The sequence below is a fragment of the Talpa occidentalis genome, unplaced genomic scaffold (genome assembly GCF_014898055.3).
Source record: "Talpa occidentalis isolate TD23 unplaced genomic scaffold, MPIMG_talOcc4v2.1 talOcc4.13, whole genome shotgun sequence".
NCBI lineage: Eukaryota > Metazoa > Chordata > Mammalia > Eulipotyphla > Talpidae > Talpa > Talpa occidentalis.
In genome coordinates this window covers 76,143,108-76,431,465 of record NW_023601322.1, presented here as the reverse complement: position 1 = coordinate 76,431,465, position 288,358 = coordinate 76,143,108, and the positions used below count along the sequence as shown (strand labels likewise).

At 36.5% G+C, this 288,358-nt stretch overlaps 1 protein-coding gene, 3 long non-coding RNA genes and 1 pseudogene across 4 annotated transcripts; 1 reads left to right on the top strand and 4 right to left on the bottom strand.

Moving 5' to 3' along the window:
• Positions 1-8,767: 8,767 nt before the first annotated feature.
• On the bottom strand, positions 8,768-17,720 carry LOC129145639 (uncharacterized). Its single transcript, XR_008551485.1, has 3 exons — positions 17,666-17,720; positions 14,961-15,062; positions 8,768-8,804 (listed from the first exon to the last, which is right to left on the bottom strand). It is a non-coding gene; the product is annotated as an uncharacterized LOC129145639 (long non-coding RNA).
• A 98-nt stretch (positions 17,721-17,818) lies between these two features.
• Positions 17,819-36,256, bottom strand: LOC129145638 (uncharacterized). The gene is made up of 6 exons (XR_008551484.1): positions 36,193-36,256; positions 35,652-35,782; positions 34,187-34,249; positions 20,324-20,431; positions 18,725-18,800; positions 17,819-18,043 (listed from the first exon to the last, which is right to left on the bottom strand). It is a non-coding gene; the product is annotated as an uncharacterized LOC129145638 (long non-coding RNA).
• Positions 36,257-38,153: 1,897 nt separating this feature from the next.
• LOC119242922 (inosine triphosphate pyrophosphatase-like) lies at positions 38,154-43,469 on the bottom strand (annotated as a pseudogene).
• Positions 43,470-53,172: 9,703 nt separating this feature from the next.
• Positions 53,173-280,029, top strand: CHSY3 (chondroitin sulfate synthase 3). The gene is made up of 3 exons (XM_037509410.2): positions 53,173-54,342; positions 56,437-56,720; positions 277,617-280,029. Exons 1-3 carry the CDS (start codon positions 53,535-53,537, stop codon positions 279,177-279,179), a joined length of 2,655 nt encoding a protein of 884 aa, XP_037365307.2. The 5' UTR covers positions 53,173-53,534; the 3' UTR covers positions 279,180-280,029.
• On the bottom strand, positions 56,429-121,345 carry LOC129145637 (uncharacterized). The gene is made up of 4 exons (XR_008551483.1): positions 121,216-121,345; positions 83,581-83,707; positions 65,326-65,406; positions 56,429-56,730 (listed from the first exon to the last, which is right to left on the bottom strand). It is a non-coding gene; the product is annotated as an uncharacterized LOC129145637 (long non-coding RNA).
• Positions 280,030-288,358: the final 8,329 nt, after the last annotated feature.

Below are 288,358 nucleotides of genomic sequence, written 5' to 3'. Positions count from 1 at the left end.
TTGTTTCCCCCCTCCTCCTGCCCTACACTCCACTACACAAGAATTTTTAAAAATATTAAGGGGAAAAACAGAACTCAACTTACCCACCCAGGTTTCCTTTTACTTTCTGATCTTGTTTTCCACATTTTGGTTGCCTCAGGGGCTCCCCAATGCTTTCAAAGACACACTGCATTTTTGGAGCAATTGTATAATTGGCAAAGTATTCCCAACAGGAGAAATGGCTGGCTGAATTTCTTCACAGAGGGAAGCAGAAGATCCTCAGTGGATTCCTGAGGCCAGAGATCTCACATTCATTCCTATCTGTCTCGAATTCCCTCCCCATCAATCATTATCACTGTTCCATACTATAATTTAACACCCCCACAATATTCAACTTGGTTTGATTTTTCAGCTATAGCAGCTCTTGTAGCCAGTGATAAGAGGTTCAGGAAAATCATAGAAGCTCTCTCAACCTCTGACTGTACCTTACACTGTGAACATATACCTATGAGGTTACTATTTTCTTTTTCTCTGGTACAGTTAGAGGCAGTGAACTTCCCATTACAGCCCACATGTGCAGTTGTCACTGTCACGCAAATGGTTTATTCTAATAGCTATTAAGTTCTAACAAAGATTCAGCCTCATTTTACATCAAGTGACCACAGAAAATTATTTTGCTAGGGTCTACCAGGGACCACCAGGTTCCAAGCATTTCATGTTCACTTCATCCTTTCAGGTAAGATAACCTACCCCAGATTCCCATTTCCTAGAAGAGTTCTGTGACCTATGCAAACCCCAATTAGTGAGAAGTACATTATTTCAGAAATGGTATCAGATTTAATTTAAATGGAAAGCCTTTATCATTCTTCCAAAATGGTTAGGAGAACTGAAGAAAGACTGCAAGCTAAACAGTTCAAGGGGAAAATATCCAAGTAATATATTAGACTTGGGCCACTGAAAGGCCTGGTAGCTCTACTGTAATCAATGAGTTATAGAATCAGACGTCCCCCCTGCTTTCTGCATCTGCAAGACCATTCCATTGCTGCCTTGTCTGGAGTCATCTAAACAAGCCTTAAGCCCAGCCTTTACCTGTCTTACCCAGTTTTCAGTAGTGTAAGTTTCATATGAGTACATGTGATTGGCAAAATCTATCTTATTTCTGATTCCCTCTCTGTAAGAAATGAGGAAACTGCAGCATTAGGTTGCCAGCCCTCTTAGTGCAAGAAAACATTTGTGAAAAGAGCTGAAACAAATGACAGTCAGTCTGCAGCATCTACCAGTCCCTTGATGACCTATTTGCCAATCTATTCATTATTATTTTTGACATGACTTGATGAAAATGGCTTGCTTATAGACTCCCTGCACTTTATGTCATTAATAAAAAGGATTTTTATCCTCCAAACCTGCTTCTCTCCCTGTTCTCTATCTCCATGTTTGGGAGGCTTAGATTCTTTCCATTTTCTTTTTCTTTTTTTTTTTTTTTTAAAGATTTATTTATTTATACAAGCACTGGGTACAATTAGAAGCGCGGGAGGGTGACAGGATTCACCAGAGCCAGAGCGGGGAACAGAACAGGCAGAGTGACAAAATACACTGCTGAGGGGAGCAGTGGGAGCAACAGGAGAGGTCTGCGCGCCATGTGGGACCCTCGCTGGTGGCCAGGGGTCAAACCGGCGCTGCAGAGGCTGCGGGCAGCTTTGCAGCCCAGCACTCAACCGCTGCGCCACCAGGGGAGGCCCAGATTCTTTCAATTTTCAATCCATAATGCTATCCCAGTTGTATCTAAATCAGCACCTGATACTGGGGATTCCCTCATGCATTTTACCTTCTCCATTCTCCGTTAGTTAATTCAGTTTTCCTTTCTTCCTTACATTATTAAGTCTTCTATTATCTTTTCTTCCCTTAGTTTGCTTGCCACATACTTATCTCCAAACAGAATATTTCCTTCCCAATACTAACTGATCTTTCTCACTTTGCACTGCCCCTTGCAAATACGCACTCATCCCCAACCATGCACAACTACAAGCAATTGATCAAATTCATTTTTTCACTTCTTTTGCTTCCCATTCTCCTTTAAAACTCTAAGTGTTATTTATTCCAGAAAGCCTTTTCAAACTTCCTGCCGCTTCAGATGTGCATAATGCTACTATAAAACCAAACACACAGTTTCTTCATTAGGTATCATTTCTTTGTGTCTTTCCTCAGATCTCTGAAGGGAGAGGTCACAACTTTCTAAACTCTGGTTGCTTAAGTATAATATGACAGTTGGGAGTTTAGTACTCAGACACATTTGTGGGGGTGAAAAAAGGGTGATTACAATAGAAATCTTAGCAACCTTTTGCAAAGCTTGTAAATTACATTGTATTTTTGAATTGTAAAGTGGAACTTGATAGTAAATGTGGAAAACAGACTATGTTCTCAATAAATGTTTACAGTGATGAACAAACTTTACTAACTTTGAAAGGAAACTGTCCTATAAAATTCTCTGTTCAAGTTATGATTCAAGGGCCTTCCTGGTGGCGCGAGTGGTTAAGCACCGCACTATGAAGCAATCTGAAGCCTCTGCAGCACAAGTTCGCTCCCCAGCTGGCCAAGGAGCAACCCACATGGTGAGGCAGACCTCTCCTGTCTTGCCCGCTGCTCCCCTCAATCTGCCTGTTCTGTTCCCCTGCTCTGTCTCTGGTGAATCCTCTTACCCACCCACCCCCCACCCCGCATCTCTGGCCTGTACGCCAGCTCTTGTATGCATAAATAATCTTTAAAAAAAAAAGTTATGATTCAAGTACTTTCTAGGAAATTGTCAAAGATATAACCCTCAATTAAAGAAGCTTCCAATATGTACACACATTATGTGCAAAGGAAAAAAGAAATCTCTAACAAGCTATAGAGAATTAAATAACTGAAATATACTTAATAAGTATTAGCTTTTTTTTTTAGCATTGTAAGGTGAAATAAAAACGTTTACCTTTTCTGAATTATATTTTTAAAATGGAATTATATTCCTTTAATTTTTCCCCCAAGAATATCAAACCTAACTGATGACACACACATTCTGAAAATAATATTCCGATACAAAGGCCATAGCACAGACCAGGGATCAAAAGTCTGTGTTTTTCATAAAGAGTTAACAAACATCCAATTCTGTGAACCTGACTTGCAGCAAACCAGCTCTTAAGTTTCAAAAGACATGCATTTTCAAAATGTTCAACCAATACTAAAGATTTATCTCCAACTTGAAAACAAGAGTGAAGCTAAGCTCTAATCAAGTTGTTTATCGAAGTGATTGAGCTGGAAACATCGATAAGACTGTAACTGTATTTCTTGAGAAAATGTTGATACAGCAACTAAAAGTTGGGAAATGCTGGATTAAACAAATCTGAACAGGCTTTTGTCTTGTCCATTAGGTCTTCTCAAGGTCTTAATATAATAATTAAAATTTTGCTATTTCCCAAATTTACCTGATCACAAAATTGCAAACATTCTCCAAACAGGTACCTTTTTTTGCTTCTTTTTCACAAATGAGAAGTCTTATTTAAAGGAAAGCAATTCTGAGAGTTCAGTGAGGGAAATGCTAGCCTAACAAAAAGAACTGAGTTGCCAGGAAATCTTAACAGCTTTAGAAAGAAAATAAAAACCCACTAAATTGGAACTTGGCAAAAAAAAATTAAGATTTTATTATTTTTGCATAGAAGAACTGGAGTGTAGGCCAGAGGTGGGGTGGAGGTAGGGAATTCACCAAAGACAGAGTGGGGAGCAGAACAGGCAGATCTACTGAAATATGCTGCTGAGGGGAGCAATGGGCAAGACAGGAGAGGTCTGCTGCGTAACCAAATTCTTACAAAAGTTTACATATTTAAGGCAGTATTAAAAATAATCTCCCCTAATGAGTCCCTTCTATGCAAGGTTTGCAGAGGATAGCTGGTTTGCTGGAGGTTTTCTTACTTTTTTTTTTTTTTTGGCCTGACACAATCATAAGTAAATTTTCAATTAATAATATCATAATTAGAATTGTCTGGATCCTGTAGGGTTTATTTCTAGATTCAGTAGCTGACTCACAGGAATATCTTGAATGTAAACTAGTCACAGAACTATGCTCCTAATTCAGCAACCTCTGATAGATGTGCTAAATTCACTTTCAAGCTTCAAATTATATTACCAAATCTAGAAATGGGCCAACATATATTTAGGAACCAACCTCTGCTTATTGTAAGCATAGTCTATTTTTATAACATAAAACCCACTATTTTAAAAAAAGCACAATTCAGTAGTTGTTAATACATTTACCGTATTAAACAATCTTCACTATCATCTGATTACAAAAAATTTCCATCACCATCTCCCAAAATATCTTGTATATGGTAACAGTCACTCCAAATTTCCCTATTTGCTAACAACCACTAATTTACTTTCTTTATGTATTTCCCTATACTGTACATTTCATATGAATGAAATTACATGTGACCTTTTGTCTGACTTCATTCACTCAGCATGTTTTCTAGGCCCGTTCATGAACCAGTTTTTTCCTTATTGTTGAATAATATTCCATTTTATGAACACACCACATTTTATTTATCCATTAAGGGCACTGGGGTTAATTTTTCCCTTCGATTATGTGAATTACCCTGCCATGAACATTAGTGTACAGATTTTTGTGTAAACATATGTTGTCAGTCTTCTTGTATATGCACCTAAGAGTGGGATTGTTGGGTCACATAACTTATGTTTACTTCTTTGAGGAACTCTCAAAATACCTTCCAAAGAAAATAGCAACACTTGTATTCCAAACAGCAATGTAAAGTTCCAATTTCTCCATTTTCTCACCATTTGGTATTTCCCCCAAAATACAAAGAATAACTCAATAGTAAAAGGTTAAATAATCCAATGAAATCTGTACAATGTATAGAAATAATTCTCAAAATCAAATACACAGATGGTTACATAGCACAAGAAAGGGTGCTCAACATCCTTAGTCATCAGAGAAATGCAAATCAAAACCAGACGCTACCATGTCTACTTCTTTTGAACTTAAACAGAACACCACCCAGTAATTTTTTCCTTAATTTTTCTTAAGATTCATAGTTAGCTCCAGGAACCTAACTTCACCAAGTATTAAAGAAACATGGTAGTCTTTATCCTCTTGTTAGTCTCAGAATAGCTATTATTTTTAATCACAGATATTGATAGTCCTTTACCCATTTCACTATTAACTGTTTCTTCCTCTAAGCTTCTACTTCACATACATTTTATCAGTCTATATTGTTCCCGTGTGTTCCCAAAATATGTGATAACCTTTCCCCACCCAGAGGAAAGTAACTGTTCATTTTCAACAGAAACGGCATTTAATGACCTATTCTTTATGAACTATTTCCAGCCCCTCTTTACTATCACTTTCTGGTCTCCTACCATTTTATAATTTAAACTTTGATCCAAGAAAGCTTCATTCTCAAATGGGTCATTCTTCTTTTTAAAAGCCTGAATTTAAAAACTGTTAAGCTTAGTACAGTATTAAATAGAAAAAGAGGTAATACGGAGGAGTCTACGGTGTATCAGACAAGATCTTTAACATTTTTGTTGCTAAAGCGCATGTTAATCATAGGATAATCTCTGCAATTAGGTTTTTAAGAAGTGCTTCTAACATGTGCACAGTAAAACACATACTCATGTCTTTAATGAAACACTGGGAGAAGGACCTTTAGAATAGGAAGTAGTGACCTGCTTAGTTTTTTTCTGTCTATCCTCTCTCTGTAATGACAAAACCTCACAGGTCAAGTTTAGCTTCAAAAGAAAATGAGGGAGGTGGTGCAAGATGGCGCCTTGGAAGCTCCTGGGCTCACCTCATCCCACAAACACACCAAATCCACAGCTACCTGTGGAATATTCGTCTCCGCTGACTACCTGAGGAGGAGCTGAACAACTCCGTGAAAACAAGGAACAAAAGGACCCCAACAAAATGAGTACAAGTGGCAGACACGGTGCGCCAGGAAGCCCAGGCCGACCCGGAGAACCAGCCGGGAGGCGTCACACACAGGCTTCTCCCCGAGAGCTGAGGTGTCCAGGCCCCACATCAGCTCGCCAGCCCTGAGACCTGCACCAGAGGCCCCACATGAAAAAACAGACCAGCCTGGAAACCAACATGGGGAGCACCACCTGCAAGCTCAGGGAACCACTCCCCGGGGCACCCAGCGCAAAGCGCCTCAGACCTGCGGGAGACGCTGTGGACCCTGAAGCATCTGCCAAAGGCACAAGGGCCTGCAGGGACACTCCCTGGGGACAGAGGCACCGGCGGGTGCCCTTCCTGCGCTTTCCTTACCTTTCTGTAGCCTGGCTGGTGTGCGCCCAGCAGCAGCATCGCCTCGCCTCGCCGCATCTGCTTGCACCCCCGCCGGGCCCCCCCTTGAAGAGACAGGCCGTGTTGCACTGCGCAGGCGCCAGCACGTGCCGCCCAGGGCACCTCCAGGTGTTTGTGGTTCTTCTCAACCAGCCAGAAAGCAGGCTGGGGAGGGCGGGCTGGATAAGCAGCCAGGTGGAAGCGGACATAGGCACTTGACACGGAAAGGGAGGCAAGACCTCTAATTGCCCGGGGCTACCTCGCTTCACCACGTGTGTGAAGCTGTCTTCCCAACATGCCGCCCCTCCGGGACGGCTCTTTCAAGCTCCCGGCCTCCTCCTCACCCCCCCTATCCTTTTGCATTGTGCTCTGAGGGTCAGCAAGGGGTGTTTTCACCAGCAATGGAGGTGCCGCATTTGGTGGCTCTCTGGTTGCTGCATTGGAGGCAGGTGCCCCAGCAATAATACATCACACGCCAGGGGAAACACAGGTTAAGGTAACAATTCCAAAATCAGGAAGAACTTTCCCATTTTGATTTCCAGGACCCAAGCCACTGTTTCATTAAGTCCTACAGGCTGGGGGTAGGATCAGTCAGGGTATTTACTGGGACAGTCCTCTAGTCTAGACCCCCAGATGGTTTTCTGCTTTGATACTCCATTCTTCCTTCTATCAACCCTGCTGCCTGCAGATTATAGGGGAGATGGAACCTCCGTGCAATATCATGTTCTCTTGCCATATTTCATGACCTTTGAAATGTAACCTCCACCCTCCTATCACTGTCAAGCTGATGTCATGTACTCAGTTTCTTTAATCCTCTTATGGTGACAGCCTGGTTTGTGTGGCAACAAGGGGAAGTATAGGTTAGGTCAGGTGCAGTGTCCACATAAAACAGGGTATATTTAAAACCCTTGCTCAGAATGCAGGGACCAATATATTTGTTTTGCCAATCTCTCACCAGTGGGGAACTTTGGTGGATGGTCCAAGGTTTTTGGCAGTTGCTTGGATGTTTAGAAAACAGAACATGTTATTACTGTAGTAATTAAGCTAGTATATTTTTAGGGCAATCAACAATCCTTGACAATACATCCCACTAGACATAAACATGCCCAAATTATGTGCACCTGATCTGCTATATGTACTGGGGTTTAAAAGACAAAAGGGGGCCTCCCCTGGTGGCGCAGTGGTTGAGCGCTGGGCTGCGAGGCTACCCGCAGCCTCTGCAGCGCCAGTTCATTCCCCGGCCGCCAGCAAAGGTCCCACAAAAAAAAGACAAAAGGAATGTTAAATAATACAGTAATTAGTTATTACTCATGTGACATCATACATATTAAATGTGACATCATACATAGTAAAAGGGGGTAGTGGAGCAGTAAAAATGTACAGTTTTAAGATGAATTCAAATTAAAGTTGCTAACAATTTACAATATAGCATTATACACATATGATACTGTAGGGTAAGGTAAAAAGTATCAGGCTTTTCTGCCCTCCTGCCATTAGGATAGATGACGGAATCCTGTGGTCCTGAATGCATGCCTGATGGAGGACACCTGGAGTAGGGTGTGGGCATATGTAGATGGGATTCACTGGGCTGAGACTGTGCTTTTAGGGGCAGTGTCGCGGGGACGCCAGCAGACGCTGAGAGAAGCAGAGAAGCTGAGAGCAGAGAAGCAGGGAGAACGCTGGAGAACCCAGAAAGAGTGAAGACTTGCTGGGGACTGGGAGGCCTGCCAGCCTCCCAGCCCCCCAGCACCTCTATCTGCCCTATACCCAGTAAATCCCAAAAAAAGCCTGCAAAAGCCACTGAGGGCTCCAGGACTCTGACTCCTCCCTTACCCGGTGTAAAGTCAGGAAGACCACAGGGCAGGTTTTGTGATCCCATGCAGACCAGGTAAAGGAGGAGTCAGAGTCCTCAGTGATTTTTGCAGGTCTTTTATTGGGATTTAGCGGGTACACAACAGGCAAGGGTGCTGGGATGCTGGGGTGCTGGGAGGCCTGCCAGCCTCCCAGCCCCCAGCAAATCTTCACTCCATCTGGGCTCTCTGGCGTTCTCTCTTGTTCTCTTCTTCTTTCGGCTTCCGTTCGTTCTTGGCTTCTGCTGATGTCCCCATGACGCCGCCCTTAAAAGCACAATCTTAGCCCAGGTGAATCCCATCTACCTATGCCCACACCCTACTTCAGATGCCCGCCATCAGGCATGCATACAGGACCGCAGGGTTGCATCATCTATCCTGATGGCAGGAGGGCAGAAAAGCCTGACATTTTCCCTTACCCTACACCCCGTCTGCTGGGATCATAGAAAACCTGCCCTGGGGCCTATCCTTCCCTTAAAGATATTATATGTGAACCTTATGGTAATCACAAAGCAAAAACTTTTAGTAGACATCAAATGATAAAGACATATAAACATCTTGTATGTCAATGACATTTCTATTCAAAAATGAAAATATAGAAAGTACTTACACGAATCATTCCACGTGCATGTTAAATCATTTTCTTCCTAACAAAGTAAAATAAGATCATTTTCAAATGTACACTTTGATCATTTTTGCATCCTAATAAATACAGTATCATATATTTGCTTTAAAAGGGGTTATTAAAAGTGAGAAATACATCTTTGCATGACATTTTCAGATTTATAAAAATGCTTTACTTCCCAGTTTAGAAGAATATGCTGAAGCATACACAGAGATGTTTGAGAATAAATTATGAGAAATCATATCGGCAATACTTATTTTAGAAGCATATTTCTCTTGCTGGAATTTTGATGAATGTCTTCAATGTATATTTATGCATATTAAAAACATTTGAATTCATCCTTGACTACAGTACTGCTTCTCAAATATTGAGCTTTGGAGCAGACCTAAGAGGTTTCATTAAAGGTGATTGTGTCTTGTTTTGGTTTATTTCTGGGATTACAATTGCCCCTATTCCACATCCTAGGTGGAAGAAAATCAAGAAAACTATAGCTCCTTACTTGCAAATACTAATAACACAAGGGAGGTTGAAATGTATTTTTCTCTCCTTCCACCTTATTTTCTTCAACTGTCATCTACATTACATAACTTGTTCTGCTTCAGGGTTAAGAACATTTTCATTTCCCCCTGAGCATCATTTCAGAAGGTAGAACCTAAACCTCAGAAACCAAGGTGTCCCAGGAGAGGTAGCTTTTTGTTTATAATCCATTCTCAACACACCAAACTATCAATTTCAGTGAGAAATATTCAAGACTAGTATCCATGGCTTGAATATTGAAAGGACTTTTAAAGAGAAGTTGATTTATTTCATTAATAAGATGCTACAATTTCCTCTTATATATTCTATCTCAACATGTGGTCCTCTATTAAGTATGCTGCCTTTTGATGATTTACATTTGAAAGGGTATGCAAAGTATTTTTGCAGATATTTTTCATCTCCCCTCACCGCTAACAGATTAGGAAAATGAAATGTGTTTTCTCTATTACTGATTTTTATCATTTTCCTGTGGCAAATGCAGGTTCTTATCTCTTGACTCTTAACACACATATCAGCATGTTCCTGTTTCATTTGCTATCTCATTAAACAGAGAGCTAAAAATGGGTGATAAAATGTGCAGTGGGCTCAAAGGACTGTCCCGAAAACCCTGTTACTCCTCCTGAGCACATTGCACAAGTGTGACACCAATTCTCTGTGTCAACATCGAACCTGATGGTTGCCTGGATCTTAGGACCACAGGCATAACTCTTATCCTTCCATCTTTCTAAGGGTCATCTGCAATAACCAGACCCAATGTTCGATCCCTGGCTTTGCCTTTCGCCTTTCTCCATAGCACTCATCACCCTTTGACATAGTATAAATTTTAATGTTTGTCTTTTTTTCTATCTATTTCACCTTAAACTCTAAGGCACAGAAAGCAAGAGCTAAGAACATAGCCTGGTAAATAGAGGTGATTAAATTTTTGTTTTCTATGTAAATTGTATCTAAGTGCCCAGGACATAGGTGACAAATTTTCCCAGAAATAACTGACTGAGATACTGATTGACTGAAGAATAAATAAACTTAGACCATACAGCCAGAGAATTAAAGAGTTGAGTAGAAACTTAGACTTGAACCTTCTAGCTTCAACCTTCTAGCTTCAAGGATAAGGGGGATGACACCCAGGTTGTAATGACTTAAGAGTGAGAACTAGTGACTCTCATATAAGTGAGAAACAAGGTTTAGATGATGCTCCAGCTTTCTGATCTCTGATCTGGCGTCCTGCCACATCTTTAGATTAATTTTAGAAAAAAAAAAAAACTAAAGAAGTACATTTCATATTACTCTGACTTTTCCTTTATATACAAATATTTATGAGAATATTCGAATAAACCACCCTGCATCTCAGTTTCATGCCACAGTCATTGTTAGAGCTTAAGCATCGGTAGCTTCTGGCTTTAGGCTGCTTTATTGTGAAAGCCCCTGCAACTTGTCTCTCGGCTGTTCAATATTACTTCTCACTATATGAGCCACAAGTGATCTTTTTAATTCCACTAAGCTGCTGAAGCTAATAAAAGTAAGGTCTTTTTGCCTCTCCAGCTCTCCTCTTGATGCAGAAATATTTTTTCTATGTTCTTTTGCACTAAATCCTCTTGTTTCCTAATTATCCAGAGGATGGAAAATCAAAAGAAAAAAAAAAAGCATCTGTGTCCAGCTCCTACTGGAACAGGAGAAAATACTTTCCAAACGATTTCTATTTTTAAAATAGATTTAATAAGTAGAAAATCTCCTTAACTTCAACCTTTGTATATTATTTGCCCTTTAAAAGTCAGTGAAAACAATCTTCATGCTTGGAATAGGCAAAAGAGAAATTCTGGGCTTTTGCTGTAATATTGTTGGTAGGGATGGTTCATTTGTTCATTTTTAATCATTATATACTTCATAGCAGAATAGAGTATCTTTTTAAAGCCATAAATAACTAATAGTTTTAACTTGAGAGGGTATAAAGATATTTGGTTTTATTTTCCCAGTTAGAGATAAACAGAAGTAAAAGTGCTTTTTCTAGGGTCACATAGCAAGAAAGTGGCAGAATTGAGCTTTTATTTCAGGTCAGCCTGATTCAATATCTAAGCATGTTTGACTATGCTATGGCCATTAAGGAGAGTTGTCATTCCCCTGATGAGTAATACATGTTATTCCTAAGCTAGTATTCTTAATGAAACTACACATTTTAAAATGATTTTTATTTATTTTGTTTGTTTCCATTTTTTTAATCATTGATTATTTTTTATTTCATCTACCAAACCACCTGGTCTTTATGTATTTTTAAATATTTAAATTGGATCCTAGAAACAAAGGTACTCAAGATTGAAAGTCTCCAGAGTCATCAAATTCAAGATCAGTCTGGCAGCTTAAATGTCTTTCATAATACTGGATAACTAGCATCTGATTGCTTAATGGACAACTTAAGTTACAGGGAATTTAGTCTTTCCATTCAAAGTAGGAATTAGTATAATGCTAATTATTAGAGCAGCCATTTATTTTGATAAATGTTCTTTATCTTTAAGGCTTTGAGTTGTGGTCTTTAAAAGCAGAACAAAACATAGTACTCTAAAACCTTACTCTATTTGGAAAGGGGAAGGATGTCCAAAATTCAAGCGCAGGCCTGTATATTGCCAGGTTAATAAAATAACCTTGATGAGCTTGATCTACTTGTGGTCCAAATTCACTCTGGTCCCTGCCGAGCTTTGATGCCACCTGGTGGTCAATGCTATATGACAGATACTATGATGTGTGTGTAGGGAATTCAGTTGATTACGTTCTGGTAAAAAGATACATTCAAACAAACAGTGACGTTATATTGCAAATTGTGATCATTTCAAAAGGGAATAAGGAACAGTGATAAAGAGAGGATAGCACAGGGCCTCCCCGGTGGCGCAGCAGTTGAGCACTGGGTTGCGAAGCTGCCCGCAGCCTCTGCAGCGCCGGTTCAATCCCCGGCTGCTCCCCGGTCACCGGAGGGTCCCACATGGCGCGCAGACCTCTCCTGCCGCCCGCTGCTCCCCTCAGCAGTGTGCTTCGGTCCTTCTGCCTGCTCTGCTCCCCGCTCTGGCTCTGGTGAATTCTCTCACCCTCCCGCGCTTCTGACTGTACCCAGTGCTTGTTTAAATTAATTAAATAAATAAATAAATCTTAAAAAAAAAAAAAAGAGAGAGAGAGGATAGCACAAAAAAAACCTAATGGAGAGAAGTGAGGGAAAGCCTCTTTGAGGAAGTAACATTTAAAACTTGATTTGGGAGTCAGTCTTATCGCAGCTAAAGGAAAGGGAAATAGCAGATGCTGACATCATCAGGAAATAAAAACAATGTCTTAAAAACTGCAAGAAGCGCAATGACTCTGACAAATTGTTAGTAGGAAGACAATGAGATTGGAGAAGCAGCTAGATGCCTGGAATTTGAAGGGTTTTGAAGAATTTTTGAAGTTTTCAGACTGCAATAGGAAGCATTAAGTTCAGGATGATACTGGAATGACAAGAGTGAAAGCAAGGAGACATTATCAAAATATGGCAGTGGTTTGGGCAAGTGGTATACTGGTGTCTTGGTCCAGAGTGGTAACGATGGATAGAAATAGACACCCAGCTGATTTGCTGGGAATTTGCTCTCTTTTCTTTTTGTTTTCTGCTTTTTTTTTTTTTGAGATTTATTTATTAATACAAGGGCTGTGGTACAGGCCAAATGTGTGGGAGGGTAAGAGGTGTCACCAGAGCAGGGAGCAGAACAGGCAGACGGACTGAAATACACTCCTGAGGGGAGCAGCGGGCGAGACAGGAGAGGTCTGCTGCGCCATGTGTGTCTCTCCCTGGCCGGCCAGGAATTGAACCCATGCTGTGGAGGCTGCGGACAGCTTCACAGGACTGTGCTCAACCTGCTGAGCCACCGGGGAGGCCCTCGTTTTCTGCTTTTACACTTATAATGTGTTTCATGTACATCCCATGAATTTTTGAATGAGGTAATTAGAACTACCACTGGTTGAACTAAAATCAAAGATTTTTGTTTTATCTTCTCAGCTACAGATTGTATCAGGGCTAGCCCTCTAAGCAGCAACTGTACCCATTAAAAATCCTACCATTATTTGTGTTACCTTAGAAAATGAGAGGCAAGGGCCTCCCCAGAAACGCAGTGGATTGAGCGCAGTGGGTTGAGTGCAGCTGTCCGCAGCCTCCACAGCACAGGTTCAATTCCTGGCCGGCCAGGGAGAGTCCCACATGTGCGGCAGACCTCTCATCACGCCCGCTGCTCTCCTCAGCAGTGCTTTCGGTCTACCTGTTCTGCTCCCCACTCTGTCTCTGGTGAATCCTCTCACCCTCTGTGCCTCTGGCTTGCACCCCAGCTATTATATAAATAAAAAATAACTCTTAAAAAAAAAAGAAAATGAGAGGAAACATTGCAAATCTAACATCAAATTGGCCAGCTGACCTTCAAACAGATGCCAAAAAAGAGAATGGAAATGAGAGACAGGAAAGAAAGGTTTCTTCCTTTCTTATTCTATCAGGGTGTTTATCCAGGTTCCTCTCAGATGTGAATGAGAGACCCATATACAGTGGCAGGATAATTTAATAGGTAAGAACACAAGCTCTGATTCAAGACTGGCTGGTCTTTAGTTTGAGCTGTACCACTATTTGGACAAGTTACATAACCTTTTGGTGCCACAGTTATACCTCTGTAAAATGAAGATAAAAATAGAACCCATTTCATAGAGTTGTGGGGACAATGAAATGAATAATATAAGGAAAGTGTTTAGAAGAGTGTCTGGCACATGGACAGGTTAAAAAAATACTAGCATTTAAGTTTGAAAGGTCAATATATAGTTGCTTACTAAATACTTTGAAAATGAAATTGTCAGCAATAATCAGGTTATATATTTAGAGTGAGACTAAAAGTACAGTGTTTCAACTTTTTCTATTTGCTACCTGGAGATGAGTCATATATTGGAAATACTTTCTCACCAACTTACACCCAAAAATTCCAAGATCAGCAAAAGGATGAAATGAAGAAGAGGGAAAATGAAAGCAGCATCTGCGGTTTCCACGTATCTTCCTTTTCCTATTAAGAACTTTAAGAGAGAGGCTCTTGGATTTTCACTATTTCTCCAAAGATGGAAGTCTATTAGAAGAACTTCTTCACTTAAGAGCCTCTTAACACCTTTAATTAGTGCATTACACATGTGGAAAGAAATAAATTTTTAAAAAAGCTCTCAAGACATGCCATGGATTCTGCAGTGACTAACCTTGAACATAAATAAGGACATAAATCCTTCACTGCATTTTCTCTTAAAGGATTTTAGGAGATGCTAAAAAATAGTTTTGTCTGGATAACTGAGTTGGCTTGTAAACAACAGTCTGCAAGAGTAATATTTCCCAAGATGGCACTCTAATTTTTTTTATACCATCAGACCACTTTGGCAACAGCCAAAACATTCAAGAATAACAGTTAATGACTTAGCAAGATGTGTCTTAGCAACTGTCTGGCCAAACCACCAAACCCTACAGAAAGGGAGAATGAGCTCAGGAGGTAGAAAAAAATTCCATCATGCATGATGTATGCTAGGAATATTATAATGACTCAATAGCATGGTCTTTATTTCCTATTGGGTTTAAAATGCTTTCTTCTTGAAGCCAGTTCCTCTCAGATAACAACTGTACCTTCCTAAGTCATCTCCTGATGTCCCCAAAGTATTAAAGTGTGTTTGTTCCAGCAGGGTCTGATCCATTCCCAGGGCACGCTCACAGGGTGATTCTAGCTTCCTATTACAGAGAAACAGCATGCATTAATCAAATGTTGTTTTATCTAATGAGTAATTGTACTAAGGTTTGCTTATTAAGTACTGAATTTTAGGGCCTCCCTGGTGGCGCAAGGGGTTAAGATGCAACCGATAAAGCTGCCTGCAGCCATTGCAGCACAAGTTAGATGCCTGGCCGGGGGGCTACCCACATGGCACAGCAGACCTCTCCTGTCTCACCAGCTGCTCCCCTCGGCAGTGTATTTCAGTCAATCTGCCTGTTCTGTTCCCAACTCTGTCTCTAGTGAATCCTCTCACCCCTTCCACACCTCTGGCCTGTCCCCCAGTTCTTGCATGCATAAATAAATAAATTTTTTTTAAAAAAATCTGAATTTTAAAACAAATTACCATTTGAAGACATTTCTTTAAAAAAAAAAAAACCTACTTTACCCTTATATCAGTATATTTTATTAGTATACCTTCATATTAACAAGGAACATGTCTCCCTCATTTTTTCCCACCCAGAAGAGTATACATTTCAGGGTTCTTTACCAAAGGAGATCTCTCTCTCTCACTCAGAAGCAGATGAGATTTCTCTGACTGGAAAATTTGAGAGCTTGTCGTGGTCAATTTCTATTTTTCTCTGTAATCTCAGTCTTCGGGTTCTCTTGCTCTTCTCTCCTCCTCCTCCTCTCTCGTTTCTCTTTCCCCTCACCCCACAAGTTGTATGCTGGCAGCAAGATGCATTCTCAGCTATACCTTCCTCTATAAGAGCTTGTCTTGCCTGTAGGTATTTTGCAATCTTATCTGCTTTCTGTCATGCAGTAACCTTATCAGATTTGGTTGTCTCAGGAGATTGGAGAGGATGAGTAAGAGCTATCTGGCAGTTTATTTTCCAGAAGAAAGTAAATTCAGTTCAGAGGTATATAAAGAAGGCTGTGAGAGCTGTTAATGCCAAAAAGTAGCTAATTGCTAGGGGGCTGCAAATGGGCTGCTGATATCCTCAGGGGTGCTAGAGTGAGACTGGAGGCAGTGCTCTGCCACATAAAGTACCTCCAGCATCTAAGCAAAATGGGGACATGGAAATTAAAAAGGCTGTGAAGCTGGTGGGGAACTGTTCCTTCCGATTTATGTACCAAGGGAGAAAATTATAGTGTCAGGTGAGTTAACTGTCAATTCAGTTGACATAAGACAGACAGGCAGAAGGCATCAGTGGTAGCACTTAAAGAGCTATTCAAATCCTGAAATCAGAGGTTAACTATTTCAAAGTCCAATCCGAGGACCTGGTTTTAAGACTAGCAGACTTACACAGATGGTTGAAATCACAGCCCTTGCAAGTTTTCTTTATGAATGTCAGGGCCCTGATGGAGAAGGAACGAGATCCTGAAATATGGATGAGCCTAGGTGCTTAAGACCTAGACTCTCAACTTTACCCTGAACCATCTAAGTCAGCAAAAGTGTCTTTTTCCTATAAATCACCCTGTCCTTGCTTGGAGACCATTTAAAGGCCTCGTGTGAGGAGTATGCTTCTAAACCACTACTAGATTCAGTTTCAATATGGCCTTCACCAGGGAAGAATTAACCCTGCTTTGAGAGGAAATGGATTATTCATCAACAACTCCGCAGGAATTGGCTAATGAATACTGGCAGAGACTGAAAGAGCATGCTGGGCACTGGATGAGGAAATCCCATGATTTAGTATTCGATGTCCTAGCAATGACACCTACAGTTATTCCTTGGCTGCTAATCTAGGTCCTTGCGGTTGGAAAAAATGCTAGAAAAACTGGAACTCTATGGATGAATATTGAGGAAAGACTCAGAAAGCAAGTCATGTCAGAAGGATTTATTACATAAGGCCAGAGAGTAGTTGCCTGTGTTCCCCTAAAGGTCCCAGAGGAAGATCCTCTTCTCTCTGGCCATTGGAATTTACTAGTGAAGAAAAACAAGTATTGCTAAGAAGCTCAGTGGTGGGTGAACTCTTTAGCAAGGGCCAAGAGTATGAAGTCCTCTTATGGATCTGGGTTCTGTGGAGAAGACAGGATTCCAGATAAACAAAGGTCAGGTAGAGCACTTAATTTGGATGTGATTATTCTAATGGGCATGGAGCCCTGACCTGTGAGGATCAACCAGGGGTCATACTTAAAGAATATGGTGATAACAGGGTCAAGCTAGATGGCCAATCAACAAGAGAATTGCTTAATGTTGATAATAAAAATGATCAAGAACACAGTCTTATGTCAATCATAGTCATGATCTCTTGCCAGCTTACAGATAAGAGCCTGTTCTCTGACCTGAAAGCCATAGATTAAAGAAAAATAATAGGTCCCCTTAAGAGTAGATACTGGGGCCTCCCCACTGGTGTAGCGGATTGAGTGTCGTGCTGTGAAGTGGTCCACAGCCTCTGCAGTGTGGGTTCGATCCCAACCGGCCAGGGAGAATCCCACATGGCGAGGCAGACCTCTCCTGTCTCGCCCGCTGCTCCCCTCAGTAGTGCTTTCAGTCCGTCTGCCTGTTCTGCTTCCCACTCTGTCTCTGGTGAATCCTCTCACCCTCCTGCGACTCTGACCTGTACCCCAGCTCTTATATAAATAAAAAAAAATCTTAAAAAAAAAGAGTAGATTCTGAAACCTTTGTGCAATATTTATGATGATTCTTCCCCAGCCTTCTCCTTAGGGATCCATAACTACATCCCCACGTAACATGAATTCACTGGGGAAAGTAGAATAGTCAGACCTTCGGGGGTAGTTTGACATGGGATCTGAGTTGACTCCAATATAGGGAACAAAAACTCCATCAACCATCATGGCTCCTCTATAAGAGTGATGAATAGTGTCTTGGCTCAACATTTGTTTCTCAGTGGGAACAGTATGTCATTTTCCTAGTCTCCAAGTACGTAAATTATATGGAAATACTTGGTTGCTGGCAAATATCTTCATGCTGGTTCCCTGGTCTGTGGAGTAAGGCCCGAGGTGAGGAAAGACCAAGTTCTTGATGTTGCTGACTTCACTAAGACAATAAATGAGAAGCAGTATGACATTCTATGTAGAAATGCAGGAATTAATACTACCCTCAAAAAAGTAAAAGGATACAATTTCCTTTTATCTCCCCATTTAACCTATAAAAGTGGGATGAATTATGGAAGGTGATGTGAACCCATTTATCAGGTAACGTGGAAGGCTGTCCTTTTTGAATGGGGTTCTTTGGGGGAGTTGAGATTGCATTATAAGCACTACTGCTACTGGAGCCATATGTCATGGCGGGTCCTATGGTGCTAGCATTTTTAGATTAGGACACTATATATGTCTTCTGCCAGCACCAAGAAAAGACTCAGCACAGACACTCTACAGTTCTGGAGCGAGATGATTTCATGTGCAACAGAAAAGTATTCATTATTTGCAAAGTAGCTGCTAGCATGCTTCTGACTCTAATAAAAGTTTGGTGTCTTTAGAACATCATTAATGACTTCAGAAATGCAAATTAAAACCACATTCAGATGCTGTCACATAGCTAAAATTAAAAACTGACTATACCTATTGTTAACAAGGAGAGAAACTATTGGAAACCCTCACAGGCTGCTGGTAGGAATGTAAAATGGTACAAGTTTTTTTTGGAAAATGGGTTGACAGTACCTTAAAATTTAAATATGTATCTACCATATAACCCAGCCATCCCTCCTGAACCACTTACCTAAGAGAAATAAAAGCAAACTCCCTTACGAAGACTTACACACAAATGTCTCAAACAGCTTTGTAGTAGCCAACACCTGGAAACAACATAAACAACATAAATGTCTATCAACAGGTAATTAGAAAAAAGCAAGAGTGGTAAATGGAATGCCATTAAGTCATAAAAAGAAATATGCAATTGGCACTTGCAACACATAGATGAGATTCAAAACAATCACAATGAGTGAAAGAAGCCAAAAAAAAAATTTACATACTTGTGTAGGAAATTTTATAAAATGCAAAGCATTCCATTGTAACAGAAAGCAGATCAGTAGTCAATTAAGAACAGAAAATAGGAGGGAAGGATGTTTTACAAGGGAGCACAGTGAAATTCTTGGGTAATATTTTCATGGATATTAACTTATGTCAAAATATATCATATTGTACACTGAATATATCAGTTTAAATAGTTATAAAGAATTTAAAAATGTATTGTTAGTTATACCTTAATGAAGGTGAAAAAATTCAAATTATACCTTGACAGAGATTTTAGGATATCCTAAATGACAGGAAGTGTACCCTATATTAATAGTATTATGATGATAAAATAGGAATGCGGATGAAATACTTACTAACTCAAAGACAGGACAAGACTTGATATACCTGACTATCTACTTTGCATTTACCGATGTTACAGGCAGGAATTTGGGGTTGTGATGCAGACTAACAATTAGGACAAGAAAGAAACTGCTGGACAGTCTCACTTATATGTGAAATATAGAGAAATATAATAAAGAGTCAGTCAAACCAAACCAATAATAAACTTTTAACATCTGACTACAAAATAAAGGCAGACAGATGGATGTGAGTGGGGGAGTAAAGGAGCTCAATGGAACATGGTGGTGGTTTACTGGAGCACTGGTGGTGGGCAGGGTGTGAAATATACATTTGTAGAGGTTTAAACCTACAACCTCCAAAGCAGATACAATATTGTAAACCTACTTTATCTCAATAAACATAATGTGGAAAATACCTCATATTTAAGAAAAAAAAGAATCAGGACAAAAAAAAAAAGAATGAATTATTTAAGGGTCAACTTGTGCCTGCCTACACACACAAACACACATACACACAGACTATATACACACATACAAACACACACACTATATGCAATGTATAGATAATGTATCATATATTATATGTAATATATAATATATAATGCAATGTATATAATACATATTACATGATATATATATATTGTATACATGTCTGTACACCTAGAAAGCTTCTGACCACTTCTGTCCTATTGCTTCTCCATGGAGTAAGTACAAACCTCATGGTTAGTAAGTGTATGGGCATGGTTTGCCTATTCTGCTCACTGAAGAAAAGAGCAAGATAAAAAACATGGCCCAGCAGAAGACAGTCTTATTCTGCCCAATGCCCTGTGTCAGTTAAGTTTAGATTCAGAGCCCAAAGGCTGCTTAGAGTATTTCTGCAGACTCAGAGGTTTAGTTCCATCATGAATGGGGAATAAATGCCTGATCAATTCTGTCTGGTACACATCTCTGCTAAAACTCATAACTATTTCCCTAGTAAGATGCAAGGCAAAAGTGAGACTTACTGTCTCTTTGGAGCTTCAAGTTGTCCAAGAAGATGGTAATGAAGTCATTTCTTGTATTAAAAGCACAGCAAACTTTAAAACTGAAGCTAACCGGCCTGAGAAGTGTTACTAAAAAGGAAGGACAAGGAAGAGGAGTAGATAAATCACCTTTGGGTACCATAGGGAGGAAATATGGCACATAAGAGTTTCAGTGATATTCTAATTAAGGCTGCCCACTGTGATACACAGTAAATTTAATTTTTATTATCCATATTCAGTCTTCTGTTCTTATTCTGCACTACCCTAGGAACTAGCTTGTGTGACTGAAGTGGAATGACATTTGGACTTGGTGCACCAAGGCAAAGATTTTGGAGGCATTCATATGTCAGTATAAGAGTTCTCATTTTAAAGTTGTATCAGGGCCTCCCTGGTGGCTAGGCAGTTGAGCGCTGGGTTGCGAAGCTGCCTGCAGCCTCTGCAGTGCCGGTTCGACCACCAGCTGCCAGGTGAGGGTCCCACAAGGCGCGCAGACCTCTCCTGCCGCCCTCTGCTCCCCTGAGCAGTGTACCTCGTCAGTCTGCCTGCTCTGCTCTCCCCTCTGACTCTGGTGAATTCTCTCAACCTCCCATGCCTCTGACTGTACCCAGTGCTTGTATAAACAAATAAATAAATATTTAAAAATAATAAAGTATCATACACCATTTTATGGATCGATCTTAATTTATTTTCTCTACTAGTATTGGACATTTATGCTAATTTCCGCCCTTTAAATTATAAATGTGGAAGTGAAAAAAATATGTTATAACGTTTCCTCTTTTTTCTTGTCACTTTTGCTAGATTGATATTTTTTCCTCTTTTATTGTCTTCCGATATCGTAAAAGAGTTAATACAGAATTCCATTTTTCTTTTTTTTTTTTTAAATATTTATTTATTTATTATTTGTACAAGCACTGGGTACAGTCAGAAGCGCGGGAGGGTGAGAGAATTCACCAGAGCCAGAGCGGGGAGCAGAGCAGGCAGAAGGACCGAAGCACACTGCTGAGGGGAGCAGCGGGCGGCAGGAGAGGTCTGCGCGCCATGCGGGACCCTCCTCCTGTGGCCGGGGAGCAGCCGGGGATCGAACTGGCGCTGCAAGAGGCTGCGGGCAGTTTCGCAACCCAGTGCTCAACTGCTGCACCACCAGGGAGACCCCCAGAATTCCATTTTTCTAACCATTAACTTCCTATTTTTAAATACTAAAATTTCATTCCTTGGTAACTGGGCTATTGGGTCCAGCAAACCTCCTCTCCCCGCCCCCCTGTGGTTTCTTGGCTGTGCAAGTCCCTTATATAAAATGGCATCATATTTGCATACATCTACACACAGTCATCAATATACTTTACATCATCTCTAAATTATTTATATACCTAATGCAATGTAAATGCTGTGTAAATAGTTGCTATACAGTATTGTTTAGGGAATAACAGGGAAGAACAAGTTTGTACAGTGAGTACCGACGCAACCATTGTAGGCCAGCTACACAGGATGTGTTTTCCATCCTCAGCTGGTTAAACCCAAAGATGTGGAACCCATGGATGTAAAGCTAATTGTATATTTCTCAATTAATGTAACAAGTTTAAATAATATCATCCCAAATAATTTATTCACCAAGCAGTAAAGAAAGTCCCGATTTGGAATCCAATCTCCATTGATTGTACAGTATGGGAGAGCAGTTGGGGACATGTGTCAGGTAACTGTTTCTAAGTGAAAAGCACCCATTCGTAGGTGGCAGTGGGAGCAGGCTGGGGAATGGCACACGGGTAAATGCAAGAATCAATGTCTCTCTCTCTCTGGGCTTCCCCTGGTGTCGCAGCGGTTGAGCGCTGGGCTGCGGGGCTGCCCGCAGCCTCTGCAGCACTACTGGTTTGTTCCCGGCGAGGGTCCCACCTGGCTCAATAGACCTCTCCTGCCATGCCCGCTGCTCCCCTCAGCAGTGTGTTTCATCAGTCTGCCCGTTCTGTTCCCTGCTCTGGCTCTGGTGAATTTTCTCGCCCTCCCGTGCTTCTGACTGTACCCAGTGCTTCTATAAATAAATAAATAAATCATTTAAAAAAAAAAAAAGAATCAATGTCTTAGACTGCCTCAGTTCTCCTGCTACTTCTTGTTGCCTACATTTTCATTTTGCATCCTGCTGCACTCAAATCTTGCTCTTATTTTTAGGTTCTGCTTAAAAACAAAACAAACTGATAGCTTGGATGCGGGGGGTTATCTTTGCAATTTTAGAGTTTTAAAATCTTCTGGATTGTGAGATCAATTTGTTCCTGTCTGCTTTAGGTCTATCAGCGATTACCCATTTTTCTAGTCTTTCTGTTTCAACAATTTGTTTTGGAGGGCAGCTAACAAATGAGACTTGATATTTAATCTGTAATTTCAGCTGCACTTATAAGGAAGGCAAAGTTGTCACATAAGTAGCTATTGGAATCTCTATGATAAATCCAAAGGAAATAATTTATTGAGTAAATGAGAAAGCGATAAATAATGGGGGGGGTCATTTATATTTCCCTTGAAAAATGAGGTTGATATTTAAATTTCCCAAAAGTTTCTGGAGGTAGTATATCATAACTTAAATTTAACATCATATAACTCATAGCAGTGACTCTGCTTAATGCAAAAACAGCTTACAAATATATGTTCACAGCAACACTATTTACAGTTGACAAATTACGGAAACAACCTAAGTGCCCAAGGAGAGATGAGTGGACTATGATATGGTATAGATACAGGATGGAATACTATTTAGCTATATAGGAAAAAAAAAAAAAGATGAAGACTTGCCATTTGTGACAACATGGGTGGGGATAAGGCTAAGTGAAATAAGTCAGAGATAAAAAGGCAAACACTGGATGGTTTCACTAATATATAGACTAAAGAGAATCAAAACAAATGGTCATTAAAAGCCAAACCAATAGCAAACCACAGAAATGTGCCTATAGAATTATGGCTACCACAAGGGGAGTGGGAAGGGGTGCAATGGTCTATGGTGAAGGACTATGGGTGCCTTGCTAGTACATGTGGTGTGGCAAAATACACTTGAAAGGGGGTGACTGTACACCTATGAATAATACAATGTTTCTAAAAAAAATATTAGTGGGATGGGGCCTCCCTGGTGGTGCAGGGGGTGAGTGCAGCACTGCTAGGGAGACACCCACATGACATGGCAGACCTCTCCTGTCGCGCCTGCTGCTTCCTCACCAGTGTATTTTGATCGTCTGCCTGCTCTGTTCCCCGCTCTGTCTCTGGTGAATTCTCTCACCCTCCCGCACATCTGGCCTATCCCCTGGTTCTTGTATGCATGAATAAATAAATCTTTAAAAAAAATTAGGGGATTTTATTTTAAAATGATTTCTGCTCCAAGAGTAATTCAAGGGAAAGTTTTTTTTTTTTTAAATATTATTTATTTTTATGCAAGAGCTGGGGTACAGACCAGCGGCACAGGAGGGTGAGACAATTCACCAGAGACAGAACAGGGAGCAGAACAGGGAGATGACCAAAATACACTGCTGAAGGGAGCAGCGGGCACGAGAGGAGAGGTCTGCCATGCCATGTGGGAATCTCCCTGACTGGCTGGTAATCGAAGCTGGTGCAGCAGAGGCTGCGGACAGTTCCACAGCAACGCGCTCAACCAACTGTGCCACCGGGAGGCCCAGAAGATGTTAATTCTTGTGACTTCTTGATCAATTTTACTCTCCAAGTCAGTTGCTTTTCCTTTTATTTAGAATATAAACATTCCAATTCTCTCAAACATGAATCTGCTTTCACTTAGTATCTTTTTGTTTCTACTTTGGTATGATTCACTTACTCCTCACTCTCTTTGCATTGTTGCACTAGAGACTGGTGGTGAACACGGTGTATACTTGGTATGTTTTTACCCAGCATTTCACCACCCATTGCTCCTCATCATTAATTGAAAGAGAAAATAAAAGCTAACAGGAATCAGAGTTGATGTTGCACATCAAGTTAATGATGTGGAGGAAATATGAAGATTTGGGAGATGAAGGAAGATGCACCCCATAGGTTACAGAAATAACTTCTCTGAATTGAACAACTTCCTGCTACTCTTAGATGCAAAATCTTAAAATATCTAGGGCTGTGTATTAAATCACAAAGTAAATAGAAATTTAGAAAAATTAGTAGAAACAAGTTCCTTTTGTGACAGAAGGAAGAGAATCAGGGGTTTAAAGGAAAACTATTGTTGTGAATATTAAAGAGAATTTAGAAAGATCAAAGGAAGAGAAAAAAAAATGTCTTGAAAGGGTTACTAAAGGGCCTCCTCAGTGGTGCAGCAGGTTGAGCACAGTCCTCTGAAGCTGTCCGCAGCCTCTGCAATGCATGTTCGATTCCCTGCTGGCCAAGGAGATACCCACATGGCACAGCTGACCTCTTCTGTGTTGCCCGCTGCTCCCCTCAGCAGTGTTTTTGGTCCATCTGCCTGTTCTGCTCCCCTGTCTCTGGTGAATTCTCTCATCCTCCTGCGCCTCTGGTCTGTACCCCAGTTCTTGTATCAATAAAATAAATCTTAAAAAAAAAAGAAAGGTAACTAAGGTGTGATATAAAAGTAATTTCTTGAGCGCTATAAAATTATATCATCAAGAGATCTAAGCCTAGCTATAACCACCTATGCATTTAAACCTAGAGAAAGCCAACTCTGTTGATGTAACAATTTAAATTTGCTTTTTAAAGCAACTTACATTTTAGCACAACATTTCAACTGTAGGAAAAACAGCCTCACTGAATACTATTTTTATGAGCTTATAAGGAGATTTTGGGTTAGTTCCCAGGTTCCTATGTGAAAGAAGAAGCAACTTGGGGAGAGGGAAGTGGAGGGCCATTCGGTTTTGCATTGAGGATAAAGAAAATGGTTAGGGCCTCCCTCGTGGTGCAGGCAGTTGAGCACAGCACTGTGAGGCTGTCCGTAACCTCTGCAGTGCTGGTTAGATCCCCGCCGGCTTCGGAGCAACCCACATAGCACAGCAAACCTCTCCTGTCTTGCCTGCTGCTCCCCTCAGCAGTGTATTTCACCAGTCTGCCTATTCGGTTCCCCACTCTGTCTCTGATGAATCCTCTCACCCTTTCACACATCTGGCCTATACTCCGGTTCTTGCATAAATAATTTTTTTTTTAAAAAAAGAAAATGGTTAGTGTGACTAAAGGAAAACGTTCAAAAGTCAGATAGCAATAATGAGAATTTACCAAATTATTTTTTAACATTTTGATTTAAATACTTTGCTCCATGTCGCCTATATAATTTTCAGCAAATTCTTAATTTTTCACTAATGCTTTGTGTAAGTGGACTGTTTTTATGGGGTATTTAAAGATTTATTTGAAATGCAAACTATAACGAAAATCAAAATGCCTAGAAAGTCAAAATCACGCACCTTCAGCCAATTTGACTTCTGAAATTTAGAAAAATCCTAAAAATTTTTTTCATTTAGGAAATGACAGAAACTACTTACCTCTATCTATTATGTTACTTTTATTCATTCAATGTCAAGTTAATGACTTTCTGCCCTTCATGCATTACTGGTAGGCACAATCCAATAATTAAGTTTACTTAAAATGGGATAGTGAATAGCAATAATTTTCTTATATAATCAAATACTAAAATAACTTAATGGACATTAAGTATAATGAGTACTCAGAAGTATAGATTGCTCTAAAGAGAATAATGAGGAATGAACTCAAAAAGGAAATTAAATATGAACTGGATGTTAAAGATAGGTGAAATTTTGTTAAGTTCAGAATAGACTATAGATGATGGACAAGCGGAAGCTGGATACATCTGACTAATTATGTGGTGATGTGGGGAAAGTACACAGTACTTGAGGGAGTAGAGACACAGGTTCAGTGACAAGTGAAAATGAGCTTGAATAGTAGCAAAATAAGCGAAAAATCAGACAGCTTGATGCTGCAGTCACAGAACTACCCAGGCTCTCTAGGACTCTAATGTGAAAGTAAGGGGTTGATTAAGAAGCAGTTTCCTGAGAACTGTAATATGAGGTTAGGCTGGAGTGGAATGAGCCAAGAACTCTGAACCCACAAGTATTACAGTCTCATTTGCCAGCAGAAGCCACCTCTCTTCTCCATATTGATGAGTTGGTCTGCCTTGCTGAAATCTGGTAATGACTTTCTTTGAGGCAGCTGTGTGGGAATGGATTTTAAACAGGTTATATGGAAAAACAAGGATCATGGCATTCGTTGGGTCACTCCATACAACTTTCCTGGATTTCTCTGTATTTGTCAGCAAAGCCTCACAATTCTTTTTGAATGCATGTTGTCCTCTCCTGGGTCAGATTTTGTACTTTTTTCCTGGTGTATTAGTTTCTTATGAGTGTCATAACAAACTACCATAGATTTAGTGCTTAAAGGCCTACAGATATATTCTCTTAGAGTTCTGGAAATCAGAAGTACTAAAATGGTGAGAAAGGCTGCATTCCTTCTGAAAGTTCTAGGGAAGAGTCCACTTCCTTTCCTCTTCTAACTTCTAGAGGTCTCCTGCATGCCTTGGTTCATGTCCCCATCCTTTTTTTCTAAAGCCAGCAGCTTACCATCTTTCAAGTCTCTCTTTCTGAATCTGAGCCTCTTGACTCCCTATTATCGTTATAATAGGGAGTTCTCAGAGATATGAGTGATTACATCACTCTTGGGAGCTTATCTAGATTATCCAGGATCATCTCCCCATCCCAAGATCTTTAATTTAATCACATCTGTAAAGTCCCTTTAACCTGTAAAGATCAAAGGTCCTGAGTTTAGTGTTGTTATAGTAATTATTAAACAAAGAGATCATCAGACTGAGGTGGTTCTAATGCCTTGGCAGACTATGTAAGCAATCTGAAACCTAAGTCAGAGTCAGTTTCTGTAAATGTTCTCATATTTCACACAAAGAAATTTAAGAATATCCAATTTAAAAGAGTCAGCTGTATTTTGCCAAATAAGGCAATCACTTAAACTATATCCAATAAAATAATTTCCTTGCTTTGCCTTCCCAGCTGCTCTGTGAAAAGACCTTTCCCCCCTTAACTACTTTTGGTTTATCACTGCCTAATTCAAACCAATGTTTGCTCAAATAAACTTTTTTTTTAAATAATAAATTTTATTTTTATATTCCCCCATACAATTGCAAACATCCCATTCTGACCTCAATCCTTCCCCTCCCGCCCCCCACCCCCAAAAAGTGTCTCTGGTTCATAGTTTTTTGTTGATTTTGATTTTCACTTTCTTATAGTTATTCATTTTCCTGGTCCCTTATTTAAGTTTTCTAGATTCCTGCTATGAGTGAGACCATCCGGTATTTTTCTTTTTCTTTCTGGCTTATTTCGCTGAGCATGATCCCTTCCAGTGCCATCCATGTTGCTGCAAATTGCATGTGTTTATCTTTTTTGAATGCTGAGTAATATTCCATGGTATATATGTACCACATCTTCTTGATCCAGTCATCTATTTTTGGGCATTTGGGCTGTTTCCAAAGCTTAGCTATTGTAAATAGTGCTGCTATAAACATAGGGGTGCAGGTGTGCTCAAATAAACTCTTGAAAATGTTAATGTGCTTCAGTTTATCTTTTAACAGGATGTGGGCATCTTTGGGACCATTATTCAGCTTACTATATCTGAAACATACAGGAATTTTATGTTAGTTGTGATGCAAAGGCAACAAAAATTTGTAAGAGTAGGGTATGAAGAGAAAGGTATCCCAATGTAAAGTACTTGTTTCAGAGCAGCTGTGTCAATAATAGTGATGTAGCAACAGCAACAATTTCCAGAATTATGCGTGATATCAATAGCTTCCTGAATTTTGGATTATAGTGTCAGGTTATGACTTTTTTTAAACTCAAATTAAAAGTTAAAAAAGTTAAAACAGTGAGACTTTACCTCACTGTTCATCCAATAAGTTTGTAAGACCTAACCCTCCATACAATACTTTTGCTGGATGGGTTTCTATTCCTACAGTGAAATCTAACTGATATGACCATGAATCCCATAAACATACATCACCTAAGTCAGCTAAGAGAAATATTCTGACAGGTCTAAAGTTTAAAATATTATTTTAAAAATAAGTTACTTATTTTTTCTATGCCTCAGTTTCCTTGTCTGTGAGTGAGGAGTATAATATTCCCTACCACGGTTTTCTTTCTTACTTTTTAAAAAAAGTTAAATGAATAATATAGATAATATCTTTAGAAAATGTCTAAAACATAGTCTTATTATTATAAAGGACATTATATTCACAATAACAAGAAATATCTATCACCCCTAGATTTGGGAGAACAAAGGGAAAGGATTATAATTATTAAAAATAAGAGCTTTGAAGGAGGGAAGTTCAGGGAGCTAAAACTCATATCTCTGAGGAAGGCACCATATGACTGGCATGAAGGTCTCTGAAGATAGTATAAAGCTGATTCTAAAGAGCTGGAAATAATATAAAGTGGTTTCAAACATTGCTGCAGAAAGGGACCACAGTTTCCTTTGCTGAAACTATTTTTCAAAAGCATGATAAGTTGATGTTTATGGGAACAAAGAAAAAATACAAGGCAAACAGAATGGAACAAGTTTCATTTTCTTCCCACAGTTTTGAGTCTCTCTCTCCAGTGCCTGATATCAGCTGACTCAATAGGAAACTAGTACAAAGCAGCAATGTGATTTGTAGAATTTCAATCCTACTATGTGAAATGAATATAATGAATATGGAAGGATGGGTTTGGAGCTGAAAGAGAATAACTTAATAACTAGCAATTCTACTTTTGCCTACTCAGCATCCACATAAAACTTTAGACAAAAATTTGAAATTCCATTTTTCACCCAACACAAGGCCATTACTCATCAAAGAACTTATTCATCATAGGGACGTTTTTGTCCTTCTCTGAAATAGGAAGCAAAGTTCCAATAACCATTTAATCCATCTCTGTATTAATCCATGACAAATATTCTTCAAATTCATACATGGTTCCAACTGATTATTGTGTTATTTGAAGACAGCTCATATATAAATTTGTTAGTAAAGACTAAGAAGGAATGCATAGTTAGTGGATAGGGAGTATTCCCTCTAAGAGGGATGGTGAGTTGCTCCATATTATACTACTTATAAAGAAGAATGATAATGCTTGTTGGATTATTTTAAATATTGCAGGTGACATATACCATAACTTAGTATCTTCCCTGATTTTGGTTAATAAGTAAAATTACATTTTTGGATCTAATTGGTACATATGCTAATTTTATATTTATGAATGGGATATGCAGTATATGTTGTAGAATATATTTGTATTTGTTGTAGAATATATTTGTACAAATATATTTGTAGAATATATAATGTATTTTCTAGAATAAAAGATAAATTTTTAACATCTTTTGGCTGCTCTGTCTCTCACATATAAATATATTCACTCTCTTCGCTTTCGATTTTCATATGGTAAAATTTGTATTACAATTGACAGTATTTTCCATATCCCTCAACCTTTGCAATGTTTAAACACATTTAACCTGATGTTGTCATTGATTATAACAGTGCATATGTGACATTTCATTTCTTCTGAGTAAACAACTGTTGCCTTGTTCTAACCATAATGTAAATATATATGTATTTGAAATACATTAGTATCTTTTTATCCTTTCAAAAATTGATTTTATGTGACTCTTCTCCTTTTGCTCTTCCACAGGTATTATTTTTCTTCAGAACAGATTTTGATGTTACAGGAAGGATGCCAAGAGGAAGACGAGTCAATGTTTAGCATTTGAAGTTCAGAATGGGATTTTTGAGTTAGTAATATAAAAATGGGCTTGAAAGCCAGGCTTTCCTGAGAAAAGAATTGTGTTAACATATCTGGGGCCAAGCTTTGTTGATTGAATCATGGAATTTGATCACAAATCAAGAATAGAACAAAATTAAAATAAGATAGGGGCAGTCCTAATTGTAAGAGAGAAGGGAGAGCCTATTCTGATTGACCTTGGACTGGAGGAAGGAGAAAGCCACAGGCATCATGGAAATATTGGTCTATGCCCTGTGCCTTGTGTTCTCACTTTCCCCTTGCCAGGCTATGGTCCCGGGCATCCTGGAGGATGTACAGTAGACATGTTCTGATGGTCTCTATTTGAGCTCCAATAGACCACACACACAGGTTGACTTCCCTCCACTTGAATTACAGGGATGTTGGAGAGGTGAGTAAAAAGATCAAAGGCATCTTCCTGTGCTCTCCATTGTAAAGTCTGATACAAAGATCACATGAGACTAGGAAAATCATTGCCGTAAGCTTTGAGGATGGTAACATTTCCCTTAACTCTGATTTCAGTTTAAAGAGAAAAGTGAAAGGTAGAAAAAGGCTTGTAGGAAGCTTAACTTTGAAGTAAGAGAATATTAATGTAGTAGACATTTTTTAAATTGAAAGATACTGTTTAAAACAGAAGATAATAAGCTATTGTTAAAATTCTCCTCCAGTCCCAGTACTTGATGGATGGTTTAGAAAAGCCACAGAAAATAAAGGATTCTTGCATTCATTGGACATCTGTGTGGTGTATGTGTGAACTTAATACCACCATAATTATCTATTGATTTAAAAGAGCTCAGTGATAGTAGCTATGAATGTAATTATATGTAATCTAAGTCACAGGCATTTTAGAGACATAGAACAGCAAATAAAAAATGTAGGGATTAAACTGTTTAAATATTTCCTTAAATTATTTGGTAATGTTGGTATTATATAGTAAGAAATGACTAGTTACAATATATTCAAATAGGTTCACTCACTTATTTTGTACAGTTTGCATGCAATCTTCTATACTATTTTGCACACTTCCATTCCAAAGGATTCTTACTGAATTCACTTTAGAGAAAAAGTAATAAAGTTATCTTAAGGTTTGTAAAGGCCAATATTTACAGACTGTGTATGCATTTATAAGTTATCAATAATAAAAAAACTGTGCTGTATATCATTTATTCTATTTTTGCGTATCATATTTTCACCTAGTTTACACTTAAATTTTGATTGAGGACTAGAATTAACTAGCTGTATTTAAAAGGAAACAATGTTTTAATACAAATTACAATATTAATATAATTGCTATAAGATAATTTATTTTCCTTTTTAAGTATTATATAATTTGATTTTAAATGTGTTATCATTTTACTGTTACATACACTAAAAGACTTAGACCAGAACTCCATTCCATTGAATATCTGTTATAATGTGTCTGTAGAAATATCTGCTCTATGTGTATAAAATTCTCAGGAAACTGAAAACTTAATATTCAAGTTTTATATAATTCTGTTAACACTACTTTAAAAAAATATTCCAGAAAATTTATGACTAATGTAATGAAATAGCTAAGAAAAATTCTGCCAATTTAGAATATCTACTGGTTGGTGCTATCCATGGAGTTTTTGTTTTAGTGCCAGAATCAAAGATTCCATAAAAAAAAAAAAAATAGAATGTCTGGGCCACTAGTTGGCAACTTTTGATTCATGGATTTTGTGCTGCTGTTGTCATCAATTACAAGAATTTATGTGTTCACTTTTTTTTAATGTTTCTATTTTTCACCAAGAATTTCTTCACTTTTCTCTGAGTTCCATTTAATTCCAGTGCTGTATTTCCCCACCTTTGCTTTGCTTCATTTTTGTTTTAAATTTCTGAACTACCATTTGGTTGTTTTAAATGCACTTAATCTTTTTTTTTTATTTTTTATTTTTTTATTTTTTTTTTCACAGTAGAAACGTATTTTAATTGTGGCAAACTTCACATAACATACAGTTTACCATTTCAACCCTTTTTAAGTCTACAGAAAACATATTTCTTATAAAACAGTGTAAGGGGGATGTCCTGTTCTTTTTTTTTTTTTTTCAAATATTAAATTTTATTTTTATATTCCCCCATACAATTGCAAACGCCCCATTCTGACCCCAATCCTTCCCCTCCCGCCCCCCCCCCCAAAAAGTGTCTCTGGTTCATAGTTTTTGTTGATTTTGATTTTCACTTTCTTATATTCATTTTCCTGGTCCCTTATTTAAGTTTTCTAGATTCCTGCTATGAGTGAGACCATCCGGTATTTTTCTTTTTCTTTTTGGCTTATTTTGCTGAGCATGATCCCTTCCAGTGCCATCCATGTTGCTGCAAATTGCATGTGTTTATCTTTTTTGAATGCTGAGTAATATTCCATGGTATATATGTACCACATCTTCTTGATCCAGTCATCTATTTTTGGGCATTTGGGTTGTTTCCAAAGCTTAGCTATTGTAAACAGTGCTGCTATAAACATAGGAGTGCAGGTGCTCTTTGGAATTGATGTTTCTGTGTCCTTTGGGTAAATACCTAGGAGTGGAATTGCTGGATCATATGGAAGCTCTATGTTTAGTAGGTCCAGAAATCTCCACACAGCTCTCCATAGTGGTTGGACCAGTTTGCACTCCCACCAACAGTGCACAAGAGTTCCTTTTTCTCCACATCCTCGCCAACATTTGTTGTTGCTAGTTTTTTTAATATGTGCCATTCTCACTGGTGTGAGATGGTATCTCATGGTAGTTTTGATTTGCATTTCCCTGATTACAAGTGATGTTGAACATTTTTTCATATGTCTGTTGGCCATTTGCATTTCCTCTTCAGAGAAGTTTCTTTTTAGCTCTTCTGCCCATTTTTTGACTGGATTATTTTCTTTGTTGTTGCTGAGTCTCATCAGCTCTTTGCACATTTTTGTGATCAGTCCTTTATCATTAGTGTTGGGTGCAAAAATGTTCTCCCAGTTGGTGGGGTTTCTCTTTGTTTTTGTTATTGTCTCTTTTGCTGTGCAGAAGCTCTTTAATTTGATGTAGTCCCAGCTGTTTATCTTTCCAGAAATAAACCCACAGATTTATGGTCAACTAATCTTTGACAAAGGAGCAAAGACTATGCATTGGAGCAAAGAAAGTTTGTTCAATAGATGGTGCTGGGAAAACTGGGTAGCTACATGCAAAAGAATGAAGCTTGACCACTACCTCACACCATACACAAAAATCAACTCAAAATGGATTAAAGAACTAGACATAAGACCTGAAACCATAAAATACATAGAAGGAAATATAGGCGAAACACTACGGGATTTGCACATCAAAGACATCTTTACAGACACATCACCCAAAGCAGTGATAGTGAAGAGATAAATGCACTTAATCTTAACCAGTTAATTTTTTTCAGGTTGTATAATATTTAATGTGATAATAGTTTGCATTTATTGAGCACTTATAATGGGCCAGACATTGTGCTATTACACACACACACACACGCACACACAATCTCAATTATTCCTCCCCTCTTAAGAAGCCTGGTATTATTATTGTACCTTTATTACAGAGGAGGAAGCTGAGGCACAAAGGATTAAAATAACTTGTCCAAAGTCAGTCACAGTGTTGGAAAGTAAAAAAGGTGGGGACTATTTACATGTGGTCTAACTTCAAAGCCAGTTAATTTTTTAGTGAAAATTCTATAGGTTGCACCAGAAATTCATCATAAACTAGACTGTGAAACATGGCATAAAATGCCTCGTAACTGAAAAATCTAAGGGTGGCTTTCCAAAAATTACTGGATTCAGATACTTAAGTAACAACAATGTTTCTCTCTTGCCATCACTACAACTTCATTCTCCTCATTCCCAGACTTTCTGTGTGTGACTGGAAGGATGGTGGCCAGCACTTTTGAGAGGGCTGCTCATAAGGTCCTTGCAGTTGGAGATGTGCAGCAGTGAGAGCATCTTTCCTGCTTCCTCTGGCAACACTCCCCAGGAGGGTTATGATTAACCTTCTTAACATCACATGAGTGATGCTTAATTGTGGTCTGTACATTAAGAAAACTATGGACAACAAATAGCCTTACTTAAATAATAAAGACTTACTAGGATTACTGTAGTAGAGAGGTTAGATGATTATCCCAAAGAAGGATACTGGGTTGGCAAAAACTGAAATAAAAACAAGCCCATTAAATGAATATGTGTTAATATATATTGGCATTATACCTTGTGAATTATTAAATTTATACAAAACAAAAAGACATACGAACTTTTATAAATACACTGTGAGTTAGGTTTTATTTTAATTTTATCAGATAACAGAAACAAAGACCAATACAATTTTACCAAGTTCACATTACGTGTAAGTCATCAGACATCAGACATTTTAAAGATAAATTATGTATCCAATTGCACTGCTATTAGAAGAATAATGTATAATGATTAAACCTAAATGTGATGGCATCAAATCTAAGTATCATTTTTTTTAAAGATTAAATATATTTAAATGGATGAAATTAGACATTAGTCTGATTTAGTCCTTCAGTGTTTGGTGATAATTAATGTTTTAAAAATATTCAAACACCCTATGAACCCTAATTCTTACTTGCAATTTCCTTAGGGTATAAAATCAATGGGTGGAAATTTTCTATTGGATGAATGTCAGCTTTATCCACATGCTTCAGTTGAATAAATGTGACTGCTAAGAACCATGTTTAATGAAATAAGTTCGTGAGTTACAAGGACCAGAAGCAACAGCAAGTACCTTCTTATTAAAAATTCTATATAAAACAGAAGTGTCATTGCAGAAAAGAATTTATTTTAAAATATTTTCAAAGATCATTATTGCCTAAAGGAGGGGGATTGTATATGAATTTTAATTCACATGACTGTCATGCCACATTTCTTTTTTTTTTTTTCAAGGTCATCTTGAGTCCCTCTTCCATTTGGAGTGGATAGTGACAAAGTAATTCTAAGAGCTTGCTGAGATATGGTCCCTCTCATATTTTCTAGAATCACACGCAGTGTCAAGGATCTGGGATGCCCTTGAAGTCCACAATGGTCCACAATGTTTCACAATGGTTTCTGCTGATACATCCACCATTCCTATAAGCATGCCCCTTCAGGTATGGTTGCTCTCTGCTTCTATCAGATGCCCTAGCTTATTATAGCAGCTGAGACTAACGTCTAAGGGTCTGGTTCCTTGGAGACTGTTACCTAGGGCAACTCTAATTATTATAGGACTCACACATCTTAGTGCCCTTCACAATTTCTACAAACAGCACCTCTCATTGTTTGGCTCAAAGGCTTTACTCCTTTCTACCCTATGCTCATCTGAGGGGAAAGCCAAAAGAATCTCACCCATGAAAGAATGGCTATTAAGTAGAATCCTTAAGATGATTCTACTCCCAACTCTGCACAAAATCCAGGAGCAAAGAAATACAAATGATGTGACTACCAGCCTGAAATAGGAGGGAGAAACACATATGATAAACTTAAACTATGATTTTAATGCTAAAATTACATAACCAAGATTTGCAGTTTGAATCATACACAATTTCATCATAGTTACCTCTGAAAGAATATATCATGTGACAAGAAGGAAGACTTTAGCCATCTTCAAGTGTGGTGAATCAAATCTCAGGTCCACTGAATTGGAGATAATGCCTCCAAATGAATACCATCAGGATCCCTAAGAAGCAGCTAGATGAAGGAATGAGATGCCATTAGCAGCATAACAGGACATATATTTAAAATCTGATGGAGGACAGGGCCTCCCCTGGTGGCGCAGCGGTTGAGTGCTGGGCTGCGAAGCTGCCAGCAGCCTCTGCAGCACCGGTTCGATCCCCGGCCACCAGCGAGGGTCCCACATGGTGCGACAGACCTCTCCTGCCACGCCCACTGCTCCCCTCAGCACTGTATTTCGTCAGTCTGCCTGTTCTGTTCCCCGCTCTGGCTTTGGTGAATTCTCTCACCCTCCCATGCTTCTGACGGTACCCAGTACTTGTATAAATAAATAAATAAATAAATCTTAAAAAAAAATATGATGGAGGACAGACTAAAGAAATCAGACATAAACACCTCTAGCTAATAAACATGAAAATCAGGCCCACCTGAGGAGTGGTCTGAGGGGCAGACAAGATGCAGGCACTGTACTGTCTTTAAGCTCATAGAGCTCACAAGTCCTCAGCCAATGTTTTGTGGGTCCATGGAGGAACCTGAAAGTCTCTGGAAATGTTTGGTTGATATTCCATTTAAAATAGTGTTTTTAGCTATTTTAAATATGGTAATGGAAACCAGAAGGCAAATCTAAAAGGGTTATACTATGAGGGGGTACCAAATGGGTGTCTTACGTAAAACTTAACTTGAGATCCTAACTTGCACATAAGATATGACTCCATGAGGTCCATCCTGGAGGAATATGTGTTAAAATCTAGGGAAGATCACACCTTCTCTGCTTAAAAGTCAACAATGGTGTCCCATGACTTTCTAAGTGAAGGCCTTAGCTTGACCAACAGGAGCTAAAGAAGCACATTACTAGCCTTGTTAACCTCAACTATTACCACATTCCCCTTGCTACCCTAGCCTCCTCTCTCCTTCTATAGCATATTATAAAGCTCCTATCTAGACCTGGAATGTAATTTCCAAGGCTGCCATTGTATTTTGCTTCCTTACCTCCTTCATGTATTTGTACAAATCTACCTTTTGAGTGAGCCCCTCCCTGACCACCATATTTAAAAATTGCCTCCCTGTCCCTATGTTCCTCCTCCTTTAAATAAAATATGTTTTCATAGATTTTCTCACCATCTTACATACTACACAATTTAATATTGTGCTTCATTTTGTTGTCTCTCACCCCCATCTAGAGCTTAAGGGCCCTCGGATAAGGACAAGAGAATTTGGGCTATTTTATTTGATGATAAAACACAGCCCCTAGAACAGCATAATATTTCTTGGATAAATGAACAGGAAGATAGATGATAGGAGGACTCAAAAAGCAAATGCCACCTGAAAAAGACCAGAGCAAGTGATCAAACATTTCGTATAGATGCATGTTTATATATTTTAACACCATAAACAGCTTTATCTCTTATTCCAAATTGTTGCTCCTCTTCCTTCTTCCTTTTCTTCCTCTTCCTGCCTCTCTGTATAAATTTATGTATGTATGTATGTAGACATAAAACATATGTATGTATGTAGACATAAAACATATATATGTAACATATATGTAAACATATATGTAACATACATATGTATAAATATATATGTAAACATATATATGTAAGTGTATATATATATATACACTTACACAAATCTACAGATAATGATTTGATCATTTGTTTTAACACTAAACACACATATGTGTGTGAGTCACAAATTCAAATATAGGCAATATTTATTAAGCACTTGATGTTTTAGACCTTATGCCAAGAGTGTGCATTTTATTTTACTCAATTGATGCATATAACAACCTGCAAGGCTGTCAAGGTATTTCAATAAAATTTAAACACTGGAAGCAAATAGAATTTCAGAATTTTCCACCCACCTCTTGTCACTGAAAGAGTTTCTTGATAGGTTATCTTAAAAGCAGAATGTCCAGATTTGATATTCTTTTTGAGTACATTCTAGTTGAGCAAACCCCAAACTTAAATGGCACAAAATATATCACATAGCCAAGACCATATGTAATCTACATTATGGGAAAGTCAGGGATCTTCAAGACTATTTTTATGCAACCCAATTTTCTTTTTCTTTTTTTCTCTCTTTTTTTTTTTCAGTGCAGATATATCCTGTTTATTTTGGAAGCAAGTACCTTTCAGAAGTTTTATTTGCTGCACTGTCAAGACATCTAAGCCAATCTGTGTGGTTCTCCCCTCAAACCTTTATCTTGCCCAGGGCCAGATTAAAAAACAAGATCATTTCAGGGTCCCTGGCCTGGAGGCTTTAGGAAAGATCACGGAGTCCCTACGAGAAAGAGAATAGTGTCCCTTACCCTAAATTTCTCTAAGCAGAGCCAGCTGCTCCTCCAGACAGGGATGGTGAGGCTATCCGACCCCAGGAAGTGGTAACTAGAAGGAAGTTCTTAGAGGCATGTCTGTCTGAAGTTCTTAGAGGCATGTCTGTCTGATGGGGGCCAGAATTGTTCAGGATCCTGAGTCAGAGAGGTCATCCCCAGCCCCAGGAGGAGTTACGCTGCTGAAGTATTTTTGCAGCTCCTACAAGGCCTGGAAGTGATGGTAGATGGTGTTCGTCTCTGTTCCTATTCATCAGGCTGGAAGCAGGGGGCCCAGCCAAAGCTCTGGCAGCCTAAGGACACCACAATCTGGCCCGAAGTCTGGCCCCTGAACAGGTGCACTGGCTGGCTTAGGTCCCCAGTGGTGAGCACAAATGTACACAGGGTTTAGACTGACTCGTCCTCGAATCAGCCAGGAGCTGGTAGAGACCTTTAGGCTTTAACTTCTCCAGAAATTACTTTATAGAGGGGTCAGGGAGGCCTCTAGGAGCATTGAAACACAGACAGGACTCCTCCACCGCACAGGACCCTGTACTTGGTGAGCTGTCTTATACTTCTGCATGGAAACCTCATCAGACTCTCCCTGATACACTGGCAGGTCAATTTTCTGTGCCACCAAAGTGCATGGAAACTTATCTCCTAAAATCTGAATGACGACCTCCAGCTTCTTGGGATTTCCCCATGACAAATATGATGCTCTTCCAGGCCAAGGAGTCTGCAATGGTGAACCCTGGTTATCCAATTTTCATCTTAACTTTCTAATACAAACCTTCGTAAAATGTAACATCAGTTTACGCTAACTAACATCACTGTGATATCAAGTTACCTTGTCTCTACTTAAACTTCAGAATAAAGATTTAACTCTCATATCTATCATATCTAACTATTATAACTCACATGTATATATTTAAACATTTTGTTAAGGAACCCTGGAACAAGGAGCTTGTTGTTCTTCATGACTACCTTTAAAGATCAAGCTGCCTCTGTCCACTCATAAAGTTGCAGCAGTAAACTCTTCTGTTTGTGCCTGCTCCTCAGAAAGATGTCAGTGGTGCAATAAGAAAACATTGAAAGTGTTAAAATATGTAGACCGCTTTATCTCTTAGTCTAAATTGTTGGTGCTTCTTGTTTGATTACTATTTTTTTGATTATGAGAGCTTTTTTAATGTTGCAAGTAAAATCAAAATTTTCTACTTCTCTTTCAAGAATTTGGATCAGTTCAATTTCAGACTGTCCTGGATTGCAAGGTGAGCTGTTGAAAAAAATTGCTACTATTTATAACCACTTATCTGCTTTAAACAGGATTTTAGTTTTCAAATCACCCTACAAAAAAATTCACAGGAATAAATTGTAGGTTGAATCTTCTCTAAGACTAATGATTCTCTACAATCCCCAATGTCACAATTGTTGTTCCTCCTTATAGTTTATCATGCTCATCAAAACAGCCGCAATGTTCCTGTTTGAATTTTTGAGTGAGCATTATTAAAAATCTCAATAATTTAAATAAATATGCATTTCTTGTTTAAGCAAAGAGTTTTAGAATAAGATTTTTCCCTTTTTTTTTTTTTTTAAGTTCTGTGACTAAAAACAGTTTGAAAACCATTACTGTGGCCTAGAGGTTGGTGAACTTTTCCTGAAAAGGTCAAATAGAAAATCTGTTAGACTTTGCAGGACAAGAGGGAAGATTGAAGGTACTGCATAAGTACTTACATAACATTTAAAAATCTGACAACTTAAAAATGTAAAATCTATGGACCACTGTTGACTAATCTCTGCTCAAGCCCAATATCTTTCTTACTAGTGAAGAAATGTTTAGCAGAGTTACAATTTCTTGTGGAGGATCTCCAGGTGGTGCAAGGGGTTAAGTCTCGGCACTATGAAATGGTCACCAGCCACTACAGCATGAGTTCGATCCCTGGCCAGGGAGCTAACCCACGTGATGGAGCAGACATCTCCTGTTTTACCCGCTGCTCCCTTCAGCAGTGTATTTCAATAGATCTGTCTGTTCTGCTTCCCAATCTGTCTCTGGTGAATCCTCTCACCCCTCACCCCACACCTTTGGTCTGCACCCCAGTTCTTGTATGCATAAACACATAAAATAAATCTTAAAAAAAACAAATTTCTTGTGGAATGTTCACAGACATGGAATGTTCACAGACATGCAGCAACGAGAGAAGAGCATGAATTACTATGCATGTTTCTGGATCTCACATTGCTGGGTCATTAACAAATAACCTAAGAAAAAGCCCAGCTACAAATATCCAATGATCCCAAACCATAAGTGAAGCCAAAAACACACAGAAAATATCTACATAAACAATTACCGTGTAAGAGAACCGTATTTAGCACAATTCCTTCATCCCCATATTCAACTCTACCAAACCTTTTGTGGATGCAAAGAAAAATTTCTTGTAATCCACCTATACTTTCATATATATTAAACCAAAAATCTCAGATGGCTAGGAATTATATAGATATGATATATATATATATATATATATATACACACACACATATACATTCAACTTCATAGGAATTTTAGAAATTCAATAAATTTTATAAAAAAGTAAAAAATAGAAAAAATATGTAAAGTCACACTTTATGTCCTGATTTGTAGATCATAATATCAATGATGTGATTAGGAATTAAATTGCAGAGGTGAAGATTGCTTCTGGTCGGAATAAGTTTCTGTATTTGAATTATTTCAGTTACTTTTTCTTAGCGAGACTTTCTAAAGAACCGAGTATAGACATCTTTACTCTTCAACCATCCTTTAAAAAGTCTGGACAATCAAAAATTAAAAGTAACAAAAACTCATTTCTCCTACCTTTAACATGCACATTGCAGCACCAGATAACTTAATGGTAATTTTTTTCTTCATATAAGTATTCCAGCTAGCAAAGGAAGAAACCATGATAAAATTAGAATTACTACGTTTTGAACTTCTAAAGATTTAATTAATTTAAAAATTCATTATCAACAACAGCTAACATCAGAAACAAAGAAAAGCATTATATTTTTTCTTCTGGAAGAACATGATTTCATCTACTAAGTACTTTTGTTCCAAAAGAAAAACCTAACTTGGATAAACAGTAGATTTTTGGTGGGGATCACAATGTAGCATCCACAGATGCCAGATTATAATGGTGCACACTTGAAACCTACATCATGTCATAAACTGTTACTTCAATAAAAAACATTTTAAAAATTGAACTTGTATTGGGCAATTCTCTAGATCCAAAGAAAGACCAATTTACCATTTCACAGGACATACAGAAGACAGAAAAGCATGTTGAAGAATCATTAAAGCAATGAAATCTGCAAAATACAAATTGTAGATAATCCCACAGGGCAAATAATCCAGTCCTTTTAAATTTGAGATATAATTCACATTTAGCATATTAGTTTCAGATAACAACATAATGATATGATCGATGTATATATTGTGAAGTAAACACAATAAGTTTAGTTAACATTCATCATCACATAGTTATAAGTTCTTTCTCTTGTGAAGAGAACTTGAAGATTTATTTTCCTACAACTTTCAAATATAGAGTCAATATTACATCCCTAGAACTTTTTATTTATTATTTTTTAAAAATTTATGCATACAAGAGCTGGGGTACAGGCCAGAGATGTGGGGGGGGGGTGGTGAGAGGATTCACCAGAGACAGAGTAGGGAACAGAACAGGCAGACTGACTGAAATACACTGCTGAGGGGAGCAGCAGCCAAGACAGGAGAGGTCTGTTGCATCATGTGGGCAGCTCCCTGGCTGGGAATCAAACTTGTGCTGCAGTTGCTGAGGATAGCTTCGTAGGTTGCGTCTTAACCCCGTGCTTCATTAGGGAGGCCCTATCTATATTTTTGAGAATAGTAAATGTCAGTAGAAGAGTGTACTAGTTTCACTGTTCGTTTTAATTTAATTAATAAATGAAATTAAGTCAGTCCTAATTCTTAGAATTATCTCAGTTATCAAGGAAGACTAGGATAGTGCTGCCTCTCCAAGCGGCAGTATTGGAAGCTGTGTGGGATGAGAGAAAGATTACTCAAAGTCTATGTGGAGCAATAAGAAGCCTACAGGGACTACATCAAGAAGGTGTATCCCTGATCCAAGGGCAGTCTTGTATTTATTTAGAACCAGGTTCAAAGAAAATGGGCAAGAGAGTGGGGAATGTACATGCATGGGGATACATTATCAGGGATGCGATATTGGGGGATATTATTGTCTGGTGCAAGCTAGGGTAGAGTGACCAAGGGCTATTGCTGGGGGGCTCCATAGACCCACTAATCAAAGCATACTATCTTTAGTCCTTATTCTTACCTAACTTTCTGCTAATCTTTACAAGTAAGGTATTCTAGCTGATCTTGCTAATCTGGCCATAATATCTGCCTGCTGTTTTCAGCAGATACTGGTTTCTCAGTATGTTCCTCATACCAGGACTTTTGCCTTGGTTAGAGGCTTCCTGCCTGATAGTACTTTAAGCTTGACCAGCAGGAACTCTGGGCACCAAGACAATAGTCCTGAGAACTATAAGGAGGCCTGGGGATCCCACATCATAGCAGGCTACAAACTTTAGTATGTTTAAGAATCTCGTGTCTTGTTCAAAATGTGGATTCTTAGCCCCCACCCTCAGGGATTTTGATTCCATATAAATCGAGATTTTCCATTAATAGTTGTGCACAGTAAAAATTCTTATGTAGGGGTCCTGAGGATCCCACTTTGAGAAACACTTACCTAGGTGCCAAAGGAGTAATTACTTATATGGTGTGGCCAGTTGGCTCTACATGCCTATAACAAGTTTTGACCTGCCTCTGATAGCTACATCATCATGAAGTCCCAATTCTGTGCTACTACTGAAAACTTAATTTAAACTTAATCTGATTCAGATGGCACTGTTGCTATCCCTGTTGGCGTTCTGTAAAGGTAGACGTGGGAAGTGCAGTCTGGAAAAATAAAAGTGTGGTGTAGAATGGAGGGTGTGGTAAGCAGAACTCTAGCAAAGGTCTTAAGAATGTAGTGCTCCACCCTTCACTCATTTCTTGGGTGTGCCTCAGCCAAGCCTCCTTTGAATCTCTTTGTGCCCAGTTGGGAGATGAAAGCAGAAAGCACTGCTGAGAAATCACTTAGCTACGAGGCTGACATTTATTCTTATTCCTCTCTTGAGGTTATTCTTTTGGACTTTTTCTATCCAATGAGATTCAGAGCTAAGGCCACAGGAGACCAGTAAGAGAAAGTGTCATCATTCCCCCCAAACACTCATATTTTGCACCTTGAACAACACTGTTATGACAATTTCCAAGAAATGACCACTTATAAATTCTTATGGAATTTCATTTATGAGAACCAATTTACCTTTCTCAATTAGCTCACACATTTTTATTTGGACTTAGCATACTATCTATTCCTAGAGTGCCAACTGACTTCAAAAGGAAAATAAATGCACCTTCAACCTCATTAGTATAGTAATGTTATTTTCTTTTCTTGCTACATTTTATGACTTAAAAAAACTAGAATTAAGTTATTGCAAAATTCTTTTGTGGTGCGATAATACGAAATTGTTGGAGCTTTAGAATGATGCAGCTAGTTTTTGTAGAAATGAAAAATACAATCCCAAATTTGTTAAAGATACTAATTTGTTACTCGGTACAAATTAGAATCATAAATGTTTTTATGATATAAATTCTATTTGTCTCAGAAAATTCATGCCTGCCTTTCCCTTTCAATAGCAGCAAAGGCAAGAAAAATCAAGCTACTGGATTCCTAGAATGCAATAGGTATGAATCTAAAAACATGGAGGCAATAAATATGTCAACTTTTTTTTTTTTTTTAGAGGCATTTTATTTATTTATTTATTTGGGTTTTTTTTTTTTTTTGTTTATACATGCACTGGGTACAGTCAGAAGCGCGGGAGGGTGAGAGAATTCACCAGAGCCAGAGAGGGGAGCAGAGCAGGCAGAAGGACCGAAGTACACTGCTGAGGGGAGCAGCGGGCGGCAGGAGAGGTCTGCGCGCCATGTGGGACCCTCCTCCGGTGGCCGGGGAGCAGCCGGGGATCGAACTGGCGCTGCGGAGGCCGCGGGCAGCTTCCGCAACCCAGCGCTCAACTGTTGTGCCACCGGGGAGGCCCCAATATGTCAACATTTTTAAAAATGCAAATTCAAGGCCAGGCACTCTGGGATCATTCCTGACCATTAGGGTCAGTGTTCCTTCAGAAGCAAGGCATTCTTTCTCTTGATTTTTCCTCCTAAGAAACTGTTCTTATTTCTATGAGAAGAAAATGATAAGTGAAACAACTTCCTTAGGCTAGTGATCTCAAATGTCTTGTTCTTGGGATCTCTTTATAGTCTTAAAAATTAATGAGGATTCCAAGAATTTATTGTATGAGAAATTAAAAATCGGAAAAGATTGGTTTATTAAACTCATAAAGAAATAATAAACCTATATGGTGCCATGGTTGTGTATAACTACAGGAACTAAACCTGAGGGGAGAAATCAGATACTATGCAAAATTTATCAACGTCATAAAAAAAAAAGTAGCTTATCTAACTATAAACTTGAAAATGGGGCTTCCCCGGTGATGCAGGGGGTTGAGTACAGCACTGTGAAGCTGTCCGCAGCCTCTGCAGTACGGGTTCGATTCCCGGTTGGCCAGGAAGATACCCACGTGGCTCGGCAGACCTCTCCTGTCTCTCCTGCTGCTCCCCTCAGCAGTGTATTTCAGTAAATCTGCCTGTTTTGCTTCCCAGTCTGTCTCTGGTGAATCCTCTCACCCTCCTGCACCTCTGGCCTGTACCCTAGTCCTTGCATAAATAAATCAATCTTAAAAAAAAGAATATTTAAAAAAAATAAACTTAATTTTTTTATGAAAATAAGTGTATTTTCAAAAATGGGAAAATATTGCAAAGAGTGGCAGAAAAATAAAGCTCTGCTCTCCTAGTGCTAGTATATTTTGAAAGTCATAAAATTGGAATTTAAAGATTAAAAGACTTATGTCATTAGCTCACTGAGCTTCAATAAAAGTCCACTGCTGGATATAGCAGCCTTAAAATGATTTACTCTGCCTTACTCACTCAAAATGCAAAATCTGGGCTAGAATATTCACTTTGCAGAGTCTAACCCATCTCCCTTGATAATGGGTTGAGGGATGTGAAATGGCTAAACTTTCCTGCATCTCAGTAAAATAGCCTGAAATTTAATTAAAGTAGGCATAACAGAAAAGGAAATACTCCTAACCTTTCATCTTACAATATTTTATGACAGTGTGGCTATAAATAGTATGTGTACATGTATATATGTACAGGCATGCAGAGACATTTTGATATAATAGTATGCAAAATATTTGTATATATTGACACGTAAGAAAACTGCACAATAAATCCTGTAGATGTCTCTAAATCCAAATGTACTTTTATTATTTAAAAAATGAACTTTATGATGAGTCTAGATTAATGATCTAGATATATTGGGTAAAATAAAATAAATCATTAAAATGTGGTTACTAGAAAAATTTTAATTACCTATATGGCTCGTATTCTATTTCTTCTTAACAGCAATGATCTGTGGCACAGCAAAAGTAATTAACAGGGTTGAAAATAAAAGAATCAGGAAGGAAGGTGCCATGTGCATTATATTGATAAGTTTTCTAAGATAGAAAATATTGAATTGGAGCTTATTAACATTTTAGGGGAACACTAAAATGAGAAAATTTTTGAAATCTTTCAAAAATAGACTGGTGGTTAGGAACTTTGTGAAGATTTTGCAGCTCTGCCTAATCATAGACTATTACTACTTAAAAAAAGAAAAAAATAAATTTCTGGCATCATAAATTGTGCCTTTTTGTAAAAGCTTGATTGAGTGTTTTGCTAATGTCTATGAGACTGTCACTGGACTTTGGAGGGATGGAAAAAGTGGCAGCTGTCCTCTTGACCTTTCATAAGTGACAGCAGGAGACTCATTCTTCTCTCCCCAGTATGACTGAGGGTTTGGACAAGGGGGCCACCTCTTAGTCAGATAGATCTATAGAAAATAAAACATTGATTATGTGCTGACTTTAAACAAATATATTATTTTCTTTAAACTTTTTTCTAATTCTGAATATACCTAGTGATAAAAAACCAGCCTTCATTGTCACTAATATCTAGATAATCACCCCCCCCCATATTGTAATCACTTAGCACCATTCAGAATTCCATGTTATTTCACATGCAGGCTTCCTACCACTTCATCTGTAAACATTTTGTAAATATATTTCTGAAAAACAAAGAATCCTTATTTTCAAAAAGTCACAATACCATTATTGTGTGAACTGATAATTCCTTGGTAGCATCAAATATCCAATTAGTCTAATAAAAAGTTAGTTACAATATTTTCATGGTAATTAGCTAAATGTACATTAGGTTAGGCACTAAAATTTCTGTTGTTGTATAATTTGCTCTCAATTGTTATCTTTTCTTATTTCAGTATATGAACTTCCATCATCCCCTCTTGTGCTGATTTCTGAGAATATGTAATATATAAAAAATGTTTATTCTTTCGTAATCATATTCTTATGATTATTATCTTCCTTGGCAATATAAAAATATTTTATAACACAATCTATCCCTTAGAAAAACTGAATTACATTATGATTATTAACCACTAGATGCCACAGTTGCTTCATGCAAATGAAAGCATCTCAGCCTTGATCTGTCAAGAAAAAATGTTAACATTAAAAATATCACAGCAAAATACTGAATCAAAATATCAGTACTAGTCTAAATTTGATTACATCGTGTAACAAAAGCATATGCTGAACCATTTATTTAACTATATAACTTTAACTTCCATAACTGATTAAATGGTGTCTCCCTTTCAACTCATTTGTATCTTTTCCTGAGGTTTTAAAGGTCTTACTTAGTCTTTCTATTCAATTCAAAAATTCAGTATAGTACCTTTAGCAGTCTGCTAAAGGGTTCCAAGAGTGTCAGACTTGGCTATGGGGTGGCTGACATTAATATCATCCCTAACCCATTTTTTACCTATTTCCAGTCTAATTTGGTTTATTTCAAGTTTGCACCAAAATATATTTCAGGCAACAACTCAGATCATTGTTTTCACAATCTCTAAGCTTTATGCCATGGCTGTTCTTCCCAAATCTGCCAGAACTCTGTTAAGTGCTCCAGGCCCCCAGTTCAGGAATACAGTTAGAATCTGCATGACAGGTGAGAGGACAAAATTCATAGGCTGCCCTGGCCCTTCCTGTTACCTTGGCAAGTAGGTATAATCTTAGAGCTATATAATTTGGTTTTTAGTAGTAATCAGTGAAAAGGATTAGGGAGTATACAATCTATACAAACCCTACAAGAGTTCTGCCTTAAGTGTGAATCCAGATGATTCCTTATGGTCTAAAAGCTTCAGCTCAGAAAAGGTAGTAAATATCCATGTATTACAATAGTAAAATGAGTAAAAGCTTGGACTTGTTTAAGGATTTAAAGAGGCCAGGGCATCAATTTTTCACTTTTCTGGAAATACTATAATTTCAGGAAGCTTTTTTTGTGTTACTGTTTCTTGCAAAATATACTACTGAGGTATTTCACAGAGATTTTAACAGGTGGTTCATAAGTATACCTACTGACACATTCTCCTTTAGATGAGAACAGCAATTCAACAAGACATTTTTAGCCAGCAATATTAGTACTACCTAAGTTTCTGTATTCTCATTTCTAATATAGTGTATACATCTGGCTATGCTGATAGTATGTATTTGTTATGTTTACTCTTCTTCAGTGGTAGTTTTCATACAAATTTGTTCCATAAGACCACTCTTACCCAACTGAATTTATTTTCTTTAATTCCTACTAGAACATATTACTCTATTAAATAAAAACACCTAGGGGGCCTCCCTGGTGGCCTAGGGATTAAGTCTCAGCACTATCACCACTATCACAGGTAAAGCCTGAGTTCAATCCTTGGCCAGGGAGTTCACCCACCTATGGCACAGGAGACATCTCCTGTCTCACCCACTGTTCCCCTTAGCAGTATATTTCAGTAAATCTGCCTGTTCTGCTCCCCGCTCTGTCTCTGGTGAATCCTCTCACCCTCCCTCCCACCTACTCCCCACCCCATACTCCTGGCCTACATCCCAGTTCTACAAAATAAACAATATTGAAAAAAAAAAAACAAAAAACCTTGGTCCTTGGTAGAGGTAATAACTTCAATAATTTTTTTAAAGATTTATTTATTCATTCATACAAGAACTGGAGTATAGGCCAGATGTGCAGGAGGGTGAGAGGATTCACCAGAGACAGAGCAGGGAACAGAACAAGTGGACTGACTGAAATACACTGCTGAGGGGAGCAGCGGGCGAGACAGGAGAGGTCTGCTGCACCCTCTTGTGTAGCTCCCTGGCTGGGGATAGAACTAGTGCTTCAGTGGCTGCTGAGAGCTTCATAGGCTAAGTCTTAACCCCTGCACTACCAGGGAGGCCCAACCAATAATGTTTTAAATAGTTTCCCTAATTTTACTTTCTCCATGGGAAACAGTACAGTTTTACCAAAACAATAATAAATATCTCATCACCACTCAACTCAATACCTTCATTGTCACTCACAACAAAAGCCAGTCTTTACAAATGTCTTTAAGGCTCAAAATATGCAATCTCCAGTTTAATAGATACTGGTTACACGTGTCTATTAAACAACTGAAAGGTGGCTAATCTGAATTGAGATGTGCTATGTGTATGTACAAATCGAGATTGTGCTGTATGTATAAATCCATACAATTGATTTGTAAAATCTAGTATTAATAAAAAGAAAGTAACATTTCTCAGACCTCCTTGGTGGCGCAGCAGTTAAAGACACAGCGCTATCAACTTATCACCAGCCACTGTGACATGAGTTCTATCCCTGGCCAGGGAGCTGACCCACATGGCATAGCAAAACTTTCCAGTCTCACCCGCTGCTCCCCTCAGCAGTGTATTTCAGTACATCTGCCTGTTCGGCTTCTTCCTCTGTCTCTGGCGAATCCTCTCAGCCCTATACCCCAGTTCTTGTATGCATAAATAAATAAATTTTTTTTAACAAAAAAGGAAAGTAACATTTCTCAGTTATAATTTTATAACTTGCCTATTGGGATTGATATTAATTTGGTATGTTCAGTTGAATGAAAAATATTTTAAAATTAATTTTATTTTTAAAAAATGGCTTCAAGAACAATTTAAATTGCATTTCTTGCATTGATAACTTACATTATGTTAATGGACAGTACAGGCTTAAATGATCAATAAAACACCAGCTCCTCCCAATTTCCAACCCACAATGGCTTCTTTGCCATTCCTTAATATACCATGTACATACCTCTAGTTAAGTTTCCTCATTTCCTGCTGTTTGCTGCTCAAATGATCAGAAAGAGATTCTCTGACAAATTCATTTAAAACGGCCTTACCCAGTACATGTACACACCTGGTATCTAGTGGGTGAGTGTGTGTGTGTGTGTGTGTGTAGAAGAACTGGGGTGTAGGCCAGAGATGCGGGTGGTGAGAGTATAACAGGGTGATCCCTAGGAAAAGGGTAAGTTCCAGGTTTCCTGGCCCATGCAAAGGACAGTGGAGCTGAGCAGGGAGAAGAAGAAGCTGGAAAAGAGACTGGAGGAAGGAAGGACGCAGGATGGAGAGGCAGAAGGAGACCTGGGAGAGGCACATGGAGCAGAGAGACACATAAACTACGCTTGCCTTTTGGTTGTGGACTGGTTGAAACAGATGTGGGTGAGAGACCTGTGGGGAGAGACAAGTCCTTCCAGACTTGTCTGCTTGTTTCTGATCCTTTTCTGTGGGTCCCACTGAAAGGTGCTTTGCTTTCGGGCATTGCTCTAGGCCAATCCTGCTTGGGTGGATTTTTACCCACGAGGGGATGGGTAATTTTGGGTGCCTGATTTAGAAACTATATTCTTTGCCTTTCCTGTAGTGTTTACTAAATCTGTTAAAGTTCCTTTTCATTAAAGTCTAATATGTTGTTGCAGACAGGATGGCAGAACCTATTAGGAGCAGGCAGGTCTGCGGGATCTGGGGTGCCCCTCTCCCTGCCCTGTAACAAGAGGATCTTACTGAAATATACTTCTAAAGGGAGCAGTAGGCAGAATGGAGAGGTCTGCTGCTAATCCACATATGGGTTAGCTCCCTGGTGGGGGTAGGGGGAGGATGGAAGGAACTCTGGCTGTAGAGGTGATAGTGCTGAGACTTAACCCCTAGGCCACCCTGATATCTCTTTTTTCAAAGCACTTATCATCTAGCATAGTACATGAATTTACATGAGTAGAAGAAGAAGAAGAGAGAGATTGCTCTATCCTTGTGTAGACTATCAGCTGCATGAAGTAGGGCTTTGTCTGTTTTGCTTAGTTATTTCTCTAGAATAGTGCCTCTCTGATGGTACATAATGAATACTTGTTAAACAAAGACTGAAATCATAAAAATAAAGAAGGTGTTAAGAGATTTTATCAAGAAGAAAGGAGTTGGAAAATGAGAACTAACATTTCCTGAGTCCCTACAATTAGAGACTGTTACATGCTTATATGTACTATCTCGATATACTATGTCAGAAATGTACTTACAAATGATAAACCTAAAGCTCAGATAATATACATAATTTTTCATGGGTCACTTAGCTAGTATGGAACATTATTTCAATGTTTTCAAATACCTTCCCTGACTAACATACTAAATTAGAGGCTTTTATAAATGTTGTCTCAGAAAGTACTCTACTTTTTCTCTTTATGTCACTTGTCATCACTGTAATTCACTGTATAATATGGTTCTTAAACTCTTCCTTTCCACTGTTCTATAAACGTCATGATAGGTGGAAGTGAATACCTTGTTGACATTTTCATACCCAGAGTCTTCCACCTTGTCTACTATTTAATCTTTAATACATATTTGCTGAATAAGTGAATGCAACTTTCTCCCAAAATATTAAAACAGTGAATGGGTGAGTTATTTGTGCCCAATGAGAATTATAGATCAATTACATGAATGACACCTACTGGAAATAGCCATTCTGCATATTGTAGGGGAGACCATGCTGGTTGCAGGTGGGAATTAGTTCTTTGCAATTACCCATATATAACGGGACCACAGATTATGAATTTCCTCTGAAAATGTGCTGTCCAACATGGCAGTCCCTAGCCACAAGGTACTTTTTAAATAAAAATCAAATAAAATTGAAAGTTCATTTCCTCAATCACACTTGTCTCATTTCAAGTGCCTGGTCATCACATGTGGCTAGTGGCTACCTTACATATAGCAGAGCATAGATAAAGAAAATTTCATTAATGGGAAAGTTCTGTTGAACAGCATATTTTAGAATAATCTTGGGAAATATATTTTTAAACCAGAAGGGTCCTGTTTGTTTAGTTTTGTATTTTAACTGAAATTAAACTCTGAGAAAGAGCCAATAATCTGTATCCCCATGTCTTTCTGGGCAAGACCTCCGCATGGAAAAGAAGCTTCATTGTCCAGCAGATGAAAGATTTAGTCAGACATGCTCATGCATAGCCAGTGACTGGTGTGGAAAGAACCACTCCTCCAAGGGTTCCAAGCAGTCCTACTGTTCCAGGGACACTGCCAGCACCTTGCTGGATCAGCCCTATGTCTAATGCCATTCAATACCATCACTTTGCATTTGATGTACAAAACAGAACACTGAAATTTGAAGAGGAGGAAAGGTTTTAGGATGCCAGTTGCACCTCAGAGTATAGTTAAATTCACAACTTCTAAGAGAGAAAGTTTTAAAATGTCCCCTTCTTAAAAATGTCACAGATCTTCAGACAATTTCTTCATAATGCAACTGTAATGATTTTGGCCAATACGATTTAACTTTTTTTTTTTTTGAGATTCTGTCACTGAAGATTTTTCTTCCCTAATTGGAGAGGTAAAATATTCCTGACATTGGCTTATAGACATTGGCTTATAGACAAGAAAAATCTATTTTCCATTTTATTTTCTGATTGATCTTATTCTGAAGGGTAAGAATTTTCTTACTTTGTATATTTCAGGCACTGATGATAAAATGTGTTCACATTTCTCCATCATTAACCAGTCCTACTGAGCCAACTAAGGCAGAAAATATAATAGTTCCTAGTTGTTCTTGACAAGTGACCAGTAGTAGAGGCAAGGAAGGGACCCACATTTTCAAACTCAACAGGTGGGGTACATGGAATTTTTATGTTCTTTGGGGATTGAGCGCATACTCCCCATATCTCCCCCAGTCTTTCATGGTAGGTACTGTATGTCCTACCTCTGAGATTTTTTTAGGAAAGACGCCGCCAGGTGACAACGGTGTTTCAGTGGTGTTTCTGAGGTGGGGGTGGGGGTGGGGGTGGGAGGGGAGGGGTTAGAGGCGAGGGGAGGGGAGGATGCAGGTAGCAACAGGAGAGTAAGGTTGGGAGGAGAGATGCTAGGACGGGACACATGACTTCCCGAGCAGCGAACGGGACGAGTTGTGGAGAGTGAAGACAGGGAGTAGGCAGCAAAGGTGAGAGACAAAGCAGAAAGGACGAAAGACCCCGAGAGTGGACCTGGGGCGTGGCAGAATGGGGAGGGCCACGCCGGGACGTAAAGGACTGTGGGGTCCAGGCTGGCGAGCCCCGCCGCAGACGCCGCAGCTGGCCGGGGACTCAGGGGCCCGAGCTCCGCCGATGAGGTCAGCGGAGCCGGGCGCGGGAGGAGGGCGCGCGGGAGGAGGGCGCGCGGGAGGAGGGCGCGCGGAGCCCCCGGACGCCGGAGCTGCGAGGCCGGCGGAGGGGCGGGGCGGGACGGGAAATGGGACGGAGAGCGCGGGCTGGGGGAGGAGGCACGAGGGGCGTCAGCGCTGGAAGCTGGAGGCGGCCCGACCCGGATCGTTTCCTTCCGGAGAGGAGGCGGCTCTGGACCCGGCGCAGACGGGGGCGTCCGAGGGCGGGTGCCCGGGAAATACCGCGACCCGCGCTTCCCCTCCGCCGGCCGCCGCGGAGCGCGTGGCTCCTCCTCCGGGCAAGTCCGGTGCCCGGCAGCTGGGGGAGCGGGAGGCGGGGAGAGAGGGCGGGGGCTCAGGAAGGAGGGAGGAGGAGGGACCAGCCGCGCCAGTGACAGGGTGGCAGCCCAGGAGCGGACGCGTTGCCGCCGCCGCTGCTCCACCTCCTCCTCCTCCTCCTGCAGCTCCTCTTGCTGCCGCCGCCGCCTCCGGGAGAAGTTTCACTCCCGATCCTGCTCGGAGCCCCGACCCAGAGCGCAGTGGGGAGCGCGGCCGGCAGCTGCAACCCGCAGCGGGCGAGGCGCCCGGAGCGCTCGGAACCCCAGCCGGCGTCGGCGCCTCCGCGGCGGGCAGCGGCCGGGGCCGGGGGCGCGGAGGCGGAGGAGGGGCGGGTGCCAGGCGGAGAACCCGAGCGCAGCGCCGCAGCCGCTCAGCTAGCGTCCGCGCGGGGGCCGGCAGCGATGGCCGTGCGCTCCCGCCGCCCGTGGATGAGCGTGGCATTGGGGTTGGTTCTGGGCTTCACGGCCGCGTCCTGGCTCATCGCCCCCAGGGTGGCGGAGCTGAGCGAGAGGAAGAGACGCGGCTCCAGCCTCTGCTCCTACTACGGCCGCTCGGCTGCTGGCCCCGGCGCCGGCGCGCAGCAGCCGCTCCCCCAGCCTCAGCACCGGCCACGGCTGGAGCAGTCGCCGCCCCCCGCACGCCCGGAGCTCCAGGGGCCCCAGCTGCCTGGGGCTGCACTTGGGGCAACCAGTTTTCGGAGCAGCCCCTGGCAGCAGCCACCTCCGCTGCAGCAGCGGCGGCGAGGACGCGAACCCGAAGGCGCGACGGGGCTCCCCGGGGCCCCAATGGCCGAAGGGGAACCAGAGGAAGAGGACGGGGGCGCGGCCCGGCAGCGGACAAACGGCCGGCCGGGGAGTAGCCACAACGGCAGCGGGGACGGGGGCGCCACCACCCCGAGCTCCAGACCCCGGGATTTCCTGTACGTGGGGGTCATGACCGCACAGAAGTACCTGGGCAGCCGCGCATTAGCGGCGCAACGGACCTGGGCACGCTTCATCCCCGGCCGCGTGGAGTTCTTTTCTAGCCAGCAGCCCCCCAACGCCGGGCTCGGCCAGCCCCCGCCACCCCTGCCTGTCATCGCGCTGCCAGGGGTGGACGACTCCTATCCACCCCAGAAAAAGTCCTTCATGATGATCAAGTACATGCACGACCACTACCTGGACAAGTATGAGTGGTTCATGCGCGCCGACGACGATGTCTACATCAAAGGTGACCTCCCAGCGCTGGCTGTCCTGCCAGACCGATTCCTTTCTCTGCAACTAGCCCCAATCCCTGCCCAGCCCCTCTGTGCTTTTCTGCCAGCACGTGCTCGCAGCTCCTGCAGCCCCCAGCCCGTGGTCCCCACCCCTCGCATCCGCCCACCATTCCTACTCCGCTCCTCCTCTCCTGCAGTCTGGACGCTCCTCACACCTGCCTGGCTTTATTTGCCTTCCTCACCCTGTTTCCGTTTTCGCCCAGCGTTTGCCTCTACTCTAAACCGCGTAGGATAGGTCAGGAAAGGAACCGTAGGGTTTAAGCAAAGGCTGTTCCCACTCTGCCCTGCCCTGAAAGCCCCGGGTTGTGGTAGCTGACCAGTTGGTCCAGAGGGGCGTGTCCTCGGTGCAGCGAGGGAGAACCGGCGAGAGACACTCTGGAGATCTTGGCTCTCGCTCTAGTTGCATTGCCCTTTTGTTTCAACTGCATCTAGCGCAGTTTCGGAACTGGTGAAATTGAGGAATGCTCTTCGCTGTCCCAGACCCTTTCGTGTGCGTTTCCTCCCGCTTAGCTTCACGCGCCAAGCGCTGGAGTCCTTGAGCACCCTACCCCTCCCGCGTGAGACTCCTTCCAGCCTCCATAGTGCCACACCAAGCCTATCCTCTCCTTAACAAAACCCGGAGGGGGTGGGCGTACTGTTAAGAATTGGTGTTGGGGAGACGGGGGCAGCTCCTGCTTGTGATTCAGAACCCGGGAGCTTCATGCTGTACCCAACGCACAAGTGTGGTTCCTTTCCAGTCCATCTCTGTGGCTAGGGCGATAAGAGGCTGGAAGTCATTCCCAAAACCACACACAGTCAAAGCACGAGAAAACTTTCATGGCAGTTTCTAAAGAGGCGCGGTCCGCACCCTAACCAGAGGTTTCTGAACTCAGGGGAGAGAAATTCCGTAGAAAAGGAGTAAATCTTTCCAGCCCGTTGAGAAGCTGGAGAGGGAAATGCAGGGTTGAATTGAATGAGATCTCCCAAGCTTTCCACATTTCTAGTCTCTTGGTCAAATGGGGGCAGCCCTTCCTTAGTTTATGCCTCTATACTTCTAGCCTCATTGCTTTCTCCAGATCCAGGTCGAATCTTTCACATGACTTAAGAAAAAACAAAGAACAAACTGAAAACAAAAATCTACCCCTTTTGGTTAATAAGTAGACATCTGAGTTGGGTGGAGAAAAATCACATCAGGGCTGGTTTGCATGGGAAATATTGATAATTAGACACAAAAATAAATATTTAGAGAAGTCAATACAAAAAAAATAATTTCTGATGAGTACACTATCTTCTATATGTAGGTTATAGATCTACTATCTTATAGTCCCCTTGTCTTCTGGGTTTCATTAGAGTCACAAAAGTGTACTGGCAAGAGTTTTGCCACACTTTGCAGACAATTTCTAAAATGCATTAACTTCTATTTCTGTCATTTCTTTTAATGCCTTGAGACACTGACTTGCAGAACACTGAAATGCCATATTCTTTGCATTTCCATTGAAACTGAGATCCGAGGGGTGTGGCATAGAATCAAGATATTTATGCTTATTCCAATGTATAGCTTTGTGGATACAACAGGCCTTTGAACCATTTTAGCTACTGAATTTTATTTTAAAATAAAGTTGCAAACTAAGTAAACTATAATATTTTATTTCTAACAAATGGTTATTTTCTCCCAAAAATAGCCTACAGAGATAAGATAGTACGCTCATCAGAAGTGCAATTATTTGTTTTTGTATTGACTTACCTAAATCTTCATTTTTGTGTCTAATTATTATTTCCCATGCAAACCAACCCTAAAGTGATTTCTCTCCACCCAGTACAAGCCCAAGAAATCTCTACTTATTTCCAAGTTACATTTCAAGACAAGTTTGATTATAGATATTAATCTATAATAATATGTAACTATATAAAATTAGTATTTTTAAATAACAGACTGTCTTTAAAATTTTTCAGTTGCATAAGACTTATGGGTAGTTTGCACACAATACTGGAAATATCGTTCCTTACTAGTATATTATAAATGATTTTGAAGTTAGGAAAAGGAGTGACTGTTACCTTTCTCTTTGTAGGTGATAAGTTGGAAGAGTTTCTTAGGTCACTGAATAGCAGCAAGCCCCTCTATCTGGGCCAGACTGGCCTGGGCAATATTGAAGAACTTGGAAAGCTGGGGCTGGAGCCAGGTGAGAACTTCTGTATGGGAGGACCTGGCATGATCTTCAGTCGAGAAGTTCTCAGGAGGATGGTGCCCCATATTGGTGAATGCCTCCGAGAAATGTACACGACTCACGAGGATGTGGAAGTAGGAAGATGTGTTCGACGTTTTGGTGGGACTCAGTGTGTCTGGTCTTATGAGGTAAGACAAGCTGTAATGAAAATGTTCATATATTACAGGTGCATGTCATTTTATAGTCATTTTACAGGTGCAGTGATTCTATTTATTCTCTCCGTGTCTTTGAATTTGCTAGAAAATGATAGCAGCAACCAATATCCACACAAGGGAGACTGTGACACTTTTCTTATTAAAACTGAGGCCTGTTTGAGGCATTCTTATTATCTTGATCCTTAACTTTAAGTAGCTGTCTATATATTTGATCACATGTGTCTGGAAGATGATATTTTACCCTTTCTTTGCTTTATTGGTGTTTATATACACGTGTGTCTACATTTTGTCTAACAAGAGGACTAACTTCATTCTCTTGGGTTGCAGCTTTTGGTGCTTTGTTGTTTGTTGTGGTTTTGCTTAGGTATGTAATAGATTTTAACATAGTTAAAGCTGAATTTTCTAGTAAGATTTTCATGTGAAAATTTTTAACATGTATTTTTTAAAGAAAGGAAAAGTTAACTCATAATGTATCACTTGTCATATTGTTATTTACAAAATTTTAAAAGGAATGAATTAACTTGAAAAACAGAAGTTCTCAAGATGTTAAGTAACTGCTTCACATTTTGGTGGCCTGAAGTAGCTTGTCTGATTTTACTCTAGTTTCTGAACATTACACTTTCTGAACAACCATTATTTAAATAATATGAGATATGAACTATTGTTTTATTGCAATAATTAGTTGTATAAAATATTCTGGAATTTTTTCCCTTCAGAAAATGGCTTTGAAATTAAATACATTTTTATTTAAATAATTTTTCCTGAAAAATAAACTTAGTTAAAAAAAACTGACTTAACAAAAGGTTAGTGTATTACAGTTTTCATTTTAGTATGTTTTCCATTGACTGGGGTTTAATATATTTTAATATTCTTTGTCAATTATAACAACTAATCTACTAATATTTTCAACTTTTTCATCTTCTTTAGTATAGAAGAAACATTTTACATAAATATGTCCCCTATGCAATCATTATAGCTCAAGAGTACATAGTCCTACTCATTTCTCTGTAATCCCACTTTAATTTTTCTTTCTTTTTTATATTTTGTGGTATTTACACCTTGGGTAAATATATCTTTTTTCAGGAGTTAAAAATTGATAACTAGTCACTTGCAAATTAAAAATTATTAGATATCTCATTGCTTTTGAGGTTAAAAATGTAATTTTTCTTTTTATAAAACTATCTCATGACTACCCTTTTGAATAATAATTTATGTAAAAACATTTTAGCTTAAAAAATAGGAAATTTAGAATAACCTCAAAGAAAAAAGAATAGCCTTTCCCCATTTAATTTAAAATTAACTGGAAGGTAAAATAAACTTGTAAGATAGAAAACATATTCAGTTGGTTTCATTTACATAAAGATATTACTTTGTAGATATTTATTCTATAGGGATGAGTTTTAAAGAAATAAAGATGGAAAAGTATTATGTTTTATTTGGTACTTTATTGCATTGACATCACACACAGTATTAAAATGTTCCTCCCTTCAAGTTTTTTGTCGAGTCTGCTATGAAGGTACCATCTTCTCATAGCAGCCTATTCATTCATGTTCCAAGAGAGCAAAATATGCACAGGTGACTTACATGCTCAAGATTTGATTTAATATTTTATTCATAGTATAGGTATTTGTTCTGGTTAAAATGAAAGGGAGTTATCATAGATGTGTAACCTGTCTGTTAGAGTAAATAGAATCTTAGATTTTTTTCATTAACTGGCTTAAAAGACTGCACAAAGGGACTCCAAGTTTTATAGGATATAACTTTACATCACAATATATTCATTAATGTTTTCATAGTACATTTAAATTTAGATTGATTCTTTTCCAGAATCTATGTGAAAAAAAAATTCTGTATTTTTCCCAGCAACAGCAAATATTCTTTTTGAAAGTATTTTTGTTTTAGAATACTGACTTTATGTTCTGCTAAATAATTATGTATTTAAATAAAATTTACTTTGTTTTAAAATTCAGTCTTTGAAGGAGCTATTTACACAATATTTATTTTAGAGGAGGCATTCATATCATCTTAATACAAAGTCTCAAAGACTTTTTAAAGAAATGATGAAAAATTTCATTACCAAGTGATATATTAAATAGTATCTGTTAATAAATCCAATAAAGACAAATATACAGTTAAATGATACCTAAGCACTTTAATATTATGATGTATCCTATGTTTTACAAGACACCTGAGTAGGTCATTTGGGGCTCAGCCAAACAAGGACTTTTTGGTTTGGATTTTAGGTTGTTTGAAATGATAATCATCTGTGTTACTATTCACATCATATGGAAAAGTTAATTTATTCCATGCTGGGTTGGTGTCCTCAATAAAGATGAGATTTCACATCTGGTTCTAGAATAAGCCATGAAATTGATCATTAATTTTGTTTCCATATTTCTTTTAAAAGAACCATCTGTCACAGAATTGTCTTAAAATTCTGAATTTCCTTTATCTATACCTTTCATAAATTTCAGGATTTTGTTTGACTTTTCCTCATAATAAAAGGTCTTGCAGAGTTAAGATCACTGTTACAAAAATCATGTTTTCGATCTTTGAGTTTGAATGGGTGAAACATTCATAATGGAATGCTTTTTTTGTAAAATAATGAATAGACCTGTAGGAAGAGAATTAGACCAAAATATTTTAATATATCCATTGTGTAAATTTTCTTGAATCTAAATAATATTTTTTATAAAACTTGGTATTATTCTTTACTGCTAACTTGAAGTCTACTTTCTTTGTGGTATTTATACAATTAAGCATAACACTGAGGGAAAAAGACAGAGGGAATATGAGTATAAATTTAAGCTTGGTTTTGAGTCACCATGCTATCACTTACTAGTTTCATTGTCTTTTGTAACTTCTCTGTGCCTTGTTTCATTCATCTGAAAGGGGAGAGTATAACAATGTCTACATCAAATTTTTTTTAAAGATTTATTTTTTATTTATAGAATAGCTGGGGTACAGGCCAGAGACACGGGAGGATGAGAGGTTTCACCAGAGACAGAGTGGGGAGCGGAACAGGCAGATTGACCGAGATACACTGCTGAGGGGAGCAGCGGGCGAGACAGGAGAGGTCTGCTTCGCCATGTGGGTTGCTCCCTGGCGGGCTGGGAATCAAACCCGTGCTGCAGAGGCTGCGGACAGCTTCACAGAGCTGTGCTCAACCTTCTGCACCACCGGGGAGACCCTTACATCAAATATTTTGGAGGAAATTTATTTCAAATAAATATCTAATACTTAATATAGTGTCTACACATAGAAATTTGCCAATAGATGTTACCTGTTGTTATATATAACAAGTTCATTGATTTTATTAATTTAATCATTATTAGTAATGAATGATTAATGTAAGAAATTCTAACTAAAAGTAAACCAAATTATTTTCATTAAAAAATCCAAATTTAAGGGAATTTATTTTTTTGTCAAAGAGTGAGAAACCAGTATGTTTCAGTATTTTAGAAATATGAGGAATCCAGTACTAGTGAAACTTATTATAAAACAGAGGTCTGGTAAAAAATGCACTACAGGGCCTCCCCTTGTGGTGCAGGTGGTTGAGCGCAGTGCTGTGAGGCTGTCCGCAGCCTCTGAAGCATAGGGTCCATCCCAGCGGTCAGGCAGGTGAGATACCCACATGGTGCAGCAGACCTTTCCTGTCTCATCTGCTGCTTCCCTCAGCAGTATATTTCAGTCAATCCACCTGTTCTGCTCCCCACTCTGAGTCTGGTTAATCCTCTCACCCTCCTGTGCCTCTAACCTGTACTCTGGTTCTTGTATGTATGAATAAATAAATCTTTAAAAAAAAAAAAATCACTACAAATACTTGCTCTTTGACCATCACATTAAATAATTAATCTTAAGGAGATAGTGTGGAAAATATTGATATTTAACAAGTGATTATTAAATACACACATTTAAGGAATCCCAAACAGATCAGACTATCTACATAAAAAAAATTACTATAAAGATTTCTAAATTTATTACCAGAACAATAACTCCTTTTCCCCAAGTTTCTCTGGAATTTTCAGTAGGAAAGGGAGTCAGTAGCCTCCTTTCTGCAATAACCTTATGAGAATACCCCTCTAAAGGCATCTGGAAACTTGGTAATGTTCCCAAAGTTTTTCAGACTTTTTCTCACCATAATGTCCTGGTGGTCTGGAGAAAAATGTCAAGCCTATTGACCTCTTCTCTGTCATCTCCACTACTAGCAACAGACTCCTTCTGGATTTAATGATAATTTATAAGTGCATTTTGATATATACCACTTTTCATTAGGTTCTCAGTAAATTAACATGCTCATGAGAGGCCAACCCTGAAAGCTGAGATCACAGGATGCTGCACCCACATCACACTTAGTGCTCAGGAGTGACTTGCCCTCTTCTGAATGAAGAGAACCTGGGTTACTAGTGAGCCTCAGACATACTGTTTTTTCCGACACACAGATTCAGAATTTTTACAGATTCAGAACTGAGATTCTCCCTTCCTCACCTGAACCTAGAAACATCTAGTTTTCAAAGATAAATGGCAGATGTTAATAATCAAGAGGTTTCATTACTGTTGTACTCTTATGTACCTCAAATTGTATATGTAAGGATTACTAACTAAAGCATGTTCATGAAAAATTATTCCATTCTGTTCATCCTGTGAGAGTTAGAATTTCCTGGCATCTACTGTTGGCTAAGTTCACATTTTTGGTTGATCTCTATTTTGGCTACTGTTTTTCTAGTTATCTGAGCTGCAATCTGGCAGCTTGGGAGGCTGCATATGGCTCTTAAATTGTTTGGCACATGGAGTGTTTTAAGGTTTCTGTTTTTCGATGCCTTGAGCAGAGGCAGGCATTCTTCAGTTCCCTTCATGTCCTACTGTTGTACACCAGGCTCTCCTTGTCTGCTTATTTTTTTTTTTTAAGATTTATTTATTTATGCATATAAGAACTGGGGTATAGGCCAGAGATGCGGTGGGTGAGAGGATTCACCAGGGACAGAGCGGGGAACAGAACAGGCAGACTGGCTGAAATACATTGCTGAGGGGAGCAGTGGGCGAGACAGGAGAGGTCTGCTGCACCATGTGGGTTGCTCCCGGGCTGGCCAGGGATCGAACTTGTGCTGCAGAGGCTGCGGATTGCTTCATAGTGCGATGCTCAACCCCTTGTGCCACCAGGGAGGCCCCTTGACTGCTTATTTTAACTGCCTGGTCCAGGTAGGCTTGTGTTTGATGTTTTCAACTAAAAATTCATATATTAAAAATTTCATTAGACTAGTCCCTAAAAAAAATGAACCAATTTTCCAGTGAGGATGAGATGTATATTATAGATACTATACAGAACAATTGTTTTTTTTTTTAAAGTTTGGCTATTAGAATTGTATATCATATAATTAGATTTTCTTTGTTATATGTATATTCTTAGCAAATACCTAGAAAGTTCTTACTGTTAAAAAATTTGTTTATACAATTCATTTGCAGCCTGTTTCTTAGAATTGGAAGGTCTCTCCTTTTATTTTAGTAAGTTCACTTATATTCAAGCATTGAATAATTTTAATTCCAATGATTCTTCTGCTCTCCTTGAGGGAGTTTTATATTTCATCAGAATCATTTTTAAAACAGTTTATATTTATCTGTTTAATATCTGCAGTTAAATGGATCCAAAGACTATCCTTTTCATTTAATTGCTGTTGTTTCAAAGAAAACATAACCCTATGATGGTAAAAACATGTCTCTGTGGGCTTAAAAGCCATTCCTTAGAACTAAAAGGATTTTTATTTATTAGACTCTTTAAAGAGTCTTCAACATAGAATGTCTTATATCCAATCTTGGTTCCCAAAAGGCTATAACACCTAAGAAATTTCATTGGGAAAGTATATGTTTGGGTAATATTTCCCTGTGTTTACAATACCAGGGAGCTACACCATTAGAAATTAAATTACATGTAAATTCTACATACCATCATCATTAGGTTAAGTTAAGTTAATCTTACAGGATTGTTGTACATCTTTCTCTGCCTCTTCTTATGAGTCACCCTCTATTGTAATGGTAATTTTACTGTGTCATGAACATGGCTTATGCCCCTAAAATATGTTAATATCTATGGAAAAGTGTAAGTCTGGAATTTCAATCTAACATGTAGTCTTTCAAAAATCTTTTTTTGGTTCTGATTCTGTCACAATTTAGTTTTTAACTTAACTAAAAGAGTAAGCTCCTCACACCTACACTTCCCACCCCCATTCCACTTGTCAGATGAAATCATCTTGCATTGATTTTATGAAATTTTTTTCTGCTTTCTGTTTTCTTCATTCTAAAAAATAAAATTGTATTCGAATTGAAGGGGAAAGAAGGCATCCCCTCCACCCCATTTTGTAGTCATAGCTAATTCGTTTTCATTGTTACCTAGTGCCTTATCACCTGAATTGTGATAATGGGTGCTTTTTAGTAAAGTGATTATCAAGATTTGTAAGAATGGTAAGTTTGGAAGATGCCTCCATACAATTTGAAATAAAAGCCATAATAACTAAATTTGCACATCAGTTTAAAAGCTTTGGAATCTTTTTCTCTTTAATTAATCAAAAGCGTTCTAATTTGCTGAGAAAATTCCAAGTGGTCAATTTTCTACTTCTAATTTCTTTGTCTTGTCTTTTATACCTAGTGAATTAGTGCTCAAAATAGAGTGAAATGTATTCTGTCATTTAACTAGTGCATCTTACTGTCATTATTTCTTTTGCACAAAGATGTAACTTTAACAGTGCATGTGAGTTAAACATAAACTTCACTAAATTAAAAAAGTGAAGTGTAGAATCGTGTCATTATTTGATATTACTAAACCAGAGAAAAACCTATGTAATCTTAGAAGTGAGGGTTGTAGTCCCTCAGAATTCTACATTATCTTCATTTATTCTTCTAACCATTAAACAACTCTTTATTTAAAGTTCAACCACATAGAAATCAGTTTGAGTCATGACATACATTTAATGTCACCCTGTCTTGCAAAGCTGTTGGATATTTAATTATAATAACTATGGTACAAATTTCTAAAATAACTGAATCAAAATAATATTTTTAGAAGTTCAGCAGTCTCTGTTTTCAAACTAATGACTGAATGAAATAGGTTCCTTAATTTTTTTAGATTTTAAAATCTGTATTGAGCATTTGTAATTTTGAAACTTGTGTCCGTCATTCTTCATAGTCAGTAGTATCTGATTTTCTTTGACTATCTCAGTTTCATTCACTTTTATTGTAGAACTGTGTTTATTCACAGACTGCCAGTACCTCAGAAAGGGATGGTTTAAAGAAATATACATATTAATAAAAGTAAGTAAATTGCATTGAAATGTGAGTAAATGTAAAAAAGGAAAATGTGTAGAGAAATAAAAATGAAATTGTGATAATACATGTTGGGCTCCTGTTTCCTGTTACAAAAGAGAACCCTACTTAGAGTGATCACTGAGACCCAAGAGATATTTCCCTCATAGACAGAGGTTCTGAGAACCCACATCCTCAGCACCATTTCTATAAGTAGAATATTGTGGTTCACTTGGATGTTTCTTGTAATTCTCTTCAATATAAACCAGACTGCAACACATAAGAGCAATCCTATCGGAGGACTTCTACTAGGGGACCATGCATTATGATCAAGTGAACCACTATTTTGATTCTTGCTTCATTTTGTTTTGAAATTTAGCACACTCTTCAGAGAGCCCTCCATGGATGTTACTGCTCACTGAGATGTTTCACATCAGTTGACCAACAGGAAATTTGAGTTTTGCATATTATCTGGTAAAAAAAACAACAGCAGTGCAGCTATTGTGTCATTGGTTAAGTGTAGATTGGTGGCTATGTTTTGCTAATTAATAGGAGGGTAAAGACACCAGCTGCAATTGGAGGAATCACACCATATTAAGAACAGAATGAGTACCCCACTCAGAACCAAAAGAACTACTAATTACCTGCCCTAGAGATAGCAATATTGTTTTCTAGCTCTTGAACTGATTATTAGAAATGTCCATTTTTATATTTTTACTAATTATAGTTATCATATAATTGTCATATATATTAAAATTATAATTATATATTTATCATCTAAATGATTCATTTAAGGTAAAATTTATATGCATAAATTAAAATACTGAAGAGCTGACATTCTAATTAAAAACACTATATTTTCATAATCCAATGCTCTATAATATATTAATAAATTACATATGAAATAAAGATATTTAATGGACATGATGAAAATCCCTCCTAAAATACGGAAAAAATATGGTATTAAAATAAATTGAAACTATTCTGTCCTTTGAATTCAGTCTTCTCACAAATTATTTTGCTGATTTCATTTGTTCAGATGCTCCCTGGTGGTCTAGTGGTCTTGTTCAAATATATTTACTGAGCACTTTACATCAACAGTGAATGTACAAGGACCTTCCTTCTCCTTATGGAGCTCACTGGTGGGAGGAGTCAGGGAGTCAAACTTCTAACCAATCTCCTGCTTTCACGTTTAATACAGAATTGGGTTTCCAAACTCTGACTTACTTCTCAGTATTTTTCTTTCTAAGTTGTGAAAGCTCTAGGTGATTCCAAACAGTATTACCTTTCTAAGGCCTAGGAGCTGATGATTTTTATTTTAGCTTCTTAAGTGAACATTTTCCTGTCTTGCTTGTAGTATTGTCTTCTGAAGAGGATAATAAAGACATGTTTAGTAATATTGCATATAAATTTTATTCTATTCCTGCTACATAGCACACATCACCCATATTTTGTATTTTTAAATTAAATCTGGAGCTAGACTATGCAATTTCAAATCCCAGCCTGACATTCACTAGCTATATGACCTTAGACAAATTACTTAAGTTCTCTGTGCCTTAGTTTCTACATTTGTTGAATGGATATGTAAATTTTGATTACATGAGTGAGTCTATGCTTAGAAATACAATGGCATAAATGTGACAACTTTACAGAGCCATTGTGAGGAATAAAAAGGTCACTGTATTACTTAGAATAGTGCTTAATATATAGTAATTCTTTTTTTTCTTTTTTTTTTTAAACTTTTTTTTTTAAGATTTATTTATTTATTTGTTTGTTTATTTATTTATTTATTTATACAAGCACTGGGTACAGTCAGAAGTGCGTGCGGGAGGGTGAGAGAATTCACCGAGCCAGAGCGGGGAGCAGAGCAGGCAGAAGAACAGAAGTACACTGCTGAGGGGAGCAGTGGGCGGCAGGAGAGGTCTGTGTGCCATGTGGGACCCTCGCCTGGTGGCCGGGGAGCAGCCGGGGATCAAACCGGTGCTGCAGAGGCTGTAGGCAGCTTTGCAACCCAGTGCTCAATTGCTGCGTCACCGGGGAGGCCCAATATATAGTAATTCTTGAGCAACAACTATTAACTATATTTTCCAGTTTGCTATGCTCATATTTTTTTCTCTTATTGGAAAGAAATAATGTTGATTAGAAAGGGTAGATTGTGGGCCTCCCTGGTGGCGCAGGGGTGAAAGACACAGCACTATCAAGCTATCGCCAGCCACCACAACATGCGTCCCATCCCCAGCCAGGGAGCTAACCAACATGGTACAGCAGACCTGTCCTGTCTAGCCCACTGCTCCCCTCAACAGTGTATTTTAGTACATCTGCCTGTTCTGTACTCCATTCTGTCTCTGGTGAATCCAATTACCCCCCACACCTCTGGCCTACATACCGGTTCTTGTATGCACAAATTAAATAAGAGAGAGAGAGAGAGAGAAGATTGCAATTGCTTTTTAAAAGACAAATTTTATTTTAGTAGGAAAGGTACTGATTCATTGTCTCTTTACCAGACTACACAATGGAATACCCTCAGGGACGATGAAAAAAGTTCTGATGTTGGAACCCATCCCTGACCCATTATAGTAGACGCTCTTACAGGAGAAGCCTGTAGTAAGGACAATGTTTAAAACAATCCAGTAATTTTTATGTGGCAACAGGATTTAGATCACTATTTAAATTCTTCCATTACTATTCTGTTTTCAAACATCCAGCCAATTCTTTAGTTATTCCTTAAAATATGACTTTTCATTTTGTCTTCCTTTGTGGAAATCAAAGGACAATAACCAGCATTTTTGAATTTCTGCCTTTTTCATCTGTTTTAAAGAGCTAGTCACTGGATTCAAAGACAACATAAAGCCATCACTTACAACCATTAATTTTCTCATGATTTTCATATTCATATATTACTCTTATTTTTTTGAAAATTTCAAGATAAATTTTACAGTGTTCTTAGAAAAATGTATTTTTCTTACCCGTAAAGCTTTAGGTTTTATTGCCATTTTTATTTATTACATTTTAATAGTATGCAGTAATAGAATTCCTAAAATATAGGTAGAATATTTAGAATATTTTTTTTAAAGATTTATTTATTTATTTTACACAAGAACTGGGGTACAGACCAGATGCCCGGGAGGGTGAGAGGATTCACCAGAGACAGAGAGGGGAACAGAACAGGCAGACTGATGAAATACACTGCTGAGGGGAGCAGCGGGCAAGACAGGAGAGGTCTGCCCCGCCATGTGGGACCCTCGCTGGCAGGCCTGGAAGGAACCAGCACTGCAGAGACTGTGCGCAGCCTCACAACGCTGCGCTCAACCGCCTCCGCCACCAAGGGGAGGCCCTAGGTAGAATATTTTTATTGACCTGATCACTTTAACATTGACTTGTTGATTGGAATTCAAAAGGAAGGGTTATTGGAGTGATCCGTTACATTACAGAAAAATGACTTAAAATTTAAATGGGCAAATTTGATTTCAACTGGTCATTTTCAATATTTCCATGTTTGCCACTATAATAGTAGGGAGTGTAGTATGCAAAGCAGAGGCAGAGAAGTATCCAAAGAGAAAAGGATAATGCATGGCTTTCTGAATGATACACAGGGCCATTGCCAGGTGAAGTAGGGGAGGTGAAGGCAAAGGTGTTCAAAGATATCTGGAGGCAAGAGAAATGAAGTACAAAAGCTGTGTAGTTTTCCTATCTTGGCTATTGTAACTAGCGCGACAATAAACATAGGAGTGAAGGTTTCCTTTAATGTTAGTGTTTTTGTGTCCTAGATTCCTAGGAGTGGAATCACTGGGTTGTATCATAGGTCCATTTTTAGTGTTCTGAGGAACCTCCACAGGGCTCTCCATAGAGCCTGGATCAATTTACATTCCCACCAGCAGTGTAAGAGGGTTCCTTTATCCCAACATTCTCTACAGCATTTGTCGAATGGATCAGAAAGATGTGGTATATTTACACCATGGAATGTTACTCAACAATCAAAAAAAAAAAAAAAGACAAACTCATGCCTTTTGCTGCAACATGGATGGAGCTGGAAGGGTTATTCTAGCTGAAATAAGCCAGAAGGATGAAGATATCGGATGATCTCACTTATATGTGTAATATAGAGAAAACAATGAAAAGGTCAAGAAAAAGTTAAAACTAGTAAGCTGACCATAGATCTGAGGCAAACAGCAAGGGAAGGGGGGAAGGTAGAAGAGTCAAAACGGGAAGGAAGAACACAAGAGAATATGGTGATGATTCACAGGTGATATGGTGGCAGTAGACTGTGGGGACTAAAACAATGCAAGAAAAAATAATTAATAAAAAGAAAAAACAAACAAAACCCCCAAAAGCTGTGGGTAGATCTCAATTATGAAAAATCTTGTATGTCAATGCTTAAAGGTTTTCTAGATCAATGATTCTTAAGTGTCATCTAGGGTGATGTTAGTGGTTCAGATACAATTATTAAAGACCCCACACATTGTTAAAAATCTGTCTGGGTGATTTTAATGAGCTGTAAGAGTAGATAATTAGTTACACAGATAATTTAAGACTTCTTCATAGATGAGCATTATAAGATTACCACTTAGTGGTGGTTGATGGAAGGATAGATTAAAGGTTCATATAATTCTGAATAGTGGCACAAGATAGGAGGCTCTTGCCCAAATGAGAGGTGGGTTTTGATGAAAGAGTTCAAGTGGAAATATTCCACTGAGGAGATGGAATTGAGAGCTAATGAGAAAAAACAGACAGAAGTAGATGATTGAACATAGATAGGAGTGGAATAGGAAAAAGTTTAAGGCAGCTCCTAGATTTTGGATTGGGAAGATAGTAATATTCCTAGAGAGATGGAATTTAGGTAGAAGACTAGGTTTTTAGATGGGTATAGTGTTGATCTGAAATATATATTTATGCATACTATAATATTAAAAACAGATTTTATATTGAATATTATTTATACTAGTTACATATTTATCATGTATATTTTACATATTTAATATTTCCATATTTACTATCTATATATTTTATTATGTTGCAGATTAAATATGATTATTGTATCTAATATAAATACATATGTATATAAGTAAAAACATTAATGTCTGAGCTTGTGAAGACAGATTTAATAGGGGGTTACAGATATGCTTTACTACAAACTAACCAGTAAGAGAATAAAGGCAATAAAACATAATAAATGTTAAGTGACAAACCTGGGCTCCATTTATTATATGTGATTTACTATATTTTATATGCATTATATAAAATATTTTACATGCATTTTGATTACATAACAAATTTTGGATCATTAATGCAAATAGCATGAGATTTTATCACACAATATTATTTGACAACTAACCAAAATTTAATTGATAATTTCAGATAGATAAATTTATTGCATATTTATATCACATTATTTGTTACACTTGGATATTCTTCTTTTAGAATCAATTTATAAAATTTTCATCTTAAATGGCTTTAGTTTAGTGTTCCAGATCTCTTAAGATACGTGTCTTTCTTTGTGAAACTGGAGTTTTGAATTTATGGTCATGTAGTTCAGTTTTGTGTCTTAATTGAATGGTAGGTGCTTCTGCCACAAATACATTTAGAGCAGGATAAACTTAGATTAATTACATAGCATATTAATTCATCATCATTGATCTCCTAGCCATACAACTGCTTATTGTTAAGATTTATGTGTTTCCCCTATGTTTAAAATTCTGCATTTCTCATGTTTAATCTGTGTCTTGTCTTCCCTTTTTTATTAAATAACCTTAAATATTTATGAAGCTGTGGTCAAATTACAGCAAGAATGTCTTCTGACTTTGGAAAGTCTAGTGAAAGACCCACTATAATAAAATAACCTTTGTTAATCATTATGTGTTCTTCTAACAATGTATTTTATACTAGTGTTTGTGAATGTTTAATTTTATTCATTATATGCCTATAAGTGATGAATAATCACTATTATACACATTCATTACCAAAATATTTATATATTGAATCCAATTATTCCTGTACAGGTATTGTCTAACAACCAATTATAAAAATAATTGTAAAGCCATTAAAATTGATTTTTTTATTTGAAGAGCATTTAACAGTATCATAATTTAGTTTGTTGAGATATAAGCAAACTAATGATATGGTATATTAAAACATATAGTTACGAATATAAAAGTTTCCATCTATAATAAAATTATAGGCAGTAAACCATAAGTGTAGATATTTTCATGAGGTCCTATAAGGTCCTAACTTTAATACATTTAATTTTCTGTCCTTTTTAAATTTTAACTAAGTTCTAATTTTCTCAATCTTAATGAAATTTTAAATATTGTGCTTTTTCTTCTAATATTTCCTAGTGATCACAGATTTAATAAAAAAAAAGCTGCTGGTAGATCTCGATTGTTTTCTAGTGATCATAGATTTATATTAACTTTTTTCTTATATTATTAATATTTTGACAGTATTTGATATGTTCATAGTTTTTTTAATGCAATAATTAGGTTTTATTCTGCCTCAATTCATTTTTAAAAGGATTCATTAGCCGAAAAAATATAGCCATTTTGTCCTAATATTCTTAATACATTTGGAATGTTAATAATGCTTTTCTTGCAATATTAAATTTCCAAGTTAAGAGAGAAGATAAAAACATCTGATTTCGGGCCTTCCTGGTGGCGCAGCGGTTGAACGCTGGGTTGCAAAGCTGCCCGCGGCCTCTGCAGCGCTGGTTCGATCCCCGGCTGCTCCCCGGCCACTGGAGGAGGGTCCCACATGGCGCGCAGACCTCTCCTGCCACCCGCTGCTCCCCTCAGCAGTGTACTCTGGTCCTTCTGCCTGCTCTGTTCCCTGCTCTGGCTCTGGTGAATTCTCTCACCCTCCCGTGCTTCTGACTGTACCCAGTGCATGTATAAACAAACCATCAAACAAACAAATAAATAAATAAATAAAACATGTCTCTATAAAAAAAAAAATTAAAAAATTAAAAAAAAAAACATCTGATTTCAATTTTGACACTTTTAACAAAGGGTTACATGTTCAAATGCACAGACCAGCTTAGCAAACACCTTCAACTATCTAAGGCTTATAAAACTTAAATTTCATCTGAATTAACTGAAGTTCCATTTCATTAAGTACATTATTTGAAGTATTGCTTTAAACAGCTAATAATGAGAGGAATTGATTTTTATCGAATTTTAAGAAATGTCTGGAAATAATGGGAGAAAGATCTGTTTCCTTGCTTTTGTATAGCTATAATTACTTTTAAAACATTTGTGCTTTCATGTTTTTTAAAGAACCCTTGCTTTCATTTGAGTTTTCTCCAAAGAAAGATTTGTTACTAAAAACACTATGTAAAAAAATATTTTTGGATTTGAGTGGTGAATCCTTTCTTTGGTTTTCCATTTCTCCATACTAGCATTAAATGCATGAGTTTATGGACATCTAGTTTTTTTAGCCAACCTCCACAAATCCTTTTAAGTTGAATCAAAAACAGTGGTATATGATCCTTGTGGTCGATTTATATACATTTATTAGTTTCAAATTTCAGAATATCAGAAAATTGTGCAAGTACTTTTTTGTTAGCATATTTGCCATAATTTTTTTTCTGTAGAATAGAATTAATATGGTTTATCCAAATTAATCTAGATCTGGATCAAAGAGATTTTCCTTTATTTTACAAACTGATGAGTAATGCTGGCATCATTCTGTTAGATCTTTTTGGGTCAGATTTCTTTTTTTTTTAATGCTGTACCTCTGATTGAAACAAATTTAGAAGTCTGTGGATCACTTTGATAGTTACGGTATATAACCCATTAACAAAATGGAAGCGATTTATCGTAATTGTAAAAAAGCAGTGGAGACAAACTGATCATATCTGTAGCTTGCTGTAGTTCTATTAATTCCTACTCTACCTCAATATTTAATTGTTTTTATGTTGAACAATATAAGCTGTTTAACCTGATTATATAAAATAATAAAAAATCAAATTGATCTGTATTGTTACATAGCTATAAAAGTAGAAAATCGATTATTAGTTTTATACCAACCACTAACTGAATGCTTTAACAGATTTTTCTGGGCTGTAAGGGGTTTAAGTGAAATGGACTTCCTCTGCCTTATGCTACAAGTGGGCAACTGATTCAGAGAAATGTAGTAATTTGCCCAAGGTCTACACCACTAGAGAGCAGTTATAATCTTGCTTTGAATTGTGGTTAATTTGATTCCAAAGACTATGTTCTTGAAATGTTATACTGACATTCTGCCTAAGGATTTAAAAAAATGACATTTCATTTTTATTTAAAATTACAATGTTAGATTGAAATAGACAAGTTCAAGTACATTCAGTATGAGGAAATTGGAAAGAAAAGAGGGAGACTACCGTAACTGACAGTAAATACCTAGAATAGGGAACTGCTGCCTTCAATTTTAGCATTCAGTCCAACAGATGGTTACCTGCTGGAAATAGTCTCTTCATCATCCTCTGAAGAGTGAATGAATGGGACCAAAATTGCTACAATCCTTCCAGTCCTTAGCGTATAAGTTTACAGGAAAAACATATAAGAATAAAGTTTTCATTTTCAATAGAAACAGAAAATTGTATATTTTATTTTACCTCAGGGCAAGAATAAAATGTAGGCTGTCAGTTTTATCGAAATTGTTTTTCCTTCAGCTGTACTATTTAGGAACAAAGTGCTCATGGGCATATGTATCACTAGAATTTCACTTATTGGGATGTGTTCTGAAAACTCATCATAATATCTGGAAAATAGTTCTTGTAATTAGTTTATGTTAGAAGAAAGATTTCTCACTGCTCAGAAATACATAAACATAAAGAAAAATTTCTCAGGAATAGTTATTATTTTTTAAGTGACAAAGCTTTGAAGAAATCCTTGTCTCAGAGTTTCATATATTTCACATTTATTAGTTTCTAGGATTGCTTTTTACATCAACTTATATTATTAATAAATTCCTGTGAAGAGCTCTATGGGTTGATGAGCTTATTATCATCTTTATTAGAATTATGATAGTAAGCAGACTCGTATTGAGAGCTAGCCCTATACTTAGCTGTACACAGAATATGCAATAAATATGTTTCAGGTAACAGCTTTAGAAAGGTACAGCTATCTCTGGAGTTTAAACAAAATGTAGTAGAAATATCAAGACATAAGACCATAGCTGAATGAGTATATTTGAAGTACTTACCAGGATTTCATACATTGTTCTAAACACATGATCTCTTTGTTTGCAGAGTTTAGGAAAAAGGATACCTAAGTAAAAATATTAATAACATAGAAAAGAGTGTAGAATTGATGAGACATACGTAGACATGCAGTATAGATGTGTAAAAGGAGGCATCACTGGGATCTATGAAGTGGAAAAGTTGACCTTAACATTGAAGAGTAGGTAGGTGAATTTCCCAACCAGAGAGAAAGGCTGAGCGTGATACCCTGAGGACACCATGGTCAGGTAGGCCTTTCTTAGCTCAAACCTGTGGAGGGGTTTGGGGTGGGGGGTCACAGCATCAAAAGAAGAAACCAGATATTCAACCAGCATAGGGCTGATAGTGTCCATGAGTATCTAAGAGTTGAATTGGTGGCAAGAAACAAGGCAAAATTTAAGGGCAAGAAATGACAGCTTTAGAAGAACCCTGAAAAAATGAATGAGACTCCTCGCTTACCACTGGGGATAGTGGGTCTCTTTTAGCCTCCCAGTACAAGTAAGTTCTTGGAATTCTTAGGCCCCTCAGGCTACTTGATTAATTTAATCTCCTCTTTGAAAACAGCTTTATTCAAATTCTTGTTCAGTGTGCCTCATTCTTTCCAATCTAGTTAATTTTAAATTGCTTCAATCTCAGCCTTCTTGATCTTATTACAACCCACCTGTAGCACTATTTGTAGTTTCATATATCAGGCTCAGTTTCATGTAACTGATTTTTTTTTTCCATTTTCAATAATGCACTGAAAACAGCTTCTTTTTTGTGCAGCTTTGTAAAAAAAATTTATGATGTGTATTTGTGAAGATGATTTCTAACCTAAAAAATGTGATTATTCTTATTGGCCTGTTCTACAACCACTTACACAAAAACTGACTTCCTCATCTTGCTTTGTGGGTCTCAACTGACTCACAAGTGTGGGTCTTATTCCCTACAGCATAGCATTAAATGTAGACCTTTTAAAAGAAGATACTCATTAATTGTTATTCCACATTTCAATTCAGAAAATTATTAATAGCTAATACATTATACCTGGACTTTTAATACTTGTACTTTATTTATTTTTATTTATTTATCTATTTGTTTGTTTGCTTATTTATTTATTTGTACAAGCACTGGGTACAGTCAGAAGTGCGGGAGGGTGAGAGAATTCACCAGAGCCAGAGCGGGGAGCAGAGCAGGCAGAAGGACCGAAGCACACTGCTGAGGGGAGCAGCAGGCGGCAGGAGAGGTCTGCTTGCCATGTGGGACCCTCCTCCGGTGGCTGGGGAGCAGCCGGGGATCGAACCGGTGCTGCAGAGGCTGCGGGCAGCCTCGCAACCCAGCGCTCAACCGCTGCACCACAAGGGAGGCCCTAATACTTGTACTTTAAAAAAACAATTCTTACTAAACTTTCTATAAGGAAATAAATATTTAAGAATCTAATCCTATAGATGTTTGAGTAAATGTAAATAAAACCATTATTTACAAAGTTTGCCTACAGTGGCTTTTATTTGTCAGTTTTGCAGATAGGTAGGTTAGTAAGCCTTGAAGAGATGTTAAAAGATACCATAGCTCCATGCTTTTACTGTCTTTTTGCTCTGCCTTTGCTTATGGTTGCCTTCTGTCCTCATGCTTATAGATTTCAGGTACTTTCATTGAGCTTGTATCCACATAGGAAGGGAAAAGACTTCCTATTAGCCTGAGTTTAGTCTTTTTTTCCCAGAGATGGAAATCCTCCCCATGAACTTCTGCCAACAGATCTGTGGTAAGAATTATCTCATGTAGCAGCCACCTGTAGCTATAAGAGAGGTAGGCAAATTGAATACATCTACTGAGCTTCTCTAGCAGAAGAAAGCAAAGGAGAAAGAACTTTAGGAATAGATATTAGTAAATCAAACTGAGTGTTAGGGCAATAGGATGTCTGTCTGTCGGGGTATCTACTTAATATATAAAGAGAGATACTTAAGGAATTGGTTCAACTGATTTGAGGGCTGGCATATTGAAAATTCTGGAGGGATTTAACATTTCAATGCAAGTCTGAAGGCAAATTTGGAGGCAGAATTCCTTTTTCTCTTCAGCATTTTGGAAGACTTCAGTCTTTTCTCTTAAGGTTTTCAACTGCTTAGATGAGGCCCATTCACACTTTCGAGGGAAATCTGCTTCACTTAAATGTTTACTGATTTAAAAGTTAATCACATCTAAAAATACCTTCACAGAAACATCTAGACTATCCTTTGACCAAACGAGTGCATATCCTTTCCAAGTCCACACATAAAATTAAGCATCACACTCACATTGTTTTTACTAATATTCAGTAATGAACAGTGACTTAGAGAACTTTCAGATTCTAGTCAACCATTAGCTTCAGTGGGCTGACATCCTTCTGATTCAAATTATAGTTTGTATATATTAAATGCAATACTTTTTCTATGTATCCCAGAAAATTCTCGTATTGATTCTGAATTAGAGTTAAAATACTAATATCCACTTAAGCAGGGGAAAAGCTTTAAAAATATATATAAATATTGAGATTTATTAGACTTACTTTGCATCTAAGGTGGCAAATAGTGATAACATTTTAACCAGTAAGATGCCTTCTACCTAAATGAACCAGTGAATGTTAGGAGGGACAATGGAATGTTGATTGGCTTAGAAATGAGGACACCTAGGCTTTTATATATCTCTAAATTAGTTAATTTGCCACCTTTGAATCGCCTGTAAAAGAGGACTAAAATAGACCCCTTTCCTTTCTTACTAATTGTGAGTTATATGAGATAATGGATATTAAAAAAATGACTTATGAACCGTAGAGTGATAAAAAAAATATACAGAGATACTAAATATAAGAACAAATGTCTCATAATAACCTCTGTGATTAGAGGACGGCATGATAGACAAGCTGTCAAGTGAAGGTTAGCAGCTAAGCTTTGGAAACAGCCCAAATGCCCAAAAATAGATGACTGGATCAAGAAGATGTGGTACATATACACCATGGAATATTACCCAGCATTCAAAAAAGATAAACACATGCCATTTGTAGCAACATGGATGGCGCTGGAAGGATCATGCTCAGCGAAATAAGCCAGAAAGAAAAAGAAAAATACCGGATGGTCTCACTCATAGCAGGGATCTAGAAAACTTAAATAAATAAGGGACCAGGAAAATGAATAACTATAAGAAAGTGAAAATCAAAATCAACAAATAACTATGAGCCAGAGACACTTTTTGGGGGGTGGGGGGCGGGAGGGGAGGGATTGGGGTCAGAATGGGGGGGTTGCAATTGTATGGGGAATATAAAAATAAAATTTATTATTTAAAAAAAAAGTTAATAAAAAATTAAAAAAAAAAAAAAAAAGAAATGATTTGACCCAAACTCTGATAGGGTACGTTTTAGTATGGAAGGCCTAAAGAAACATCCATCTCATGAGAGTGTTACCTGTGGAAAGCAATAGGAGATCCATTTCCTGGTAGAATAGTTGGAAATTAATATCATCAAGCTGTTAGGTTTAGTCAGCATAATAGCTGTTTTAATTCAGGCCTGTTTGACCTGCTACTTGGAGATGCGCAATTATTCAACTAGTATTAGGGGAAATCTAATTTAATAAATATTTTGCCTTAAGAATAAACTTCTAGAACTGAATATTAGTTTTTGTAAAACTAAATAAAGAAGGGTATAACAGAAGAGCATACCTAATATTATAGTTATTATTAAGATCATCCTTTAAGTTGTCTCAAGTGCTGTGTTGCTTAAGTTAATTTCACTTTTATGAAAAATAATTAGGTACTACTAGAAGTCATTAATGGTTTTTGAATTCATTGAATTATCATTTAAGCATATTATAATCAGCTAACTTTCAAAAAATAGTTGATAATAAATATACCTGTGAAGTGGGACGGGATTTTATAACACTAACTACAATTAATATTAATCTTTGACTTCTTCATATAATCATGAATGTCTTTGGGAGGATAATTTTGAATGTGTTTATTTATGATATCAACTTCTTATGGACAAAATTCAGGTAACCTAGCAATTTAATTCCTTTTTAAAAAATATTGATTTTAAAACACTTAAACACCAGGGGTCTCCTGGTGGCTCAAGGGGTTAAGATGCAACCTATGAAGCTCACTGCAGCCACTACAGCACAAGTTCGATCCCCAGCCAGGGAGGTGACCCACATGGTGCAGCAGACCTCTCCTGACTTGCCCGCTGCTCCCTTCAGCAGTGTATTTCAGTTGATAGGCCTATTCTGTTCCCCACTCTGTCTCTGGTGAATCCTCTTACTCCACAAAACTCTGGCCTGTACCCCTGTTCTTGTATGTATAAATAAATAAATCTTAAAAAACAAAACACTTAAACACCAGCCGTTAACACTTTTTCTTGATGTTCATGTGACCTGGAAACTTAAAACTTTAGTGTTGGTTTCAAGTTTTCAGTGTTGGTTATTTGTGATCATTCCTTTGCCCTAGCAATTTCACTTTTAATCATTTATCTTAAAATAGAGTGATTTTGGATGTGTGTGTAGTATTCAAAATGTGGACAGTCTAAACAACAGATTTTTTAATGGTTACAATGCTATTCTTCATATGCCAGAATTATAGACATCCACGAAATATGATTTTCTACATTTATTACATGAAATGGAAAAATGTTCATGACAAAATGCTAAATGAAGAAAATGTGCTAAAAATGGAGTATAACTCATTAATTCACTTAATGCATAAATTACAAATTGTGTATAATTAGGACTTTGGGGGCAGTACAATGCATTCTGTAATCCTTAACATGAATATGTTAATATGTAAAATACTGTAGGCGTTTTGTTTGATGAAATTTAGAGTACTTTTATTAATCTGGGGAATTAAAAAAAAACATGTTAGGTTTATTGCAAATGATGGACTTACAGTCAATAAAGAAAAATTTATTTAAATTTGATGCAACAGGCACTGTGGTATGTTCTTTACTAGTGTACCTCCATGATTTTGATAGCCCTTTAGGAAAATAACTGAAGTAGCAGAAAGTAGAAAATTCTAGAGTAATTCTGGATTTGAAAATGTAGGTAGGAAGCTTTTGTCATCTAGAATAAGTTGTTCATTGGTACTCCAGTGTGGGAAAGACTCGATCTTGGTTCTTGGAGACCATAAAATTAAAACTTAGGTGGCTTATTTTATTTAAAAAAAAATACTGACATCTTTTAATTTCCAACAAATATTTGATATGAACAAGACATGAGAAAAGAGAAGAATAGCAATGAGAAAACAAGTTGCTCTAAGGAGGGTTAGCTTTGAAAATGACTTCACTGTTAATGGTTAGCCTACTCGGGAACATAATTGCACTAACTTAGGAGCACTTACTTTAAATGTAGCACTTCAAAAATGCAGAAAGAAATTCTTATTTATAGTAAGAATAGACCCTCACATTAAATGAATCATACTAAGAGCTGGACTGTGAAAGGAACACAACTATTAAAAAGAACTATTTTAATTACTATGCTAAGAAATACATTTCTAATAAAGATAAACAATTCTTTTTCATTGCAATACATTTTCTCTTGTGCAGTTCTCTTTGTATTGAAGAATATTAATTTACGTATATAAGTACACATTTCTGAGGTACAACTTCTGATGTGCTTTCTTTTGAGCAGTTCCTTAAATGTCTAAATAATCAATCTCTTTGATCACAGTCATGGAAGATGTTCCCTTATTGTATATCATTTCCCCCCTGTAGTCACATATTGCTATAAATGAAATATGAAGTAAGAAAATGAAAGAAAAATTTTGTTTGTTTTTGGCAGTCTTTATCTTTATTCTAGGTCCCTAAATTAGATGCACTGCGTAGCCCTACCTCAGAATACTGATTTTCTTCTGCCAAATAAAGAAGGACAGACATTATTCTTGTGGCTGCTCTGTCATTCATCCAATTAAAAGATTGGTTCTTGACAATCTATCATTTGGACAAAATATTCATTGGCACAGTTTGCATTTTCAGAGTTCATTCATCCACAACAAGGATAACAAAGGGGAAGTCTCCATGAACAGGATTGCTTGAATACAAGGGAAGAATGGATGAAAAACAAAAATCTAAAATTGTACTTAGATGTGAGATGGGGATTTTTTTTATCGTTTACTAAATTTTTTGTCAATCACATGGAAATACTGCATTTTAAAATGTGTTAGAACACATTTATAGCTCTCAAACTTGAAACTGAAATTGCCACATTTAGGTGTTGACTTATATAGCTCATAAATCACGAACCACTGTTTGGACAGTATTCATCTGCAGAGCTGGTATAGGAAAGTGGCCTGTTCGATGCTTTTCTAAACCTGACTGCTGCAGACTGAACAACTTCTGACCAGATAGATCCAGAAATGGGGCTGGAGGCAACATTTTAGTTGTTGATTCAGAAAACAATTTTTGGCAAAAAATAGTAGAAAGTTTAAAAAATTAAACCAGGAGTTCAAACCTTCAGCAAAGTACGAATTAAACAATAACTTATATTCATATTGTCTGAAACCATTAATTAAATAATACGTGTCTATGCAATGTGTTGAAATCTATAAAATGTGCTCAACACTATAAAATTAATTAGAGGATATAAAAAATAACACTTCTAAATTAAGTCCTCATTTGGAGAAAATTAATTTGCCTCTACTTGATTTGTGGATCTACATATCCTACAAAATGAAGGTCAAGCACTTCTGCATAGCTTATCAGTCAGGATTCTTGGTTGAAAGCAAAAGTACCACTTTGGCTTAAGGAAGTACCCCTTCATACAGAAGGTGATTTATTAAAGGATCTTGGGTAATTTATGGAATTCTGGCAAGTCATGAGTACCAGATTGAGGCCAGGTTGTCAAGAACAGGGCCCAGAATTATGCCATGGTTGCTACCTGGTGTAATGTCAGGTACCACCATTGCTAAGCATACACAAGACTGCAGTCATCATGCACTGACCCTGAAATACTGCCCCTGCTGCCACAAGAAAGCAGATGCAGGGCCTCCCTGGTGGCGCAGAGGGTTAAGCGCAGTGCTGTGAAGCTGTTCACAGCCTCTGCAGCACGAGTTGAATCCCTGGCCAGCCAGGGAGCAAGCCACATGGCGCAGAAAACCTCTCCTGGCTCGCCCGCTGCTCCCTTCAGCAGTGTACTTCAGTCAGTCTGCCTGTTCTGTTCCCCACTCTGTCTCTGGTGAGTCCTCTCACCTCCCGCACCTCTGGCCTGTACCCTAATTCTTGTATGAATAAATAAATCTTAAAAAAAAAAAAGAGAGAGTAGATGTAGCTGCCTTAGCAGTCACCACGCTTGCAGGAAAAGCCACGGACTGTTTATGCTTCTTTATTGTCACTAGCTTCCTGAATCAGGTGGGGCTGATAGGGAGGTTCCAGCTCAGAAATCTTCACCTTAGCTATAGGGAAGATTGTAAACATTACTATGTTTTATTTATTTTTGTTTCTTTGACTGACATAAGGTGGGAGATTCCTCAAACATAAGAATAAAATATAGATGATAAGAATCCAGAAAACAGTTAATGTGTATATGGTATTCAGGGTCTTCAACTGCAAGCTTCATAGCGTCCTTTGTTGCCCCTATATACCCTGCATTCTGATCATAGACTCTCCCTCACCTTCTAGCACCCCAGAAAAGTTAGAAACTTTTCTAACATCAAAGTATTTCTCATATTGCTCCCCAAGAAGGGAACTCCCTGGGGAGTCACATTGTTCCCTGGATCTGAATTTTTTTCCTCTTCCCTTAATGTGGACTGACCTCAATAGCTACATCTTCTACAAAGTCTTCTTCTTCTTTTTTTTTTTTTTAAAGATTTATTTATTTATTTATACAAGCACTGGGTACAGTCAGAAGTGCGGGAGGGTGAGAGAATTCACCAGAGCCAGAGCGGAGAGCAGAACAGGCAGACTGATGAAGTACACTGCTGAGGGGAGCAGCGGGCAGCAGGAGAGGTCTGCGCGCCAAGTGGGACCCTTGCCAGCAGCCAGGGATCGAACCAGTGCTGCAGAGGCTGCCGGCAGCTTTGCAACCCAGCACTCAACCACTGCGCCACTGGGGAGGCCCAGTCTTCTTTTTTTTTAAACCCTAGGAAGAAACATGATTTTCATTTGGAGTTCTCTTATTCTGATTTTTATTCTTTTTTTATTTCTCTCTTGCCCCTTAAACGTAAGCTCTTTAAGATGAGATACCATGCTTTAGTAATTTTGTGGAGCTTCAAGTCACAGTGATCACTAGACTGTACTCATTGGTCCAATCTCTTGTAAAAAGAATTTTTAATAGGACTTTTTAAGACTCCAATTTTATAATACTTGAATGGGAATTTATATTTTTTAATTATTTCCTCTAAGCACTGTTTTGCACATAGCTTCAGATATTATCTCCACTCATAATTTGAAAAAGAAAAGTCAAACCCATGTTACATACCTTGAATTTTTCTCTCCAAACAGTAATGTACAATGCTAAGTCACATTTCATTGGATTAAAAACCAAGCCTCCTTACTGCTAGTTGAAATGTGGCAGGTTATCATATAGAAAAATTTTCAAATAAAAAATAAAGACAGGGCCTTCCATGGTGGCACAGTGGTTGAGCACTGGGCTGTGAAGCTGCCCGCAGCCTCTGCAGCACCGGTTCGATCCCTGGCCGCCAGCGAGGGTCTCACATGGCACTCAGACCTCTCCTGCTGCCCGCTGCTCCCCTCTGCAGTGTATTTCGTCAGTCTGCCTGTTCTGTTCCCTGCTCTGGCTCTGGTGAATTTTCTCACCTCTCTCACCCTCCCGTGGTTCTGACTGCTAAATGGAGACTTGAAATACATTCTTATCTATATGTATGGTACTTTACAGCCTGTAGATATTAAGACCAAGCATATCTTAAATTCTGACTTTTATTTCATATGAGTGTGGCAGATATTATTCCCATTTCACAAGGTGTCATTTTCTGTTATCTGAGTTATAGAACTATTAAAGAAACTATGATCATGATATCTTAGATTCTAAGTAGTTACATTAATCAAATTATAAATTCAACAAAATACTTCTTTAAAGATCACACTAAATAGAAATGCTTTATCTTCTTATTTTAGGTTTCCTTAGACCTTGAGGGGAATATATTCTCATGGTCTTACATGCATTAGGTCCAAATCTATTTTCTAGGTCTAAAGGAATGTGGGGGTGGTATCTTGCTAGGCTTTTTTTTTTTTTAAAGCAAACTGAATCCTTTATTTACTATAAATGTGAGATGAATTTCTGATCACTGAATTACTTAAGATGTATTGAGTCTTTGACTCTTTATAACTGAACTCATTCCTAGCACTTGAAATGATAACTTTTATATAGATCAGAAATGACCCCATTTTTTGGATAATGTTAAGCAAGTTGTGCCTTGTTGCACAGAGCTGGGGAATGCACATGCATGAAAGTAAAAGTAAAGTTGTTTTCTATAAATATATTTCCATTATTCAGTGTTACCTCTCTTTTCTAGTGATAACTCTTCAGGGATTCTTATCAAACTTAGAGATTCCACTTGGAAAGTCACAGACATAGCGTGATCATTTCCCCTGCACTTCAGCTCTAAGTCTACAACATCTCTTCCTGTATGCTTCGAAAGAAGCCAGCTTAATTAATCTGAGGGAGGAGACTAAAGTTCTAACCCAGAAGTCTCCTTTCTTGGGCTAAGATAAGTGAATCTGAATACCCATGCATGGCAGTTTGCTGGAAGGTGGAGGAAAGAGACTAGTCATTCTAGATTGGTAATGTAATATAGCAAGAAACAGCTCCATTTTAATTGGCTTAAACAACATTAGAAGCTATATGTGAAGATGATGTTATACATTGTATATGGTAAAGAACCTCAGTGAATTGGATTTAGTATTTTGAACTGCTGGCTAGAGCATATACTGTATATGTTTGATCTATTTTTTTAGATCAATATACTTTTAAATGTTACATGAAAAAAAATATTGTACTTAGGGATGAAAATTCTAAGTTATATAGCTTTTATCCTGTATTTTAAATTACAAAAGTAATGCATGTTTCTTCTAAAGAACATAATGTTCCTTCTAAAGAAATATGCAAGCTGATAAGGGTAACAAAGTAAAATAAAAGTCTTCTTTTTCTGTACCCTTCAGAAGTACAATAGCTTTTTGGTTAAAAACCAAATGATACAGCAAGGTTTATTTTGTCATTTTCTTAGCAAATGCTGATGTTAAATGATAATTTTAGTACACTAATATTCCAAGGTGGGAGATCTGTTATTTTCTTTTTACTTCTTTGAATTTGATTACTGTAATTAACTGAATTGGAAATTAAAATAAAATGAGCCCACAGGTTGGACCAGTTGCGCTTCAGTAAAAACAGATGTCTATTTAAATACCTGATTACTCCAATATCCACAGTCCATGAAGCCTTCTGTGAGCCACTGCCTTGGGTTTTGTCGGCGAAGATGGGCACTGGGAGACTCTGGGGAACAGGCAGAATGTGAAACATGGCACATGTGACTGCTGGGAGAAAACAAAAAACAAAAATCGCTTGTCTGTTCTTTTCAAATTGGTCTGGGCAATGCAAGAAAAACCACAAGATAAATATGGCACAGCTTCCTGAAGTATCAGCTTTGCTTCAAGTTTTCAGGGCAAAATGTTATAATGAAATAAATAAGACCATGTTAAGGAATAAATTTAAATGCCCGATTGATGGGAATTTCCATGTTTCAACACAAAACACAAAGGAAATTATTTTTAAGGATTAAGTTTATATCATTAATCTGTGAGGCTATGTATTTCATCTCTTTTGCCATTAAAAAGTACTTCTGCTTGGGAAAATTTGAGAAACTCTGCTATTTGTTAAGGATATAAGAAAGAAGTGAGGTAAGAGATTCAAATTTTTCATTTTGGATAGTGGGAGAGACAAGATGGTTATTTTTTTTTTTTTAATCTTCCTTGGTATTTAATGTAATACCTTGCAGATGGCAGGGCATATAAAAATGCTTGCGGGTTTTTTGATTTAGTTTCTTTTCTTTTTAAGGAAAATTATGCTGGTATTAAACACCAGCTCCCAAGCTTTGCCAGTAAGTTTTCTTTAAAATTCTTTCAATTGGCTAGTACTGTGTGTGTGTGTGTGTGTGTGTGTGTGTGTGTGTGTGTGTGTGTGTATCTGTGTAGATGTGAGAGGGCCTGACTCTCTCAGAGAAAAAAAGATGACTTTGAGAGAAGTGAAACTATAAAAATATTATTCTAGCCACAAAAGTTATTTTTAACAGTCTTCCCACACTTAGCAGTAACTGGAATAGCATCAGAGAAGGACAGCCTGACTCAGTGAAATACAATGGGTATACTGGGCTGAGTGTTTCACCTTTATGAATATCCCTTTTTTGTTCACCAGGTATTTCTTTTGTCTTTAAGTGTGTGGGATGATATTAAATAGCATGGTTGAAGTGATTTTTTGTTTTATTTCAGAAAATATAGACAGTTCTAGAAATTTTCATTACTTAAATTAAAGCTGCTTCTAAAGGATAATTTTGAGGATAGGGCATTTCTGAAAGTAAGCATATTTCCAGAAAGGATTTCTCCAGATACATTAGAGTACCATGGAAAATCTTGAGAATAATTTTTAAAAAATATCTCCATTCAAAAATTGTTAAACTGGGCCTCCCCTCGTGGTGCAGGCAGTTGAGCACAGTGCTGTGAAGCTGTCTGCAGCCTCTGCAGTGCCGGTTCAATCCCGGCCGGCCAGCGAGGGTCCCACATGGCGTGGCAGACCCTCCTGGCTCACCCGCTGCTCCCCTCACCAGTGTATTTCAGTCAGTCTGCCTGTTCTGTTCCCTGCTCTGTCTCTGGTGAATCCTCTCACCCTCCTGCGAATCTGGCCTGTACCCTGGTTCTTGTGTAAATAAATAAATAAAAATCTTTAAAAAAAAATTGTTAGGGCCTCCCCGGTGGCGCAGCGGTTGAGCGCTGGGTTGCGAAGCTGCCCGCGGCCTCTGCGGCGCCGGTTCAATCCCCGGCTGCTCCCCGGCCACCGGAGGAGGATCCCACATGGTGCGCAGACCTCTTCTGCCACCCGCTGCTCCCCTCAGCAGTGTACTTCAGCCCTTCTGCCTGCTCTGCTCCCCGCTCTGGCTCTGGTGAATTCTCTCACCCTCCCGCGCTTCTGACTGTACCCAGTGCATGTATAAACAAAAAACAAAACAAATATAATAAATAAATAAATAAAAACATGCCTCTATTAAAAAAAAAAATTGTTAAACGAGTGCACACACAGACATAGTATTCTAAGAATATTCTTAAAATCTCATCATGGGCCTCCCTGGTGGCATAAGGGGTTAAGCACCGCACTATGAAGCAATCTGCAGCCTCTGCAACACGTTTGATCTCTGGCCCACCAGTGAGCAACCCACATAGCATGGCAGACCTCTCCTTTCTCACCTGCTGCTCCCCTCAGCAGTGTATTTCAGTAGATCTGCCTGTTCTGTTCCCCACTCTGTCTCTGGTGAATCCTCTCACCCCTCATATCTCTGGCCTGTACCCCAGCTCTTGTATGCATAAATAAATAAATCTTTAAAAAAATAAATAAAACCTCATCAATTTTATCAAATTTATTAATTTTGTATAATTTTGTTATCATCAGCAGATGATAACAGCTAAACCATCACCCTTCCTTCTGGTGATTTGTCTGTAAAACATACAGCTCTGGTAGGGCTAGGAGGAGACCCAGCCCTACCAGATGAGCACTCACCCAATGTCTTTTCATGTAAACCCTAAAGAAATTCTGGGGAGCCATATACTTAGAACACCATCAGTCTAAACCACTAGCCATCTATACAATACTTGAGTTTGTAATTTGCATTTTCTTAAAATATGTGCTATCCAAAGATAAATTAAAAGGCAGCTGTTGGCAGGCATATAAAGTTTTTGATTATCTGTTTTGATTAACAAAGTGATTATTGTCTATAAATTACCATTTGTTCTTAAATGTTTTTAATCTTTACATTACTAAGAGACATTTTTAATGACTGGGGACTCTCCAAAAGAAATTATATACTCTGCCTAAGATGAGGGACATCATCTATGAAGACAAACAATAGCATAATAAACTTCAAGGTAAATTTCACAATTGGTCTAGGCTATAGAACCTATAAACATTCAGGGAGGACACAAAAGACAAAGAAATAAAGCAGCAGAGAAGGATTTAAGGAAGAGTTTTTTTCTTGACTGATGTTGGATGAAGGGTGGAGTCTAAAATACCTGTATTGAGTGAAAGTGGAAAGAATGTATGCAGCTCTTGGAGCAATCAACAAGCTCCTATCCTGCTGACCTGTAGTTTGCTGATAGGAGAGGTGAGCAGTATCTAGTAGAAAAAGCAATTATAAACAGATAAAACAAAACATGATCATTGTACCATGAATACTTCTGGAAGATGTTTAAGATCTGTTAAGATCTTCTAAGACTAGTGTGGTTTTTTTTAAAAAATATTTATTTATTCAAATCAACAAGCAACTATAAACCAGAGACACACTACTGTTGGGGGGATAGGGAGTAGGATCAAAACAAGGAGGGTGGAAATTGTATGGGGGTTATAACCAAGATGAAAATGCATACATTGTGCAAAAATGAAAAATGATGTAAAAATATATAAAATAAAATAAAAATGCTCAAAAATAAAAATAAAAAATTTATTTATTAATGCATACAAGAACTGGGGTAAAGGCCAGATGCGTGGGAGGGTGAGAGGATTCACCAGAGACAGGCGGGGAACAGAACAGGCAGATTGACTGAAATACACTGCTGAGAGGAGTAGGGGGCAAGACAGGAGAGGTCTGCCTCACCATGAGGGTATCTCCGAGGTGGGCCGGGATCAAACCAGCACTACAGAGGCTGCGGACAGCTCCACAGCACTGCACTCAACCACCTGCGCCACAAGGGAGGCCCCTAGTGTGTTTTTATTGATATATAATTGAAGTACATATTCAAATATCTATATAAGTAGTACTATTTTTAAAAAGAATTGTATCAATTTTGCTTTACAATACTTGAAAAAAGCTTGGAACTTAAACTGCTACTTATGTCATAGTCTACTAATAGCTACTTTTCTGTTTTGTAAGTTCCAGTCCTTCTATCATTTATATATTTTTGATTGTTTTTCCCTTTCCTAAAATCTATTCTAATTGCCCTCCTTTTGTAATTTGCCTCTCTGATATTCCACATGTCCCCCCTTATATTTAAAAAAATCTCTCTTCAAATATATTTGATGAGACACATTCTCTAACAAATGCCTGTAATGAAAATGCTCTTTGTTCTTTAAATTCTGCAATTTCTTCTTTATGGGATTTACATAGTTTGTTTCTTACAAGAGTGTTTTATTTCTGCATTAGTTCTGATTGTGAGATATCATTTGCATTCTTTGGGAAAGCACTTGGCATGCTGAGTAGTTGCCTTGGAAACACCAATACAGGTAGGATAAGCACTGAGAAAGAAAGGGAGGAAAAGTAACTTGTAATGTTGACAAAATGCCAGGCACTGGACTGGGTTTTGAAATATATGATTTCATTTAACCATCAAGCCCTGCAAGGTGAATATTATTATCACTGCCAAGCTTTTTTGCTTTAAATAACTTCAACATAGAAAAGCAGAATTGAACCTGATTCCTCAAACATCCAATTCTCTGTGATTTTCAGTTAAAAGGAAATGATAGCACAGTTGTGTATTTTGGAGAATTGTACTGAGAAGCATTTTTGTACAGGTTATATTGATGCCAAGTACTTCTTTATGACACTATCTTGATATTTTTGGCCAAATACACTCAGATATACCAACCATTACATTACTGTTACTATGTATATCATATTAAAATTATGATGTCTATTATATAACTAGTTCCTAGGAAAAACTGTATTACAGAACACTGGATACTAAAGTGATTTTCATAAGTATTATAAAAGTTATACTTTAGAAAATTTGGACTTTTTGGATATTTAAAATGTCTATAAGGGTTTCATTTTCCAATAAATAGCCTTTTATAATTTTTATAACTGAAAATTAATTATCATTGTCACCTTAAATGTCAGCCAGTTAACCCCTAATCAATATGTTCTAGATTTTGTTGAACTTTCCATATTTTAATAGTATTTTTTCTTATATTCTGACAGTTTTCTGATTTAGATTTTTAAAATGCCTCAAAGTATTCCTTTGAGTTTTTAATAAATGAACAAATAAGAGTGACTAAAAATTGTATACTGTCCTTATTTATTTGAATAAATTTTATTTATTTATTTTTTCATGATGATATTTAGGTTTTATTAGGCAATAACTTTATCATTTTCCCAATGTATAGGAAAGTTTTCTTCAGGGTATAATAGTAGTAATACTATTATAATACCTTATACCACTATATAATAGTGCTAATACTTATAAAATGATAGAAAACATACACTGATAAATAATAATAGCAAAATAATAAGAAACAACATTCTGTATGGGGGTGGGAATGTTTTTCAAATTGAGCTAACATAGGTTTACAACATTGTGATTTAGAGGTATTGGACCTCTCCCTTCAGGAATTGTAACTATACCGTATCCACCACCAAAACACCCATACTCCACCATAATCCCCACTCCCCTTCAGTTTACATTCTGGGGTTTGTTCCTGCTTTGGCATTACTGCCTCTTGGTTTTGTTTCTCTACATCACACATATCTGTGAAACCATCTAGTATTTGTGTTTCTCCTTCTGACTAGTTTTGCTTGGCCTAATTCCTTCCAGCTCCATCCATGTTGTCACAAATGCAAATAATTGATCTTTTCAAAATTATTTTATTTTACATATTTTTGCATCATTTTTCATGTTTGTACAATGTATGCATTTTCATCTCAGTTATACTCCCTGTGAAATTCTCACCACCCATTTGCCTGTGAATCATCACCATGGTCCCTTGTGCTCTTCCCACCTCTGTTTTGATCCTACTTCCTTCTCCACTCCTGCAGAATGTCTCCGGTTTATAGTTGCCCATTGAAATTATAATAAAGTAATTTATCACTTTTTTATAACTGAGTATTATTCAATTGTGTGTACACACCACATCTTCTTAATCTGCTCATTTGTTTTTGGACAACTAGGTTGTATCCAAAGCTTAGATATTGTAAATAGTGCTGCAATCACAACAGAAATGCATATATTCTGGGCCTCCCTGGTGGCGCAGGCAGTTGAGCCCACACTGTGAAGCTGTTCGCAGCCTCTGCAGCGTGGGTTCGATCACGGCTGGCTAGGGAGAAACCCACATGGTGCGGCAGACCTCTCCTGTCTTGCCCGCTGCTCCCCTCAGCAGTGTATTTCAGTCAGTCTGCCTGTTCTGTTCCCTGCCTGTTTCTGGTGAATCCTCTCACCCTCCCACATATCTGGCCTGTACCCCGGTTCTTGTATAAAAAAAAATCAAAAAAAGTGCGGATTAATGTTTTTAAATGATGATGTTTTGGAATCATAATTTTCAAATATTGCTTTTTACTTACATGGATTTTAATCAGATTATATCAAAACTAAGAATCCCCTTATCTCTGGAGACCTCTTCTAGAACACTCCATCCTCTTGCTCAAATCTGGATCTGTTTTTCTCCAAACTGGCTGCACAGCTCTTACCATGAAACCTCCTTTCATCCTTCCCTGGATATCATCTCCTTTTACTTGCTTAAAAAGTTTTTTCCTCCCTCTCCCCTTACTCCTTTCCTTTGTTCACTAAAAAACATTTTGAAATGTTTGACAGACAGATAAAAGTATGAGGCAGATGAAGTGAATCAATTATTGGAAGTCTGAAAAAAATCTTTATTCTTCTTTCACAATTAATATTTTGATTTGGTAGAGAATATTAGATTAAAAATTTTCCTTCAGAATTTGAAGGTAATTGCAATTTGCTCAACTGTGGTCTGACATCATGGCTGCCTGATGATTTGAATAGCATTAGTTCCTTACACCCCATGTCCAAAGGAGGTAGAAAGGGTTCTCTTCCCAATGTTTAAAATTTCATGATTTGTGTCCAGGTGTTATAGATTCATATTCATTTCATTATAAATGCTTGAACCCTTTATATTTGGGATCTCCCCCCCCCCCTTAATTTTTCAATACATTTTTTTTCTCTCCATTTTGATTTTCCTTATTTCTATGCCTGTTCTGAAATTCATGCTTATTAGTCATCTATTTTTGGGCATTTGGGTTGTTTCCATAGCTTATCTATTGTAAATAGTGCTACTATAAATGTAGGGGTGCAGGTGCCCTTTGGAATTAATGTTTCTGTGTCCTTTGAGTAAATATCTAGGAATGGAATTGCTGGATCATATGGAAGTTCTATCTTTAGTAGGTTGAGGAATCTCCACACAGCTTTCCATAGTGGTTGGTCCTGTTTGCACTCCCACTAGAAATGTAGGAGAGTTCCTTTTTCTCCACATCCTCGCCAACATATGTTGTTGCTAGTTTTTTTTTTTTAATATGTGCCATTCTCACTAGTGTAAGATGGTATCTAATTGTTGTTTTGATCTGCATTTCCCTGATTACAGTAATGTTGAACATTTTTCCATATGCCTGTTGGCCATTTGCATTTCCTCTTTGGAGAAGTTTCTTTTTAGCTCTTCTGCCCATTTTTTGACTGGATTATTTTATTTGTTTTTGTTGAATTTGATCAGCTCTTTGTAGATTTTTGTGATCAGTCCTTTATCATTAGTGTTGTGTGCAAAAATTTTCTCCCAGTCATTGGAGTTTCTTTTTGCTTTGGTTATTGTCTCTTTTGCTGTGCAGCTCTTTAATTTGATGTAGTCCCAGCTGTTTGTCTTTGCTTTCACTATCACTGCTTTGGGTGATGAGTCTATAAAGATGTTTTTGAGGTGCATGTCATGTAGTGTTTCACCTATATTTCCTTCTATATATTTTATGGTTTCAGGTCTTATACCTAGTTCTTTAATCCATTCTGAGTTAGTTTTTGTGCATGCTATGAGGTAGTAGTCAAGCTTCATTCTTTTTTTTTAATATTTTATTTTATATAATTCTTACATCATTTTTCATTTTTGCACAATGTATGCATTTTCATTTTGGTTATATTCCCCATACAATTGCCCCTCCCCTTATTTTGACCCTAATCCTTCCTCTCCCTCCCCCGCCCCCCTGCAGTGTGTCTCTGGTTTATAGTTGCTTGTTGATTTTGATTTTTACTTTGTATTAATTAGTCTTTTCCTGGTCCCTTATTTAGGTTTTCTAAATTCCTGTCAAGTTTCATTCTTTTGCATGTAGCGACCCAGTTTTTGAACAAACTTTCTTTGCTCCATTGCATATTCTTTGTTCCTTTGTCAAAGACTAGTTGACTGTAAATCTGTGGGTTTATTTCTGGATTTTCTACTCGGTTCCATTGGTCCGTGTGTCTGTTCTTGTTCCAATACCATTCAGTTTTGATTATTATGGTTATATAGCATAGTTTCAAATCTGGGAGTGTGATGTATCCGTTCCCTTCTATTTTTTTCAGGAGAGCTTTGGCTATTCGGGGTTTTTGGTGGCTCCATATGAATTTCATCAATATTTGTTCTATTTCTTTGAAGAATGTCACTGAAATTTTTATTGGAATAGCATTGAATCTGTAAATTGCTTTTGGTAGGATGGCCATTTTGATAATGTTAATTCTTCCAATCCATGAACAGGGGATATCTTTCCATTTCTTTTTTTTTTTTTAATATTTATTTATTTATACAAGCACTAGGTACTGTCAGAAGTGCGGGAGGGTGAGAGAATTCACCAGAGCCAGAGCGGGGAGCAGAACAGACAGACTGATAAAGTACACTGCTGAGGGGAGCAGCAGGCACGGCAGGAGGGGTCAGCGCGCCATGTAGGACCCTTGCTGGCAGCCGGGGATCAAACTGGCACTGCAGAGGCTGCGGGCAGCTTTGCAGCCCATTGCTCAACCACTGCGCCACCAGGGAGGCCCTTTTTGTGTCTTCTTCTATTTCTTTTAACAGTGTTTTATAGTTTTCTTTGTATAGGTCCTTTACCTCTTTTGTTAGGTTTATTCCCAAGAATTTGATTTTTTTTTTGCTACTGATGTTTAAATTGATTATCTTTTAACTTTCTAAATGTTTTTAATTGCTTTTAATTGCTTTTTTTTATTTCTTAGAGCATGTAGTTACTTTTATGGGTATGATAGCCTTCTTGCATACTTTATTGTTCTAAGTTTGTGTGTTTTCCTTCCACAGTTTTATTTAATGCTTTTTTTCTGGCTTTTTTTTTTCTTGCTCATGTTGTTGATTTTCCTTGGAAATCTGGTGATTCTTGGTTGTATGCCCACATTTGAATGAAAGCTTTGGTTGATTATTCTAATTAGGCAATGTGGATTTCTTCTAATGTTGTATAACTAGGCCAGTTTCCTGCTGGGCTTTTCTCTGTAGTGGTGTATCTGATTGGGAATTATATGTATGAGGGAGATGATGTGACAGAAAAGTATTGCTTAGACTGAGTGGGTAGGCAAGCTGCAGTCAAGTGGATGACCCCCAAGCCTGCACTAGAAAACTGTCCTAGGTTACCTTAAAATTTTTGGAACATATACTTCTGGTGAATATTATTATTATCCATTAAATTCCATTTTATTGCTGGTTATAAATTCAGGGAAATCCTATTTATTAACAAGTTAAGAGTCAGTTATCTTGGACCCACAAAGCAGGATTGAAAGTAAGCAAAAGGAGATATTTTGTGATTCCAAAGTACCTTAGAGAAAAATCATGAACTTCTTTCTTATCATTTATATAGGACTTCATTCATTTCTGTTTTTGCCCATTTTTCTAACAGAGTTCTTTTTTGTTTCTATACCCACAGAATGGTATAGAAAGGAAAAAGGTAAAACTTTTAGGCAAACTATAGATCTGAGGCATTCATCAGGGGAGCAGGTCAAAATATGGGAGGGAAGAGCACAAGGGACTATGGTGATATGGTGATGGGATAATTATAGGGATTACACCTGAGCAGAGAAATCAAATGTTGTACAAAAATGAACAACAATATAAGAAATTTAAAAAAAAGAAAAAAGAAAAGCAATATAGATGGAAGTATATGGTCTGCTGAAGATCAATAATAAAAAGAAAATGGTGCCATACATGACTATTAGGTCATACAATCTCCAAGTTCAACTGTGCTTATTACCTTCCTTTTAAGTAACTACAGAAGTAATTTCTTTTAGATTATTATTGAAATAGGCAAAATTTATAAAGATTAATTCCTGGAGGAATAAAATACCAGACAATATTTGCCCACTAACCTAAATAAATGAGTTATTACTCTAGTTTGTTAGCCAAACATAGCAAAGCCCTATTCAATGTCCAGCGTTCAGCTTGCAAATTGTGCTCTCTGAATGAAGTCTTGGATAAACCCCAACTGAATGTGTTCTCTCTAGTCCATTTGCATACCCACATCTTTATTCTCTTTCTCATGATATTTACCATATTTTGCTTCTTATGCTAATTTGGGAGCTAATACTAATGGATATTTTAATCTTGTGAACATGATTTTAATTTTTAATTAACTTCTTGTATTTCTTCGATAGTATTGCCTTTAGGCACGTAAATGATATGGTCAAATGACTGGAACAATGTTGATCTCATCACATTTTCCAATAATAACGTGTTACTTGCTTCAAAGCAAAAAAAAAATTACATTTATATATTCAGTATATTGCTATATTTTCATGCTTTTCTTTCATATTTTCCAGATTTGTCCCTGGGATTATAGTTTGTATTTTGGCTGATAGTTTGCATCTTAAACTTTGGATGTTATGAGGGGCCTCCTGGTGGCGCAAAGGGGTAAGCACCGCACTATGAGGCAATCCAAGGCCTCTGCAGCGCGAGTTCAATCCCCCGCCCGAGGGAGCAACCCCCATGGCGAAGCAGATCTCTCCTGTCTTGCCTGCTGCTCCCCTCAGCAGTGTGTTTCAGTTAGTCTGCCTGTTCTGCTCCCCACTCTGTCTCTGGTGAATCCTCTCACCCCTGCATCTCTGGCCTGTGCCCCAGCTCTTGTATGCATAAATAAATAAATCTTTAAAAAAAAAACTTTGGATGTTATGAATAATAACTTTGAACTGGAATTCTCTCTTCTCTACTTTTTCCACATTCATACTTATTATAACTTAGTAGAGCAAAGAAACTCCTAATTTGCATGTAAAATAATGTGAGATGTGTCAGTTTCAATGTTGTTAAATAGGGGAAAATAACAATAAACATATTTATGAGGTGGAATAGTTGTGAACATTGTTCTTCAGTTGAATATGCAGCTAAAGAAGCAAGATTATACATATAGTTCCCACAAATAATAATTTTAGACTTATATGCCTTAATAAATTTAAAAATTTCCTGTAATCAATTTTCTTTTGTGCGCATATTTTGTTGTACTTTAAGGTACAATTCTTTCTGTTATTGTTTTTCTATATATCTCTTTTTTATCTTTTTTTTAAAAATATTTATTTATATATGCATCCAAGAACTGGGGTACAGGCCAAAGGAGCAGAAGGTGAGAGGATCCACCACAGACAGAGTGGGGAGCAGAACAGGCAGACTGAAATACACTGCTGAGGGGAGTAGCGGGTGAGACAGGAGAGGTCTGCTGCACCATGTGGGTTGTTCCCTGGCTGGCCAGGGATTGAACTCATGCTGCAGAGGCTGTGGACAGCTTCATAGCACTGTGCCTTAACCCCTTGTGCCACCAGCGAGGCCCTTTCATCTTCTTAACAACACTTTCAAACTTCTCTGACATCTTATTAATTCATTGCCACAGAGTTGAGTTGTGGTAAGAATTTCTGATGCTGATTATATTGTTCAAACAGAAAATCCACAATCCTGAGAATTCTGAACAGGCTAAATTGATTTTAAGACTGAAGACGACCATTTGATTAAGTTAAAATGGCTTTTCTGGAAACACGGATCTCATATGCTCAGTTTTCCTCCATTCCTAAATTGCCCAGTACATCTTTCGAGCACAGCCCTTATACTGTCTTTGCTGGCTTTACAGGTCTGTTTCTCCACTGGACTTAGTCCATAGAAGGACCGGTAGTTTGGTGTACAGCAGACAGTCACTACATATAGCTGAATACATGAGTGAATATGGTTTCATTTCCTGAACTTGCTGAATTGTTGAAGATTTTTTAACCAAAATAACACGGTAGAAAATAGTATTCAAAAGTTTTATTTTCCGATCATCTAAAATGATCATTAATGTTGGGATTTTACTTTATATATTTTTAAATAAAAAATCAAGGACTGGTATAATTTTTTTTTTATGGAATGGTTTTGAGAAAGGATTTGGACATTTTACCTGAGTATATATTACAAATGGAAATTATAAACAAAGGAATTTAGCTCCAACTATGGTTTTAGTTAGGTTTCCTTGTTATAATATTTAAAACTCTCAATATAATAATCTCTGATAATTTGGTAAAATTTAATAAATCAGTTGTACCAAACATTTATCTTTTAATAACAAATAATAAATGTACAGTCTTTCACTGTTTAAGAAATAAATTAGTTTTTACTTTTCATGAAATTTAATAGATTTTTATGTTGTTTTTTTAACTGATGATGTACCTTTATTTTACATCCTTGTTTGTTTTTTCACAATATAGGATTTGTCCCCCAGGTGTGGTCACCATAGATTTCCTACCACCAAAGCACCCATAGTCCTCTACTATATTCCATTGTGCTCTTCCCCATCCTGTTTTCTTTCTTCCTCTTCCCTCCCCCGCTTGGATTCCTTATATCTATGGTCAGCATTCAGGGTTAAGTTTTAAAGTTTGTTTTTTGTCTGATCCTTTGTTTGACTTCTCTATATTCCACATATAAGTGAAGCCATACAGTATTTATCTTTCTCCTTCTGGTAGACTTCCCTTAGGGTAATCCCTTCCAGTTCCATCCATGTTGCTACAAATGGCATAATTTTGTCTTTGTTGATTGCTGAGTACTATTTTTTATGGAATATTTTATATTTACCCTACTCCCAACATTAGCATCCAAATAGAGAAGAGTTTTATAAACCACCCATGCAATAATCTTACTTTTTGTATAGCATTCTGAGTTATTGAATTATAATTTTTTTACCTTAAAACTTTTTTATTTTCATTATTTTGTCAGTAGTTTACATATTTATAACTCTGGAGGTACATTTTCATACCACATATGTGCACATGCTTCACTCATCAAATTATGACTTATTTTCTAAGCTACTCTGACTACTGTATCTACCAGTGGAAATGCTCAAACCAGTAGAAAATTTCCACAGCATGTTCTGAGTTGAAATTGTTCCCAGCTAGACTAGAATTGGAATGTTTGGTTGATTGCGGCAAGTCTGACTTGCTTTTCACCATAAATGGTGCAGACATGAGTTTCAGAAAATGGGCAATGGAAATTACAGCTAATGCATGGAATACACCAAAAGGGGTAATTGCTTCCTTCCTTCCCACTTTAAATTTAGGTCTTCTGACATTGCCAAAGTTGCTCAAAATGCTTTCTTCCCTAATCGTAATACATAAAGTCAGTGAAAGGAGAGGAGGTGTGTAATAGTGATAAAAGGGTTTGAATTGAGAAAGAATAACAAATGTGTACACACCAGCCTTTTATCTCTTTCAGTTCTTTCACTTGAAAGCAAAGCAATACAGAGGAAATTATCCCTTAGAATTGTCTGAACTTTCCAAGTTGTACTCTTTCATTTGAGAATAAATTTTAAATCATTTACTTACTCTTTTTAAGGAACAATGGCCGGTTATGATCACCTTTTCATCTAATATCTGAACACACTGTACACAATATACACTTAGCTCTGGAAATTTTTCTTGGAGGCACAAAGATTTAACTCATTCCCTGTGTCCCTAATTTTAAACACTATCTCCAAAAGCCTCTTCTCTGATCACAGTTTTGATTCTTTCTTCATAATCATTGAACTAATCCCTACTTTCCCCTCCATTATCTCTTTTTTGCATTCCTTCCTTTCTTATCATATATACTTGACATATATCACATGTATAAGGTAAGATACAGATAAATAGCTATCTGTATCTTCAGCTATATAGCTATAGCTTCACATCAATGGTTTATAGGTTAGTAACACTTTCCTCTATACCATAACTTCCCTTAAGCTTAAACTTTTTTTTATAAAAGCACAACCTAATATCAACTTGTATAACCGTACATTATTTCTCTGGTCAATATACTTAGCTTTTTAAATTTTTCAAGACTTGTTTAAAATTTATTTTAATTAATTGTTACTGAAGTAGCATTATTTTATGGCACTGCTAGTGTTTTGACAGTGTAGAATTTCCTCCTTCAGGTGTAGTCACAGTAGCACTCCCACCACTGAAGCACCCCAGTCCTCCACCATAGTCCACTGTGCTTCCCCCACCACCTGTTTCTCAACCCTTCTCCTCTGAAAGCTGCAGATCTATGACAAGCTTTCAAGGGTTGATTCTAAAGTTTGTCTTCTTATTTCCCTTGTCCCTCTCTACAGATGATCCTGTTTCTTCCATCTGAAAGAAAGTAAAATCACTGTGCAGAAATTAATTTTCTCTCAGCCAAAACCAGGAAGCTATCTTTATTTGCAACCAGACTTTCAACTTCTTGCTCAGTTATTTAAGAGGGGGGCCTATTCATCTCATACCCATCCCTACATTGCATCTGATCTTATTGCTACTATCCCCAAATCTCTCAGAAAAATTCCCATTATCAACTACTCTCTTCTTTCTCCCATAACAGCTGTTCCAACTCAAAGGAATCTTCCAATCAAGATTCAGATTCAACACCTCCATGACTGAATCCATGACATTTACTACCATCGCCTGCTTTGGTCCCCTGAGCTCAAAATATGACACTACTCTCAGCCAATTACACTTGAGAAACATGAGTCATTCATGAAGTCTCTTTTCTCACTCCCTAAATTCAAAACGCCCCCAAGTTTTAGTGGTATTGCTTGCTAAAGGTCTCTAGTATAGCTACTTCTTTCCATATCCATCTAGGCTAGTATTATCTGTTACCAAAGAGATTACATGAGCTTCCAAATTCTTCAACACTGTTCTCCAATTTGAAACTGCATTTATCTTCTCTGAATATAAATATGACCTGTCATTCTGTGTAAACCTCTGTAGTCACTTCCCATAACAAAGACCAAACCTCTTTCTGTAGCCTGTGAGATCATGCTTGGACTGACCTTGCCTGCATTTGCAGATTGCCCTTACTCTCCCTGCTTTCTTTCTCCAACCATGCCTGCTTCTCTGGTCAAGCAAAGGAATCCTGACTTCTCCTCTTTGATGATGATGTTAAGTGTCCAAACTCTAGCTCTTTTTTGCCTATATTAACACAAAGACAGAATTCTGTCTTCAAGGGTTGTACTCAAAAAATAACTCGAGCAGTAAAAGACGACTTACCTGGGAGGGTTGATTGAATCAATGAGAGATTACAACACGCGGATTGTGACTTAAGTTTTGGCTAGTTTCAGGTGGGCATCTGTTGCATGTTTTGCTTCTGGAGTTCTGCTAACCTCAAGGTGGTTTCTAGGAAACTCAAGGTGGCTGCCAGGGCTCCAGCTTCAATGATGAAGTCAGGATGACCAGAATTTACTGTTACTTATAATCAGTCTGGCAAAACTATGGTGAAATGGAGAAAGATGACTTCTGTGCTGAGCCAAGCACTAGAATTCTTTTATTAGAGAAAAATATGATCTTATTTTATTTTTCAGGCTAGGAAGGTGGATTATAGTTTTTACAAAAAAAACTTGCATCTCTATAGCACTTTAATGTTTATGAATCTATTTTCACCTACTGTCTGGGTTGGTAGCTCACTTAGTTCTTAAGGTAGGCACAACACTGGTTTTCGATTTTGTATATACCAGGAAGCTAAAAGAAAAGTTATAACTTCCCGGTGATACTGGTGGAGCAGCCAGCCACATCTGACTCTTGTGCTGCCCCTCCTGGGGTTAGCATAAAATTCAACACTATTCTGATCACAGTGTGTACTATTAACATATTAGTGAAGTGTGATGTAGTGGGAAAATAACGAGCAGATGACATTGAGGAGTCAATTTTCAGCTGGTTTTCACAATGCGGCCCTCTATTTAGCAGTTAAATTGGCCTATTTTTAGTTGTGTTTGGGATGAAGCCCAGAGCAGTACTGAACAGTGTCTGCAACCTTCTGCTGGGTGTTACTTGCCCTTAGTCATCATCTGAATGTTTCTGATGCTATCTGACTCAGAAAATATGCATTTTTCATTCCAGTTTTTTCCTACAGTATTGGTTCAGTTGATCCTGGGTTCTATATAACCTGAGGTCATTTTTGAAAAGTCTTCATGTGCACGTATATATTCCATAATTCACTTATGATGAAAAAGTTTTGATTTGTGATGCTCACTTTTCCACCCTTACTTCTAAGGAGGTTTGTGCCAATCAGGAATAGGTGGGTGGATGGGGGGTGATCTCCCATTTAAGCCCACTTTTTGGGCAAAAGGGAACTCTGCTGTATGGGAATGAGTTAATGGTCCTACTGCATCCTCAGGAGCTAGGCTTTTTATGTGGACTGAAAGTTGCTCACAGAAAAGAGACTCTGATATATCGCTGGCCATGAGGTCCCAGAGAGATTGACTGCAAGTGCATTTAGTTGACTGAAAAAGTGCATTTATGTAGGAGAGCGGGTGTGCCCTTGAACAAGGTGGAATTCTTACTACTTCTGATCTAGACTCTCCTGTCCCCCCCATCATGCTCTTGCCTAACTTGATAATAGGTAACAATGTGTTGGTGGGCTACCAAAGAGAAACAGATAGTTACAACTTTCCCTGAATCTGGGGCTAGTATAATCCAACCAGGCATCCTTATGTAGCTTGGAGGACTGTGATAGCTCTTTGCCCCTCTCTGCCAATATCTTGTGCCTTTTTCTGTTTGGGATTCCCACCTGGAAATAGTCTTCAACATCCTTTATTTTAACAGCCACTATTTAACAGTGTAGGATTGAATTATTCAGGATGATTTCCCCCGCTGTGTATAGCAAATAATATGTATAGAATTTTAATTATTTTAGAAATAATCTTAATTGCTGACATAAGACAGGCTGTTAGTAACTCTGGTGTGTTTAAAATTCAAATTAATGCGGAGTCTTTAGTTCTCCCTGTACAAACTCTTGAGCTATGAAGCTTCTCACAGTGTAAACATTTCTTTTTCCCCCCTTTTTTCACTTTTGGAGCTGTGACTGGAAACATAAAAGAGTCTTGATCTTTCTTTTCTCTCCCCATGTGTTTTCTATCATTCAAACATGGATATCTTATTGAAATATGTTTAGTCTACATCCATGAATATAGGTTGCAACATTGATAGCCTTTCATTTCTACCAATTTAAACTTTCATTTTTTTAAAATGAAAAACATATTTAAGAGTCCATGAGAAGGTTATGTTAGTGTCTATTACCAGTTTAAAACAATGAACTGTGATAATCCCTGTCAACAGCATCAGGGACTAAAAGATAAACCTTTTACTTTGCCATCAGGGCGCTAGCCTTTGAGGATTTTCTTGGCCGCAGGTTAAAACATAAGACACCGGGCCTCCCCTGGTGGTGCAGTGGTTGCGTGCTGGGCTGCAAGGCTGCCCGCAGTCTCCGCAGCGCCGGTTCTTTCCCTGGCCGCCGGTGAGGGTCCCCCCCGCCACACACACAAAACATAGACACCAATGCTGGAGGCAGCAAAGTGGCAAGAGGTGTGTGTGTGGGATGGACTGTAGGAGATAGAAACTGTCAGGGTGCCAGGTCCCAAACCTGTGAGGACCTATTTATAAAAGATCTATTTCTACTGCAACTGTATCTTTTTAGTTAAAAGTAATAGTTCTCATCTCATCAAAGATTTAAGTGACTGAGATTGTGACTATTCTTTTAGCAAATTTATAGACAGGAGAATTTTTTTTAGAAATCTGCTTGTTCAGTGCTGTATCTCTAGTACTTGTATCCACATCTATCTGGGGCCTCACAGGTATATATTAACTTTTGTATACATGAATGTATGAGTTAATGAAGTGGTCTTGGAGGAGCAGTCAAATGCTAATACTTTGGAACCAATCCCTTTGCAGCCAGAACATAAGATAGGCTATTGTCATTGTCTTCTAAAATTTAATTTTAATGTGACATTTTCATAAATCTATTAAGAACATTGTATATAAAGTGATTTGTTCAAAACTGAGTGCCCATTATATGACTTTTAGGCACTAGGGATTTCAAGTTGAAAAATAACAAATCCTAGCCCTCTTGGAATTTACCTTTTAGTTTAGGAAGATAGGCAACAAACCAACAAATTAATTGTTCTATAACAAATTCTATAAAGAAAAATCAAGAGAGCACTCTCTCAGGTAACATGTAAGAAGGGACTTGGAGGATGTGCCTATCAAAAGAAAGAATGTTCTAGGAAGAAAGTATAAAAAGGCTCTGAAGTGACAACATCCTCTGTGTTTTCAAATACCTAGCAATTCCACTGAGGTAAAAGAGGCATGAGAATAGATTAAGAATACTGGTATAAAGTCAATGAAATACTGGAGTAGGAGCTGATCATTGTAGGCTTGGAATCCATTGTAAGGATCTTGTTTTTCCTTTGAGTAGACTGGGAAGCTAGTGCAAGCTTTCTGAACGACTTGGTTATAGAATGATCAAGAAGAGTGAATAGAACCTTCTGTGTCACCTCTGTAGGTGATTGGCTAATGCAGTCCACCATTCCTGTGTCCATGGTGTTTGTAGTATTGTTATCATTAGCTCAAGACTATATACTTACAGAGGTTGTACAAAAGAAATGTATAGCTGGGGCCTCCCCAGTGGCGCAGAGGTTGAATGCTGGGTTGCGAGGCTGCCCACGGCCTCTGCAGCGCCAGTTCGATCGCCGGCCATCGGGTGAGGGTCCCACATGGTGCGCAAACCTCTCCTGTAGCCCGCTGCTCCCCTCAGCAGTGTATTTCGTCAGTCTGTCTGTTCTGCTCCCTACTCTGGCTCTGGTGAATTCTCTCACCCTCCTGCGCTTATGACTGTACATAGTGCTTCTATAAATAAAAACATAAATCTTAAAAAAAAAAATGTATAGCTAAGACAGATGACACTGCTTCATGCCTCCAACCCCCCCATATACTTTATTTATTTTCCTTTTAATTTTTTGATATTACAAATTCCAACATTGGTTTGAATTTCCTTGATATGAGTATTAGCAGAGATTTGGATCTCAGAGAAGTTTGCATTTCAGGAGTAAGAGGCAAGAGAATAGGCAACGGTGTTGTGTTGGGTTAATGTTATTTCATAGAAAAAGCTCTGAAATAGGTGCCAGAAATATGGTTTTCAGATCAACTTCTGATAAATAGTGCATTTGACCTTGGGCAAATTATATTACCACTTAATGCTTAGATTCATCATCTGTAAAATAAGCAGCATTTGGTTAGATATTTTGCAAGGATTTTGCCAATTATTTTCTTAGTCAGCTTGGGCTTCCAAAACAAAATACTTCAGATTGAGGACTTTAAAAAGAGAAATTTATTTCTCACAGTTCTGGAGGCTAGAAGTCCCAAGATAAAGGGGCAGTTTCTCACCTTGGTTTCTGGTGAGAACCCTTCCTGGCTTGCAGATGATCTCCTATAGCAAATCCTACGAGGGCACTAATTTCATCTCAAGAGCTATTCCCGTGTGACCTCATTACCTCCCAAAGGCCCTGCCTTCAAATACCTTTGTATTGGCTTCAACATATAGGTTTGAGGGGACTCTAACATTTAGTACGTTAACAGCCAGCTTTTAAATCTATGACACCATTATGTGTTCTTTCATCTTATTGAAGATTTTCTAAGTTACACTGATCTACAATATAATTTGTTTGAGATGCAGCTCATCATAAATCTACTAAGTTTGTCAGTTAAGGCAAACAAACAAATATTATAAGTATTTTTCATTGTGAAGCCCTCTAGTTCAGTTATTATGTGCTATTTTGGTCCTGCAGTATGCCTTGAGGTTGTTCCACTTAAACACCTTTTGCATTCATACAATACTTCTGAGAATAGCTGAAAAAATTTTTCATGTACCTTGTTTCATTGAAACAAGACAATTGATAGGTTTCAAAAACAGAAAACTGACATAATGGGAGGTTATTAATTTCTTACATATGATTGATAAATGGTAGTTGTCTTTCCACATTTTCCAAATGTTTTCTTCTTCAGTAATTATTCTTTGCAGATATAAGAAGGAAATGTAGAGATATTATCTCATATTAATACTAATCAATTTTATACTAGTTCATCAACTGTCTCTTATGAAATATATAGGCAAAAAAACATTTAAGCTAGTGAGGTCAGGGTCTTAAATTCTTATTTGATGAGGAATAGTTGACCAGTTCTTCTCATGTTCCATGAATTCTGGATTCTATCCATCAGAAGCATATTTTGTTGAGTGGGGTGGGGGGCAGGAGAAGATATCTATATACTTGCAAAGATGTAAAGGGTCATCCCAACCTTTTTGACAACATGCCTTATTCTGGATGTTATTCTGAATTTGTATTATAGGCTGTGAAAGAAAAAATGTTCTTTAAAGTATTAGAAATACCAAATGGTTGGAAAATAACAGCTGTTGTTCAAGGAGTGTTTATGTGCTTAAAGCTAAAGTTTGGACTATTTTTCTTATATTTAATCTGTTCATACAAATAAGTTTATGTTTGGGAATTATCCAGTCAGTGCCTTGGGCATAACAGGATGTTATATTTGGTGAATGGCAACAATCAATGTGTCATTTCTTAGTGCTTAGTGTGATTCACAGGTAGACTGGTTTTTTTTATAAAACTGCTGAACAAGTTGAAATCCTGACATTTTAACCTACTTGGCCAATAGCTCTTATCTCTCTTGAACCTCTGTGTGCTCATCTGAAAATGGGGCAACCGTAATATGGGTAATGTCATATGCTGTCAGGAGCATTAAATTGGATAATCAAATGTTAATAAAATAATGTTTCTGATATACAAAAAATACCTATTGAAGTAAAATTGATTTATTACACTATAGGTTTTAGGTGTACAGCATTATAAGTCAATATCTGTGTACACTATATTATGTTCACCACCAGAAGTCTAATTTCCATCGATCATGATAACACTGACTCCTTTTATTCAACTTACCTGATTCCCTTCCCCCTTCTCATCTGGGAACCACTATTTTGTTCTTATAGTCTGTTTTCTGTTTTGTTCATATTTATGTTTATCTTCCACATATAAATGAACTCATACTGTGTAGGTCTTTCACCATCTGACTTATTTCACTTAGCTTAATACCCTCTTGGACTACTCATCTGTTTAATAAAGAGGAACTGTTGTTTGGATCTAGAAAAATAATACAAATTTAATAATAAATAAATTTTATTTTTAGCTTAGTATATTTCACAGAAACCAAAACTGAAAGATACCAAGCTATACTCATCAAATGTTTGGGACTCATGGAGCCTGCAAATTCAGCAGAGATTCTTTACTAAATGGGAACTTTTTCAGTGCTATAAAAAATTCTGATTTATCCAGTGGCTACTTGAGATAAAGACTCTAATCTGGCGCTGAGGAAGAGTTTTCTTGAAATGTGTTTAGTCCTGGCATTGAAAAGGGAAAGAAAAAAAAAAAGCAATAAGAATAGAGCCAATGCCTGGCTTCATTTTTTCTCTCTTGGTGACAAGTTGCCTGTCTTACACTGGGCATACTCTCAGTAATTTTATACTTAAAGTCAAAGGACTCCTTGTGTAGGGTCTCAACATGTCTAGTGTTACTTGTGTCTAAAGCAATTTAAGAAGGTAGTAAATGAATGATTCTGACCATCTTCTATTTATATGACCAATTTAGAGTGACAGGGTTGTAATGGAAAAAACACTCATCTCATAATCAAAGGACCTTATGTTTAAAATCAACCTTTCTCCTTTACTGCTTTCAGTGTCCTCACCTATAAAATAAAAATAATAACTTCTCTCACAGATGCTCTGGTTTAATGCACTTCATATATAAGAAGTACCCTTACATGTTAATTAAATATGAAAATCCAATTATTAGTGGCTGACATGCTTTAAACATTGGATTGGAGAAACATCAAATCTAACTTATTTGAAGGTGGTCTGAAGGTAGTCCCTTGGGTTTTGGTCTGATCCATGGTTTATCTCCACATGTAAAACAAAATCATTTTTCTGTATATATGGGACTAAGAGGGAGCTTACTTTAGCTTCTAGATTCACTTATTAAATTTTCTTTATTTCTCAAAATTGAAAATCAATTATTCTTTGTTAATTTTTTTAAGATTTATTTATTTATGCATATAAGAACTGGGGTTACAGGCCAGAGGTGTGGAGGGTGAGAGGATTCACCAGAGACAGAGAGGGGAACAGAACAGGCAGACTGAGTGAAATACACTTCTGAGGGGAGCAGCGGGCACAAGAGAGGTCTGCCGCGCCATGTGGGTAGCTCCCTGGCTGGGGCTCTAACTCATGCTCAGTGGCTGTGGATAGCTTCATACTGCTGTGTCTTAATCCCTTGCGCCACTAGGGAGACGCTTTGTTAAAATTTTTCAAAATTTGGGCCTCCCCTGGTGGTGCAGCAGTTGAGCAGGGGCTGCGAAGCTGCCCGCAGCCTCTGCAGCACTGGTTCGATCCCTGGCTGCTGGCAAGGGTCCCACATGGTGCACAGATCTCTCCTGCAGCCCGCTGCTCCCCTCAGCAGTGTATTTTGTTGGTCTGCCTGTTCTGTTCCCCGCTCTGGTTCTGGTGAATTCTCTCACCCTCCCGTGCTTCTGACTATACCCAGTGCTTGTATAAATAAATAAATAAAATAAAGCTTAAATTTTTTTTTCAAAATTTAAATATTTAACAGCATAGAGTCAAATCTGTCCACACAATAATTTTTTAAAATCTAATGACTAATTCTTAAAATTGTGTATTGGATTTAGGTATTGAAAAGTTAAGTTAGTAAATGATAAATAAGTAATATATAAAATCAGGGCTTTATTTTAGATAGATGTTTTTTTTTTTTTTTTTTTTTTTTTTAGAGGCATGTTTTTCATTTATTTATTTGTTTGTTTGTTTGTTTGTTTTTTTGTTTATACATGCACTGGGTACAGTCAGAAGCGCGGGAGGGTGAGAGAATTCACCAGAGCCAGAGCGGGGAGCAGAGCAGGCAGAAGGACCGAAGTACACTGCTGAGGGGAGCAGCGGGCGGCAGGAGAGGTCTGCGCGCCATGTGGGACCCTCCGCTGGTGGCCGGGGAGCAACCGGGGATCGAACCGGCGCTGCAGAGGCTGCAGGCAGCTTCGCAACCCAGCACTCAACCGCTGCGCCACCGGGGAGGCCCTTTAGATAGATGTTTTAATCTGAATTCCACCCCACCCTTTAACCTCTCCTCATTTTTCTTTCTCCATTGGAGTCATGATAGTCTTATTAAAAAAGAGAGGGGGAAATGGAAATACTATTGATCTCTTCAGATAAATGTATTTGCTATATGCGATTAACTTAATAAAATGAAAGTTACCACAAAAATTACATGACTCAGGTGCCAGGGAAGGACAAAATAGCAGCTCTAGCTTCTGAAGGTCTTTTACTGTAATCAGTGGGATAATGTTTGGATATAGGGAAGAACAAGAAAATGGTTCCTGGGCAACACTGTAATCAGGTGGCCAGACATCTGGCTCAGGCAGGATTAATGAGCACAGAACAAAATCCAGTTAGAATTCTAAGCAAAAAATTATCTTTTAATGCATATTGATGGGAAGGAAGAAAAGAACATTATAGCGCATGAGGTACAGTTTAAGAAGGATGAGTTTAAGAAAGCTGAGAATGAGGCCGATTATAGAGGATAACATGTTAACCTTCCCAGGTCACATTTCAATAGGGTAAGTAAAAGAGTTTAAAGGAAGATGTAATCAGTTAATAGAGGGCCTCTTAAACCAGGCAAAGAGCTAATATTTGATCAAAGAAGAACTGAATAATGTGAATAAATAGTATTTTCAAATAATCATGCTTCATAAAATATATTTATATGATATACAAGTTATAGATGTGAGTATATATATATATCTTGTTTACCTTTAAATACTCTTTGGAGAGAATAAAACAAATACTTTCATTTGTTTAGAAATTGGAACAGAACTTCTAATTGTTCCCTTTCTGCCTCAATATGGCATTTATTTAAAAGGTCTAATATTTACTAGTCACATCTACCATTTGGTTCCATAAAATGTTCTTAATTATCTGAGAAAACCAAATGTGATCTGGATTTTCTTGGCAAGAGGATATTGACTTTCATTAAGACTGAATTGCAGTTACAGACCTTTAAGCCTTTATCTGCATCTCATTAACTGGCATGTGATTTGGGAGAGTGGCTATTAATTATGCAGAAGATGGTGAGTGAATAGAAAGGATCATTCAAAGGAAAGCCATGCTTAAACCTGACTGTGTCCTGAAGCATTGTACACTTCATCTGACAGGCATTAATTTGCCTAAGTGTTTGGAATCAGCCATAGTAAGGAGTTTTAAAGGACATATCTAGAAGCAATGTTAATGACTAGGATTTATTTTTTGTTCATTTAGTTTAATTTACAGCTAAGCCATTTTTCTTACATGGCTGCTTGGTTGAAGTGACATGAAAGGTATATATGATGTAATAGGAATAAATCCTGAGACTCTGCAGGTAAGTTTTTATGAAGTAAATTCCCTGTCCTCTCATCATAAACTATGATGGTATACTCTTCTAAAATCCACTACAAGTCAAAATATCTCCTTAGTATAAAGATATAAATAGAGGAAGTCCTCACACATAATGTTAAGATGTGAGCAAGTGGCTTGTGTTTAGTTAAGTAAAGACTCTACTGGAAATCTACATTATGCTTTCATTTTTATTAGAGTAACATCTTATAATTTTATAAATCCACACTTAAATATAGATTAAAATGCATTTGCAATAAACTTTGTGCACTCTATTTTCCATTTTATCTGTATAGCTAATGCAATTTGAAATTTGCTCATGTGTTTTCAAGATAGACCTCTTTAAATCAAACACATCTAATTTTTATATGCAAAATTCTTATCATTTCCAGTATTAAAATCATCTTCCTTGTTATAATTCAGCAAACTGACTGTGACTATGGAGTGAAAAATGTATTGTGCTGCATTAAATCATTTAAATGGGTGGTTGAAACTTGGAACTTGTGACTTTTACCACGGTCATGGTATGGACAGTGTTTAGTCATCTGATCTGACCAGTTGGTTCCTAACTAGTGTATGAGTTGAGGAGTCACTGAGTCTGTAAATGACAGATATTTCTCACCCTTTGATGAAATAAAAACAAATGAGAAACAATTTTGATTTTTGTTAATGTTAAATAGTCTGTGGCAATAAACTCTAGACGCAAATAGGCAAATATGTATTTAAAAACTTTTCTTCAGATTTGCCAGACCATAGAAGGCAGTGTTTCCCAAAGTTCAGGCTGCTGATAGTCCACCTGCATCTGAAATAAATGGGGTATTTGATAATGTTGATCTCCTGGTCCCATTCTTGACTTAACTGAATGAAGAACTCTAGAAGTGGAGACTGGGAATCCACTTTTATCTCACTTCTTGGGTAATTCTTAACCACTCATTTAAGTTATATTTCTAGAATGGTGAGTGATTTATTTCTATGAAATGTGTTTATACTAAATAGGTTCATGTTGTAGTTAAATCAGTATTACATATTGGTATATATTTTACAGCACCAGTATCTTTTTTTTTTTTTTTTTCAAGATTTATTTATTTATTTATACAAGCACTGAGTATAGTCAGAAGCACAGGAAGGGGAGAGAATTCACCAGAGCCAGAGCAGGGAGCAGAGCAGGCAGAAGGACCGAAGTACACTGCTGAGGGGAGCAGTGGGCGGCAGGAGAGGTCTGTGCGCCATGTGGGACCCTCCTCCGGTGGCCGGGATGCAGCCGGGGATCGAACCTGCGCTGCAGAGGCTGCAGAGAGCTTCACAACCCAGCGCTCAACCACTGCGCCACCGGGGAGGCCCAGCACCAGTATCTTTTAAGAGAAGTATTTGTGGATCAGTGGAAGTATACTGATGCCATTGTGATAGGTCATTTTATAAGAAATAATACTTCAAAAAACTTATACTATGTGTGAATATACATATATACACAAGTAAACACATGAAATTAAGAGGTTGCATAGCTAGGGTTACATAAGTTGGTATAAATTTGGGAGCAGATTTCTAGAGTCAGTATGAATACCAGCATATTTAAAATATTTGATACTACTTCCATTATTAAGGTAATGATTTACTTTTACTCATTAATGTTTAATGCTTAAATGTTACTTAATATAATTAAATGGATCATGTTGTATGATGCATGGTTTCTTCAACTAAGCATAAGATAATTCTATTCAATAGTTGCCATTAAGTGTATACTGATTGATTACATGCTAAACACATTTTCGTGCTTTTTCTATAAAGAGCATTTAATTTGAAATGCTGTGTTGAACAACTATCATTATTTTCCTTTGCCTCGCACTGAACTCAGACCTGAATAGAAACTTTTTCATAAAGTATTTAATTCATTTATTTTTACACAAAGGACATGCACTTTCAAAGGATGATGTAAATGGATTTGCAAGATTATTTGGAGAAATGAACAGAATATTTATTCTCCTCTTCAACCTCAAATTCTTTGATCTTTTATTCAGTGGTGGAATAATTTTGGTAAGGTATTTTTAAATGCTAGTTCTACAATAGTTGAAGGTCAGCCAGAAATATAAGCTTGAGCAAATGTTCTTTTGCAATTAATTCATTAAGGTAGTTTCTTTTTGTTGAATAAAGTTGGGGGAAAACTTACAATCAAAGACTAATGAAGCATTATACATACATCTATTCGTTAAATAAGTAAAGTGAATGCTGTACTTCTTTTAGTTTTTCCAACATACTCATCTCTTTCTGGGCCCAGGATTCTTGCTGCATGTTGTGCCTCTGCCTGTAAAGAGGTACCCTAAGTTTGCAAAGCTTCCTGCTTATCACCCTTTAGATTCCCATGGGAAGGGACGACAGTATTGTCAGATAGGCACTGTTTGCCTACTCAATTTGATATAGATCTCCACTTCAGCTTTTTTTTTTCTTTTTTCTTAACACTGATTACAATTTGTAATTGTTTTTGTCGGTTGACTCATTTCTTTCTGTCTTTCCCACTGGGCTGTAAGCAACTTGAGATTTGATGAAATATTTGTTTTGTAAATATTTGAATCATCTGGCCTAGCAGAATGACTGTGTCTTTAATATATTTTGACTTAGGGAGGGAGGAAGGGTGGGATGAATGAATGGATGGATGGATGGATGGATGGATAGATGGATGCATGAGTGGGTGGGTGGGTGAGTGGATGGGTATAGATACATGTTCTTGCTTGAAAATATTTACAGAGAATGTGATTTTAAATGGCATGCTAACATGAAATAATGCTTACATTTGATCAGTGGTGAGGAATGAATAACCCCTCAGAGTAAGTCTATATTTATTTAAACCATTCGAGTGAAATTGGACTAATTGAGTTGGAGTATTTTGTGGCTATGTCATTTTGCTGAGATGCTATACCTTAGTTACACTGTTCACTGCTAATTGGTTGATTCTATAGATGTAATTTTCTTTATATAAACTCTGGACATACTTTTTCTTTTTTATATAAAAAAGATATGATTTGTGGGTGTAATTTGATTAATAGTACCACCAGTTCTCTAGGCTATAAAGCTGTGTTGCTAGAAGTCATGCTGTGATTTGAATTTGGTAAATGTCTAAACCTAATGATATGTGTGACAGCACTGGGGCAGAAAGTGAGTTGCTGTATGCAACTCTAATTATTATTGTTAAATATCAATGTAAATGCCTCTATTATGCCAGATAAATATAAGGTCACGACAGCTGTTTTCAATGATACTAGAAAATTAGGGTTTACTGCAGTATGTACCTATAAAATGTATGCTTAGCATATTACTTAGTGTTCTGTTTAAAATACTTGAAAACATTTAAAAGAAAATGCAATGTACTGAACAGGTCCAAGAGATTGAAAGTGAGTTTCAGGATTGTTCTGTTCTCTATATAAGATAGAAATAACTGCATATATTTTAAATTTAATGAGTTATAAGTATGTGCATTTTAGATTTATAATGTTATAGAGAGAGATAATAAGTATTATTAACTAATTATAGTAAGGTGTTTTAAGACAGGTGCTTTTAAAGGTATACAAAAATGATAATAAAAATATGGAGTTGGGGCCTCCCTGGTGGCGCAGCGGTTGAGCGCTGGGTTGCGAAGCTGCCCGCAGCCTCTGCAGCGCCGGTTCGATCTCCGGCTGCTCCCTGGCCACCGGAGGAGGGTCCCGCATGGCGTGCAGACCTCTCCTGCCGCCCGCTGCTCCCCTCAGCAGTGTACTTCGGTCCTTCTGCCTGCTCTGCTCCCCGCTCTGGCTCTGGTGAATTCTCTCACCCTCCCGCGCTTCTGACTGTATCCAGTGCTTGTATAAATAAATAAATAAAAAATAAATCTTTAAAAAAATATATATGGAGTTGGTTTCTAATTTTATTTTCACATGATATGCATTTAGCTTATCTTATATCATTGATTAATAAAAGACTAGCATTAGAATACTATGTACTATAAGTTCTGTTATTATATTACCAGACACTAACATAGCAAAGTTGTTAACATATGTATCTTCACAGCAACTCTGCAAGTTACTATTATTAATTATAAAAATGAGAAAATTGTGGTTTTTACAAGTTATTGGTATAAAGTCATATTGCTAAAATATTGTTGAATCTAGTTTATCTTCTTTCAAACCCCAACCTGCGTCATACTGAATCTAGAAAATAGCTTCAACAACTTAAAATAACATTCAGAGACACTGTTAATGTTCCACTTAGTCAATCAACAAACATTTATAAGAAGCGACCAAGCCCTGAATTAAGAATTGGGGATACACTAAAATTATACTTTGTCTCCAAGGACCTTGTTTTTATAGAGTGAGATTGTTGCTGGTGGCTGTAAATTTCTACACTACTTGGGTCCTACTGGGAGTTCAGCTACACTATTTTCACATCTCTTCATCTCTAGCTAATTCAAAAACATGAAAAGTCTCCTTCCCCTAGAGCAACTCTCAATGTGCCTTGTTTAACCAACAATGACTAAATCATTCCAGCAAGAGACAGATTTTCCCTTATGAATCAGTTTGGAATTCTGACTGAAATAAAGTAGGTAATTTGAACAAAAAGAACTTCAATATTGCCTGCTACCTATGGAGTGAATGTAAATTATTTCGAGTGAATTAAAAAATACATCATGAGTGTTTATGTTAAAAATCACTCCAGATTATCTCTAGATAGCCACTCTCAGAACTCAAATACAAAAAGCCACTTATCTACCTCCTTATTCTTTAAATTTACCCTGATGGTTATTGACACTATTCTGCTGCTATAGGGTTCTCTGTGCTTGGAGTGTTTTAGCAGCTTTGACAAATCTTACTTGTATTTCATGTCTGGCTCAGGTGAACTTCCCTGGCAAAGGCATTCTCAACTATCCCTATCCCTATTAATCATCCCTCCCCAGAACTCTTTTAGTCTGTATTGCTGCACAGTCTTTGTTTTCTAACCTTTTGTATGCTCATTCATTTCTATTCTCTGTCTGACAATATTTTCAAACAGATTGTAAACATCTGATGATCAGGAATCATATAGTCATTTTATTTGTTTGTTTTTATAAGACCTCACCAGGAATAAAGGCACAACAGGCATTTAATATATAGAGGTTCACTTAGTAAGTGCAGTTACTAGGTGAGGGCCTGTAATTTCTAGCGACCATCAACTATAGTTATTTTATGTTTTTCAAGTTGAAACCTCATCAGCACTGAGTATTTCAGAAGGGAAAGATTTTCATTTTGAGACTAAGGGAGAATTTCTAAACAGAAGAAACTACTTGCTACCAGTGGCAATCACCTATGAGACAGAGGGCCAATGAGAAATCATTTTTAGCCACAAGGAATCTGCACTGACAGAATTTGCACTTAAATGTAATTGATTCTACTTAAAAATGAGAAATCTCATGCTGAAATCCATTAAGAGAATAATTGACACAGGTGCAACAGACTTCTCCTGTCTTGCCCGCTGCTCCTCTCAGCAGTGTATTTCAGTGAGTCTGCCTGTTCTGTTCCCCACTCTGTCTCTGGTGAATCCTCTCACCCTCTCGCACATCTGGCCTGTACCCCAGTTCTTGTATAAATAAATAAATCTTTTTTAAAAAAGGATTAATTGGCATAAAGTGTGCATATGACATCATTACTGCAAACATGTGGGCTTTCATATTATTCAGTTCAGCCTGATTGCCTTTATGATGGAATCTTCATGGGCAGTGTGCTTGTTTCTGCTTTTAAGTAGAAAATAAAGTTTAAATATGCCCAATTCCCATAATAACCCATTCTCAGGTTCCATCTGTTAACTTGTGTATTTTCATCTTTCTCCAGGCTTTAACATTCTAAGTAACAACATCCACATAATATAATATTTATATCATAGAGTACTCGTTCTTTTCATTTAACTTGCTAATAAGCTTTAGGAATTATCACTAAAGTTGTAAGTGATTACACAGTTAGTGGGAAGAAGAGTTCCTCAGAGTCTGAAGAAGTGTTCTATTCATATGTGCCTATGATCTCTCTTTTCATTTGCAGTGGCCTTTAACCTCAATTACTCAATAGAGTGGTTTGGGCTGAAATTCCTTTACTAGACCTTTTCCTAAAAGGGAGGGATGGTCCTATGCTTATGTTTATTTGCATTCAGTATTTGAGTGTGTGTTTACTTTGAAAAAACAGTAAAAAATGTATTTTTGCATTTAAATTAAGAATGTGCTAATAGTTCTAGCCATACCAATACTTAAACATCTTAGGAAAACCACTCTACACAGACTTCAGGATTCCAGAAATATAAAAGGATGTAAAATCATATAAAAGAGAGGGGATGATGAGGACACTTAACTTCTGTCACTGAAATGTTTCCCTTCCTGCTTCTATTTCTAATTTTCCAGGATGTGGTGAAATAAGTTCAGCTAGGCCCTCTCAGTCTCTGTGTGTATATATACTGTATATGTGTATATGTATATATGTGTATATTTTCAAATATACATATAAATATTTTCATATATATATATATATATATATATATCTAGAGAGAGAGAGGCATCCTGATACTTTTTCATAACCTAAAATTCTTGATGGTAGTAGACCTTCTTAGCTAAATAAATTCTTTTGTGGCTGTTCTAGGAGCTCTCATCTGTGAAATCTGCACCGTGAAAACAATGTGCACGTGTATAGGGGTGTGTGTGTGTGTGTGTGTGTGTGTGTGTGTGTGTGTGCGTGTGCGCGTGCGCTCGCGCACTCATATCTCAATGAATACGGGAAATACCCTACCATTTAACCCTTAAGGATACTTTCCCACATGTACTGTGCACTAGAAACCAGACATGTAAAAGGCAAGAAATAATTAAGGAAACTATCCTCTTTGTTCCTCTCCCAATGTGCAGTTCTTAGATATTTATATCTTGCATGTTTTGTTGCCTTTGTCTCATTGCCAGTGTCTTGGTTTTGTACCATGTCATGGCCGTCAACTCTGTTTCATAGACCCGCCTTACTTCCTCTGCCCTTTTTTCCCAGGCACTGAACTGTCCTTTCTTACATGACCTTTAGCCCACTGACTTGATCTTGTCATTGGTCACTCATACTTTCTCATCCCATGATGAGTCTCATGCCTTCTATTGCTCTTGCTCTGTAATGCTTTCATGATACTCTTTGCTCTTCTGTTCCCTCTGATTACTTTGTCATTAAATGCCTCTTGCATGAGTTATCTTTTAGCTATGGGGTTTATGAAACCTTTGTGCCATAGATCCTGCCTACACTGATCATATCTTTATCAGGAACTTGGCTCCATTCACCATGATTTTTCATTTACCTTATATTATTTGGTGCAAGAGAATATGCTTTCCAAAAAGAAAAAAAAAGCTCATTTCTGTTATATTTTGTTTGATTTAATTATACTTTCTACAGAGAATTTCTTTTTTTTTAATTTAATTTCTTTTTTTATTTATTTATACAAGAACCGGGGTACAGGCCAGATGCGTGGGAGGGTGAGAGGATTCACCAGAGACAGAGTGGGGAACAGAACAGGCAGATTGACTGAGGGGAGCAGCAGGCGAGACAGGAGAGGTCTGCCGGGCCATATGGGACCCTCACCAGCCAGCTGGGATTGAACCGGTGCTGCAGAGGCTGCGGACAGCTCCACAGAGCTATGCTCAACCACCTGCGCCACCAGAAGAGGCCCTCTACAGAGAATTTCTAAGAGAATCTACAGACTCCTAAATATACTTCTAACTTAGCTAACTCTAACTGCATATTCAAATGAACTGAGGGAATTTTGCCTGTTTTTATCTATCCCTGAATTATATTCCTATATGACTAGCTTTTTTTTTTCTGAATATAAAATTCTTGTTCCTGTTCTAATGAGTATCAAAATGTTCCATTTTTGAATATGAAATTTTAAGGCAATTTAGTTCTTCAGGATACAACTTAGACCTTTAAAACTTCAAAATGATTGTTCTCTCTCTCTCTCTCTCCCTCCTGCCCCCCTCTCTCCCCACCCCATTGTTGTTTGGTATGATTTCCTTTAGAGTTTCAGAAGTCTGTATTGCCATTTTATAAAATCTGCTTCCCTCAGTTTTTACAGGCAGTGCTTTGATGAAAGGACTTGTTACCTCGCTGAAGAATGATGGCTGCATCCTTATAGTCAGTCCATCCCCTGTCCAAGTGATTGCTTCTACAGTCACCTTTCTATAGCACGTTATTCTGGATAAAGCATATTTATCCATAATGTTCTTCAATGTCTCCCTATTGACAAAAACCAGACTCTACAGCAATATCTGTCCCTGCTTACATTCTCAATAAAAATTACTCTACCCCTATAAAATCCAAGCTACTTTTATTTTCCCTTAGAATGGTTTGCTATTTCACAACACCAGGACTTTTTATATACTACAATAGATTCTCAATCTGGAATGCTTTTATTTTCTCTCTTTGGAAAATTCCTATCTGCCCTTCATTCTTAATAGCTTGACCACCTCGAGCTCTTATAGTTTTAAAAATAACTTTCAGCCCCAAATAAATGGATATGAAAAGTTAAGGTTTCCTCAAATGTATTTTGGGGCAAATGTGATTTCCTGGCACATAAATCCTTAATCAGAAGGAATGCCTTTGTGCTGTGCTGGCCATTTACACTGATCTGGTGAAACTCCTGCCTGGTCCTCCTTGTGAATCACGTAAAAGAGATGGACTGTGCCATCAGGTGTACAGATGATCACAGTAGGAAAGAGACATAATTGGCCCTTAAGTGGACTGACTTTGGCTCAGTGATGCTGTTACCTTTAATAAGAATTGGACTGTCCGAGGAACAATAATTCCAATTGAAGTGTTTAAAATCTTTTTTATGTTCTACCTCACCTTCACTGATTGTAATAGAGTTCTTGTTGCTTGTTGTTGAACTGGGATTGTAAAAATACCAGAATCCTTTAAATTATCTCTTGGGAGATAAAAGTGCTATGGTTGAGAATAAAAAGCAAAGACCCTGGGCACTTGTGATTCTTTAGGACTGGCAAGTATGGTAGGTAGTTGGTGTCTTTCACAGTTCTGGAGGAAGTTCATGGCACAGCTGTGAAGGGTGGTGATGAGCACAGGTTTGCTTCACTGGGCATCATGGTGGCAGTACAGCAAACAGTGAAAGAATACAGCTGTTCTTAGAGATTACAGCCCACCATCGAGCATCCTTTCTTTCTGTAGAAAGGATCTAAAATTATCATTATACAGGAAAATATATTATTGTATAAATGTAGAGGAAAAAGTAATTTTAGGTAAGCTGATATTTAAAATCAAGTAAGACTACTACTTTCCAAAAATAAGCAGTGGGGCTACATAAAAACAAAAAGCTTCTGCAGAGTAAAGGAAACTATTATTAAAACAAAAAGGCATCCTACCGAATGAATGGGGATATTTACTCATCATATATTCAGCAAGCAATTAATATCCAAGATAATAACAAAAAATATCAAAACAAATAAATAAATAAGCCCATCAAAAAATGAGAAGATCTAAATAGATACTTCTCCAAGAAGACTTATAGATGGCCAACAGGTACATGAAAAAAATGCTCATCATTATTCATTATGAGGAAAATGCAAATCAAAACCACAATGAACTACTACCTTAAACCTGTGAAAATAGCTATTGTCCAAAAGGTAAGAAACAAGTGTTTAGAAGAGCATGGGGAAAAAGAAATATTCATGTATGTTGGTGTGAAAGTCAATTGGGGCAGCTTCTATGTAAAACAGTATGACGGGTTCTCAAAAAATTTTTAAAGATATGGGACTCCCTGGTGGCGCAAGGGGTCAGGACACAACTTATGAGGCTGGCCACAGCCACTGCAGCACGAGTTCAATCCCCAGCCAGGGAGCTACCCACATGGTGCAGCTGACCTCTCCTGACTCACCCGCTGCTCCCCTCAGCAGTGTGTTTCAGTCAATCTGCCTGTTCTGCTCCCCACTCTGTCTCTGGTGAATCCGCTTACTGCCCGCACCTCTGGCCCATACCCCCGTTCTTGTGTGCATAAATAATCTTTAAAAAAATAGATCTAGCATATGATCCATAGCAATTATTTTCTAGATATCTAGCTGAATAATATAAAAACACTAGTTTAAAAAAAGATAAGCACCCCTGTGTTCATAGCAGCTTTATTTACAAGTCAAAATATTTAAACAACCTAGATGCCCATCAATGTATAATTGGATGAAGAAGATGTGATGTATCTGTGTGTGTGTGCGTGTGTGTGTATATATGTATGTTTGTGTGTGATCTATCAATCTATCTATATAAATACCCACACAATATAATACTTCTCATATAAAAATGATGAAATCTTTCTATTTGAAACATGGAAAGAAGAAAAATACTGGATGATTTCACTCATATATGGGCCACAAGGAGGCAGAGCAAATGGAAAGACAAAACCAAAACAAACTTGTATTCTGATACCATAAATGAGGTTACCAGAGAGGGAAAGAATTAGAAGCAAAGGGCAGAGGAAGTCCAGTGAATTGTGGTGGAGGATTATTTGGTGATGGATTTTGTGTAGCAACATACATTTGAAGAAGCAGTGTGAACTATCCTCCTAAAACATACACTATATTACAAACCAATAATAACCGAAAATTAAAAAAGCATTTACAGGTATAAAAAAAAGACTATTGCTTTCATTGTTTCCAATAAAATTACAGTAGCCTCTGTTCAAATGTTTGTTTTTAACATATATATACTACTTAAAATTAGTTACTTCATAATTTATGATATAATAAAATGACTTCTCCTTGGTCCTTAATTTCTAAAGGAAATAGCACATATAAGAATTTAAAGAAAACATTGATTATAAGTTGTCATTATCTTTACTGTTAAGACTATATTTTAATACAATAATGAGTTAATAATTACAAAATTATTTCTTTGCTCAAGTATAAATCTTAAGTAGAAAGTAATTTCTCTAATCTGATTATTTGATATTTTCTTTTTATCAATTTTATAAATAATTTTTGGCATACATTACAGTATGTCATTATGAAGATACTTGAATATTCCTTTGATGCTTTCCATGTGTTTAACATAATATTGTGGTCTCAATCTATGAAGAAGTTACTTTTTAACCTTGTCTACTATGGAATTTCTGTTTGGTGATGATGATAACAGCATGATGTACGAAATCTGAGCTCATATTATATGTAAGTCAGTATTTCAAGTAGTTTATATAGAGTTGTTATATGGATTAAATAAGATAGCTTATGAGGTAAGCATCATAATCTTCATTTCTATACAGGCAAGGGCACTGAAGCTTGATGATCTGAAGTAACTTGCCCAGGTTAATAAGTGACTGCAATCAGAGTTGCATTCTGACTGGTCTGACCAATTCTATATTCTTCTGTGGGGGAAAAAAAGATAAAATGAGAGCATCTTTGATTGAAATTAGATATGTTAGTGTGGTATCCCTCAAACCTTTGGGACATCAGTTCAATAATCTGAACTAAGATATCTGTTCAGGCCTTTCATTCTGTAAATAAAGGTAATGCTGAATAGACCAAGTGACTGCCAAGTGCGTTTCTCAAATATCAGTAAACAGTTAAGACCAGAATCTCATTAGTGCAGATCAAGTGTTATTTCTGCTATATAATTCTCCCTAAGATGTAATCTCACCCTAATGCAACTTGCATGTGTTAGGTACAACACATTTATAAATTCAAATTCTATCAAATGTTTGTCCACTTAAACTAATAAACACCAAGATCATTACTTTCTATACCTTGAGGTAACTTGGACACTTATTAAAGCCAGAAATGAACAACTGGCTGGGACGTCATCTAGCTCCAGAATATCAACTCTTTTACTTGTTCTTTTTAGCTCAGTAGTTGGTTTGAAGAAGTCCTTGTCTTAGACCCTCAGAGCTCTGGGAGAGGAAGAGTGGAGAGCATATAAAGAAGCAAGATGTTACCAGTTAGTTTGGGGTCTAGAATCAGTTGTTTATGAACTGTAAATTGGACTGACAGGCAGAAATTTCCTGAGGAATGAGCCTGGAACTTGACAACACAGAGAACCTTCAGTACTTGAAGAGCTGAATGAATCCTTTTCTTTCAACATCAAACTGATGTGATGTCTACTTACCTCTCCATTTTGGATTCAGATTGTGTTCTCAGAGTCAACTTCACTCAGTAACCATATCTTATTCAATAAACATTTCAGATTCTTACACAACACACTGGGTGATCAGATATGTGTTGCTACTAGTTCAGGAATTTCTGCTGTTAAAGTCATTCTCCATACCTGGCAGAATGGGGCCGACTCAAGAACCCATTGCTTTTACACATTTTAAGAATATGGTCATCACTTAACTTGCTCTCAGAACTTTCTGTAAATGATTATGCATACATTGATATGTATGTATATATTTATGTATGTGATATGTATTATATCAAGGTTTGGTTAACAGTTTGGTTGGGATATTGGCTAATGATGTTTGAGTGTATTTAAGGAGGTTTGGTTAACAGTTTGGTGGGGATATTGGTTAATGACGCCTGAGTGTATTTAAAAATATTTATGATAGATTGTTGTACTCATTTCTGAAACAATTCTTTTTCTGTAAGTAGGAGTATAATGCGAAAGTAAACACATTCTATTTAGGGTGACTGTTTTTGTTATGTGGGGCTTGGTGTTCCCTCTTAACTATTTGAGGAATACTGAGGATATAAAAGATTAAAGGTTATAAATCAGCTGTTGTAAAGGGGGAATGATTGAATGAAGGGTAATTGGTGACCTGATTTTTTAAAATTTGTATTTAATATTGACCTTTCTGATTAGAAGACACACACATACAAACCTTTACACACAGACTTTTTAATGGTGGGATTTCAAACTACAGTGAAGATAGTAGCAGGTTTTTAGGAACTGGCTACTCTGGCATTTTTACTACATGATGAAGAAAACTCTATAGTAACCTAAAAAAGGTCTATTTAAAAGAAGAGATAATTAAATCACCTTGGTTTTCTTATGACAGTGACTAGGAGTAGTCCACTTTAGTGGTTCATTTTTAAAAAAGCGTGAAAATTTGTTCTTTACTAAGAGAGAACATAGTGCTCGCTTCGGCAGCACATATACTAAGAGAGAACATATTAGATATAGAAAAGAGAGACACAAGATATTACTGTATGTATTAGTAAGATTTTCATGTTGAATCATTTGTTTTGTTTTTTGCTTCAAAAGATAAAATATTTTCATTTACTTGATGTTATTTGAGTACCTAGTATGCAAAACATTGCTTATGGCTGCATTATATATAACACTTCAAATCTACAAAATAACTACTTAAGGTAGAAATTATTGGCACTTCTTACCAGAAAGCTGAAATTCAGATAATTCTACATAAAGTGATGTTCCAAAGGTCATCTTAGAAATGGCATGGTGGCGATCCAAACCCCAGTGCCTTTGCCTCAAAGGTCACACACATTTCACTGGACCACAATGGCCTCTAAGGACAAAAGGAATCCAAAGAATACAATTTCAAGAATAGGTTATATTTCTAACTACTGATTAGCAGCAAAATGATAAAGTATAAGAAAGCTTTAAAGGACCATTCTTTATTTTGACACACATTGCTTGGAACCTATTGTGTCCTTGTGAATCTTTGCAACTTACCATGTGGCAGCTTAAAACAAAGCAGTCCTTTGTGCACATAATATATCATTATTAAATAAGTTAAAAGTAAATTTTTATAATGTCACCCAAAGCAGGCTCAATTTGTCTGCATGAAAGTTTTAACAATACAATAAGTAAAATATGCTGAGGATCCATCAAAATATTAAAAAAATGTATTGGACATAGAGTTTAACTAGGTGTCTTATATTTCTTTTGTTTAATTTTTTATTTATGTATTGCACAGAAGATCTGGGGTATAGGCCAGAGGTATGGGGGTGATGGGAGGAGTGTAAGAGGATTCACCAGAGAAAGACTGGCGAGCAGAACAGGCAGATCCACTGAAATATACTGCTAAGGGGAGCAGCAGGTGAGGCAGGAAAGTTCTGCTGCACCATGTGCATTAGCTCCCTGGCCAGGGATGGAACACAGTGATAGTGCTGAGACTTAACCCGTATGCCACCAGGGAGGTCCCTAGGTGTCTTATATTTCAATGGTAAGTTTTTCCCCTTATGTAAATTAAATTTTCTTTAACTTTGGAAGAAAATAAAAGTTTAAAAAACATTTTTATCATTATAAATAACTGTCAAAAGATCAATGATGTTCTATAATTTAAAAGGAATATTTTTAACAGATATAAATGGAAATATCAAGTCATTTCCTTGACTTTGGCTTGCTCATTGTTACCACTAGATGTATAAAGTTCCTCAAAATATTAAAAATACACCTCCATATGACTGAGCAATTCCATTCCTAGGTGACTACCAAAAAAATGTAAAAACACTAATTCACAGGGATACATGCATTCCTACGTTCATTGAAGCGCTATTTAAAATAGCCAAGTTATGGAAACAACCAAAGTGCCCAATGACAGAAGAGTAGATTAAGAACATGTATGAAAAAAAAAGAACATGTGTTATACATACACACTGGAATACTACTCACCTATATAAAAAAAAAAGATGAAGTCTTGCCATTTGTGACAACATAGAATTAGTGGGGTTATGCTAAATGAAATAAGTGAGGAGAAAGATAAATACCATATGGTTTCACTAATATGTGGAACATATAGCAATAAAACAAAGGAACTGACAAAACTAAACCAAAAACAAAAACCCACCCTAGAAATCTGACTACAGAATTGAGACTATGAGGGTAGAAACAAAAACCTTTACCAATGGTCTGTGGTAAAGGACTTTGAGTGTTTTGGTGATATGGTAAAATACATATGAGGAGGTGTGAACCTATTCTAAATTGCATACAGTGTTGTAAACCAATGTTAGCTCATTAAAAATAAAATATCCTACAAAAATATTTTGATGACCTCATATATTATTACCCTACAGAGCAAGCTTTTTACAAATAACTCCAACTTTAGATATAATTCTCTCTGTCTCTGGTGAATCCTTTCATCCTCCTGCACCTCTGGCCTGTACCCCAGCTATTGCATAAATAAAAAAAAAATACAGTGTGCATATGATAGAAGACAAAAATAAATAGAAATACATTCCTTGATCATGGACTGGAAAAATTAACACTGTCAAAATGGTCATTTCCCCCCAAGCAATACACAGATCCAATAAAGTTCCTATCAAAGTTTCAATGATATTCTTCATATAAATTAAACAAACATTACTGATATTTGTATAGAATGACAAAAAGACCAAACACACACAAATAGCCAAAGTAATCCTGACAAAAAGGAGGAATAACAGAAGTGTCATACTCTGACTTACCACAAAAGTGTGTATGTGTGTATTTGCAAGTATATATGACAGTAATTCTCTGTGTGAATTCAATTTGAGATTTGGTATCACCTTTTAATATATTATCATATATCTACATTTAGTATTTAGCCCCTCTTTTTCATAACTTTAAAAACGTGGAGAATTAAGCTTCTTATATACCACATTTGAGGGCATTCTCCATTGAGGCCAAATTAGGGGGAAAATGGCAATAGTTTTGAGGATGTCACATGGTTGGTTTAAAATTTTGTAGGTTTTTTTTTCCTTCAGTTTTAGTGTGGCTTATCTGAATATAATATGGAATATTTGAATGAAGAAAATCCATACATGGAAAAATCATCTAGAATTGATGATTTTTAATGGGTTAATGAAACCCTTCCTTCTGTTTATGTTTAATTATATTGAGGGGGAAAAGAATGTTCATTAACAGAGGAAATGAGATATGAAAAGATTCCGGGGATGGGTTTTTTTTTTTTTTTACAAATTATAATAGACATTCTCTGAGTGTTAGAAAATAGTTAAAAGTCATAACAATTTCTTGAGTGAAATGACAGCTTATTTTAAAAAATACTTTGTATGTATACACTGTTTAGCCTAGTCATCCTATTCCTTGACATTTTCAGGAGAAAACTAAATACATTTTGGGAGAAATGCAAATGAAGATGTTCCTTGAAGATATTATTTATGATAGTGGAAAAACTGGAAGCAATCAAAATAACTATTACTGTGGTATAACTAAATAAATCATAGTATATCAGTAAAAGAAAACATGGTACATGCACTAAAAAGTATAATGTCTATCTTCTATATTCATTATCTTAGAAAGATTTTCCTGATGTTGTTAATTTTAAAAAAGCTTATGTGATAGCATGTTTAGAATTATTTAATTTTAAAGAAATATGTATTTGTATGTACAAACAAATGAAGATAAACCCATTATATTGATGGGGTTTGCCTTTGAGTATTACATATTTTATCTTTTTTTAGAATTTTTTTGAATTTTCTTCAGTTATTATATATTATCTTAGTTTATTTAACTTGATAAAAATAGTTTTAATCAAGCTGGGAAGAGAATAAAACCACTAAATTTGTCTTGTTAATTTACTTTTGAAACTTAAGATAATGGTTAATTTCCCAGCTACAATAGTAAGAGAGCAAAGAAATGTGTATTAGTAGTATTTTTTCATTAGAAAAATCGCTACTAATTTAGTAGTAAGCAATGTAAACCAAACATTAATTAGGAAAATATACTAAAAAGTCAAAATCTTAAGTGAGCTTGAAAAATTTGACTTACAATTCAGTACTGTGTTTCTATATATTGTGTACTCATTCTGTGTAAGACACCATGTGGTATTTTAACTTCTCAATTCATAACAAATGTTTCAATTAGAGTGAGATTCTGGCTTACTTTTTAATAGGATTTGAGTGCCTGATATAGTTTAACTTCACCTCTGTAAATATTGTCTTTCAATAATCCAGTCCTACAAATTTATTTCTTTTATTAAACCTCTTTCAAGTTCTTTTTTTTTTTTAAGATTTATTTACTTATTTATACAAGCACTGGGTAGAATCAGAAGTGCAGGAGGGTGACAGAATTCACCAGAGCGGGGAACAGAACAGGCAGACTGATGAAATACACTGCTGAGGGGAGCAGTGGGCATAGCAGGAGAGGTCTGTGTGCCACGTGGGACCCTCTCCAGCGGCCGGGGATTGAACCGGCGCTGCAGAGGCTGCAGGCAGCTTTGCAGCCCAGAGCTCAACTGCTGCGCCACCGGGGAGGCCCCTTTCTAGTTCTTTATAATGCACTATTCATTTTGTGACAGGAGTTCAGTATTCAAGGATTGTTCTCTCATATATTTCTGTATTTAACCATATTCTTCTGATATGAAAACAATCCTGAATGAAATTCTGCTCTGAAACAGTTCACTTGGTTTTCTTTATGATCACAACTATTTTAAACATGGGACAAGTAAATAATCCCTTTCTGTCATCCATCTATTACATGTAAAGGTGAAACATTCCTTTTATCACTTTACCTGTTGGTGAGAGTAGAATACTGTCTTAAGGGTACTTAAATAATTTCATCGGAATTTGTCTCTTGGATTAATTAACTCAAAGTTTTCTTTTGGACAATTCAGAACTATATTGAATAAAAAGGGAAAGAACAGGATCTATGTTTAATACAGTACTTTCGCTCATCCTACCCAGTATATTTTAGTAGTCTCATCAAATTCAAATAAAATTAAACATTCCATTACTAGTTTTTAGACAATTTATATTAATTTAATTAAAGCAAAGTGTCAAAAGCAGCAATCAGCAAGTTATATAAACACTAATAAAGTTCAACTTGATTAGAAGTATGTGTACTTATAGCTTTTGATTTAAACATGGAGTTTATTTCACTTCTTAACAGTGTTTACTTATCTGGTGCAAGGGGAAAATGATACCTACTTCACAAAACAAATTTAAGGATTAAATGGGCGAATAGAGATAAGTGGCTTAATCCAGTTCCTGGCATATACTGCATGCTCAATATATAGCAGCATTTATCAGTGTTTTGTTTAGGTTTCTTCAGAGATGTGGTAAATTTTAATTTTTCAAAATTTAGACTCAAAGACAGAGTGATTAAATCTACTTAATTTTTTCTTAGTATGTTTTCTCCTAGACCCATATTTGTCAATATTATAAATTTAAGCATTGTTGTACATTACTTGTGAAATACACAAAGTTTATAATTTGCTCCATTTTTAGAACCTAATCAACATTTCTCTGCTGTGTGCACTTAGATTAAGCTTATATATTCTGTGACCACCAAGGAAGGTAATCTCTTTTCATTTTTCTATGATCTGGGCCTAGAATGATTTAGTTCAACACATTTGAGTATCAACCGTATATGAAGTGGTAACATGGATATTACTAGTAAAACCATGGGAATTGCCTTTTGGATGTTCAGGTATATACAAACTCATTTCAGTAATTTATTAAGAGTTAAGACTATCTGATATTGTATACACACACACACACACACACAGTGGGAAATGGAATATTACTCAGCAATAGAAAAGATAAACTCATGTCATTTGCAGCAACATAGGTGGAGTTGTAAGAGACATGCTACACGAAATAACTCAGAAGGAGAAAGATAAATACTAGATGGTGTCACTAGTAAGTAGAAAATAGAGGAAACAAACTAAGAACCAGAGAAAGACAACCTTAAAAGCCAGTCCATGAAAACTGACTAAAGAACTGAAGCACTGAAAGTGGTGTGAGGGGAAGAGCAGGAGCTAAGAGGGAAGCAAACACAATGGACTAAGATTGTGACTATGGACAATTTGGTGGTGGGTACCCAACAGTGGTGATATCTGGTGGTGAGAATTCTAATGTTATCACAATTAAAAAATAAACTAATTAATAAAACAACAACAAAATTTTGCAACACGAAAAAAAAAAAGACTACCTGAATTATTTCACTAAGCATAATACCTTTTAGATAAGTGAGAGAAAACCAAACTCTACATGACTTCACTCATATGTGGTGTATGAACTAAATGATGCACTAAGTAAAACTCAAAATTTTAGACTATAAAACTGATCAGTGGTCAACGAGAAGGGTTTACCCAGGTAAATCAGGGTAGAACTGGACTTTTATTGGTAAATTTAATAATTATATACACATGTTGATTTTTAATGTTGCACATCTGAAACTTCCATATTGTTATAATACAGTTGTTACTTCAATTAAAAAACAAGTATTAAGACCAACGCATACATAAAATACTAGGGAGGTAGTATGCCAGAGAAGTACCTAATCCAGGAAATGAATTCAGTCCTAATAACTCCTCAGAAGGAAGAATAATTGGGCCTCCTTGGTGGTGCAACGGGTTAAGACGCAACCTATGAAGCTAACAGCAGCCACCGCAGCGGGAGTTCGATCCCAGGCCAGGGAGCAACCCACATGGAGCAGCAGACCTCTCCTGACTTGCCCGCTGCTCCCCTCAGCAGTGTATTTCAGTCAATCTGCCTGCTCTGTTCCCTACTCTGTCTCTGGTGTATCCTCTCACCGCCCGCACCTCTGACCTGTACCCCCGTTCTTGTATGCATAAATAAATAAATATTTTAAAAAAGAAGGTGGAATAATTATATTCAGAATTATCCCTTTGACTTATCACCAAACCCTCAGTCATCAGTAAAGATTCGCTTATGATCATAATTTCCTGAAGGTTATGCAAAACAGCCTAATGTATTTTTAGCTTCTTTCGGTTGCTAACTCATATAGATACATTGTGACTCGCAAGTCATTTCTTTTGATAATATCAACTGAAGATGTCATGCCTACCAATTGCAGATCAGTCTCAGAATTTTTCTTTTGTACATACATTGTGCCATGAAATTTATAATTAATAGTAGTAAATTTTTTTAGGTAGCTGAAATAATCTATGCTAATCTTTCTCTTTCTTTCTTTTTTTCTCTCTTCTTTTTTTATATTTTTATATTCCCCATACAATTGCAACTCCGATTTTGACCCCAATCCCTCTAATCTTTCTTTATTTTTAAGTGAATATACAAACTAAAAACAACAATAAAGGGTTTTGTATAGCATTTTTGCTTAATACCTTTCTATTAAATTAACATGATAGGTAGTGTTTAAGAACAAAGGCTTGTGCAAGAGTGAGAAACAACCTAACAACCAATACGTACCATGATCAAATGGGATTAATTCCAGGGATGCCAAGATGGTTTTATGTATGTAAATTAATGAATATAACATACCATATCAACAAAAGTAAAGATAAAAATCATATGATAATATCAATAGCCACAGAGAAAGCATTTGATAAGAGTTAGTACCCACTAATGATGAAAACTCTAGCTAAGATGGGCATAGAAGGAACCTACCTCAATGTAATAAAGACCATATATCACAAACCAACAGACAATGTAATACTCAATGGTGAAAAATTGGAAGCTTTGTCCATTAAGATCTGGCACAAGGGCCTCCCTGGTGGCGCAAGGGGTTAAGCATCACACTATGAAGCAATCCGCAGCCTCTGCAGCACGAGTTCGATCCCAGGCCGGCCAGGGAGATACCCACATGCCAAGGCAGTCCTCTCCTGTCTTGCCCACTGCTCCCCTCAGTAGTGTATTTCAGTCAGTCTGCCTGTTCTGTTCCCCACTCTGTCTCTGGTGGATCCTCTCACCCCCACATCTCTGAAGTGTACCCCAGCTCTTGTATGCATAAATAAATAAATCTTTAAAAAAAAAGATCTGGCACAAGACAAGGATGCCCATTATCACCATTTCTGTTTAATTTAGTACTAGAAGTTTTGGTTAGAGATATTAAACAGGAAATAAAAGGAATCAAAATGGAACTGAATCAAAAGTCCAAAAATAAATCCATGCATAAACCAATTACTAATTTATGATAAAACATTCATGACCATAAAAAGGGGAAAAGCCAGTCTCTTTAATAAGTGGTGCTGAGGAAACTGGAAAGCCACACACAGAAAAGAATGTTAGATTATTTGCTAACACCATTCGTAAAAAATAAATTACAAATGAATTAAAGATTTAGATATAAGACCTGCAATGATTAACCACATAGAAGGAAACATTAATGATACTTTCCATGATGTAAACAATAAAGATATTTTTGAAGACTCAACTCCTATGACAAGGGAATTAAAAGCAAAAGTAAACAATTAGAATTATCACAAGTTATAAAACTTTTATATAGAGAAATAAAATGAGATGATTAAATAAACACCCTATTAAATCAAGAAAATATTTACACAATATAACTGATAAGGGATTTGTATCTAAGATATATAAAATGCTCATAAATTCAATAAGAAAAAAACCAACTAACAAATGAGTAGCAGATATGAACAGACTATTCATTATAGAAGATATCCAGAAAGACCGAAAAGACATATGTGAAAATGTTCATTGTTACTTCTAATAAAAGAGATACAGTTTAAAACTACAATGAGATACCACTTCACCCCTGTAAGAATGGCACATATTAAAAATACTCCCAACAAGTGCTAGAGACTTTGTGGAGAAAAAGGAACCCTGTTCCTTTTTACACTGTTTAGTGGGGATGTGAAGTGACACTGTTAGTGCGGATGTGATATGACAAGACACTGTTGTGGAAAGCAACCTGGATTTATCTTAAAAAATTAAAAATGGAAATGCTGTATGACCCAGCAATCACACTTTTGGGCATATAGCCACAGAATATGAAACTATCAACAAAACCCCCATATTTTCCACAGTATTCACAACAGCATTATTTATAATAGCTAAGACATGAAAGCAGACTAAAATCTTCTTCATTAAACAAATGGATCAAGAAGCTGTGGTACATACAAAACATGGAATATTATTCTGCCATCAGAAAGGATGAAATATAGCTATTTTCAATAAAAATTGAGGGAATTTGAGAGAATTATGTGCAGCAAAATAAGTCAGAACAATAAAAACAAATAATGGACATTCACATACCACAACAGAAAACACTTTTAAAAACTAGTATACTTTACTGAATGTCCTAAGTGCTCTGAAGTTAAGAGGGAGGGAAAGCGAAAGGAGAATAACACAAGTGATGGGGATAGGGAGGAAATTTTACAGAATAGGGACAATAGAGGATCAGTAAGGTGATTGCATCATAGTTGACAAAGGTACCACAAGGAAGAGACCCCAGGGGTTGCGTATGAATAGAGGAATATAATCTCTTCTTCCCAAGTATATGACACCTAAGCTAAGACCTAGTGAAGAGGTGATTGTTAGTAGGTTTAAAGATTCAAAGGACATTCAAGATATAGAGCAGCAAGGCCAGAGATCACAGAGGGACAAGTAAATCACTAGGACTAAGTAAAAGAGAAAGGACTGGTGCAGATAATGTCTTTGTATAATTACAAGGATTGTGGCTAAAGTATTTAAGTTGAGGATCAGCATGACTATAATTGTCCTTCAGAAAGAACATCTATCTAGTGGCAGTTGGGAAGTTAATTGGAGGAAAATGAGACTAGAGGATGAAATAAATTAAGAGTTTTGTAGCAACAGTCCTGGCTGTAGCTTGGACTTCTGGAGGAAAATTTAAGGGGCAGAATTAGAATATTTGAAGATACATTCAATCTGATGTAGAGGATCCTAATATTACCTCAATTAAAAGAAAAACTAATTAAAAAAAGATTCAAAGTGGGAAGTGAGCATGTAGAGAGAATCAGGATGACTTTTAGATTTCTCATTCCCTTTTATACTAAATTATATTTGGCATCTCAATTGTGAAATTTAATTAATACATTAATTACCCTTTTTGTTCTTTTTACAAAGTAATGATAATGCTGATATGTTTAAGATATTGTTCCTTGGATAGTGTAACAGTCATAAAAGTAAACAATAGGTAGGGCATTGCGATCTGGTCAATAAATTTCTGTTTTCAAAACGTCATTTTATCCAGTTTGTGTCATAATCAAACTATTCTATTGTCATTGTTACAATTTTGATTCTGTTCTATAAATAATGTAACTGGGGAAACAGCCATAGGTAATATATTAGAAATAGCATGATGAGTTTATCACAGAATAAAGAAGGAAGAGGAAGGGGAAGAAGAAAAAGAACATTCTTATTCTGGATTGGGAATCAGGAAAGCAGATACTGTTGGCTCTTAGATTTTTTAAAAATGCAAGGAATAAATGTTGTTCCAGGAGTTTTAGGGAAAATGAAGTTGCTTCTTGCTGCTTCTAGGTAGTTGTATTGTGATGAGTGCCTTCTCTCTGTTTAGTGTTTTGATAGATTCATCATAGAGTATAAATTACTTTTTGTTCCTACATTTAATTCTGCCCAAGAAGCACTAGAAATAATCAAGGATGAAGAAAGGACCTTTTAACTAATTTAAGTTTTTTTTTTAAAGATATATTTATTTATACAAGCACTGGGTACAGTCAGAAGCACGGGAAGGGTGAGAGAATTCACCAGAGCCAGAGCGGGGAACAGAACAGGCAGACTGATGAAATACACCGCTGAGGAGAGCAGTGGGCACAGCAGGAGAGGTCTGTTGCACCATATGGGACCCTCGCAGGTGGCTGGGGATCGAACCAGCGCTGTAGAGGCTGCGGGCAGCTTCACAGCCCAGCGCTCAACCACTGCACCACCAAGGGAGGCCCAGAACCAAGTCATTTTTAATCGCAACATGCAAATCTATTTGAGGCAACTTCCTAGTAATCCCCAGCCATGCTATATTATATTAAATTGCACTATAAAATAGTTGGTTGAAGTTTAAGCTCTCACACATATTAATTCTAATAATCATTACTGTAAAAGATAAAATATTAAAGTTTTGTTGAGTTTTCTGAATGCAGTGCTTTCAAGGTTGCAAATAAACTTCTGTTTTGTGTTTTGGCACTCAAAATACTGTTCTAGATGCTTCATGAATATTGTCACCTAATTTTCATCCCAACTCATAAGGAGCACTGTTATATGCTGTTTCAGATAAGAAAATTAAATTCAGAAAATTTAAGTAACTGGCTCAAGTTTATATGGCAAATGGGTACATGTGAGAGCCAAGTTTCTAAATCTAATCACTCATACTGACTGCAGGAATTATATGCACTATACTCCACCTTTTAATAATGAGCTGGGGGGCCTCTCTGGTGGCGCAAGGGGTTAAGCACAGCACTGCAAAGCTATCCACAGCCCCCGCAGCAGGAGTTAGATCCCTGGCAAGCCAGGGAGCTACCCACATGGCAGCAACCTCTACTATCTTGCCCACTGCTCCCCTCAGTAGTGTATTTCAGTCAGTCTGCCTGTTCTGTTCCCCACTCTGTCTCTGGTGAATCCTCTCAGTCCCTGCACCTCTGGCCTATACCCCAGTTCTTGTATGCATAAATAAATCTTTAAAAATAAAAGAATGAGCTGGTTTGAAAGCATCTGTGTACAATAAAGAAAAGGGAATGTATGGTTATAGAGATTGTCTTTATTCCTTTTAGACGACTGTGCACTCAAACATTTTTCCAGCTGCATTCCATAATACTTTTTTCACAGGTTGGAAAATCCTGGATTTGTGTGTTTGGACTTTTTTTTTTTTTTCTGATTTGCTCTTCCATCCTCCATCTTTTCCTTCCTTCCTTCGCCTTTATTTTCTCCTCCTCCGCTCCTCTTTTCCTGAGCCCCTCCTCTCCCTCCTCTTCTCCACTAGTTGTCTTTTTCCTCCTCGTACTCTCCTCCCTGCTCAACTTCTAGATTTAAGAACCAAATAGACTTCATTTCAAATCCTAGTGCTGTCATTTGCTAACTACATTATTTTGAGAAAACTACTCAACTTTCCTGAGACTGTTTTCCTCTTTTAACAAAGGAATAATAATATCATTGTCAGAATAGTTTCCACTGAAATGATTTTATGTCTTTGAAGTACCTAACCACAGTGGTTTTGTTATTATGATTAAATTTGTTTTCATTGTTCATATTGATACTTTAGGTCATGCTGGAGACTCACTTTCTTTCAATGCTGCTGTCATTGATACATTCACAGTGTATCCTATTGCTTTGTCATCTGTTAGACCTGGTGAAATAATTTGCTTATAAAACCTTTTGAGAAACTGTTATTTTATGCACCATCTGTGAATGTCCAAACTGCACAAGAATCCACTGGGACATGGTGACATTTTGCCCCTTGGAACCCTGGAGTTATTTGTATGGCTATTGTTTGGTGTTTATTTTTACATCTTTCTATAACATTTTCAAATATTGTGGAATTGAATGTCAACAATAGTTTCTGTCTTTCAGTCAGTATTCCAGATGTCTTGATTTGTTTTCTTAGTTTATTGTTAGAAAGAACTTGTTTTTAAAATGCACAAGTTCTGTCTTGAGGAATATCATAGTTATTTTTCAGGTGGTCAAGTTTATCAGGAGAGGACTTCTAAGCCAGACTTATGTTTCAAAGAATTTATTATCTTTATGACAAACATAATAATTCTAAAATCTGTCAATACACACACATATTCTCTCTTTCTCTGTCACATCACTGATTTGTTACATGTCAATTATCATATTTGTAATAATTTTATTAAATTGTGTTTATTATGTCTTTTCCACCATACTCAAAACCCAGTAAATTGATCTTTTTTCAGTATCCTTAGGCACAATTCCTTGATTTACAAAAAATTTTGAACTAATGAATGAAACCATCAAAAATGCCAATGTCAATGTTTCATTCTTGAGGATGACATTTTTTAACAAGGTAAAAAAAGCTAGCCCAGATTATTGACTTACTTTATGAAAAGCAATATATGACAATGTGTGCCATATGTGTGATGAGTATATGCACCCACCTCATTTCTCAGAGTTCCAGCAGCAGTTACCAACTGTTTAATCTGAATTTTTAAAAACTAGGTTTATTTTTTAATTAAAAAACTATTTAGGGGCCTCCCTGGTGGCGCAGGCAGTTGAGTGCGGTGCTGTGAAGCTGTCTGCATCCTCTTCAGTGCCGGTTCTATCCCCACCAGCCTCGGAGCAACCCACATGGCGAGTAGATCTCTTCTGTCTCGCCCGCTGCTCCCCTCAGCAGTGTATTTCGTCAGTCTGCCTGTTCTGTTCCCTGCTCTGTCTCTGGTGAATCCTCTCACCCTCCTGTGCATCTGGCCTATACCCTGGTTCTTGTATAAATAAAAATAAATCTTTAAAAAAAAAAACTATTCATGCATGGCTTTTCTTAAAAAAAATCAAAGGGGACTGAGGTGATGGTGCACGGTTGCATTGGTGAAGGAAACTCTATGGGGATTACACCTGAGGAGATTGGTGGAAGCAAATATTGCTTAAAAATGAACAATGATTTAAAAAAAAACTAATAAAAAAAAATCAAACAAAAGTAGTTGCATGAGGACATGAACGTCTGACTGCCCCCATAGATCCTTTGGCTTTATGCCCAGAAGTAATCAATTATTTAATTTGCAGTGACTTACTGGTAAAATTTTCAGACAGTTCACACATTAGCATCTATACATATATAAATAGATTTATGCTTAAATAAATACCACCATTATATTGTATATAAATACATATAATATATATACACATGTGTGCATTTATATTTGTCATTGGTCCCCACTTAAAAATATATATTTTTATGGAACAGCACATGAGGATCTGATTGTTTTAAAACAACTACACAGTATTCCATTGTGTAAGTATAAAACATGTACTTAATCATTATCCTGTTATTGGGCATTATGATTGCTTTCTACCTTTTGATATTTAAAAACAATGCTATAGTAAGTACACATTTAAATATATTGATTGAATGAATTCTTGAAGTAAAACACTGGACCAAAGGGTTTGTGCTTCCTAATAGATAGATCTTATCAAATTTTCTCTAATTCGCTTGCCACAGTTTTTACTCCTAACAGTAGGTGAAAATGCTTTTCCTGTTACTCACCAGTATTGTTTATGATTAATATTTTCAAAGTATTGTTAATCTGATTAATGAAAAAAGACAGATCATTTTTAACCAGTTTTAACTTGCTTTATAAATTATATAAAAAGGCTCAAGATCTTTTCATGTATTTTAAGTTCCTCTTTGTAGCCCATTTTTCTTTTATCTTTTTGGCTTTTCTTATTGATTTGTAAGAATACTTCATTCTGTACAGAAATTGGCTCTTTGTCTGACATATGTTGCAACAATTTTATTTCAATGCTGTTTTGACCTTTAAAAAAAGTTACCATACTTCTTTTCATGCAGAATTTTTAAAAATGCATAGCTATTAATCTTTTCCAATGCTTTAGCCCAGATACCCCACTCTAAATGGTGGTTCTGACCTATTTTTACACTTAGCACAATATAATACTGTCTTTATGTGCAATTATTCACCTAATTTCTGTCTTACTCTCTAGATTGTAAACATCTGAAGACCAGTTCTGTAACTGCCCACGAAATGCCCAACACATGACATGGCACCTTCCTGGTACAAAAAACCTTCTAATAAATGTTCATTGAGTGAAGAAAGGAGGGAATAATAAGTGACAGGATGTAATTCATTCACCTTAGTTAAATATGTGTGTGTACTTTTTTCAGAGTATGTATTTTGGCCCTTGTGGTATATAAATTCATTTTCAAAAAGGAATAAAAGATCCTCAATCCAGCTGATGTCGTACAAATCACTGAAGACTGTATTTGAAATCATTTCAAATTTTCTCTAAGAACTACTGATATTTGTAAGGTTGTCATTTATTTGGTTGTCATTTCTGTTTTACACAGCATCATTTTGTTCATTCAGAAAGCTAAATGCTTACTTGTCAAAAACTTGTGATGAATTTCAGCATTATGTCCTGAAACACTTAACTTAGAACAATGGTGAAAAAATATTTTTCATAAAGATAATCATTATATAATTTTTTTATAAAGAATAGAGTTTTCAAAGCTAAGGACCATGAATAATGTTTACCCTTCTATTGCTTTTTACAAGATATAAGGACACCACTAAATTCTTTCTTTCATCTCTTAGTTAATAGGTATCAGAATTTTGGTGCAAAATTTGAAAGGATGCACTATAGGAATAACAGTTTTGGTTACAGGTACATATAACAAGGTAGATAGAACGAAGGTGCGTAATTTTTATTTGACTGTCAGTAATGGAAGAGTTAATGACTAGAATTAGCTATGATTTTAAATTTCAAGTCAACCCAAATTTGTACTTTATTAAAAAAAAAAACTTCCAGCCTTTCTCTAAACTTGAAAGTTCTTTTTAGTGTGGATTTATATTCAGATGTATGGTGTCTACTACCTTTTAATTATATATTCATTCTCTATCTCTCTCCATCTAGGTTACTAAAAGTTACCATTTATTTTTAGTTTATAGTAAAAGCCTGATATACTTCCAGGTTTGTTTTTGATGTGTGTGCTCAGGTAATTAGGCAAAAGGCTCCTCCTCTCAATCCTGAGGTTCTTTGGAAGTTGAATTCATTCCCATAGAAAAGATTATCTGAGAAATAGTCATAATTCAAAAAGTTTTAAGATTAGTCTCTGTGCCTCCCTGGTGGCGCAGGCTGTTGAGTGCAGTGCTGTGAAGCTGTTCGCAGCCTCTGCAGCACGTGTTCGATCCTGGCCGGCTAGGGAGATACCCACATGGTGCAGCAGACCTCTCCTGATTCACCCGCTGCTCCCCTCAGCAGTGTATTTCTGTCAGTCTGCCTGTTCTGTTCTCCCTTCTGTCTCTGGTGAATCCTGTCTACCCTCCTAAACTCTATGATATAAGAGTTTTATCAGGAGTTAGTGTAAGTTTAATGCTCATTGTTGAAAATCTTTTCAGAGTGATGCTGGCAACTATCAAAATTATTTAGTCCTAAAATTTGAGATTTATGAAAATTGTTTCTATAAATGAGCTTGATGTATGGAAAATTCTGTAAGTCTTTAAAGTAACTGGAAAACTTTATAAATATGTGGTCCACATTGCATGGAGAATTTCCCCCCCATTTTTATTGATGTATAATTGACAAATAAAATTGTAAGATATTTCAAGTATACATTCTGATGACTTGATGTACTTACACATTGTGAAAAGATTAACCTCATCTAGTTAATTAGCACATTTATCACCTCACATAATTACATTTTGTGTGAGAACATTTAAGTTCTGTGCTCTTAACAAATTTCAACTATTTTAATACAGTGTTAGCAACTGTAATTACCACATTATACATTAGCTCCTCAGTCCTTATTTACCTTGTAATTGAAAGTTTGTACCCTTTTACCAATCTTTCTGTATTTTCCCCAAGCCTGGCACCTACTTTTCCACTTTGTTTCTTTCTTGGAATTTAAATTTGTGTGTGAATGTGTAGATGTGTGCATGTTTCTACATGTAAGTAATACCATTCATTATTTGTCTCTGACATATCACTTAGCATAATAATGTCCTCAAGATTTATTCATGGGCCTCCCTGGTAGTGGTGGTGGAGCAGTTGAGCACTGGATTGTGAAGCTGCCCGCAGCCTCTGCAGCGCCGGTTCAATCCCCGGCTGCTCCCCTGCCACCAGAGGAGGGTCCCGCATGGCACGCAGACCTCTCCTGCTTCCCGCTGCTCCCCTCAGCAGTGTACTTCAGTCCTTCTGCCTGCTCTGCTCCCTGCTCTGGCTCTGGTGAATTCTCTCACCCTCCCGCGCTTCTGACTGTACCCAGTGCTTGTATAAATAAATAAATAAATCTTAAAAAAATGTTAAAATGTCATTCTAATTATTGTGAGTCCTGTCAAAAATGCAGATTCTGACTCAGTGGGTCAGGAGTGGAGCCAGAGAGTCTGCATTTCTAGTAAGTTCCCAGGTGATACCCAGGATGTATGTCCTTGGGCCACACTGTGAGTAATACAATGAAATTTTCAATAACTTGATGTCTTAATAGATAATACATGGACAACATTTTATACTATATGTTGGTTTGCATTTAAGATACTGTGCTAAGATTCTATGCAACAGTCTAAATACTATGAAAAAGTCAATATTCTTTTTTTTTCATGTTCTTTTTATTGTGTTTTAGCTACTAATCTGCTGTGAAGGATAAAAACTTGTAAAAAATGTTATCATCGCTTTCAAGAAATTTCCAATAGGATATAAAGCCACTGTGCATAGATAGTATGATAGATCATGGCTGTGGTGACCCAGTAATGCAGTGTTGCACAGCTGATGTTTTTGTTAGTACAGCATTTTGAACAATAATAATAATAATAATGTTAAGGAAAGGAAGAGTCTAAGAATGCCTGAAATATAAAGATCATATGGAGGTTTAATTAGATGTCAAGATAAAATGGCATATTAGACCTAGAATTTCTGCTTGGATTTTATTTAGTAGTTAATGAATACCACCGATTTAAGGTTTTCAAGATAGTAGAGACTGGAAAGAAGGTGCTGGTCGAGGAGGATGATTAAGAGGTATCTCAGAATCTCAGTACAGGGCATAATTTGAGGTGATGTTGATGTTTGTGAAGATAGTTAGGTCTTCTAAGAGGCTACTGTAATGATCCAATCATGAAATGCATCAGAATAAAGACAACACCTATGGAAATAGAAAGATGTTATGAAAGCCAGACTTACATAGGTTTTCTTTGCTGGTTTCTTTATGATGCTTAAAGTCCTCTGAAGAAAAGGATGGTGTTGCCAGTTTCTCACCTGTGTGTTTTCTATTCGTTTCTTGCAGTGTGGAGGTTTGAGTGCGTGAACTGTGTATGCAACATGCAGAAGCTTCTGAAGCTTAGTAATTGCCCTAAGTTTAGAATCCTGCTGCTTTTCCCCCTACTCTGAATTTGAGATCCCTCAACAGGCTAGATTCTCCATTGCCCCAGGCTTTCTTGAGTTTTAAACAGCCCTATTGCCTCTCCAGTAGGACTTTGTCTGCAGGCATCTTGGAGAAAACTTTCTAAACCTCCTGGCCATGGAAAGCAATGAAAGAAAAAAATTACCAGGGGCCTCCCTGATGGCGCAGGAGGTTGAGCACAGCGCTGTGAAGCTATCCGCAGCCTCTGCCATGCCGGTTCAATCCTGGCCAGCCAGGGAGATACCCTCATGGCACGGCAGATCTCTCCTGGCTCGCCCACTGCTCCCCTCAGCAGTGTAATTCAATCAGTCTGCCTATTCTGTTCCCCACTTTGTCTCTGGTGAGACCTTTCACCCTCCCACAAATCTGGCATGTACCCTGGTTCTTGTATAAATAAATAAATCTTAAAAAAAAAAGAAAGAAAGAAAAAAATTACCTGGCTGCACTGATGTCCTGAAAAGTTCTTGGGAAGACTGACAGACTCTTAAAAGGCCTTTTTTTTTTTTTTGATAGTGAACTATGGGTGAATGGTGGTGGGTAGGGTACACTATGGTGGTAATAGTGAGGGGTAACTGAATACTACCTCAATTAAAAATAAATCAAAAACTTTTAAGAGCCTCTTTTCAAGGAAATCTCACTCCATATTCCATTCTTTTGAACAATGTTTACATTTACTTATTTACTAATTCCTTCAGACAGGTTGACACTACCAAGGAAATTTTTTAAAAACGTTCTATAAACAATCTTTTGTTGTAGAATATAAAGCTAACTAAAACATTGCTTTTGAATACACTGAAATAAAAGCATGATGAATTATTAAGCAGTGACATTACATCAATTTAACATAGGAACTCTAGAAAGTAACAAAAATAGCTTTGTTTCCTCTTGCCTTTATGATATTGCAAACTGATGCGATAATCCAAGAGGCCCTCCTCAGACCTCTAGTTTTGGCAGAATGGGGTCAAAGCCAGAAGGTTCCTTTGTAATAACTGCTTTGTTTCTTGTTTAGCAGCCTTGGGGGGTTCACAGCTGTGTACCTACTGCCTGGTAATCTTAGGTGGGAATTGCCACTAAAGAAAATCAAAGTACCTAGGTTCTTCTATTTTTTAACAGATAAACTTCCCTTAACTGCTTTATTTTTTTCTTTAGAATATGATTTTATATTTGTTTAAAAAGTCATATCATAAAAAATTAAAAAATTAATAAAAAAGAAAAAAATCATATCAGCAGCAAAAATATAGTAAATCTTTATAAATTGCTATGCCTCTTGCCATAGACATTTGGTATCCAGAAATGTTATTGTTTGCATAAAAATACCTGTACATCTCCAGCTACCTAGACTATTGCAATTTACACTTATTTACTCTCTGTCCATACTAACTGGCTCTTATACTGTCTTACCCCATGGTAAGAATTCCTTTTGGTTCTTATAATTAAAGCTTCATAAATTATTTTTCATTTGATATTTCTGTTGGAAACATTTAAAAAAAATTTTAAATTAGAAAAGATGCTTCATTTTGAGTGCCAACTAAAGATACGTGCTTCTCTGATATCAATGATCGTTACTGCAAGAATTCTGTGGTTTAGCAATCATAATACTAGGTCCAAAAATGCTAGTTTGTAGATATTTTAGATATACTTTAGAAAAACTTCAGAAAACATTAGGAATTTGGGTTGATTTATTATGTATAATAATTATTTCCACTTAAAATAATGGGAAAAAAATTCCAATTAGCATCCAGTACTCCACAGTGTTAATTGTAAGCTTTTTCTTCTCAACTCATTGTAGACTCTCAAGAGAAGGAGCCAGGTTTCATTCAGTGTTGTGTCCCAGAATTTTGTATGCAGCAAATGTCCATGTATATACGTGACTGACAAACAGATAAATGAAAGGTTTTATTTATATGCCAAGGTGATAAGATGTGGAGGCAGGACCTGTTTATTTTTTGTTATATCACCGACCTTCATGTTACATTTACTCTCATGTTTTCTTTATTACTTGTGTAAAGTAATGGGTTTAGACACAAGAATCTGATTCACAACTTCAATAAGCACATATTACCATTATCTGTATGACCTTATCTAAGGGGTCATGGTTATGCTAAGAAAGTGTTATGCTAAGAAAGTGTTCATTTCTATCACTACCCCTGTGGTTATAATGCTGCCCTTACTACCACCACCAATAATGTTCCCCAAATAGCAAAAATTCTTAACTAGCAATACTGGAGATTTTCTATTACTATTATTGTTACTCATAATTGAATTCTTATTCTAACTACATCAATGCAAACTGATTTTTTTTCATATCTTGCTAAATTTGGAAAGAGGATAAATGAAAAAAATTGCTTTTCTTCTCAGTTTCCATGGTAATGGAGCCCTCTATCTGTTTCAAAAGGAAAGAATGCTAGCATAACCTCTTTCTCTCCACCCCCCTCCCGCTTCTCTCCCTACTCTCTCTCCTGCACTCTTATGCACACACACACATAAGAATACACACACACTCACATTATAACAAACAGAAACCAAAAAGATTTATTCTGTCAAATCTTGCGAAAACTAGAACAAATCTCAATATTTCACTCTGCTGCAATTAATCTGTATTATCAGTACACTTACCCTTACCAGAAAAAAGGTAAACACTATCTAAATTCATGTGTATGATATTTAGAAAATAAGGAAGGTGCAAATGTATCAGTTTATTAAATACACTAATACTCTCAGGATTATAAGGGCTTTTACTTTTCTAATTACTGGAGGTTTCCATAAAATCAGCAAGTAGATAAGTTAATGTATTATATTAATGTAGCAAATAATTTAATTCTATACCTGTATGATTAATTAATATCATTTCCACCTATACCATTTTATCACTGTCAGTAATCCGGATTTGCCATGGCCTTTATTCACTGATTTTCATGTGTTTGTGAGTCATACCACTCTACAGTATATTCACATTCTTGGTAAATATTTGCATTATCTGCATAATCTTAATCAGTGGTCAGTACTATGAATGGTGCTAAAAAACTTTCGGTTTCTATGTGTACACTTGTTTTTGAAGTGCTGCTATTAATTCCACCACTAATTGTAATATGTTAAATTATATATGTATATATATATATATATATATACACACACACACACACACACACACACACACATACGCTTACATTTAGTCCTAGAAGAAATAAAAATACAGGAAATTCTTTGAAATTAGTCCCAATTCTACTATTTTTCTGTCACATATGTCACCCTGTACATTCAACTTTAACTTATTTTTAAAATACATTTTGAATAAGGAGTGAGGCGATAAATTGTATTCACTAATCAACTTACATAGAACATAGACCTGTGTTCAAATGGGCTTTCCATAAAATCACATTATTTGAATGTTACCTCCTTAACTTGTATATTACTTTAGAATATATAACAAGGCAAAAGATAAATATATAAAATGTAAGGACAACATGATGATTTCTTACCTCAGTTTTGCATATCAATTAGGTAAAATTCACAATTGTAAGACTGAATTCACTTGAAGTTTAAAGTTTAATATTTTTTGTATTTGCAGAAAGGATAGTTTGCAAGTCAAATAATGATAGACTTATAAACTTGAGATATGGGGAACCATAAACACTGACTAATGTCCATGGCTATTCCTAGAGAAGACTTCTCAAAGTTCTTGAAAGACTTCAAAATACCTTGTAGAAGGTTTCAGGTTTGACTGACTTACATGGTACATTCTTAGATAATGATACACTCAACTCCCCCTTTACAAATGTGAAAATCTCTACATTTGAGTTATACTGTCTTTGAGTTTTTGTTTTAAAAATTTTGTTTCCCCACCCTTTACCCAAAAAAAGAGGTTATAGGTAATACTGATACAACTGGAGGGACACCAACTGGAGGGAATTTAGTAAATATTGAGGTTTTTTCACATACATTTTTTTTACAGAAAATTATACAGGATAGAAGGGACCATAACCTGGCTTTTTTTTTTTTTCTGATTTTCCTGCAATTTAACTTCTCCAGAGAATTGTTTCCTAATTTGTTCCACAATAACTGCTGCGAAGCTAAATACAATGCAAAAACAATGATAATATATAGAAACCAAAATTTAAATATGAAAAAAGAGAAGGTAGGAGAATTTCTTGAACTATTTAAAACCATTGTGTCCAAACTATGAAGAGGAGCCCCACCCAGGTCAGTGAGAGCTAATATTGTGTCATATGCCTTCAAATTTACACATTTTTCAGTGAAATGTGGGTAAGCAGTGAATCAAAAACACTGAAGTCTAAAACCATTGTCATAAGGCATTAAAGACAATCCTGAGAACAGTATCCCTGAAATTAACACATAGGTCAACCTATGTAACAACGTCTACATTTTTCTGATCTTGGACAGTTTGTTCCACGTGAAATATATAACCAATATAGATGCTTATTTTGGATACTCCTTGTGCCTCCTGTATACTATTCCACCACTGACCTTATCTTCCCCTATAATCAGTAGCCAAAAGACACTATAATTACTCGCTCCATGTGGGACTCTCCGCAGTCTTATAATTATGTAATTGCATAACCTCCTACCCTGGGGAATTTAAATTTTTTCCACATTAGGAATAAATGTCTTCAAGTTTTTTTCCTGCAGTTTTCCAGTAGAGATAAAATTCAGTTTAAGTGAATTTGATAAGATTTCCAAATGGCAATAGTTCATCTAAATCTTTTAAATATGAAAGCCCATTGTCATGTTATCTATTTTATTCAGCCTTTACTTGGCTAATACAAGGGAAATATTTTGAGTACTTTGAATCTTCAAACAATAGATCAGAGAGGATTTATTTGCAGAGTCTGAAGCAGGCTTCTTGAACTGTGATGTGGTCTCACAGGAACAACTAGTTTCTATTTTAATCTCAATTAAGGTCTCATAAGATAGTCTTATGCTATGTTTTACAAAATGTACTTTTGCTGCTTTATTATTGACAATATGGAGATAATTTTCTTCTGCATGCACAGAGGAGTGGTGAGCTATTACAAATTCTTTGCAACCATGAATAGCATAAAAAAACTGGACAAAACATGGAGGAAATGTCTATATAAAATCTGCAGTCTAAAATAGGCAAATAGGCAAATTCTGATGGTGGTAACTGCTTTGCAAATTACTCTGTATTAAGTGAGTAAAAGAAAAGGTAGTTTATTATTAATCACAGAAGTAAACCTCCTAACCTATCTCTGTCTCTACAAAGGAAAATGTATAAGATCTTTGTAGGAATTAACTTGATAGGCTTATGATGCTGACACATATTAAAAGGTGTTTTAGAGAGTTAAGACACCTTTTCACATTTAGCACCTCATTTAACCCTTTAAAGAATACTATAAAATAGACTGGAAAGCTGTTGTTTTAATTCCGATTTAACTCATGTTATCTAAGTATAAGTTGGACAAGATAAAACTGAGAGTGACAGAGTTGGAACTAAATTTAGTTCCTCACTCTATAGTCATTGATTCAGCAAATGTTTGATGGATGCTTAGTTTATGGACTGGAGCAGGTTATGCAGTGGGGAATAAAATAGAGAGTTCTTCCCTTGAGAAGCATTTTGATAAATACACATTTTCTTCACTATGTAATGCACAGTTCCAATATCACAATAGAGACCTTCCTTATGGATTGGTGCTCTGAGCTTCTCCCTGGTTGGTTGGCCTCTTGATTTAACTTTGCCTGAGAGAAAACAATAACAGAAGGGTTCTTAATACAGATTTGGTGGAGTGATCAGTGAAATCCTCTCTAAAGAAATAACCTAGGTTGAGACTAGGTGAAGTTAGCCATCTGACAACTCCAGCAAAGAGTGTTCTAGGCAAAAAAAAAAAAAAAAAAAAAAAAAACACACAAGAGCCCAGTACTGAGAACCCAAACTAAAGGATGGTGACCAGTATTGCCTGGAGAGAAGGAAGCAAGGAGGAAGGGACTCATGCAAGCTAGAAGGAAGAAGCCAGGTCATGCAGGGCATTGTTGGGTCATGAGAAAGATTTGTCATTTAACAACTACTACTGAGGAAATATTAAAAGGAAAACAGTGATATGATATGATTTATGCTTGAAGTAGATCATTTTAGCTTCCATGTGGAACTAAGGGAATAAGAAGGAAAGCAGAAAGACATCAGTTTAACTAACCTGACAGCACCTTGGAGCATCAAGGTGAAAGATGATAGAGGCTCCCTGGATCAAGGTAGTGAAGAGAAGGGTTTGGTAAGAAATCTCCTGGGGCCATGTTGCCTCAAACCAAGGAGGGCTACTGTTCATCTTTCTTTGCTGACATCTCTGATCTCTTACTCCAGCCTTTCTTTCCTTGAATTTCTGCTTTACCATGGATTCCTTAGCAGCTTCCTACAGTATCCACAGATAGAAGTACTGCTATCTGTTCATAGTATCTCCTCTTAATTACCAATCCAACATTTGAAAACATCACATTTTATTTGGAAATGTATTAAAATGTAGATAATGAAGTGATTAAAATATCAACTGCTTTCAACATAATTAAATACTATAGTAAAGGAAGATAATTATTTTTTAATATAAATTTACTGCCTGCTGAGAACACTGGTAAGCAGAATTTCCTTCAATAGATTTCATTGCTTCAAACAGCAAAAAATGTTATTATGGTCTGTTCAGGTGGGATCTATAAATAGTACTGATATCTTTTAGTGGTATTGATGTAAGTGGATCTATGCCTTGTAATTTCTGAGGTGAATTTACCAATTTGCAATCTTACAGGGAAATCATGCTTAATAACTAGAGACCTGAACCAATTCTCTGAAAATGGAATTTTGCTGCCCTTAAAATGATGCATAACTTTTTTTGCATTTTATATTAGATTGTATTTTAAATTTTTATTATAGACAAATTCTAATAAAAATTTGCCTTTCTGCTGAAAGTATGGCAGATTGGTCTATTTAAATTTGAATTAAATAAATAACACATAATGAACATTTTATTTTTTTATCACATTTTAGTAAAATACTGAATAGATTACTTTTTTGTAATACAGGAGAGGAAAATATTTTCCCCAAAGACTATGTATATGTATGCAATTCAAAATAAAATAAATTTAATCCAGTTTAAAATAAGGGACAGCATATCAGATACTTGTGCTCGCCTTTCCTGTGTTTGTGACTCTCATCACTTAAGGATCACTAGCATGTGATTTACCTTTGCAGCCCCTTTTTGAATGCTGACTGAAACATGTGCCCCAAGACACCATGGTAACACCATCTGTGTTTTTCTGTCTTTTGTCCCTATCTATCACTGTCTCCCTTTGTCTTTCCTTGTTTCTTTCTTGCTGCCTCTTTCTCTCTCTCTGCTTCTCTTCTCTTTACCTCTTTGCATCTCTTTCTTTTCTCTGTCTCTCTTCTTGTCCTCCTTCTCCAGCCCCACACTGCCAGGTGTCACATTTTACTCTCTTCTCTCAGTCTTTGTGGGTCTGTACCTTTGTGTTTGTCAATTCATCTGTCTTGTCTCCCTCTCTTCTACTTTACTTTGCTTTGGTTATAATTCCTGGTAGACTCTAATTTCAGGAAGGTCCCTGACAATTTATATGATAATCCTTGCCTATTTTCCCACAGAAAAGAGAATACAACTTCATCCACACCTCCAGCAAAAACCCAATTACCCTGCTCCCCAGGACAGAGTGAAGTACTATGTGTTTGCCCAGATCTGGAGCCAGGAGCTTTGTTCTTCTCTTCTTGGAGCCAAAGTGGTTTGTGTGTGGCAATACTACTATATTTATTAGGTATTTACCCTGTGGTAGGCACTGTGCTCTCATTTTTATAATCTCATTATATCATTACATCTGTGAGCATTAAAAACTATACTGACCCCTTTCAACAAATAAGGAAATTAAGGCTTAGAAAAAGAAGTATCCTGTCAGGATATATCAAATAAACTGAGCTGGTGTTAACAAATAGACTGTCTGACCTAGGCCATGTCCTTTTAATTTCATACACACCACTAACTGGCTCACAAGGAATTAAATTTCTAGATCTCCTTTGTTTGGTTTAAGTATATGGTCTTTGTACTACTACTTTTGCAGTTAATTTGCTGTATATTACAAACATAATTTAGAGTCCTTTATTTCTCCCCGATTGCTCTGGGTTCTCTTTTTATGTTGCATCACAACGTAAGGGATTTTATTTAAGTCACTGTTTTAGGTCTACCAGAGCTCCCAGGATCAATCCTCTTTTTTGCCACCAGAGAGAAAATCACTGGTTTCCACAGAGCACACAAAGAAAGTGCTGGCTCCACTAAGCCAGCGTCCAGCCCCACCCTCATCTTTTCCTTCAGAAATAGGGCATTAAAGTTTTAAGACTTCTTCTCCACCACATGTCAAATTATATCTTTGTTGTACAAATATAATGAAAAACATGAGTAGTAGATTAGCTTTTTTTCATTTGGATATTAAAATGAAAGTTTCTACAGGCAAAAATAATTATATCTGTCCTGTAATTTTTCTCCTTAAATTAATTTTTTTCTTATTTTCTCCTCCCTTTTGGGAGATGCTATAATTTATTGTGTAGGCTTATATATAATATACTATTATTTTATATGTCTTAACCATAATTTGAATTCCCCTCCCCAAATATCTTTATCATTGCTATTTTATTCTAATGAATTGAAAAGGAAACTTTAAATGCCAGCTTTCCAGTTATGTTATATTTAGCCAATGTTGTGCAGTGCAGGTTTAGAAGGTACAGACACTTTCCATGTACCCCTGTCCCCACATGTGCATATCCTCCTCATTATCAACATTCTCCACCAAGTTGTACATTTATTATAATTGATACATACATTGGCACATCATAATCACTCAAGCCCATAGTTTACATAGGAGTTTTTTGTGATGTTTTACATTATATGGATTTGGACAAATGCATAACATTAATCCACTGTTAGAGTATTAAGAAGAGTAGATTCGCTGTCCTAAAAATCCTCTGTGTTCTACATATTAATCCCTCCCCACATTCCCTGATTCCTGGCAACTACTGTTCTGTTTACTGTCTTCATGGTTTTGGAAGTTTTTTACTGAATTGACATACACACTCACACACATACACACACACACACACACTTCTTCTGGTATGGATGCAGCATGGATTAAATTTCCTTTATCAGTTGTTTAAAGTTAGTTTTTTTGATAAAATTCCATTTCAGAATTAATTCTTCTCAAAATGTATGTGTCACAACTCTGATATAATGCTTAGGTCATTGTTAAAAAATAGAAAAATCTTAATATTCTTTAGTTATTATTTTTATATTATATTTTTAAAGATTTATTTATTTATTTGTTAAAGATTTATTTATTCATACAAGAACTGGGGTACAGGCCAGAGGTTTGGGAGGTGAGAGGATTCACCAGAGACAGAGTGGGGAACAGAACAGGCATATAGACTGAAGTGCACTGCTGAGGGGTGCAGCAGACACGCCAGGAGAGGTCTGCTCTGCCATGTGGGTTGCTCTCTGGCTGACCAGGGATCAAACTCCCAATGCAGAGGCTGTGGTCAGCTTAATAGCGCTGCTCTCAACCGCCTGCGCCTCCAGGGAGGCCCTTCTTTAATTATTATTATTTTGTTTTCTGAAAATATTCTTTAATTCAATAGTGTTGTATAAATACTATTTTTGGATCGTACTATCCAGTGATAGCAACTAGACATTTTTAATTTTCAAAATCTACTTTTGAAATACTTTGAAGCTCTTTCTGAGACATGATCTCACATGGGCCCACATGATGTTCTGGGTGGGGCTCTTTTCTGGACAGCCTTGCATAGCTACTGGACTCAGTATTACCCAACCAGCTTCTTTTCTCAGAGTGCTGAAGAAACCAATCTCTTTGACTTTTTAACTTTCATTTTAAGGTTGAAGAGGGTCTGAAGAATGGTAGTTCAGACTTGTTTCCATATTAGTTTCTTAAAAAACATTTTGCTACTAGAAAAATTAAGATCGATTTTTGTGTGTGCTAGTTACACAACACAGAGAAGAAAAATAGGAAGTAGTTTTTACTTTCTTCATTTTAATTGTTAGAGTACAGCAAAAGTAAAGGCATGTTCTGGAAGAGTGAAATCCACCACACTTATTTTACTTTGGAAAAATGAATATTACTTATCAAAGATAAAAGGCAGATGGTATAATATAAAGAAATTCTGCTGCTACTTCTGACTATCCCAATGGACCCAAAACTTCTGTGTACCTTTACCAACACATAAGAGGGCTGAAGGTCTGGCCATAGTCATATTAGAATCTAAATTTTTTTAATGTTTTTTTTAATATTTATTTATTATTAACTGAGGTAATATTGGGGTACCCTTATCAGGTATCACCACCATACTGTACCCACCACCAACTTACCCATATTCTACCACCACAGAAGACTTTAAATGTTTTTTTTATTTATCCAAGATATACTTATTTGTTTGCTGCTATCTCATCCTTTAATGAATTTTATGAATTTATGTATATTTGAAATATAGTATTGTCTCACTGTGTGTACAATATTTTTCATAGAGTGACACCCTAAATTAATTCTTTGATTTTAAGAATTTAATTATTTGCAAAATTTCAAAGTTGAACAGTTAAGCTACTCATTACTTTATGATATTCCATGTGGCAACATTGTTCTGGCCAATAAAACAATAAACTTATCATTGGTCATTACACAAGTTTTCATTTGATTGGCTCTACAGGAGTTATAATTTTTCATAAAACATGAAGATCCTCTACACCATTTTATAAAATATTTTCAATATATGCATGATTTGAAAAAAGATGGCTTAATCACTTAACACTGTATCTTAATTGCGTAAGATGCTGGATATATCTATCTGTCTATCTATCTATCTATCTATCTATCTATCTATCTATCTATCTATATCTACTCTTTTCAATTTTAAAAATAAAGAATATCTGTTGAAATAAGCTTGTTTTAACAGATAAATATTCATGCCACACTTTCTGATATTTCATAGAAGCAAGGTAGAAACTCTTAGAAGGAAGAAATGATCTTCAACTCTGATGCAACTTGATAAATTTGCAACTTGAAAAATCAGAGAGTATAGCATTCAATGAAACATTAATTTGAAGTAAAAACAAACTTGTATTTCACATATGGTTGATTCCTGTTTCTCTCTTATTGTCAGTAAATCCAACTACATAATTACACATTTATGGACTTAGTATATTTGCATCTCTCAACAATATTTTCTATTACCTTATTTATCACCTCTGATGAGAGCCATCTGTAAATCATTTTTCCCCACATATGAGAAATGTAAGCTAAGAAAGTTTAAACAGTAAGAAAGTAATTTCCCTCCTAAAATAGTTATTGTTTGGAGGCCCCTAGATTGAATGTGTTACTATTTCTATTAGTCTGTGCTTATCTGCACAATAAATTATTAAAATAAAAGTATCTGCTGAGAAAATTATCAAGGCAGATTTTGCCTAGGCTTCTCTCAGAGAGACACCTGCTGTGACGTGAAGAGGCGGGAATAATAAAATAAGACGACTCAACATCCCTTGCTTCCAAAATGAGAAGAGTGAGGATTGCCATCTACTACTCCAAGCCTACTTAGTCTTGAAAGGGAGTTACTGCTCTGCATTCTGATCCCTTTCACCATAGGTTAAGAGGTAATGAATTTAAGGAGACTACTATGTGGTCATAAAAATGAGCCCTCTTAAGTTTAGGAGTACAGCAGACTACTGTCTAAAACATGGTGGGAAACGAAAGTTGAAGGCAGATGAGGGAGAAGTGGATGCTTTGAGATTAATCTTCACTCCCCAAGTTTATTGGCACATCCCAAGATGACTGACAAAGAAGTCTTACTGCAAATTGGATTCTCCAGGAAGCAGACACTTGATGGAACTAGTGAAAAAGATTTACTGCACAGTTAACACCTGTGAAAGGAAAGGGGAGAGGCAGTATTGATTGGACTGGGGAAGCCTGTCAGACTACCATGCAGACCTCCCAAAGTCTTCTAGCCCAACAGGGAGTTGTGGGTAGAGTACACTGGAGGAGAGTCTCATGAAGGGTGGAAATGGGTAGGTTATGCATTTGTGCATATACTCATAAAATAAAAGTCCTATCTATACTTTTAGATTTGAATCAGTCTTATAGTGTATAGTCAAAATTCTGAATGTTCTTCAAAGTTTTTCCCCTCCCTCCAAACCCAGCATATATTCAACTACTCTCTTTCCTCCCTTCACTCTTTAACTTTTATTTGTCCCTCTTGTCACAGGTAGTTTCTAATATTTCCAGTCTAGACACAGAGAAGAAGAACATTAGTGGAAAGAGAAAATATTGTAGGATCCCCCTGTCCTCATAGATGTTCAATTACTGATTCTCTTTCATGAAATTACTAAATCTTGAGGCTAGTGGGACTTTAATGAACAATGAAAATATCACATGCTTTTGATGTGTGTTCAGTAATCATAGTAACTATCACTAATTTGACACACTATCAAGCATTTTATTTATAAACTATCAAATTTTGATTCTTAAACTAATCCTTTGATAGGAGAAATAAACTGGTGAATAAAGGAGCTAGGACTGGGTGTCCAAGTGTAGGGTGGATGTTCTTCATGTTTTCTGCACTCTATATTTTGTTTTTTCTTTTTATCCTTTAATAAACTCTTGAATATTTATCATTATTGGCCTTACTATAGTGTAAATCAAGGAGTAATGCAATTAACTATCTCAGAACAAAGTCAAGAAGTTGAACTTGCTATTGATTCTGTGCACATTTGAAGGTGGTTTTAAGGATGAAAATGTATTTTATAGCTAGGAAAATATATTTTAGCAATTTGTAAAACAGAGTGAATGTGTTGGGGAAGAAAAGGGGAAGAAGGAAGAGTCCAAAGAGAATAAAAGATCTAATTCAAGTAAATCTTGCTTTTGCTAAAGTGCATATATCTAATAAGATTTCCTTTATGTTTGTTTGCAAATTCCTTTGGTGTTTGTTATTTGAGATAGAGCCAGTTACAATGGTACAGAAGCAAAGATTTGTTTTTTCTTCCATTATTATTTACAAAGTACAAAAATGAAATAGAAGCAAATTTTACTTCCTTTTACAATAAATATTCTGATAGCTTTTAACCTTGGCTGATTCTCCTATGTGAGGCTCTATCATTAACTTTCTAAGTTATTCAAAATTCATCTCTTCCATATTTATAAGAGGTGCAACTTTACAGTTTTTAGAAGAATGGTTCATTTCCCCAAATAGAAATCTGAGCACTGACAATTTTAGCAACATTTTATTATGAACATTTGTCACCATTCTCATCATTGACATTTAATTGGTTTCCTTTCAAAACCAGGAAAGGATCCATTCAACAGATATTTATGGCATAGGCACAGTTCTAAAGGGTGTGGATAAACTCTGAACAAAACAAAGCCTTTCACTGCACATAGTTCATATCTTAGTAGTGAGACAAACAATTAAAAATAAACAGGAAAGAAAAATATTTAGCATATTTGATGGTCTGAAGTTTCATAGTGAAAAAAAATGAAGTGAGATATCAGGACAAACAGAGCTGATGGGGTGTGAGTTCACAGTATATTGAGATTTTAATCAGGAAGTTGTCACTGAGAAAACAGTTGAGTAAAGACTTGATGGAAGAAAACAAATCAAATATTTAGAGGGTGAACATCCCAGATAGGGAGAACATCAAGTGGCAAAGGTCGTTGAAAGAGGAACTTGGTTGGTGTATTAAAGAAGGAACAGGGAAGTAAAGAAAAACCAAACTCGTATGGAGTAAACAGAGCACTGAGCAGAGAAGATGAAAATAGAGACATGATAGGAACAGAATGCATAAGGTCATGTAAGTCATTTTAGGAAATGTGACTTATTTTGAGTGAGGTGGAAATGCATAGACATATTTTGATCATAGGAATGACAATGGTCTTCTATTTCAGCATACATTGAAAATATACTATATCAAAGCAAAGAAACAGATTAGATTAAAGGTTGTGGTAATAATCTAAGCAAGAGATGAAGAAGACCTGGACCAACCATCATAGTAGTTGTAGAGGGAAAGAACAGATATCTTTCTGAATGTGTTTTGAACATAGAGCCAATGGGATTTCCTGATGGACTGGCAGGAAAAATAAACAGAAAAAGGAATCCAGCCTCCCTTCAAGATTTTGGAATGAATAACCAAAGAGATGGAGTTAACACAGTATATGAACATTCACAATCCGATCACAATCATGTATGCATTGGGTGTTTACTAGTGCATAGTTCAAGGCATTGCTAGATAAGAGAGAGCAAAACCAACTAAATTGGCCATAAAGTAAAGCAACATGAGATCTATAAGTGACCTAAGGCGGTAAATAACACTGAGAAAATGAGTAGAAATGAGAAATACAGCACATATGTCTCAAGATTCAGAGAGCAGAAAATGAGGCAAGGTCAGCAGCAATGGATAAAAATTACTGTGTGAAGGGAGTAATCAGTTCTGTTCATGAGAATTCTGATAGTTATATCAGATCATCAGTCACTTTGAAAACAACTGCTTCTAGCTAAATTCCTTTCTTTTCAAATTCAAATTGACATCTTAAAATATGTGTAGTTAATTGCAATGACATTGAAATTAAGAACAAGGTATGTGGCTCAGAACACTGGTCCTCCCAGCACCTTCCCATGTCAGATCATTCATTTTAGCTGTTCATTTAGTATGATCTGCAAATAGTTCACAAAAATCACTGTAACACATGTGATCATTCTGCATTAAAATGCTGTTCACACTGGAAGGATTACAAGTCATTTTGCTAGATCCTGGTCAGTGAAGAAAGCAGTTTTGGTTCCAGATTTACTCCTTCTAAACAAAATGGAGAAAGATGGGTCTAGTATCTCAGTGTTGTTCCACACTCTAATATGACATGACACTTTTTTACCCTGTACCTTGAGGGTATTATATAGAATTAATTAAATAATGCCCATGAAACATATAATCTTCATGGAATAATCTGAGCAAAAGCAGTGGCAATAGCCTTCTATAACTTCACCTGTATCTTATCACTTGTATCGTCTCAAATTTTTTTTTAGTTGAGATTCCCAAATTTAAAATTTATGTGCATTTTAAAGTTATCTACATGTTATTTTGCTAAATATATCTCCTCCACCTCTCTGCTTATATATCACGACTTATCCAGAGCAGTACATTTAAAAAGTATCTAAAATGCACAAAAATTGTGTTTGAAATGGTGCTAATTTCAGGTTTTTTGGGCTGGTATACTGTAGCTTCTTTCCTTTTTTCTTTTTGCAAGTTCGCTGTTTCAGTATATCCCCCCCCCAAGTTTTATTAAAATATAATTGACACAACAATGTGTAAGTTCAAGGTGTAAAACACAATTATTTGATAAATTGTGTATATATATTGTGAAATGATTACCACATTCATCACCTCACAGCAATACATTTTTTTTTTTCCTGTGATGGGCCCTCTTAAGATTCATGTTCTTAGCATTGTGTGCAATATAATACAGTTAACTGTGGTCACCATGCTATATATTACATACCCATTACTTATGTGTGCTTTTGACCATCTTCACTGAATTTCCTGAACTCATACACACATCTGGCAACCACCAATTTACTCTGTTTCTAGTTCAATAAACATGCAGAAGTTTCAGATCGCTAGTGGCCCCCTGACTCCATTTTGAATGCCCCCTTCATCAACTAAGATTCCATGATTTCTTAGTCATGTTTACATTATTTGGGAATATATCTAACCATGGAGGTGAACAATCTTCACACTGAAAACCATATGACATTGATGAAAGAAGTTGAAAAATAATAAATTGATATCCATCAATTAGAAGAATTAACATTATTAAAATGTCCACACTACCCAATGCATCTATAAATTCACTGAAATGTCTGTCAAAATCCAATGGCATTTTTTACAGAAATAGAAAACATATATCCTAAAAGTTTTATGTAACCACAAAGGACCCAAATAGCCAAAACTGTCCTAAAAAAGAATAAAGCTGTAGACATTAGACTTTCTGATTTCAAACTATATATTACAATGCTATAGTGTCTACTGGAATAAAAATATACACAAAGACAATGAAAAAGAATGGAGAACTAAGAAGTAAGCCCAGGGCTTTATAGTCAAATAATATTGACAAAAGGTGCTAAGAATACTCAATTGAGAAAAGAATGGTGCTGGGAAAATTGGATATTCACATGCAAAAGAATGACACTAGATCTGTCTTATACTACTCACAAATTAACTTGAAATGAACTACAGACTTAAGTGTAGACTTGAAACCATGAAACTCCTAAAAGAAAACATCTTAAGCACATAAAAGCCAAAATAAATAGATGCTTCCCCCCCTTTTTTTTTTTTTTAAGATTTATTTACTTATACAAGCACTAGGTTACAGTCAGAAGCGGGGAGGGTGAAAGAATTCACCAGAGCCAGAAACAGAACATGCAGAGTGACGAAATACACTGCTGAGGGGAGCAGTGGGCAGCAGGAGAGGTCTGCACGCCATGCGGGACCCTCGCTGGGGCCGGGGATCGAACTGGCACTGCAGAGGCTGCAGGCAGCTTCGCAGCCCAGCGTTCAACCGCTGTGCCACCGGGGGAGGCCCAATGCTTTCTTTTTTAAACATTTGTTCATTGCATAGAGATCAAGTTCCTTGCTAAAGTGCCCAAAATTGCTGAAAAATTTGAAAACAGTGCTAATGGGTTGTGAGAACTCAGACTTAGAACTCAGTCCTACATACCTCCTACCTCATCCCCTCATGGAAAAGGAAAGTACAAAATGAATTGTGCTGTGCCCATCAGGCAGAGGCTGCTAGATTTGGTGAAATCAAAAGAAAAGCAAAGGTTAGAAACATTATTTATAAATCATAAGATAGAAAAAGACTTAACTTCTTAAAAATAAAAAGTTTTTAAATTAGAAAGAATGAGCTGATGGTGAGCAGTAGATAGGGTAGACAAAGGCAGTTTGCAAATTCTTTGGCCCTAGCAGTTCCATTCTGTGATATTACACATAGTAAACCCTAATAATGGCTACCTTTCAAGAATGAGATGGAGATGGGAATTTTCCCTTTTCATATTATAATCTCCTATTTTATTTGAATTTTGTATTCAGTCACTCTTATAATAAAAGTTTGGTTCATAGTAGGCAGCAGACCCCTAAGAGAGATAATCTAGATGTTACTAGTTAAGTTGTTCAAATTCCACTTTCACTTAACAGCAGTCATTCGATCACATACAGAAAAGATTTTTTTTTAAATCCAAGAGTCATTAGCATTAGTACTAAGATATTTATTTTTAGAATCACTTATCCTCTTGACTGTTAATTTGTGGTGCTGTTTGACTGCTAGAAAAATGACTATGAAAGAATGGTGAGTTAAATATTATTAACCTGAACTTGATCTTTCATTAGCCCCTGTAATATGCAATGGTACTGAACTCAAAAGATACCTGTTTTAGTAGGTTAATTTCTGCCACAGAGGGAGCTGCTGAAATTTACATTTGCTTTGTATATAACTATCTGTAGGAAGTGAATTTAGATACTCCTGTTAAGGAAAAGGGCAGAGTATTAATATTGTGTAATTATCCTTTCCTTTATGTCCTTAGAACATGCATCTCTGAAATGGATTCAGTGGTAGTGAAAAAGGCAGATTTTTCTGTTTAATCTCCTTGGAAATTTATAAGGCAATAATGCTCTATTACCTTCTAGTAACACTACAGATGACTGTTATTAAACTTGAAAGTATACTTCTTAATTTACAGATGACTACGCTATTCTGGATCATAATTATGATTTTTTTTAAAGATTTATTTTATTTATACAAGAACTGGGGTACAGGCCAGATGCGCGGGAAGGTGAGAGGATTCACCAGAGACAGAAAGGGGAACAGAACAGGAAAACTGACCAAATACACTGCTGAGGGGAGCAGTGGGCAAGACATGAGAGGTCTGCTCACCATGTGGGTTACTCCAAGGCCCGTGGATATCGAACCAGCACTGCAGAGGCTGTGGACAGCCTCACAGCAGGGTGCTCAACTGCCTGCACCACTAGGGAGGCCCCATAATTATGATTTTAAGAAAAGATTCAATCAACTTTCTCATTAATTTGTATTTAGCGAAACAAGTAATGTCGAGATTTTGTCTGTACAGAATCATACCCCACATGCAGAGACTAGAAAAGACTGAAGTACAACAAAGTCTAGTGATGTTGTGAAGCTGCTCATTGTTTTATATGGATTCTCCACCTTCCTCTCCACAGTGCATTATTGGAACCATTTTAGCCTTTGATTGATTACTTTGCCAGGTTGATTGGTTCCCTCTCTATCTGCAGACATAAGAGAGAGAAGGTGCTCAGGCTGGATAGGAAATGCTTATGTGCACTGCACTGTATACTGTGTGCACCATTATTGTGGTTAAAAGTGAATACATGATTTTTACTAGTATTACAGCAGAAGTCATTAGGACAGAATATCCAAGCATAGTCACTAGATTACCTTTACTTAGAGTGATCAGGAAAAAAAAGAAACATAAATGTAACTGAATGTAAAGTCAAAATTCAGAGTTTCAACAACTTAATTGTTGCCAAAAATTTTTTAGAGATTGAAGAAAATCTTTGAAAATTTAAGCTACTAGACTTACAGAATTTTCAAAACACTTCTCTGATTTGGATTTACCTCTAATTAAAGATTCACCAAGCAGAAGAGGGCAATTAGGAGGCAGACTGTCTTTCTTGGACATTAGAGTTGTTTAGAGTGTCCACCATGGTAGAATTCCAACAACAGGACAATGTATAGAATAAAAATCTATGCTAGATTAATGTGCATGGGGAGGGGAGGGTGGAGGGTGAGAAGCAGAGACAGTTTTAAAATTGTTTCATAATATTCCTGAAATAATTTTCAAGATTGCTTCATACACTGGAATTTTGTACCAGTCATTGTCTGAAATTTGGAATCCTTCCCCCTGATATAAACATCCCCCACTTCCCCACCAAATAACACTTAATGGCAAAGGGACTTTGTCCTGTAAGAACTTCTCTGGTACTTCAATCTCTTTATGACATTTGATTTCTTTTAGGCTCCCTTTTGAAAGATTCTGGATATTAGTATAATTTATTCAAGACACTGATGCTATAGTTTTAAAAGTTTGTCTCAAGTGAAATTAATCCACTTCTTCCATATAAAAAGTGAAGAAATACAACTGTAAACATTTTGAACTTTAGAGTTTTTTTTTCCCTCTGTTGACCACACTGCTGATTTTTTGTTAAGCCTCTAGATATTTAGAATCCCTGGCACGTGAGCTCTAATCGAAGCCTTTGGGTGTCTTTCCATTAAATCTGAAATAAACCTGCTTTCTAAAGAAATTGAATTTTAAGTACTAATCAGTGACTGTTAACGTGGAAGCACTGAGTAATTGTCTTGCATTTAGAGTGTACCTTGTGAAATCAAGTCCCAGGGAAATCTTTCTGTGCAACTGTTGGCATTATAAGGTCATCAGATTTCCAGAGTACCAATTTCTGTATCAGGTAACTACATATTCATTCTGAAATTTGCTCCCTCAAATTGTACAGACGTAATAAGAGGTATTCAAGACTGTGAAAAGGTTTGAACTGTCAACATTGCCTTTCTTAGCCTACATTTAATTTTGAAGAGGTGCAGATTCCTCAGGCCAGCAGGGAATTTACTCAGTGGTGTATGATAAATCCTCTGTGACTCTGAAACTTTCAATATTCTATCACAGAAAACTGTAAATCATAACATGCATCTATGATGATGGAAATTAGAAAAGCAAGCAATTTGAAACTTCTTGGGCATTCAAAATGAGCAAATGGTTAGGTTTCAGAGAAACTGATATTTATGTCAAACATCTAAATGAACAGTTTTCAACCTGTCTATGTTGACATTATTTCTTGAGGAAAGAGGAAAAGGGATCTGCTGGGGCTCTTCATAAACTCCTTCAGAGACTATTCCATACAGACTGCTTTGAGAGGTTACCTTTGGGATTAAATACAAAAGCTGTCTATTTTCAGAAGAGAAATTATTGTATGTAGTAAGCCAAAGCAGCAAAGTTGTCTATTTCCTTAACAGAAGCAAATTGGTATTGAACAGATATGATCACTGAGAAAGATCTTAACTGCCTCAGCTGCTGCGATGTGGCTTAGAACCCCATCTACCGGGCCTCTCCTGGTGGCGCAAGTGGTTGAGTGCAGCGCTGTGAAGCTGTCCGCAGCCTCTGCAGCGCTGGTTTGATCCCAGCCAGCTGGCAAGGGTCCCACATGGTGCGGCAGACCTCTCCTGTCTTGCCCCTGTTCCCCTCAGCAGTGTATTTGGTCAGTCTGCCTGTTCTGTTCCCCGCTCTGTCTCTGGTGAATCCTCTCACTCTCCTGCGCATCTGGCCTGTACCCTGGTTCTTGTATAGATAAATAAATCTTAAAAAAAAAAAGAACCCCACCTACAGCATCAGTGTGCCCACTGGCAAGCTCTTCTAAGGGTTGACTACTGACAGCTCAAGCTGTCTCCTTCTCTAGAGAACGGCCCATGGTACAACAGTAGTTATTTTACCCTGAAGATGGTTACGCTTCCCTTCCCCACCCAATAACTACTAATACCAGGATAGAGAAAGCGTCCCCTTTGCTTCGAGATGGAATACACTCCAATGTGCAGATGACCCCACTGATCCCCAAACAATCAGGCTGAAGCTAGATTTCAGCTGAGACAGCATTGTGATTAGCGCCATCTGTTCTAACTGCTTCCCTGACCCCTTTTCCGCCAAGAGTGATCCTTCAATAAGACATATACACCTGAACCTCCCTCTCTAGGCAACCCAACCTAAGACCAAACTGAATGCTGCATTTTTAAAAACTACACTATTACATTGCTGGTATCAAATGACACTGGAAGTGACCCGAAAACCACCCATTAGTTCTAGTCATCATACTAAACTGACAATGATAATGATGAGGGTTTTCTCAAAAATTATATCCTACTTCTACAAAGATGAGACTCAATGAAAGAGAAAGGCACAGCCAGGGACTTTAAATTACTATATATGGGTCATTAAATTTTCCTTTTTGATGGTTTTTTAATTTTGCTTATTTTGAAAGTCACACTGATGCTGTATTTTGATATTGGCATAAGCAATGTGATGAAGATTAAATGCATTATTATTGCATTCTAAATTTTAAGAAATGTGAAAGTATTTCTTGACACAGCTTGTAGGGATGCCTATGTCTTTGTAAATTATAAATTGGGATGATTGCAGAAAGGGTAGAAATGGTAGAAATAATAAAACCTTTCTAAGAAATTTTAAGGGAGCTTGAAATTAAGATTCTAGGATCTCCTTTGTTACCAGATATCATTACTACCTTCTAAATTTCAATTTGCGTATAAATTTATTGTAGCATAACATCTAACTAATATGCATTTCCCCCCAGACAATAATTATTCATGCAAATCTTTAATTAGATCAAGGCAAAATAAATATTCATACACTCTAATTTTGTATTATTTGCACCTCCTATTACAATTTTTAAAACATAAATTCTCATAATAATGTTAATTCTTTTTGTCTACTCTTTTTTTTCCCCTACATATTTTTTTTTTATTTTTTATTTGCTTATACAAGCACTGGGTACAGTCAGAAGCGCGGGAGGGTGAGAGAATTCACCAGAGCCAGAGGGGAGAGCAGAGCAGGAAGACTGACTAAGTACACTGCTGAGGGGAGCAGTGGGCGGCAGGAGAGGTCTGCGTACCATGTGGGACCCTCGCCCAGTGGCCAGGGATAGAACCGGCACTGCAGAGGCTGCAGGCAGCTTCACAACCCAGCGCTCAAATGTTGCGCCACTGGGGAGGCTCTGTCTACTCTTTTTAACAAGACAAGTTTATTTTATTTGATCAGCACCTTCATATATGAAACAGGGTTTTCAATATTTATTATTTGTTTTATTGTTAAGATGTATAGTGTTTCTCCATGTTTGGTAAAGATAATTTATATGTTTTAATTTTTTAAATGATGTTGTTTAGAGACAAAACAATTTTTCTCTTACCATGTAGGGAAATACATATATATATATATATATATATATACACACACACACGCACACACACACATATATAGACATATATATGTGTATATATATAATGTTTACAATTAATAAGACAGAGTTATTATAGGGCAAAGTGGTGCAGTGCTGTCTTTAACTTTCCTCACTCTCCATATAGCAAGTGAACGTTAATTCATTATTTGTTTCTAATGGGGAAGCCCCTAGAAGCATTTTTGCTTATTGAAATGGCACCTGTAATCTAATCCTCATTCAGTAAAACACAAAAATGTGTTCAGGAAAGGAGTTTGGTTTTCTGGTTCCTTGACAGGCTTGTGATAATAACTTCGAGAATTCTACCTCAAGAACTGACATAGCCAAATTTGATTAAAGGGAGGTAAGTAACTGACCTTAGTTGGTTATCCCCAACCCTGAAACTTTCATGGGGTTAATGCTGAGCAAGTTGAGAAGTTTTCCCTAACCTGGATATAAATTTTTTGTTAACAAGCAATCCTCTTACTTTCAAGACTGCTTCCATTAAAACCCCGCACATTTGAAATTTATTAAATTAGCTTCTCAAAATTTTTATTGTTTTAAAAAATGTTTAGTTTCTGTTGGGTTTTTTCTTGTTTTTTTTTTTTGTTTTGTTTTGTTTTGTTTTGTTTTTAGGTTTCATTCTGTGCTAAATTAGAACTTTACTGTTGAATTGAACGTTCAGGTTTTTAGAGGTCATCTATTTGGCTCTCCTATAATTTATAATACTGGATGAATGATTCATCAGATGTTTTAATAAAGGCATAAATGGTTAAAAGGAGGGATTTGCATCCTCCTGGGATGTCTGAAGGCAGAAGAATCTAAAAATTGGAATCAGGAAACATTTTATTTGAGATATTTCTCTTATTTCACAATCTTTCCTATATAGGTCTCTTTACAGTATCTATTCTGTCAGAAAGAAATAATGCATATACTACCTCTAAATCAAGTGTTAGCCTTTTAGCCATCGTAATCCTAAATGAAGGGCACCACTACACAGTGTTTTGTCTTCTAATCTGAAAGGAAGTCACATATAATACTGGTTATTCAATTATTGTATCTGATTTCACAAAGCAGAATTGGTTTAAGAAATCACTGGAAAACACTTGAAGTATGCACACATTTTATGAGGTTTATGGTTGTGTTAAAGTTGCAAAAGGAACAGCCTTTAAAACTACTTTGGAGTGGGCCTCCCCGGTGGCGCAGCGGTTGAGCGCTGGGTTGCAAAGCTGCCCGCAGCCTCTGCGGCGCCAGTTCGATCCCCGGCTGCTCCCCGGCCACGGAGGAGGGCCATGGGAGGAGGGTCCCACATGGCGCGCAGACCTCTCCTGCTGCCCGCTGCTCCCCTCAGCAGTGTACCTCGGTCCTTCTGCCTGCTCTGCTCCCCGCTCTGGCTCTGGTGAATTCTCTCACCCTCCCACGCTTCTGACTGTACCCAGTGCTTGTATAAATAATAAATAAATCTTAAAAAAAAAAAAAAAAAACTACTGTGGAGAAAAAAAAATATGACTGCTAGACTTAATTACAGTGTAATTCTAAATTCAGGATAAGATCATTTTTATGCTGAAAAACACCATTTCACCATGCAAGGTTTCCATTGTCAGCTCTGTGGTTTTATAACAAATGAGTACACTATAAAAGAGAACTCTGAAAAGGAGCAGGGTGATTGCCTGCATTTCTTCATTCATTTTGTTTATAAAGCAAATATTTATTGAGTGCCTGCTCTTTTCAATACTGTGCTAGGTGCCGGGGCTGTAGAGGTGAACAGGAGAGCAAATCCCAGCCCTTATGAAATGTAAGGCAAATTAGAGAAGTCAAGCACACACGAAAATAAAGAAAATAATTATAAATCTTGAAGTGATTGATAATGCAGTGAAGGAAGTTAAGTAAATGTGGAAGAAAGTAATGGGAAAAGGCTACTTTAAGTAAATTAGTAAGGACCTGCCATGGCCAGTGGTGATGGCCAGTATATTTGTGGAAAATCAAGAATGCCAGGGTTACCAGCTAACACTAAGCAACATGGAGAGTACTGGAGCACAAGGCTAAAAAAGGTAGGCAGGGTTTGCATGTAGAAAGGCTTTGTAGAGAAATGTGAGGATTTTATTGTAAGAGTAGTGGAAATTCATTCATAGTTTTCTAAGCAGGAAAGCAATATGATCTAATTACTGTTTTTAAGACATCTTTCTGGCTTACTCAGAGGATGGATTATAGGGGGCAACAGGTTAGAAGCTGGGACATTAGACAACCAAGATGCTTGCAAATAAGGATGAGAACAATGGAAATAAATAAAAATCAGTGGATTATTGAAAAATTTGGAGATAGAATCAGTAAGATTTGCTGATTTAGAAAGAGAGATGAAAAGGGATGATAAAGAATGTCTTCATTTTTTGAGTAAATGTGAATGGTGGTGTCATTAATTGAGGCAGTGGACACTATTAATGAGAAAGAAGAGATTACATATGGAGGCAGTATCACCAAAGGAATTAGGTTTGGTTATGCTGAGGTCAAAGTTCATGTTAGTCATCAATACGAACATGTCAGGTAAACTGGGCTGAATCAACAGCTGAATTGATCCTACAGCTTAGAAAAAATTGGAATTGGAAATATATATGCTAAAATATACAAATCTTAGCACATATAGATGGTATATAGAGGCATTTACCAAGAAGACATTGCAGATTGAAAATATCTGAAAGTTCCAGGACAGATAATCAAGGAACATCATCATCATCTGGAGGTCAAACTGAGAAGAAAAAATGAAGAAATAAGAGCAAGGCATCACTAAGCAAGCAGGGTCAAAACTGGCAGTGTCTAGTGTCATGGATACTGATATAGAATATTTCAAGAAGGGTAAGGGAAGTAAAATGTGGATAAAAAATGAAGCTAGAGATGTTGCTACTGAATTTAGCAATATGAGGATTTGTAGGTGACCTTTAGGAGAACTTCAGAAGCATGGTGGTCGGACATCCGAGTAGAGTGTACTGAAGCATGATTGGTAGGAGAAAAAGAGGATAGAAAGAAAGTTCAGTGAAACCTTTTAATGACTTTTGCTCTGAAGCAAGAAGAAAATGGTCACTGGAGAGCATATGAGGTCAAAGGAGAGATCTATTTTTTAAAGGCATAAAACTATTAACCATGTTTTTGCATACTAATTAGACTGACCCAATAGCAAGGAGAAATTCATGATATAAAACAAAGATAATATCCTGCAAGAATAAAATACCAGAGGAGACACAGAAGGTATAATTCAGATCTTAAGTGGAAAAACTGACTTTTAATAAAAAAAAAAAAAATGAGCTCCTCCTTCATTGTGATAGAGGAAGACAGAGAGGCTTGATGCAGGTGCAGGCACATTTATAGATTCAATGAGAGGGCATGGAGGAATCCACACTGATAACTTCATTTTTTTCAGTAAAGTGAAAGTATAACCATTACCTAATGAAGAGTAGTGATGGAGTTGGACAGTTTACAGGAAAGAAAAGTTATTACATAATCATTTTGGACCATAGGAAATTGAGTTCTGGGAAACATAGAAGATATTCCTGGCAATTTTGAGTGCCATGTGATACTTGCTGTTGAGACTCTAGTGTAGAACCACAAGGGATTATGGTGATAGTGCATGGGTCAACTGGTGATGGAAATATATGGGGACTACACCTGAGAAAAGAAAGCAAACACTGCAAGGAAAAAATAAATAAATAAACAAACAAATAAATAAATAAGCAAATAAATAAGCAAACAAATAAACAAATAAATAAAAATGTAAAAATAAGTAAAAACAGGACTCAAAAAATAAAAGAAATAAGAAGTCTGATTATTGGATGAGTCATTTGCAGGATGTTGAGACCCCTGAATTACAGACAAGGTACCATGTTGCCAATGAATGACCCCAGTTTGATAAATAACACTAGTGAGGAAGTCTGGTGGATGACATATTTGGGTGGCATAAGGAATCGGGCATTAAGGAATTACAAATGGGAAAATGGGTCAAGAACACTCATCCCCACCTCTTGGCCCGAAGGTGCAAAGAGTATTAAAAGAAAATTAAAAAGCATTCACTAGGAAGACTAGTAACAACAAGGTGCTCAAGGTACATTCAAATTTGGATATGGCAAGGTGAAGGAAATTTTTATGTTTAATTTATTTTTTAAAGTTTTTAAAAATTGTAACATTGGTTACAACACTATACAAGATTTAGTGGGGTAGGGTTACACCATTTTTGTGTGAAGGAAATACTGAAAGAAGAGATTGAGGATAGAAAGAAAGTTTAATGATCTTAGCAAGACATGGTATCTCAGAGGACCCATTAAACAGAGTAGAGAAGTAGAGGAGTAGAAAATGTACAGAGAACAAACTGTGAATGAAAGTAATAGTAAGTAATAAGAGTTGAGAGATTGGTTTCTGCTGGTGACCAGAGACACTGGCAAGATGAAATTAGAACTCACAGCAATAAAGAAGACTGTCATTTCTGTCTGTGTGCTTGAAAATTAATCTTGTATAGAACATTTGGTACTCTGCATGGGAGTATATGGTGATGATACCATGGCTTTGGAACTATTATTACTGGCAAGGCACAATAGTTGTGCATTTTTCCTTTAATTTGCCTCAGTCTGGGTCCTATTAAATCTGGTGAGTGTTCTGAGATAGAAAATGTCTCACTGTTGTGTTAGCAAATAGGAGCACTCTGTGTCTGCTCACACTGGTTCACTTCCCCACACACCAAGGTATGCTTCAAATCTGCTGGCTGTGGGAAATCTCCTATGTTTGTTGAGTGTTAGGGTAAGGAGTGAGGGGAATGAATTGTACTGAGTGATCTAGCTATGTTAGGCACTTGACAACCTTGTCTCATTTACTGTGACTTCAGTCCACTTCTCTGCCTATTATGTAAGCAACAGTCTCAGCTGAACTAAGGCTAATACTTACTAGAGAGCAGGAAACTACAGGGCAAAAAGTGCTGGCCCAGAGAGGCCACTTTATTATTGCCACATTACATTTTAGTAGAAATGATACTGCATTTGGAATTTAGATTTCTAATCTTTTTGAAGGTTAGGAAACAACATAGCATACAAATCAAGTTGAATCACATTATCCATAACAAAGATTAGAATGGTTAATAATTAAATGTCATGTATGCTATGCTATTCATTTAGTATGTGCTAAAATAAATGGCTGAAGTATGAGGAGACGTTGATAGGATGTTAGCATGAAAAAAAAAAAAAACTGGCTAGTTAGTAAAATGCTTCAAAACATGACATTTTCACCATGAACTTAAACTTATATGCTAATATGCTAAAATAATATATCTGCTCTCAAATATCTGTTGAACAATTAATTTGAGGGTTGTTGTATCTGCAGATACAATTTTAAATATGGCATATTTTCTGACTTGAATCAGCTTTACCATCTAACAGAAGATATGATCAATTATATGTCTACACTGAGAAAACAAGGAACCTAACTTGGGGGCGGGGGAGGGGCAGGGAAGACTTTTCAAATGAATGGATATCTAAGCACCAATAAATAACTTTCACAAAGCCCTCTGCATGGAACTGGAATTTCATTTTTATTTATTTATTTTTTATTTTATACATTTTTTACAACATTTTTCATTTTTGCAGACTGTATGTATTTTTATCTTGGTTATAGTCCCCATACAATTCCCATGCCCCTTGTTTTGATCCCACTATCTCCTCCCTACCCTGTAATGTGTCTCTAGTTTATAGTTGCTTGTTGATTTTGATTTTTACTTTATTATAATTAGGTTTTTTCCTGATCCCTTATTTAGGTTTTCTAAATTCCTGCTATGAGTGAGACCATCCAGCATTTTTCTTTTTCTTTCTGGCTTATTTTGCTGAGCATGATCCCTTCCAGCTCCATCCATGTTGCTGCAAATTGCATGAATTTATCTTTTTTGATTGCTGAGTAATATTCCATTGTGTATATGTACCACATCTTCTTGATCCAGTCATCTATTTTTGGGCATTTGGGTTGTTTCCATAGCTTAGCTATTGTAAATAGTGCTGCTATAAACATAGGGGTGCAGGTGCCCTTTTGAATTAATGTTTCTGTGTTCTTTTTTTTTTTTTTTTTAAAGAGGCATGTATTTTTATTTATTTATTTATTTGTTTGTTTGTTTATACAAGCACTGGGTACAGTCAGAAGCGTGGGAGGGTGAGAGGATTCACCAGAGCCAGAGCAGGAAGCAGAGCAGGCAGAAGGACCGAAGTACACTGCTGCAGGAAGCAGAGCAGGCAGAAGGACCGAAGTACACTACTGAGGGGAGCAGCGGGCGGCAGGAGAGGTCTGCGCACCATGTGGGACCCTCCTCCGGTGGCCGGGGAGCAGCCGGGGATCGAACCGGCGCCACAGAGGCCTCAGGCAGCTTCGCAACCCAGCGTTCAACCACTGCGCCACTGGGGAGGCCCTGTTTCTGTGTTCTTTAGGTAAATACCTAGGAGTGGAATCACTGGATCATATGGAAGCTCCATCTTTAGCAGGTTGAGGAATATCCACACAGCTTTCCATAGTGGTTGGACCAGTTTGCACTCCCACCAGAAGTGCAGGAGAGTTCCTTTTTCTCCACATTTGTTGTTATTTTTTTTAATATGTGCCATTCTCATTGGTGTGAGATGGTATCTCATTGTAGTTTTGATTTGCATTTCCCTGATTACAAGTGATGTTGAACATTTTTTCATATGCCTGTTGGCCATTTGCATTTCCTCTTTGGAGAAGTTTCTTTATAGCTCTTCTGCCCATTTTTTAACTGAATTATTCTCTTTGGATTTTTTTTTTTTAATTTTTGTTGAATCTGATCAGCTCTTTGTAGATTTTTGTGATCAGTCCTTCATCATTAGTGTTGTGTGCAAAAATTTTCTCCCAGTCGGTGGGGTTTCTCTTTGTTTTGGTTACTGTCTCTTTTGCTGTACAGAATCTCTTTAATTTCATGTAGTCCCAGCTGTTTAACTTTGCCTTCACTATCACTGCTTTGGGTGATGTGTCCTTAAAGATGTTACTGAGGTGTACGTCATGTAGTGTTTCACCTATATTTCCCTCTATATTTTTTATGGTTTCAGGTCTTATGCCTAGTTCTTTAATCCATTTTAAGTTGGTTTTTGTGCATGGTGTGAGGTAGTAGTCAAGCTTCACACTTTTGCATGTAGTGACCCAGTTTTCCCAGCACCATTTTTGAACAAACTTTCTTTGCTCCATTGTATGTTCTTTGCTCCTTTGTCAAAGATTCGTTGACTGTAAATCTGTGGGTTTATTTCTGGATGTTCTATTTGGTTCCATTGGGCCGTGTGTTTGTTCTTGTTCCAATACCATGCAATTTTGATTATTATGGCTTTGTAGTATAGCTTAAAGTCTAGGATTATGATACCTCCATTCCCTTCTTTTTTTTTTTTTTAGGAGAGGTTTGAAATTTTTATTGGAATAGCACTGAATCTGTAAATTGCTTTTGGTAGGATGGCCATTTTGATAATGTTAATTCTTCTAATTCAAGAGCAGCGGATGTTTTTCCATTTCTTTGTGTCTTCTTCTATTTCTTTTAACAGTGTTTTATAGTTTTCTTTGTATAGGTCCTTTACCTCTTTTGTTAGGTTTATTCCCAAGTATTTGATTTTTTTTTTTGTTTCAGTAATAAAGGGGATGGTTTTCTTGATTTCTTCTTCAGATTTGTTGTTTGTGTATAGGAAGGCTACTGATTTTTGTGTGTTGATTTTGTATCCTGCTACTTTACTAAATTAATTGATTGGTTTGATTAGTTTTTCTGTGGAGTTTTTGGGGTTCTCTATGTATATTATCATATCATCTGCAAATAGTGATAGTTTGACTTCTTCCTTCCCTATTTGGATTTCTTGTATGTCTTTCTCTTGTCTTACTGCTTTGGCTAGGACGTCCGGTATTATGTTGAAAAGCAGTGGTGAGAGTGGACACACTTGTCTTGTTCCAGATCTTAATGGAAATACTTTTAACTTTTCAACATTGAGAATGATATCAGCTATAGGCTTGTCATATATGGCCTTCATGATGTTGAGGTATGTTCCTTATATCCTGAGAATTTCAAGGGCTTTTATCATAAATGGGTGGTGTATTTCATTGAAAGTTTTCTCAGCATCTATTGATATTATCACATGGTTTTTATGTTTCTTTTTGTTGATGTGTTGGATTACATTGATTGATTTACGGATGCTGAACCTTCCTTGTGTCCCTGGAATAAATCTTACTTGGTCTTGGTGAATTATCTTATGGATACATTGTTGGATTTTGTTATTAAAAATACAGACCTCTCCAGCCACACCTGCTGCTCCACTGCTCCCTTCAGCGGTGTACTTCATCAGTCTGCCTGTTCTGTTCCATGCGCTGGCTCTGGTGAATTCTTTTCAGCTGCTTCTTCATGTTTGGGAAGTTCTCTTCAATTATTTCCTTGCATATTTTCTCTGCTCCTATGTCTCTCCTCTCCTTCTGGGATTCCTATAACTCTTATATTTCCTTTCCTCATGGAGTCAGATAGTTCCCAAAGTCTTTCTTCATTTTTTTTCCTTTGTACTTCTCTTTCCTTTTCTGGTTTGGTTCTTTTTATTTCTGTGTCTTCAAGAGTACTTAATCATTCTTCAAGTTCATCTATTCTGCTTTCATTGCTTTTCCCAGAGTTCTTTAGCTCCTCCATTATTCCTTTGATCTCCTGCATTTCTTTCACTTCCCTCTTTAGGGACTCAATTTCATTCTTCTGATTGTTGATTATTTTTCCCATATCATTTTCAACTTCTTTCAGTTTTTTAATCATGGTCATTTTAAATTCTCTATCGGGAAGACTCATAAGTTCCTCTAAGTCACTGGTGTTGCAGTCTGGTGTTTGTCTTTTTGTGGTATGTCTTTTCCCTGGGGATGTGCTTGGTTGCTTACAATTTTTCCTTTCCCTGCTGCTTGTTTTCTAATTTGTCCTATGCGTTGGGACACTGTGTTGCTGGTATGGCTGGCATCTCTTTGGTGTGCTCTTTCTGGGATGTCAGGAACTGGTGGTCCAATCGAGTCCAATACTGTTTTCCCAGAAGTCCAATAGGGCAGTGGTATCGGGGTCTCCCTGGTGGCGCAGCGGTTGAGCGTTGGGTTGCGCTGGGTTGTGAAGCTGCCCGCGCCCTCGGCGGCGCCGGTTCGATCCCCGGCTGCTCCCCGGCCACCGGAGGAGGGTCCCGCATGGCGCGCAGACCTCTCCTGCCGCCCGCTGCTCCCCTCAGCAGTGTACTTTGGTCCTTCTGCCTGCTCTGCTCCCCGCTCTGGCTCTGGTGAATTCTCTCACCCTCCCGCGCTTCTGACTGTACCCAGTGCTTGTGTAAATAAACAAACAAACAAATAAGTAACTCTTAAAAAAAAAAAAATAGGGCAGTGGTATTACGGATATGTTAATGGTTGCTATCCCTGAAAATCTCCTCCTTCTGTATTTGTTTAATTGCAAAGGTGGGTCTTGAGGTCCCACAGACTGTCCTGCCAGTGGCTGGATCGCCCACTGGGTTCCAAATCACTGGATCACACTCTGGGCTCTGACTCGTTGCCAGATGGGGCCTGGCTTGTGGGGGCCTTCAGCTCACCTCTGACTGTGGGGACAGCCCTTTCTCAGTTCCACACAACAGCTTTGGTGAGATCAGGATGCACGCAGAATTCCCTGTCTAAATACCAAATTTCAATTTTTTAACTTACTATTAATATGTCTGTCTAGAAAATCAGACTTTTTTGTGACCTCTTAATTGCCAGCAAGCTAATTACAAGTTCAATGCATTCAGTTATCTGTTTGGCAGAGGTTATATCTTTAATTAATCATTAATGACTAAATTATTTATAAAGTTTACCAAAAGAAATTAATTACAAACTTTAAACATGATATAGTTTCTCCTATTCTATTTTAGTGGGTGCATGTATATTCACATCTTTGTAAATACAAGAAAAATAATTAAGTCAAAATAAAAAAAAAAATCTGAATAGGTGCATGACCCAGTTTTGCAAAAGTCTTGGGACAATAAATATGAAAAAGAACATATTTTTAGCTTTGTCTTTAATCATTGTTCATAATTAAGAATGCCTTGAAATGACTTTAGCTCACCTCGCCTTTTAGCTGCTATTTCTTCCTTAAGATTTAAATGCTTGGGCCTCCCCTGCTGGTGCAGGCATTTGAGAGCCTTGCTGTGAGGCTGTCCGAGACCTCTGCAGTACAGGTTCGATCCAGCCAGCGAGATGCCCACATGGTGTGCAGACCTCTCCTGTCTGCCCGCTGCTTCCCTCAGCAGTGTATTTCAGTCATTCTGACTGTTCTGTTCCCTGCTTTGTCTCTGGTGAATCCTCTCACCCTCCCACACATCTGGCCTGTACCCCAGTTCTTGTATAAATAAATAAAAATCTTAAAAAAATTTTGAGTTATTAAAAAAAAGATTTAACAGCTTTTAAGAATATTAATAACTTTCATCCAACAAACATTTATTTATCACCTTCTCTATAAAAAATATCATCTGCAAGCGCTGAGTATGCCATTAAGATAAGCCAGACAGGAGTCTCCAACCACAAGGATACACCATAACAAGTTAGTTGTATGGAAGAAGTGTTTTCTAAAATATTTGAGATAAGTAATTCACTAGCCATCCATGGACCATCTTGATCCCTTGTTCATCGTCCAGGATTTTTCTGAACCAGATCCCACCTCTGTTTACAAGAAAATTTCCGTTGGGTGAAATTCACTAGTTGAATGAATAAAATTCAAAGAAAACATACATCGTACTCTAAAAAGCCTCAATAGCAACATACTGAACACCAATGCCACAGTAATGATAATATCTAATTCAATTTGAAGGACATAAGCCAGAAAATGAAGAACTTACTTTTTCACCACTTTTCCAGTTTGCTTTTATCTAACCAATTCAAATGAAATTCTATCATTTCATTACATATATAAACTATTTTTATAAGTTAAAATTTTAAGATAACATTTCACTTTTTATAATTACTGAACAGAGTATATTGTCAGGTTTTTGTTTGCTTTAACTTTCTTATTTTTTGATTAATTTATTACTTTAATTAGAGTAAGATTAGTATTCTCCCTATCAAGTATCACCACCATAGGGTACCCACTACCAAATCCCCTATAGCCCATGATAGTTCTTCCTTTTCTTTATTATTTCAAATCTTAGGAGTATCTAGTCTCTCTCTCTTTTTTTTCAGTAAAAACAAAACATAACTATCTCCATCACAAATGTATGGATTTTTAAAAAGGACAAAAAATAGTATTTAAAAACATACAAGAAAAAAATAAGAATGGAGGAAAAGTAGGGGAAAGTAGGGTTTTTTAAGATAGTGAAATATGTAGCTACTCCCAGAAATATATTCCTATTGCTTGATGAATATTTCTATCTACCTTGTAATTTCTTGTCCTAACTTTATCTTACAGTTTGTGATTTTCAATGAGTGACTTGAAAAAATAATCACTTTGTGTATAATTGTTTCAATAGACGTAACACTTTTTTCTGTGCCCACTCAAAAGTTTGGAAGACACAGCTTTTCACATCTCTGGGTATTTTCTGTCCTCTTAAGGGAAACCACCACATCCAGAACTAGGCAAATTACCCAGTCTGGGTACACTTCTTTTGTTTATTTTCTTTTTTCCCCCCTATTTTTTTTATTGCACTTCTTTTTTACTTTTTCTCTAAGTTCTCTAACCCCTATCCTCTTTCAATGTGTGAGTGATGCAGTGAAGATAAATAGAGATATCTGGACTGTAAGTGAAAACTGTTTTTCAGCCTACATCTTTCCCCTTCATCAAGTTGCAGGAAAAGCAATGGCATCACGGTTACATAATTGATAACATTTAAAATTTGACCCTAAATTATGAGAGATGTTACTATATCTCTAAACTCTCACTTTAGAACTTGATGTAGAGTTTCTAAATAAAAAATAAAGTATGACATTTATTTAGCCAGAGTTGAGAATTTTGGTTTCATGGTTGGGTAGAAATTTTCACTCCGTGAAGACATTTATAAAAATTATTTTGACAGAGACTGGAGCTTCTCTTTATGTCTGCTGGGGACATGCTTACGTAGTACAAGGCTTCTCTTATGAAAGAGAATAATTTGTTAAAGCTGTGTCCCCTAATATTTTTCCTACAGATAGCTGGCACATGCCCTGAAAAAGAACAAGAAATCATTCTCAGATGTTCCCTTACATGTTGTACAAAGCCAAAAGCCACCATGCAGCAGCTCCTCAAAATTGGAAAGTCTAACCAGACTTCTGGGAAAAACCTTTCAGAATGTTTTATGGGACACTGCATATATATATACACACACATGTATTGAACACATATAGTTGACAATTAATATATATATATTAATTGAAAGGACTGTCAAAGTACTCTAGTAACAAAAGCTTGCTTAACTGTTAATATATGGGGATAAAAACTTCCCTAAAAATGCACATTCTAAGATGTGCTTTGTAAATATCTGATAAAATGTTGTTTGATGCACCATTAATAAATGCATAACTCTGTGGTTCCCTTCTATGGCCAACAATCAATCAATGATACAACATTTTCTATGTATCTTTTCATGTCCTTAATTGAGACTGTCAATAACCATGCCTTTTCCTTAGCAATTTATATATGGGAAGAAATATAGTTCTTCTGTTCCATAAAGTTAGCAAAATGGAGGGAATAAGGTAGTTATCATTTTGCTCTCTCACTTGGATAGCAAAATTTCTCCATAATTTGTATTTATTTGAATGCACACCCCAAGGGAGTTTAGAGCCTTGTACGTTAAGATGTTTCTTCAACTCTTTAAAGGCACCTAGGAGAACCTTTTGTGTGTATGATATGTAAGCTGTCCCCCTAATATTTGAATACCAGGAACCAAAATATTACTACTTTACCAACTCCCTGTTGTTGTAGACTCTAGCTTCTCCACAGAGATGGGTACACATGCAGCTATATCTGGATTGTATTTAAATGCTCTCTTTCAGCTAGTGATTCCCATTTTAGTCTTATACAAGTACTTCCAGGTCTATGTCAGTCATCTCTTATGATCTCTCATCAAAGATTTTGTGAGAACATTAACTGCCATTTGTTATGTTCTTCTGTTTAAAAATAATTAAAATTTCATTTGTGGTATTTTTAAATACTACATTATAGTTAAAAGGGGGGCATTTAGGGCCTCCCCAGTGGCACAGTGGGTTGCGCACAGTGCGATGAAGCTACCACAGCCTCTGCAGCATGGGTTCCATCCCTGGCCATGGAGAAACTCACAGGGCGCGGCAAACCTCTCCTGCCTTGCCTGCTGCTCCCCTCAGCAGTGTCTTTGGTCCTTTTGCCTGTTCTGCTCCCCGCTATCTCTGGTGAATTCTCTCACCCTCCTGCACCTCTGACCTGTACCTCAGTTCTTGTATAAATAAATAAATCTAAAAAAAAAAACACTTTTTAAAAAAAAGGGGTGGGGCATTTATAAATACCATCAGCCTACTAGTGTTGCGTCCACACATAGAACAGAGATGTGTAGTTATGCTATGAAATCTTGATTTAACCAACCGCTATTTTAAAATGCCAACTATTTATAAAGAAATCACCATATTAATGAGTACTGTATAAAATTATACACATAAATTTACTCTTTACAGATAATAAACACTAAAATATAGGAGCAAAAAAAAGTGTTTTTAAGTGGTAAACACTATAGAATGAAGGGAACTTGGACACTGAAATCACACATTTTGGGGTTCAAATTCCAGATAAGAACCTATCTGTCTTCCTTCTCAGGGGAATGATAATTTGGATCTGTTTTATGTAAATGCACCCATTTATATGGACACTCATCTATAGAAACAGATTGTTTCTATCTCAGACTTAATCAAGGATTGAGATAGAAAAACTAAGCTGATAAATTAAACCACAATTTATTCACCTTTTAGCACTTTAACATTGTTGCAATAAGAACATGTATGTACATCAGTAAGTTAATGATTACATTAGCTGGCACACATCTTTCAACTATTAATGCAACTACTACAAGTAATGTGGCATATTTAAAGGTATGATCATAAAAAGATAAAATATATTAAACAGGAAAACATTTTACTATAAGTGTGATCTCTTGTTAACAATTTTGTTAACAAAATTAAAAAGTTCATATTTACAAATAAATCCTCACCATCTGCCAACTAGTGCTATGCTAGTTGTAAATCAGACTCTTAACAGTGATCACCTCTGTGGTGAGGAGTAGATGGGGGTGGGGCTGGAGTCCTACATGAAGTATTATATTATATTCTGCAGTTCCATATTATTTGGATTTGCTTATAAGGCAAAGATATATTTATGTTTTTTTTTTAAGATTCACCCATTTATGCATACAAGAACTGAGGTATAGGTCAGAGGTGTGGGGGTGAGAGGATTCACCAGAGACAGAGTGGGGAACAGAACAGGCAGATGTACTGAAATTCATTGCTGAGGGGAGCAGCAGGAGAGACAGGAGAGGTCTGCAGAGCCATGTGGGTAGTTCCCTGGCCTGGGATCAAACTTGTGCTGCAATGGCTGTGGAGTGCTTCATATGCTGATGTTTAACCCCTTGCACCACTAGGGAGGCCCCATATATTGCTTCTTCAAGTAAAATATAAAGCATATAACTGAATATCACCAAAAATAGTATGTTTAATTATTAAATCATTATAGAACTTTTTTTTTTTAAAGAAAGGAAACTAAAGTTTTTTAGAGACTACATCAACCTACAAGTTTCTACTACATTTTGGCTCTTTCTGGTCTCCTCTACTCTCCTAAACACAGTGATTTTTGAGAAAAGGGAACATCTTACTGAATTTACTGATTGGGAGCCCAAGTGAGCTCTCAGTGCTCAAAATGCAATCAAGTTATTATATAAGGACATTCAGAATACTGATGTCACAGAGAATGACCCAAAAGTATGATCTACAAAGCTATTATCTGGAGGATGGGAACAGGGACATGTTCTGGGAGAAGTTTGATTACCAGGAGTAGTAAGTTAGAATTAGATATGTAAGAGTGGGACAAACTTAGGAGCAAAAGATAGAGATAACATTTAAGGCATGTTCAGCATACAGAGACAAGACAGATGAAACGCAAAACTGTTGACGCATTTTGAAAAGGCAAAGGGGAGAAAAGCAAGTTGTGGTAAGTTGTGAGTAGACTTGTAAACCAGATGTAGAATTCAATTGCCAGAGAAGGTGACAAGCGAGATAAAAATAGATACAATTCACTGAAGTCACAGAGAACGTTTGGAGGTAAAATCGAGAATGACAATTGAAAGCATTAAGATTCCTTAAAAAATAATAAAAATAATACCCCTTTTAAAACAAAGTGGAATGTGCTAAAAGGATTCAAATAGAATAGAAACCGAGACATATACTTTGCCCCTCTGCTTTTCTGTGTAGAGGCATCATTCTTTTCTTTCTCTAACAGATACTTTCTGGGCCTCTCACTCAGTCCACACTCACACAGCTCCTACTCTGCATGGTATTTATTGTCGCACAGATGGAGGCACTAGACTACCAACCACCCACATCTGATTACAAGGAGAGATATAACTGATTAGCTACACTTGGTTGAAGAACCTATGCCATAATATACAAGTGAGGAATAGTGAGCGGCTGCATTGTGTAGTCATGTCTCCTGAGGGTTCACAATGTGGAGGATACAGTTAGTTCCCAGAGAAAGGCGGAGATGGACGGGGGTATTGTAAAGCAGGTACATTCTCCATTTATTAATGTCCATTAGACTATATGCAGGTTATTGTGCAGATTTTCCTTTTGGAACTATTATCAGTGAAAGTATTACTAGGAAACATTTTGTGATAAGCGTTGATCCCGAGGTACTGGTCACACCAGTTCATCATGAGTAACAAAATTTTTATTTTATGGACTCCTTTGCTTATGGACTCCTTTGAGAGTAAAATAAGCAGGGATTTAGTCTAAGGGAAATTTTTCACTAGTCTTCTAATGGAATCACGGCTGCATTTTTAACTACTTAAATGTTTTAAACAGCTAACATTTACGAGCTTTAATTGCTTCTTTCTCCCCTTATTTTACAAATGGAAAAGCTAAAGCACTTAAATTTTCTCAAATTGGTACAAGGCTGAGAAAAATGAATTTGAATCAATAAACATGTAACTTTAAGTACTAAAAAGCTCTGCTACTATACAGAATACCTAGAAAAGACAAGAAGCTGTAAATAATGATGAGTAAATAATACAAAATTTAATATATTGAAGACAAGGGATATATTGGACAACAAACCCACAATTATATGTCAAGTCAATTGTATGATGATAAATAGCATACATTCAGAGGAAGACAATATTCTAAAGATGGGACATGCTCAACAATTTATTAGGGACATTCTCATTAAATTAAGCAATTAAGAGTTTGTTGTAAAAAGAAAAGCAGCCACTACTTATAGACTCAATATCGTAAAGGAGAATAGAGTCACTTAAAGACAAAGTAAATAAAACCAAAACTAGAATGCAATTGATTTTAAGTAACAAATGGATATTAGCGATAGTTAGGGCAAAGACAAAGTCAAGACCGAAATGGGTTATAGCAACTCAAAGTTATAAGGAAGCAAGATCTATAGCAAGCAGAAGCTATATAGAATGAAAAGTAAGAATTAGTGAACTGGAAGTTGGAAGCCCCAGCAGGCAGATCTATAGAAGGAATCTAATAGAACAGAACTCAATCTGTTAACAATGACAATCATTCCTCATGTTCATGATTCTCAGATCCATAGATACTGCCTTGGGTACAAATCTGTCAACTAGTTCCTAATTTGGAGACCAGGTTTAGACTTTTCGATTGTGAATTTCCATATAATTCCATTGCCTTTATCACATCACATGTGCCTTTACTCTGATTCCTGTCCTAGCCTGAGTGAGTTTCTGTCCTTTCTAACTGGAAGAGCCAAAGTAGAATAATGACTAAGAATAGTCAGTATCACAATCTATTTTCTCACATTCTAGATGCGGGAAGTCTGAGATCAGGGTACCAACATGGTCGGATTTTGGGGAACTCTCTTCCTAGCTTAGAGTGACTGCTTTCTGACTGTGCCCTCACACAGAGAAAGAAAGAGCAAGATATCTCTAGTGTCTCTTCTTATAAGGACACTAATCTCGCTTTCTAAAACTGGAAAGCTGAAGAGACCCTGACCAATCCTAGGACATCAGGTCTGTCCCTCCAGCCCTTTGATCCTCCCCCAAACCTCAGAATAAAATGGTTTGATTCCTCTCTCCCCCATTGAAAAGCAGTAATCCCATCACAAGGGATTACTTGTCATCTTGTATAACCCCAATTACTTCCCAGATTTTCCATCTCCAAATGTTACACTGGATGGGGGATAGGGCTTCAACAAATAAATTTGTTGGGGACATAATTCAGTCTATAACAGTCAAAAAAGAGAAAAGTTAAAGAAGGCATTGAATTTAGAGCCTGGGTGGTTGAAAGAGTATTAATACTGATGATCGGCATAGGGAAATTTAAATGAGTCTAGAGCAGGTGAGCTCAGTTTTGGATACGAGTTTTAGCCATGTTAACTTTCAGATGATTAAAAGTGAAATATCAATGTTTAGTGAAGTCTGTAAGATTTATTATGATGTGTCAAGATGTGTCTATTTTACTCAGAATTCATTGGGATGTCTAAATGTGAAAATCTAAAACTTCCCATAGTTTGGGACAGTTTGTTCTGTTATTGCTTTGCATATTCTGTTGCCTTATTCTTATTCTCTCTTTCTGGAAAGCCTATTGTCAAATATTGGAATCAGTCCTCCACATCCTTTGGCTTCCCTTTCATTCTGTGTCTTTGTTTTTTAACTGCTACTCTGAAAATCCCTTGGCTCATTCTTCTAGTTCATTCTTCAGCTGTGCCAGTTCTGTTATTCAGTTCATCTACTGAGATTTTAGCATCAGTGATCATTTTTGTCATTTCTCTGAAACTGATTTGATTTTTTTGTTATTAATAGTAGAGTCACTTATTTCCTTGATGATATTAATTATGCTTTCAATGTTTGAGCAGTTTTTTTCTGTTAAGTTTGTTTCTATATTATAAATATATAATGTGTTGTGTGTAGATATGTAGATATAAACCTTGTTTTGAAGGGTTATTTTTGTCATTGACTTTCCTCAAATGTTTGTGTGCTCACCATTGTACTGGAGTTTCGTTGTTAGCTCAAGAAAAGGTCTAGTGAATTCATTAAGAATATGAGGTCCTGAGTATCCCAACCTGGGGTATAATTAATGACCCACATTTCTAAGTCTCAGTCTCCTTACCTATGAAATTAAGACACTTGTAGCCCCTGACTCACATAGTCTTGGTGAAATAAATTATTACTATGTGCAAAACCTTTAAAGCAATCTACCACGTATTGCATCCATACTATTCAGTAAACTGTAGCTTTTAATGTAAATAACAATAGTATTAATAAATACTAGCTTATTAATACTTTGTGACAACTGAAGCACTTCATTGAAGCCAAACTCCAGTGGTTATGTTAAAGGTTAGGGTGTGCTGCTGGGGGTGAATACTAGTAGGTTTTTCTTCTGTGTATGGGGGCTTTCTGATTGCACTGAATGTAGTCTGCTATTTGGGGCATTTACTACAGGGGGTAGGTAGGGTTCTGGAGATGAAGAGGAAAGAACTTTAAATTTCTTTCTCATTCCATCGGGTAGGTGGAGTTAGAGAACTACCCAGCTACACTAACTTGGTATCACTGCTCGTCACCCTATTGGAAGTGTGTCTGCCTGGGCGGTATCTTCGTATTCAGTTATTTGTAGGGATTTCTTACAAGAAAGTGAAATGCAAACTACTTAATAGTATCTTGAGCGGACCTCAGTGATTGTTCAGAATGTGAGTTGCATAATACCATTCAACAATTGTTTATTTTGATATGCTCTCTTATCTCTCAATAGGTCTACATTTAAATGGTCTTTTTTTCCCTATGAATATGGCAGTCTCCAAAAGGATTATAAAGATAAGATCATTGTTTCCATTTTATAGTTTATGATATGTGGCTTTAATGTCTAAATATATCTTTTACTACCACAGAGTATAGATTTTTCTTTGTGAGTGGAGATTTCCACTAATAAATTTAGAAAGAAAAGTCAGGAACAACTGGAACACATCTTAAGCCCATGTCTTTTTTTTTTTTTGGACTGGTGAAACTTTGGAATAATCATGAGAGTTTCTTCAGCTATTACTAAGATGACCTATCTTATTATTTATATGGAATCAAATAATGTCTTCAAGGGCAGGAAAAAAAGATTGAGTAAATAAGAGTGGTATCCCAAATGCTTACTTCCATATCTTATGCAAAGGATATTCTGAATAGCAGATTGGTAGGCTGGCAAACAGCGGCTAAAGCACTGTGGTGGAAGGGGACTAAAATTTGCAAGCTGGGTGCCACTGAAAGTTGGGTATTTTGAAGAGATGGTGCAGTCAGTGTCTGAGATCATGCAGGGTGATGGCAGTGGCCCTTTAGTCCCTCCCCTGCAGAGCCGTCATTGTGGCAACCAGTCACCCACACCAAGAAATGACAAGATAAAAATGATGTAGACAGAAACATCTAAAAGACTGATAAGAATTGATGTTGATTCTCTGTCTCTTTGGAGCACACAAGTATTAACGGTGCCTAGAATTTGGTGCTTATTAAGATTCTCATTGGTAGAAGAGGGAAAAGCCTATAATGCTCTATGTAGGGACTGAGGTTTGTGTGACATGCCTTGAAAACCTCATACTGTAATTTCTTTCCCCTGCACATTCTTTTTTTTTTTTTTAAGATTTATTTTTATTTATTTATACAAGCACTGGGTATAGTCAGAAGCGCGGGAGGGCGAGAGAATTCACCAGAGCCAGAGTGGGGAGCAGAACGGGCAGAAGGACCGAAGTACACTGCTGAGGGGAACAGCGGGCAGCAGGAGAGGTCTGTGCGCCATGTGGAACCCTCCTCCGGTGGCCGGGAGAGTCGGGGATCAAACCGGCGCCGCAGAGGCTGCGGGCAGCTTCGCAACCCATCGCTCAACCGCTGCACCACCGGGGAGGCCCTCCTCTGCACATTCTAACTTCTCTGGGTTGGATGTAATTCATTGACCCAGAAAGTATCTGATGCCATTGATTTGGCATTTAAACAAACTCTGACTCAGCAAGTTAAAGAAACTTCTGTTCATGGGAAATTAAAGTTAAAATAATAAAACCTAAAAGCCTGAGCAATTCACTTGACATCTCAGTTTTTGATTTGATTTAAAATGGCTGTCCTGGGCCTCCCTGGGGGTGCAGGGGTTAAAGTCTCAATGCTATCAAGCTATCACCAGCCACGGCAGCATGAGTTCCATCTTAGACCAAGTTGCTAACCCACATGGTGCAGCAGACCTCTCCTGTCTTGCCCACTGCTCCCCTAAGCAGGGTATTTCAGCAGATCCTCCTGTTCTGCTCCCCACTTGTCTCTGGTGAATCCTCGTGCTCCCATGCACCTCTGGCCTACATCCCAGTTCTTGTATGCATAAATAAATGAAAATAAATCTTTTAAAAAATGGGTTTTCCTTTTGTTAAAATATTGTTTCATTCATTATGGTTTCCTTCTTTAGACTTTTTCTCTTTATTCTGCTTAAATAACTTTGATAGAGTGGGTATATAGTACTATTTAAGAAAAAAAGGAAATTTCAAAATTTCCTTTGAAAGAAAGGAATTTCAAAAGCAGCCAAAGCTGAAATTTCACTGATCTGAGTAGAAGAGCAAAAGCTAAATGGAAGCCTGACTTTCATAATTGGTCTTTTTTTTTTTTTTTTTTACAGCTTAATTCTACTTCAATAAAAAAGAAAAAAAGATCACTCACACCTATCACATCCTCCCAATCACAGTCACCCAAGTGAATACCACCCTTTATAGCAGGTGATGCAGAGTAGCACAGCTTAGTGATTTGGATCATGGGGAAAATCCTTGCTCAGCCCCTTACTGGTTGTGTGGCCTTGAACAACATTCTTAACCACTCTGTGATGCAGTGATCTCATATATAAACTAGGAATAATGGTTGTATCTGATTGCTAGGAGGACCATGAGTCAGTACACTGAAAGCATGCCGAATAATCCTATCACATGGAAACACTACATATTTGCTATTAATATTTCCTTTAAAGGAAACCACCTGAAATTATGGGAAACCTAAGTTCTTAGGTTATATGAAGAAAATAATTTGTGATGCTGCTTACAAAAATATTTTACAGTTATGATATCATGTGTAGTAAATTCTACTAAATAACTTTCCCAGTTACTACTAGGAAGCACAGTAATTAAGCAATAATTGTTTTTACTGCTGTAATTGTTCTCAGAAATTAAAACATTTTTCTTTCAGTATAAAAGGTCTAGAAACCACGATGTACAGCTTTTGGAAGGAAAATATTATCAGTAATCACATCATACTGATAGATGTTACTGATACCATAGATCAATAATATAATTACTATTTGTAGTAATTTTTATTCATTTGCAGAGCTGATAGAAAAAAATCACAATAAACTTTCACATTGTTGAATGACAATCCTTTCAACATAAAAAGGCAAATGATGAGATCATCTATAATTCTTTTATCTAAATCATTTTCTCCTTGTTTTCATCTAAATTGTCTTCTCTTTGTATATTCTTCAGCATTGACTCTATGTTCATGAACATATTCACAACACAATGTTTATCCTAATCACCCACTCTCAAACATTTAGTTATATTTGATTTATAATTTTTCTTCATTCCACTCAATGTGTGCATGGGCAAAAAATCTTAGTGATTCTTCCTTTAAATCTGACCTCTTCTTTATATTTCCTATATTCTACCATCATGAGATGACTCTTGCTTATATCCCTTCTTTTCCATAACCGATGACTTGAGATAAAATTCTCAATTTCTGATTTTCTTATGTCCATATAATCATATATTTAACAATGTATTTGTCGATCAAATTACATTTCATTATCAAATCTAGATTCATCATGCTTATTACCTTGAAAATGTTACATTAGTTAGTTATCCTCTGGTGTGTGTTGATGAAAAATGGACATGGAATGATAAAAATCACATTATATTATAAAATAATGAGAAGTTTAGGTTAATTGGCTGGAAGTAATTGTCTGACATGAGGTAGATATTAATTTTCTATTTATATCTACTGAATTGGTTTTTTTGGAAGCTGTCACATAATAAATTACCAAACACTGTGTACCTTAAAGCAACAGAAATGACTTTCACACTTCTGGAAGTCAGACATCCAAAAACCAAGTGCAGGTAGACTATGCTCCCACTGGGACTCTTGAGTGGGCCTCTTCTCAGTTTTTTTTTTTTTAAAGATTTATTTATTTATGCATACAAGAGCTGGGGTACAGTTCAGAGATTGGAGGGGGGGTTGAAAGGATTCACCAGAGACAAAGTGGGAAACAGAATGGGCAGACTGACTGAAATACACTGCTGAGGGCAGCAGCAGACCAGACAGGAGAGGTCTGCCTCGCCATGTGGGTTGCTCCCTCACTGGCCGGGGATCTAACTCGTGCTACAGAGGCTGTGGATTGCTTCAAAGTGCAGTGCTTAACCCCTTGCGCCACAAGGGAGGCCCCTCTTCTCAGTTATATATTTTTTTAAGGAAAAGGAATAATTTTATTTTTCTTAAGAAGTTCACAAATAATTTTTTTCTTTTATATCAAGGAAATCATTTCTATGTACCATTTTATATATATATATATATATATATATATATATATATCTCCAAATGTATTTTCTAATGCTCCAAGCATAGTCTTTTTTTTAATATTTTATTTTATATATATTTTACATCATTTTCCATTTTTGCACCTCTTCTAACTTCTGGTGGTTACTGCCTTCCTTGCCTTGTGACGTATCTTTTTGCTTTACCTTCATAGGACCTTATCTGTTCATTTCTATGTGTCTCTTATAAGAACACTTGTCCTTGAATTTAGGACCCCCGTGGGGGTTAATTTTATGTGTCAACCTGACTAGACTATGATCCATAGTTGTTTAGTCTCACACTGGTCTAGATGTTTCTGTGCAGATAGTTTGTAGATATGATTCACATTTACAATCAGTGATAAGAAGATTATCCTGGATAATGTGGGTGGGTCTGGGGAAATTTACTGAAAGCTTCAAGAGTGAATGTTGAGATTTCCTGAAGAAAGAATTTTGCTTCAAGACTATATGTAAATAATCTGCCTAGGTGTCTATTCTTGTTGGTCCACAAATTTAAGTATAGAGTTATAACTTTAAAATTCATGCATAACTTTAGTTGTTACTAAAATCTCAAGTGTCTTCTCTCTCACACACTCACAAAATGAAAATAATTTACAAGGAAATCCATCTTTCACAAATCACAAACCCAATTTCTAAATAAGAGGCCCAGGAGTTAGCACATATTAAATTTTTATTAATTTGCATATTTGCCGGAGTTAATGAAGAGTTTTTCTACTGAATAAGTTGTTCAAGTTCTTTTTATGTAAGAATGAAATAAATAATGATTATAATTTTATGGTATATTTTAACTTGCCTCTGCCTGTCCAATTTTTTAAAGCATATTTAGAAATGTGTTTTTTCCCCCCAGATAGGAGTCAATTCCCAAATAAAAAATAGATTGCCATTTAAAAATAATTTTGCATTCAGTGGATAATAAATAGCTCCTGGATTTTATTGAGTATGGTTTCTTTTAGCATTCTCTCTTGCATTTAAAGTCTGTTAAGATTCAACAATAGAACTTGATCTTCTATATTAAATGGCCACTTTTTAAAATTTTTAATTTCCTTTCTCACCTTTTTTGGAACAGCGTGAATTTTAAGGATTTTCTTATTATAACAATAATTTTGTGATTATGTGTCTATTGGTCTGAAATTTGTTAGTTATTTGATTTGGATTAGGGAGGGAAATGGGGAAAATAGCTGAAAATCAAGGAAAAAAGAAAGGAATTTGGGCAAAAATGAATGAGCTGTATGACTTTTAAAATAGGCTTTGGAGCTTAATTTTCATCCACACACTTGGACAATGTTCAGTAGTACAATTTCACTGTACTAAAATATTCTTCATCTGATTTATTATTGTTGGGACTGAACCACTCCGACATGCATATATATAGGAGTTTTGAATCTATTGTCTCTTTTTCTCCTAAATGCCCATCTTTGTTCCTCTGGAGAACAAGTCCTTTTTTAATGGAAATTAAATTTCTGAAGAGGGTTCCAATTTTTTTAAAATTAGTATTTTCATTTCATGGATAATTAGGGGAGTAAGTACACACTGGGAAAGTTTCTAACTGCAAAATTCTTAAAGATGACTGTAGGAGAAAGTTCTTCCACTAGTTTGCTTCTCTATTTAGACTCCAAGGAAAGGGAGTTGCAGGCGGCTTAGCAAATTAGCACACAGATGTGCTAATGAAGACTGAGAAAACAACTAACTTGGCATTTGGACTGGAGACAATTTTACATTTAAACACATTTTCCATCATTACCCTATAAACTGATAACTATTCACATTGTTTAGCATTATTTCCAGTCATTTTAGGGTTACATACTCTGTGAGAAAACTGCCACGTATTTACACATAGTCTTTCCTCTCCCCACAGCTGAGCTGTCATGTAGGTATAAGGTCCATTTTACATGTAGAAATTGAGACTGACAGAAGTTTCAGAATTGGCACACAATTACACAGTGGCTGAGCCAGAACTGAAGGTGAGGTCTATTTATTGCTCCAATTCTTCAATGACCATCCGTTTTGTGTTTGGAATAAAGGAGGTGGTTTTGAAATGGTCTTTTCTTGCTGTAGGCATGTTTCAGAAGCAAACCTACTTCTGTGACACATGTTCAGAATTTAGAAAACAGTTAAAATAATTTTACTTTATTTGGGAAACAGATGAAAGACTTGTCTGCTATTCATTGACTTCACATTTTACAAAACAAATGTATGATGTTTTAATCAGCATAAGCCTGACACTACATCTAGAATCAAATCTGAGAACATTCCCAAGGGCAAAGGGTTCTCCCAGAATTCTTCCATATGATTTTCAGGGTCTAGAAAATTAAGTCCAACAAAGTCTTTGCTATGAAAAAAAGCTGGATAAGTTACCAAGTAATTCTGCTACATACAAAAATCTTTCCATTCTGATGTTACTTATTTTTTTTTTTTTTAAGATTTATTTATTTATTTATACAAGCACTGGGTAGAGTCAGAAGCACGGGAGGGTGAGAGAATTCACCAGAGCCAGAGCAGGGAGCAGAGCAGGCAGAAGGACCGAAGTACACTGCTGAGGGGAGCAGCGGGCGCAGGAGAGGTCTGTGCGCCATGTGGGATCCTCCTCCGGTGGCCGGGGAGCAGCCGGGGATTGGACCGGCGCTGCAGAGGCTGCGGGCAGCTTCGCAACCCAGCGCTCAACCACTGCGCCACCGGGGAGGCCCTCTGATGTTACTTATTTATAAAATTTAAGGAAGTACCTTTCTGCATTGCTGCCTGGGGGGAATATTTTTATTTTGAATAGTCAGGAATCCATGTATAGTTTTTGCTTTGCATACATCAATTTGCAAGAGCAGTTTTTCTTCTTTTTTCTTTACTTTGTGTGAAATGATTTCCTGCATATGCTGTGAAAAGAACTTGCTTTCTATAATTCATTCATCTGGAAAAAGTCCATCATTTTGCTACTACTGAGTCAACAGATGCAAATGCCTCAGAACAATTGAATTTATTTAAAAATCTGTTGTCTTTTTTGTGGCAGTTGTTTGGGTTTGTCTTTAAAATATGAACTTACTGTTCGTTATTTTGAAAGAATACATTCACTTTCAAGGAAGAACACTGATCTGACTAATAACAACTCTGACATTTAGAACTGGCTTGTAAAATCCTCTCAACTATGCTCGTCTATTCATTGAAGAATTAGTAGTAGTTCTCCTGCATTCATTCTATGCAAATAAAAATAAACAAGGCCTGGAAGTCAGTGGCCCTTCTGTGTTCCTCTCTGTAAAAGCTTCTGATTACAGGACTTTCCAGCACTTCTTATAATGAGGTTACTTGATGGTGGTTGTGTGGCTTTCATTAAGGTCCAGCCTTTTTGTGACTCAGGCCTCTTCCCTAGGGCAGCTTCTAGATCTTGGTTGTGTATGAAAAACTGATGCAGATCACAGACTACCAAGGCTATACCTAAGAGCCTCACTGATAAATTTCATAAATCAAGAAAAGATGGTTAAGTGTAAGATGTCCAAGCTACCACCACTATTTCACCGAGGTAAAAGCAGCAGAGAGAGATGTACTCCAAGTGTGACATTTGATACAATTTGTTACTATAGTCTTAAACTTATTGTCTAACATTATTGTTTAATTACAGCTATTCGACTTCTCCAGCTTACCAAACTGAAATATCTGGTTCACACAAAGTGCCCTCCCTGGTCACATTTATATTATATTAAGCTCTTCCCAGTGTGCTTTTCAGTTGTGTTGCATTAACTTATTGCTCCCAATTACATATGGGCTCCTATCATGGAAAATAACACAAACATTAGACACACTATGTCCCAACACTGCACCAACACAAAAAGTCATTAGTCTTTGCTGTCATTATCCATATTTCATCAAACTAGCCTTTTCTACTGCTTCTGTCAGAGGATTCTACTAGTCATTACTTCCTATTAATATCTCCACTCATATCTTTTTTCTTTATCATATTCTAGAGGATACATAGGTAATAACTAAGTTTTTAACCTAAGTCTTCTATTCCTATTGATTTTAGACATACTTCTGTTGGGTGTTATCTCAGAACACTCCAGGTATAATCTGTTGTTACCCCCAAAATAATGGAAACATACAAGTCTCTTGGTCACACACATTACTTTTAAATAATCAGAGAATCAAGGAGCATAAAAGTAAAGTGACTTGTCCAACTAATTAGTAATAGAGTTGAAATGTCAACTTAGGATTCCTTACTTTAAGTTCAGTATTATTTCCATGTGCTCCACTCCCAAAACAAATTGGATCCTGGGGTTTGGGGTACAGCAGGGCTTGACTACTCAAAAGGAATGTGAGGAAAAACCAAAGTATAGCTTTCTTTACAACTCCAAGAATTTCACCTAGTCCTCAGTTAAGGAAAGACAATAGTGTACTTCCTTGTTTTTATAGCTTACATATTATTTGCATAAGCACTTTGACATTTTTTAGGTGATTTTCATAATGTAATCTAACTTCTCCATGAAGAAAGTGTGGAGACATTCACTGGACATTCAGACTTATCATCGGGCCAGGAAAAGTTCTTAAGAGCAGACTAGAACATGAGGACAGGAGTCCCCTTGTAGTTTTGACACTTCTCAACACCATTCAGGATCCAGAGTCTGCCATAGACTTATGGTGGCTACTTCAGTGAGGGTGTTCTTTTATCTGATGCCTAGACTATAGCAAGACAGGCCTGAAGGAGGTCAGTGACCTTCTAATACTTTAGAGTTTTGTAAGCTAACACTTCAGTTTCTCTTCTGACTATACCTTATTTTCATTGTTTTAAAATATATTCTGTACAACACAAGTAGTAGTGATTATGTGTGGGAAGATGGTTCTTTACTAAAGATGTCATATTATATTTGGTAAAACTCACAAGTATGATTTTGTACAATAATAGCAACATATCCCCCTATACTAAAGGTTTCTCTAAGGCCACTGGCCAAATATAGTGCTCTTCTTCTTACACATTATAATCATTCTATATCCTGTAGGTTTCTCTATGAATTTGCTACTTCTGTATTTTATTAGATTTAAGTCTTTGTAGTTATGTTTTTTACAGTAGTTTGAGTGCATAGACCATTTTAAAAACAGGCATATCCTTTACAAATTTAGAATGGTTTACACACATTGGGCACTTAAATTTCAAGATAATGAGATTTTATCTCTCTCCCAGCTTCTCAAATAGCTGTGCAATGAAAGCATGAATCTAGCATATTTATATAAAACAGACTTGAACTTAATGTAATATATGTCAATTCTCCACAATGAATATGTTACAATGCAATTTTACTTCAATAAAATAACTTTATTTTTTTTATTTTAACTATTTTATTTATTTATTTATTTATTTTATAATAAATTTTATTTTTATATTCCCCATACAATTGCAACCTCCCCATTCTGACCCCAATCCCTCCCCTCCCGCCCCCCACCCCCAAAAAGTGTCTCTGGTTCATAGTTTTTTGTTGATTTTGATTTTCACTTTCTTATAGTTATTCATTTTCCTGGTCCCTTATTTAAGTTCTCTAGATTCCTGCTATGAGTGAGACCATTCGGTATTTTTCTTTTTCTTTCTGGCTTATTTCACTGAGCATGATCCCTTCCAGTGCCATCCATGTTGCTGCAAATGGCATGTGTTTATCTTTTTTGAATGCTGAGTAATATTCCATGGTGTATATGTACCACATCTTCTTGATCCAGTCATCTATTTTTGGGCATTTGGGCTGTTTCCAAAGCTTAGCTGTTGTAAACAGTGCTGCTATAAACATAGGTGTGCAGGTGCTTTTTGGAATTGATGTTTCTGTGTCCTTTGGGTAAATACCTAGGAGTGGAATTGCTGGATCATATGGAAGCTCTATGTTTAGTAGGTCAAGAAATCTCCACACAGCTCTCCATAGTGGTTGGACCAGTTTGCACTCCCACCAACAGTGCAGGAGAGTTCCTTTTTCTCCACAACCTCGCCAACATTTGTTGTTGCTAGTTTTTTTAATATGTGCCATTCTCACTGGTGTAAGATGGTATCTCATGGTAGTTTTGATTTGCATTTCCCTGATTACAAGTGATGTTGAACATTTTTTCATATGCCTGTTGGCCATTTGCATTTCCTCTTCAGAGAAGTTTCTTTTTAGCTCTTCTGCCCATTTTTTGACTGGGTTATTTTCTTTGTTGTTGTTGAGTCTCATTAGCTCTTTGCAGATTTTTGTGATCAGTCCTTTATCATTAGTGTTGGGTGCAAAAATGTTCTCCCAGTCAGTGGGGTTTCTCTTTGTTTTTGTTATTGTCTCTTTTGCTGTGCAGAAGCTCTTTAATTTGATGTAGTCCCAGCTGTTGATCTTTGCCTTCACTATCACTGCTTTGGGTGATGTGTCTGTAAAGATGTCTTTGATGTGCAAATCACGTAGCGTTTCGCCTATATTTCCTTCTATATATTTTATGGTTTCAGGTCTTATGTCTAGTTCTTTAATCCATTTTGAGTTGATTTTTGTGTATGGTGTGAGGTAGTGGTCAAGCTTCATTCTTTTGCATGTAGCAACCCAGTTTTCCCAGCACCATTTATTGAACAAACTTTCTTTGCTCCAATGCATAGTCTTTGCTCCTTTGTCAAAGATTAGTTGACCATAAATCTGTGGGTTTATTTCTGGATTTTCTATTTGATTCCATTGGTCTGTATGTCTGTTCTTGTTCCAATACCATGCAGTTTTGATGATTATGGCTTTGTAGTATAGCCTGAAATCTGGGAGTGTGATGCCTCCATTCCCTTCTTTCTTTTTCAGGAGAGCTTTGGCAATTCGGGGTTTTTTGTGATTCCATATGAATTTCATCAATAATTGTTCTATTTCTTTGAAGAATGACATTGAAATTTTGATTGGAATAGCATTGAATCTGTAGATTGCTTTTGGTAGGATGGCCATTTTATTAATGTTTATTCTTCCAATCCATGAGCAGGGGATGTCTTTCCATTTCTTTGTGTCTTCTTCTATTTCTTTTAACAGTGTTTTATAGTTTTCTTTGTATAGGTCCTTTACCTCTTTTGTTAGATTTATTCCCAAATATTTGATTTTTTTTGTTTCAATAATAAAAGGGATGTTTTTTTTGATTTCTTCTTCTTCAGATTTATTGTTTGTGTATAGGAAGGCTACTGACTTTTGTGTGTTGATTTTGTATCCTGCCACTTTACTGAACTGATTGATGATTTAATTAGTTTTTCTGTGGAGTTTTTGGGGTTCTCTATGTATATTATCATATCATCTGATAGTTTGACTTCTTCTTTTCCTATTTGGATTCCTTGGATGTGTTTCTCTTGTCTTCAATAAAATAACTTTAATTAAGAATGGACCAGACTGTTTTTAGTGGTGAAACTGTTCATTTATAATAAAAGTTGTTCATAGTATATAACTAGGAGGGAAGTGAGAAGGATACCCAGGCCTTTGAATAATTACATGGAATAACTATTATCTTCAGGTATAACTTTAAAATTATTTGTGTTCTTTAGATTTGACCTTCACCTCAGTCTTGTTATCTACCATGCAAAAATGAATGGACCTTTAAGTAAGACCAAATATATTATTTCAAGGTGTCACTTTGCTATGTGATTATTTCCTATTAGAATAAATCTAAATCATAAATTCAATAAAGTATGTGCCAGCGTGGCATCCCATGATGAATGTAGAAACTCCCTCTTGAGATGTTCCTCACATTCATTGTCATTTTGCAATGGAAACATTATGGTGGTGAGGCAGAGGACACTGATGAGTACCTGTAGACAAAAGAACCTAAAAGGGAATTTTAGTTTGGAACTTTACATGGATGGTCATATTAAGCCAGTTAACATCAATGTTATGTCAATACACTGATGAGGAATCCTCTTGGTCTAAAACTTTCCTAAGGTTATGGCATAAAAGCACTTTACTAATTAAAAATAATACATAAAATATCAAGTCCAATATATATGTACATTATATATCAATAAGCAAATATATGGGATACTAAATCATAACAACAAGAGCTACTGATTGGACAATGAGTAAAAAGAGCACTTGGTAGTGGGGTACTGACATTAAGTGACTAGTCTATTCTATATGCCAGTGAAAATCCAAACTATTACATATTTTTATGGAGGGCATGAAATAGGAAGGTTATAAGTACTGTATTCAAATATTTAATACATTATGATCAGACAGTCAAAATACCCCCCTTCAATCTATATTTTTAAGGATATATCCGACAGAGAAATCCTCACCAAGAGTATGACACGACATTCTTATCTCTGAATTTTTTTCCCCATAGCTTCTTAGCTCATGTTTGCTTCTTTGGCTTTATTTTTTATTCCACTACCTAAATTGACCATCCTGTGTGCTGGCCACCTTTTCTCTAAACAGTTTATGAATTCTACTTTCTATATGTGATAGTATAAATGCCAGCTGGCTTGTGGAAGTGAGCCATGTGGCTATCTGAGGAAAGGTATTCAGACAGAGAAAAAAAGCCTGGACAAAACCCCTGATATGCCTAGGTTATTCTGAGAATAACAACAACAACAAAAAAAAAGTTAATATGGTTAGTAGCCAGTAAGCAAGAGGGAGAGTAGTAGGAGGTAAGTATAAAATACCATAGTAGGGCAATCCTGGATGCAGGGAATCCCTTAATTCATGAGAGAGACTATGGTGGCTTGGACTAAGGTGGCAGAAGTACAAAAAGTGAGAAGTTGTTACGTTTTGGATATATTTTTACAGAGCATCAACAAGATTTGCTGACGAATTAGATATGGGGTGTAAGAGGAAAATAGGAATCAAGTTGTTGAATTAACCATTGGAAAGACAGGGTTGCCACTGAGATGAGAACAATGGTGTGGGAAATAGTTTTTCTTCCTATCTTGTTCAGCTGGGCAAGCAAAACCAAGTGCCAAGTTGGTTTTATTCACAGAGATGTTTTCAAATGAGTAAGCAAGTCAAAAGGGTTCAATAGCTGAGGGTGTGTATTCAAGGAAAAGTTTAAAATAATCGACCATGGACTTCAAGCTAAGTAAGGAGGGGAGTGGGGGCATAAGTCAGATAATAAAGGGATCAATTGTTAGTCTTAGAAGGGCAGAATAATTGTGGTGATACTAAAACTAAGTTGGAATGATAGCAGGTGATGGACATAGAATGGGGCATGGAAATTGAATTACCAATAAATGAGTTGCATTTATTGGTAATAAGAGAGAATTTGCTTGTGAGTGCTGAAAAAATGTGGTGATTATATTTTTTAGAGGTAAAGAAAATAAGGATTTGAGAGACCAGAGTATTGGGAGGTTGAATTTTGTGAATATTGACATTATGAAAAATTCTTACAGCACTGAACATGTTTATAGAAACCAAAGAGCTAAAATTTTCAAGGATTGAAGGACAGTGGTCCATAGCTGACTGTGACAAGGAGAGATAGCAGATATAAGTTAATGACAGATAATTCAAAACTGGGTTTTCATGAAGAGAGGGGAAATATGAGCTGTAGAAATAAGGTTACCTACCAAACTTTTGTACTTGATGGTACTGAGCTTTTAGGAAAGAAAACAGCTAATCTTAGAGAAGATTTCAGAGGAAACAGTGCCCTCAGGGGAGCGAGGTTAGAATAAGAAGGTGAAGGCATGATCAGAATAGAGTTGGAGAATATTGTGGCATATCTGCTTTTTTAAATCAATTGTGATATCATCAGAGATGTAGACTGTATTTCATCTTTGAGTGCCAAAAATCTACCACAATAAAGTATTATTGAATGACTTAATGTATAGGTTCCCCAAAATAATCTAGAACTTTTTAGAAAATAAATCTCAGCTTTAGTTTAGATCTGCGAAAGTTTAATGTTTGTCTGTCTGTAAGTAACTGTGCAATGAATAATTGAGTAGTTGACTCATAATGTCCAGGCAACTATAAACACACATTGTGTGTCATATTAAGTTACCATTACTGCTTCTCACCCCTCTTCAGTGTGGCCTATTTCCATACTGAATTTAATTTCATTTGTAATTCTTTACTGGTTTTGCAGCCAACAACTAAGAGTCATTATAATACACAGAGCACCACCAATTCCTGTTAATTAGCCCTATAATTGCAAGTGAAAGAATTGAATACACTTGAGTTTCCCATGAAAATTAAAAAATAAGATGGAAATCCACTAATTGCCTATTTCACTTTCAGAAGATTTCATAATTACTGAAGCATCTCTCCACTGCTTTGAATTGATGCCTCTGACTGTAAATTATGTCCAGGTGCTCACAGGATGGGCTGTCTTCAGTTGTGCCAATTTCTTATTTGTTAGTAGTCACCAGCAAAACGCTGAAAGAAAAATAACTACTCTAGAGCGTGAAAGGCTATGTAACAAAATTTTTTACTTCATTTCCTATCATAAAAATCTTCATGAGGAATTCATTTACCAATCCTGGGTATGCATTAGGAGGGACATAGGGAATGACAAGCACAAAAGTCTGGGTAGAAAATATGAAGTAAGAGTATACTATACTGTATTTCCTTATGAAGAACACAGTGTTGACTAGAACAAGGGTAATTTTGGATGACACATCAGAAGAAGTTACTGGCCGGGACCTCCCCGGTGGTGCAGTGGGTTGAGCGCCGCGCTGTGAAGCTATCCGCAGCCTCTGCAGCTCAAGTTCGATTCCCAGCAGGCCAGGGAGAAACCCACATGGCGTAGCAGACCTCTCCTGCCTCACCCACTGCTCCCCTCAGCAGTGTCTTCGGTCGGTCCATCTGCTTGTTCTGCTCCCTGCTCTGTCTCTGGTGAATTCTCTCACTCTCCCGCGCCTCTGACTGTACCCCAGTTCTTGTATAAATAAATAAATCTTTCAAAAAAGGGGGGGGCCTCCCCTGGTGGCGCAGGCGCTTGAACGCTGCGCTGTGAAGCTATCCACGGCCTCTGCAGTGCCCGTTTGATCCCGGCCGGCTGGCAAGGGTCACACATGGCGTGGCAGACCTCTCCTGTAGCTCCCACTGATCCCCTCAGCAGTGTATTTGGTCAGTCTGCCTGTTCTGTTCCCCGCTCTGTCTCTGGTGAATCCTCTCACCCTCCATGAATCTAGCCTCTTCCGGTTCTTGTATAAATAAATAAATAAATCTTTGGGGTGGGGGGGAGAAGTTACTGGCCATTTATAGCAGTCTACTCCCAGTGACTTCCTATTACTGGATTTCTAAATTTCATATTTCTGAGAAAGAGAATCTGAATGCTCCAGTTTGAATCAGGGTCTCACCATGGGATGGGAAGCTCTGGAGAGAAAGCAGAGTGCTGGAGCATATACACTACTAGGAATCAAGGGCCATTTCAGTACAAAGGCGAGTGACTCTGAGTGGCAGTCATCTCTAGAGGTATGTGCAATAGCAGCACTATTTGGAAACAGCCCAAATGCCCAAAAATAGATGAATGGATCAAGAAGATGTGGTACATATATACCATGGAATATTACTCAGCATTCAAAAAAGATAAACACATGCAATTTGCAGCAACATGGATGGCGCTGGAAGGGATCATGCTCAGCGAAATAAGCCAGAAAGAAAAAGAAAAATACCAGATGGTCTCACTCATAGCAGGAATCTAGAGAACTTAAATAAGGGACCAGGAAAATGAATAACTATAAGAAAGTGAAAATCAAAATCAACAAAAAACTATGAACCAGAGACACTTTTTGGGGGTGGGGGGCAGGAGGGGAGGGATTGGGGTCAGAATGGGGGGTTGCAATTGTATGGGGAATATAAAAATAAAATTTATTATTTAAAAATAAAAAAACACCTTTATATATATATAGTATATTTTCTGTATACATATATATAATTGTGTATATTTTATGGTTATAGAATCAGAAACAGATGGTTGCATGTCTAAGAAAAATGTGCTAATAGTATACATAATAGAAAACTGGATTTCATGGTTTAAGGACTATCTTATAAGCACATTACATTCTTTAGAAATTCGGAAACATCTTTGCATTCAACCTTAACCTATGGGAGTACTAAATACACAAATATTTTTCTTTGTGAAAATCATATATGTGTATGATTTCATATATCTACATACATGTGTTTTTTAGTGTATATATGTAAATACACACTTTTATTATTTAATTTGGATTAGTTATGCACTTCATGTTATACAATGCTAAAAAAATCATAGTTATTAAACTAATAAAGCAGATTGAGTTGCTCCTGGAATTGATTTCATTGGATTGCCATTGGATTATCAAGCTGCTTTGCTAGTGAAGGCTGGGATATCTGGTTTTCAGTCAAAACTTAACTAAGATTTGGGTATAGTGGTTGAAAGGCAAAGACTTAGATGAATGAATCCTTTCAATCTAGATTTCCTGGGTTGATTACAGTTAAGTTTTCCATTTATTTTGCTGTCTTAAAATCAAGTAAAAAAAAAAGTCTTCTAACTGCAAACATGCAATTCATTATAGAAGTCATATTGCAGTTTTGAAATGATTAAATGCAATTGATTTTATTGAAAATCCAAACTGAAAAATAATTTTAAGGTCAGTACTCAATTTTTTTTTAAAGATTTATTTATTTATACAAGAACTGGAGTACAGGCCAGATGCACAGGAGGGTGAGAGGATTCACCAGAGACAGAGCAGGGAACAGAACAGGCAGACTGGTGAAATACACTGCTGAAGGGAGCAGTGGGAGAGACAGGGGATGTCTGCTCGCCATGTGGGTTTTGCTCCGAGGCCGGCAGGGATCTAACCGGCACTGCAGAGGCTAGGGACAGCTTCACAGTGCTGAGCTCAACCGCCTGCGCCACCAGGGAGGCCCTACTTGTGATAATTTCTATTGTTAATACACAACTTCAAATTCAAAGATATACAATCTGAATTTATCATGGTTTGCAGAAATACTAATTTTGTTTAATCTGATTTTCTTATTTCTTTTAAGGACATCACTCCCATCTCAGCTCTTAAAGTCTTCAAAATCTTTAATCTTTCCTTGTTCTCCATGCCCAAACTCATTTAGTACAGCACCCATGTCTTGTTTGAACCATTGCTTTCCTGGTTCCAGTCTTGCTTTGAACTAAAGACTTTACTCTATGCTGTTTGTGTTCTTCTTTGCCCTTGCATGTCTGTTTTCCTTTGCCTGGAATGTCCTCACTCTACTTTATTGACTGAAGTCTAAACAGCTGACTCAGATGCAACCTTGCTGGTAAACCTGGACTGTCCTATTTCTTACTAGGTACCTTTGCCTCTGGCATCAGGACATCCTACCTTCTCAGCTAAAATGGAATCTCTCTTTTCCAAACTCCATGGTCCTCAGTTTCTACCCTTTGGTAGACAATCCTATGCTATGCATATTGTAATATTTGAGAACATTTATTCCTTAACCAGTTTATAAGAGCCTAAGGTAAAATAACTGTTTCATTTCACTATGGTATCCTGAGTCTTGTGAAATAAGATAATAGTATATCTCTGTGTATGAGTGAATGAACATTTGAATATATAACCACAGACAATTTCAGATAAATGATTTAACATTTCCTTGGAATTAATATTTTTGAAAATATTCCTACATACACACCTCACAAGTTCTCTTTAATAGGTATGCATACATATAATTTACTTTTCTTGAAATTTACTCTCAGTATAAAAATAAATCAGTCTTTTCCTAAGGAATTTATATTATACCTACTAAGATTTAAATTTAATAATTGGAGGGGAGGTCAATGGTCTTTCCTTGGAGTTAAAGATTTTAGACTAGAAAAACCATGACAAACACAGAAGAGACGCATACATAGTGCCCACATGTGGCTGGATGAGACTGACTGCTTCACAAAATTTTCTAAGTTCCAGCTTTACATCCTCAGTGATTCTAGAATTTGTTTTAATTTCAATTAAATATATGGTGGAAAAGTGTACTGGCAGTCCCCTCTCCTAATTTAAAACAGCTAGATACCATAGCATGACAAGAGTGTGGCAGAAGCCAAGATAGGAATTTTGAAGACTTGTAGAATAAATATTAGACATTCTCATTGTGCAGACGTTGGTCAGGCAACATCTGTATATTCTGTTTGCAAAGAATATAAGAAACAGAATTAATATTCTACTCTCTTCAGAACAGTGAGATAGGCAGGAGGAAGAGTTAGGAAGATTCCTAATGATATTATTTTTTGTAGGCATTGATACTGGTAAATGAAAATTAGAGAGATTATTGAAAAAAATCTAAATATCAACAGGGATAATTCAGAAGTATGCATATTATCCACTAACCCTTAAACATATATAACCCTTAAGTACACAATATCTAATTTATTGTGCCTAGCAGGTTGGATGGATGGATATGGATATATGGAATTTATAATGAAGAAAATTTTTGTTTTATTGTAGATACCATATAGACACTTCCCAGTAAGAATATGTCTAAGGAATGTTAAAAATTAATATGTTGTCATAACTTACAACTATCAAATACTGCTTATTTACCTGTCAACTTGCTAAGTAGTTTATGTGTATTTTCTCTGTTTAACGGCTCTACAACAATTTGAAGTACTATTTCCATTTTATTGATGAGGAAACAGATTTAAAGGGCTTGGTTGTAATGGGATTTTAAATCAGTCTGTCTGACTCCAGATCTCAAATACACCATACAACTTCACTTGGTATATCCATGTTGTCTATATCATAAATGTCTCCTTGCCAACCTACGAACTCAGGCTTCAGAAACACCAGATATTCTTTTCATAAATTTTGCCTGTTCATTATGCTGTGACGCTCTTACTCTATGGACCTACACTTTGTCTCAGGAAGATAACTGTGAACACTTGTCTATTGAACTGCCGTATTTAAAGAAGCACATGTTGTGCTCCAGGCAAAGCTGCCCCATCTCAATGATATAATCACTATAGGATTAAAAATAGGTTAATTCAGGGCCTCCCCGGTGGTGCAGCAGTTGAGCGCTGGGTTGCAAAGCTGCCCGCAGCCTCTGCAGTGCCGGTTCGATCCCGGCTGCTCCCGGCCACCAGAGGAGGGTCCCACATGGCACGCAGACCTCTCCTGCCGCCTGCTGCTCCCCTCAGCAGTGTACCTCAGTCCTTCTGCCTGTTCTGCTCCCCGCTCTGGCTCTGGTGAATTCTCTCACTCTCCCCGCGCTTCTGGCTGTACCCAGTGCTTGTATAAATAAATAAATAAATAAATAAATAAATAAATAAATAAATAAATAAATAAATAAATCTTAAAAAAAAATTAGGTTAATTCTGAGATCATTTGTAAAGGTTTTTATTCCTATAACAATTTTGTTAACAATGGGAGTTGATACTTCTATTTTTTAAGCAGATGTTCAAAACCATAAATATTACTTGCACTTACAGCTCTAGCTAGTCATTGCTAAGCTAGATTGCTCCTAGTCACTATGATAGAAACGATATCTTAAAAGACCTTTCAGATACAGGATACATAGCTAGTCCTTAAAAACACAAAAGACAAAACCCCCAATTAAATTCATGTTAACCTCATCAAAGCAGGCCCGATTATTTTTCTCAGTGCTGATGCCCAGCTGGGATCCAGTGGAGAAGGAGGAAGAGAGGCAGCAGTCCAGAAAGCAGGCACCAGAGATAAGTGGAGAGAAGACATATCTGCTGGTAGCTGACCCCAGCCCTATCTCTGGTGCTCAGCCTCTCTCTAATCACCCACCCTGCTAGGCTCACTTGTCTAATATGCTACAGTCATCAAAGCAGGACATTAAGTACTTAGATTCTTTTTTCCTTCTAAGGTTATTCTGAGGATTGATGAGATTACATTTGTGAAAGGTCCTAGCAAACATCAAATGAAAAGCACTGCCTGCATATCAAGAGCTGCTGTATTTGAAGCAAAACACCAGTCTTCTCTGTTTTTTCTCTTGTCTGCCACTGAGACCTATGACAACATTCATTCTTCCATTTCCCCCGCCTGGATATAGATTACAAAGAGAACAAAGCTCAAAGCTGAGGCCAGAGCTGCTTTCCTTAAACATTTAGGTCCGACTTGTATTGCTATCATCTCTTCTAAGAAGAGAATTTCCTTTCAAGTATATTTTATGTGGGGCCTTCCTGGTGGTACAAGGGGTTGAGTGTCAGCACTATGAAGCTGTCCACAGCTACTGCAGCACGAGTTCAATCCCTGGCCAGGGAAGTGACCCACATGGCACAGCAGACCTCTCCTGTCTTGTCTGCTGCTCCCCTCAGCAATGTGTTTCAGTCAATCTGCCTGCTCTTCTCCCCACTCTGTCTCTGGTGAGTCCTCTCACCCTGCCCCCACACCTCTGGCCTGTACCCCAGTTCTTGTACGCATGAATAAATAAATCTTTTAAAAAAAGTTTCTATTTTAAAAGAATCTCACAATGAAAACTCTGACTATGGTATTTTTAATTTTTGACATTGGAATAAATTTCAGGCTGTCACAGACAGTTGTCCTGTCAGGTTTAAAAGCAATATTTTTGCTACTTGCATTTATCATTTCAATGATTGTTCCCATAAGGAGAATAAAATCCTTCTCCAGGTTCTATAGAAAATTGTTATAGAGACAGAAGAGGATCAAAAATTTTCCAGATTTCCAGATTTAGATTAGAATAGTGAATCTGACACTTAATAGAGACATGACTTTAGGCAAATTGGCTGAACCATTGTATATCTTTATTAAAGTAGAATAATAATTACACATGTTATATAGAGATGTTATGGAGAGACCAGATATTCAAATGAAGTATGTGGCACAAGTTTTAAGTTAAAAATGGTCATTACTGGTTATGCTTATGTGTTTTTAAAATACATGTCAGAAACAAAGATAATTGTGGGAATACAGTATCAGTATGAGAATTAGAAGACTACCATTTTTTTCTAATTTCCATCTAATGATCCAAGAGGCCTTATGAAGCCACTAAATTTTTCTGTTTATTTTTCTTTTTCTTTTTTTTTCTAAGATTTATTTATTTATTTATACAAGAACCGGGGTACAGGCCAGATGTGCAGGAGGGTGAGAGGATTCACCAGAGACAGAGCAAGGAACAGAACAGGCAGACTGATGAAATACACTGCTGAGGGGAGCAGCAGGCGAGACAGGAGAGGTCTGCTATGCCATGTGGGACCCTCGCCGGCGGCCGGCATCGAACCCGTGCTGCAGAGGCTGTGGACAGCTTCACAGCACTGCGCTCAACTGCCCATGCCACCAGGGGAGGCCTCTGTTGTTTGTTTTCTGACAAACTCATAGTTGGCCATATTCAGGGAAATATTAGCGGTCCTTAAGAAATATATCTAAACATTTATATACATATATTCACATGCACATGCACATATACATAATGGTTATATTGCATAAAATTTATTCTGTTTAATAGTTGTATGACCAAAAATTGACTGCCCCTCCGTTTATTAATTTATAAAATGGAGAGTTTGAAGTACATGAACTCCCAATTTTAAGTCTTTAAGATTTTTAAACTTGTCTGTTCTTTTTATCTCCAAATACATATAGCTACACACACATAGAGCTACATATGGTTTAATACAAATCACTTCACCAAGGACTCCTTTCCTTACCTCTAACAAGGTCACACCTCCATTACATACTTTCATTGCACCTTGTACCCATTGCTCTGTGAGACCAGGGTTACTCCACTGGTCTATAATTTTTATACTATCTGTTCTGTCCATCATCAGCACAGTGTCCATATAGACTAGGCACTCTGTCCATACTGATTTTAGGACTATTTTAAATCTCAGCTGGTTAGTGAGTTGTGAAATGAAGTCCACTAGAATCTGTTTCTTCTCATGGTTTACTTCTGCAAGAAGGATACCTTGTAATGAGCTTATTATTTTGTTTATAATGTGTTGGCCATAGTCTTAGGATATTAGGTAAAATCTGGGAATGTTAGCAAATTTGGCAATTATTTAATGTAACCCTTGGAAGATAATCAAGACCAGAAGTCAGTGTGTGCTAAGTTGAACAGATTGGCTTCTCTTTAAAAAAAGACCATCTGCACTGTTTCATTCCTTTAATATCTCAAAGTTATGGACAACACACAAGCAGAAAAGAGTGTAATGGTTTGAGATGCTTCACTTACTGTACAATCTTGGTCAGTCTTTTAGACTTCAAAACAGGACCTTCCCTCCAACTTATTTTCTTTTCCTTCCCCATAAAATATTTGCACAAAGATTTAATAGAGGAATTAAGGAAAGCAATCCCATGTTATTGTGAAAAGTTTAGAAATTTTCTCTACTTATATGTCTTTAATCAAAAGTAAATACTAAAAACATTCTGCACAAAACATAATATTTCTTCTGGGAGTAACCTCAGACTGGTGTGCACATTATAGTGCTACAACAGAAAATTGTATTTCTCACCTGAGTCCCAGTTAATGCAAACCCAAGTGTTCCATTAGTCATCTCCAATGGAGGTTCATGGGAATGTGATGATGATGGTCACTATTTCAAAAACCCAGCAGAAATGACATTTAGGATAGATTGCTGAATTTTTCTTATACATTGTATGGAAAAGAGCTCCAATTTTAAAAAGTATCATTACTATTAGTTACATTTTCAAAACATGATTTCTTTGTAGAAAAGTTAACACACAAGATACTGGATATGACATATTTGAGAAACAGTTCCTAATATATTTTATTCAGAGATAAGAAATCCAAATTGTAGTTTAGTTTATTGCAAATTGTGTGTTTGATCTGATAAAACATATTCTCATAATGTTTTTATCACTGGTATTGAATACTGTGAAAGGAATCGCTCCTTTTCATCTAAATCAATTTCATCAGTGCTAATGCCTAAATTAAATAATCTGACCAATTCTTTCTGTACTGATTTTTAAAACATAACTATTCCCCTGTTGAGCATACTGCATTTTATTCCCAAACATCATGAATGGTTGACTAGGGGAGGAACAGAAGTGAGAAGGCATGTTTGCATATTTTTGGCTGTGTTTATAAAAAGTCTTCAAGAAACATGTAATAAACACTAGTTTTCCAATTATAGAAATGGGGTGTACTTAAATTACTCACACATGCTTGGTGACAGTTGTTTTCCTGAGATACTAGATTACTAGATGCTTTCTTAAAAGACTATTTTTTTCAGAGCAGCTTCAGGTTCCCAGAAAAACTGAGGGGTTAGGTACAAGATTTCCCATATACCTCCTACTCCCATAAATGCATAGCTTTTCCCATTATCAACATCTTCCAGCAGATGGTACATTTGTTAAAATTGATGATGAATCTTCCTTGACATAGCTTAACCACCAAAAGCCAATATTTTGCATTACAATTCACTTTGGTTTTACCTAACATTGATGTGTATGCTGTGGTTTTTTCAATTAATGTACAGACATGTATCCATCAAAATAGTCATACAGAGTAATTTTGCTACCCTACAAATCTTCTGTGCAGCACCTATTCATAATTCCTGTTAATCTCTAGCTACCACTAATCTCTGAGAACTTTTTTAAAGGAAGGAACTGTGTTAATCATAGAAACAGAGGTGACAGAAATAGGAGATTAAGTTATTTTCATTGATGCAGGTTCCTAATGAATACAGTGTGAAAATATAACCTATTAAAGACCAGAATATTTTTATCCCTCATTCCTAATATAACAATTGATTACTTCATTCAACAGCATTATTTGGTCTCCTTTCAATTACTTTATTTATGGATTATACATTTGAACATCAATAAAACTAATTTATTTCTCAATTCCTCCTCTTCCTACATAGGTATTTATGTGAGGCCAGAGCAAGTACTCATCCCGTAGTGCAAGGCATTTGTTTTTTCCTACTGAATCCTGTTCTATTATTTTAAAAACATGTTTCTGTTACATTAGCATTTTATGGAAATGTATGCATAGAAGAACACATCCTTTCTCTTTCTCAAAACTCATTTCCACGGCCCTAAGGCTAACAATTCCACATATAAGCAGGTTTTATTACTTAGCTATAAATATGACAAGAAAAGTATTAAAACCAATTTGAGTCATCATATATGGTAACATCTAATTTATCTCGCCTTATTAAGAAATTAGATGATAGATATAAATGAATTCTTTAAAGGGTTTTCTTATATGCTTTTTCATTTTAGCAAGTTTTCTCTAAATCATCTTTCTAAAATACAAAATGCATTTGAATTTCTATGAATTTTGGAAATATATTATTCTGAATACCAGCAAACATTTTTATGATGATTCAAGATCATTATCACAAAAATATTTTTGTTGTCATTTTTTTTCTGTACCTCAGCAGCTTTTAAAACCTGAACATTTTTGGTATTTTTATAAATAGATTGGTGCTGGTCTTTTTGTTTTAACTTTTTCTGAATTACATTGGACACTGTATTCCAGTGATTCCCTCCCTCTAAATATGAAACATGCAGTCTCATCAATCAAGTAGCCCTACTGCTCACAGCTCATATTTACCTCTCACCTCTTAATATTAACAAATAACTAAGGATGTTAAATCAATAATGTAATTTAGTCAAAACTGAAGTTTCCTATGGTCTAAGGCTGTTTTTATAATCTTCTTAATGTAGTATGTTAGCTCTGTATGACACCCTTTCTCCGCTTACTTCTGGGTTTATGTTTATGTTATAGATAACTGAATCTTCCAAAAACTTACTCTCTTCAACAAGTGGGAGATTTTCATGTCAGACTTAAATAGGAAAATGTGACACATATTATTGATCAAATAGTGATATGGATACATTATATATAAATCAGCCTTAAAAATACCACAAGCTATGCAAAAAAATGAATAAGCTTAGTGTCACAAACATTTTTCTATAATAATTAGGATTATTTTTAAATCAGATTTTTTTTTATCTTGGCAGTTAAAGAATTACTTTATTCAAAAACAAAAAGACAAAATTGACTAAAAGACAAAATTGTGCCTTCAGGTAGGTACTAAAAATTTGTTTGTCAGTACTTTTAATTTGCCAATGGCACCAAATGTGTTCAATTTTATAACCTTGGCTTCAACTTCTAGTAGCTGACCTATTTGTAAAAAGGAGAAAAAAGTATTGTTTAAACAATATTTGTTGAGTTAGAGGAAGAGGTGTTGCCTGACTTGACTATGCCTATTTGATTTCTTCTCATCTATTTAGGAAGCCGGATTCCTGTCATTTATTTGTGTGGATATAATTATTTGCAATTCTCTCCATGTGGATATGTGTGGATAGATCAGTAAAGGAAATGTAGAACTCTGTAAATTGGTGTCTATGTAGTCCTGGTATCAAGGGAAATGGAAGCTTATAGTGCCAGCATGTGTCCAGATAACAACTGTGAACTAACTAGGTTGTTCATCCAATATTTACACTTCAGTGTGAAAATGTAGTTGTAACTGATTTCTTGAACTAGCTGAACACAGTAGGGGGCACATGTCCTTATTCTTTTATACCACCGTCTCACTCATCCCCTGGCTAAAACCCCCTACAGTTCCATAGCTTTTGCATTCACTCCAGGTACTAAGAATTGGTTTTGTTTTTCAGGCAATAAAAAGTCTATCCCAGTCTAATATCAAAGCTTCAATCTCTTACTAAATTACTAAGGCCCCATCTTCCCTGTTCAGGTCTGTCTTGTTTCTTCACTGTTTGCTCTCCTCATCCACTCACCAGATTGACTCTGATTGTACAAATAGGAGGTGGGAGGAAAAGGAAAGTAGCAGAAAAGGCTGGTATGGTGTTGGTGCCTTCTGATAGAGGAGGATGTCTCCATGCAGATTCTTTGTCTTACAAAGTGCTTTTGTGGGTAACTCTGAAAGCTCTTCTCTGGGGACTTCCAATTCCGGGCACAGTCCTCTCCAAAATTTAGCTACCTATAACTAAATCCCCCACAGAGCCTGGCTACCAGTGTCTCCCTTCAGGTCACTTCTGCTATCCAGATGTTCACTTGGGTGAAGTCATTTTCAGGACAATGCAAGGTTGGCTCCCTAACTCCAGGCTGTAGGATCCACTTCGGTCTCTCTTTCTGTTGTCTGCACCACCCATGCTCTCCTCACTTTTTAGGCTCTCAGTGTCTACTTAGCATTTCAACATTTTCAACTGTGAGCTTTCACGAATCCTTGTATCCTCCAAACTCTGAAGAACAGGTACCTCATTGCAATGCTTACATTTTCTCTCCCTAATGCTTACACTTAATGCTCATGGATTTAATGCCCCTATTTTTTTTTTACTCCGGATACACACAGATAGCATGGAGTGTTTCCATTTAAGAATGTCATGCTCATTCAGTGTAGGTATGACCGGCAGGGGAGAAGGAAGCATTTACTTAATGATAAGTGCCTCCTCTCGATTTATACTTTCCAACATGGGAACTTTATAAAACTTTGATTTATTTTGCTTTGCCTATGAAATAAATGAATGAAAATACTGTCTGACATGAAACAACTTTCTTTCCTTTGAGATCTGTTTTTTTTTTTTTCCATTTGGAATGTTGCTTATGAAGTATTTATAATTTCTGTTTACCAGAAATGAATTTGGATCAATGCCAAAAGCACCGGGTCTGCTGTTTCTGAACTTTAAAAAAAAAAAATTCTTTGCCTTTGTTCTATTTAATTATGTAGGCTTTTGCTTTCTTCTTATCAGGACCATGATTCAGTCCTTTTAGTGTGTAATTATCCCAAGTGTCCTCGATTTGCTAAAGTGAGAATCTCTGTATTTTTGTCAGGAAGCAGTGTTGTTCTACTTTGGAAATCCTCTGCAGCATTTTGTTTTCAATTATGCTTTTGTGATCCTGAATTAAACACATTAATTTGAATTCCTAATTGATAAAGAGAATTATCTTGAAATAAACTATCAAAAAAAGGAGGAAGAAGAAATTTTTTATCTACAGAATAACGGTGAATGTCTTAAAGATTATAGAGCAAGACTAGGTTAAATGACTTTCTGAAGATCTTTCTAGGTCTAAGTGCTCTAATGTAGGACATAAACTTCTGGGAAAAGAAGGTCTCTTCTTTAATTTCCAGTTTATTTATCTGTAAGATTACAGTAATTACAGTTCATAAAGTTCATAGTAATATTATATGATACGGCAGTGCCTGAAACAGAAGACACAAAATGAATGCTTGTTTTCTCTAATAATGCATTATATTTTGATAAAGAAAAATGGTACTTTCAAAACTGCACTTGATGAAAGGGTACCTCAGGAAATTTTCTTAAAATCTTAATTTATTGTGTTCTTTGCAAAGTTTACTGATAGTTCTAGGTACTTCATACTTCATATGGCTTGCTAGCCTGGTTTGTTTTAAAATGGGAGCCCGTTCATGGTAAAGAGCCCTATTTTGCAAAACAACTGCCCAATGCACAACTGTCAGCTCACTAGCAGATGTCTGAGGGAATCCTGGAGAGGGAACCAGTTTTCATGGACAAATCCAGTCTTACTGCTTAGAGTCTATCATCTTCTCCCTGTGGTTCTTACCACTTTTGAGCGAAGTCTGTTGCTGAGTACTGCAAAAGCCTCAGTCTTTCTGATGCGCCTTTGGCCTCTCCACTGCCTCAGAAGTCACAAGGAGGCAGAGGAGTCAAATCTTTGACGAGCTCAAAACACTGACTCACCCTCAGTTCCTTGTGTATGATAATGGGTAAATGCTTTTCTTCCCATTCTATTAGATTTTATCATGGTGGATAAGTTAGTTGGAGGACAAATCCTGAATTACCATGCCATAATATATAAAATACTGGCAGGCCCACACGGAGTGGTAATCAAAACTGGCATAAATTGGCCAAAATCAACTGTGATTTTGACATGATCTTAAGCTTGGGACTTCCACTATGACAATGTTGATGTCTGCCCCTCTATATAAAATATTTAGCTTTGTTTTCTGTATAGACCCAAAGGAACGACATAATCACTGTTCCTCACTGTTCTTCTGATTTCCCCAAGTGCTAAAATGTGGACATCTTTACTATAACAGGACATTTCCTGACCATCTTTCACGTGTATTGCTGTGATCTGAACATATATAATTCTTTTGAATTTAGAGTGTTTTCTTGTCCCTAATGCTGGAAAACCGTAAGGATACAAATATGAGAAATTTTGGGTCAGTCACCCAGGAACTTCCACAGCCTATTAGAGAGTCGGCCACAGAGAAAATTTTATTTATTTGTTTATTTTTAAAGATTTATTTATTCATGCATACAAGAACCAGGGTACAGGCCAGATGCGTGGGAGGGTGAGAGGATTTACCAGAGACAGAGCGGGGAGCAGAACAGGCAGACTAACTGAAATACACTGCTGAGGAGAGCAGCGGGCGAGACAGGAGAGGTCTGCTGTGCATTGTGGGATTCTTGCCAGCTGGCTGGGATTGAACCAGCGCTGCAGAGGCTGTGCACAGCTTCACAGCGCTGTGCTCAACCACCTGCGCCACCAGGGGAGGCCCACAGAGAAAAATTTAGAGATAACATTGCATGTTATTTCATCGTTTTTGAAACACAAGCACTGTTTTTTTAAATTATCTAATCACACTGAAGTTCTCTGTAATCATAATTAAAAAAACATATATATATATATATATGTTTGGTTATAAATACTAATCACTACTATTCTTCTAATGAGGTTTCCTTATCACCTAAGAAAAAACTGTGCAAATGCTGCTAATTATTATTATTAATGCAATTATTATTACTATAATTAATAATTATTGTTGCAATTATTATAGTATCCTTGTTTGCACTAGGTGCTACATATGCTTGAACTTGCATAATTATCTAACAACCTTGATAGTTATGTATGACATGGCTTAATTTACACAAAGGAAACTCATGAGAGATGCAGAGATGTAGTAGGTTGTAGAGAATCACAGAGCAGCTGGTTCTGGGCAACAAAAATTCTGTGTTTTGGGTATTACCTCCTCTGCTTGATTACAGCTCAAAAAGACATCATCTTCTCAAAGAATGGGTTTATTTTCATCCCTGTATATTTTATAACCACAAGGAAACATACTTTGTGAAACTGCTATGAGACATAAGATAATTTGCATAATAATCAGAAGTGACTGCAACTTTTTTTCTGCTGTCTAAAAAACACTATTTCTACCAATCACTTGTCTTCCATCCCATTTGACCATTATCTGTTATTACCCACAATAAAAACAAATGGATTTAATACATAACAAATGCTTTAGAACTCTCTGCATGAGCCATTTGGTGTTCTGCAAACTCTCTGAAGGTGCTCAGTGGGGAGAGCAATGGCAAAACTTTGACAAGTTCTGACTGCTTTCTGGAAGCTAACGCTTCTACCATGTAGAGGAATAAGATACAGCAGGTAGGGCCTCCACAGTGGTGCAGCGGATGAGCGCTGGGCTGCGAAGCTGCCTGCAGCCTCTGCAGCACCGGTTCGATCCCCGGCTGCCAGCGAGGGTCCCGCATGGCGCACAGACCTCTCCTTCCACGGCCACTGCTCCCCTCAGCAGTGTACTTTGGTCCTTCTGCCTGTTCTGGTCCCTGCTCTGGCTCTGGTGAATTCTCTCACCCTCCCACACTTCTGACTGTACCCAGTGTTTGTATAAATAATTTTTTTTTAAAAAGAATAAAAAAAAATACAGCAGGTATTTCCACACTTTTCTGTAAATAGTGATGCTGAACTATGGACTACATAGAAGATTCCAAATGCAAGCATTCAAAGAAGGAAAAATTGAAAATAACAACTAACACATAGTGTAATTTTTTGAGCTATTTAAATCCAATTAAAGGCTAAATCTAAACACTCACATAGTTTAGGACAACAGCAGCTTGTACCTTTATAGATTAGCTTTTTCATTACTGATTTCCAGATGCATTATTATTTTAACATGATTAAAATGCTTTAATTTTATTCATTTCCAAACTACATACCAGGATAATTGAAGCAATAGCTTTTATTGGTCAGGACTTGAGGAAAAGAGCTGTCTACAAATATAAATAAGTAATTGAATAAACAAGTCTTCCTTGCAGAAGAATTGTGATTATAAATGTAGAAGGATAGACTACACTAGAAATACTTACTTCGAGGTAATTATAAATTCACATGCAGTTGTAAGAAATAATACAGGAAGCTCCTGTGTACCCATTACTTGGGTTTCCCCCATTGGAAATAGTTTATAAAACTGTAGTGTAATATCACAGACAGGATATCTTAGTACATTCAGGCTGCTGTAATGAAAATAGTGCAGCCTGAGGCTTGAACAACAAGCATTTATTTCTCATAGTTCTAGAGGCTAGCAAACCAAGATCAAAGCACTTACAGATTCGGTGTCTGGTGAGGAATGGCTTCCTGGTTCATGGAGACCATGTTCCTCTCACATTGTGTAAAGACAAGTGAACTCTCTGGGGACTCTTTAATAAGAACACTGATGCCATTCATGAGTACTCTACTCCCTCTCATCACCTTTCAAAGATCCCCACCTCCAGGTACCATCTCATTGGGGATTAGATTGCAGCATATGAATTTTTGGGAGGCAGAGCAGATAGATTCACTCTAAAGCACAGGAAACTGCTACATCAAGATACTAAGTATGTCCAACCATGGAAAGATCTGTCGTATTTTCTATTTATTGCCACACCTACTTCACTCCTGCTCCACTACTCCAATAATCCTTGTCAACCATTAAGCAATTTTCTATTTCTATATACCCCTAAAAATTCATAAAGACAGAATTATTTGCCTCTTTCTCCTACAACTTGGAGGATAAATACTGCCATGTTTCTAGACTATCTATAGATCCTTCATCAGTGGAGTTGGGTGTTTGTGAGACTTGGTATACTTACCATTTGGTGGTAAATTTATAGGCGTCAACATCATGTACCTTTTACTGGCTACATAACCTTGGATAAATTGGGACACTTTCCAAAAACAAAGTTTTCCCTTCAACAAAAGAAAAAGGACTGTAATGATATTTACAAAGTTTTTGGGAAAAACCAAGATAATTTCAGTAAATTAGTCAGCATACCAACTGGTACATACAATCCTTTAACTATTACCTGATGGAGGTGGTTCTGGCAGAGTTCAGAAAGTAAGGAAAAAGCCAGTGAAATCTGAAAACCCAAATTTATAACTACTTCTTCAAGCCCAAGAGAAAAAAAATAACAGATTTTTACAAGGTTGTTAACCAAAAGGAATCACCAAGATATTCAGCAATATGAAATTAGAATTAAAATTGGAACATATCCTTAGTCAGCATTTTAAGTGCGTAACAGTAAGAAGGGACATTTGCCTTTAGGACCTATCCAGGAGTAACCTTGAAATTTTTTTTTTAATTTTATTGGAATTTCCCTTTAAAAAAAGGCCTCTATTTTACTGTGTGAGCTTGACTTTACTCTGCAGCACAACCCTAAATGTGCACCTGGACCAATTTAAATTCATTTTCTACTAAGCATGCAGATCTCAAGAGCAGTTGGGCAGAGCAGTGTCTGTAATTGATATAACATATTGGTAAATCAACACATTTATTTCCTCACCCCCAGTGAGTCATGCAGCTGTATACATCTAAAATAAACCTTAATTCTACCTCCCACAAACCAGTTTGAAGACTGTCTGCTAATGTTTGTTTGGCAGTTGATAAAAATGGAATAATTATATTGAATTTGTTTTTCTTCCTGGCATTTCCAAAGCTCCTTTCCAAACAGGTCTCTCTGAGAAAATATTTGAAAGGCAGTGTACTTTCCATTTCTCCACACCTTCTTTGGCAAGTAGGTGCTAGTAGCAATATAGAGGCAAGTAGATCTGTTCATAGTTAGTAATATTTTCTTTAACTAAAACTGGACCACATTTTAGCACAGATGCCAGAAATGTAGTGGTCTCTTGAAGACTTAAATAATTCTCAAAAATTAGATGGCTTCACAATGATAATGAAATAGGAATTCTCCCTGCCTTTGTAAGTGAATTAACACATTTGTTCAAACATGAATGTGTCCAAATGACTCTATTTTAAATATAATTTATTCTTTTTATATGCAAGTCATTACCTATAAAATGATATGGTGCATTCCATCTTTTCATTTCTTTTATACCTCCATAAGGAGATGTCTGTTATCAATTGCATTTGTGAGTCTAGAATTGGGTCAGAGGTATATGATTTAACATTTCCAAGGGCTCTCCCTTGCATTTATTCTCAGACAAAAATCATTAGGGAAGCTAAGGCATATAAGAACCACATCCATCTTTTGAAGTTCAACTTGCCAAAAGTTCAGAGCTCACTAGTGAATGTATAGAAGTTCTGCTGCAGCTTAAACCTGACTGTCACTGACAGTCAGGCAGCATATGGGGTGATGGGTATGTCTCACCTCTAATTAGTCTCCAGTCATCTGCCATTTAGTCTTCACTTTAGTTGAAATGTGCTGATTACAGGAAATAGAGAAAGTTTTATAAAGAGAAACTTAGCAAATACATAATGTTTTGTTAAAATATCCGAAATAAGTGGGAATTTTTTTTTAACCTAAGGGATGTTTTGCCTATTTCTTTTTTTAATTTGTTATTTATATATATTTTACATCAATCTTTATTTGTGTACAATGTATGCTTTCTCCTCTCAGGTGTAGTCCCTTTAAAATTTCCACCACCAGTTCACCTGTGCACCATCACCATAGTCCCTTGTACTCTTACCTCCTGTTTAGATCTCTCTCCCTTCTCCTCCCCTGCAGAATGTCTCTGATTTATAGTTGCCTGTTAAATTTGTGTTTTTAAATTTATTATAATTATTTTTTCAAATTTTTATGGGCACAGAGAAAAGGGAAGGGAATATTCACAGGACAGAGATAATAAGGAGACTGTCAATATACTCTATTTGAATGTTAGACTTCTCAATTATTATGTTTTATGCTTATATTTGCCCATTTATCAAAGTGTTTATTCTCAATTGATTAATAACTTTTTCCTATGTTTCATCTGATAGTTAAATAGAAGAGTCAAATTTAAGTCCCTTAGTGATAATAGTTCAGTAAAGTAGCTGCCATTAATTAAGTGCTTATTATGCTCAAAGCAGTTAAGTGCTTTGTATGAATTGTATCATTTAATCCTTAAAGCAAATTTATGTTAATATTTTAGTATAAATAGTACAGTAAACTGGGGCTTAAGGATGAGTAATTTATTCAAGTTGTATTTAGGAAATGTATACCCCGTAAATTTGTAATTGCTAAGTCAACTCTCTTAAATAAGTTTTATAAAAGGTAAAATTGGTTGACATTAATTTAATCAAATATCAACTGTGCCAGTAGTGAAAAAGCTCACTTCAACTTTGCCTTGAAATGTCAATGTTTCACTTATGTTTTCTCGTCTAACTTTCTTCAGCTCAGTTGTTCCAGAGACATAAACTCTTTCTTTGAATCTAAATCTATTAAAGTACCTTAAGTGCTCTTTAACTGAAAACAAAGACTAGCGAATGTCTGACATCTGAAAAGAGCTGGCTGGCATTCAGTAGACTATTTCTCCATATTCCCATTTTCTCACTAGTGATCAGATTGCCGCAAAATTTTGAAAAACTCACCCATGGTTTTGTTTGTCAATTTAACATTGTTAAGGAGTAATTCCAGTCAGATTAATAACCAAGTAAATGCCATCCTTTACTTTGTCACTTCCCTCAGAGATTAATATAGGATATATTACTCATAATTATTATTGATTTAGCAATTATTATAAGCTTCTGAGAAACCCACTATAGCAAAAGACAGGGGAAAAATCAGCAAAAGACAGGGCCATGCCATTTAAGTCCACAAGGTAGTTTTCAATTTATATAATTTTTAAAGGAGATAATGGGTATTTCAAGACAGCCAAATAAGTCATCATATTTAGAAATTCACATTTAATTAGTTTGTCTTTTATAATAAAAGTGACATTGGCAAATAAGGTAACTGCATTAGCTTTCATAATTTTGATTTGGGAAGTATTTGATATCTACTATTGGCTGAAAATTAAGCCATATTAATTTTATATCATTCTTCAATTTTTAATGAGCCTTCTGAAGTTTCAGTTAGTCCCTCTGGATTGGTTTTAAAGGAGCAGAATATTTCCAAGCATTGCTTTATATTTGCACTTTCATTTTGGAAAGGATGTTAAAATTAAGATTATACTATGAAAACTGCACTGTTTGTTGTGTTATAAAACTGAAATGTACCTTTTCCACTAAGAAGTTGGTCAGTGGATGCAAACTTCCAGTTTTAACATGAATAGATTTGGGGGATCTACTGTACAGCATGGTGATTATAGTTAATGATATCATGTTATATACTTGAAATTTGCTAAGGGAATAGGTTTTAAAATGATTTTACCATAAATAAAAAGGTAATTATGTGAGGAGATGGAGGTTTTGTTTTGTTTTGTTTTTTAAGATTTATTTATTTATTTATTTATACAATCACTGGGAACAGTCAGAAGCGAGGGAGGGTGAGAGAATTCACCAGAGCCAGAGCAGGGAGCAGAGCAGGCAGAGTGATGAAGTATACTGCTGAGGGGAGCAGCGGGCGGCAGGAGAGGTCTGCGTGCCATGTGGGACCCTCCTCTGGTGGCCGGGGACGAGCCGGGGATCGAACCGGCGCTGCAGAGGCTGCAGGCAGCCTCGCAACCTAGCGCTCAACCGCTGTGCCACCGGGGAGGCCCGAGATGGAGGTTTTAACTAATCTTACTGTAACCATTTCCCAACATATAGGTTTGACAAATCATCATGTTGTATACCTCCATCTTACATAATGTTATATTTCAATTATATCTCAATAAAGCTATAGAACTTGTTCACAAAGAATTGAGCTTATTATCTATCACAAGCTTATTCCAGTATATTTTCCTTGTATCTCAATTTATCATAACAACAGCTTTCAACAATTATTTTTTATCATCGATCTTGAGTCCTTTATTACACAGTATAAAGTGTTTATTATTTAATAAGTCAATGTACTTAAAATCATTTCATAAATAAATATAATTTTAAAATGTTACTGGTAGTTAACTATTGAGAAAGATACTGTTTTGTTTCTTCACCACTCTCCCCCTACCAAGAAGAAAAATCCAAACTAATGAGCAACAGAATTTTCAGTCATTTTAACTGTAACCATTTACTTTATGGTCCAGAGCAAGACTTGCAAGACAATGGATTCACTTTCAAGTGGTGCTAGTGACCTTGCTGGTATTTTAAGCACATGTCTGTTATTTTACCTCCTGGATATAAGAGTACATTTAAAAGGCTAAGATCATGTTAGTAGCCATGAATAATCCTTGAATCTAAACCTGAATTGCAAGCTATGAATATGGATTAATTGATATTTAAGCTCCTATATTTTGGCCTGAATATGGAGAAGGAATATGGGGACTGGGTGCCATTAATCCTGTGGCCCAAATTATTTCAGAACTTTATTCTGCTCCCTTTGGTATGAACCTTCTTACCTATGTATTGTCCTAGCAGCTTATTCCCTGAGAAAAGACTATTTGAATCTGTCAGAATGTTCCAGTAAAGGATGAAAGTGTTTACCAAGTAATTCAAAGGACAATAGGGTTATATATTTGGCTAGCATCAAAAACAAAAAAAGAATCACATACCCTTTAGAAAAATAGGACTATTGGGTGAAAAAAAAAAAAAGAAAAAAGAAAAATAGGACTCCTTAGCTTCCTTGTGCCTGGATACAACTATGAATTCAGCCAGATGAACATATGGCAAAGACTAATTAAGAGACTCCTATTGGGAACAAGCCACACACTTTCAGAACCATATCTAGAACACTGAAAATTTCTAGCAACAGCATACTCTGTAGTCTTGTTTAGCCTTCTGACCACATTCACAAGTTGTGTGACAAACCTAACCTACTTACACAGGAAATGCACTGTATACTGGAATTGAAGGGAGCTGTGGAATTCTGAAATAATGTATGTTATGATATGTAGTAATATGTTATGATATGTAGTAATTAATGTATTATAATATCAAAATTCTGTTAGGGGCCTCCCTGGTGGTGCAGTGGGTTGAGTGCCGCCTTGTGAAGCTGTCCACAGACTCTGCAGCGCCAGTTCAATTCCCGACCCGCCAGGGAGATTCCCACATGGCGCAGCAGACCTCTCCAGTCTTGCCCGCTGCACCCCTCAGCAGTGTTTTCCGTCTGTCTGCCTGTTCTGCTCCCTGCTCTCTCTCTGGTGAATCCTCTCACCCTCCCTCACCTCTGGCCTATACCCAAGCTATTGTATAAATAAAAAATAAATTCTTTTAAAAAAAAATTCTGGGGCCTTCCTGGTGGCGCAAGGGGTTAAACACTGCACTGTGAAGCAATCTGCAGCTTCTGCAGCACGAGTTCAATCCCCAGCCAGCCAGAGAGCAACCCACATGGCGCAGCAGACCTCTCCTGTCTTGACCGCTGCTCCCCTCAGCAGTGTATTTCCATCTGCCTGTTCTGTTCCCCGCTCTGTCTCTGGTGAATCCTCTCACCCCCCCACCCCCCGCATCTCTGGCCTGTACCCCAGCTCTTGTATGCATAAATAAATAAATCTTTTTAAAAAATCTGTTAGAATTACTCCAATGGGTTTTTTGCTTTTATGGTAGGAATTGTGTTACATTGGGAGCAGAAAGTAAGATAAATGTGAGAAGACTAAGTATGTCTTACAAGGTTTTCATACATGTCCCCTTTATGAGCTACAATGTCATTATTGTTATAATTATTCTTTTTTAATATTTTGGTTCATTCAGATTCCACCTTTTTCCTGAGAATACACTTGAACTTAGAAATTAGGTAGCAATTAAAAATGAAATCCTTTTTATGTGAACAAGTCTGACAATAAGGAAGCATTTACCAATACAAATAGGAAGCTCTTAGTGTTTTGCATAAGGTTACCTGAGGGCATTGGCTTCTTACATATAGATAAGCACTGCTTTTTGTATCTACATTTCACTCTGTTTTAAAAATAGCATCCTTTGATTTCACTCATAAGTGGAATAGAGAGAAATGTAACAAAAGAGCTGACAAAACTAAATCAAAGCAAACCCTAGAAATATGATTGCAGAATTGATGGTACTAGAAAATGAGGGAGTTGGGAATAGGAACAAAGACATGAGGGACCCCAATAGTCTATATAAGAATATGGGTGTTTTGGCAGTGGGTGTAGTGTGATGATGACACATATCTGATGAGGTGTGTGAACCTATTTCCCTAAATCATTTGCAGTGCTGTAAACCAATGTTACCTCAGTAAAATAAATAAATAACCATCCTTACCCCAGCTATCTGTTGCTTTGTACATGCCATGATGCACCTTTCTTGAGCTATGAAGATACATAACTTGGTCTGTGATAATTCATTAATAACAGGGTTGCTGGGCCTCCCAGGTGCAGGGGGTTGAGCGCAGCCTGTGAGGCTGTCCGCAGCCTCTGCAGTGCGGGATTGATTCCCGGCCAGCCGAGGAGATGCCTACATGGCAGGGCAGACCTCTCCTGTCTCGCCCGCTGCTCCCCTCAGTAGTGCATTTCTGTCCTCTGCCTGTTCAGCTCCCCACTCTGTCTCTGGTGAATTCTCTCACCCTCCCGCGCCTCTGGCCTGTACCCCAGTTCTTGTGTAAATGAATAAATCTTTAAAAAATAAAAATAAAATAATGGGGTTGCTAAAAGTCTCTCAGATCTCAAAAGCGACATATTTTAAAAGCAATGGCTTGGTCTAAGCAAGGAGTAAAGATGTGTTGATGGACTTTAAATTGAAGCACACCTTATTTGTAAATGGTCAAGTGCGTGTGCAATTTTGGTAGTTAAACTTGAAAGCACATTTTTATTATAACTGAAGTGTTTTGTTTTTTTTAAAACTGATTTTTACTTTGGGAGACTTATTCTTATATTTCTATGACAAGGTTATAAAACTCAGCATAGATAGCTTGATTATTGACTTTACTTTTTTAAAAATGATGCGTCTATTACTTTTGCAGGCAGATTAAAATCTAAGCTGTTGATTAAACACATATTTCTACACATCTCAGCTGTGTTATTTACTTATGGGAATCCTCTCTCACCAAATTGCTCTCTCACACATACATATATGGCTTCAGGAATGAATTAACACTCTTGATCCAATTAACTAAACGAGTTTTCAGATACCTCCTTCCATCATGGCAGTGTGCTTTGTTGCTTTGTTGATGAAACATAATAAGACTCAAAGGGAAAAACGGGGGGTTGAGGACTGTGCGAAGTTTTCAGGAGAGACTTCAAACCAAAGGTCCAGAACTCCTAATTTGATGGCATCATGTAGCCAAAGCAAAAGAAGAACAGTGGAAGAAAATACTAATAAGCAAAACATAGGGTGGGGTGACTAGAGAAATGTATTTTCCAGGATAAAATTTAAAGGTACTACGATAGGTGTTAATATGAGACAAATAGAATAAGGCTGAAATATCCAATTGATAAACAGGGGTGACTGGATCAGATTCATCAGTTCAAAGAAACCATTCTTGGTATTTGGCTGAATTGCATGAGTAGTGTTTAGGAATGATTAACATGATTAATGTGGTGATCACAGAAAGTATGAATATGAAGCTAAGGAAGACAATGTGTGAACTCAGCAATAGGTCCTGTGCGTATCATTTCCCCAATTATTTTCTTCCCTTTCTCTCTTCTCTTGAAAATAATTCAAACATAAGAATTTCAGAATTGCAAGACACTGTTTTATTTCAAATATCTAATGTTCAGACAAAATGATGCAGTCTTACTACCAGAGTGGTTCACTAAAATACAAATGGTCCCTAAGGAAATAGAGTTTGCCATTCTCTTAATGCTTGCCACATTTGCACTGTGGCATACTTTATAATTAACTGAGCCACTCCAGATCTGACTATATACAAAGATGAGGGACAGAATGATTTATTATTAACCTCAGGAAAGGCCTATGAGTAATACATTCTCAGAATGAAGCGCATGGAATTAAGCATAACTTTTAATCATATACACTGTTTCATTCTGAAAATTGTGGTTATGTTGTCAAATTATGCACATTCTTATATACTAGCTACTAATTAGATATTTTAAAACCATATTTGCATGTTATATTTACTTCCTGACTCTGGTTGAGATTTTGGCAAAGTTCACTAACATATTCCAGTCTCATTACTTTTCATTTGCATTGATGTCATTGTGATGAACATTTAATCATCTCCAGATTAACATATGGAAACATAAAAAATAAAACAAAATCATTAAAACAAATATGATAAATCATATTATTGTTGAAAAGGTGGTAGATAGCAATTTAAATATTCTTTCCTTCAAAGTTCCAACAACTGGCCTACTTATAAGCAGTCACAATTGTGTCAAAATGTTTTTCCGTATAGTTTTCCCCACAGAACTAAGATTTTTTTTTCTTTTAATAAATTTTTTTTTTATTTTAGATATTTTCACTGTGAATATTTCATTCTGATTAAAGATTTTTAGTAATCTCAAATCAAACAGCCCATGTAGATTTCAATATGACAATAACAGTGTCAAGCTCCTTTCAGAGAAATATTTGTCAATTAAATATAATATATTATTTGCAATTAAATAATACTTTATGTACTGCATGATGCATTTAATATAAATTGCAAAATGCATTTTTTCATTAGTAGTATAAAGAAATAATATTTAGTTTTGCAATGATTTAAGTGGGTACAATGTCAAGCATTTATGCTTTTTGTTACTTCACATAGCTTTAGTGATTTGGACAGTTGTAAATGATCAGCTTCATCACTGGATTCTTTATTTTGTGCTTTGGGTATATCACTCATAGCAGTGCAAGGTGAGAATCCACACCACACTAATAAACAAGTTATTTAGAATACTTGCTTGTATGTGCAGATGAAATGTGTTTGAGGCACTGGAGATAAAGAAGGGACTGAAATAGATCAAATTTCCACCTTCAAGTGGCTTTTATTCTACTGAAGGAATACAGACACAAGCCATAAAGAAACAAATATACTTCAGTGGTGATAAAGTTTTATGAAGGAAAATGAAGTAGGGAGAGGAGTGAGAAGAGATTGTTGGCAGGAAAGCATTGAACACATTTAACCTGCTCTTGATATGACTAAGCCTCATCTATTAAAAATATTCTTCATTGTCTGATGCACTGATATATCAATAGTTATATTTGTCTATCCCTAAATAAGATTTATAATCTCAGCTGCCACTGTTGTGGGGAATGATGATAGCTACCTCAAACTATACTGCTTGCTATACCTACTATTTGATTGGCAAGAAAACCTGGAAAAGAAATATTACAATAGGTAAGAAACATCCAATTTGCATAAATGCTCAGAAAGTTGATCATTTTGGCCTAAGCATTTTTTTAATGTGACATATGCTCTAGAATCTAGTGATCTTTCTTGTTTGTTTTGACAAGTTGAAACTAAATGACATTTAATTAATAATTGCCATTTTGTCTCCATAAAGATTCACTTCTGACTTTACTCCTTTTTATCTAAATGATCTTAGGTCATTTATTAAAATGAGTAAGTAAGGTGTTAATATACTGAATATCTACCATAACATTGATAAGGATTGCTTCAATTTTCTTTTCTTTTTTTTTTTTAAGATTTATTTATTTATTTATTTATTACAAGCACTGGGTACAGTCAGAAGAGCAGAAGGGTGAGAGAATTCACCAGAGTCAGAGCAGGGAGCAGAGCAGGCATAAGGACCGAAGTACACTGCTGAGGGGATCAGCGGGCGGCAGGAGAGGTCTGTGTGCCATATGAGACCCTCCTCCTGTGGCCGGGGAGCAGATGGGGATCGAACTGGCACTGCAGAGGCTGCGGGCAGCTTCGCAACCCAGCGCTCAACCGCTGCGTCACCGGGGAGGCCCTCAATTTGCTTTTCAAAGAAAAATGATTTTTAACTTGTATTTTGTATAGCTTGTATTATTTGTATCAGAGTTTTAATACTTTACTCTTCATCAGTAAAAACAGAGATAAAATTGGTCTGAATGCAGTTTTGCTATCCAAGCATTATATAATGGGTAAGTTTCCCTGACCTTCTTCACAATATCAGTGGCTAATGTTAATAATAGTAATGTAGAGTTCCTACTAACTCAGCAAAATGAGTAGTATATATTTAAAAATGAAGGTGACTTGCTCTGACTCCCCTTTTAATGAATAATTAAGCATTCCTTAGAGGACTATTCTATATTTATATAAAATAAATTAAAATAAATTTGAAAATAAGTTGGTTTCCTTCTGCTTTATATATACACATACAGTTTTGCAAATATGTTGTCAGCTTAGGTAGCCCTAATTTCACTTTTACTATTTTACATAAGTATTGTCAAAATACATTTTGCCAACATATCCAACAGACCCTGGTAGGATTCTGAAATCAAAGACCAAAGTGGAACAGATAAAATGTAAAACCTAGTAATATCAGAACAAACAAGTTAATCTGGTTTAATAAAGAGGTCTAATTATTCATATCTTGCTTACAAAGCAGCCTCTAGCCTCTCCACATCTCCCTACCACAACTACTTAACTATTTGTACTGACAATTTAACTCTTGACTACTTTACTACTTGTCTGCTTAACTCTTCTCTCTTCTCCCTGATTTCTTTTGTTAGAAGCAATATAGTCAAAGAGTTGTTTTTCTTTGTTTAATACACTCTTGCATAGATTTGATTTTTTCAATATTTACAATGGAAAAAAACACAATTCATCTGACTACAAACATAACAATACCTAACAATTTTAAAATTCTTTATAATCTGTAAAAGACTTATAAAAAAATTGGTATTCCCAACACTCTGTAAGTTAGGTGGGGCAACAAATAATATTCCTGATAATTTATGTGCTCCAGTACTTGGTTAAACTGAAAGTTGCATATTTAACTTTAAAATGCTTCCAAAAACTTTTTACATTATGAAAATATATACAGATAGAATATGTGTAGGTGTGGGTGAGCCAATGATATGTTTGAAACTGCCTGTAAACATCACGCTCATATTCAAATTTCTATGCATCACTTCAAAGGATTCTTTTTAAAAAAATAGCTATAGTAATTAGTAATTATCTATAGTAATTATAGGAATTATAGTATTCCTATACTAATATTTTATATTTACATACATTAGTGTATGTATTATATGTACTATACATTTTATAGGACAATACAGTTCATTTAAAGTATCTTAATGCAAATAAATAACTTTTCCTTTGGCTAATATATTTTAACTTGTAATTTCCTATTTACCTAGGATAGAAGATTCAGTCTTTTGGGAATAATACTTAATAATCAACATTCCATAGAATGATAGAATAATGTGAAACTAACAATCTAGGTTGTAATGCACTGTCAAAGTTATTTTATCATAAAAATATAATCATATGTATATGAGGCTATGATGTGTTAGTGGGAGGTTTGATCAAATGTGAGAATGAATTTATTAGTTTTTCTTTGTATATATAAGGTTACACATTTAAAAGAATAACTAAACTGATACTTAGGCTTTTCATTAAAACATTCACATGCTAAATTATCAAATCTGAGAATTCGCAGTGACAATAATTAAGCATTTTAATTCAAAAGTATTTTTGAAAGTGTGTTAATTGAATAACACATCAAAAACACAAAACAGACCTGATATATAGTGTCTATTTCAATATAAGGTAAATAATAATAATTATTCATATTTTATAGATAACGTCCTTGCAATAATTTAAAGCACAGGTATTAACTGCCTAGCTCTCAAATTTTCTTGGCAGAAAGAAGATTGCAATCTACTATGGTTATATTCTGTAATTTACCTTTTTCTGTAATTCATACCATTCTCTGAAAGTAAAGTAAGAAAATAAAAGTGCTAATGAAAAGAGGCATTAACTTGTGAATGGGGTACAAGTAAAGAAAACTTAAAACTATTGCTCTATTATTAGGCAAATTGGGACTCAGTACTGCACTGCACAAAAAAGGTCCAATTATTTATTTCAGTTAAGAGTTTAAACATTTTTTTTAAGTTTTATTGAAGCTAACATTGATTTATAATCTTATATAGGTTTCAAGTGTACAGCATTGTAATTCAATAGCTATATCTACAGATACAGATATATAAATAGTACATTATAATTGCCACCAAAAATCTAGTTTCCACCCACTACCACACAATTGACTCCCCCTATTCAATTAACACCACCCCATCCCCCTGTCCCTCTGACTATCACTATTTTCTTCTTATAAGAGTTTTGTTTTGTTTGTTCATTTTCTTTGTTTCTTTATCTTCCACATATACCTGAAATAATACAGTTTTTGTCTTTCTCTGTCTGACTTACTTAGTATAACATCTTTATGCATGTTGTCACAAATGGTAAGATTTCATCTTTTTAAAAAATATTTTAACTATCATTAATTTACTTTAAATTGTCTCCAGTGGAGCACAAAAATATTGTATTCTCCATTGCATTTCCACTAGGGGGTGATCTCCCATTGAAAATAGAGGAAAAGCTTTGAAAACACTGGGGCCCTACCAATGCAAAATGGAAATTATTGATAGGAAGCTGTCAAGTAAAATGATTTAAGTAAAAGAAGATAATACTTTTAAAGTTGGCTTCAGCAAAGAGAATTAAAATGTTTGTTACACATCTATAAAAGACAAATTTTGAAACTTAAAGGTAAATACATTAGGTATTGTATCTCCATTTTCAAATTTCAGGAGTATAGTATTTTTTTCTCACTAATGTAGAATAGAAAAAGCACTTCCACCAGAGAGCTTAAACTTTGCTTCTTCTTTAAAGAACAAATTTTCCTATTCTGGGGAGATTTTTCAAAAAATTTGCATATATCATACTTGTAAAACATTATGCAGATGAATATTGGAAAATACGGAGTGGACACTTGAGTTTGGAATCTGATTATTATCGAGAACCTTCTCAGAGCTAAAATCTACTATAGGCATGTTTCTTTCATCAACTCATTTTATCTTCACAATCTTCTTGTTTGACCCATTAATGACCTGAAAACTATAAAACTCCAAATGAGACATAGGTTAGAGATTGGGTATTAGGCAGTAGAAGAAGTTGGAATAGAGAATGGGTTCAAAACTGCTTGGAAAACCATCACATAATTTACTAAAGAAAACACTGTGAGTACTGGAATTGGACACACCAAATAACCTGTGGCTGCTTTGATATAGTGAAACACTGAAAGATTTTTGGTATCAATAGCAAATCTGATTGCCTCTAAGTTTTTCCCCTGGGATTTGTCCAAAATATATACTTTAGAACTTTTTTTTTTTGTAGTGACTTAGGAAATTAACGTTGACTTATAGTGAACATGGGTCTGATATAGTCACCACTATATCTCATTTAATTTCCCGATAAAAATTTGATTAAAGTTTTGCTTTTAGACAAAACTTATGTCATAGAGAGTTGTGCTTTCAATGCAATGAATAACTAAATTTAGGATTAAGGAAAAATATAATCTCCATCTGATTATCTTCATCTTGAGGCCATGTATATAATAACACAGAGAGAAACAACTATTTAGAGTTGTTGCTTCTTTAATTTTTTTATTTCGTGAGAAATATGTTCTAACATTTCTCAAGAGAGAGCCAAGTATACTGCAATCTAATTTTTGGCCTTCATTCTGCCCAGAGGGTTTTAAATTACCAGTATGTGAACTTAGATCTCATAAAATCTGGTTTGAAGCTTAGAAAAATAATCGTTATGGTGGATGGACATTTACATGCAGTTTTTTTCCCTAACTTAAAAAAATGCATCCAGGGCCTCCCTGGTGGCACAAGTGGTTAAGCACAGACTATGAAGCAATCCACAGCCTCTGCAGCACGAGTTAGATCCCCGGCTGGCCAGAGAGCAACCCACATGGCGCAGCAGACCTCTCCTGACTTGCCCACTGCTCCCCTCAGCAGTATACTTTGGTCAATCTGCCTGTTCTGTTCCCCACTGTCTCTGGTGAATCCTCTCACCCCCTGCATCTCTGGCCTGTACCCCAGCTCTTGTATGCATAAATAAATACATAAATCTTTAAAACAAAATGCATCCACCTTCTTTTCTATTGTATGTAGGAAACACTGTTTCTTTATGTTTCATTAACTTGGGTATATAAAACCTAAATAAAATGTGTAGCATTATATAGGACATGATAGACTCTGTATTTTACATGTGCTTGTTATCTTTAAGAGAAAGATTTATAAGATTTCCAGGTCTGGGAACATGGAAATGTTTAGACAGTTTTCTGCTTCTGTATTTGAAAGGTTTCTCTGAATGGCTTTGTCCTACTATATTTTCAACTTTCACTGATATTTTATTTCTTTTTTTTTAAGATTTATTTTTTATTTATACAATAGCTGGGGTTCAGGCTAGAGGCGCCGGAGGGTGAGAGGATTCTCCCTGGATGGCCGGGAATCGAACTGGCACTGCAGAGGCTGCAGACAGCTTCACAGCGCTGTGCTCAACTCGCTGTGCCACAGGGAGGCCCGACATTTTATTTCTTAAACATTCAATGTTGCTCATACATAAACTTCCATGAGTTTAACCACTGAAAAGTGACTGACAACATGAAAGTGTGCTGCCAGGTGAGCAATGCTTGCTTACTAGTGCAGCAGCTGCAGTCCAGTTCACTAGCCCTTCAACATGAATCCTTTAAGATGTTGCTTTAGTAAATTACAAACCCCCAAAGCTGTGGATCTTCAGGATAAGAAACATTAAACCCTCAAAAGCCAAGAATATGTTATACTGTGTTTTCCCTAGTACTGCCAGAATTCAGATATCACCTCCTTATTTAGTTTAAAATTCTGTATAAAATGCAAGTGAATTATCTGAAAGTATACATTTTATAACCTGACTATATACAGCCTATTTTAACATAAGGCCTTAGTAACATAAAAAATTTAGATGCTACTAAGTTTGCAAGCATACTATACAGTCAGTCCAGGTTTTTTATATATAACATAGAGCTTTGCAATATTCAGTATAATGTTCTTTATGCTGATTAACAGAAAACACCTAATATGACCACTGTATTTTAGAAACATTGTTTTTAAGTTAAGGCAACAGTTTCCAATCAGGGATGAACACTGCAATTATCTAGGGAGCAACTAAACTATTCTAATATTGGTGCTTTAGTCTATATCAAATAAAAAGAAAGAAAAGGGAGAAAATTTTTCTGAAGAAAGCAATGGAAGTAGTCTAGATAAAGGGAAGACTGAATCAGTCACCTGTCACTGGAAGATAATAATGCACAAAGAATTCAGTGGAAGATGAAAGAGATGGAAAAAATAAAGAAAAAGTAGAGAAACATTTGAGAATTATCCAACTCCATGAGGAGAGGCAACATTAAAATCACGGGTATCCCAAAAGGGAAAGAAAAAGAGAAGGTGACAGAGGACTAACTTAAAGAAATAATAGAGGAAAACATCCCATCTCTGAAGAAGGAACCAAACATACAAGTCCATGAAGCTGAAGGAATACATCTCAGAAATTCTAAGAATCATTAGATGAATTTGAACCTCTGTATTGAATTTGAACCTCAGCAAGTTGAATAACCTAGAAGAGATGGACAAATTCTTAGAAATATATAAGCATGTGAGGCTGAATCAGAAGAAACAGAAAGCCTGAACAGTCCAATCACAAGCAAGGAAATTAAAACAGTAATCAAAAGTCTCCCACAGAACAAAAACCCAGAATTAGATGGCTTCACTATTAACCCTAACAAATTTTCAAAGATGAGCTCATGCTTATCCTTCTCAAACTCTTCAAAAAAGTTGAGAAAGGGCCACCCCAGTGGCGCAGTGGTTGAGCGCTGGGCTGTGAAGCTGCCCACAGCCTCTGCAGTGCCGGTTCGATCCCTGGCAGCCGGGTGAGGGTCCCACATGGCGCGAAGACCACTCCTGCTGCCCACTGCTCCCCTCAGCAGTGTACTTCATCAGTCTGCCTGCTCTGTTCCCCACTCTGACTCTAGTGAATTCTCTCACCCTCCCGCGCTTCTGACTTTACCCAGTGCTTGGATGGATAGATAGATAGATAGATAGATAGATAGATAGATAGATAGATAGATAGATAGATAGATAGATAGATAAAAAAAAAAAAAAAAACTGAGAAAGAGGGAACACTTCCAAACACATTTTATGAGGCCAGCATTACCCTTTTACCAAAAACCTGACAAAGACAACACATACATAAACATGAACACACAAAGGAAAACTACACACCAGTGTTCTCTAATGAACATATATGTAAAAATCCTTAGCAAAGCTGAGCAAACAGGGCCTCCCTGGTGGCACAAGGCATTAAGCCTCAGCACTATCAAGCTATTGGCAGTCACTTTGGCAGGAGTTCAATTTCCACCACTGTGGCAGGAGTTCAATCCCTGGACAGGGAGCTAACCAACATGGCATAGCAGACCTCTCCTATCTCACCTGCTGCTCCTCTCTGCAGTGTATTTCAGTAGATACACTTGTTCTGCTCCCCACTCTGTCTCTGATGAATCCTCTCACCCCCATACCTCTGGCCTACACCCCAGCTCTTCTATGCATAAACAAATAAAATAAATGTTTAAAAAAAACAAATAACTGAGCAAACCAAATTAACAATGCATTTAAATGACATTAGAACAAACAAATATATAAACAATGATCACAGATCAAGACCAAGTGACATTTATTCCAAAGACACAAGAATGGTTAAACAACCAAAAGTCAATCAATATAATTCACCACATCAATAAGAGGAAAGTTAAAAACCACATGATCATATTAATAAATGCTGAGAAAGCATTTCATAAGATTCAGCATCTACTTATGATGAGAGCCCTCAAAGAATGGAGATAGATGGAACATACCTCAACATAGTTAAGGCCATATATGACAAACCCATAGCTAACATCATTCTCAATTGTGAAAAACTGAAAGCTTTTCCACTAAGATCTGGTACCATGCAAGAAGGTCAACTTTCATCACTACTATTGAACATAGTATTGGAAGACTTAGTTAGGGTAAATAGGGAAAACAGGGCTCTAAAAATAATCTAATTGGAAAAGAAGTGAAACTGTCATAAACCACTATTATTTGAGGATGACATGATAATATAAATAGAAACCCTAAAGACTCAACTACAAAACTCATTGAAACAATAAATCAATTCAGCAAAATGGCTGATTACAATATCAATGTACAAAAATGGAAGAGTGGCGGCATCATATTCCCAGACTTCAAATATACTACAAAACTATAAAAATCAAACAGTATGGTACTGGAACAAAAAACAGACACAGTGCAACAGAATTGCCATGGAATAGAATAGAATTGAGAGCCCAGAAATATGGACAGTTAATCTACCACAAAGGAGCCAAGAGTATACACTGGAGATATATACCATGTACATATACATGATAGGGAATTTTCTGTTGAAAATATGAAACAGACTAATGTTCATAGCAAGAAAGATAAATGATGAATTCATGAATTATCTTTCTCATAATATTTTCAACTCCAAAACATTAGTGTTTATGAAAATCATGTATACTGTCCAAATATATTTTTTGTCAGAGCTTAAATCTTCAGTATCCCCTCGTCAAATACAAATGTATGTTTCAAACTCTGTAGCAAATATATTTTCTGTACAATCCTGTGTATTTCATTATCTCAGTTGATAAATGTCACAGTGTGTATTTAAAATAGAACTATTAAAATAACATTTTTAATTCATTCAAAGAAATTGTGTTTTCTATTTTAAGTAGAAAATCCTGAATTCTAGGGAAAAAATCACGGACCTAGCAGGAAATGTGGATGTACTTTTATTCCACTTATTAGGCACACAGTAGGCATGTGATGTCTTAGGAGTTCTGATGCTATTGCATGATACCTTTGTCTGGCATATGGCTCAGTTCATCCTTTTGCAATATTCTTAGGCATCCTTCAAATTGTCCTTGCCATTGTCAGAATATATACAATCTTAAGATTGTTCCCTATCTGGCTGTCCTTTTAGGATATCATCTAGCAGTCCCAGGCTGAAGAACGTGATGCTTCTGCTCCCTTTCCTGTACCTGTTTCTCTTCCTGTCTGTTGCCTTAAGGAACATCTGTCCTTAGCTGACTCCTGAAGATGCCAGGCTAGTATGGAGCAGTTCTCCCTAAAGTAGTCCTAGATCTGTCTCTTAACGATAAATGTGGTCTATACATATCACATTAGAATGTGCAATTGATACATGTTAAAACTTGAATAAAGACAGCAGTGGGTGCAGAATACAGCCACAACTTTAGAAAAAAAAATGTCTACAGGAAAAAATAATCAAAGATTAAAAACTTTTAGTAATTTTTAGTAATTTTATCTTTCTCAACTTTTTACAAACATTTTATCTCTTTCTCAACTTTTTACAAATCTTCCATAATAATGCTGAAAGGTTATATTATGAATGATTACAGAGAGTATGTTTTATTTTCAAATCTTATTTGCCCTGCTTCAAAAGAAATGCTTTACGTTTTCCCTTTTTCTTCCATATCTTTAATTCCATATATACAAAGAAAATAGCCATTTTGTGAGAAGATAACTTTTATATTTTGATGATAGTTTATATTCGTAATGTAATATTAGACTTTAAAAATCACAAAACGAAGTACATCAATTTGATATTTTTCCCAGATTCTATAAAGTATTTCCCCATGTTAACATTTTTTAAACATTTTTGCTCATGTTTTATAGCTCCAGTTTACCACAGCTAGGCACATCCAATTCTTTCTATTTAAGATACTCCTTGAAAATGAAAGCTCTGACTATTCTACATGAGGCAGAATTTGGCACTGAACTGCCCTTACTTCTCCTATTTTTAAAGTCAACAATTCAGCCATTCTTTTTTCCTTCAGCATCTTTTACTTCAACAAGATTTCTGTGATGATCTTTCAACACAATTAATTTAGATTCAAATTATCCATTTCTCACCTGATTATAGTGCTACCTCTGTAGTCATACTGTACATGCCTGGCTATATCTGTGAATTTTGGACAATGACAAACAAGGTGCAAGTAGTGGTCAATGGTAAATAGTATTTGGTCAGAACTCAATCAGGTTAAATACTGACACTCAAGGCATAGCTAGCTTCTCTTTGGAATAACAATCTCCTGGATTCTTCTTAGCAGCCTAGGGAGGTTAAATGGATACCATCTGTGGGATATATCCGAATCTCATGTCACCTTCCCTTATAGCTGCTCAAAGACTCTTTTCCTCCTCTCCCAAGTTATCTCTACTCACTGATCAGACCAGAGGTTTTCATTTCCTCTCTAAGGGAGGCTTGAAATCCTCAGTTCATTAGCTGTCTCAAAGAACCTAGCTTAAGTACACCAGTGCCCCTTTCTTCTTCAGAATCTCCCTGATGATTCCCTCATTTGCCTTCCAGAATTATTTCTGAAAATCCTTTCTGGGAAGTTTTAAAGATACTTGACCCAAATAGCAACAACCACAGTTCCAACAGTAAAAAGAGGAGGGTTATACTCCCACAGCCTTAAGCAATCATACTAATTATCTTAGAGGAGATCACAAAAATGTGACAAGGACAGAGTGCTAATTGTAATGTTCACTCTGATACGATCAGGCTATAAATACTATCTTCTAGATCAGAGTAAGCACCACACTTTTAAATAGGTTCTTGAAATAAGTTTGTCACTTTTTATATCCAGTATTTAATTCTTCTGATATGTTTGTTCCCATATGGACTAAACAAGAGTTCCTATGAATCAGACTGTAGGCAAGTTTATGGGCAATATTAATCCTGTAACTTTAACAGTCTTAATTTGCACATGCTTTTCTTTCTTCTTCATGTGATGATGTAGTTGGCTGTGATGAATTCTTCCTCCTCTGAGCAGGTGGCTATTGCTTAGTGAGTGATTTTTCCTGATTTCATTAGTCCATTGTTCCTCTTGAAATGGAGTGTTTCCTACCTATATGAATGCCTGAAATCACACAGAGCCCATCTGTGTGCTGCTCAAAAGAATGCCAGCCTGAAGTCAGTGCCAGCAAGTGAAGATCAGATGATCCTCTGTGGCTCATTCTGAACTGGTCTACTGAAAGCTCAGTCAGCAGTATACTCAGACCTAATTCGGTTGTCCCCAAGTAGAAATCACCTTTCTACTTAAGCTTCAGCTTAAATCGTATGAATTTTAAAGAAATTACTGCAGTAAAAACAAATTGTTGATTATTGTAAAGTATTACATTAATACAGTTTAAAGAAGACAATGTGGCATCATTTCAGGGAGAGACAGGCTATGTTTTGGAGGATGGAGTTCAGAAAGCGTTGAGACGGAAATGAAAAGCATCCTAATTCTTGCAGTGTGTCCCTAATTCTTGTAATATCTTGCCACTCAAGTGGACTTGGATGGGAGCATGTCAAGGAGAATTTAGAAACCCACCACCATGGTATGATGAGGAAGCAATTAGATGCCTACAAGGGCACTAGGAGAGTCGGAAGCCCTCCTGGAGGTGCACACGGAATTGGTAGGAGTAGAAAGTTGATGGTGCTGATGGCACTTAGGATGCAGAGAAGCCTGGAGCTCGTATCATATTATTTACACTCAGGACCATGAATTCATGGAAATTTGGGAATGGAAGGAACGTTGAAAATAGGTTTCCAAGACATCTCAGTGAAACTGAAACCCCAAAATATCCCCTTGAGATCTCATGGCTAGATAGTGGCAGAGCTAGGGATAACTAACTCATCTAGTTTCAAACATATCATACATCTGCTGAATGCTAATGTTTCCAGATCATTTTCCTTTGTGCGCCATGGAACTGTGTTGCGTTGCCACAAAACTCTTGGCATTAATGTTTGAGCTTGGCATTAATGTTTGAGATATATATATATATATATATATAGTGTATATACTATATATATATAGTAGGGCATATATACACACACACACATATACATATACATATACATATATATAGTAGGGCATTCATAGTGTTTTAAGTACAGATAGATTTATCAAAACAATCAGAATTGGCCAGGTTCAATAAATCAGGTTATTCTAAATAGACAATTGATAGCACATTTATATTTACCAGTAATAGTGATTACATTGACTTTAGGCTATTTCTTTGTATCTGGAGAGGATAAAGTGGAGTATGTGCTGCAGAATATGACACTTTTCAGCAGTATTTTTGCAAATTACCATCAATTTCCTTTCTCCACATATAACTTAAAGTGAAAAACTGTGCCTTTTCTTTTAATGGAGAAATTTTTCCCCCTAAATTATCCTGGGTACAGTACTTTGGTAAAGTGATTTTTTAGCTAAGTATCCATGAAATAGGAGTGTCTGTTGCTTTTTATTCCAGATATGTCATTAGGGAGGCTATAGTAATGACCACCCTGCCAACTTCCCTTCTGTCACATACAGATGGGAGGAAGGAGAAAGATGGTGCTGGCTTTACACACATCATATCCCTTAATGTCCCTCTGACTAGAAGGAAACACACAGTTTTCCTTTAAATGAGACACATCTTAGAATGAAAGATAATATTATTAATTATTACTCAGGGCAACAAGTATAAACCAAGACAGTCCCAGGAACACCAGGAGATGTAGTCAGCTTATTGTTGACACCTAGACAAGCATCAGAACCTCCCTTTGTACTGGCAGGAAACTGCAGCTTAAAAGAAGTAAGTTTCTTGTTCAAAGTCATATTTAGAAAGTGGAACATGCAGGAGTCTGAGTATGGACTGTGTGACTCCAAAGCAGATGCTCTTCCCCCAATACTTTCTTTCTATGTGGGTTAGCAGTGCCCAGACTATACACACAAACATGCCATTTTGTGTCTGTGATCACAGGCTTACAACTTCAAATGCTTGATGAAAATGGAACTGTGCTAAACACACCAGTTATTTCTTGGTGCAGCTGATTCATTAATCACACGTTTAGTGTGTGAAATGCCTTTGAAGTGCCTCAGACCTCTGGGAGGAGCCCCCTCATAGTCACACAAGTGCCCTCTCCTGCCTGGAGCAGCACTGCCCAGCACCTGAATTTCTGCCATCATTCCAAGCTTCTGTATGACATATTCAACCTGATATTCTCGATGGGAGACATTACCTTTCTCTACTAGAGGCTCATTGGTTGTATTCTCCTGTCACTATCCATGTTATTTTCTAAAATAGAATCTTGTACTCTGTCCCTTCCTACCCCACCAGCTCATTTATATGGAGTCTTCCAGTCTTGCTCTTGGATGCCTTCACCTCCTCCAGGGCCTCATTGCTACTCACCTAGATAACTCTAGGAACTTCCCTCAAATAACACTTCTATGTTTGTTTCTTAAATTTTTACAAGGGTCATCTCCCTGAAAAGAAACCAGATTATGGCACCACTTAGACTGTTCCTACAGTGTTCTTTCTATTCCAGAGAAGAGGGCAGGGAGGAGGGACTCACAGCATCAGCCATCTTGGGAAGAGTACTTTTTGAAAATGTGCCTTAAATGTGTTGTTGTCCTATGGTAGACTTTGTAGATATCAAGGGGGGGCCTTCCCCAATTTTAATGTAAACATGAATTGCCTGAGAGTCTTGGTAAACTGCAGGTTCTGATTCATTAGCTCTGAGTGCTGATGCTACTGATTCACACTTTGAAAAACAGAGCTCTTAGCATATAGTAGGGGCACCATAAATAACTGTTGACTGGATGGGTACATGGAAGGAAGATGGGGAGAGTGTGACAGAGTGATGAAACATATTTCATATATACCAGAGACCTAAAGATCTATTTTTCTAATGTATTTAGATAGAAGATGCCAAGTAAAGGTAAAATGATGGGGGAGAACTGTAAATTATTTCCCCTTAGATAAACATTTTTGAAAACTTAAGACAAGACTATAAATCCATTAAAGATATTCTCTGTATTCTCTCCCAGCATTTCCCAGTAGTCCTGATAATAGAGCTTGGCCTTCACAATAATGTAGACACTCAGACATTGGGATGCATTTCATGTTAAATAACTACTCTGAAATATTTCTGTTGTGACATTTATGTATTTTTTTAGGTCATGCCTAAATAGGCAAACTTGTCAAATTTTTGAAAACATTCATTTCAATGTTTACTTGTTTTCCCCTAGAAAGTAGGGGAAAACATCACCCCTTTGGTGATGGGCAAACAATAATGGCAATCACATGTTGTTTTTGTTGGGCCACATGTCTCCAAATTATTCATCTCATTTTAGAAATGGAAAAGTGAGACTCTTGAAAGGGATGATGCTAGATTTTCAGTAGTGACCCTAGATAAGTCTCTGTGAATCTTGGTGGTGTCCTCATTTGCACAGTTTATCAAGCTAACATGTACATTATTGAGTACCTACTGGATTTAAAGTCCCTACAGCTAAGGCTAGATCATTGAAGTAGGTGACCCAATGTCTTTTTTGAATCTTAAAAGTCAGTAATATCTGTGACTTGCCAAATTATACAAGAAGACATGAATAAACAGGTATATACATATAAACATACAGTATATAAAATAAACCTGTGATAAGAGCAGATTTAGGCACTCCTTAATTTGTTGCTATTTTTGTTGTTTCCCTCTACATATATTTATTAGACCACATTTCCTCTTGGAGTTGCATTAGATATTTTTTCATATTTTAAGATAAGAGTTAGGCAAAGCAAAAGATTAGTCTAATATAAGTAATTGCTTTGTGTGGCTCTCTACTTCTTAGTGATGAATATTATTACAAACTTATGCTGTTTCTTGAAGCCTTTCAGGAAAGACAAAGTACACATTTTTGTTCTCTAACAGACTTTGGCAAGTAGCACAAAAGCAGCACTCAGCTTTCTAACAACATGGTCTTGAAGAAAGTATTTGTGTCAACTTTCAAAAAGAGTCGTTCAGACAGTTCCTCTGCTGTGGATACGCAAGAACCAACATTCGCTATTAGGTTGAGTTTGACACTGCTTATGTCACTTCCAAAACTGAAAAGTGTTTTCCAGAGAAACGGATAAATATTTTGGCCTACATAAATATTTAATAATCAAAGAAAGAAAAGATTTCTGCCAGCCAGGAATAAGTTTATTAAAATATAGTGCACTTTGTCTGATGTCATTTATAAATGTTATTTCATACCAACACATCTTGGAAGCAGTGTATAGTGTGAGAAAATTGCCCACATAGGGAGTACATTTCTGGTGTGTATTTGCTCTCCTCTCAGGGGTCAAGAGAGGTGATGTTGACTGACCACATGGCAATATTTCTGTGGTATTAGTGCAAAAAAAAAAAAAAAAAGGTTAAAGACTTAACAAAGGAAGTATTAACTAAAAACACTTTCATTATTTATAAAATAGAAGACTGATGTTATAGAGTACCTACTATGCTAAAAATATAGTAATTTGAAAACATTTCTGTTAAGTCCCAAATAGGGGGATGGTTTAAAAAAAAGAGGTTTTAAATTTTCTGTTTTCAATCTAATGAATGTGCTGATTTTTCAAATAAGTCTATTATTGCACATCAGCTACTATTCTTTATTTCTCCCAAATTCGAAGTGCCAGTATACACACATTCATACACACAAGCTCTCAGCAACACAATTAGTGCCCTCAAATAGTTTGTAACACAGTAATGATAAAATTACTCTAAAGAAATAAAAGATAAAAAATTCTAAAAGCAATGAAGAAAAGCATAGAATGGATTAAAAATATATATAAGATTCAGGAAAGTCCCATGATAAAATAGAAGACAGCATTTGCTGGTCTTTTTTTCATGTCATTGTAGCAAGGCAATGTTGCCCCAGAGGGCTGAAATAGCCTCTAAACTAATCTCAGCCTGTTTCCTATCTTTCTATCATACACTCTGTCCCTAAATCCTCTGGGAACGCCCTACCTGAGAATGAACCAACAGTGGTAATCCTCATAAGCATATCTATAAAATAGGGGAAACGATGTTTGTATCTTGCAACCATATTAATGCTTCCACTTGCCAGAAAGCCACTGCAGTTAAGAATATAAAAAACATGCATGCTGAACTTTTAGTCTTCAAAAATACAGTTCTTTAAATTTGACTCTAAGTATGATTTCTTTCTTCTTATTCCTAAGGCAACTCTCACACTTTGCTCTCAATGTCAGTAAAAATTCTAGCAGAGAAACTGCTGTTAAAAAATAAATGGACTGTGTATCAGTCATGCTGCATTTTTCTTCTTTTTCACTCCTGCTAGAGAACAAAGAGACTGAGGGTTGGAAATGAGATGCTGAACTAAAAATAATAAAATTTCAGTACAGAGACAGTGATGAACTCCAAGGTAGTATCTAATTTAAGATAAAAATAAAAGGGTGAAAATTTAGCCTTTTGATCCCCATTCTGATCCCAAACTGTATGCAACCATGATGGTCACTTGGGGACGTGTTTATTTGCCTTTGAATCTGTTGAAGTGATGGTAGTAAAAGCAAAAGCAAAAGAGATAAGTGATCCCAGAGAGCTGTGCTCTCGGTCTAAGGTTTTCTTGGATAGCGAGACTGAATTTATATTTTATGAATCTGTCTCTTATGTGACTGTACATACTGGGCCCAGAAATGTCATCCCTCCACTCTCTTTTTTTTTTTTTTTTAAAGATTTATTTATACAAGCACTGGGTACAGTCAGAAGCGCGGGAGGGTGAGAGAATTCACCAGAGCCAGAGCGGGGAGCAGAACAGGCAGACTGACAAAATACACTGCTGAGGGGAGTAAAGGACACGGCAGGAGAGGTCTATTGCACCATGTGGGACCCTCACCGGAGGCCAGGGATCGAACCAGTACTGCAGAGGCTGCAGGCAGCTTTGCAGCCCAGCGCTCAACCGCTGCACCACCAGGGGAGGCCCCATCCCTCCACTCTTACCTAATAAAATGGACACAGATAATTAGAGCTTTTAAAGTGACTGTAGCCTCCCAGTTTTCAAGGTGCCTTCTTCATACTCTTTTTGAAATATCTAATATTGATCATTGCAATAGGACTTTGCATTTAGCTTTTGCAATACCGTTTTATCTATTTGTTTTCCTACCTTCTTTGAAGGATGCTTTTCTAATTAGTAATCACATTTTGAGAATGCATGATACCTGTTTGCATGCCTGCCCCTATAGTCTTATCAATACAGAGTCCCTAACACATGGTGGGGACTTGATAAATATGTGTGTATTGATTTCCCGCTCATTAACCTTACTTGAGAAAGACGATGTTGAGTAAAAAGCACTGGGTTTGGGGCTGTAACATTAGATAATTTTGGTGCTCTGTTTCCTTGTTTCTTTAGGTAACATGTTAGGCTTGTGTTTATGGTCACTGAGATACCAGATCTAAATCAATGAAGACATAGTTATGCTGGTGGTATTAAGCAGAACTTCCTAGTAAGGATGGTGTCCATCTGGTGTTCTCTTTTTCCCTACAGTGATAAGATTGGCTTGAAATAGGGAGAGACAGCAAGTAAATGAGTGAGAAAGACCCTGCTAGGTCTATAAACTGAAAAGTGTATAATGATTTTATAAATTTATTTTTTGCTCTGGCAGGCTAGAAAATGACAAGATCAGATCATTCACATTTCATTTCTTGGCATTTTTTGTATTATAATTTAATCATAGCATGATCACATAATAGATCATATAAACCAGGACATGAAAATAAAAGGAAACTTATAATTAATTATTTGGTTTTTATAACCAGTTAATTATAATTATCTAGGAATGAAAAGTACAGTTGAGGACTACAGAGTCACCTTTTCATTAATATTATTTTTAACTAGGGTAACCGTTCACAATACTGCATAGTTTTTGGTGTACATCTCAACAACTGTGTATCTCACACCACACCCACCACCAAGCATCCGGTCTCCATCCACTACCGCTCAACCTGTCCACTCGACCTTTACTCCCTCCTTTACCTCTGGTCACTACCCTTCTGTTGTCAGAGTCTAAGGATTCATTTTTGCTTTTTGTTTTGTTTGTTTGATTTTATTTTTTCCTTTATATTCCACAAACGAGTGAAATCATACAGTATTTGTCTTTTTCTTATTTCACCTTGTCATTATTGTGGTTTTTTTTTTTTTTTTTTTTTTTTTTAGTTCATACCCCACTTGTGAGGCACCCCTGAATGCAATAAATGTTAAAAAAAAAAAAAAAAAAAAAAAAAGGGCCTTGCTGTGGCTGTGTTGCTCCTGGCCTATGGGACTGTACAAATGCTTTCTGGCTTTGCACCAACTGAAATATCTTTCAAAAAGACATGAAAGATGTTGGCATCTTACAGCAAAGCTGTAACTATTTTCCTCTGATATATATGCAGATACTATCAGGGAATCTAATCTTAATCCAGTGACAGCTTTGTTTCCTAAGTATAAATTATCAACATACTGAGATAGACAAACATGCTGTAGCCTGAAGTCAGTGTAGCTCATGCTGCATTTTTCTTCTGAGCCAATCATCACAGACTTAACCTTTTGCCAAATCTCAACCTGCGGATAATTAAACTGAATAATAGTAATATTTCTAAATTAAACCTCTATTCATGTCATACACTCTGCCAAACTCATTCCTGAATTATCTCTAATCATTAAAACAACCTTGCAAGCTGGGTCATGTACTCATGCAAAGTGTAAAGAAAAAGAAGAACAGAGAGATTGAAAACTTTACCTAGTCAATATGCTATAGATTCTGGATTGCATCCTAGATCTGCCTGACTTTTAACCCATATTCTTTCTAACTGATGTATTTTTAATAATTACCATCAACTCTCTAGAACATAATTATGCCTTACAGTCATTTTCTGTTAATCTATGAAGAACAGAATTTCACTTCTTCATTGTATTTTCATGTTGCTTATGACCATTGTTAAGTCATAAATTAGGACAACTGGACAGTCACAAAACTAACAAGCACTCAAATTTAGGTAAGTAATTGAGAATTTGCTGGTGCCTAAAGCATCAGCTGCCTAAGGGTTAACCTGCTTCATGTGATTTTTTTCTTCATGAAGATGAACTAACGAGGTTTTGTTCTATTCTAAAGAAGATTATTTCAGAGCGTAGGATGCTTTATTATGATTATACACTATTAGTGTTCTCAATTCTATAAATATATGCTTTGAAATATAGCAGTGAGGTACAATTTCAGTACCTTATCAACCAAAAAGGAAGTAAGTACCTAAATTATTAGCACCACAATGACAATTTGCAACTTTAAATTATTCACAAAGTTAGAAAGAAGTATATCCCAACTTTATCTTTATGAAGAATTTAATATAAAAAGTAATGTTTTTAGCTTGTGTCAGGAAAATGTTTCCACTTCTAGCTATGAACCCATAACAAGGAATGAAAATAGCAGAATCCCACAAAGCAAAAAAAAAAAAAGGCAAAACACACAAACCTCTTTCAAAAATTTCAGTCTCAGAGGTGAGCAAGATTAACATATATTTCATATGGGGGGAGGAGAAGGGTGAGAACAGGAGGATGATGGAGAACATGATGGTCTAGGTGGCAGACTATGAATGCTACCGTGAGTACACCTGAATGGGGAAATCCTACACTGGCAGAAAACTAGCAAGGATGTAAAACAAAGGTACTTCAACAACAACAGAATTTCTCTACTGACCTGTCTTTCTTGTTAAAGAAAAGGCATAGGCGGGCAATAGTTAATGCATCAACTCATCTCATAGTGACCATGAGAACCCAGTAAAAGAAAGCACAAGAAAGCCTTCAGAAGCTGTATACATATAAACTGGTACGTTTAACAATTCTACATTTACCAGTTTTCCTCTGAATCTTACTTAAAACAAAATTGGCTTTTGATAGGAAAAATACTGTCACAAAGAATACTAAGTTTCACAAATTTCTACAAGAAATTTATGAGACTAGAAATAACTTTTTAAACTATAAGCTTTTTAAACTTCCATAAACTGTTTTTCCTATTAGGATATATTTATACACAAATGGCCAAAACATATTTTTTACCTTGAGCAATTTGTTTTGATTTTCTACTATCAGTATATAATCCTTCTTAATTTTACTTGCTGCCTCTTTTTTTTTCTTTTATTGTTTTCTTTCCTTCCTCCCTTCCCCCAACCCCCTTCTCTTCCTCTTCCCTCTCTTTCTCCATCTTTCTCTTTTTCCATCTCTCTTTGCTTTCCTGACATTAGGCACAAATCATTTAAGTCACTATGACAATATGACTTACTCTACTTGCCAAGACTAGGAGGTTAAATACCTGGCCAAGGTCCACCTAGTAACCCTGCCTTTATGCCCTTGGCAAGGCTGCCACGTTTATGCATATCTCCTTCCTAATTCTTTTCAACTCCCCTCTCCAGAATTGCAAGCCTTATGACTATTTACAAATTTATATTCTTAAACTAATGGCATGAGTCTGAAAGTCTATCCTAATGTTGCTCCCTAACTTTAACAACTTTAATTGAACAGAAAAGGGATCTGAGGCACAGAGAAGATAGGAAACCCATCGAAGATCAGATAGGTGATAGCTGGTAAATCTAAGATTAAAATCCATACCAGGAAAACCATCTCCTTGTCTTTAAGGTCATACCTAAAATGTGATCCCTATTCCCAATCCCTTCAAATGGCCTCCCTGGTCACCTTTATAAAGCAAGTTCTATCTGACTATTCTTTTTTTTATTATTATTTATTTAAAGAACAGGTTTATTAGGGAAAGGGACAAAAGAGTAAAAGATACTTGCATAGACACAAGCAGGCAGGAAGAGCTGCCCCAGAAGGGACAGGTTTGCAGAAAGAGGCCTGCATGGTTACAAGAGGGTGGCCTTGACAGGTCTCGGGCAGGCAGGAAGGCTGCTGCCCTGCAGAGGGAGAGTGTTGGTGAAAAGAGGCACCTGCATAGTCACACGTGGGTAGTGGGATTGCTGCCTCTATCTGACTATTCTTATCATTCAGCTAACTTCCTTCATACCACTTACCCCAACCTGAATTTATCAATTTATTCTTTTCCTTTTAACTTACCTGCCAGAATGCCAACTGTACAAAGGCATAGACGTTTTCACTATAAACTCAGTGTTCACCATAACAGACATTCAGGAAATACTTGTTGAATGAGTCAATGTTCCATTTTCTACTTTAAGCTCAGGACAAACCTAGAGCAAGCATAGTTATTCCTGGCACATTCATAAATTCAATAGATATTAAGTCATTTATCATGAAATTAATTCTATGCTAGAAGCTGGAGATGCCACAGTGAGCAAATGAAACATGGTCCTGAGCCTCAGAGAGTTCACAACTAGAAAAAGGAGCTACAGTTAAAAATAATAACAGGTAATGATGATAACTTACGTATTGTGGTCACTTACCACAGAATAACTCAATATTCTTGATATCTTAAGCCATAGTGCAAAATTCAAGTTGCTATATATAGACTTTTTATTTTCCAACAGGCCAGACCATTTGTTTCCAAATATAAATATATACTTTATTTATTTACATATGTCTTTTAGATGTATACTTCAAAAAAGCAATAGTCCTCTGAGTTGACTGACTTTTGGGGGGCTACACTATAGTTTCTATTAAATCATTCAATAGGAAGATGTCCTTTGCTTTGATTTGACCTTTCTCACAAGACAATTAGCAATTTACTTTGCACACAGTATTGCTTAGTGATTCCTGCTGCTGAGAATCTTTCTTTAGCTGACTTCTGTTTAATAAGAAATGACCCAACACATGACTTTACTTTTCAGGAAAGCATACTTTCTCCCCTTTCTCTACTTTCCTGCCTTGTTATTTTTCTCCATACCTTTTTACAACTCTGTATATAGTTCTGTTTTGTTCATACAGCATTGTTCCCTAATTCTCCAAAGGTTCATCATCCTCTGCTTGTAGGATTTCATACTCCCCCGTAATAACTTTTCTTATCTACTTTTTTTTATATATTCTATAATAATCTATCTTAAAAATTGACTGGCAAATCTGTAATGAGGAATGGCTATCAATATCACCCAGGTAAAGTCCTTCACAGGAACTAATACCACAGTCAGTCTCCCTCCACTCTGAATTACGTATTTCCCCCTAGGTATACTCATGGGTATATGCATGTGTGTGCAGGGGTGCATGTAAACCACATGTATGTCTCCCTATGAAATTATCAGGCTTAGAGTAGACTTACATCTACATGAAAAATCAAACATGAAGGGGAATGATTATTTTTACAGTGATTAATACATTGTCCTAGTTATTTATATGATGAAAGTCAGTATGAAATTAAAGCAAAACAAAACAAAATTTTGTTAGTTAACTTTTGATCTTTCTAGGGGTAGAATAGTTTCAAAAATACCATTAAGTGCTTCTCAAATGATATTTATAGGCAAAACATTCCCCAACATTGACTTTAGAGATGTCTTTAGGGACTCATCTCTAATGGCATGGAAAACAAAAGTAAAAATAAGCAATGGGATCACATAAAACTAAAAATTTTCTGCACAGTGAAAGAAACTACCATTAAAATGAAAAGATATCCAACCACATGGAGAAAATATTTTCACATCAAACATCAGATAAAAGGCTAATACCTTAGAGCTACAAAAAAACTCCTGGAACTAAACAAAAAGAAAACAAAAGAACCCAATTAATAAATGGGCAGAAGAGCTAAATAGAAACTTCTCAAAGGAAGACATACAGATGGCCAAAAGGCACATGAAAAAAGTGCTCAATGTTATTTATCATGAGGAAAATGTAAATCAAACTACAATGAGATACCACCTCACTCCTCTGAGAATGAAGCATATCAAAATAAACACCTAAACAAACAAACCAGAAATAACAAATGTTGGCGAGGGTGTAGGAAAAAAGAACCCTAGTGCACTGTTGTTGGGACTGTGGACTGATCCAGCCCCTATGGAAAACAATGTGAAGTTTCCTCAAAATATTAGAAATAGATATACCATATGATCCAGCAATTCAACTTCTTGGTTTTTATCCAAGGAATGCAAAAATTCTAATTTGAAGGTATATATACACTCATTATGTTCACTGAAGCACTATTTGCAATAGCCATGTTATGGAAACAACCTCAGTGCCCAAAAGCAGATGAGTCCATAAAAAGATGTGGTATATAGATATACCATGGAATACTATTCAGCTTTAAAAAAGAGGCAAAATCTTGCTATTTGCAACAATATAGATAGAACTAGAGGTATGCTAAGTAAAGGAAATGAGAAGGAGAAAGGCAAATACAAGATGATTTCACTCCTGTGGAATATAGTTAAACAAAACTAAACCAAAACACATCTTTTTGCAAATCTGACTGCAAAATTGAGGCTACTAGAGGGTGAAGGTGGGAGAGGGCCCAGTGCTCTATGGTGAGGACTATGAGTACTTTGATGGTCTATATGGTGTGGTAACATTCATCTAAAAAGATGTGAACCTATTCTCCCAGATCATATACAGTATTGTAAACCAACACTACCTCAATTAAAAAAAAAAAAGTAATGGGTAGTAACTGCTTCTTTCTTTAGAAATAGAATAAATAAATGAAGGCGTAATGATGTTGCTTATCAATTTTAAAAGCTTGGATGTCCCCACTCCTGGTCTTGAGGTAAAGTAAATATACACATTCTCTTAGAAAGTGAATATAGTTAGGTTAGCAAGGATTAACTTGATTTATACAAAGATTCTAGTGTTTTTTTCTACTGAGGATAACTTTACCTCCACCCCCAGGGGACATTTGGCATTGTCTGAAGATATTTATGATTACCACCACTGAAGCAGGGTATCTAGTCCTTAGAAGAAAGGAAGCTGCCAAATATCCTACAGTGTGAAGCACACACCCCTTTGCACAGACTCGCAACCAATAATTTTCTAGCCCCAAATGGCAACAGTATTAAGACTGAGAAATCCTGAGAAAGCCTAATCCTAGATTGAGAATTAGATTTCTGTAATCTTTCCCCAAAGATATCATGAAAGTTTCAGTTAATGTTTCTACCTTCCTGTACTAGGTATAATTGACTTGAAAAATCTTTATTAGGTATTACTATGGAAGTATTAAGTAAAGATATTCTCCTGCTTGCCTCCTTCAGTAACTCAACCCAACATGTTGGAACATGTATTAGCACTAAGTCCTGGGATCTTTATGTCAAAGATTATGTAGTCATTTGCCAATTCACAAAAAATTCCTCATTGTATACATAAGAATGACACAGTCTTAGCACCATGACAAGGGCAAGAGTTAGAAAGTTTTAATAATTTTGCTTTCATTAAACTCTCAACCGTCTGGGACATAATTGTACAGATTACTTGTAATATATTTTTTTCTCTTCCCAGTCAGACTTGGAACTGACTTATTATGCAGAGATATATCATAGCTATTGGCCTTGGGTGCCACCTGTGACAAATAGTTTATACTTTTAAGTGTCAGGAACATGGAATTAATGGAATATTATGATGGGCCTCCCCGGTGGCGCAGCGGTTGAGCGCTGGGTTGAAAAGCCGCCCGCAGCCTCTGTGGCGCCGGTTCGATCCCCGGCTGCTCCCCGGCCACCGGAGGAGGGTCCCACATGGCGCGCAGACCTCTCCTGCCGCCCGCTGCTCCCCTCAGCAGTGTGCTTTGGTCCTTCTGCCTGCTCTGCTCCCCGCTCTGGCTCTGGTGAATTCTCTCACCCTCCCGCGCTTCTGACTGTACCCAGTGCATGTATAAACAAAACAAACAAACAAACAAATAAATAAATGAGTAAAACATGCCTCTATTAAAAAAAAAAATGGAATATTATGATTTTTTTATATAATCCCAAAAATAGGCTTTGAGAAGAAGCTCAACATAGAGATAAGTTTAAAAGGTGAGAAAAAAAGTGAAAGGGTTTCTCCTAATGAACTGCCATCCAAGAGGGATATGGCAGTAGAAATTTGTGGTTTAGATGTTTCCAAATATATACTCCCTTTACTTTCCTTCTGATGCTTAATTCTAACTCTTGATTTCCATCTGTTTCATAAAATCAATGTCAGATTATTATGAGTAAAACTATCATCAAATATCAGCGTTACTATATGAGTAACATTTAAGCATCTACTAAGCACCATTTACTTTATTTACTGTTTTCTTTATGTTTCCCGATAATTAAACAATCCTGCAAGATATGTTACCTTTGTTACTTAAGGAGACAATGAACCTTAAAGAAGCTATATTGCTTTCCTGGGTTCAAAGAGCTTGTAAGTGGCAGAACTGAACTGAAATCCAAATATGTGTGATTCCATACACAAGCTATGGTCTTAATCGCCAAAGTATTATTATACTAGCATACATGATGGTTAATGTTAATGTTTAAGCAATTTGGGGCTTTGCATTATGAAAGTCATAAGTATTATAATTTTAGAAGGGATGCCTTAGATATAAAAATATAATATACAAGTTATATATTTTGTTTAGGCACAAAAATGGTTTAGGATTATTACTTTGACATTGGTAGTTAAGACATGTAGCATTGTTGTAAATCCTATTCACATTTACCAACTGTAATCTATATTTATGAGCTTATGTGACCCCTCATTTATAAATGTTGAAGACATTTACTTTCTTAGGAAGGCCTTTACCTACTAGGAGGAAAAATCTAGCTAGGTTTAAAAATGCTTTTTCTAAAACTTATTGAGTCATCTTGAAATCAATAATTAATACTACTACACTAATTAAGATCTTGTGACTGAAGGTTTTAATTAAAAAATATGTAATTCCATTTTTTCTACTTATAACATTTGTCTATACACAGAGGGTCAGTTTCTAATGTTTTAATGGTAACAATATCTAGCATAGAATCGCCTTTAAAAACTGAATAAATAGCACGATCATCTCTGATTTTATTTACTTAACGTGCTCTTTCACATTTTGTATTCCCACTGATGAATATGTGACATATGGCTAAAATTCACCAGTACAAAAGGGTAAATAATAAAAAGTGTGTTTTTCTCCAACATCTGACCCTAAAGCCCATGCTTCAAAACCACCTATTTGTGATTCTTGTCTATCTGTGCATATATATATATATATATACACACAAATATAGATAAAACGATATATGCATTCATATTTATATACATAATATGCGTACAATTATATATATGGGGTGTCTTCTTTTGGGCTGTAAATATGCATCTATTATATAAAAGCCCTTTTGTACTTTAGCTTTCTTTCACTGAATATTATCTCTTAAAATTTACTATACACTAACAAATACAGATTTACTTCATTCCTTTTATGGACCGCAAAAGTGAATTGTTGCATAGAGGTTCATGTTTGTCTTTGGAAAATCAGACTAAGATACATTTTAATTGTCTGAAACAAACTTTTTTTTTTTAAAGATTTATTTACTTATTTATACAAGCATTGGGTACAGTCAGAAGCACGGAAGGGTGAGAGAATTCACCAGAGCCCCAGAGCCAGAGCGGGGAACAGAACAGGCAGACTGATGAAGAACACTACTGAGGGGAGCAGTGGGCGGCAGGAGAGGTCTGCGCGCCATGTGGGACGCTCCCCTTGAGGCCGAGGATCGAACCAGCGCTGCAGAGGCTGTGGGAAGCTTCGCAACCCAGCGCTCAACCGCTGCGCCACCGGGGAGGCCCAAACTTTTTTTTTTTAAGATTTATTTATTTATACAAGAACCGGGGGACAAGCCAGATGCACGGGAGGGTGCGAGAAATCACCAGAGACAGAACATGCAGACTGATGAAATACACTGCTGAGGGGAGCAACAGGTGAGACAGGAGGGATCTGCTGCACCATGTGGGATTCTTGCCGGCCGGGATTGAACCCGTGCTGCACAGGCTGCGGACAACTTCACAGTGCAGCACTCAACCGCCTGAGCCACCAGGGAGGCCCTGAAACAAACTTTTAATTCAATTTTCACATAGTTTCATTTGTTTAATTAAATCTGGAACTCATGCCAGTCATGTTCTTCCATGACTTTTCACACTTTCAGATTCAATTTCATTAGTTGCTTGTTACTATCATTTTTCTCCACCTCCTCATATCACAATGAATTGGTTTCCCTGCATGTCAAAACTGTCACTGAAATACTGTTTCTTGCTTTGCAAGAAGTGTTGAACTCATTACTCATTTCTCTGGAAATAAGCTAGTGTTTCTTGAGAAGAACCATGTCCTGATTATGTATTTCCTAATAAATTTAAAAGAGACAAAAGATTATTTTGCTATTCCCATTAATCTTCAGACACAGATGATATCAGAAAACTTCAATGTCATCTTACTTACGGAATTGTTAAGAGACTGTGTATGTCTAGTGGACCAAAATTAAGAGTGTTAATTTTTCATTTGTTCTTCCAAACATTTATTGAAGTCCCTCCATTTCCTGGGCATTACATCATACATTCAGTATACACCAAAAAAAGTTCCAGACCCTTGTTTTCAATAAAGTGAATAAATAAGACAAGTAAGCTGGGTGAATAATAACAAAATAGAGAGTTGTATAATCAAGTGTGCACTGGATACTGTGGAAATCAGAAGAGGTATCTACTGTAGTCAGGCAGAGGCAGAGGAAGGCTTCACTAAGAATGAAATGCTTAATTTGAATCTTTATTTTTAGACAACTAATACTATGCTTATATTCGATTTTTTAAAACACATGTTTGTTGGCATGTCGTAAACATTACAATCTTAGTGACTGTAGAGAAAGAGAAGAAACTGGTGAGGAGTCTTGCAAGAGGTAGAAGAGTAGAGAAAGGTTCAAGGAGAAACAGTTAATTCAATACAAGGCAAAAAAGCAGCATAGTGCACTGGGAAACTGTAAGAAGTGTGGTATAACTAAAGTGTACTGCACATGTGATGGCTGTACAGAAATCCTGCATGCAGCTTCATTCCAAGAAGCTCTGAGTAGCTGAAGTTTCATGGAAGGGAGTAATATGAATGGATTTTAATTCTGACAAATGTACAGCAGATGGAATTGAGAAAGATGAGAGTGGGCCATTTCAGAGGCTACTGAAATAGTCCAGGCAAGAGCTGATGAGACACAGACTTAAGCACTGGCAGAGAGGCTGGCAAAAAATAATAGTTTGAGATTTATCTAGAAATTAAACTGACATGACTTAATTCACTCCTGAGTCATTAAATAAGGAGGTACTTATGTACTAAATACTAAGAAAACATAGAAAATTTGAAGGAAAGAGGCAAATAATCAAATAGTAGCAATGTTATTTGCCATACTATAATGAAAGTTTTTACTCCAGTTTAATCAAACCCAAGGATATAAACATTTCAATCTGGGGGTCAGGGGGACTCCCCATCTCAATCTTGCTGAAGACTTTTATGTGAATGGAATAGAAAGAATCCAGGGAACAGATCCCAGAACCCTCACATGCCTCATTAAAAGTTTGGATTTTGCCCACTAAGCAAGGAAAGCAATCGACAGGTTTTAAGCCAGATATGCCTTGTAAAAACTTTACTGTGAAAATTGTGTGAAAGATAGATTGGAAGTGGAGCAAGACTTGAGCAGAAAGAACAGTAAAATGGCCTGTTGATAATATAGGTGGGATGAGAATTACTAAAGTGATGGTAAGAATGAGGGGAAGACACAAATGAGCAGATTTTGAGTTAGAATCCAGGTTCAGTCTTAGGGATCCAACATTGTTCCCACATAGGGTACTAAATTAAGTTTTTTTCTGCAGAAAATTTTTTGTTTGAAGGTCACTTCCTTATAGAAGATATCTCTGACCACTAGCTACTAGACCTCTCCCCATTCACATCTTTGTCAAGTAAAATATATCCCATTGTATTATCTTCATCACACATTAGCACTATGATTCCATTTGATGGATCACTTAATTTATTAGCCCATTGCCTCTCCTAATCCCCACCTTATTCAAGCTTTATGAAATAGGATACTGTCTATCATTTTTTAAAATATGAAAATGCTTGGATTGTTTTGAAACTAGGTCTTCACTTCTTTTATCTTTTTTGATTGCTGAGTAATGTTCCATTGTGTATATGTACCACATCTTCTTGATCCAGTCATCTATTTTTGGGCATTTGGGTTGTTTCCATAGCTTAGCTATTATAAATAGTGCTGCTATAAACATAGGGGTGCAGGTGCCCTTTTGAATTAATGTTTCTGTGTCCTTTGGGTAAATACCTAGGAGTGGAATTGCTGGAAGGGATCATGCTCAGTGAAATAAGCCAGAAAGAAAAAGAAAAATACCATCTGGTCTCACTTATAGCAGGAATTTAGAAAACCTAAATAAGGGACCAGGAAAAAAACTAATTATAATACGGTAAAAATCAAAATCAACAAGCAACTATAAACCAGAGATACACTATGGGGGGGAGGGAGTAGGATCAAAACAAGGGGTGGGGGTGGGAATTGTATGGGGACTATAACCAAGATGAAAATGCATACATTGTGCAAAAATGGAAAATGATGTAAAAAATGTATTAAAAAAAAGGCGACTTTTAAGTTCATAGCAATCTTGAAAGTACCAAGATTTCTGATGTCCTTCCTGCCCCCAAACATGCATAGCTCCCCTATTATAAACATCCCCTTGGAGAGTGCTACATTTGCTACAATTGATGAACCTACTATTGTATATACTCAAAGTCCATAGTTTGCCTTAAGGTTCACTCTGACACTGTATATTATATGGTATAATTTTGGCATATCTAGAGGAGCCAAGGGCAGCATCTCTACAGGAGATGCTCATGCTGTGGCCAGAAGTAGACATTAGTTACAGTGAGGAAATCTAATAACCTACCTAAAGGTAGGCAGATTTTGCCTAAAATCTGGTAGAGTCCACAGGGGCATTAACAGTTGGCATGGCTTAGAGCAGGAAAGTCAGAAACAGCCAGCTAGACAGAAATTCTGAACTGGAACCAGTTCACATGGAGAAGACAAGACAGAGAACAGATACTAAGAATAAGAGCAGGTACTGAGACTAACCTTATGCTCAATTATTAGATTAGAATTTCTTACATCCTTTATAACCAGAAATAGGACTGGTTCCAGAGCTAAGATTGAGGCTGAACCTGTGGTAGGTAGGCAGCAGAGATGGAATAGAGTAATGAAGTGGGCGGTGCAGGGGGGAGGGGAGCAGGAGTGTGGTGAAAAGCAAGTACATTTATATATGTAAATACGTACATTTATATACACATTTATATAAATATTCCCTTTTGTTCCACAATGATGAAACTAGCAAAGGAAACCATTCAAAAATTTGATTGAGCCAAGGTTAGAAATTATTTGTTTTATATGTGTGTGCATGTAAAATGAAATACATAATATGTAATATTATATCATTTTCTTAGCCTATACAGTATATATTAAATATCCTATAAAATATTCCTAAATCAGAATTTTTAAGAGAAATCTTCGCATGCCAAATTTCCAGAATACTTTCTTGACTAATATCTTAAAAAAATTAAAACAAGGATATCTTAAGTAAATCAGATCCTACAGAGAGACAGGAATTAAGGGGGAGGCATCCTATGTTAAAAACCTCTACTGCAGCTAGAATTTCATTTTTTTCCCTCATACAACTATTAATCTTTTCCTTAAGAAGTCAAATTAGGGCCTCCCCTGGTGGCGCTGCAGTTGAGCGCTGGGCTGCAAAGATGCCCACAGCCTCTGCAATGCCAGTTCGATCCCCGGCCCGCGAGGGTCCCACATGGCGCCACAGACCTCTCCTGCCATGCCTGCTGCTCTCCTCAGCAGTGTATTTCGTCAGTCTGCCTGTTCTGTTCCCCCTCTGGCTCTCGTGAATTCTCTCACCCTCCTCCACTTCTGACTGTACCCCTTGCTTGTATAAATAAATAAATCTTTTTTAAAAAAAAGTCAAATTAACAAGACTGTATTACTGTAGCTATTTTTGAAAGGAATGTACTTCAAAAACTCTATAGGGTTAATTATGTGCAATTATCTGTTTTCCAGAGATAGACAGGAAAGGAATCCTGGGAACTTTAACACCATTTAATCATGATTTCGTCCCCATGTGTATGAGAATCAAAATGTGATAACCAAAAGAGTTAGTTGATTTCATAATTACAATAGATAAACCTGATAAGATTATCTGAAATAAACTGTATGGATAGAAAAATAACCTAAAGGAAAGTCTGGAAGGCAGGTACCACATCATTGAGTTTGCTTGTATATACCCAGGCTGGTATGGTACATGCTGTATATTGGTGCTTAAATTAATATTTGTTGAATGAATGAATGTTCCACAGTATGCAAAGTAGTGTGAGGTCTTCTAAGAGAGGGATAAATGAAAGTTCCCACTTAATTTGTGCCTATGGAAGATGCATTTTTCATAAGAATTGTGATAAATAACACTTCAAAAGATTTTGTTTAAAGGTGAAAAACTTCCCAAGGTGAACATTTTTGTTTTCACTTGCAGGTCCAAAAAGACTAGGCTAGACCATGTTAAAATATAAGCTAGCAGAGCCTCCTATGTGAAGCTGTCTGCAGCCTCTGCAGCGCCAGTTTGATCTCGGTCGGCCGGCAAGATACCCATATGGTGCTGCAGACCTCTCCTGTCTTGCCTGCTGCTCCCCTCAGCAGTGTATTTCAGTCTGCCTGTTCTGTTCCCCTCTCTGTCTCTAGTGGATCCTCTCACCCTCCCGTGCCTCTGGCCTGTACTCTACCTCTTTTATAAATAAATAAATCTTAAAATAAATAAATAAATAAAATATAAACTAAGAAATCAGCATATTTTTAAAAATACTATTTTGGGGGCCTCCCTGGTGATGCAGCAGTTGAGTGCTGGGCTGTGAAGCTGCCCGCAGCCTCTGCAGTGCTGTTTTGATCCCTGGCCGCCAGCTGGCAAGGGTCCCACATGGCACGCAGACCTCTCCTGCCGTGCCCACTGCTCCCCTCAGCAGTGTATTTCGTCAGTCTGCCTGTTCTGCTCCCCTCTCTGGCTCTGGTGAATTCTCTCACTCTCCCACACTTCTGACTGTACCCAGTGCTTGTATAAATAAATAAATCTTTAAAAAAAAATACTATTTTAGGGGGAGTAATCAGTGTAATATATCTAAAAGGTATCATTGTGATCAAACTGACTCCATTTCATAATCATTGGCAAGATAATATAGAGAGATAAAGGTCACAAGGAGAATGAACACTTAATCTGATTTAACGATCAGAAAGAGATTGATAGTGGTGAATTATGAGATTAGGATATTTAACTCAAGAGGTCATACGGTTTCTGCAGGTTGGAACTGAATTCCTTTTGTTCAAATATGAAAAGAATTCTATCCAAACCAGCAATTTTGCCAATGCTAGTAATCTGTGCACTCAAGAAGTTCCCTTGGGCAGGACAAATGGGAAACAACCTTGAACAGAGAAGCAGAGATAACAGCAGATGATGATTTTTCCCCATTTTATAAAATTCAGAAGCATAAGGGCAAGTTTTTTGGTCTCTGTCACACTTAGCAGGGCACTGAAGTTTCAGTGTGAGCTTCAGGTTAGTATAATGTGCTAACCTTACATCTTTAAAAGTCAGCATTTTCTATCAATCAAAGCACATTAGGGGACAGAAAGAAAGAGAAAAAAAAAGGCACTCTTAAAGAGACAGCACTAGTATATCTGGCACTGGCCCTACAGCCTGGCTTCAAAGTAAATGCAGAAATCTGTTAAGGCCTTAACACGCAACTTACCACTTTTGAGTATTGCTTTCTCACTAACTTGAATTACTATGGTTTCTATATGTCTACTTAAAAGACAAAACCATTAATCACAATGGAGTGAAAATTTTTGGAGATAAAAGCACAGTGATTGCTTAACATAAAAAGTTAACTGGACATTCCCTCAGACAATTTCTTTCCTTTGGTCACTATTACAATTGGTCTGATGACACTAATTTGAGTTCATAAGTTGAAACAAAAAGAGAACACTCCTCCAGAGTGTAAGGGATGATAGGTATGAGAATAATATAATATTGAATTTACTAATACAAATAAGCTGGACTGAAATGAAGAAATCTTTAGTAAATTTCTTAGGTCAAATTAATCTGTGTTGTTTGAACTTTAAATGTATTCAACTGCATATGTAATTTCATCTCCTTATGATAGATTGTTATGTCAAAGAGGACTGGATTGGACATGTAATGAACAAGAATTGCATTATGATAAGACTCAAATCCACTTCCCAGAATTGCACACAATTGCTGCTGTGCATCCACTGGTAAAAATATTAGTATATGTGGGAAACTTTCTTTAATGAAATATGATGCTACAATAAATTTTAAAATGTAAAAATTGGGATTTTTATATAACCATTAAGATGTTATGAGCTGTTTGAAATATCTAGTTTTCAAAGAAAATTGTGAAAGTGTATATTACTTATGATTATAAATGTATAGATACATAAATGGATTAAAATCAGTATATAAAATATTAATGAGGGCTCTCCTATGATTTTGGAAACATGGGTATTTTTTGACAACTTTCTTATATTTTCCAAATTTTGTAAAATAACTATTTATTACTTAAAATGAGAAACTTTGTGCTAAAAAAAATTTAAAGGTCTGTGGAGCAGTAGAGAAGGGTTTAAATTAACCAATATTGATTAATAACAAACAGTAATTGAATATATGTTATCAACAGAAATGTAATGATTACATGACATTTAGGACTAAAGCAGTCTCAGAAGTATTATTTGTAGCCATGGTATTAAGAGCACCATGAACTTTCATGTTAAATGTCCTAACTTAAAGGATAAATTTGGACCTCAATAAAAATTAAAAGCTGCATTAATACTTATGTTCTTACAAATGAAAAGCACATTTGAAGCAGCACTGAATCTACTCCAGTGGTTAATACCAGAGGGTTTCCATCTTTTGTGAATAAAACTTGCAGCCATATTGGTTTCTTCCTCTGTGCTTTATGTAACTTTAAAGTGTCATAAAAAAATATCCCCATGCTCTTTAGAGAAAAAAAATTTCTTAAAAGAAATAGTATGTTTATGTGGGTCCTCCCCCCCAACTCCGACCCCCAGGATCTGCCTCACCCTCTAGATCCAGTGGCAACACACCAAATTGGTTTTAGAGCATGGCAACTAATTCAGAAATAGTTCACAAGCTCACAAGGTATGAAAAAAAAAGGGAATTCTGTAGTGTAGTATCATTTGAACAGGCAGGACATTTTCCTGTGCCTTTGGCTCTCATACGCTGTGTAATATGTTAGAAAATGTATCTGGAATGTGGATGCTGATTTGTTATGATCTACTGGTGCTGCATTTTTGTCAGGTAGATTCTCAGTTTTGCAGGTGCTCAGAGGAAAAAAAAATTCTTATCAACATTACATTTCAAGACTGATGATGACTTTGCAAAACTTCATCATTCTGAGCCTGAAAATGCCATTTTGATGAGCAGGTTGCAAAATGAGTTCTATAGATGAATAATTGTTAGTACAAGACAGATGACCAAGTGCATGAAGGGCATGAAGTTCAGAAAGCAAGGACTAACATGCTTAATTCATTCCTTCATGTAGCCACTCAAAAAACAATTATGGGGTGTCTCCTCTATGCTAGATACTGATCTCAGCACTGGAGGAATGGGTGTGAACATTCACTGGTATTATCACTGTTGATACATCCCAGGAGTTTTTAATTTTATCAAAGACTCAGGTGGGCCAAACATTCTACATCTTTTAAAATACAATTCTGAGAAAATCATGACATGATTTCCATGACGGTCACTTAGGATGTCTTTAAAAAGGCAAAATCAAACTTTCATAAGAAAAGGTTTAGAAGCCTGCTTTTTAACAAGCATCCCCAGCTGCCTCTTCAGATTCAAGTTTAATAACCACTCTCCCAAGAGGGTAGAAGTTAGGTTAAGTGTTTTTATCACACATAATAATGATGATAAGGATGGGAGGAAACTTTGGGAGATGATGCTATATCTATAGCCAAGTGGTTTTGACAGTTTCACAAGTGTATTCTTAACCCAAACCCATCCAGAGATATATGTACAGATTTTTACATGTCAGTCAGACCTCAATAAAGTGATTCAAACATATAAAACTTAAAATTAATAAAATTAAAACCACTTGTGCATGCACTTATTTCTATTACTCATTATGAGGAAATGATAGAAAGCAAAATATCTGAGGACAGAGTAATTTACAAACCTTGGGACCATAACCAATATGACTCGCCGTGAAAGCTGTGGTCTTCCCTTTCTAACACTCTGTATTCTAACACTCTGAAAAAAAACAGCTGCAGATGACTACATGAATAATTCCCAGAACACATGTTGAAAATTAAATAAAACATGGCTAACAGCAACATGTTTTAATACTCTTTAATACTCTGATAAATTTCATCATCTCTACTCTTTCTGTAGTTTTTTTTAGAGATTCCTGTGTTGATTTTTTTCTCTACTAAAGAACATTTAAAAATCTTCCTGATTTCTATGAGGGGGGAAGTTATTTAAGTGCCTAGTCAATGCTTTTTTGCTAAAACTGGAAGTAAATAAATAATTAAAAATAACAGATGGAATACCTACAATTAAAACTACAGATATAGCAATAGAAATAAGTTTCCTTTAAAAGCAGCAAATGAAAGAATCACAGCTGTTGTTAAAAACGGTTTTGCAAAGAAATATGAAGTTAGCTTGATTGATAATATTTAATGCCCTTTGAACATCTGTTAAAAAGGACTTTCATTTTTCAGTAGTTTCTAAAAACTGAAGGAATGATTACAAACTACTTGCTAGCCTAAGCAATATGCATTTATATCCAAGGAAATATAAGATTCTTACTTCTATGTGCATTGTCTCTATAGCCTCAGTTAATTCAGACACATCACATAAAAGCCATTACTGATAAAAGTTGTCCCCTATTTGTCTTGCTTCAGTCTGGAAAATGGTCATTCTTAAAAGCAAATCATATGATATTTTTCACCGGCTATTTAAAATTAAGCAAATATGTTGCCTTTGTATACTCTCCTCCCTACCATTCTGAATTTTGAAGTTTCATCAAAACATTAATGTCTCTCAAGTATAAGATTTTTTTCCTTTTTTAAAAAAAATTAATTATGCATTCAAGAGTGGGGTGCAGGCCAGAGATGCAGGGAGTGAGAGGATTCACCAGAGACAGAGTGGGAGCAGAACAGGCAGATTGACTGAAATACAGTGCTCAGGGGAACAGCAGGTAAGTCAGCAGAGGTCTGCTGCGCCATGTGGGTCAGTTCCCTGACTGGGGATAGAACTTGTGCTGCAGTGGCTGTGGATTGCTTTGTAGTGCTGTGTCTTAACCCCTCACACCACCAGCGAGGCCCCCTCAAGTATAAGTTTTATAAGTTTGGTTTCCCCATATGGAAAGCTTGCTTTCTCCCACTATCTTTATGTCTTGATATCTTTAAATCTGCAAAACTTCAGTGCATATTCCCCAATCTGGGAAGCCCTCACTCATACCCCAGGGTAGTTAATTCTTATCACCCTTGCTTCCTGTACATACCTGCTTCAGCATACATCACACTGTGTTTCCTCACAAGGATGCCTCTGGAACTGTCAGTCTTACTCATCATGCAGGCCCACAGCAAGGCTAATGCCATGAATCTGGTGGGTCAAAATGCCCTCAAGTTTCGCCTACAGAGGTGTTTTCTTTGGTCTTTTTGTTGTTTTGTATTCACCCATTCAGAATGCCTCAGAGTGGGGCCTCTCTGGGAGCACCGGGGTTAAAGACAGCAATATCAAGCTATTGCCAGCAACAGCAGCATGAGTTCCATCCCCAGCAGGCCAGGCAGCAACGCACATGGCATAGTAGACCTCTTCTGCCTGGCCCACTGCTCCCCTCAGCAGTGTATTTCAGTAGATCTGTCTGTTCTGCTCCCCAATCTCTCTGGTGAATGCTCTCACCTCTGGCACCTCTGGCTTACACCGCAGTTCTTGCATGCAAAAATAAATAAATCTTAAAAAAAAAAAGTGAGAGAATGCCTCAGCTTTCTTGAATGCCATTATCTCTGTGTCTATCCAGCCAGCATTGTGATTACTTCTAAGTGTCTAGATATCATGAGCTCTTAGGATTAAGGGTTTGTCTTTCATTTCTGAATATTCTGTAGCCCATAGTAGATATTCACTACATAATACCGTGTTAATTAGTTAACTTTAGCATTAGCTGTCTATGTGATTTTACTGTGTAATTCTCAGGAGGGGATCATGTTAAACTGTAGGTCACTCTATGCTGACACCTTGAATAGCACGTCGAACATATTTGATTCTTCAATAGAAAATTTGATAAGTGTGAAAGGCCTCTCTGGCAAACACCATCATCCTAAATGAAGCTCTTCCATGAGTTTATTTGAACTTTGGTTGTAATTATTCAGTGTACCAGGAAAAGTGAGTATTGGACTTTAGATAGGAAGTTTGTCATGGGCCAGCTGATTCCCTTTGCCTAATAAACACTGGACCTTTACATATTTAGGAAGCACTTACTTTGAAAAAAATGTTCACATAGAAAAAGGGTGTTGATTTCAGTTCAAGGGCAAGCCATCTGCCTTCTCCTTGTGTATTAGTAATCAGACTAATAGTGCCAGTGGCTTCATTGGTGAAAGCAGAGAATGGCACTTTAAAATCTATTCAAGGGTCTATTTTTAGTCTCTGGCAGCACAGGAAGGAGTGTTTATTTCACGTTTAATGCAACCTTCACTTCAAACTAAAAACGTCTTTTCCTATATTGAGTTTCTACCAAGTCTCCCAAGAAACACAGCCAGCTTTACATATCCCTATCCTCTAAGATGATTAACTGTTTAAAATTGAAAAGCCTTGAAAATGCAAATCCTACCACAGGCCCTGGTGGGGTAAAAAGACAACTCGAATAAAATGTTTCCAGATGGTTTATGCATTATGTTCTTTATGTCCTCAAAGCAAGGGAGGGATCCTAAGCTGGACCAGTTACTAAAAAGTTATTTTGAGGAATATTTAGCAGCTTTTTCAGAAACCTGCGAAGGCCCTGCACAGTTCCTGGGGTGGCATATATTTGTGAGATTCTATGAAACAGCTGTTCAGTTCCAATAAGAGATGCCTTAGCAGAAGGGTGGGGTGGCTTGTGTAGTCCTGTTTTGTTTTGTTTTTTTAATTTTACACTTTCAATCTATTTCACAATCTCAAAATGTTTTTCTAACCTGACAGTTTAGAATTTGACGGCAAGCCGTATATGTTAATCCACAATCAATGGATCTTATTGCTTGAGAATAGCACAGATATACCTTTATTAGTAATATTGAGATTTTATAGAAAGTCTTGAATTGTCAGTTTTCTTAACATATAGTACCTGAAGTCATTTTTCCCCCTGAGCAATTTAGTCACTTCTCTTTTTGACAATCCCTTAAAGTATATACTCCACCTTTTAAAAATAAGAGACGTTCAAGTTACTTCATGTTTCTAGCTTTCAGCTACAAAATCCATAAAAATTGTTTTGCTTCAAAATAAGAGTGAGAGAAAGAGTATGGATTTTGAGCAGGTGTCAGGTTGTTTATTTGGTTTCCCACTTTGAGCAAGGCAACACCATTTCAGCATCTAGGACATGTTAATCTGTTGAATACACATATTTAGCATCTAAATAGCAATTTTCATTTTCAAAGTGTTTTGTGAACATTAATTAGCATTTCTTCACAGCATGCCTGTGAGATGGGTCAATATCATTATCACCATTTTACAGATCAGAAAAGTGGGATGGTAGAAGCGGAGTCATTTGAATAAGGAAATACAAGTCAAAAGCAGCCAAAAATGGATTCATAGCACCAGCCGAGGAGATCAAATATATCACATTCTCTCAGCATCAGTAACCCTCCATCCAGTATTCAGAAAGAGCTTAGTATTAGTGAATGGAAACACAGTTTTGTTTAAGCAGCAAATGAATAGATGAGAATGTTAAGTGTCAGTCTGGAGAGAGAGATCATTATTGCTATGCTACCCAGTTTTGACTTCTCTATCTCTTGTTCTTATCAGTCACTCAGGCTGAACTTGAAGACAAGCTTATCATGTTTAAGGAATATCGAGAACATAAATGTTAAAAGAATATGGATGTAATACATCCATAAAATGTAGACTAAAATCAAGTGAAAACATATCTAGACATGAATGACTAAGATTAATAGGTACTAATTAGGCTGTATAACCATGAACCTAATAAATCATACCCATATTCCATCACATAGAAAAGAAAGACTAGACTCTGGGTTTGGAACTAAAGACTAGATGTTAGCATTAAAATTAGTGGTAGAGTTAAACATGTAAATACTTTAGTAGAGGGATTTTTCCGAGAGTTAGATCTGTCCAAAAATAAACTAGTTAACCAGAAGGTACTGAATCTCAATCATTAAAGTCATTTCACAGGTCTAGTGAGTGGCAGGGGCATGCCTTTGGAGCCTGACATGCCAGGGTTTGACTCTCAACTCTACCACTTGCTCTGATTTCTTGCCTTTTTAAAGAACCAAATAACAAGTAAGTGCCAAGTAAATATTTGGTGCCAGTGTCATAGATTAGAGGGATCTAATATACTGCATTTAACAACAGATTTGACATCAAATTCAACATCTTGGACAAGACGTGCTTTAAAGAGCTCATATATTCTTGGATGGCCTTTGGAAATGAATTTTGTAAATGGTAATATTTCATGAAGGAAAGTATCTATCAATCAATGACTTGACATGTTGTTCTAAGGGTTTGCAGTGTCTCTGAAAAAAATTACATGTAAAGAGAGAAGAAGGAGAAAGCTGTGGTCGGGGTGATCTTCAGTGTATTTTTTAAAAGGCTCATAAGCTATCCTTAAAATGGCTTTAAATTTTGTCATACACAGTTTTCTTTTACATATTGTATCTTCTCTATCCTTTTCAAATAAATGAAACAAGCTTAAATGCAGTCTTAATGATATAATATGAATGTTCTCTGTAAGAATGTAAATTAAAACTAGTAACTTTAAACACCTGAATTAGCATATGTCAATTAATACTTAGCAATTCTGTATACATGACTAGAGGTGTGTGAGTGTTAAGACTTAGCATATTGGTAACAATGGAAAGAAAAGTAAGCACAGTGATTGCTGTGAATTAGCCAAGAAAGGCATCCCAGATAATTGGTTACTGGCAGTACTTACCATGAAATAGTGTCTTGTTGAAAGTGCCTACCTAATGTGGCATGGGACATTTCCAAGTGAAAATCTCAACAGTAGTGCTTTTTTTTTTTTCCACCAAAGAAGATTAAAGACAGTGCAGTGGTTTGAAAATGTCACTCTGGTGCCAGAAGAATTAGGCATATGTTTTTGGCGATACTCTATTTTAAGATTCGTTAGGACCATTTAAAAACAATTCCATCTTAGAAGATAATTTCTGTCAAACCTTGCATTCCAGTTTGGAGCTAAATCTGGAACAGATTGAGTTTTTGCATCCTATTTCTATTCATGGAAAGATTATGTAAATTAGCACTGCAGATTTACTCATTTCAACCAAGCAGAGTTAAATGGGGAATAAACAAGTTCCCTGATAGACTTACTCTCAATAATTGCCTTACTGAGAGGTAGTACTTAGAAGTCATATTCTAGGAAGCCCCTCATATCTTTTAACCACCAGATCCTCAGTCCTGCCTGCATCTGTACCCCCTTTTTCTTCATTTCCATGGATTGTAACATGAGAAGTGTATTTTCTGCTTTTAAAACTGTCTATCTCTGGTGTTTTGGGCCTCTTTCTTTCTTAGAAGTTATCTCCTTCCTGTAAGGCCCCCCATCCCAACACACGCCCACTTCTTGCTTTCTTCTTTTCTTTCAGAATCCATTGACCAGTTGTTATACATCTACGCTGTGCTTTCCTGCTATTTTCTGCATTTGGAGTTGCTTCCTTATCTCTGAGCTAAAGAAAGTTTTGATTATTTTATCCTCACAGCAATAAAGATTCATGGAAACCCCCTCTCTCTCATTAAATGTAGTATTAGAACAGTATCCAGGTATATACTGGCCTCAACCCTATGACTGTAGAAAGAAACCTTCAGTTGTTAGAAAGGTTCTAATCTAGATATTGTTACTCATTAAACAAACTTGAGTAAGAGTAAAGAGTAAAGGGGTGGCCAACAGAGGGGTTTCACCACAGCTACAGCCAAACCTTCAGAGTGAATACCAAGGACAGCTCCAGAAAGTGGAGTAAAAATCTGGTCCTTTTTTATTACTTTGCAGGGAGTATAGGATAGGGCTCTCAGTGACATGCATTGCTACTTCCACTCACGGTGAAATACTTATGTTTATTGAGTAGTAACTATATATACCGAACATTCTGACTTGTATAAACATGGTATTTATACTAGTTAATTTAATATTCATCATGAGCACATTTCACATTTTCCTAGAAAGAAAACAAGAATATAGAAATATTAAATGATTTGTACCAGCTCACATTAAGTAGAGTGGGATTCAAACCCAGAGCAGGGCCAGTATTCTCATCTCTGTTGCAAGAGTCTCTGTAACCTAATTAGGAAAAAGTACAAAAATTTATAAAGTTTCCTACATTCTCTCAGGCAAATATACTCAGTGATTTTGGTACACTTCATATAGAAGAAAAAATATTAATATCTATTAATCTGTGTCTTCTTATGAAAAGAAAGTTCCTAAGTGGCAGATACAGATAATTATTGGGGTCGACTTGCAGATTGTTTTCCTGCATATACCACTAACATTATGCATGACAATATGCACTCTTTTCCTGAATGAAAATCTTTTCATTCATTATTCAAAGTAAGCTCTAAAACATCCCACCTGGGTGCTGGGGGGAGGAGTGGCAGGGGTGGGGGGAGAGCTGGGGAGAGAGAGAGAGGGAGAGAGAAAGAGAGAAGTAATTTCCTCCTCTAATATTTTTATACTTTTGTGCTTTTAATATATATTTACAGTGGTGTTCTAAATTAGGATCCAAATTTATTTTTCTTAAATTATAGATAATTGTGCTAATGGCATTTGTTGAATAATTTATCCTTAAATCCCTATTAGAAATACTACTTTTTAATTTATTAAATATCTGATTTAGATGCCGGACTCTTTCTGAATAGTTCGTTCTATTGCTCTACTGTCTATTCCTATATAACTACCATACTACTTTGGTCAAAGAAATTTGATGTCCTTCTTTACTGGTGTTTTTGACTACTTTTATTCAACCACAAAGATATTTTAGAATAAACTTATCAAGGGCCTCCCCTGGTGGCACAGGCAGTTGAGCGCAGCGCTGCAGAAGCTGTCTGCAGCTTCTGCAGCGCTGGTTCCAGCCCGCCTGACCAGCGAGAATCCCACATGGCATGGCAGGCCTCTCCTGTCTCGCCTGCTGCTCCCCTCAGCAGTGTATTTCTTCAGTCTGCCTGTTCTGTTCCCCGCTCTATCTCTGGTGAATCCTCTCACCCTCCTGTGCATCTGGCCTGTGCCCCGGTTCTTGTATAAATAAATTTTTCAAAAAATAAAAAAAAAACCTATCAAATTCCATTTTTTAAAAGTTGATATATCTTCTGGATTTGCACTAGACTATCATGGAGTACTGTGGGTGCTTTGGTGGAAGATGCAGTGTGATAACATACATCTAAGGGGTTAGACCTATTCCTCTGAATCACTATGGTATTTATAACAATGGTATTTCAATAAAAATTAATGCAATTTAAAAAATATGGCTGAAAAAATTAATTGATTAGTATTTAACCAATATAAAAATAACTTTTTTTTAAAGATTTATTTATTTATTTATTTATTTATTTATACAAGCACTAGGTACAGTCAGAAGTGCAGGAGGGTAAGAGAATTCACCAGAGTCAGAGCGGAGAGCAGAGCAGGCAGACTGACGAAACACGCTGCTGAGGGGAGCAGTGGGCGGCAGGAGAGGTCTGAGCGCCATGTGGGACCTTCACCCTGCCGCCAGGAATCAAAGCAGCGCTGCAGAGGCTGCAGGCAGCTTTGCAACCCAGCTCTCAACCACTGCGCCACCGGGGAGGCCCTAAAAATAACTTTTTTAAAGAATGCTTTCTCACTCAGAATAATGGTAAAAATTGTAATTTAGTCATTTTGCATTTCTGTTCTTAAATTCTCCTTAGTAGTTTTTAAATTTTTTATTAGGATTTTTAGAGGTACATTATAATGTACATTGTACAATGTGTATTATAAAGTTGGTATGGTTACTTTTAAAGTGAATCAGCCAATTATACAACACACAATTATGTAACAATAATTGTTACAGCAAAACAATGCTTTCATATCCACTTTGAACTTAACATGTTTCTGATTCAGAATTGAATGATTTAAATTATTTAAAATGAAGTTTGACATTTGCCTTACAGAAAGACCAAAAAAAATCATTTTAAGAACTCAGAAATAAGATAACATTTAAACCATCCTTAATTTTCCTGATAAAAGAGAGTTGTAAAAATACTACTTTCTATAGTAAATCATAAAAACCTGAGTTTCCTGATCTCTTTCAAGTTACTAATCGGATGTCCTTTTTGGCGACTTAAAACTTTAATTAGATCAAGAAAACATAATAAAAATACACATAAGCAATGATACTTTTCAAATGTCTTATTCAAACTCCAGTATCTCTATATCCCACACAAGATTCTGCTATACCATTACTCTATTGAGGATCATTTATCTCAACTGAAGATTTTATTTTTTATTTGAAAATATTTAAAATTTAAAATTATTCTTGGATGATGTTGCAAATTTATACCAGAAAGGGCTTTTTATTTTAATTATTATTTTATCAATTGATTTTACTTCTCACATCTTTTATCTATAGTTAATTTTATGTGTAATAAATGTCATCCCCTGGCTTGTTGGAACATTTATTAAAAGAAAAACATTTAATCAGAAATGCATTTTTCTATATCTCTTAAATTGCTCATTTAAGCAGTATATCATATATTACTATATTTTAGTGCTTTCATATAAACTGTTCTACTTTGGCCATCACACCAATATTACACATTTGAAAGCAATGATTAATTTTTTTCTATGCTACATATTTGCCATAGTTGGATAGTAAATGACCTTTTATTGCTATATCATAAAGGCAATTGTATTAGCAAGAACTTTATAAGTATGTGTAAAAAATCCTCCAGAGCAAAAAATAAAAATATAATTAAATATGAAACAACTCTCATGATTCTTATCATTTTTCTTTTTAATTTTTATGTTATTTCTCCTAACACTTTTGATAAATGGCAATTTTGGATCAGAGCTATGAGGACACCCTAAAAAGAGAATCTTTAGAGGTCACAGAAAAGCCACCTACCACTTGTAGGGTGGATCACAATGATACAGAGGGAATAAATTAAACAGCTGCAATCAACTTACATCTACACTCAGGTGATATAAATGTAGCAATATTATGCCTTCCCTATGTAATTGCAATTACTTTCAAGTTTATTTTGTCATCAAACAAGCAATTTTTCAATCAGTGCTGCTTGTGTAAATCAGCACTCTGGTGTATGAATTTTTTTTTAAGATTTATAGATTTATGCAGACAAGAACTGGGGTGTAAGCCAGAGGTGTAGGGGGTGAGAGAATTCACCAGAGACAGAGTGGGGAACAGAACAGGCAGATCTACTGAAATACACTGCTGAGGGAAGCAGCGGGCAAGGCAGCAGAGGTCTGCTGTGTCATGTGAGTTGCTCCCTAGCCTGCTGAGGATCCAACTCATGCTACAGTGGCTGGCGATAGTTTGAAAGTGCTGATTTTAACCCCTGTGCCACGAGGGAGGCCCTGGAGTATGAACTATTTCATTCATTTATCATGCACTTTTTAATGCCCAACCACACCCTCTGGAAAAAAAAAAAAGAGCAAGAAGTTTAAAGAAAGTGTACATGGAAAGCAAACATGAAGAGGAAAAGGCAATAACTGAGCTGATTTTCATCTTAAAAAATAAATCATATATGAACATAAGCTATATTTTACACTTGGTTAATTCTTCCTTCTTTATTGGACAACTTACATAAACGTATATAGGAACTATTTTGACAAAGAAGACACTGAAACAGAAAGGGTGCCCTCACATTTCATTCCCTACACAAATGAGAAAAGCAAGGCCCATGGGATTTACTTCCAATTCATCATGGCACATTTTTCCTTCAACTTCTGAATCTTTCCCAACTTGGTGTCCCAGACACTATTCCTATTTGTTCCAATTTCTGTTTTTTAAGAAATCTACTTGTTATTTGATTTTTAAGACAACATATTTCTTTTACTTCCCTTAATTAAAATCATGATCATCATTTAATCAGATTTAATCAGACAATTTAATCAAATTTTGTCTTCCTTTATAATTAGCCCAACTCTAGTCATAGTGAGCTAAGGGAAAAATCTGTTAAGTAGTATGTTTTCCAAAATAAACTTACAATCCAAGTGTGGATAGGGGAGCAGTGAAAATAACTAATTAGTTAAATAAATACCTGATTGATAAATAATAAGTTTAAAAGCTAAGCATATTAGAAAACATCAAACTACAGGATACAATGATCTGTTTAATACCTTGCAAAGGAGGTATTATGCTATCCTGGTATTGACAGATGATACATCATCTGTATGGTAAGAATTTAGCTGGATTTAAAAGGATGAGTAGCACTTGAATTGGCAGCAATGGGCAGAAAGGGCACCTTCAGGTGATCTAAGAAGAGTTATTGTCACCCTTTTTTCCCTTCTGCAGAACTTTTTCTTCAATTAAACTGTTACTTAGTTAACGTAATGCATTACAGTTAAAGGAAAGCTGCTCTGATTACAGGGAGTGGGGCACGGGACTCCAGAGGATGTTATCAGACCTGGTTTCTCTGGGATTCTGATTTAGCGTGTTCAAAATCACCACTGATACTTCATTGGTATTTATATGTTCTGTGGCTTCTTTGGACACTGAAATCTAAGTTCCATAATGGAAACATCTGCAATAATTCAGACTTGAACTAGAGTCCAAGGAGTAAAAGGGGGATAGAGGAAAATAATTAGTACTCTTAAAAAAGAAGTAAAACTTGTTGAAAGAAATGCTGGGAAGAAGGAAGGACTCTGGGATGTTGCAGAGTAAAACTTTACATATCAAAGAAAAGCAATTGCACTAGATAGAGAACTGGAAGGTCCTGAGAATTGTATTTGTTTCTTTGTTTTCATATGCATATATTTTACTTGATCCCCTAATCACTGGGCTTTAAAACAGGCACTTAATGACCAGATTTATTCTAGTTGGATTTAAAATTCTCTATCTTTTCTAAAATCTAGTATCTACTCACAGGCACTTGATGTGCATCAAGGCTTTCCTCCCAACAGCCCTGGTTCTGCATCATTTACATCATAGGCACTGGAGATGGAGTAAAAAGAAGACACACTCCTAGCCCTTAGAAAAACCCCAAATTGCTCAAGTACACAAATGAATTTAGATGAATAAACAAAAGTCAAATTTAAACTGAGTTATATAGTGGGGAAGAATGGTGTTCAGTGGCAGGAAAACATACCAGTCCTGATAGAGTTTTAAAAGTATCATAGGGGTCTCCCCAGTGGCACAGCGGGTTGAGCGCAGCACTGTGAAGCTGTCCACAGCCTCTGTAGTGCGGGCTGGATTCCAGGTTGGCCAGGGAGATACCCACCTGGCGAGTGACCTCTCCTGTCTCCCCTACTGCTCCCCTCAGCAGTGCTTTCGGACCGTCTGCCTGTTCTGCTCCCCTCTCTATCTCTGGTAAATCCTCTCACACTCCTGCACCTCTGACCTGTACCCCGGCTCTTGTAAAATCTTAAAATTAAAAAAAAAAAAAAGTATCATAGACAGTAACATTTAAACTAATAGTTAAACAGGAGAAGTGGGTTTGAGAGATGGGAGAACATTCCTAGTAGAGGTAAAGACATGCACAAAGCCACCAATGATAGAGGAAGCCTCTATGCCAGAATATAGATGGTAAGTGGTTAAAAAAGAAAGTTGAAGAGTAATGCATTATTCCTAGAAGTATTACTATTCTAGAAGTACTGGATGTGACTGATGAGGAAAAGGATAGCCCCTTGATCTTATTTGGTCTTGGAAGCTTAAGGAGAGCTTTTGGACAATAACCAGGTGAGCTATAGGCAGACCAGTGGCTATTGCAAACATACAGAGTAAATTCTTGGTATTTTGGACCAAAATCACTGGCCTTAAGATAAAAGAAGAGCATCAAGATTTAAGAGATATTTCCAAGGTAAAATAGATTGAATTAGTGATGAGGCTTAAGGGAGGGTAGTGATAAATTAAAAATACTAATGATAATATTTCTCAACAAGCTATCATTATTGCAAAAATCACTTTCCCAATTTGATGTTTCCAAATTTTATTTATGGTGCTTTTGATACGAGAATTTTAAAATGTTATGTACCTTTAAATCTACTATCTTATCATTTTTATTTTTTGTTTAAACTTTCTGCTTAAAAAGGACTTCTCCAAATAATTAGAAAATGTAATTATCTACATTTTCTTCCTATTTTTTTTTTTTTTTTTGTAGGAGGTGGTGCTAGTAGGATTTAGGTCTTAAATATATCTGACATAGGGGCCTTCCTGGTGGTGCAAGGGGTTAAGTCTCAGCACTACGAAGCTATTAGCAGCCACTGCAGCACGAGTTCAATCCCCAGCCAGAAATCTGACCCACATGGCACAGCAGACCTCACCGATCTCGCCTGCTCTCCCCTTAGTAGTGTATTTGAGTAGATCCTCCTGTTCTGCTCCCTGCTCTGTCTCTGGTGAATCCTCTCACTTACCCCCTGCACCTCTGGCTTATACCCCAGCTCCTGTATGCATATAAGTAAACAAACAAATAAATAATATCTGAAATACATAACACATATATACACACATTCATATTCACATATACATGTATATGCATATAGAGTAGTATAAGATGTGAGGTCATTATAGATCTAATTTTGTGGGTTTTTTTCCTTGTAAATAGATAATTTCCTATAGTCCATATATTAAATTGTGATTTCAAGTAATTTCCCTTTTGTGAATTATTTTCACAAAGAATATACCACCTAAATTAACCCTACAAAATACAGAAAATTTGCCATGATGTTTATGTGAAAGTTTTAAGTGATCTGCCTAAAAAAATAACCCTGTACACATTGTATAAAATAATCTTTAAATGCCCTCCACAATTGGGGGTGATAGTGCTGAAAATAGAACCATAAAAAACAAGTCTAAAAGCTAGTGGGATTTGGAATGTACAGTTTTGTTTGTAAAATAGGATTTTTTTAACTCATGGATAGTTGTATTTTTCACATCCATTTTCTCCTTGCAGTTCTACCTTTGCTTTTTAAGACTTAAGCAAGTCACTTATTTTATCTTAGAAATTTTTTCTAAAAATCTCATTTAAACCAATTTTGAAAGGTAAATGTGTAGACTCAAAATCCAAGTAATTTTTTTCCCCTTACTAAAACTAGTATAGTGACTGCGAGTGAACTGTGAAACTTACTGGGTCTCAGAAAATTGTTTTATTAGTCTTTAATATAAATTATTGTTGGCTGTTGTGACATTTTTATATGTGAGAAAAAAAGATGAGCTACACCTAGTATCCAGTAAGCATTGATAAAAAAAGGTCATTGTGATTCAAGTCTGTATTTTCATATCTAAAACACTTTTAAAAGATTAGGCTTCATTTGTTAGCTAGCCCCATGTTGGAAATACCTACCTGTTACTTAGAGCTATGATTCCCAGCCATCACCACAGCAGTGCTGTTCCCATGCAGAAGTCTACAGCACAATAATTAGAATTTTTTTTTAAGAAAAACATCATAAAAGATATCCTGCCATGCTTATGTTATTTTAATTGGGTGCTTAGCTCTAGGGATCTTCATAATTTATCATAAAACTTTAATGTTAATAAAATCAGCTGGAGGGAAGCACTACTTATCTCCTTGATTATACCATAAGGAATAAGATCTTAATTTGAGCTTTCCTTTTCTTCTTTTTTTTTCCTTCAAGCTAATGAGAGCAAAGAGTTTTAAGTGGATCAAGGGATCTAATACCTGAAATATAATGCTTCGCCAAGGTGTACCTTTAACACAAGTAAAAGAAAAATTACACAGAACAGCCTAGGAAGATTTCATATAAAACTGTTGCACTAGGTTATACTATAATCAAGATGAAAATACATACATTGCGCAAAAATGAAAAATGATATAAAAATATATGTAAAATAAAAAAAATAAAAACCATTGCACTAGGGGAGAGAGAGTAAACTAAACTAATACTGAAATAAAAGGTAGGAGAGTTTTAAAGTGTTGAGGTAAGCTAGAAAAAAAGTACAGGAGGACTTTTCCAGGGATATTGGTCAGTGTTATTAGACCATCTATGTTTGCTAACTGGTACTTATGTAAGTTAGGTTCTTAACTCCTCACCTTCACATCCAGGGGCCAGGAGATAAGAGTTGATTATATTTCAAAGGAAGGGCTTCCAAATCCCTGAGAAAGATATTCTTGGGTTGTAACACTGGCCAGAGGTTTGAAGAAGGCTATAAAACTAGGCAAAGGTTTGAAGAACATCTCAAAGGGGCAGAGGAAGAATTTACAGGATTACAATTTTTTTAAAAAGTAAATGCTCTCAGAAATAGGAAATCAGGGAACTGGAGTCAGGAAGAAAACCATCCAAAGTTTAATCAAGCTGAAGGGCATTAAGGTCATCTTGCTCACCTATAGGTAGGCATTTTACGTGCTAATGAGCTGGGAACTGGTCCAAAATCACAAGTCCTTTCTTACAGGTAAATGATACAAAATCTTACACAATCTTAAACTCTTTAAACTTAATGTGTAACCAAAATTACTCATTAGTAACCTACAAAATATGATTATTACCATATAGCAGAGATGTCTTTGCAACCTGTTTTAGGGTACAAGAAATTTCACTATCTTAAGTTAACTAAATAATAAGACAATTATTATTAATTGCTAATTATCAATTAATTTTTATATATTAATTTATTTAATTTATTAATTAATTATTATTAATTAATAAATAATGAGACAATTATTAAGTACTTAATCTACACCAGACACTGCTTTAAGTATATTTTATTTAACATATAGAGAACAGTCCAGGTGCTCTTTTCCTAACAGTTGGAACTTATCCCAGGTCAGACTGGGAATGAAAGAGCAGATCTCAGAACCAGATTCTTGACTCCAGAGCCAGGATCTTAGTCCAAAACAGACATGGATGAGAGATAAAAGAGGAATCTGCAGAAGAGTTTCATTTTCCCTTTCTCTTTCCTTTGACTATTTGAAATGTCCTCCAAAGTAGATCTAATTCCATACCACCTCTAACAATGAGTCTATAAAGCTTAATTTTGTCTTGTTTTTTAATGAAAGACTGTCTTGTCTCCATGCAAGTGGGAAAAGGCTTCTTCAAGCTGTGCTTTTATTTTCATTTACTGTGGTCTCTCAACAGCACTTCATTTATTTGTTCAGAAATTATTCATGTGTCAGAGCCGAGACTGATTTGAAGCAGTTTAGACTCCTACAATCATTTCACATTCCAGTGGCACAAAGCAGGAATGATGATGGGTGTTCTCGACCTTTCTCCCTGCTTGGATGACTATATCAATTACAAAAATAGTAAAGAGAGGTATGACCACTATCAGTCATGGTCCAACAGTACTGGACTTTGAGTCACTACTTAAGTAAGACATAAAGCTTCAAGATATGTGCCAGGTCTTGCATATCACAGATATGTAAAGTCTTCAGTTATACTTTACTTTTTAACTGACTGGAACATGTAGAAGCCTAGGAAATAACACAGAATGCTGAGAATTTGCTCCCTGAGAATGAAAGTTTTTTAAATAAATATTTTGATCTCAAATGTCTTGGTTATCAACTAGTTTGTGGGATCATATGTTAACTTGTTAAAAAATTAACTATATATAATGTATTGAGCATTAGGCTCAGGCTACCCTCTGGGAGCTGGCTTTCTAGAGAAAAAGTCAAGCAAAGCAGCAAGTACAATAGGTATAATTAGTGCAATGAGCACTTGTCAAAATGATAAAGCTGTCTATGAATGTATATATTTAGTGATTGCCTCTGCTACTAATCAGTTGACTCCATGAAGGCAGGAACCATGTTTCTTTTGTTGTTCTATTCATTGCAACTGACACATTTTAGAAATTCAGCGAATATTTTAAATGAATGAGTCATTCATTCTACAAGTAAGAGGGGCAGCCAAAATGTTGGGAAGGATGGGATCAAGAAAAGTTTAGTCAAAGAAAGTTACTGAAAGAAATTGTCACACTATCACAGAATCTGTTATATTTCTCATGTTTTTTTATGAGTCTATTAATTAGATCCTAGTAGCTTTCTTGAGGATCTACTATGTACATGGATGTACAACCCACTCAGTAAGACCATACAGTTGTCAGACTGTGATTTTATGTTAATTTTCTACAATTCTCTGAATATTAAACATTCACTCTAAAAATTTTGAGATACGTCTTATTCCATTACAGAGTATATTTGAACATAGATCTTCTATTGATATAAGAAACTGCATATGATCTAATTAACACTCTATGCTTCATCACGGCCCTTCTATTTGTTGGAAGGACATCAAATTTTTAGCTTCTTACAAATAGCACTCTAAATTGCTCTGAAGTTTACTGTAGAAACATTAATGATGATCACTAAAAATTGTCATGTAGCCAAAGTCCATATCCACAGAAGTACATCTCATGTTTTAAACAAAACATCATGTTTGTCATGGTCTTTATCTGCCCCATTCCTATGCTTTCCAGATTAGTGAATGACATAGTGTTCATATAAAATCTGATAAGCTTATTTTAAGAATGACTGGTTAGAGTCTCTCTGGTGCTGCAGGTGGTTAAGCACAGCGCTGTGAGGCTGTCTGCAGCCTCTGCAGTGCAAGTTCGATCCCTGCCAGCCATGGAGCAACCCATATGGTGCAGCAGACCTCTCCTGTCTCGCCCACTGCTCCCCTCAGCAGTGTATTTCAGTAAATCTGTCTGCTCTGCTCCCTACTCTGTCTCTCACCCTCCTGCACATCTGGCCTATACCCCGGTTCTTATATAAATAAATCTTTAAAATAAATTAAAAATAAAAAAAAAAGAATGGTTATTTGAATGACTGGTTATTTGAATTTGAGGGGCATGAAAATTAAAAATGAGAAGCACAGCAACTAAGAAAATCTTAGGCTTTAGCTGTAGTGAGCACCGTTAGTCAAAAAAGAAGTTACTTGGGACTTGAAAGCTGGAAGAAAACTCATTAAATAGAAAGCAGATCATTTTCTCTCTCTTTTTTTTTTTAATTTGGAAAGTAAGGCATTATTCTATGCATGATCAGTGCCTTCATATAATTGACACAATTTCTCAGTAGATACAATACATTCATTAATTGTGTTCATGTCTTCCAAAATTGGATGGCAACCACTATTCCTACATTTTGTTTTTCAAAAGTTTTATAAGTTTGGTTTGAAGTGATAACCTCCTTCCCCCCCCCACTGTTTATTAATAGTTATGGTGTAATAAAGTAAATCACTGGTGAAGGGGGTAGTTAAGTTATATTAGTATTATACAAATGAGAGTATGTGCATGTTTGAAAGTGACAATTCAAAAACATTTTGAAAAATTTCTTTGACTTTCTCTGCAATAAATTGTGAGTAGGAAAAAAAGGTTTAAGGAAATAGTGAATGCAAAAAAATTTACCAAAAATTTTAAATACTTATAGGGAAAGTTGTATAGGTTTTGATAGTTATCCACTACTATCTTTTTAAAAAAATATATTTATTTATATGTAGAACTGGGATATAGGCCAGAGGTACAGGGGGTGAAAGGGTTCACCAGAGACAGAGTGGGGAGCAGAACAGGTAGATTTACTGAGATACACTGCTAAGGGGAGCAGCAGGGGAGAGAGGAGAGGTCCACTGTGCCATGTGGGTTAGCTCCCTGGCCAGGGGTTGAACTCAGGCTGGAGAGGTGATAAGGCTGACACTTAACCCCTAGGCCACTGGGGAGGCCTTCCACTATTATCTTAACTATGTATCAGGAAGCATCTTTGTGGTACTGCGTGAAAGTACATGTCAGGTTAAATCAGATGAATTGATTTAACATTAGGTGATTTGAGTATTATTTCATTTCTAACAGTGCTTTTTTTTATTAAGGTATATGGTTTTACTTAAATTAACAAACGAACAGGTGCTGTGAAACCATTAGAAACTAAAACCTGATGAACTTAGTTATTTCTTTCTGATTTTAAAGCTCTTTGCTGTTTGCTTGAGACAGCATGTGTCCAGAATATACCCTGGTAGGGAATCTATCACATGATGAAGAGTTATTATCTGTTGGCTATTTTCTATGTTTCCTGAAAGTATTTTTAAACTGTACAGAATATATACTGCTGAGAAAACTTCATCACATATAACAGTATCTGAAAGCTATTTTCTGTGTTGTCTGACAGGTTTAAAAAAAAAATAACCTAAAATAGCTACCAAAATAAAATGTAACAGGAAGACATGGTACAGATTGCCCATATGAGAGTGTTGTTTGGATTTCAACCAAGATTGAACTGGCTAATTAAGCAGACATCATACAGAGCATTAGTAAAGAACTGAAATTAAAATTTATCCATTTATCAGATTTGGGGGGGGGGGATAAGACTCCTTTGATTTCAAAGGACAGGATCATAACTATCCTAATTGAAACAAAATGAAATTATAGTCCTAGGAAACTAGAAAGTCTGAGGGTGATTTGGTAATAGGCAATTCAATGCTGTGTTCAGTGCTCTTAGAAGCATTTGGTTTCCTGTCATTTCTTTGCCTTTGTCTGGGTGGCCAGGGATGCTTTTCTTCCTATGGGATCATAATATATAAAATGTGAACCTATTGCAAAATGGAGCCATTTTTTGCTACCATATTCTTACCAATATCCAGCCAATCCTCAGGAGTTTCAGTCATTTCTTCTTTTCAGTATTTGTTTTCCTAAATCTAAGTATCATGTTTACACAATCATTTCTTTATTTTGCCATTTTAGATACTGTTTATTAAACTATTGAAATGAAAATTTAGCTCTCTAATATTTTCTAACAACTTCACATAAATTATTATGTAGGATATATATAATTATATCTGTAAAAATATTTTTCTTAATTGAGCTATCTAGATAAAACAAAATAATTTTCAAATACATCCCTTTATATTTCTATTAATTCCCTTATGTTTTTATTTGCTTTTTTGGTCTCTATCACATTCTTATCCAAATTCTCCAAGAGTCTTAAAACTCTCAAGAGTCAATGGGCCTCCCTGGTGGCACAGCAGTTAAGTGCTGAGTTGCAAAGCTGCCCGCAGCTTCTGCAGTGCTGGTTTGATCCCTGGCCGCCAGGCAAGCGTCCCACATGGCATGCAGACCTCTCCTGCTGCCCACTGCTCCCCTTAGCAGTGTACTTCGTCAGTCTGCCTGTTCTACTCCCTGCTCTGGCTCCTGTGAATTCTCTTACCCTCCCGTGCTTCTGACTGTACCCAGTGCTTGTATATATAAATAAATATTAAAAAAAAAAAAACCTCAAGAGTCAAACATATCAAAGGACTTAACTATGTTGTATTTTTTTTTCATGGATCTATCGTATTTCAGTTTTAAAACAGCTGATCATAATCAGCTAAACTAAACTAGTCTCAAGACTTCCCTTTACCACCATTCCAGGAATTTTTTATGACTCTCTGCTATATTGAATCACTAATGTTCTACATTATTTGATTTTTCTTTTTAAAAACGTTATAAGAATGGTAAACTTATTTTTGAGACTAACAGCTATGAAATGAACTGATTTCAACCTTAAATTTGATTCCTAGTTTCAGCTAGACATAGCGTTCTGTAACAGCACTCACTCTGAAATTTGCTGATATCTTTTCATTTACTTCAGTTTTCTTTCCTTGCATCTAAGAAGTCTGATACTACTCTGGTTTCTACTCAATCCTTTGTATTTGATTTGTTTTTAAATTTTTTTAATTTTTTCCTCTGATAAAGTTAAAGATCTTTTCTTTATCCAAGATGTTCTAAAATTTGTATATATTGAAGCTTATTTAATTATTATAATGCAGTGTTACTTCATTTAAAATCAAGTAACCAAAAAGGTCAGTTGCCAAGATTCCTACAGTTACAAGGAACTAATGTTACCAAGATCACATTAGTGCGAGTCAGATCTCCTTCCATTTGAATACTCCAGGTGAGTGTCAAGCCCTAGCTGAAACTTTAACTAAAGCTTGTGAAAGTCGAAGCAGAGGGCCAACGAAAAAGGTACATACTCCTGACCCATGGCAACTGTGAAATAATAAATATGTGCAGTTTTAAGATGCTAACAAATAAAATCTGTGTAAAATTTGTATAAATACATGTAAAAAATATACTTTAGAACTTCTTTCCAGTTGACCCTGCTCAACCTTATAGCCTTTGAAATCCAACACATATATCAGTTCACATATATCAAAGGTTATATATTCATTCTCTTCATTTTTCAAACTGAATTTTGCTGTGTTTTATTTTAAATATTCTATAAATTTTTTAAATATAATCTTATTGAGGTATAATTTACCTTCCTCCAAAGTCTCCTTTTCTACATGTACTTTAACAATAGAGTTTACAATTAAACAATAGATTATATTAGCATTGTTCCAAAAGTTATCTTGTGCCTCTTAGTAGTCAACTCCTGTTTTTTGTTTTTGAAGATTTTTGCTGATAGAAATGGAAATTCTTTATTTACATTGTTATAATCATTTCAGAAATTACCTATGCTAACCTCTAATTAATAAATTTAAGGAGAAAATAGAAGTTTAATATGGTAGAAGATTAATAATAACATATAACTGTATCTTGGCATTTATTCTTCCTCTCTCTGATTTTTATAATAGATTTTCTGTTGCTTTTTAGAGAATGTCCATCTCAGAAGGTGAAACTTTGGGTGATATACTTAGAGCACTGGGGTCAGTCAGAACATACGGATGTTAATTGCTGCTATGATTTTGCTATTGTGAAATGATAGTCCCTTTCAGTGTAAGGCTCTGATGGTATCATGAAATCAATTGTAATTTTTAAAAGGGAGGTCCTGAATTACTTCAAATAAGCTAATATGATTTTTAAGTAAATTTTATTACATTTAACAAAATTATTTAAAACAATTTTGCTACATTCAAAATTGTGTGTGTAGTAGCAAGTAGCAAGTTGGCTGCTTATTCTAGTTTTAGACATTTAGTTAAATGACTTTATTCTTTTGAACTTTGGTTTCCAGAAAAATTCACAATAATAATTTCTTTCTTGTAGTAAAATGTTGAGGACCTTTGTTAGAAGGTCCCTCAATATCACATTAGATACATTTAAGCACTAAGTATGTGTCATTGAATTATAACCTGAGAAAGCAATCATTCCCTAACTGAATAAAGATGAAGCAAACTAACAAAGGAGGACTATTCTTATTCTCTAAAAACTCCTAGTTAAAAAGAATATTCTCAGGGCCCTCCTGGTGGTACAAGGGGTTAAGATGCAACCTATGAAGCTACCCACAGCTGCTGCAGCATGAATTCGATCCCTGGCCAGGGAGATACCCATATGGGGAAGCAGACCTCTCCTGACTCACCCACTTCTCCCCTCAGCAGTGTATTTCAGCCAATCTGCTTGTTCTGTTCCCCACTCTGTCTCTGGTGAATCCTCTCACCACCTCCCCACCTCTGGTCCAGTTCTTGTATGCATCAATAAATAAATCTTTTAAAAAAAAAGAATATTCTCAGGAGAAGCTTGGCAAATCTGAACTTTGATTTATACATAGATTTCATCTACTTACTGGTTTCTAAGTAGCTAGACACAATGCTATGCATATTATATAATTTCTTATTTAGCAATACTGTAAGTGCTGGAATTTTCCACTTTTATATGTAAGCAGAATGAGATTTAGACACATAGGCATTGATAGGATGGCTCCCTTACTCAAATCCAGATCTGACTGGCTTCATGAATATTTAAATGTTTTCCTGTTTATTATATATAACTCAGACCTCTCTACATATACATATGGGTATATCCTATGCTCTACATATACATATGGGTATATCCTATGCTTCTTAATGAAAAATACGACAAATTCAAGATGTCCTTATAACTGTTCTACCTGGAGTATATATCAGTGTGCCATTTTGAATAACACATTGTCTTTTTGGCATATAAAACTTCTGCAAAGGAAAACATCAGAAAGATCAGTGCCGAATAGACTGTTTAGGTTGTAATTATATGAGTAATGTGAGTTAAACATTTCAATACGAAGATATCATTCATTCTCTACCAGAATGTCACCTTCATCAAATTGTGCACTGTTAATCACCTCAATATTACGAAAGTCTACAGTTTAACAGTATGCCTCTGAGCAATGTGTCCTATTTAATTTAGCATGTTTCCTCTTGTTAATAATGTAAGACATGCTTCAGGAAAAAATATTTTCAGAGAGCCAGTATATTTTAGAGGTGGTATAATTAGTAGTCTTTACACAATCAAATATTTTTAGCTTCTTGCATACAAAGAAAAAATGTATGGAAAATTACATAAAGTAAAATTTTGAAGCAATTTCAGGCAAAAAAAAATACTACTACAAAATAGAGCTGTAAGAGCTGAATGAAATTATGGATTTAATTTAACATCAATCAAAGTTTCAAGTAAAAGTTAACATGTGTTATCAGAAAACAATATTGGATGCAACCAAACTAATGCATCTTGAAACAAGTCCAAAATGCATCTCAAAATATCTACTGTTATATTTTTCAAAGTCAAATGAAGTTAATTTGAAAATCCAAGCAGAAAAGGAACCAGGTAAAATAAAAAAGTTAAAGACTTTGCCCTGTTATTGGCTTTACTCCTTTTAGAACACCTCCCTAGGAAAGCTTTTCAATATCTTCTCTCTGGTTTCACCTGCATATCCACATTCATGTGTATATAAATCAGAAATCCCTACCTAATTCTACATACATGTATATGCATACTTTTAAAATATCTCTTATTAGTTGGAATATAACAAACATGTCTTCAGTAAAAATCCAGTGAATGTTCACAAGTTGAATGCATATGCATAAGCATAGCCGAGATCATCAAATAGAAAATTACCAGACTTCTAAAGCTCCCTACACCTTTCTTGATTTTTGAGCACTATTTTAAAAGCTGACAACATAAATACCTTTACCTGTTCATGAATTCCAAAAAAATAGAATCATACAAAACATATTATTTTGTATTGGTTTCCTTCACTTGTTTGTGGGATTCATTTGTGTTATAAATATCAGTATTTCATTTATTTTAATTGATACATTGCTTTTATTTTTTTTATGCAAAATATCTTTTACAATTAATTTTTGTTCTCAAAAGCATGTAAGTCACTTTACTAACCCTTTTAATGTAAATGTTTTAGTTTATTGATTGCTTTCTTTTTAAGTTTATTCTAATATACTGATTTCGTCTTTTCAGATGCAGCAACTATTTCACGAAAATTATGAACACAATCGAAAGGGCTACATCCAAGACCTTCATAATAGCAAAATTCATGCGGCTATAACGCTTCATCCCAACAAAAGGCCGGCCTACCAATACAGGCTTCATAATTACATGCTCAGCCGCAAAATTTCTGAACTTCGCTACCGCACAATCCAGCTCCACCGAGAGAGTGCGCTGATGAGCAAGCTCAGTAACAGTGAGGTAAGCAAAGAGGACCAGCAGCTGGGAGTAATGCCATCTTTCAATCACTTCCAGCCTCGAGAGAGAGATGAAGTGATAGAATGGGAGTTTCTGACAGGGAAGCTCCTTTACTCAGCATCTGAAAATCATCCTCCTCGGCAGAGCATCAACAGCATCCTAAAAACAGCGCTGGATGACACTGTCCTACAGGTGATGGAAATGATCAATGAGAATGCCAAAAGTAGAGGACGGCTCATAGACTTCAAGGAAATTCAGTACGGCTACCGCAGAGTTGATCCCATGCATGGGGTGGAGTACATTTTGGATTTACTCCTTTTATACAAAAGACATAAAGGGAGAAAACTGACTGTACCAGTGAGACGTCATGCATATCTTCAGCAGTTATTCAGCAAGCCTTTCTTCAAAGAAACTGAAGAGCTAGATGTCAACAGTCTGGTGGAGAGTATTAACAGTGACACTCAGTCATTCTCCTTTATATCTAATTCCTTAAAGATACTAACTTCTTTTCAAGGTGCCAAAGAAATGGGAGGGCACAGTGAAAAGAAAATACACATTCTTGTTCCTCTCATTGGAAGGTATGACATTTTCTTGAGATTCATGGAGAACTTTGAAAATACTTGTCTTATCCCAAAGCAGAATGTAAAGTTGGTCATTATTCTTTTCAGCGGAGATTCTGGTCAAGATTCCAACAGACATATTGAGCTGATACAAGAATATCAGAACAAGTACCCTAAAGCAGAAATGACCCTGATCCCTATGAAGGGAGAGTTTTCCAGAGGTCTTGGTCTTGAAATGGCTTCTTCCCAGTTTGACAATGATACTTTGCTGCTATTCTGTGATGTTGACTTGATCTTCCGAGGAGACTTTCTCCAGCGATGTAGAGATAATACAATTCAGGGACAACAGGTGTACTACCCCATCATCTTTAGCCAGTATGACCCAAAGGTAACTAATGGGGGAAATCCTCCCACTGATGATGACTTTGTCTTTTCAAAGAAGACTGGATTCTGGAGAGACTATGGATATGGAATTACCTGTATTTATAAAAGTGATCTTCTTGGTGCAGGTGGATTTGATACCTCAATACAAGGCTGGGGACTAGAAGATGTAGATCTCTATAATAAAGTTATTCTATCTGGCTTACGGCCCTTCCGAAGTCAAGAAATAGGAGTGGTGCATATTTTCCACCCAGTTCATTGTGACCCTAACTTGGACCCTAAGCAGTATAAAATGTGCTTAGGATCCAAGGCAAGTACTTTTGCTTCAACGATGCAACTGGCTGAACTCTGGTTGGAAAAACATTTGGGTGTCAGATACAATCGAACTCTCTCCTGACAATCCAGGCAACACATATTGCCTTTTTTAAGGGGAGTTTACCTCATTGTTGGTTGTTGTTATTTTTATTTTATTATTGTTATTTTATTGTTATTATTATTGTTATAATTTTATTTTGTTGTCCTGGTCTTAAACTACTCTTGGTTGTCTTCCAAAGGGTGTTTGTTTTGACCTCAAACAAGAAGAGTCTGCAGTTCACTGATATTTCAGATTTCTACTGAAGTATATATGTATAACTTTTATATATCTTTATTTGATACTGAGTTAAATCATGGCAATCAAATGACTTTTGAAGCTCATTCACTATGAGAGACAGCTTAGAAGAATGTTCTCTTGGGGCTTAAAGATGCAATATCAACTTTTATTTTATTTGTCAAATTCAATGTGATTCAAATATTTACTGGTGAAAGGTACCACAAAAGTGCTTTATGCTTCCTATGGGGAAGGGACTCTGTAACATAAACTTGAGTTTTGTAATTTATACAAGGACTTAAATATATAGACAATAATTTTCTTCATCTTTAGAATTTTTAAAGTAAATGAACACTTATGATTGTATGTTATTTTTTAAAAAAAAGTTTTAAAAATTGAGGAGTTTTGTTCCACAAGCAATCGGTACTGGCTACCCTGGTCTTCTGACAATTATGTACTCCTCACAATGGTCTGCTATAAATGCGAATGAACTTTATTTTCTCAAGGAGATATGATTTAATTAAATATTCATGTACATTTTAGAAGCTTTATGAAACAATGTCCTTCATTTGCTGGCAAGAAGATAAAATATGACAGAACCTGGTTATTTATAATAAAACACAGGTATAACAGTATTCTTTTTCAAAAACACTGAAAAGGTTGTGTCGTTTCTTTTAGTCATATTTGATGTTTCTTAATTTCTTTCTTATATCTCAAAATGTGCTTGCTACACAGACTGGAAACATTAATAAGGGATTATGGGCATACTAGTTGTATTATTATCCTTTAAATCTTGGACTCCATAGGTGATTAAAATTAGCAGTTTCTTTATTCAATAATTTACAATTCAGGAAAAACAATCCTCCTCAATCTCTTCAGCTTTGTGACCAAACTGAACCATAAGCATGTCAGTAATGGCCTTTAATATAGGTGTGTAGGTGGTTCAAAGATAAAAAACTTAATGGGGAAATTATGACTATAAAATCAATTTTCAATTACATATAAGTCAAAGAAAATATCTCATTTACTATCACATATCATTCTTTCTTAAAATTAAATTAATGGTGTCTAGTTTGTAGAAGAATAATCTTATTCAAGATATGTAAGAACTATGAAAGTCCATGCAAGCTCTCATGAATGCATATTTTTAAACATTCATTTGTAAATAGGTAACACACATGCATTATTCCAAAATCAAACAAAATTTTAAAAGTATACAGCTATCAATCACACCTTCCTATCTAATCGGGTCTTTCCCAGACCACATAAAACCACTGTTTTGTGCATATGTATGTTGATGTGCACGTTTCCTTCATCCTTTATACACAAAACATAGTATACTGTACATATGTTCTGCCCTGATTTTCTTTTTTCACACAGTAAGTCTAAAATGTGCATGAAAATTGACATGAAAGTGTGATTTTTGTAAATTAGTTACCAATATCTTGAACTGATTGCTACAATGTCACATAGCATTTGCCTTAGCAAAGGCTTCCTTACATAGTAACAATCTTTTCATGAGAATATTTGGGGACTCAATAACATTACTTAATATTGTTACAAATTTAATGGCACTCCCCTTGACTATAACATATAATCTTAATATTGTCAGATTCATTAAAAAGGAATTAATACTTTCAGATGTTAAAATCTTGAGAGGATAAACAATTCAGAATTGATCTCTGCTTTAACATTGTCTCTGGTCTTCATAAACTGTTTAGCCTGTTTTCATATATTATAGGACTTAATTCTTTTGTAGGTTTTATTTTCCAGAACAGTAAACATATCAACATGCAGTAAAGGTGGCCATTTGGGAAGATCTATTACTAAATAATAATTATTAGTGATGCTAATGAAAAAAGGAAATTATGGTCTACACTCATCTTTTCTTTACACTAGACAGCTGGAATAAGAAATACTACTGAGGGGGCCTCCCCGGTGGCGCAGTGGTTGAGCGCTGGGTTGCGAAGCTGCCGGCGACCTCTGCGGCGCCGGTTCGATCCCCGGCTGCTCCCCGGCCACCTGAGGAGGGTCCCACATGGCGCGCAGACCTCTCCTGCCGCCCGCTGCTCCCCTCAGCAGTGTGCTTCGGTCTTTCTGCCTGCTCTGCTCCCCGCTCTGGCTCTGGTGAATTCTCTCACCCTCCTGCGCTTCTGACTGTACCCAGTGCATGTATAAACAAAACAAACAAACAAACAAATAAATAAATAAAAAAAACATGCCTCTATTAAAAAAAAAAGAAATACTACTGAGGAACAAACAGAAAAATCTTGTTTAAAATACCGCAAATCTTAGAGTCGTGAGGCAGCTCTTCAGGGATGAAGCAGCATTCTCCACTACACAGATGAAACTGTACTGATTGAACAAGGGAATCGGAGATCTCATTTTAACTTGTTTACACACATGCACACCATACTGAAACTGATATAACTGCATTTAAATTCTATTTTATAATTTTGCATTTAACTTTTCTATGATTTTTTTTTTCAGACACTGTGGTGCTTCCTGACTGAAGTTTTATTAGAATGATTCTTGTAAAATTAAAGTGTTTTTCCATCTGGTTAGTATCTTTTACTTAAAATTGCTTTAAGGTTGAAAGATGACACAATGTAAATGCAACCTAAAACACAATACATGTACATCATTGGCATTATGTTATTTGGAAGGCTACGGATGTTCTGTTTAAATGTCACTCCCAAAACAATTCCATGAACTTTCAACATCATCTTATTGATCAGCTACTATCCACTCAGCACCATGCTATTCATTTTACTTGCCTCATTTCTTAAAATATAATCCTCACAATTCTCAGAATATCAATATTTTTCTCTTCATATAACAGACATGGAAACTGAGGCCATGAGTGATTAAGTAACCTGTCTGAAGTTCACACAGCAGGAATGCTGTACAGTTAAGATTTAATTGCAATCCGAATCTGAAACATCTGTCCTACTCTACCCCATGACTTCTCAGTAGCTGGGATGTTTGTTGTAGAAGACAGTGGGGTAGCAGAATTCTAACTGACACTGTGGGTTTGTCTGATCCACTATTCAGCTTGCTTCTGCTGAATATTCATTCTGGACAGAGCTAAGTTGCACATATTTTGCTCGATTAGCGCCTCCTCAAACTTTTAAATCTCAGTCCTCCACCACTTCGTTCCTCCCTCTGAGTAGCACTATGTTGGAGAAGGATTGCTTCTGTCTACTTGTTCACATTCACTGAACTTTAGCCAGCAAAAAAAGGACAGCTACTCAGAATTCTTGATACCAGTAGCAGCCCTTTTGTATGATCTCAACTATCTGAGTGCAGAAGCTGTCCACATAGAACACCATCACATCACTGCTTGATTGTATGTGTCACTTTACCTATACAGACTTGGCATAAAGCAACTTTGTTAAGTTTTTAGGTATTTCTGAAACTAATCTGGGAACTATAGAATATATACCAAGCGTGTGGACTGATAGTTCAACCAAGAGAATAAGTGTTTAACAGAAAGGTAAATTATAAAATCATTCTGTTTCTAGTATAAGAAAACTGGAGCCCATTCTAGTTGGCATCCCTGTGGATGGGATACACTCTGGTTTCACATGGTTGTGTTTTCAGATAAGCCCTAGGCAATTTTTTCCAGGAGGCCCTGATGAGAGGCTATAATGCTGCCAGGCCAACCTTGTCCTAGAAGGAATAGGTAAAAGTAGATTTTGACCTATAAACAGACTTGGTGACTTCCCTGTTTTCCTTTCCTCAACCAACAAAATACATTTCACTAGGTAAAACACCTCAAGATGAGTTTCAAATACTAAAATACTTTGCAGCTCCATCTTGGTCACAGTGATAAGATTTATACAAAAGGATGAAGAATAGCCAAGCTACCTTTCCTTCCTACTACCCACAGCTTTCTGAGTAACTGTACCTGTAACCCTGGAGGTCACAGGTACATAATGTGCCTTACCCTAGAGATATCTCTAAGAGTAGACTGCAAGTGACTTGTCTGCTCAAATTCTCACTTGCGCTTGATTATTGAAGCCTATCTTTTCAGCGAGTAGCAGGCTACTTGCAAAATAATGGACTAAGGGACAATAAAGGAGTGTTATCAGTTCTTAGTGCTACTGACTTGATTACCTTCACATCATCACTTTTACCTATATCCTAATCATTGTCAAACATGCATTAAAGATTGTGCTGAAACCAGAAGCTCCTAAATTCTCAGTTTTTCAGCAGTAGCAACAGTAGCAAGAAGCAGAATGGAGTCCCAGAAAATGCCAAGAAGATTCTGCCTCTGTGTGCCCACAGACTCCCCTAGACACCAGCTACTCTGCCAAGGATTACTCGACAGATGGTGAGGAGGATGAGATGTCAGCAGTGATTCATGTCCCCAGGTGGCAACATAGCCACATCTGCAGCAAGCAGCAAACCACCTGGAACCAGTACAAAGATGTTGGGACATTCTTGTGTTGCCTTCAATTGACATCTTATTGTACATGATGCCCTCTTTGTTTCCAATCTTAAGCTATGATGGTTTGCATCATATCTAAGATTCTGTCCATGAAAATTTTATTTTAATCAAACTCCATCAATATGTATTAGTCCAGAGGTTGGTATAAAAGCTGAGATTGAATTTTGATTACCCCTTATGCCCAGGTACACATTTTTGCTATTCCATTGCCACACAACCTCAATCTTTATTGATAGGACAAATTCTGAAGGAATTGGTGAGCATAAAATTAGAAAGATAAAAATTTATTTTACTTTAAATGGATCTATTAAAAAGACTTGTAACAGAAAAACAAAATAAAGAAGCTATAAAACCTGCTTTCATCTTTAATGTTAACTGATTCACAAATATTTAATGACAATTTGCTTAGAAATAATACTCATAAGTAGAAACTCTAAGCCTCTGAAAACACACATCAGCTAAAGCAAAACTCTCGCTGTAATCAGGCTTCCTATAGGGTTGCTTTCCATCTCTTTCTATTTCTTCCCCAACTCCTATATCCTAAATACCCACAAACACCACATTTTCTTATTTTATCCACTGGGGAGAAATATGTGCATTTAACAAATAGAATCTAAGATCTATAGCAGAATTTCAAATACATAAGTATGAACCTGCTTTGATTCCTTTGTCTTCATTCTGGCATCAAATGTTCCACTTGACATTGGTCAAAACTAACTCATGGCAAAAATTCATACAAAAATGGAAATAAATACCATATCCTTAGGATTAACAGCATTTTGTATTTAATCTATTAAATACTCTGTCATCAAAATCAACCTCAAGTTTATTTCATTTTCCCTCCCATACCCATTAAAGTGACTCTTGTGCCTATTTCTTGAAGGAAAATATTTAAAAGGTGATATATAAAATGCTAAGAGTACTAATAATAAGAACATGGAGGGGCAGTGCATTGTGTATCCTTGTATTATTTTGTTTTTTGCTTTCTTCCTAGCTTTCCTCTATTCTAACATGTGGATGAACTACATTTCCTTTTAATATTGACCTTCCTTTTCTCTGCTAGTGTCTCCTGCACTTAGGAACTACTTGGTATAAGTTACACAAGGTTTAGACTATAGGTTTCTAGTAATGGTTTTGAAAAACTATGATTGTATAAATCTCAAGTTTGAAAACCAGATAACTTTACAATGGCTCAGAGCTCAGAAAAGACTCTGGAGGGAAAGAAACTTCTATTTCTCATAATTATGCATCTTTCCTTTCATATCTATCCCTTAGGCAACATGCAGTTAATTTAGGGAAGGGTCCCTTTGTCTACAATCTCCCACCTGTCAATTCATACAAGAAGTTGTTTTAATAAGAAAAGGGAAAAGGTGAAGTGATTTATTTATGTTATTTCCTAACAGCAAAACACCTATTGTTCATTAAGTACTTTAATTTACTCTGCTGTTACTTGGAAAACATCTCTTATGACTTAACAGTAGGTACCATTACTCCCATTTACAGATGAGCAAAATGGATTTCAGAGAGATTCGTTTTGTTCTCTGAAATGAAAATGTCTGGGTTTGAGCTGGAACTCAAAGTTAGGTTCACTGAGTTCAGAGATAGATAGATAGATAGATAGATAGATAGATAGATAGATAGATAGATAGATAGATAGATCACATCTTTGTCCATCCATCAAAGGAAACTTGGTTGTTACATACCTTGGTGACTGTAAGTAATTAATGCAATAAGCATGGGGAGGGGGGATGTACATATCTTTTTAAGTTAGTGTTTTGTTTACTTTGGATAGATAACCAAAAGTGGACTATGTCATATAGTACTGTTTTCCATAATAGCTGAAACAAATTTATAACCCCACCAATAGCACAAGGGTTCCCTTTTAGCCACATCCTCATTAACATTTCTTATTTTTTGTCTTTCTGATAATAGTCATCTAACAAGTGTGAGGTTTTGTGGTTTTGATTTGTATTTTCTGATGATTAGTGATGTTGAGCATCTTTTTATGTCCCTGATGGCCATCTGTACATCTTTGGAAAAATGGCTAATCATATCTTTGGAAAAATGACTGTCCATTTTCTAATTTGATTTTTTTTTTTGAGTAAGCTGTATGAGTTTCTCTTTCTTTCATAATTCACATTTTTCATGTATCTTAGCTTTGCAGAATTCTAACTTCACTGTGTTCAGTGCCATGCATCATTTTATCTGTCATTTCTCTACCCATTCGTCACATGTTTTCTATCATTTAGTATGGTGGATATTTGTTAGATACTAAGTAGTGCCAGAAAAAATATTCCCTTCCTGATAATAATAACAAAACAGAAAAAAAAAACAAATTAAATGGTCTATCAGAATATTAGCAAGGACTACTGTTTCTTTCTTCTCCTTATTCTGCACAATGAAATAAAGTTTTTTTTAAGTTTTTTGTTCCTTCCAGAATGAAAACAAACCATGTCTCTGTGTGTCATTGTACTATCACTTAATCTGTGCCCTCAAAACTCTCCATGTATGAGTTTTCAGATCAAAGACTGACCTAAAAGGGTCTATCAGTAACAATACGGGCTCCACCTTCTCAGGGCTCCTCCTTCTCAAGGTGTACAGAACATAGAGCAGATTTTCAGATTGATTGATCATTAGAAAGCAAACGATTCCAAATGACTCCTTATAACAAACATAACAACTGCTGATGAACTCTGAATGGTATATAGGTTGGCCCCCTATTACTATCTTTCCAATAACCAAAGCAGTCTTAGAAGCAAAATTTAGGGGGGGGGGGCGGTTAGTAGGCACAGCTTTAGTTAATGAAAAGGGAAAATGAGCTTTTAGTGATATTGCCATCAACTATGAAGGCTTGAGAGACTGAGGAGAGTCAGGAAAGTAGATGACTATTTCCCAGGAGGCATCATCCCTCCTGCAATGATGAGCCTTTTTCCTAGATGGGAATGTGCCCAGTGCCACAGAAAACTGCAGGCCATTCACACAATATATGCTACTCTATTTCTGTTTCACTCGTAAATCATAAATGCTGTTTGAATAAACTGTATAGTGTTTGTCTGCATGTATCTGCCATTTCTTAAGAGTGTGAAATATATTGGCTTATATCACTTTCAGTTTATTAAATAATATTTTCTAAAATATCAATGAAGGGAAATTAAAAACTCATTCTATGCAAGAGAATTCTTATTAAAGTGCATCAGTGACTAGTGGTCAGGTTATTCTTTTTTGAAAATAAAAATGATCAGAAGTCTGCAATGTCTTTATGACTCCACAAAAAGCCTTTTAATGCTAATTTATCTGCAATTATATTTGTACACTGAAACTAAACTGGAGAAGTAGTACATGAAATACATGAAGTAGTACACACACACACACACACACGTAGTACACAGACACACACCAGTTGAAACAAACTACTCCTGATTCATATTCATGAAAATTTACTGAAAACTAGTTAACACAAAGCACTGCGCCAAAATTACAGATGTAAGTTGGTAAAATCTGCACTCCAACGAGCTCACCTATTTCTAAGTGAGAGAAATAATTTTCTATTTCATATGGCCATTTCTGCCTTTGCATTCAAGTTCTGTTGATGATCAATTTGGGGACTAGCAAAAAAATTTATGTAATTCTATTTTAAAAATAAATATTTAATTTTTATATTTTATATTATTTTCCAATAGATTTCATTGACTTTATTAAAATATTTTATTTTTCCTGGGATTATAGAAAAGGAATAAGAAATCTTCCTAAGAGACTCAAGTAGGCACAAGCCCCAAGCAGCACAGCTTTCACCATGAAAATGGAGGATTTTACCACGTATACCTCAGTCTTGTTAATTTTTTATCTCTGCATATTTGGTCTTGACAGAAGACTAGAGGTTCCTGGCTTAGATGATGATTATTTACTTACAGAACAAACATCTTGCTCTGGTTTCCCATATCGTGATACCCTACAGAGTGATTCAGTGAAAGTCGTATTTTTCTGTTGTATGCAGGGGGTGGGGTCTGTCTTATCAGGAGAAGAACTCTACAATTATGAATCTCAGAGCTTTCATAGAACACCTGGTATACCTGTTCATGCTTCCCTAGGAGAAGAAACCGCCTTCTCTTTCTTTTTTCTTTAAATAATAAATTTTATTTTTATATTCCCCATACAATTGCAACCCCCCCATTTTGACCCCAATCCCTCCCCTCCCATCCTTCACCCCCCAAAAAGTGTCTCTGGTTCATAGTTGTTTGTTGATTTTGATTTTCACTTTCCTATAGTTATTCATTTTCCTGGTACCTTATTTAAGTTTTCTAGATTCCTGCTATGAGTGAGACCATCCGGTATTTTTCTTTTTCTTTCTGGCTTATTTCGCTGAGCATGATCCCTTCCAGTGCCATCCATGTTGCTGCAAATTGCATGTGTTTATCTCTTTTGAATGCTGAGTAATATTCCATGGTATATATGTACCACATCTTCTTGATCCAGTCATCTATTTTTGGGCATTTGGGCTGTTTCCAAAGCTTAGCTATTGTAAACAGTGCTGCTA

What these genes read in the sequence shown, in the direction of transcription:
- CHSY3 (XM_037509410.2), top strand. Translation starts at nt 53,535, where the DNA reads ATGGCCGTGCGCTCCCGCCGCCCGTGGATGAGCGTGGCATTGGGGTTG. An exon ending in CGACGATGTCTACATCAAAG is followed by an intron (nt 54,343 to 56,436) that starts GTGACCTCCCAG and finishes TTCTCTTTGTAG; the next exon opens with GTGATAAGTTGGAAGAGTTT. An exon ending in AGTGTGTCTGGTCTTATGAG is followed by an intron (nt 56,721 to 277,616) that starts GTAAGACAAGCT and finishes TCGTCTTTTCAG; the next exon opens with ATGCAGCAACTATTTCACGA.